The 288,358-nt window shown below is 38.1% G+C and overlaps 19 protein-coding genes and 1 long non-coding RNA gene across 29 annotated transcripts in view; 9 read left to right on the top strand and 11 right to left on the bottom strand.

The window, feature by feature from the left end:
* LOC108596695 overlaps positions 1-20,693 on the top strand; it is a 50,974-nt gene extending 30,281 nt beyond the window's left edge. The window contains 5 exon segments of the mRNA XM_017982717.2: positions 15,553-15,762; positions 15,819-16,048; positions 17,081-17,630; positions 17,633-18,848; positions 19,584-20,693. Of these exon segments, the coding sequence (XP_017838206.2) occupies positions 15,553-15,762; positions 15,819-16,048; positions 17,081-17,630; positions 17,633-18,848; positions 19,584-19,743 (2,366 nt within the window). The 3' untranslated portion in view covers positions 19,744-20,693.
* A 12,338-nt stretch (positions 20,694-33,031) lies between these two features.
* LOC108596737 (insulin-like growth factor-binding protein complex acid labile subunit) lies at positions 33,032-36,781 on the top strand. The gene is made up of 5 exons (XM_017982798.1): positions 33,032-33,288; positions 33,520-34,795; positions 34,859-35,075; positions 35,131-35,390; positions 35,446-36,781. Exons 2-5 carry the CDS (start codon positions 33,522-33,524, stop codon positions 36,440-36,442), a joined length of 2,748 nt encoding a protein of 915 aa, XP_017838287.1. The 5' UTR covers positions 33,032-33,288; positions 33,520-33,521; the 3' UTR covers positions 36,443-36,781.
* Positions 36,782-36,830: 49 nt separating this feature from the next.
* LOC108596738 (protein windpipe) lies at positions 36,831-53,439 on the bottom strand. 2 transcript variants are annotated; one of them, XM_017982799.1, is made up of 2 exons: positions 53,234-53,439; positions 36,831-39,270 (listed from the first exon to the last, which is right to left on the bottom strand). In XM_017982799.1, the coding sequence occupies exon 2, from the start codon at positions 39,234-39,236 to the stop codon at positions 37,272-37,274; it is 1,965 nt and encodes a 654-aa protein (XP_017838288.1). In that variant the 5' UTR covers positions 39,237-39,270; positions 53,234-53,439; the 3' UTR covers positions 36,831-37,271. The 2 variants fall into 2 exon arrangements, with proteins under 2 accessions (XP_017838288.1, XP_017838289.1); XM_017982800.1 differs by lacking the exon at positions 53,234-53,439 and adding an exon at positions 52,431-52,510.
* Positions 53,440-58,808: 5,369 nt separating this feature from the next.
* LOC108596372 (OCIA domain-containing protein 1) lies at positions 58,809-59,788 on the top strand. Its single transcript, XM_017982040.1, has 3 exons — positions 58,809-58,918; positions 58,983-59,475; positions 59,537-59,788. Exons 1-3 carry the CDS (start codon positions 58,874-58,876, stop codon positions 59,767-59,769), a joined length of 771 nt encoding a protein of 256 aa, XP_017837529.1. The 5' UTR covers positions 58,809-58,873; the 3' UTR covers positions 59,770-59,788.
* Positions 59,789-59,836: 48 nt separating this feature from the next.
* Positions 59,837-62,657, bottom strand: LOC108596370 (cytosolic non-specific dipeptidase). The gene is made up of 6 exons (XM_017982037.1): positions 62,499-62,657; positions 62,296-62,431; positions 60,739-61,507; positions 60,616-60,683; positions 60,037-60,553; positions 59,837-59,976 (listed from the first exon to the last, which is right to left on the bottom strand). The coding sequence occupies exons 1-6, from the start codon at positions 62,587-62,589 to the stop codon at positions 59,932-59,934; spliced, it is 1,626 nt and encodes a 541-aa protein (XP_017837526.1). The 5' UTR covers positions 62,590-62,657; the 3' UTR covers positions 59,837-59,931.
* Positions 62,658-64,556: 1,899 nt separating this feature from the next.
* On the top strand, positions 64,557-67,916 carry LOC108596369. The gene is made up of 5 exons (XM_017982036.1): positions 64,557-64,729; positions 64,915-66,227; positions 66,281-66,377; positions 66,436-66,590; positions 66,651-67,916. The coding sequence occupies exons 1-5, from the start codon at positions 64,660-64,662 to the stop codon at positions 67,029-67,031; spliced, it is 2,016 nt and encodes a 671-aa protein (XP_017837525.1). The 5' UTR covers positions 64,557-64,659; the 3' UTR covers positions 67,032-67,916.
* Positions 67,917-68,832: 916 nt separating this feature from the next.
* Positions 68,833-85,603, bottom strand: LOC108596371 (protein apterous). 2 transcript variants are annotated; one of them, XM_017982038.1, is made up of 8 exons: positions 85,374-85,603; positions 82,982-83,196; positions 82,711-82,927; positions 81,401-81,540; positions 70,266-70,439; positions 69,952-70,208; positions 69,469-69,665; positions 68,833-69,405 (listed from the first exon to the last, which is right to left on the bottom strand). In XM_017982038.1, exons 1-8 carry the CDS (start codon positions 85,410-85,412, stop codon positions 69,232-69,234), a joined length of 1,413 nt encoding a protein of 470 aa, XP_017837527.1. In that variant the 5' UTR covers positions 85,413-85,603; the 3' UTR covers positions 68,833-69,231. The 2 variants fall into 2 exon arrangements, with proteins under 2 accessions (XP_017837527.1, XP_017837528.1); XM_017982039.1 differs by having other exon boundaries at positions 82,982-83,193.
* On the top strand, positions 85,463-86,400 carry LOC108596373. Its single transcript, XR_001915046.1, has 2 exons — positions 85,463-85,547; positions 85,601-86,400. It is a non-coding gene; the product is annotated as an uncharacterized LOC108596373 (long non-coding RNA).
* Positions 86,401-115,488: 29,088 nt separating this feature from the next.
* Positions 115,489-128,697, bottom strand: LOC108597086 (netrin receptor unc-5). Of its 3 annotated transcripts, none has more exons than XM_017983439.1 (9): positions 127,849-128,697; positions 126,524-126,811; positions 126,268-126,438; positions 123,718-123,771; positions 121,371-121,685; positions 118,773-118,901; positions 118,431-118,644; positions 117,775-117,848; positions 115,489-117,716 (listed from the first exon to the last, which is right to left on the bottom strand). In XM_017983439.1, exons 1-9 carry the CDS (start codon positions 128,504-128,506, stop codon positions 116,404-116,406), a joined length of 3,216 nt encoding a protein of 1,071 aa, XP_017838928.1. In that variant the 5' UTR covers positions 128,507-128,697; the 3' UTR covers positions 115,489-116,403. The 3 variants fall into 3 exon arrangements, with proteins under 3 accessions (XP_017838928.1, XP_017838930.1, XP_017838929.1); XM_017983441.1 differs by lacking the exon at positions 127,849-128,697 and adding an exon at positions 126,902-126,920; XM_017983440.1 differs by lacking the exon at positions 123,718-123,771.
* An 11,513-nt stretch (positions 128,698-140,210) lies between these two features.
* Positions 140,211-150,525, bottom strand: LOC108594756 (photoreceptor-specific nuclear receptor). Its single transcript, XM_033293192.1, has 9 exons — positions 150,480-150,525; positions 148,545-148,902; positions 144,963-145,066; positions 142,803-142,917; positions 142,688-142,743; positions 142,290-142,619; positions 140,673-141,040; positions 140,448-140,612; positions 140,211-140,393 (listed from the first exon to the last, which is right to left on the bottom strand). Exons 1-9 carry the CDS (start codon positions 150,523-150,525, stop codon positions 140,211-140,213), a joined length of 1,725 nt encoding a protein of 574 aa, XP_033149083.1.
* Positions 150,526-155,391: 4,866 nt separating this feature from the next.
* Positions 155,392-157,661, bottom strand: LOC108594990 (ADP-ribosylation factor 6). The gene is made up of 5 exons (XM_017980123.2): positions 157,536-157,661; positions 156,633-156,746; positions 156,412-156,567; positions 156,201-156,347; positions 155,392-156,131 (listed from the first exon to the last, which is right to left on the bottom strand). Exons 2-5 carry the CDS (start codon positions 156,712-156,714, stop codon positions 155,989-155,991), a joined length of 528 nt encoding a protein of 175 aa, XP_017835612.1. The 5' UTR covers positions 156,715-156,746; positions 157,536-157,661; the 3' UTR covers positions 155,392-155,988.
* A 3,138-nt stretch (positions 157,662-160,799) lies between these two features.
* On the bottom strand, positions 160,800-162,623 carry LOC108594755. The gene has a single exon (XM_017979893.1). It carries the CDS (start codon positions 162,621-162,623, stop codon positions 160,800-160,802), a length of 1,824 nt encoding a protein of 607 aa, XP_017835382.1.
* A 4,206-nt stretch (positions 162,624-166,829) lies between these two features.
* On the top strand, positions 166,830-184,118 carry LOC108594754 (myb-like protein AA). The gene is made up of 4 exons (XM_033295093.1): positions 166,830-167,037; positions 180,605-180,899; positions 180,955-183,607; positions 183,666-184,118. The coding sequence occupies exons 1-4, from the start codon at positions 167,011-167,013 to the stop codon at positions 183,865-183,867; spliced, it is 3,177 nt and encodes a 1,058-aa protein (XP_033150984.1). The 5' UTR covers positions 166,830-167,010; the 3' UTR covers positions 183,868-184,118.
* LOC108596961 (kunitz-type serine protease inhibitor HCRG1-like) lies at positions 175,986-176,437 on the top strand. Its single transcript, XM_017983208.1, has 3 exons — positions 175,986-176,067; positions 176,128-176,166; positions 176,225-176,437. The coding sequence occupies exons 1-3, from the start codon at positions 175,995-175,997 to the stop codon at positions 176,404-176,406; spliced, it is 294 nt and encodes a 97-aa protein (XP_017838697.1). The 5' UTR covers positions 175,986-175,994; the 3' UTR covers positions 176,407-176,437.
* Positions 184,119-186,702: 2,584 nt separating the features above from the next.
* LOC108596960 lies at positions 186,703-198,136 on the top strand. The gene is made up of 5 exons (XM_017983206.1): positions 186,703-187,288; positions 192,872-193,275; positions 196,167-196,387; positions 196,443-197,023; positions 197,339-198,136. Exons 1-5 carry the CDS (start codon positions 187,081-187,083, stop codon positions 197,659-197,661), a joined length of 1,737 nt encoding a protein of 578 aa, XP_017838695.1. The 5' UTR covers positions 186,703-187,080; the 3' UTR covers positions 197,662-198,136.
* A 1,921-nt stretch (positions 198,137-200,057) lies between these two features.
* On the bottom strand, positions 200,058-204,315 carry LOC108596137. The gene has a single exon (XM_033295103.1). The coding sequence runs from the start codon at positions 204,290-204,292 to the stop codon at positions 202,037-202,039; it is 2,256 nt and encodes a 751-aa protein (XP_033150994.1). The 5' UTR covers positions 204,293-204,315; the 3' UTR covers positions 200,058-202,036.
* LOC117134648 (SH3 and cysteine-rich domain-containing protein-like) lies at positions 204,308-253,586 on the bottom strand. 4 transcript variants are annotated; one of them, XM_033295104.1, is made up of 10 exons: positions 253,448-253,586; positions 220,059-220,210; positions 214,519-214,643; positions 214,296-214,451; positions 212,009-212,440; positions 206,819-207,031; positions 206,122-206,270; positions 205,880-205,975; positions 205,038-205,232; positions 204,308-204,421 (listed from the first exon to the last, which is right to left on the bottom strand). In XM_033295104.1, the coding sequence occupies exons 1-10, from the start codon at positions 253,502-253,504 to the stop codon at positions 204,332-204,334; spliced, it is 1,665 nt and encodes a 554-aa protein (XP_033150995.1). In that variant the 5' UTR covers positions 253,505-253,586; the 3' UTR covers positions 204,308-204,331. The 4 variants fall into 4 exon arrangements, with proteins under 4 accessions (XP_033150995.1, XP_033150996.1, XP_033150997.1 ...); XM_033295105.1 differs by having other exon boundaries at positions 206,137-206,270; XM_033295106.1 differs by lacking the exon at positions 206,819-207,031.
* On the top strand, positions 250,763-251,508 carry LOC108596138. 2 transcript variants are annotated; one of them, XR_001915034.1, is made up of 3 exons: positions 250,763-251,109; positions 251,164-251,287; positions 251,344-251,508. XR_001915034.1 is itself a non-coding variant. In XM_017981606.1 (3 exons), exons 1-3 carry the CDS (start codon positions 250,811-250,813, stop codon positions 251,448-251,450), a joined length of 534 nt encoding a protein of 177 aa, XP_017837095.1. In that variant the 5' UTR covers positions 250,764-250,810; the 3' UTR covers positions 251,451-251,503. The 2 variants fall into 2 exon arrangements, 1 of the variants encoding a protein (XP_017837095.1); XM_017981606.1 differs by having other exon boundaries at positions 250,764-251,113; positions 251,344-251,503.
* A 4,565-nt stretch (positions 253,587-258,151) lies between the features above and the next one.
* Positions 258,152-277,936, bottom strand: LOC117135102 (flocculation protein FLO11-like). Of its 2 annotated transcripts, none has more exons than XM_033295109.1 (4): positions 277,713-277,936; positions 263,180-263,252; positions 261,619-263,114; positions 258,152-258,292 (listed from the first exon to the last, which is right to left on the bottom strand). In XM_033295109.1, the coding sequence occupies exons 3-4, from the start codon at positions 262,947-262,949 to the stop codon at positions 258,253-258,255; spliced, it is 1,371 nt and encodes a 456-aa protein (XP_033151000.1). In that variant the 5' UTR covers positions 262,950-263,114; positions 263,180-263,252; positions 277,713-277,936; the 3' UTR covers positions 258,152-258,252. The 2 variants fall into 2 exon arrangements, with proteins under 2 accessions (XP_033151000.1, XP_033150999.1); XM_033295108.1 differs by lacking the exon at positions 277,713-277,936 and adding an exon at positions 268,698-269,001.
* A 4,250-nt stretch (positions 277,937-282,186) lies between these two features.
* On the bottom strand, positions 282,187-283,892 carry LOC108595601 (SRSF protein kinase 1). The gene is made up of 3 exons (XM_017980864.1): positions 283,699-283,892; positions 283,411-283,647; positions 282,187-283,355 (listed from the first exon to the last, which is right to left on the bottom strand). The coding sequence occupies exons 1-3, from the start codon at positions 283,820-283,822 to the stop codon at positions 282,334-282,336; spliced, it is 1,383 nt and encodes a 460-aa protein (XP_017836353.1). The 5' UTR covers positions 283,823-283,892; the 3' UTR covers positions 282,187-282,333.
* Positions 283,893-288,358: the final 4,466 nt, after the last annotated feature.

Below are 288,358 nucleotides of genomic sequence, written 5' to 3'. Positions count from 1 at the left end.
GCTGCGCAGCTGTAGCTGCTGCCGCAGTGGGGAGAGCAACGGAGAGCGCGACAGAGAGTGAGAGCGAGAGCGAGAGCGCGAGGGACTGGGGGCAGAGCATTGGCATTCTCTGCTGTTTTTTCGGCTCTGGGTTTGAGTTTTGCGTGGGCGAGGGATTTAATTTCGTGCGGGATTATTATTTCGGATTTAACTCTTCGTTTTATGGATCGCTTGGTATTATAATGAACAGTGGCGTAGTTTGGCACGCCATTAACCTAACGATGGGGCTGGGACCTTGGGTTGGGGGCTGATTGGGGGCAAAGTGCCTGTTAAATGCTGTATAAAGTTTTAGCTAAATAGAAGCTTAAGCCTCAAAGCGTACAAATGCGGATGATGTCATGCGTTTCGTTTGTTCTGCCAACTAAATTTACAACTAAATTAACTGAAACGTACTGGAAATATTTGAAAATTTTACTACACATTTCTTGTATATATAAAAAAAACAATAATATATATGAATATAAAAAATAAAAACTCAATATATATACAATAAACTTTTTTCTAAATCTATTCTTAGCTATATTTTAATCTTAGTACAGTTTTACATTTAAATATTTTCTAAAAATATGTTGCTGCTCTTCCTAAACTTTTTTCAAATTAAATAAATTAACTAATTATTATTATAAATATATAAATTACATTTTTTAAATCTATGCTGATTTATATGTAAATTTTCTTGCTATATTTCATTCAAATATTTAAAACACTTTAAATGCTTAGAAAAAATTAATTTTTTCATAATGTTTGCTTAAAAATATTTTAATGTTGCTCAGTACTTTTTTCGAATATTTCTTATTGTATTAAAAATAATAATATTTATATTTTTTTAGATAGTAAAATAGCACTAACTATTTCCTAAAATACAATTTTGCAATATAAATTTGCTCATAATTATTTCAACAGCAGCTCAGTATTTCAATTAATTACTTTTTTTTAAATTGGTATTACATTTTTTTAAACTCTTTTCTATAATCCCAATTTCGAGTGCAATTTAATTTAATTAATAACGTAACTGCGCCGCTGTTTGGCATTATAAACTCACGTTTGTATTTTTATAAGCCAAACCCCACGGTATTTGGCTGAAGCTGAAGCTGAAGCTGAGCCGTGGCAGCTATGCGAACCTGAATCCATTATAGCGTAAGCTGTTGGCAATAACAACAACAGCAGCAGCAGCAGCAGCAGCAATACTTATAAACTCACACACACACACTGTGAGTGGAAGGGAGAGAGTGAGAGAGGGAGCATTATCCCAAACGAAATGACATCCCTTGGAAATTAATCCTTAATTCCATTCATTTCGTATAATCCCTGAGATATACTTTGATAAGCGTAATGCGGGCCAGGCTCAACCTCAAACCAAAAACGTGCCAGCAAGCGGGGAGGGGGGCGGGGGCAGCAGAGAGCTAAATATATACAGCTGAGAGAGCGCGCAAAAGAGCGTAAGAGGCGTATGCTTGTGTGTGTGTGTGTGAGAGCGCAACACACGTTCGTACGTTCGTTCAGTCGCTTGAGCCACATGTTGCTATCGGTGAGAGAGTCGCTCTATGTGTGCGTGTGAGTTTTCATTGCATGGGGCGCCAAAACGAAGCGAGCAGCAGAGCGCTCTGCTGCGACGACGCTGACGTTGACGCTGACTGAGTTTCAGTTTCAGTATCGTGCCAAACATGCTGGAAGAAGGTTGGTGTCTGATTTTATTGCTCTCTCTCTGTTCTCTTGTTGTTTATATACAAAATGTGTGTGCGCGCCGGTTAAACGCTTGTTGTTTGTATTGGTGGTGTGCAATTGGATTATTTTAAGCTGCGCAGGGATTAACTAGGCAATGTGCAAATCTTTATGAAAAACAGAGTGTTCAAAGGAATTTCGAAAATAAAAATTGCAATTGTGTTGTCAATAAAAGTGACCTATGCCAAAGTGTCAAAGTGCAAGAGCTAAAGCTTAAGAGCCGGCACACACACACGCACGCATACAGCTAAAGCAAGTGTGTGTGTGCTTGCCAGACAAGATTTGCCACACCACTGTCAAGTCGCATTTGTCAACAAAGGCAACTGACACACACACACACAAGCACACACACAGTTTACGCACACACACTGCTACAAAGGCGCACACAAATGAACTTAAAAAGCAGAGCGAAAGCTTTTAAATCTGTTGCTTTCGTGCAGGCTAATCCCTATGAAGTTCACTAGATTTTGTTATTGTTGTTGCTGCTGTCCCAATGGAGCTGGCAGCGCACACAGACAAGCGCTGGGACTAAAGCTGGCAGACGAGCGCTGCCAACAGCAACAACAACAACAACAGCAACAATAAGTACAACAATGCATGTGGCAAGTACAATAACAATGCCGTCGCGCTTTTGCACTCTAAGCAGTGGCAGTGGCAAGTGCGCTCATCCTTAGGCCACAACCCATACATTCACATTCACAGGCTACATCCTAAGCCGCAACAGCAACAACAACAGCAGCAGCAGCAGCAAGCTCAACAGGAATAAGGCTGTGAAAATAAAATAAAGGCTGAAATGATAAGTGAAAGCAGCTGACAACATAGCAATGGCATTGCTTATATATATAGTGGCTATAGCTAGACTGTTGCTTGGTTGCTGCTGCTGCTGCTGCAACCTGTAACCCTAATAAGTGTCATTCAAGTTGCAACAACTTGAGCATCATAAAAAGCAATTTGCTTATAATTGAGTAGCGCTAACAATTGAAATTATGAGCTAAATTAATGTTAATAGAATTTATGAATGAAGCATAGTTTGATTTAAATTAACATTTTGAACTCCAAGTAAATTAATTAGCAGTTTTTCAAATATTTTAATTTCCACTATAGAAAGTTGTTGTGATGTTTAAAGTTATTATTAGCAAAAAGTGCTTCACATTTATTAAAATAAATATTTATATAATTTGATTTGAATTAATACGCAATTTGTAGCTTTAAAATTATTTAATAGACTAAAGACTGGAAAAGAAATTTATTAAAAATTAATTGAGCTAAATATTTAAAGTACGGTTATAGCAAGTTGATAGTAAAAGAAAATTATAACAAAAAAGTGCTGCACATTAATTAACATAAATATTTATATATGAAAATAGTTTGATTTGAATTAATATTTTAGTTTTAGTACGCAATTTATAGCTGTCAATAAATTTTAGACTAGGTAAAAGAAATGTGCAATTAATTGAGGCTAAATATTTTAAAGCTCAATCTGTTTTTAGTTAAAAATTTCTATAATTGAAGTGTCAATATGTTGGCTAGTAATTCTAAATTAATATTTAGTACTTAATTTGTAGCTTTCAATATATTTATTAGAGTAAAGACTAGAAGTGTGCTAAAGGAAATTTGTTAAAAATTAATTAATATTTAAAGCTCAATCTGCTCAATCAATCAATTCGGTTAGAAATTCTATAAAAATGTATTTAATTTAATGCATTTAGAGCATAATAAGCCGCCGCCAGCAACAACAATTGCTTACTTCAGCAGCAACAACAACTGGCAACTGGCAATTGTTTATTTTTCTCATATCCTTGATGCATTCAATGTCAATTGGTCGCTTAATCCGAGCTCTTGAGTGTGCTCGCTTCGCTTTAGTTGTGCCTGACTGTGTCCATTGTTGACTCCACAGGCGGTTGGCTGTCAGACGAGTTAACTAACACATACACAGTTACGTGTGTGTGTGCGTGTGTGTGTGTGTTGTCATTTTGGCAACAAAAAGCGACAGCAAAGAAATAAAAGTTTGCTGGCATTGAGTGAAATCGCAAAAAATTAGCAGTTAATCCCCTTAAATTGAATACCACAGATGGTGTTGATGTTGCTGCTGGCAGTGGCAACAGCAACAACAGCAACAGCAACTCGACAAGCTGACAACTATTTGCACAAATAATAAAAAAAAAAAAACAAGTGTATGTATTAAAGTTGGGCGCAAGCAACTTTTATATACACTTTGACTAGAGCAAACACATGCACGCACTCACAAATACATACACACAACGCGTCACAGCTCGTTGTCGCTGTAGCGTCAGCAGCGACGCCGACGGCTGCGTTGGCAGCGTTAGCAAAATCGCAACGCGCTTTCGAAATTGAAAAGTAGAATGTGAATAATTCCTAAGTTACTTAGCAGAACATTCTGAAATTTTTGATAGTGGTTAAAAACATGTGCAAGAGTTTTTGTGATTTATTGCAGATTTTTGTATAATTTTTTAACTGTTTTAAATGTGGGTGCAACTCTTTGTTTCTATTTGCGTGAGAGTGTGAAGAAAATAAAACAAAATAAATTAAAAGCGCTCGAGTTTGGGTATAGCAGCAGCTATATACAAAATTTAGTTGCTCTAGACTTAATAGTTGCTGAGAAACAGTCGCTCAAACAGTCAGACAAACAGACCCACTTAGCTATATAGACACAGTTTGTCTTGCTGTTCAAGCATATATATAGTGTGTGGGATTTGCGACGCCTGTTACATGAATATGCACAATTTATTAATACCCTACACCATTTTTTACAAAAATGTCTAAGTGTATAAAGCATAAGCAAATGGCTGTAACTGTTTACATGTGTGCGTGTGTGTGTGTTGTGGCCTGGCAATTAGCCAGAGTTGCCACATAATACGCGCGGATAAATGTGTAAGATTTTAAGTTGCTGCCGCCTTGCTGTGGTTGCCGCCACGCCGTGGCCGTGGCTGTTGCATATCTCTTTAGCAAAGCTTTAGTTTTTGTTGCTGTTTGTACTTAAGCTGTCAGCTGTGTGGTCTGTCTGTCTGTCTGTGTGTCTGTGTGTGTGTGTGTGCGCCTGCGGTTTGGCTTTGCGCTGTGGCGTAACTCGATGCAACTAATCCGCGCTGCCAGGCTAATCGACTACAGAAATTTGCTTAATCTGTATGAAATAAATTCAAGCCAAACAATAAGATGCCAGCACACAAAGTAAAAGAAAAGCAGCAGCAGCAGCAGCAGTATATATAAAGTTTATAAACGAGCAAAGAAAGAAAGAATTATAATGCCACAGCGTAAATCGCAGCTCAAATTAAGCTGCTTGGCTGGGAGTCGCGTATCGGCGGCGACATTGCTGCCAGCCTCACCCTTTACACATTTGTGGTTGCTGCTGCTGCTGCTGCTGCTTCGAGTAAAAGGTTACGCTTAATGCAAATACGCAGCGCAGAGGATCAAATTTCATCCCCAGCAGACAAAGCCCAAATTCCAAAATACCAATGCGAATTGTCGAATGGCAACAGCAGCAGCAACAGCAATGCGCTGGCATCCTTGCTACTGTCAAGGCAGCACTAATAAAGCAACTGACACACACGCATACACTTGTAGCTGCCACGCCCGCGCCGCCCACTGCGTAAATTCAATAGCATACAAAGCCGCTCATCTGGCGACCTCAACAGCAGCAGCAGCAGCAGCAGCAGCAATGCTTGTGGCATCTTAGCTCGCTGCCTCTGTCGCTTGCCCCATCTTCGCAGCATACGCAGTTCGCAGTTCATTGGCAGCGGATTAAGCCGCCGCCGCGCACTCGCGCCGACGCTGCTGCCATTGGATCGATTTAAAATACAGCGAGCTGACAATAAGCAGAACAACAGCAAAAAATTGTATAAAAGAAAAATCAGTTGTGGGTATTAATGGCCTCAATATGGCAGCGACTGCGACTGCGACGCGGGTGTGGGGGCAACGTTTGAGCGTAATATGCATAAGCACCATTAACTTGTGCTTAAAACTGTGGCCAGGTGTAGGCGCAACAGCCAAGGGATTGCCATTGGGTGTGTAACTTGATGCCAGCCCCAAGAGCTTTGTCTGTATGTCTCGCTGCCAGTATTGGAACGTCTTCAAGCGGATTATATTAATCAATGCTGCTGCTGACGTTGCCGCTGCTTTTGTCTTATAGCTAACTAGTCGTATACGTATTTTGCTGTTGCGCTGCCTTATGCAACTGCCATTGTATTTTTTTTGCCACGCTCATTTAATTGTATCAATGCCAGCAGCGATCGGGCTGACTCCTTGCCCCCTCCTCAGTCTTTGTTTGGCTTTAAGCAGGAAGATTTAAATGCATATGTAATGCTAGCAACAGCGCCAGGGCCGCCCAGTCAAGAGTTATATACGTCTGCCTATAATTCACAGTAAGTCGCTCGCTTGTGCGCTCGCTGTGTATAAAAGGCAAAGCGTCTTAAGCGTTAAGTAGCAACAACGTAAATAAGTAATATTGATAACTAAAGTGATTAAGGTTGCCGCCATGTGTGTGGCAGCAGCAGCAGCAGCAGCAACGTTGACGTTCACTTCCAGCTGCAGCAGCAACAACAGTTGGCCAACATTCTTCGCACAGTGTCTTAGCCCATATTTGTTGCAAATTAATTTTATTATATTAAATTTGTAAACCTTTTGCTTCAACTTGCAACAATAGCAAGCAATGAAGCTTTGACATGCAAATTTAAATAAATAAAATTATGTTAAAATAAAAAATACAGCAATCAAATATAAATTCAAACAATTTGACTGTGAGCTGTTAACGTTGAAATGTAAACAACTTGATACGATTTTTAGTTGCAGCTAATCTTAGTTTAATAAATTTGTAAATCTTTGCTTAAGACCTGCTACATAGCAAACAATTTAGCTTTGCTATGCAATAAATAAATTAAAATAAAAAAAATAAATAAAAATAAAAATAAAAATACAGCAATCAAACCTAAATTCAAACAATTGAACTGTGAACTGCTTGTAAGCAGCTGTTGACGTTGAAACGTAACTAACTTGATACGATTGTTACAATTTATAAATATATTGCAGCTAAAAATAAATATAAATAAAGTCTTAAGAAAAGGTACAAATTTAACAAAATAAATTATGAAAGCAAAGTAAACACTAATTAAAATAAAAATACATCAATCAAACATAAATTTCAATATTTTAAGCAACTAGAGTGTGAACTTCTTATAAGAAGCAGCTGATGCTTAATAAGATTGATACATTTATAAATGTATTGCAGCTTAAAATAAATATAAATAATATAGCATAAATATAAATAAAGTCATACAAATTTAATAAAATAAATTAACAAAGTAAAGTAGTTAAATAAATGAAAGCAATTAAAATAAAAATAGATCAATCAAACAAAAAACGATATTTTAAGCAACTAGGAAACTAATTAAACGCAACTAACTTGATAAGATTGATACATTTATAAATACATATTGCAGCTAAAAATAAATATAAATAAAGTCTTAAGAAATTAAAAAAGTAAAGTAAAGACATGAAAACAATTCAAATAAAAATACATCAATCAAAAATAAAACGATATTTGAAGCAACTAGGCTGCAAACTTCTTATAAGCAGCTGTTGACTTTGAAACGTAACTAACTTGATAAGATTGATATATTTATAAATGTATTGCAGCTGAAAATATTGCAGCAGAGAATAAATATAAATAGCGCACTCAATTTTAGTCTCGCCTACGAGATGTGCCGAATTTAAAAAGATTTAATTGTATGCAATAATAATTGCGACCATTCATAAAAAGAGTTTTCAAATTTAACGCTTGCCTTGAAAAGGGGTTGGTTCGAACCAGTTTAAAGCTGCTTCTGGCTTGTTCTGAGATTAATCTGTAACATAGCAAAGCAGCTGCATGGCATTATATTATCAATATTAAAAGCGTGCCCAATGCTTAAATTTAAATTCTTAATTTATATAAATAAATGTAAACAAGGCAGCACTTTATGCAAAGACTAAACTTTGAACCACCACTAGACGCACTTGCTAAGCTGCTGAGTCTGAACTGAACTGAACTGAGTTGAGTTGAATTGGAATTGGAATTGGAATTGAGTTGAGCAGCTGGCAAAGCCGCACTCAGCAGTTTTTAAGTTCTTAAGCGTATGCAACTGTGATAATTGAATTGACATATTTAAAAGTATAGCCAAGAGTCCAGTCAATGGCATTTTGTATTTGCTTGAGCGACGATTTTTGACATTCGTCGAGTGTTTGCCCACATTATCGACATTTGAAATCCGCACTTGGTCGACTGCAGGCACTTGACAAATTGAAAATCCCTTTGTCTGTGTGTGTGTGTGTGTGTGTGTGTGTGTTGCGTTTCTTTTGTGCGGCTTGTGGTTGTGATCACACATGACTGAACTGTGTATGTGTATGTGTGCCTTATCCTGTGTTCATAATTTTAATCCTTTTTCTACATTTCATGACATTTTCATATTGAAACAAACAAGTTTGTTTGGCTTGACTGCATGCAGCTTAGTTAGGATATGTGCTGGATCCTTTGGTACAGAAAAGCGAGTCAAATGTTCAGCAATTAATCAATAGCTTGTGCCACTTGAATTGCGTAACTGATATAAACATTACCATAGTTATTTATGCATGTGTAGAAAAATCTTTGAACAAAGTCATCAGAGCAACGTGCTGCTGACCAAAAATACACATCATAATCCTTTTGTAAGGATTTAGCAAAACTTCCAACCCCAGCACAAGCAATGCACATGGCTTTTTCTAACTGTTATTGTGGGGGTGGCTGGCTGGCTGGGCTTGCATTCAATTATCGTTTGCGCAGTTGTTCATTGTCTCAGGACGAATGTTTGGAGCTTTGGCCCAGCTACGTAACTAATGAAGTGCTGCAGTGCCTTAAGCAGCTGCTAATGCCACTAGAGCGTTCCAGTGGAGACTTCTCCAAGCGCTTGGGCTGAGCTTGCTCTGAGTCTTGCACTCTTGAGTCAGCAGCCACTTGGCCATAAGCATGTTTTCTGGTTTGCTTCACAGACAAAGCTTAGAACCACTTAAGAAAATCCATTCAGAGAGAGCGAGCGAGCAGCTCCTCCTAGTTTTGTTTTTCTGCTCAAGCAGCTCACCTGGCCGCCCCCCAATCGACAGTGGGCGGCTACATGTGTGGCCTGACAACAAAAAGGATTAAATTCAAGACACAGGACACACACACACACACACACACGCATACATGCGTTGCATAGTTTTACATGTCTAAGGACAAAAAATGAATTTATTACGCAACAAAAACAAAAGTTGAGACAATTTAAATGCCTTTGCCTTTGCCTTTGGTTTTGCTTTGGGCTTGGCCAATTTTCTGCTTTGCAGCTGCGCCGCAAAAACTTGGCCCTGAAGCTGTGGGGTTTAAATAAATTACCGCTACGGGCCATGCTTATTTCATTAGGATTATTTCGACTAACGTTGAATGAAAAGCCGAGACAAGTTGCAACTGACTTGACTTGACTCGCTCTCTCTTTGTTGATTTCCGGTTATTTCTTGTTACTGCTGATGACGACACAGAAATGGAGCAAACACCTTTGTGGGTGGGCTCTGTGGGGGGTGCAACACTTACACTAAGCGCGAATGCGTTGCGATACGATACGATACGATAAGAGAAAGAAAATGCCCAGCGGCATTAATTATAAGCCGCTTAAAAGTTTCAACAAGCCCTTTTACGCATATACAAATAACAAATGCAGCAACAACAACAATACATGAAAAAATATAAATAAGCAAACACACACACACACACACACACAAATGTGTGACAGAGATTTGTGCACAAATTAGCACAGCTAATAATCAATAGTTAACTGCAAGACAGATAAGAGTCGAGTCGAGTCGAGTCGAGGCGACTTTGGCTGCCACCAGCATTAGCCAACTCAAGCTGATTGTGAGGCCAACTAAAGTGCGGAAGACACTGACAGCAGGCTATAGATATATATATATATATATATATGAAAATAAGCAGGAAGTTTTAAAATGTGCGCTTTGAGTTTGCTTAAGATTTAAGCTACAAACATTTATTTATTACATTGAAATTTTAGTATGTGCTTTATAAAAATTTAGTTCATGCTAATATAATTATATTAAAAATAATTTCATAATATTATAAAATATTTTTTATGGAGCATGAGTTGATTGCTAAAGAGTTCTGTTGAATTTATATAACGTAAAACTTTAGCAATTTATTTATTTCATTTAAATTTGCTTATGTGCTTAAAGTAACATTTAGTTAATTCTTATATTCTAATTACATTAAATTTATAAAATTAATTTCATAATAATTTAATAATAATTTCAAAACATTTCATCTTCAGCTTGAGTTCATTGCTGAAGACTTCAGTTTTATTTTATACAAACTTGAGTAATTTATTTATTTCATTTCAATTTGATTATTTTGTAGTGACTACAATTTTAGTTTACTAGCTTTAGCGATTTATTTAATTAATTTAAATGGAATTATTTTTTAATAATGCAATAATGTAATGCAAATATAAATTTATTTTGCTATAATTCAATGCATTTAATGCATTTGGAGCTTGCAGTAATGTAAATAAATTTCAAGCCTTAAACTGAATTAATTTTTGACAATGCAATTGAAGCAATTAATGTGCTTATTTCTTATTTAGTTAATTTGTTTTTAAAAAAAATGTAACTTTATTAATTTTGTAAGCTTTAGTTATTATTTTATATTACAACTTCAAGCTTCAACACAACAAATTCTAATTATTTGTTGTTATACAAATATTATTTAATTATCTGCACCAACTTTTTAGACTTGCAGCATGCAAGTTTTTTATTTTATTATCATAAATGTTATTCTATTTAATTCATTAATTCTTAACGCTCTGAAATGTTATACTATTTGATTCTTTAATTCTTAACGCTCTTAAATGTTTAACTATTTAATTTGATTAATATTTGAGGTTCATAATAATTTGAGCTGCTCAACTTGTCGGCAATTGTTTAATGCACCTCTGAGCACTTTCTTAGTTGTTCTTAATTTTTCTTGTAGTGCTCTTTGCCTGGCAGCCACAAACTGCTTGGGGCGGGGGGGGGCGGCAAGTTAAAGTCGATTTTCATTTTATTGTTGCAACTTAATTTGTTTTCTTTCTGTTGCGCTCAACAAGAGGGCAAGGACTTAAGACTAGGATATAAGCAAGGATGCAAGGTGTGAGCGCAAGGCAACGATGCATACAGGCTTGCAACTATGTGTGTGTGTGTGTTGTTGTTGTTGTGTAAAGTTCTTAAGTAGACCCGTTGCTGGCTTCGCATTATAAATTAAAATGCATGCATTAAAAATTCTACAGCAAAGAGTTTGCAATTAAGTAGGACTTAAGTTCAAGTGTAAATAAAAATGCACACACACACACACACAGACACACACACACACACACTTGAGCAGTTTTGCTGTAGGAGTTTGAGCTGCAAGGACATCAAAATTGCCTCCAAAAAACTTGTGGCAATTTCCTTAAGACTATTGCTTAATTTCCGGTCACTCGCACTTTTAAGCAAACAAATAAACAAGCAGACACACACACACACACACACACACACGCATACATGCAAGCAAGCAAAGCCTAAGCATTAAGTCCTTTAAAATCCTTAAGATTTTTATGCGTCTTTTAGCACTGGTCAACCACTGATAAGCAAATTCCCCAACAGTTCACATGGCTTAAGCCCAAACCCTATTGTGCTTCACACACACACAAACACACACACACACACACACGTACGCTTATTAAAACTTTTGGCTGCTTGTAAAATTTTAATTTTGCATACCCAAATCACTCAAAATCATTTTAATAAGTAAATTATGAAGCGTTTTGCTTCATAAATAAGCAAACATAAGAAACTACAGGTCGGTCGGTCGGTCAGTTGGACAGCACAGAAAAAGGCAAAACTTACAAATATTTGTGTGTTGTCAAGTTATTTGCAGAGCACAAACGTAAACTTATATAATCCTGCCAAGGCAACTTCCTTAACTGGGCATGGGGCTGGGGGCATGGGCTGTGTGTCTTAGTTGAGGATTAAGTCGTTTTGATGTTGTGCGTTGTTGTGCGATTCATAATTATTGTTGCTGCTGTTGTGGTCAGCCAATTGGTCAATTTCTTAGCAGACACACACGCACACGCACGCAATAAAATTTCATGCATACTTGCACACACACACACACACACAAGAGCTACGAAGTTTTGCTCAAAAAGATTTAAATCTTGGGGGTTGCTCGCCCTGTTAATTGGCCGCCTTTGGCATTTCGTAATCATTGCATACTCCAAGGAGCTTAGCAGCAGCAACAGCAACAACATAACTTGCATTATATAAAAATCTATATTTATTTGAACTTTCAATTCAAAGCAGCGACTGCTTTTGATCAAGGATTATTAAAGTAACTTGAGCTGTAGCCAAGTTCATTATTATTTTTATGCTACAGTCTCGACATCGATGCAGGTTAATAAATCTTAAGCCGCGACATAGCGCATTAAATGGCAAATGGAAAAGCAGCCAGCCAGCCACACTGAGATGTAGACAGCGATAGCAGCAATGTCTAAGCCTATGCAAGTGAAGCAGAGTTCATTACAAATCGTTTGTCAGCTTAGAGGGCAGTGTGCCCTCAAAGTGGGTGGTGGTGGGTTGGCTGTCTGCGATTTAATGCCTCAAACGCGTTTTAATATAATTTGCTGTGCGCCGTCGCTGTCTTTCGATTATTTTATGCCACTGATAATGCTAATAAGGATAAGCGCCAACTGCCGAGCGAGCGAGCGACTCTGACTGGCTTTATATTCATAGTCAAGCTGCGCGTTTATATTTATTTTTTATTATATACTCAAAATGCTAGCAACAATTAGCGTGCCCGCACACACACACACACAAACGCACACACACACACGCATTGCAAGTAAATCCGCTTTTATGTTAGCCCCAAATTATGGGCGCAGGATAATGGATTTAATGAGTTTATTATTCGGTTGCCGCTATGCATTTTCATTTTCATTTTCAGCAGTGTCCATTGTCTGCTACCTATGCAACCACCAATACCCAACACCACCCAGCCAGTCCCAGTGGCTATACATTTATGATGTGCCGTTTAGTACATGCATACTTAATGCCAAAGCCAACAATGTTGACCATATTGCCACAACTTGTGGAACGGTGCGTGGCACAGCGCAGCGCTGGCTGCAGCTTTTGTAATTGCGTTTATTACATAAAATGTTGACCTGCACTGCTGCTGGCCGCTGGCCTGGCTTTAAATGCAAATCCAGCCAAAAATGCAGGCGAAGTTATATGAGGAGTTAACTTCTTAAATTCCACACAGAGCTGAGTTAACTGCGTTAGTCAATTCTACGTATAAATAGTGCAAACAATAGTTGTTGCTTTTAATTTTGGTTGCTGTTGTTTTCATTTATTCATTTAAACTCAACTATGAGTAGTCGATAGTAAAAGAAAATTATTACAATTAATTAAATTAATATGTGAATTATTTGCTGGCTGCTTTAGGCTTCAACTTTTGTTAAAAATTAGAACAATAATTAACTGATTGTTGCGCTTAACTTTTATTTATTATTATGGCAGCTAATTTTGTGAAACAATTGCAATCAAGACAATCAACTTAGTTAGATTAATTAGATTAATATGTAGCTTGACTCATTTTTCCATCTTGATAGTTAAGTTCGGTGGCTGCTTTAGTCTACTTTAGACTTCAACAAAGCTCAACTTTTGTTAAAAATTGTTATGCTTAATTTTTATTTTTCATTTTATTTTACAACATTAGCAATGGCAGCTAATTTTGTAAAACAATTTGGTCAATCATTCAAGGCAATCAACTTAGATTAATATGTAGCTCGAATTATTTTTTCATCTATTTTTTTTTATAAATGTATAAAAAATTGATTTATTTTAACCAAGTTGCTTTTACGCTGGGGCAACTTAATCTAATTATATATTTCATTTTTATAGATAAATTGGGTGGCTGCTTTAGCCTTCTTTAGACTTAAACAAAGCTCGATTCTTGCTTCGATATTTTGTTAACATATAAAACAATAAATAACTTATTGCTATGCTTAACTTTTATTTCTTATTTTGTTTTACAACTTATGCAATGGCAGCTAATTGAATTTAATATTCAAACGCATTTCGTTTTTTATTGCATTTTAGATTTTGAACTTGTGCTAAAGTCAGTCACTTATTAACTGCATAAATATTAGTATAACATTCGCTATAGTTAAAAAGATATAATGATTTACTTCTTAGAGTTTGTTTAGGGTTAGACTAGCAATAAATCATTAGAAACGCTTTACAGTAAAATTTGCTCCATATATTTATCACCTTAAACAATTTCGTCTTCATGCAAGCCAATCAACTTTTAAGTTTATTATATAAAGTTTTATTTGCTGATTTTCTTTTAAATAAGTTTTAGCTTCTTGCTTTAATATAATTACTTGTTAGCTCAATTGTTTCTATTCTTACAACGCTTTAGACTTAAAACAAATTCACAACTTGCTGCTATTTCGGTGTCTTGTTTTGTTTTATTTATATTTTTTACTAATTACGCACACAAATTTCTTTCAACTTTTTAATGCCATTCAACTTATAAGTTGTTTGTTAATTATTCTTATTACTTAATGCGCCGCTTCAAACATATGCACATGTCTATATAGTTAATTTGCCTGCATTTTATTTGTTCATACTACTTATTTATTTTTGCATGCAATTGATGTATTTATTTTTAATGCTCATTGAGGATTTTATGGCAATTAAAAGATTTACTTGCACACACACACACACACACAAGCACACATATAAAAATCGCTCATAATTGTGTTGAACTTTTGGTCGTTGTCCGTCCGCCCGTCCGTCCGTCTGTTGTGCGTTCTTTTGGCTGTTTTTAAAACGTTGAACGCACACAAATGCCAATCGGCAATCGCCAATCGGCAATCTGCTGCGCTTACAATTTTTATAATTGGAATAATTAATAATACCATTATGGCAAGCAGCGACGCCGGCAGCGGCAGCGGCAGCAGCAGCAGCGGCAAGCGTTAAGCCTATTTGCTGCACTCAGCCAGCGAATGGGTTTGGGTTTGGGTTTTGGTTTGCTATTGGTGAAAACTTTTTGGTAAATTATTTTTAAGCTGTCCATAATTGGTCGTGCAAAATAAAGCAGAGCGAAATGCATTAGATAATTTATTATGCTAACTATAGTCGAAATGTTTGATGAATCAATCGCCAAGTTTAAAGCATTGTTCATTAATAAACATTTAGCATGTTATGCATATTCATAATCTTTTGCAATTGCTGGGCGTGGCCGTGTGTCTGGTTTGCAGTTTAAGCGTAGCTAAAACCATTTTGTGGCTAACCGCTGCATGCAATAATTTATTTAAATACATGCGAGAGGGAGAGAGAGCGAGTGGGCCTAATATAAAATATGTTTTAATTGCTTATTTTAATTTGAAGCATTGCACAAAACTAAACCGATTAGCAGCAATGCTTGATTGCAATTTAGTTGCCAGTCCTAAATGATGAACTAAAGCATATGCTGTAAATAATAAAAATGCAAAGCATTAGGCAGCGCATTAAAGACGCTAATTAATATTACGCATACGCAGCATATGCGCAACAATTAAAGCGCCATAGCCAAGTAATTAATATGAAATTATTAGACATATAATTAACTTTTATCAGCAGTTAGCTGCTGCTCGAGCTGGCAGCCTGTAGCTTAACAAATTGATTAAATATGCTAAACTCACTTTTTTTTTTTTCAATTTTGCATTGCAGCCAAGTCGCTTCCACTGCACTGCGTGGTGGAGTCGGTGCATTCGTTGCATGCCTCGCTCACCATCGACACACGCCAGCAGTGGAAACGTCGGCCCAATATCGAGACAGACAGCTATGTGATCATAGCAGCGGCAACGCCCTGGAGCGAAATAGTGCAGACAGCGCTGCAGCGTCTGGGCTACTCCCAGGAGGTGGCAAACACAGCAAGAGGTAAGTGCAGCAGCAACAACAAACCAAACAACTTGTGCAACTTTTTGTGTTTTTAGGTTCGCTTATAATCAAACACTGGAAGCCCATACCATTGGAGCAGATCTCGGACCATCCCGCAATGCCTGTGAGCGATATTGTGGGTGAACTGACATCGGTTATAACATTGAGAATTGTTATACTGCGACCCAAGGCATCGCCCTATGGCGAGATCAAGGACAAACTGCTCAAGCTGCTGGTGCTGCAGTCGCATGCGCTGCTACGCTCCACCGGCTGCCCGCTGGATGAGGTGAGTGCGCGTTGCCAAGCCAGCCAGCTAATTAGAGATTCACTTTGAACTTTTACTAACATTTTACACACACACACACACACACGCACACTAAGACGACAAAATTCTATAATGATGCATAAGCGGTTTATAGCAAAGTCTTTTATCCCGAGCTGCGCGTCTTGCAAGAGTTTTTGGCCAACCAAAACTCAAACCGCTAATTTGCGTGTATTGAGGCGCACACACACACACACATGTGCATGTGTCTGTCTATTCATAACAAAATGTAGAAATTTTTGCTAAGCCCAAGTTCGAGTTCATTTATTTTGGTTCACTTAACTAATCCTTTGCTGCAATAGTTTTCAATTTTTAATCAGCTTACGCACACCCCGCACATCAAAGTTAAGTCCGCACTACTCTCTATATATATGCCTTAAGCTCTGCACAATTGTTGCAAGTGGAGATCATAGTCTTAACTGTGTGTGTGTGTGGTGTGCAGGCGCTGATATGAGCCCAGCCAGCCACATGACCCAGTTAATGGCCATAAATCAGTCGCGCTCACATTGGAAATCAGAATCGCTGAACTTTTTATTGCCGCTAGATTAATGGCAAACTAAAGTCGCTTTAATCAGCTGATAAGCAATGCCGAGTGCTGTCCCTAGCATAGCTTAAAGGGATTTATCATAGGCGTACAATTATCTAGGCACGTAACGCCCCAGAGCGCAGCGCAGCGCTGTGATTTCTATTTCTGTCTATGTGTTAAATTCAATTTTAATCGCATAAGCGCTGCTTGTCGCAGCCCCAACTATCTGTCTATCTATTTATCGCACTGTACAGTTATCAGTTATATATCGTACGTACGTAATCAGCAATCGGGCGGCGTAGCGCACCACACATTTTATGGCTAAGTAAATCCCAAGCACTTGAGCGTGCCCCAAACTCAGTGCAAGCGACTGTGATTTTTATGACAGCCGCTTACGTAGCTTAGGAGCCACCGCCTGACCACAGCAAGTTCCAAGGTCTTACATGCTAATCCTTCCTACTTTTTTGCAGGTGACGCTATCGCAGATTTGCCGCAGCTCGCACCAAAACACGTACGCGTTGCCAGGTGGTGAAATCAACGATGAGCTGCGTCGCAAGTTCGAGCAGTGGTGGTCGAATCAGCTGTCGCCACAAGCGGCGATGACGCCCAAGCTGCTGCCGTTTATGAATGCACCCAGTGCCATGCCCGCTGTGCCTGGTGACATGGATTTTCCAGTGGGCAGCGCTATGGCGGCGGCTGCAGCTGCAGCGGCACATGCGGCTGCTGCCAATCCGCTGAATGCCATGGGCAGTCGCGAGTCGCTGCTGCTGGCGAATGAGGCAGCGCATCATGCGCCAGTGAATCAAAGCAGCGCTGCGCATCATGCGGCCAATATGCTGGTGCATCCCATGCATGCGGGCATGCATCATCATCATCATGCGAGCGCACATGGCGCGCAGTATCCGAATCAGAAAACGCGCATGCGCACCAGCTTTGATCCCGAGATGGAGCTGCCCAAGCTGCAGAAATGGTTTCAGGAGAATCCGCATCCCAGTCGCCAGCAAATACAAACCTATGTGGTGCGCTAAATGGCTGGACTTCGCGACGCGGCCGCAAGCCGCTGGATGTGAACAACGTTGTCTATTGGTTTAAAAATGCGCGCGCAGCGCAGAAGCGCGCGGAAATGCGCGGCGGCAGCTTGGGCAATGCCATGAGCGCGCTGGGACATGCGGCTATGAATGGCTATCTAAGTCAACATGCGCCGCTGGGGCAGAACTCGAGCAGCAGCGCTGGCAGCCAGCCGCTTAGCATGGGCGCGCTGTCCATGTCGCATGATTATCTCAAGAGTCCCATGAGCTTAAAGTCGGAGGACATTGACACCATGTCGCAGCATTCGGATGAGCTGGAGGAGGAGCACAGTCGCGCTAATACGCCGCAGTTGCCGCTCTCCTTAACCACACACGAGCGTCATCGCAGCTCGCCCATGCTGGAGGAGGAGGAAGACGAGCAGCAGCAGCAGCAGCGCGAGCAGTCTGAGCAGCTGTCGCAGCCGCTGCGCGTCAAAAGCGCTGGCAGCGACATAACCAATGGCGTGGACAACTCCGAGCACGAGCAGAAGCCGCAAATCAACAAATGCAGTCCCGAGCATGACAACTCCAACTCCAATGCGCAGCTTGCTGCTGATGCTGACACTGGCAACGCTTTGGTTGAGCACAACAGCAGCCACAACAACAACAACAGCAGCAGCAGCAACAACAACAACAATGAGCATGAGCATCATGAGCATGAGCGGCACATGCAGCCGCTTGAGACGCCCAAGCGCAGCTCACCCAAAGAGGAGGAAGACGAACTCGATATGGATGAAGACGATGAGGACAATGAAAACGACGTCAGTCATCTGGATGAGTTTCGTTCGCCCTCGCCTGAGCTTGCCGGCAGCGTTGTGCCGCACAAGGAGCAGCTGCCCTTTCCCATGGTGCCCAACTCCATGTTCTCGCAATCCTTCATGTACATGAGTCACTACATACCAGCCTTTGGCCAGGCAGCCGCTGCTCATCCGCATGCTCATCATGCTGCCGCCGCCGCCGCTGCTGCGGGCATGCAGCCAAATGCGCTCATGGCTGGCGCTGGACTCAATCTGTCCAGCATTTCGAATGAGGAGCGTCGCAAGCGCAATCGCACCTTCATTGATCCTGTGACAGAGGTGCCCAAGCTGGAGCAGTGGTTCGCCATGAACACGCATCCCTCGCACAATTTGATACTCAAGTACACAGAGGATCTAAACACGATGCCCTATCGGTGAGTTTTTTAAATAATTAAATAAATATTTTGTTGAAATTCACTAGAGCACTAAAGAATTTAAATTGCTGCAGCTTGGATTCACTTATTATATTGCTTAGCTAAAGATTTTATTTACAAACAATTTATTTTATTATTTCACTTTAATGCTCAAGCGTTTTATACAAAAATCAGAGACAAGTTCATTTGAATTAAATTATATTATAATTGTTACAGCTCAACAATTTATTACAGCTCGTCTCTAAAAATTTAATTTTTGCATTCGAATTAATTAAATCAAATAAATTTGAAAGTATTTCTAAGCATGCTACTAAAAAATAAACAGTTAACGATTTATGCTGCATTCAAATTCTCTTTGATTATCTTCAGTGAAGATTCTTCGATTAATGAATACAAATCTTCACCTAATCCGCTTTAAGAGCAATTTAGTTTGAATAAATTTTCTTATGCTGCTTATGCTTATGCTTATAAAATATTAATTTTAAATTAAATAATATTTATGTTACTACAATTCAAAATTTAAAATATTATCTAGCAAACAAATGAAAGATATTTTTGATGCGCAGCTTCTGCTTTTCACATTTTAACTTAAGCCTCATTCAATAATAAGTTAGCCTTATTATTAGCATTTATTTATTTTACTTCATACATATTTTGGCTTATAATGAGATAATCTCTGGTCGTTAACTTCCCAATATTAACCTAGTCTTAATTTTTCTTTCTCTCTGCTTGCAGGCAAAAGTTTCCGCGCTTGGAGAGCAAAAATGTGCAGTTCTGGTTCAAGAATCGTCGTGCCAAGTGCAAGCGGCTCAAGATGTCCTTGTACGACAACAGCCAATGCGGTCAGCTGGGCGCACTGGGCGGCTTTGTGCCCAAGTACGAGGAGCGCGACTAGATGGGAGCTCATTACCAGCAGCAGTATAAAATCAAAATCATGTCACTTTAGCACTAAGCTTTGTATATATTTAATGCCAGTTCCAAAACTAAACTAAACTAAAAAAACTTCTTTAAAAAGTCGCAAGTCTACAAGTATTATAGACAGTGTTTTGTCCCAGTTAGCAGTACGCCCAGTACCATATCTTTAATAAATTAAAAAGGCAATTGCCTTAAAGTATTTAGCAAAAATTAGCAGCCAACTAAATTTAATAACTACACTACTTTAATTTTATATACTACAATTTATAGCTAGCAGCAGCTTATAATATTTAATATATAGTAGTAGTATTTACGACGAAGATGCTGAGTTGAACTATTTGAGTAACCAAAGAATGCTAATTGGTATATAACTATGTGTAAATATGTATGTTAATCGATAAACTAAAATTAGTAGAGCACTGCAACGACAACTCGTTTTTAATTCTTATTCTTATACTTTTCGCCTTCGTTTCTAGCACGTTTTCCAGCTTAGCACATATCTAAATAACAAAAACAACAAACTAACTAACTTATTGTAGTTCCATTCAATATCTTGGTATTTAATACCAGCCCAGGCGTTTACAATATTTCAACTTTTGACATATATCTATATTTTTATTGTTTTAAGCATACTTAGGTCTTAGTTGCATGCGCGCAGTTGATAAAAGAAACAAACACACACATTTATAACAACAACAACAACTACTCTTAAACAAGTTTAATAAATTGTTCCATTAGTTACATAAGCATCAAAGAAATTGCAGCTAATATTAACTAAATTAATATGTAATTTATTAAAAAACAACAAATACACAAGCATGACAACAACTACAACATAAAAACTCTTTAAAAAAATACAAACGCAGCTAAAACTCACAACACATGCATAACAAAAAGAAATACAAATACTATATTATAATATGTATTCCCAGCAATTATTAAATGATTAAATAAATACAATTTTAAATGTCAAATTTACAAAATAAGTCTTTCTTTTAATGGGTAAGGGCTACACTTTAAAATTTGTATAAAAAGTGAATAAAAAAGTTTACTCTTATACGTTCTTGCTTTAGTCATAACTTGTTCAACAATCAACCGATTTGTACACTGTTTACTGTTTTATGCTTGTATTGCTGCTAAAAACAAAATTACATCATTACATTTTGAAATTTACCACTTTCGATTTTTGGCCATTTTTTACAAAAATCATGAATTTTGTCAAAAAAAACGAATCACTTAGATTTTCCAAATTTGTATGCAGTTTTATTTTCATGCATCTTATGAGTATAATGACGCATAAAACTCTGCAATCGGATGTCATTTCGCTGAATTAGAGCTTATCAAAATTCAATATTTCACAGAAATTTGTCTTGTTTTTTTACTCTTTTGTTCATAACTTTGCCAAATAATTTTTTAAAGCATTAATTTCTACTCATTTGAATTGTGTGTTAAATACCAAGATATTGTGGTATAAAACAGTTCAATCGGATTTTATTTGGCTGAGTTATAGCTTTTCAAAGCTTGAAGTAAAACAAAAAGTAGCACTGCAGCATTTGTTTTATTGCCATAACTTGGTGTAAAGAATTTTTTCATTGTTTAAACACAACAGCATATGTTTATTAACAATGTCATGAGTTACTTAAGCTCAAAATCTCTTCAGTGCGATTTTTTTTGGCTGAGATATAGCTTCTCAAAGTTTGAAAGTGATATGACATGCAGACGGCCTGATTTTAGCAAAAATTCAAAGGGGTTACATCACGTTTTATGAAAAAATATCGAAAATGTTAAAACTTCCTAATTTGAATGCAGTTTTATTTATATGCATCTCACGAGTCTAACAAGCCACGAAATTCTAAAATCGGAGCCCATTTGTCTGAATTACAGCTTATCAATGCTTGATATTTCACAAAAATTTGTCTTGTTTGTTTATTTTTTTGTTCATAACATAGCTAAATAATTTTTTAAAGCACATATGCTTATACTAATTTGAATTATGTTTGCCATGCGCACATAAAATGGTATAAAACAGTTAAATCAGATTTTTTTAGCTGAGCTATAGCCGCTCAAAGTTGTAAATTAAGCAAAACAAAAGATTGCAGAATTGGATTTTTGGCCACAACTTTATCAAATAAAATTTGTTATGCGTCAAATAAAAAATAAGATGTTTATTAAAAGTCTCAAGAGTCTAACTACGTATAAAAATACTTTGTCAAATTTTTATTAGCTGAGTTGCAGCCTTTCAAAGTTAGATGTGTCACAAATTGTGAGTGATTGACTAATATTTTCCGTTTTATTCGAGTTTTGTATGCAATTTCAATAAACGTTTGATTCTGAAGGATGCTTATTTAACCATATTAAATTAATTTTATGTTATAAACAGCACTAAATGAAAGTTAGTTTATTTTCTGAGAATTTATAAAGAAAAATAAGCAGCTGCTTTATTTGTAGTACTCACACTTTTTGCAAATGCAATTGTATCAATCAGATATATAACATTAAATGTATTGCTACAATGCAGCATTTGATTTAAACAGTTGTAATAATGCTTTCATAATGTTATGCAAATTCATACGCGACGCCGTCGGCGGCCATTGTGGGCTAATGTGTGGTAATGTGTATGGCAATTTCTCATGTGTGGCAAGCAGGTTGCTTTGCTTTATTTCATTTTTTTTGGTTAGTCGCTGATAAGCGCAAAAGGGAAATAAAAATGCATATGTAGAAAGAAATTGTCTGTGGGTAGCTGGTAGCTGCTGCTCTATTACTTTGTGGCCACACGGCGTATGAGTTATCTGGCCAGGCGCGAGCATATTAGCGTCGCCTTGCGCTAGATATGAAACAATTTATTAGCGCCAAAGTTTTGCTGCTATTCGTACTTTATTTCTTTATTTCGCAGCGCGTCTTTTGTACATCCCGCACACATATGTGTATGTGTGTGTGTGTGTGTGTGTGTGTAGAGTGTGAGTTGTGGCGCTTACTAAATCAGCAGTCAACATTATTTCTTATTTTAAGTACATATCTCAATGGCTGCGTGTGTAGGGATGTGCATCATTTGTTATCGCAAACTTTTAAATTAAAAACGCAAGCGAGCGAGCATAAAGCAAAATGAAAATGGCAACATACAATTTATGAGCGTATTTTTAGGCTTGCCACACACATATTAACTGCCCCTTTTATTTATGAATTCTTTTGCGGCATAACAAAAGCGCGCAGCAGTTCAACTAAATACGCTGCATACTTTGAGGCGCAATTGGCAACGCGCCTGTTAAAACAAAATGGCTACAGTTATTTTATTAAATATTTAATATAAAGCGCAACAGAATGCGCATAGAATTTGCTTTGAGCTGCAGCAATGGACACAATAAATATTTAAACAAAATATATAATTAGCATAATGTAGTGCGAGTTCGAGTGGGGCATGCCACATAACTTTATCCATTAATTAAAATTGTTAGAGAGCTATGCGCTCGCTGGTTGGCTCACCTTCTAGACGCGCTACCGTTATTTCGAGTGGCATTAAAAGTAAATACATAAACAGCTGCGTAAAAACATTTACATAGCCTAACTACGCCTCACTTGTGGCTGTGGCTGGCGGCTGTGGTTGGCTGCAACTTCCTCCACAAAGTAAATTCTTTATAATTTCTTTTGCGCTCGCGCGCACCCGCGTTTACTTATTTGCAAGTGAGATGCATAAATCGTGCTTTGTACAACTTTTACTTGGCAAATAAATCTGCGTAATGCAATCGTAATTAAGTGCAAAACTGAGTTACAAAAATCTGAGCACTTTACTTGGCTGTTTGCTGCAGCGCTGATTAAGTTTAGACACACACACACACACACACACACACAGAGAAAATTTCTAAGCAGCTTGCTGTTTGCTTTGTGTTTGATTTATTTTGCAGCTTTTGTTGCACTGCAATTGGGCGCAAGTCAAAGGCAGCAGCTCGCTGCCAATTCATTAAAAGGACATTTTCCAAGCATCCATTGCCAAAACGTAGACAAAGTTCGCTCGGCGGCAATTAATGTGCCAACCCTTGGACGTGCCTCTGTGGCTGCCGCTAAATAGTTTCTGCGGCTTTGACTGATATGCGGGGCGCAATAAAACTAATGAGCGTGCGAGCCAAATAGTTGTGCCCGCCCGCCAAGGATGCCGCAGTCATTTGCCAAATTGACTGTGCAAACAAACAAAAGTCCCAATGTACGCAAGTCCAATTAAATGGTCATAAGTAATAATAATTCCGCTTTGATTTGTGACATTCGCTTTGCCCAGCAACAGCGGGGTGAACAGCCCTCGTCCTCGCACAAATTAGTTAATGGCAGGCGGATAGATCAGAGAGGCGAGCGCACTCTTTAAATCAGTTGCAAGTAATTCAACTAAATCGTATTGAATTGCTAGTTCTTTCTTTTTGCTGCGTATCTCGACTGCCCAGTTACGCCCACTGCCCGCGCCCACACTACAAACGGAAAAAGGACAACAGCGCTCAAGCTTATTAAGCCTTTGGGTAGAGAGCCCAGGCAAAGTGTAGCATCAAATGATAATAATTCTTGTTAGCAGGACATCGAGGCAGGCACAGGCCACGTCTTTGCTAAGATTTACGCAAAACAACGTTACGCTGTCCACCCCACCCCACCCCACCCACTACCACTTACGCCCACTCTGAAGCGAGCTACAAAGCCGCTTGCTGTTCTAGTTAAGATATTTTATAAGTATATGACAACGTGGGCTTAAGTTAAAGGCGCCAGCTGACACACAGACAGACGCACACACACACACATGCATACATGCATACATGTGTGTGTCTTACAAGGTAGTAGGGTGCTGCCCAGAACCCATGTCCATGTCCTTTTTGCTGTTGCTCTTGGGCGATTATTATTTATTTTCTTAATTACGTCTTAGCATGCTGCTCAAAGTGCGTCCGCCCCCAACCCTTGAGTGCAAGACTGAGGCAGGATGTGATATACTTGGCACCTGCTTGGTCCTGTTGCTGGTCCTGTTGCTAGACTGGGCTGGGCTGGGCCAATTTTCACAGTTTTCCGCGCTCATGTGCTTGCTATGTGGAAAATTGTGCGTCTTTGCGCTTGAAGCTCGCACATGCTACCCGCTCTCTAAGCCTTGCCCTGCTCTGCTCGACTCTGTGTGCCGCATCTTATCCTTCGCACACACATCCTGCCGCCCTCGTTTGTCTTCCGTTTTTTTTTTTTGGGGGGGCGCGCGTCGTAATAAAAAGACTTAACAACGCGAGTTGTTTAATTATTATTTATGACACTCGGCGCTGCAGATTATTGTGGGCATGGGCGTGGCATGTAGCTTGCTTAGTAGCTGCCGCTTTGATTTACAACTCCTTGCTGAAGTTTTAGCCGGCGTGCGACTATTTAAATCAATTCTAAATGCAGCTCAAGCTCAATTCATTTTCATAAAATGAAAAACTTTCTCTCGCTTCGCATAATTTACGATGATAATTATGCCAACTGCGAATTACCCCCCAGGGAGCTGCCAGCTAAGCTACACCCAGGCCAGCAGCATTACCTGTTGTCCATGTCCCATGTCCTGCAGTGCGGTGAATGTAAAAATGATAATCCCATTGTCAGGCGATAATTCAAAACTTCCATTAAATTGTGCACTGCTCCAAGTCCGAGTGCGAGTGCGAGTCCGAGTTGGAGTCGTGGCGGGTTCACAGCATAAATCTGCGGCCAGTTGTGTGTTAAATGTGGAATACGCGTTTGCCAAAGAAATATTGTAATTCATGCAGCCAAGATTTATGCAAATTTTCAACACCAAAAGCAGCAGCAAAAAAAAAAAAGTATGAGCGCTCTGCTCGAAGTAATGCCAAGAGTCAGCCTTGAGCTATGCTATGAATATGCATGCGATTCTTTCTCTCTACAGCTGTGTGCGTGTGTCTCTGTGTGTGTGTGGGCTAAAAAACTTGAATTATGCCAAGTCCGCTGGCTGACTCTTTTAATTGGCAACGTTTTCTACTTTCTGCTGATGCTGAGCAGGCGCTGCCAAAAAGATTTTCTTATTAAGTCGCCCCAGCTTGGCAACAATTATGTTTACACGAGCACAAATACATGGCTCAGAATATATAGTATTTTATTTAGTTTGTTGTCAAAATAAAGATATAAAAATAATCATCAATACAGCTTACAAGTTTCATATTTGTTCTCTCACATTTTTAGTTTGCTTAATAATTTGTTGTTTGCTTAAACATTCAAACCACAAAGGCAGCTTATAGTAAAATATTTTGTGATAAAGTAATGAGCAAAAAGCCAAACCTAGCTGGCAATTAATATCTTTGATATTACAGCAATAATAATATTAATATAATTTTGATCTCTGCGTATTTTAAGAATTCATCAAAGTCGAGGCAGCGACACTTCTCCCTCTTGCAGTTTGCCAAGGCAGCAAAACTTCTCCAATGAAGGCTGAGACTAAAAAGAGCTATAGGCATCCTCTCCTATACACAAATAAAAGCACTTTTTAATTTAAGTTTCATTCCATTTATTTGACCAAATAATAAAGTTTTCTTATTTTAACATAACAATCAAAACTGATTGCTAATTTAAGTTCGTCTTACAACAGTCTCTGATATGTTGAAGCTAAAGAATTATAAAGTCTTCAGTGTTCAGGTAATGCTCCATGGAAAGCCAACAATGGATAGTAGATTGACAAAGTAACAGACATCAGACATCTACGTATCATTTCATTCATCCATCCAATAAATCCAAGAGATATCAGATCTGCAATGACGCGCTGATCAGCTGCAGACCCTGTGAATAGCATAAAAAGTCTCTGAATTCGATTTCAAGTTTCGAAATCAAAGCTGTGCCTCAGCTGAGTTCTTTGGCTAATCTTAAATAGCGCCACATCAGCTAAAAGTAAAATACTTTTATTTTGTTAAACAAAACTCTTTTTGCAGTCTAATTAACAAATGAATTGTTATCATAAAATCACACGCATAAACGGCGCTCAGCTCACGCCGCAGGTACACACATTTTATAAAACTAATACGAATTGATTTATGATGCTCAGCGTCGCTGCTGAGCCTGGCCTGAAAGGCTTGTGAGCAAGCGGAACGTCTGCAAGGAGTTGGGGGAGCTACCTTAGCTGTGGGGTGAGCCAGAAGGTGTAGGTAGCGCTGGTCGCTCGAATGTCTTAAAAATGTTTAAATGCCAGCAGTTTGGTTAAGACGCTGCCCCCCCAGCCAGTCATTGCCACCCATTGGGCGTGGCGCCCCAAACCCTTGAACTGTCGCTTTGGCTGCGCTATCAGTGCGAGCAACAGTCTTTGTCTAAATCTTTGCCTCTTGCCTGTCATTTACAACTCGGAGTGTGAGTAAACTTTTGCGTGCCTTGGCTACGTTGGAAAATGCATGCCCCCCTTTGATATTGCTCGGGGGTGAGTTGCGCTGCTCATAAGCTTATAATTCATAAAGCATTTAAGCATTTGCACAAAAATCGAAATTTATTGCTATTCAAGATATTTGCTTTAAGCTCACAGCCAAGCAGCCTTTGATGCCACAAAGTATTTCTAATTAAAGTGAATGTTGCTTAAAGCTGCGAATGCAAATTCATAAATGTTATATGTACTTCTGATAAAGCTTTATGTGCTTATGACATATCGTGCTGCAGATAGACGTAAATTGTTTTTCATAAAAAACGAAACTAATTTAGACGCTAAGGCATAAAAATAAGCAAAGTCAAAGTCGTTTGCGGGGGCGACTCGCGCCCACTGCTGATGACAATTGGCATTGGCAGCGATTAGAAGCGCTCATAATGTGGCAGCCACACAATCTTTATGGCATCGGCGTGTGTATGTGTGTGTGTGTGTGTGTGGCAACTGCCGTTGGACAGCGCGTCAGGCCGCTCACCTGGCAGCATCAGCAACTGGACCAAGTTGCGGCTCACAATTTACTTTATCTGCGCGTTCATTGTCACACCCCCCGCCCCCAGGCAGGCAGGCAGGCAGGCAGTGTAGGCGTGGCGCTTATCTCTGGCGACCGCAGCTGTCATTCAAAAAGTTTTGCGCGCGACTTGCGACTTTTGGCTAAGTAAGTGCTGCAATAAAAAAAGAAAAGCGAAAAATAAATAAAAAGCACTTCTTTTCTTATTAAAAAATCAGCTAGAAATTGCCCATAAAAAAGCAAAGCAGCAGCAAAGTCGTTGAAAAAACGAAATCAGCGTCACCCAGATTAGATGAGAGAAAATTCAAAATCAATCCATTAACAAAAGCAGACACAATGGGCGAGCAGGCGAGCGACTTGGGCATTAACTTGTGTTTCCAACTGTGCAAATTCCCAACGTGGCAAGGACTTGACTTTGCATGAAGTGTCGCCGCTCGTCTCGTCTCTGCACCGCTAATTAGCCCTATGGCCCACAAAGCCGTTGCGCTTCATTAAAACGCCAAGGACGCATAACAACCCAACTTAACCCCCCGCACCGCTCCCCCTAACCATAAGCGTTATCTCTGCAGTTATCCGCGAACGTGTCGCTGCCTGGGCAACACACTTTGGGTAGCTTGACAAGCGCTGACAGACAGACAGACAGTCAGACAGTCGATTTCAATAGTTCAAAGTTTGTCAACGCTTTTATTTTTTTTTTTGGTGGTTGAACTGTCTTGACTACATCCTGTCGAGCTTATCAGCAACGCATTATGCTGACTGCTGCTGCATTCGCCGCTCTTCAGTTGATTGCTTTAAAAGCAAAGCGTCAACTTATTTATTATATGTATTCCAAATGAAATTTTAACTTTCAATACACTAACTGAAGCAGAGCATATGCATAAAGGCTTGAGCTATGTAACTTTTATGACAAAAATAAATATTAAATGTTAATATCTCACTCAAACTTTTGTTATAAGTTTCATTATGTTTGTAGTACTTAATACTCGCTTTATATTATTTACACTGCCTCGCTAGTCAAACTGTCAACAAGTCAGTGTTGTTGCTTGCTTATTTTTTTCTTGTTGCAAGCATTTCACACTTGCAACTTTATCGCGCTGTCTGAGTGTAGCCGTCGCTTCAGTTTTGCTCACGCTTCATTACAATAAATCCGTTTAGGTGTCTGCTCTGCTCTGCTCTGCTCTGCTCTGCTCTGCTCGGCTCTGGGTGCAACCATTACCACATCCTGCTGACTCCCAGTTCTGCTCTGCTGGTAAGAGTAATTTTAATGCTCTATCAACTGTTGTGTTTGTTGTTTATTTGCACAAAATACATTGCGTGTAATTTGCAGTGCTTACTGCTGGCTGCAGCTTCGACTACAACTTGCATCATGCCACATGCCACGCGACGTCAACATTAAACGGCGACAGCTTTTCCACGTAACGTCAAATCCGCGCTTTGTTCATTGCACTGATGTTTATATATGTAGCTAGACGAGTTGCTTAACGCTTGCTTAAGTTTGAGTACGAAATTTGTTAAAATACTTCGATTTAAAAGCAAACAAGCTGCAGCAACTTGTGGCTAAAGCTGCGTGTTTTATTGGTTGAATATACGTGCATAGGACTAGGACTAGATGGCCAAGAAGCAACAGCTGAACACACATGGCGGATGGCGCCAATGAATCTTTGCAGATGGAAACAAACGGCCTAAGCTTCAAGTTTGATAGACCGTTTTTAAATTTAAGAACACCAAATAGCTAATTATAAATTATGTTTGTTGTATTAATATATGGCACATATACACATCCATTTTTACTATACATTATTACTGTAAAATTAGCTTACTATTGAATAAAAAGAATGCAACGAAAAATTCAATGTGTTATTATTGCTAGAAAGAGGAGTTTTTATTTCAGCATTGCTTATTTTCTCAATTGCTGAACGCTTGAAATTGAATAATCAGAGGAGAAAGAACAAATAAAGTTACATCAGCAACTAAACGTTGTTACATCAATAACAAAAGGTTGCGTTTTTCAAATATTGAGAAGCTCTAGCTCAGCTTAAAAAAATCTGATTGAACTGTTTTATACAACGTTATGTTGGTATTGAATACACAATTTAAATGAGTACAAACATAAATGCTTTAAATAATTATTTGGCAAAGTTATGAGCAAAATAGTAAACAAACAAGAGAAATTTTGGTGGAATATCAGTCTTTGATGAGCTGTAATTCAGCGAAATGGACTCCGATTTCAGAGTTTCATACCTTGTTAGACTCGTGAGATGCATCTAAACAAAACTGCATTCAAATTAGGAAGTTTTAACATTTTCGATATTTTGGCATAAAACGTGATGTTACCCCTTTGAATTTTTGCAAAAATCAGGCCGTCTTCATTTCATATTAATTTCAAACTTTGAGTAGCTATATCTCAGCCAAAAAAAATCGCACTGAAGGGTTTTTTGGCTTAAATTACTCGTGAGATTGTAAATAAACATATGCTGTTGTGTTTGATCAATGAAAAAATTCTTTACACCAATTTATGGCAAGAAATCCAATTCTGCAGTGCTAATTTTATATTAATTTCAAGTTTTGAAAAGCTATAACTCAGCCAAATAAAATCCGATTGAACTGTTTTATACCACTTTATGTTAGTGTTGAACATACAATTCAAATGAGTAAAAACAGATGCTTTAAAAAATTATTTGGCAAAGTTATGAACAAAAGAGTAAAAAAAACAAGACAAATTTCTGTGAAATATCAAGCTTTGATAAGCTCTAATTCAGCGAAATGGCAACCGATTTCACAGTTTTATACCTTGTTATACTTGTAAGATGCATGAGAATAAAACTGCATTAAAATTTGGAAAATCCAAGATTTTCAATTTTTTGACAAAATTCATGATGGTTACATCACGATTTTTGTTAAAAATGGCCAAAAATCGAAAGTGGTCAATTTCAAAATGTAATGATTCAATTTTGTTTTTGGCATCAATTTAAGAATCCGTTTAAGAATCGGATGATTTTTGACCAAGATGTGGCTAAAAAGAAAAGCTGCAGACTTGTGTTTTGCTCATTTCAAAGCTGTAACTTATGAATGAATGTTTTATTTCAGACTTTGTTGAGCTCTATCTCAACAAGGTATTTATAAAACTGAAAGCAATCACAATTTAAAAAGAACTAAATTCATTTTGAATGTAAACATTCAATTTGAATTGGGTAAAACTTGCGGCTTTAGCAAAGGTAAGTACGGTTGCAACAGGTAAGTAAGGTAAGTAATGCTTGTTATTGTTGTTGTTGTTGTTGTTGTATGTATCCAGACACCTCCTGTCCGTGAAGAGCGTGCTTTCTAAGAAAAGGGGAACAATCGAGCGCATACACAATAAACAAACGCTATTGACAACAAACCTTCCTAAAGAATCCTTTCCTCTCTCTACAAATAAAAACACATATTTGGTTTGTTTTTGTTTAGTATTTTATTAAAATGAATATATATATACAATACAATATATGTACAAGTAATATCAATAGAATAATGTATAATAATAATATGAACTAAAATAATAGTAATTAATTGTATTATGTACAACAATAACGTATTGTAATATTTCGACTGACAAACTAAGAGGGCTTTATATTTTGTCTGTAATCAGAATTATAAAAAAAGATTAAATGGTAATTGAACAATTGTTTGTTGCTTAAAATAATTTGTACAACTTTGATTAGTAATCAATAAATACAGATAACTAAAGTTAAAGTTGCTTCAGAATCCTTACGGGCAGCAATGCTATCATTGTTGTCGACTGAAGCTTTCAAGGATGTGGACTGCAAACTGTTGAATGTGAAGCGGTGACGTCCATTGCATTGTCCATTGTTAGCACTTCCACTACATAGTGAAGAGAAGCTGGAAAGGCGCCAAAGCTATTGGCCATGATGTTGTCCTCGTGCGGCGCAAACAGACGCCTGTAAATAAAATACAACAATTTTAAAATGTTTTTTTAATAAGAATAAAGATGTAGACGTAGATTTATAGTTTGTTTTACTTACTCTCTATCAAAGATAATCCATGGCATGGGTGTCATTTGTTTGACTAGCGCCAGGCCTGCGTATTGTGACTGCCTGTAGCTCATTCCAATAAGTAGCTTTGGTATATATGATATATTCAGCAAACGTTATGCAAACGAATATAATAGACGAACGCCGCTCTCAACTAGAGAAAAAAAATAGAGTTACATCAATAACAAAAGGTTGTTTACATCAATTACAAAAGCTTGCGTTCTTCAAACTTTGACAGGCTCTAACTCAGCGAAAAAAAATCCGATTGAGCTGATTTATACCATTAATTGTAGGCATGGAAAACACAAATGAAATAGGTGTAAAAATGTATGATTATAAATTATTTGACGCAGTTATGAACAAAGTAGTAAGCAAACAAACCAAATTTCTGTGAAATATCAAGTTTTCTGAGGCTCTAATTCAGCGAAATGGCATCCGATTTTAGAGTTTCATGCCTCTTTATACTCGTAAGATGCATGACAATAAAACTGCATTCAAACTTGGAAGGTCTACGATTTTCAAAAATGCGAAATATTTTGAAAGTTGTAATGTAATGTAATGTAATGATGCAACTTTGTTCTTAGCATCAATATGAGCATAAGACTATAAAACATTCAAGATTCAGATGGATATTAAAAAATGTATGGCTAAAAAACCAATGGAACCAACTCAGCAGGAATAACAAATAGAGTTACATCAATAACAAAAGATTGTTAATGAGCAATGATGCAACTTTATTTTAGGTAAGTATGTTGGATAGAGAGGGTAACAAGTATGGTTAAGTATTTTCTCATTAGCAGACAACAGCAAACATAATTCCAACTGCAAGAAAAAGTAGACGTACATCCAGTAACAAAACTTTGTTACATCAACAACAAAAAGTCAAAACATATTTTTGAATTAATCAAATACAAAAGAAATTATTTATCGCAGCTCATTCGCATAACTTAGAGATACATTATCGATTCAGCAAAATATATATATTATAAATTAATTAAAGATCAACCATTTTAATTAACAATAAGCTATTAACAATTGAGTACAATATTATTAGCTGTTTGCCTTGCATATTATAATGAATTATAAATGCATTTGTCAGCTCATCAATCAAACTATATTCAACTTGACCCAATTGCTATAAATAGTGCGTAAGAAAAATACAAAAAAAGACAACACTGCGCGCACAACACTTTAACGTAGTTTACAACACTGTGCTGCTTGTTGACTAGCACTGGCGCATAAGCTTATCAATGCGGCTTATCTTATCAATTTGTAACCGTTTGCCTTAGAGGCAGGTGAGTAATTTTTCTTTCATTCAGTTTAGTATTAACGCGACATTGGAAAGACTTTGCGCCCAAGACGCATAGCTTGGGAATTAAATGAGCTACTTAAGATGCAGAGAGGCGTGGCTGAAAGTGTTTTAATTGCAATTGATTAATGAAAACGCAAAGCCTACTAAGGCAGCTGTGAAAAAAGCAGAAACGTATATTTGTGTGCTAAACGTGTTTGATGCTCTAATTTTGTGACTGACTGCAGTTGCCACAACTCACGTTTGATAAGATAAGCCGCAGTTGCAGTTGTGCGTCCAAACATAAACAGGTGAATACACAAGCAGCGCAACAGTGACGTCATAAACATAGTGTAATACTTAAATATTACAAGTGAAAAAGCCCTCCCGTCAAAGCTGCTACTACTATTAACCCCTTAGCCTTGCTGTGGCCATTTGCTGATAATGATAAGGCCTAAATAAAATGCATGCGCAATAAACAAGACAAAAAGTTACAATTGAGACGCAGTTGCCAAAACAATTAAAACTTTGCTATTTTATAGGCATGGCCAGGCCGCAGCTGCTGCTTGCATTGCTTGCAGCATGGACGCTTTGTGATCTGGGCGCTGCTGTGGACTGCCCAGCGCCCTGCACATGCCACTGGGTGGTGGATAGTCTCTATGCCAATTGCTCGCGGCGTGGTCTAAGCGCATATCCCAGCTTTGGCAACGATCCTGTGGAGCAGCTGGACTTGTCGGGCAATAAGTTTACGCAGTTTCCGCAACAGTATGCAGACATGGACTCGCTGCTGTATTTGGATCTGTCGCATAATCAAATCGACAGCTTGGCTGAGGAGGCGTTGATAGGCTTTAGCTCGCTGCGCACTTTGCTGCTGGAGTACAATAAGTTTGTGAACTGGGCGCAGCTGAATCCCAGACAGGCGTTCAAATATGCCAGCAGCCTGAAGAGCTTGAGTCTGCGTGGCAATCAGCTGAGCAGCTTTGGTGGCGCTGACAGCGAGCAGCAGCTTAGCAGTCAAACGCTTATGGAATTGGATCTAAGCTATGCGCACATAACAACTGTAGGCGGCGATCAGCTGATTAATCAGCTGCCCAATCTGCAGCGGCTCAGCTTAGCGCATAATCAGTTGAGCAAGCTGTCACGTTTGCCCTCGCACAGCATACGCGAGCTGGATTTGAGCAACTGCAGCGTGCAGCGCTTGAGCACGCCCTTTGTGGAAGCTTTGCCGCAGCTGGAGGTGCTAAATTTGTCGCACAATTCGGCGCTGCAGCTGGGCAGCGCTGAGGAGGATCAGTTGGTTGCGTATCAGCTGCGTCGCTTGGATGCCTCATACTGCAATTTGGATGACATTGATCTCAGTCGTTTGCCCGCGCTGGCGGAGCTGCAGCTGCGTCGCAATTTGCTGCGCACTGTCGATGCGCGCACCTTTGCCAACAATACGCTGCTGGAGCTGCTCGATTTGTCCGGCAATGTGCTGCGCAGCATTGGCAATGAAGCTTTTAGTGCGCTCAAGCGTTTGAAGTCCTTGAATCTAGCGCTCAATGAAATTGCCTATTTGGATCGCAATCTAGTGCGTGGCAACGATGTGTTGCAAGAGCTTAACCTGAGTCGTAATATAATACAAAAGCTAACCAAGCTAACGTCCAATTCGCTGCGCAGCATTAATCTAAGCTGGTGTGAAATTGATAGCATTGATGCATTGGCTTTTACAGGCTTGTCGGTTATACAGCGCATGGACTTGTCGCATAATTTGATTAACGATATACCCAATCTAATGCGCTCGGAAACGTTGCAAGTGCTCAATTTAGCAAACTGCAAGTAAGTCATAGCACTGCTTGAACTGCTTATGCATATAATTAACTGCTTAACTTTGCTTCACAGGCTTTCTATTATAAACAACAACAGCTTTGTGGGCTTTCCTGAGCTTGCTGATTTGCATTTGAATGGCAATCGTCTAACCAATCCTATATCACCATTTGCTTTTCGTGGCAACAAGTACTTGGATCAAATCTGGCTGGGCGACAATCCTTGGATTTGCGACTGCCAAAGCGCGCAGTTCATCGAGTTCTTTGACTATCTAACCAGCAAGCCAGCAAAGGTGCGTCGCACGCTTATCACATTTAATTTATTTACTTACCATTTGTTTATTGCAGCTCAAGGATCGGCAGCATGTGCGCTGCGCTGCGCCTGCTCAGCTAAATGGCAAGCCTTGGGATTTAGCCTGCATGCAGCAGTGGACGCTGGCAGCCAAAAGCAACAAGAGCGAAAAGATTTGGTCCGGGATTATGCTTACACTACTAGGCATAGGCATTTTAGCTGTGCTCTACAGTTGTCTGCGGAAAGCTTTGCGCAAACGCAAGCAGCGACATAATCGCCGCGAGCTTGAAGAGAATCATGACGAACTGCAGCGCATGTAAGTTACAATTTGCATAGCAAGCTTATCTTTATTTTATATAATTGATTTTCAGTCGCGTTCTCAATGAGCGCATGCTGCGTGAGGAATCTTCGAGCAACTTGCAGCCAACACAGGACATTAGTCTGCTGCCTTCCTATGAGGATGCTTTGCTTATGCCCAAGCTGGAGCGTCCAGTGAAGTCCATGCTGGACTTGAGCGTTAATGCGCGTGCGCGCAAGCAGCTGCTGCGTCGCTCACAAACACAGCCCGAGGGCGATGAGTCTGCTGGCGAGGAGCTGCAGCTGGATACGCGTCAAAGATTTCGCAGCGTTGAAATGCTGTCCAATCGCGCCAAGGAGCGCACAGCGCATTACAATACGCAACGGCGTACGGGGCGTATTGAGTACAGCACACAGTCGGGCAGTCGTCGCTTTAGCATTGAGGACTCGCGTTTTCCTGCTGCGCATTTGAAAACACAAAACTTGCAAAGCGCCGAGCAGATTGGCAACTTCCAGAGCTATGAGAACAGTCCGTATACCAAGCGCAAGCCCAAGATTGCTGAAATACCGCCCTTCAAGCGTGCCAACTTCATGGCTCAAAGCGTTGAGTTTCTTACCGATCCAGAGTATGAGGATTTGGGCAGCAAGCCCAGCAGTCCGTTTGCCAAGCGCAAGCCCAAGTCGCCAGCGATTATGCGTGTTCAAGCGCAGGTCAATACGCTGCAGCTTATGCCCAATTCGCCGCTTGATCCTGCCATTGAGGATTACTTTAGCAGCGCAGTGCAAAAACCTGTAGCTGCATCCTCCTCCACTATAGCCAGCGACTTTCAAGAGCTAAACGAACCCGATCTACACTCGCTACCTGACGACAATCGATCAAATGCCTCCACTTCCGCTGATGAGCTGGATCTGGACAAGGGCAAGCGTAAGAAGCGCAAAAATTCCACAAGCCGACGCGTTAGTGGCAACTTTAGCGCTGCTGCTGCAGCTGAGCAAAGCTCCAGCAGCGAAGATGAGCGCCACAACAATCAACGACAAGTGCAGCGGCCCATGCGCGAAACTTTATTCTAAGCATCGAAGGACAATATGCATACACACTACTATATTTAAACATTTTCATTTGTTAACTGTTTAAGCTAAGCATATTTAAAATAATTTTTTATTGCGCCACACAAAACTAATAAAAGCAAATACAATAATAACAGCTGTTTGTTAAAGCAGTGCGCTGCACTGCTTGTTTCAACACTGCTCATGTGGTGCATGTCTTTGCTAAACTCGCAAGCAGTACGTTTGGCGCGCTATTCAAAATAAAAAGTCGTTTGCTTACAATTTCATGTTTGAATCCATTTTCACAATTATATTTTCACAAGAGAATGGAGCTTAAGCATAATAATTTATACATAACGCAATTCTATAAAATTACATATACATAAGTAATGGTGTGTGTGTGTTTTTTTTGTATGTATGTATGTGTTTTTATGTGTACATCACATGCTGATGCTGCATGCAGCTTGTCGTTCGTTGAAAAAATTGTTTTCTGTTGTTGTTGTGTAGTTGCAAAGTTTGTTTGTTATCCATATTGTATGTTGGAAATTAACATTTAAGATATTTCATAAACTTTGGTATTAAACTAGACATATGCTTAAGTATAATTAATTTACTTAGTGCTAGACTACAAATGGTTATAGTTAAGAGGGGGGGAGTAGTTGTAGTTGTAGTAGAAGGAGTTGTAGTTGCAAAAGTAGGCGGTCGGTAACTTAAAACAAATAGTTATAGTTCTTCTTCTTGTTCAAAGCACCGTTTTTGTTGCAATCTCGTACATCGATTGTCCTAAGCTCTAGTTGAAACGCCAATTGCAGCTCCAATTGTTGTTTGTTGTTGTTGTTGCTAGCTGGGCCACTTATAATACCAAAGGCGTAAGCTGAATTTCACCAGCATTGGATTTGCTGCGATTAACCAACATGGGCGTCTTGGGCTTGGGCGTCTCCGTTAGCTTAATCTTGACGCGTCCCGTTTCGGGTGAATAGACGGGCGAGTAGCGTCCGGACTTGGGTGACGAAGGCAAATAAGCGCCATCGGGTTCATTGTTATTCTGCTCGGCGTTTTGTGGATGCTGCGCATACTTCGAGGCACGCGGAGATTGTGGCGTTGGATATCTAGGAGTAATGGGATAATATTCATGTGCTGCTGGCTCCGGTTCGTTAACAGTGGGCACATCCTTGGCATCGCCATTGGCAGTACCATTGCCATTGAGCAGCGGCTGTCCGCCAGCATTGTCCTTGTTGTCATAAGGATTCTTGCCATTGACAATCTGCGCATCATCCAGCTTGCTCTTCTCGCCTATCAAAGGTGAATGCTCATGGCCATTGCGTCCATTGCCCAGCGGCTTGCCCAGATTCTTTTTGTCCATGTCCAGCAGCTCAGTTTGACGCGCTGCCTCCGCATCACGCGCTGCTCTGTTGCTGTTGTAGCGGCAGCGCTTGATGGCAACAAAGAGTATCAGTCCCAGCACAATGAGCGCAATGACGCCAAGCAGCAAATAGATGGCATTGCTGTCATCCTGCTTGCCAATCTTGGCGGACAGTATGTCCTCTGAGGCCTTGTCGGAGGCCAAGGGGCCATCGGTTACTACATCGCTGCCTGCGGCTGTGTCCAGCTTGGTCTGCACTATGGGCACAATGGCTTCCTCGCTAACAGGCTCCTCCTTATCGAAGATGCCTTGGGAGTGGAATGTGACCGCTGGCTGCTCCACTGGCTTATTGTCGAATTCGTCGTCGTCGTTCTTCTTGTCGTGCTCCTCAACTGCATCTGGTGGCTCAAAGTCGTCGTGATTGTTATGCTCGGGCAGCAAGGCTGGAATAATCAACATGCCGCCGCCGCTGCCGCTGCCTTCTTCGCTCTCCTCTTCCTGCTCCTGCTGCTCCAGCTTGGCTGCTTGTGGCTCAGCAGCAGGTGGTGCCACAGTCACGGGCGCATTGTTCGTAGCCTGCAGCTGCATGTTCATCTCGGTGAGGTCACCAGAGCCCTCGACATCGCTCAGCGCTGGTGGCGCAGCTGGCTCTGCCGACTTGGCCGCCTTCTTACCATCAATAATCAAATAGTCCTTGCCCAGCTCTTCCTCGTGCTCCTCTGGCTCGTCGCTCATGGGCTGATCGCCCATCATCAGCTCGTTCTCATCGTCATCGTACCAGCCGCGCTGCTCCTTCGCGCAAATCTCGGACTTCTTCAGCTGCAGCCAGGGCTTGCCATGCGCCTCCAGCGGCTGACTGCACACCACAGGCTTCTCCATGTACACATGCTGCTCCTGCAGCCAGTCGCGCACCTCCAGCGTGCCGCAAGAGCAGTTGATCTCGTTGTGTCCAAGCTCCAGCTGCTGCAGCTGCTGCAAATGCGTCAGCTCCATGGGCAGGTAGGTTATGTCATTGTGCTGCAGGTTCAGCACCTGCAGATGCTGCGGCAGCTTCGCCAGCTTAGCCGAGCTAATGCGATTGTGCTTCAGATTGAGTTTCTTCAAACGCTTGCCGAGATGCCCAAAGTCGTGCAGCTCGTTGTGCGACAAATCCAGCGAAGTCACATCGGGCAGCGTGTCCAGCGCATGGCCCAGGCGCGTAAGTCCCACAAATGACAAATCAATGGAATGCAGCGGCAACGCGCCGGGCGTGGCCACATACTGCTCACCCAATCCGGCGGTGCTGTTGCATTTGGCATGCACCAGCGGCTTGTGCGTGTGCGGGGACAGAATGCACTGGCAGTCGGCGGGGCAGTGCTCGCCGGCAGCGGATGTGGGCGTGGGCGTGGCTGCGGCATAGACGCACAGCAGCGCAGCAAGCAGCGCAGCCAGCAGCGCTGTTTTGTATTGTGACATGGCGTTAAGTTTGCTATAAACCAAGCGCGTTTAGCTGCAAATAAAACAAATGAAGCGCCATATTAATAAATTTATATTTTATAAGGAAATTTCATAAAACAGTTTGCATGTTTGCTGTTAAAGTTTGGCAAATACTTAGAAAATTTAATTAACAACATTGCTTGTTATTGTTTGATAAGCGTTTGATTCATTATTTGTCAAAATGAATAACATTGTTTGTTGTTTATAGATGCGCATATTTCACCATATTTTTTTTTAAATTTCTAATATTTATATGTGCTATTTTTATATTAAATATTTGTGGCATCATCGTTTTTTAAATTTTTTATTATTACTTAAAATTTTAGCTTAGTTTTTAAATATTTAAGTGTATAGGGCTGTTTTTTATATTGTCTAATAGTGAACCCTTTGCTATATTATATTTTTTATATATTGTTTATTTATGTTGTTGATCATTTTCATTGTTTGTAATCTTTTTAAATTTCTAATATTTATATGTGCTATTTTTATATTAAATAATTGAGTATTTTTAATTATTTTGATATTTTTTTTTTTATGCTATAAAAGTTGATAAATTCTTGTGAAATTAATACTGTAAATTAATTTTTAATTATTTTGATATTTAATTGTTTTTATACTATAAAAGTTTGATTATTTCTTGTGAATTTGAATTAGTTACATTGCTATAATGTTTTATTATTTAATAACTTGTGTATTTATTATTTATTATTTATATATCTGAATTAATTATTAATAAATGTTGTATATATTGTCTTTAATATTTATAGTTTTTTGATATTTTTTTAGTATTTGTACACACATTTTAATGTTTTCAACTTATTAAGCTTTGATAAGTTCTTGTAAATTTAATTTATTTGCATTGCTTTTATTTTTTTTATTTTATTATTTAATATTTAATAATATTCTTATACTCGTTTGTAATATTTATGCGTATGCATAGTTTTCTTTTTAAATTTGGTATATAATAATAGCAACATAATTAAATTACTTTTGCTGCAACATAGTTGACAATAATTATTTATAAACTTTGCCTGAGTTTTGGTACTGCACGCCTACAGTTAAAATTAGTAACTAACTGTGTGTGTCTAGCTGCTTCCATGAGCTTTGATCGCTGCGCAAGAAATCAAACGTTGCGTCATTTGTTATACACACTATTGCTGTCTCGCTTGCACATTCTGTACGCTATCGAGAATCGCTATCGTGGTTAGATTTGTGTAGTTAAGGCCAACGTTATCATAGCTCATAGGTAATTAATATTTCATTCTGTTTTGCCATTTTTTTCTCTGATAAGTTTTTAAGTGCGACACGACGCCAATACGAAATTTAACTTATGTACATTATATTTTTTGGCATAGTGTGACATCAGCAGCAAGCTGAAGCACCTGACACATCAAAACTGAATCAGCTTTGGCTGCAGCAGCGTGGCCAACGTCATGAAGATTAACTAGGCAGCAGTTTATTAATAAACTATTTGCACTTAGGCGTACATTTATCATATGACTGCCGCTCTAGCCTTTGTTTGTTATTAATTTAATCACCTGTCAGCATTTGTCGCTTAGCTACTGTGAGAGACGAAGAGCGAGAGCGAGCGCGACTGCTACAAATTACAATTACATATGCCTTAGTTATAGTCGAAGCTCGCTGCCTGCTGTGGGGTTAAAGGGGTGGAGGTCGCAGCAGCAGCTGCGCAGCTGCTTTCAAGACTAACAAGCGGCTTGCTTTTAATCTCAATCTGCTATGTGTGCACAGTATGTGTGTGTGTGTATACTTTATTTGTAACTGTAGCTTGATGCTCGCGCATTTATTGCTGGACGCAACGCAAAGTGATTGACGTCTGCCTCGTGGTTGCAATTTAAGTGCAACTCGCCTTGCTCTTTCACTTGCTGATAAGCCCACACAACTCAGACCCCTCCCCCTCCCCCCCTTCCATTAAAGTCTCTCTCTCGCTGCAACCGCAATAAATTATATAGTTGTAAGATATATAAACGTAGATTGCGCACATCTGGCTTATCGGCAAAGACACAAGTGCATATCAAATATTCAAATAGACACAATATATAATTTACAGCCAACTAAAAGTGCAAACTAGAGTTAGCTAGTTGGCCTTAATGCATTTTTAAGTTTATAATTTCGTTAGCTAAGCCTTTAATAATTGATTTCCTTTTTGTTTTTCATTTAATTGCGGTTGGCAATAATGTATAATTGCATAATTAAATGCTTAATACAATTTACTGCTACTAATAGTTCAACGTAGAGTTAGCGGTATGATCTCTAAGACTTTATTATTTTAGATTTATAATTGTCAAAGCTCATCAGTTTGAGTATCTCAATTTTTATAGCTTAAATTTAATATTGTTGCACTAAAACTTTGTAAAAAATGCACTTTATAAACAATAATTGCATAGCTAATAGTGTAAAGCAGAACTAAGCTAAACTATGTTCTATAAGTCTTTTAATTTATTTATTTATATAAGGCATATTTTGAAGTTATTCTTTTTATAGTACACGCATTTCAAAAGATTTATTTTTTGAGCTTAACTTTCGTCTGAATTTAAACTTCAATTTCATTTTTTTATTGCATATTGAAATGCACAATTTAATTTGACACATTTAGTTTTTGCTTAATTTAATTGCTGTTGGCACTTTTATAAATTTTAATGCATAATTGTTATCAAATGCTTAATACAATTTATAGCTACTCATAGTTAAAAGTAGAGCTAGTTAGCTGCTCTTTATAAGCTCTAGAAGACTGTGCATGCTTTTAATATTAATTAATTTTATATTGATAACAAACTCATTTGAAAAGATTTAGTTTTTGAGCTTGATATGAATTTAAACTTTTTTTTATTGCATATTGAAATGCACAATTTAATTTGACACATTTAGTTTTTCTTTTAAATTTACAAGCTGTTGTTTAATTCCTTTGAAAAGATTTGTTTTTTGAGCTTAAACTTTAATTAAATTTTTATTGCATATTGAAATGCACAATTTAATTTACGCTCTTTATTATTTGAGAGCTTTACTTTTTATTTTTAATTTAATGCTGCTGTTGTGAAATGTTTTTTATATGAATTTAAATTAAATTATATAGTGCCAAGCTCTATATTTTTATTAATCTTATAATTTTTACAAGTCTTTTTTAATTTTATTAAAATGTTGCTGTTGTGAAATTATATTAAAATAAACTTAGCAAGACGCTTTTTGTTATTGCAATTATATAATTTTAATAAAAGTCTTTTTGACAAGATTTATTTGCTTGATTTTAATTAAATGTTGAAATTTGTATTACAAAAATTTTATAAGCAACGGCTTTTTATTGCAATTAATGTTTTTTTTATTGCTTAGTTAAATTAAAAGGTTGCTCAAGAGGCATAAAAAACGATTGCAACCACCTTAAGCGGCAGCCGAGCCAAGGACAAAGCATAAATTTGTTGTGTTTTTTTTTTTGGGCAAATGGTCACAGCGTGGCACTAAAAATTTGTATGCTGCGGCATGTGCAGCAGCTGCTGTTGCATAGGGCCGCTAATTGAGGCAGCAACAGCGAACTGAGGACTGATAATGATGCGGGCTTAAGCAAAGCGACGCGTAGCAACAAATGCCAACTGGAAATGAAGCGGCACACACAGACACACACACACACACACGCATGCAAATTGCAAAAAAGTTGCCTGAAGGTCAACAGTTTGGAAGCTGCACAGCCGCACAGATTTGCTGCAGACATGTGAAAAGTGGTTGCAACTTAAGTTGCAACAAATTGTGTCATTGCATTTGGCTAAGCGCAACTCACACAAATGTCTTCTTCCCCCATAAGGGGCTGGCAATTGACAAATTGCTGTTTAGGCGAGTGCGCAAGCGAGAGAAAGACTTTCACTTTCATAAGGCGCCTGCAACTTGCAGCGGCATTTATCAAAATCTGTCAATGTTTTCGCCAATTTTGGCCAGCTGCTCAACCAGTTGAGAGCTTAGAGAGAGAGAGACACATGCGCCAGCTGGCTAATTAAGCCGATTTAATTGCACTTCATATATATTTAAATATACATTTGTTAATCCGAGAGTTTAATGCTTAATTGAAAGCAAGCGGAAGCGACTGAGATTAGCCAGACGCTTCATATTGTGGCAAGTGCAAAACACATGTGCCACTTAATGAGCCAAAAAAAAGCGAAAAAAAACTTAGAGCAACAAAACTGTTTGCAAATTGAAGAAAATCAGCAAAGGCATTCAACTTAAATGATGACAAATGCTCAACAACCTTGACTCAGTCAATCCAAAAAATAAAAAACCACATAATATATTTAAGAAAAATGAAATTGAGTGTTAAAAATAATTAACAAGCAAGTGGCTCAGTTTAGGCAGCACAGCACAGCTACAAAATATTTTAACAAATATATATTAATCAAATCGCAGCAAAGTGTATATAGCAAACAGGCAGGCGCTATTTATAGACAGCGACAGTTTAGTTAATAAAAATATTTGCTAATACATTAAGACACAGCAACAGGTTTGAAGGCAATCAAATATATATTTAATATATATTTTTTTTGAGATAGAACCAGTTGGAAGTGAAAATTGAACTTTAAGTTTAGTCATAATAAATATATTTTGTATAAGCATTGCTACTTGTGGCAGCTTGTTGGCGCCAGGTAACGGAAATAAATTTCATTTGTCATGAAATTAACGCCAATTGACACTAGCGCTACTATTACTTAGCGCAATTTGTACATACACATAAACAATGGCAAAAGTTAACATACTTTTTCACATAACGAAACATGCAAACCGGTTATTGCAACAAAAGCAAACAAAAGTTGTATTTTTTTTAGCTTTAATAGCAGCAGCAGCTGAGATTTTGCAGCTGCCCGTGATTCAAGCAGCAGGTAAATGTTTAATTTTTTATACATTTATTTATATATATTATATTTTCTATATATAATTCAAAGCTATACCTAAACTTAAGAATGTTTCTATTGCATTTGAATCAAATAAAAGTTGAACTTTTTTATATACATTTATTTATAATAATAATATTGCTGCTATACTAAATAAAAAAGAAAAAAAGCTGAACTTGAAAATCTTTTTAATGCATTTTGATCCAATAAAAGTTGAATTTTGTTTACATTTATTTAAAACCAAATAAAATAGAATTCTAAGACAAGAAAGCGCAAACTAAAGCTGAACTTGAAAATCTTTTTATTACATTCAGCAGCTCAAATGGCGCTTGACGCTTCAATCAAATAAAAATAAAAGCAGCGTGGCTTTTATTATAGTCAAACGTTGAATTTATTTATATTTTTAGCGTTGTGCGAGTTGTGCGCAGCTCAATTTGCAAAAAAATAAACAACAATTTAGACAGACAACTAGCTGTATAATATAGCTACTTTATATATATAACTTATAAGTTATGCAAAGTAAGCGCAAAGCTGAGTTGGCTGTATATATCTTTTAGTTTATTGAACTGAAATTCTATGTCTATGGCTTTCATTTTCGTGGATTTTGCTTTTGAGCGCTCTACGCTCTACGCAGCAATTAAAACATCAGGTGATTTCGTTTGTCTTACCTGCATCAGTTAACCCCAACCAATGACTCAGCGCCTCTGGCCTAGCAACCAAAACCGAACCATTCACAAAATGATATTTCAGTTTTGAAGCGTTTGAGCATTATAATGAATGCGAAATACTCTCTAAATTGGCATTGCACTAACGCTATGTAGATTGCATCTGAAGCATGTGCAGTGACAAATTTCAAATACACTATAAAAAACAATTTCAACTGGCGTCAGTTCATTCAAGGCAAACGACGCGAATTTGCACAAACTCATGTCGTCATAAAAAAAACAAAACCAAAGCTAAGATATTGCCATAACTATAGTGGGCAGGTAGACATATATATATATATATATATAGCGGCGAGCTAAAGACAATTAGCATATTCTAATTTTTGAAACGCTGAGCTCATTACGCGCGCGCTGAACTGCGAGCTCAACTCGAGCCGTCACTTAGGCCCCATTGTCTAGTTGTGGGTCTAATGACCCAATTTGGTTTTATAAGTTGTCTGTGTGTGTGTGTGTGTGTGTATCAATAATAAATTCGCACAGTGACTTCAATTTGTCAATTAAGCATTTTGTGCTTGAGTCAGCGAACTCGCCGCCGCTCGCAAAAATATGGCAACGCCAATCAAAAGCAAATGAGCTACATTTAAGTTTTTATTAACTAAAAAAAAAGCAGAAAGCAAACCAACCAGCCGACCAGCCAGCCAAGTGTTTTATTGATTTCCACGAAAACAGCAAGCAAAAGTAAAAACCAATCTTTGAGATACTCGCCATACATAAATGTTGAGTATTGCAATAAGCACACACCATAAAAAAAATGAAAGAAAAAAAAACAAAACGCTCAGCGTAAGCGAAAATTGTGTGCATTATGCAAAACGTGTTGGTTGCCGCCGAAGCAGCAAACGCCCCAAAGGTGAAACCAAAATCAAAACGCAGGCAACGAAATGTACAGAAAAAAAAATAATAAAAAAAAAAAACGTGGGCTCGATCGCCAGCCAAATGCACAAGTCAATGCACCAAAGTGTCATAAAACATATGAGAGAATAAACTTGAGCCCAGAGACTTTAAAATAGCTAAAGATGAAGATAGATAGATGGATAGATAGATAGATAGATAGCCTTTGTTTTAATCTATGGCGCGTAATTCCTCTAAAAAAAATTTTAATTATCAATTTTGCGTATTTTTAGTTATTGCTGAGCTAGAAAAAATATTAAAGTTGAACTCAGCTCTGCGTAATCTTTATAGTCTCTATTATAAATTATGTACAACAATTTTAGTTATTAATTTTAAGTCATTTAATAAGGCTCAGCATCTAATCATTACTCTTGAGCAATAAAAAATATACATTAAATATAATGAGCATTTTTTTTGCTCAGTATAAGATTCAACGTTATGATTTCTCACTTATTTTATTTCATATGCGTATAAATAGTTCAGTAATATACTTTTTTAAGTTTTATAATTTACTTTTAACAATTATTTAATTATATTTGATGTTTTAAATTGAAACATATTAAAATTTAAGCACTTAAGGCGCTACCAAAAAAGTTAAGACTAAAGCACTGCTTGCATTTTTTGCTTTTATGAATTTACATTGAATTTAAAGCAATTTAATTTGGCAAAATATTTTTTGGCATAAAAAAATGCCTAAAAAAGTAAATTTTTGATTGACATTTTAAGCAAACCAAGTGAAAATCGCCTGATTCAATGTACTTAAATCAATCAAAAATCACACATACGCAGCTTGGCCCGCATTAATTTTTGAATTTGCAAAACGCTACGCACAATTTCATTGAACTTGAACTCGGCAGCGCGCGAGCGTTCAGCAAAACAATTTTTGATATTTCTACAGCCTCTCGGCATTGCTTTGGGCTTTGACTTTGGCTTTTTGCCAACGTTTGGCGCTATCAGAAAATGTGTGCAGAGCCAGAAAAGGGTGTTGAGCACTTTTGAATTATGTTGCTAATTTAATTCAAGTTCAAGTTATCAGCAAACATGACATTTATAAATAAATAGGTAGATTAGGCAAAAGCCTTTGTTAAAAAAATATTTAAAAATAACAAACGCAAAATTTATTGTTGGTCTACTAATGAAGCAGCGAGCGAGAGTGGGGCACAACATGTTGCAAGTGCAGCAAAGAGAAAGGCAAACTGGACACTTTGATTATTTCATATTTATACAGTTGGGGCGACTTGAGTTTTGAATGCGCGCCCACGCCAAAAGTTTTGCTCGACACCTCAGCGTTTATCATTGTCATTGATATATACTATATAGTCGATTTAGCATAGAGTTGATCATGATGATGATGATTTAGTACTAAGCGTCTGCGTCTGCACTTGCAATGAAAGCCAATGAAAGGCGCCAGGCGGTCGCTCAAGTCGCCAAGTCGTTTGCACTTTGTTTGGACTTTACGTAAGCGTCGCCACTAACTGTCAGCTTAACTAGCTTTCGAGCTTAGTACGCCTCGACCTTTGTTAGCTAAAGACTAACTTCAATGAGTGTAATTAGCTGCTGCTAGCATTAATTGTCTATATAATTGATATATGCATGCATAACTGCAAACTGCGAGCTAAATTGACATTTCATTGAACTTGGCTGTGTGTGTGTGTTTGACTGGCATTAATCAATGCTTAGTAATTAGTCATAGACTGCCAATGCTAAAAATGCGTAGTTAGTGTTGCTAATGTTTAAACTAAAGCGCAAAGTTGAACACAGCGCATTGCGTGGGTTTCTTTTTTCTTGATCAGCTGCTATTTATAGCTTGGCCTTGTCAACATTTAATTGCATTCATTAACACTTCAACTGCTTCCGACTAACTTGAACTGCAAGTTTGCCCATGAGTCATTCGGATTGCTGCAATAATTTGGCTGCCATCGATTTGGCATTTTTACATTTATCTTTTTGCTTACAGCATCCCATAAATACCAAAGAGTAGAGCGTGAAATTATTTGCCAATTGCACCTGCCAATGCGTAGCACAAGTTCAACTTACAGGCCTTACAGGCCAGTTAGATAAATAGCTAACAAACAACTACACTAAGCTACAAAGTTTGCTTTAAGCTTTGAGCAGCTTTCACCTAAATGTATGAAGCAATTGGTAATATAATTAAAGCATTGTGAATTATATTAAATCAAGTTTAATAACGCAGAATTATGGCGCATGCTAAGCAAATTAATTTATTCAATATTTGTTTAAGCAGCAATACATTTATTTAATAAGCAAAAATAGTAATAAAATTAATTACTTAAATCATTGTTTAAGCTATCAAACTAACTATAAGCTTGTTGCTATTAAATAATGGAGTTGCTGTTAAAAACAATTTCAAACTTTTATTTAGCTATAAGATTTTTTGAAGCAAAAACTAAAAAATTTAAAATAAATAATAAAATTTGTGGAATTTCCGTTTTCTATTGAAAGTGCATTTAAAATAAAATATAACATATTTTTTAACAATTTCCTTATAGAGTCAAATTAAATGTGAACATTTTTGTTAAGCCACGAATAAATATTAATATTTGTATATGTTGTAAAAATATTTTTAGAATCTTATAAATTTGTTTGTATGTATAAAAAAAATTTATTAAGAATTTCAGCATATAGACATTTTTATCTTTCCATATATTAATTCAGTGACCTTAACTTAACTTCAAATTAATAAATATATAAAAATAATATAATGTATATAAATTAACAAATTTTATTGATTAAGCATAGATTACTTAAATTCATTTTTAACTCTCTCTATATTAATTTTTTGCACTTTTTGGCGCTACATTGACTTTAACTAACTTTTGTGCTGAATTTTGTAGCGCAGTGTGGTCCAGCTATTGCATATTGCTATCTCTTTCGCTGCAAGGCCAGCCAGCCAGCCAGCCAGACAGTGAGTTAAGCTTGCCTCACCGAAGGGCAACAACAACAGCAACAAAGGCGAACACACAAGTGTAGACACTCCTTTTGGACAAATTAGCCTGCGGTTGGGTTTTGGTAGCAGCGAAGCTTTAATAAACTGTATATAAGCATCTATATAGACATGCATAAATATCTGAGCAGCAGCGTCTGCGGTGTGCATGGAGCAACAATAGTTAATGCCAAAGAGATCGCATGATCGAGTCGAAGTTGCTGCTGCTGCTGCTACCGACTCGACTCTACTGTGGAGCTTGTGGCTTCAGCACTTGGCAGTTGACACGTTAAGAGCACGCACGATTGTTGACCATTAAAGTGGCTTGCCACTGCCACTTGTTGTTGCCGCGTTGCCGCACGTTGCTAGCGGTAGAGTCTAAGCATTTGACAGTTATGACCACTTGTTGGTTTGGCTTGGCTCGCCGGCCGGCCGGCACCCACCGCTTGTGGCAACAACAACAACAAGTTGGCAAACTGGTTTCGAGTCGGGCCAGGCCAGGCCACTTGGCAAATTTGGGAATGCCAATGTAGCAACAGCTCAATTCCGAAGGTGAAGGAGAGCGCAACGTCGCGCATTTGTTTCTTTCCTTTTGACATTTGGGGCATGCTAATGTGTGAGCTTGATTACCTCTTATAAGACATAAATGGCAAAAACAAAAGCAAAGTCAGCAAATGTGCAATTCGCATGCCCAAAACGAAAGTGCAACAGCCAGACAGACAGTCAGACAGACATAAGAGAGCGGCAAGGCAATTGCATTTGTGCATGTTTGACTGGCAAATAAAAAAAAAATTGTATTTATTTTTAACAATTTATTTGCATATCAGAGACAGGCAGCAACGACTTTGATTTTAATTGCTCATAATTAGCCAAGTTAATTGCAATAGCCTAAGTTAAGCTCAGCGCTTGTTTATATTGCCACATGCGTCAATTGCTTCCCATACAAATCAGCAATTGTTTAAATTTGTTTATCGAACTGCTTAACGTGCTTAGCATATTGTCACGTAGGCTGCAGATTACTCATACGCCGCGCTGACCCAGCAACAGACGCACAGGCAGTTGCAGCCGAGACGAGGTCAACACGCTCTACATTTTGTTGACATTTAACACATAAATATATTTATTTATTTTACGCTCATATGCGCTGTCTGCCTTTGATTTGCCTTTGCCAATTGACCAAATCATTTGGCGTTTGCTATAAATAATTTCACATTGATGAACTAATCAAAGTGTTGCCCACAGCTTCAGCTCAGTTGGGGCCACCTGTTTGGCTATTGTTATTGTTATTATTATTTTTGGACGCACGCTAATAGTTTTTTGTGGAATTTTGTTTATAGTCGCTAGCGGAAACTATTTGCCATGCGCTAAACAATTTTCACATTTTTCTACATTTTTATAGGCAGTCTATGTTTTTTATCTTATCTTATCTACACATTATTCTAATTATAGCCAAGTCATGTGCATACAAAAAAAAATGCACTAAGCTCTGCCAGACAGACTCTTGAGAGCTTTAACAATTTGTTTATGACCAATTTGTTGTTGTTGCTGCTGCCTTTCGATTGTGACAGCGATAAGTGCATGTTGTTCTTTATCAAAGCTCATCCCAACAAGCGCATTTCCTATCTATTGAGCACAAGGTTGTCACCCAAAAAACCAAAAAAATATTGTGCACCCACAACAAATGTTTACACAATTTTTTTTGTCGATTTGTTTTTGTTGCTCTGGGGCGACGACGACGACGCGTTTCCAATTGCTGGAGACGCAACAGAACACCCGCAGTCGTCGGAAAATCGAGACTGCAGCAGACTGGGGACGCCAATGAAAATTTCTTGCTGCTTGAGAGGCATTCAAAAATTTTATTTCAAGCACCGAAAGTTGTAAAATGCATCGTTAAAATTTTCATATGCAGCGAAAAAATTCAATGAGTTGTGCATACTTCACATTTTTTGCATAAAAAGTCAACAGTATAGTTAATTAAAATTGTACAAATTTATTATTATTATTTATATATTATTTAAATATTTGCTTAATAATAAATTTCTAAATATTTAATTAGAAGCAATGCTAATAAAATTAATTGCTTTACTATTTGTTTACGCAGCGCAACTAATTATATATTAAAAAACATGCTAATAAAATAAGTTAACATTAAAGTTTTATTAAGCGCAACATTTGTTATTGACAAATAATATTTTTGATTTTTGTTTACTTTGAATGCATTTGTTAAATAATTGTTTAAGCGGCAAAACTATTCAAAAATTCTTTGCAGCATTTAATTAGTAAAAATTCCAATAGAATTAATTGCTCAAATATTTTGTTAAGCATTAGCTGCAATTAAAAATTTGTTTCTAATGAAAAAATGTTAATGCGTTTGAAAATAACTTTAAGCTATTATTTAGCGCTTGATTAAACAGCAAATATAAAATAATTTAAAAATAATTGCATTCCAAATAAAAGAAAAATTTTAAATATTTTGTTTGCCATTAAAATTAAATTAAAAGAAATTAGCAGCAAAACTTTTTATAAATTTGTTTATATTTTTTTTAATATTCTTAAATTTGTTGCGGCTGCTTTCAGGTGAGCAGCTCATAAATTGGCCACAGTACTTTACACCTTTTGTTATCAACATATTTTTGTTGTTTGCTGTGACGTCAAAGCTGTGACTTGGCAACTAGTAGAATAAGAAAGGCTTTTCCACTCTTCCACGAAGATAATGTGGCAGCAACGGAAGTGAGCAGTTGTTTAAAAAAATAGCAACAATTACAAATTGAGCGATAAGCAGCAGCGCCCAATGACTGTTTGTAGGTGTTATTTTCGTTAGTGCTTAAGAATAAGTTTTTTGTTTTTTCATTCGTTGAGTTATGGGCCATAAAAAGCTTTGCGCTGAAACGTTTGAACGCGCACTCGCACATTTCTGTGAATTATGCGGCTACAAATTAGCACCTGTCTAAAGAGTATCGACAACAGAGTATCGACAACAGAGTTGGAAGCTTCGAGTTCCAGAGAACGACAAATGTTGCGTAATCACGACGCCGCCCACGTTAACAAGAGAGTGTGTGAGTGAGTCGTATACGCAATTTGTTCTGGGCTGCAACAAAATTGTGAAATTTGCAACAAGTTGAAAGCCACAGGTGTAAACAAATCAAATTTGTTATAAGGCACTTACAACGAAATTTGAAATGTTTATGCCTAAAAAGTAGCTGTAAGCTATAACTGTATCTATAACCAATGAGCACCTACAAGTTGTTTGTGGTTTTTGGGCTGCTGTATATTGCGTATACGTCATGGACGCCACTGCTATCTGCTTCAGATTTCGTATGAAGCATTGCAACGTTTTCACAATAATTTTTGAACATTATAATCGCAGGCAGATCGCTTAAGTAACTTTAAGTGCGCGAGACTCTTAACCTGGCCATTAATGCAGCAAGCGCTTTTTATTCATTTTTTTACACATTTCGCTGTCTACCTTTTTGGCAATTATATAACTTGTAGCGGTTGTTTCAAAACAGGGTCAAGTTGGCCCGCAAATAAAATGTTAATGTTTATGAGCCGAGCCAGTTGGTTAAAGCTTAAGAAAATCAGCTGATGCTCACATGTCTGTGATCAATTGATTTATGTTTTGATTAGCGTAGCGCTAAGCTCAAAGCACTCGATTCAGTTCTTATCACGACTCAGCCGCTGCGGCCTTGATCTTAGATAACATGACACTAGGCTGCAAAAGATTACTCACACCACCAACACGTCTCTGTGTATGAAAATGATTGCGAAAATTTATATTTTTGTTTTAGCACTTTTTTTTGGTTTTAAATATTTTCTTGTTTTGCTTGTTTACAGTATTTTATAGCACTGTGTCTGTATATAAAACTTATTTATAAAAACGTATATAAATATATACGACTGCACACGTTATATATATTCAGCTTCAGTTTGATACTTTTTTGCACTTTTGATTTTACTTTGCAGCATCACTGCTGCTGCTGCTGTTGTTGTTGTTGTTTTTGTTTGTTACAGTCGCGAGTCCTTCAACGCGTTTGCTGATCTTTTGCTCAGCAGGCAGGCAGCGAGATCTCTATGGCGAGCTGGCTGCAATGCGACTGCGGCTATCAACTTTGTTTTCGGCGCAAATAAAATCACGAAAAAGCAGATACAACAGGGCAAAAGAATCTTGAAAATGAAACTGAACAGCGTACAAATAAAAAAAAATAAGAAAGAAAGAGGCGCAAACGAGACGCCGACGCCTCGACAGCCGACAAATGTCAACGAAAAAAGCTAAATACAAAAACAAAAGCAGCAGCAACAAACACACACATACAAAATGACAATGAAAGAACAAACAGCAACAACAACAACAACAAGAGCAGCAAAAACCAATTGCAGCAGCAGAGGCTCATAAATTGCTCAATATGCTCTCCCCGCTGCTCTTCGCTCTGCGCAGCGCACAGACTGCGACTGCGACTGCGACTTTGATTTTGTCTGTCTGTATATTTTTGCACGCTTTTTTTTTTAAATTGAATTTTTTGTCATTTTAATTACCTAATGAACACTGAACGGCAGTGCGTTATGTTATATTTTAACTGAGCACACGCACTACACAGTTTGTGAACCACGATCGGCTTTTTTGTTGGTTAGAGAGACACACTTTGGGCCGCGCCGTTACTAACTGGGCTGGGGCCTGAGTTTTCAAGCGAGCAACGCACAGAGACACGACCGTTCGATGAGCAAGCTTAATGCCGAATAAACGCAATGCTAAAAACAGCCTTAGCATAAAGCTAAAACTTCACCACCGGTTCACACACAAACACACAAAAAATATCACGTACGAGCAGAGCGTGAGAGAGAGAGCGAGAGTGCGCACGCAAGTTAGAGAGCGCTGCTGGAGTGAGCTTCGATATGGGCAAAAACTTTGTTGATCGTTGAGCAAAAAAAAAGGTAAAGCACCGCTGCGCTCTCTAACTCGCGCGCTCTCGCACTCTCTCCCCCTTCACCGCTCTGCACAACCTTTGCTTTGCCCACAGACGCTAAATGAAACACGTGGAAATGCAAAGAGCTGATGACACACACGCGCAGCACTGTTATGTCTGTGTTCAGTTAGTTATGAAACATTACATGTGAGCATGTAACTGTTTCAACAAAGAGAGAGCGACTCTCTCTCTCTCTCTCTGTCGAGTTTGTCTTATCATTTTACTCAGTCAATAGGTGAATTTATTAACGATGTTGTCTTTATCAATATTTTGCGGAAAGATTTTTTTGTTGCAGGCAACACCCTTAACAGTTCTCGGCGCTTATCTTATCAATTGCCATAACTGTATTCGCTGATAATGCAATTCAGCATGAGCTGTACTCTTTTAACTTTTTAAGGGCTAATAACAAATTGCGTGTGACTATTGTTTAGCTAATTATAGACAGCGTCAAAGCTTAGCTTACGCTTTTGTTCATAGAACTGTCGAACTAACTGTTGCGTGGGTGGCTTTGTTTACATTTTTTTTAGGTTTGTGGGTCAAAGTTAATGCTGAACTATGAATGGTTACACACGCTGTTTCATTAAGTGGGGTTAAGCTTTAAGCTCAATTGAATTCTCAATTTCCAGCGCTTTGCAGAATCGTTTTTCATTTATTTATTTAATTTTTTGCCTACACGGCAGCTGAGTGGCAAAGCTTGTGTTAATACCAATGTTAAATATTTGAGTTTGAATTTATCTTATCGCCATATCTCGCCAGTCACATACTAGCGTTATTTGTTCAACCATGTATACACACTCATATAAGGTGTATGATATCACCCAACATTCATTTTATATTTTCACGTAATTCGCCCAAACATTCATATTCGCCCAAATATCATTTTAGGGCTCTATAGATAGCCTGGGCACGCGTCACTTAAAAGCTTTTAACGCTTGATTTACACTCAACATTCATTTTTATATTCGTACATAGACTTTAATTAAGCAGATTTTAATTTGAGCTTTTGCATAATTTTTTTTTTCTTTTTTTGTCTGGCAAACAAAAATAATATACAGCTTATCTCATCAACGAACAATTCGTCGCTGTTTTTTAATCAGTTGGAAGAAAAAATACTGAATTGCCAGAAGTCATGGCGTATTCTATTTGCCTTTAACCTTGCCAGTATAGAGAGAAATTCAAGCGTTTGCAAATAAATAAGATGTACCTAAGCAAAGCGTTGAATATATAGACTAGAAAATACTCTAGCAATTAGTTGTGGCATTATTAAAAGTACTTGGCTTGCTTAGCTTATGTGATAATTTCTTATAAATGACTCTGTAAAAATAAGTAAGCGGAATTTATTTATAAAAAAAAACATATAAGAGATTGCTTGAATTTTTATCTTAACATAAAATTCCCATGGCAACTTCGAGCTAAATTAAGTCTCATAGCTGCTATAAATAGAACAGTAGACATATTACTAAAATTTGACGTAGTGTTCTTTAAAAGATTCACTAACTTATATTAAAGATATTCCTTTATTAATTCCAGCTACTTTACTTTACTGAATGCATACCCCTTTATTATAAACTTTTCACTGACCAGCACTTTAAAACATATTCAAAGAATAGGCGTGGGGGCTATATATATTTATATCTCATATGGATATGCTTTGTTTATCTTGCAAAAAGTGAAATCTAACAAAACACACCTCAGCTGTCCCAGCTTTGGGTTTTGTATACGTCAATTGTATCGGAAGTGTCCAATGGGCAGCGCAAAAAATTAAAATAAAACAGAAAACAGGTCTGATAAAAGCAGCAGCTGAGCTGAATGAGCCAAAATTTTAATTGCAAATTGGCTTAACCTTGAATAACTGACGTCAGAACTGAAGATGGAGCGTATTGGAGAAGTTGCAGCATATTGAATGTGTAAAAGTTTCAGGTAGTGCCCCCCCCCTGGGAAATGTAGCGCGCAGCTTTTGATATTTGTTTGTCATTGGCATTAGATCAAATGATTGTTTGCACTAACTATATTTATGTTATATAGTTTGAGTGTCTACTAGTATTTCACACTTGCGTAAGTAATAGGATACAATAAATAAACATACAGCAGCAAACAATTACCATTGAATTTTTATTTACTGTTTGCCATTTGTTATGCTCACGCTCACGCTCTTTGAGCTAATTAAGTAAATAGCTCATTGTTTTATCAAAAAAAAAAAGCATATGAACTTGCGAGCTAATAAATACTAAATATAGAATTTTAGAAGTTTGCTCTGGGCAGATTAGATAATTTATAGCGCATATATTTTAAATTGAAATACAGTTTTTCTTAAGGTCAAAAGCTAAAACATTAGATAGTCATTAACTAAACTGTTATACTAACAGCTGCAGCTTTTGCAATCGATCGCTTAATTTATTTTATTTGTTTAGACAGCATAGCCAATTGAAGTGTGCAAAGTACTTAAGATATATTAATTTACAGTACTATTAAATGTATTGCCAACAAATGTGCACAAGTGCTAACGAGTATCTTATTTTTTAGCACAACAAGCGATTCTATGGAATTCAATTTGTTATAAGGAAAATTACTCAGGCTTATGTCACTTTTTTGCCAAAAATGTCACATGACAAATAATTTCGGCTGCAAACTTGCATATGATACTAGTAGTATTTACTTATTTGACAAGTCTTGACACTGCGATTAAAACTTAATTCCAGACAATATTGATCTAAATTTTCGCCGATATGATAAACACACACACACAGCTGTGTGCATTAACTATATAAAATGTATACTAGGCAATAAAAAAATAAGCGACTGCTCATTTGGCGACGCGGCCTTAGTGCAACATTTTGCATTTAATTAGTTTTTGTGATATTTTCCGCATTTGGCGTTTGTTGTAGTAGTTTGACCTAAATTAAAATTTTATTGACTCATAGGCACGGTTTTCATTTTCATCGTAGAATCAGTGACAGACAGCACTTGGATGCACAATGAAGTTGCAGCGAGTTGGCCGCCACTGAACCGGAAATTTACAATTAAAGTGACGCTCCCCTCCCCTTGAATTTCATAACCAATTGCAGCGAAATCGCAGCGCAGCAGCAGCTGAAGAAACAAACTAAAATATTTGTATATGGCTAGCGCCAAATCGTAGACACATTTGATTGTGAGACGTGCATGTTCCGCCTCATTGAGTGCTGGACATAGGTGTTCCAAGCAATTAAAGCAGCAACATTAATTGTTTTCTTTGCCTACGTGCTAGCAATCAAATTATGATTCTATTCATACATAGAGCGCTGACCCCTTTTTTGGGCTAGGGACTACAGTTACAAACAGTTGACCGGGCTGTCAACTCGTCTTACCATATTGTAATTATGATAGCATGTAAATCAAGCAAGATAACTGTAATTTCACTTTTTTATATACTATACAGCAAGGGATTGTCAACTGCGCCCATTCCTGGTATAGATTTGGGTTTGCGACGTGTGCGCATGAGCTGGCGCCCTAAAATTTATCATTTTATAAATTCTGGAGTAGGTTAGCTAGATTAGAAGTATTCAGTTGCAATTTGTGAATCATGTTTTGATCAAAGCGGCGTTGCTTGTTAAATGTTTTTCAATTGTGCTTTCCATTTTAAGCTCAAACTAACAACCTGGCAATGAAAATTGTACATTTTGGGAATTATTGTTTTTTTGCCGAACATTTCTTTTAGCAAGCATGACTGCAATATTAATAGCATATTACTGCTACACTGTAAACTTAATTCTCTACTTGCTTTGCTTACAGCTTTGGTAATTTATTTAATGAGTTTGGCAGCTGCTTGCTAATCAACGAGCTTTGTACTTGCAACTTGCTGCTCATGCTCATGTTAATCAGGCCAAGAAGCTATTGAGCATCATATGCAGCTGGGAGGTCCTCTACCGCAACGCATAGCTTTGATTGCTTGGGAGTTGTCCGGTTTGACTACTAGTAGCTGCTGCTGCTGGGAGTAATGAACCTGATTGTACCGTTTGGCTGGCTGCGCATCGTTTAGCTGGGTCAAGGTCAAACTGTTTGTTTTAAGCCAGGTGATGAGTGGACCTCGCAACTCGCTTTCGTCTACGGCTAGAGGAGCTCATGATTTATGGCCGCACTTGACATGCGTGGCACGCAATGCAGTTTTAGCCACCAAGCGAGCGGGAGCAGAGTGAGAGATGCTGCCTCACCCAAGTCGGGCTGCATTTGGCGCTGGCATTGTAAGCTGCGTTCCTTTGTTTTGTGTTTTGATTGCTATTCATGCGTCAGACGGCAAAAACGTAAACACATAGAGACACGCTGCCAACAACATAAAGCCGAGATTTTTCACAAGAAACTGGCCAAAACGTTGCAACAAAAAAGGCAACCAAACGGCGCAGGTGGAGGCGACAGGCGGGTGCTGCTTCATGTTTTGTCAATTGGGACTGGCGTACTGACGTTTGCGTGACAGCCGCAGACGTTGCTGCAACAACATCTAGACATTGACTTTGACCACTTACCAATTTTGGCAACAAGACTTTCATTTATTGTTTTGCTGTACCGTTGTTCGAGCTTTGTTCGCAAAAAGGGTATCCCAATGAAATCCTCGGTTGTATTGTTTCACAAATGTAATGCAGTTCAAGTTGTATCACTCACTATGCAATTGCTGCAACTTTCATAAATATGAATATATCAAAAACCAACGCCAATTCGAAGCAGTATGTATTTCTTAGCATACAGCTAAAACATGCAGTTAACAGTCTTACCTGTATAATATGATGCTTTTGACCAAATTGAAACTGTTTACTTACGGTTAAATCTTAATTTTACGCACTTTTACTTCAACAATTGTATAGAAAAGCGCGCCACAAGAGTAAACAACGCACGATAACTTTAAACTTATGTTATCGATCGGTCGATATTTGAATGCAAAATATTATTTGTATGGTCACACTTCAGCAGTGGTGCCAATGGTGTTGCTGCCAAGTCAATAACATATGATTTTCTATTAAAGCAAAAATGCTGCTAAGCAGACATGTGTTTGCGTAAAATAAAATTCAATTTTAAATATTTGTGAGCGCCAAACTCTCACGAATTAAAAGCACGCGCTCATCGCTAGAGTGGCTATGGCAATAATATAGCTAAATTTCTAGCTAAATCTATGCAGCAGCACTGGCCGGGCATCTGTTTCGGCAACTCTACACCTCTGTAGTAAAGAAATAATAATAAATTTACCATGGATAATTTACATGATGGAAATAGAAATAGCCAGCATCCACTGGTAAGTTGCTGCTGCTACGAACTATACAAAATAAACCAAACCGGCTTCATTTTAATTATTCTAGACAGATTATCAATTCAGTTCTGACGAGTTGAAGGCGTTACGTGAATGCAACTCCGAGTCGTTTTTCCAGCGTTCATTGCCCTTTGGCACAGGATTGGGCCTGTTGGCCTACTTTGGCGTAAAGAACAATTACTTGCAGGGCAATGGCAAATACGGAGCAGTGCCTAAAGTTGTGATGGGCGTCATTTTGGGTTATTTTGTAGGCAAGTTCAGCTACCAGCAAAAGTGTGCAGAGAAAATCATGCGATTGCCAAATTCAAGACTGGGTGAGATACTGCGACAGCGTCGACAGGGCGGCGGTGTGTTAAACTCTATTACACCAGATGAAAATCTGGGCAGAGCATTCACGCTGTCGCCCTTTACGCCCAGCTCGGCGGATGTGTATTCGGATGAGAGCATGAAGCCTTTGAAGCGAAATACATCGCTTAATCTGGACACAGACTCGCGTCCACAGCTTTCTGGACTTGATGACATATACAGGCCTAATTTAGATAGTGAGTACTTAAAGTAATATAACACGATAAATATAATAAACTTGATTATTCTGTTCTACAGCCAGCAGCACAATGGTAGACCCAGAGCTGCCGCTAGAGCCCGCAAAACCGGGTGAATCCTATGAGGATTTGCGCAAAAAGAACCGCGAGGAGTACAATAAGCGACAACAGTCTCCCTACTCACGTCCATATGATGCACCAGTGCCACAACGTGCTGCGGATCCGCTGCATGAACAAAATGTGGGCATGCCCGCAGGCAGGAAAAACAAATATGGTGATGCCTGGACAGATTAGAAGACTGTCTTGTTCGTTTTTCTATTGAAACATGTTTTATTATTTGTTGAATATACTATATAAAACGCATATAAAATGTGATTAAAAAAATAATTCTGTAATATTCGTTTAAGGCGCATAGATTGTGATGTTGCACGTGATGTTGTATGCCACTGGAATCACTTAAAGCTTGCCAACCTCATGCAAGTAAGCGCCCAACAATTTGGTCTGCAAAAAGACAAACAATTTATATATTGGATAATGAATATGGAAGCCAACTGAACTTACGCCTTCTACATAGTTGTAAATATCAATCTTCTCGTTCTGGGAATGAGCACCATCATCGCAAGCGCCAACGGGCACGAGTATGACATTCTTGCCTGTGGCTTCCTGTAGAGTCAATGTCACTGGTATGGAGCCGCCCTCGCGTGTCATATCGGGATCAACATTGAAGACGTGCTTAATGGCGCGCTTGGCGGCTTCGTAGTGGGGATGATTGGGATCCTCAGTCCAGGGCTTGCCAGCTGAGAGCATGACAACCTTCATTTTGTTGGGTGAGCCACGCTCAGCCCACTTCTCATTGACGTACTTCTCCACGCACTCCTTGATGTGATCGGGATCTTGATGTGGCACCAGGCGAATGGAGAACTTGCCAATGACCTTCTTGGGAATGACAGTCTTGGCGCCAGGCTCATAGAAAGCGCCCTCAATGCCGTGAATGGAAAGGCTGGGATAACGCCATCTGGCTTGGAGCAGGCGCGTCTTGTCGCTCTTGTGCGGCAAGTGCTCGGTGCCAATGTCTTTTCTAAGATTAAGATTGGTAGCAGTTAGTGATTTATGTTAGAGCGATTAGATTAGCAAACTAACTTGTATTCATTCACTTCAAAGTCTATGTTCTTGTAGATTTCAAGCTCATTGGGCAATTGGGGCGCCACCTGTGGAATAACGATTAGCGACTTGGCAACAATTGTGGCTGCACAAGCTACTCACATCACGATTAACGCCTGGAATCAGAATGTTGGTGTCCTTATCCACCAGCGTGCTGAGCAGATAGCAGAGATCAGGCATAGCTTCATGCACAGTGCCGCCAAAGACGCCGCTATGCAAATCTTTGCTAGCGCACTCGATCTCCACTTGGAAATAGGCCAGACCACGCAGGCCATAGGTCAAGCATGGACGCTTCTTGCCCAGCCAGTAGTTGTCGGAAATGCAGACATAGTCTACATCAGCCAAGAAGTCTCCCTTGCGCGACATCAACAGATCATCCAGACCCTCGCTGCCGCTTTCCTCCATGCCCTCAAACACAAACTTGACATTCACAGGCAGCTCCATGTTCAACTTCTGATAAGCTTCAATGGCATGAATCCAGCAGAGCACAGGTCCCTTATCGTCGGAGGCACCGCGTCCAAACAGCTTGCCATCCTTTTCAGTCAGCACAAAAGGTTCAGTGTCCCAGCCATCGTCCTTCAGCGCAGGCTGCACATCCAAGTGTCCATAGACCAGCACAGTCTTCTTGGCCTTATCATTGCCCAGTTTGCCCAGCAATGCCTTTGGCAGTGGAATCTCCTGTCCTGTGGGCAGCTTTTGTTTGCCCAAGTCCACCAGCTCGATTTCGGTGCCAAGCGCCTTTAGCTTATCAGCTGTCCAGTTGACCATGCGGTCAATCTCACCGCGCTTCTCGGGCCATGCCGAGACGGATTGAATGGCCACAGCGGTGCGCAGGGTCTCGATGTAATCAGCTTGCTTGCTATTGACAAACCTGAAAAACCACACGAATTAGATTAGGCGTTGATATATACATATAGATATGGCCAGTGGTTTTATTATAAATCGTGCTGATATGGAGCTTAAGCCTAAGGCGCAAGCACTGCTGATAATAACGGTTCATTATACTCTTCAAATTGAGGTGCTAACTTCACTTAACACCAATTAATACATAATAGAGGCAAAGCAATTCTAATGCATGCAATGCATATAAATTAAGTCACTAATGTTTGAACTAACGAAGCTTAGATACTCTTTCTATTTATTGTTTAACTAGCGAGTGTGATTACTTGCATTAATTTAATGCATTACAAACCGTCTTAAAAAATCATCATACCCTCGCAGCATTTGCATTGAAATTCTTTCATGTTTATCTTATGCTTTGCCATTTGCGATTGCACGCACGTCAAGCGGCCAGGCAATGAACGAACAACGGTTCTTTCTTCTACTTTAATTTATATTTTTTGCAATGTTCTAGCTTATTTTCGTTGAGTGTAGAAATGCAAATCATCTGGAACTGATGTGCACCTCGTTAATTGCCACTCAATTGTTATTGTGTCGCAGGCGTTTGTGCATTTTTATGATTAATAAATCTTTTTTGCAAAATTGAAATTGAGAGTTGTATGGGGCGTTAGTTAACGCACTCGTTATCAACAGCAGCTGTTGCTGCGGCCCTTATTATCAATAACAAGTACAATAACCATAAACAACTACCAGATAAGCAGGATACCAATATGCAGTAAAAAACATCTCATTTGAGTCACTTGTTATCGCTATACTTACTGAAACAATTGCTTCATCTCACAGGGAAGTTCTGCCATTTTAATAACTTTCTTCTCTTTTCTATACACACCAAATGAACGCTGAGAGAAACTCTTGCTAAGTTTATTAAATGCACAAGAACGACTTGCCGGTGCGGCTTTTAAAACAGGAATGAGAAAAAATGTTAAGCAAGAGCAAATGAAAACAATTAATACAGTGCCTACTTGATAAAGTGCACAAACAATTCTGGTAGCTTTTGCATAGGGATAGCAACAGTTTGTGCTCGTGCTGCGCTCTTCGCACCACAGTTAACATGATTTAAACTCACACAACTTTTGATTTTAATGTATATGATTTTTACGCAGCAGTATTAAGCTTGGAATTTGTATATATACTTACTAAATTTAATAACAATCTTATTGAAATCTTATTGTACTTTGTTTGACAACAATGGCGCGCGATACTGTGTTCGATACCTTTCACTTTGAAAACAATCAGCCGTCATCCAGTATAATATTACAATAGAGATGAATAAAATTGTGCAGCGTAAAACTTTAAATTAACTTTTCACGAATGATTGCAATGCAATAATTAGACATATAATTTTAGTTAGCAATCAATCATTACCGGCAGCTATGCTCAATTGAGAACACTGTGTGTGCCGATACTTTTATACGATAGTGTCACGCGACTTTAAGATACTTGTGCTGACTGCCGTCGCTAGATTAAAGTACAAGAAAAACAAAAACGCGAACGCAGCAGAAGTAAACCAATACGCAAGTTTATTATAAATTGTAACAGGAATTATGTCACAAAGCTGATATACCGCATCAGCAAACATATAACGACGTCAATTGGTCGACGCAGGAGCGCTAGAGGTGTGTTGCAAGTTGCTTGTTTATTAATTAACATGTACTTTGATTGTACATCTGGGTGTGTTGGTGTGTGTGTGTTTGTGTGGAATGCAGTGCTGTCAAATCTGTGTATATGTGTGTCTATGACTAAAATATTTGTTATAAATTTGCATATCCGTATCCTGTAAACTAGAATCTCGGCCAACGCTTTGAATATGGAATTTTTGTGCCTGTCGCTTGAACGGCCAAGGTGTATACATTTTGTAAAGTCATTATAATAAATTTCAGCGACTAAAATAGAACATATTGCGTGCCGCTGTAGCTGTTGTTGCTGCCACTGCTGCTGCTGTGTGGCTGTTGACTCCAAATAGCAGCGCCGCCGACCGAGCGACATAGTCATGTTTTTTTCTGTGACTGTGACTGAGACTTTGACTGCGTGCGCTTTGCGCCGCTGTTTTCTCCCCTTTTTGGTATTTCCATCTCTCTCTCTGCGCTCGGATTATAAATAGTTGGCGTTTAGTTGTTGTTGTTGTTGTTGCCGGAGTTGCTGCTGCTGCCGCTGCCTTGGGGCTACTGCTGGTGCTGCCAATTATTTGTTTGTGTAATTAGCTTCAAGTTGTGTCATGTTATGGGAATTAGATGTGGAACAGAACAAACTACGTTTAAGACGAGCAGCAGCAGCAACAACAACAACTGCGTTAATACGTTAAACAACGGCGAAAAGTTAGCAAAGCGGAACTGGAAATGTAGACGTCAAACGGTGCCGTTAGAGCTGCTCCCAGCTTTTAAGCTGCCGACTTAAGCACCCAACAACAATAATAATAGCAAATATGGCGCAGACAAGACCAAAGCAGAGCAACATTAAGAAAACAACACTAACAAAAAAAAAAATAAACGATCTTAAAGCTTTTTCTGCTGCGTTTGCTGCTGTTCTTTCGCTTGCGAGTTGTCTCTGCTGTTGTTGTTGTTGTTTATCTTGTGTGCTAGACACACACACAGACATACTCCCACTCTAACACGCCGACAGTTATTCATTTGTCGCCTTGGCGCTGTCCAAAAACCGATCTTGCAGTCGCTGCGCTGCTCACGCCCTTCGCCCCGCTGCTCCCAGCGTTTCCGCTTTGCATAAATGGTAAAAATTTATATTTATATAAAAAAAGATCGTTCGCTTTATACGGAGACGGCATTTGCACAGTTGTTTTTATTTTTCTTTTGCACGCTGTGCGTGTGTGTTAATTTTTTTTATACCACGATTACAAATTATTGCAATTTCTCTTGTGCACGCTGCTTCTGCCAAGTGCACAATATACAATCAGCAGTGGGCGTTAATTTGTGGCGATCGCAGTAAACTTTGTTTTTCAGCAGCTTGCAAAGCTTTCTCAGCTAAGCTTAAACAAATCAAATAACAAATACAGAAACCAACCAGTTTACTTTTTATACATAAACACCATAAATGCTTTCACTAGAGAGCATTAGTTATAAAATTATTAAGTAATATTAGCAACGTCTTTAGCAGCCGAAAGTACTTCCCATGGATCGCAGCTTGGATTCAATTGGCAGCTGTTCACTTGATGTTGATGCCGATTCATCCGATATATCAGGTATTATGTATACCTAACCTCAATGTATTTGCAAGCCTTTTACTTTTCGTTTTTGATTTTATTTATGTTTTGTTTTGTTTTATGTTATGTTGCGATTTCTCTTGATTTTTTATTGTTGCACATTTGCATTTGTGAAGACACCGAATGAAGACGCTAACACATTTTGCTTTCTCAATTGTTTGCAGACACCAGCGGCAGCTTGAACTTTCCCACGCCGCTCTCAGTGAAGGACATAACGCGTGAGTTTACAACGAACATCAAGGAGCGTTGCATACTGCGCTCGCCGCTGCAGCCGCAGAGTCCCAGAGTGACCAACCACAGCGCGGCCTACATCAATCTGGAGTCAGCTGGCGGCGTAGTGCGCATGGTGCTGTCACCGCCAACGCCATCCAACGCTGCTGCGGCTGCAAATACAACAACAGTCGATCTCATCGTCGATGCTGTGGAGAAGAAGCCAAGCTATCTAAATTTGGCTTGTTGTGTCAACGGCTATAGCAATCTTACGACCTACGATTCCAAGATACGCCAGGACATCAACAAGTCGCGTGAAGTGTCACCCATACGCCCATCGACGAGTAGTCTGCAGTATTGCAAGCGCAACAATTCGCTGGCGGCGCCACAGCTGCACAGCATGCCGCTGACCAAGCAGCCTGCCACAACGCTGGCCAACAAATACAACGAGACTAACAACAACAACAACAACAACCACGAGCACAGCAATGGCAATGGCAAGCTGCAGAATGGTGATGACTACTACAATGGCAGCCACAAATCCACCAGCAGCTTTATTCAGCAGCGCGTAGAGCGTCTCTATGGACCCGGTGCATTGGCGCAAGGCTTCTATAGTCCCAAAAAGCACAGCTCCGGGCAATCGCCGCGTCAGTCCAATGCACAGCAGCCGCAACTGGAGCGTGAGCTGTCGCCGCAGCGCAGCGAGCTGGCGCGCAAGTTTAAGCAGCTGTCACCCAGCAAGGACTACGGCGAGTTTCGCAAGAAGCTGCATAGCAATTGCACGCGCGCGCAAGTGGAGCAACTGACGACGCTGACAACAACGACAACAATACATGTGCCCAATGGTGAAACGGATTTGCCCGTATTTCGTCATCTGAGTCACGAGTTTCGCGCTCAGCTGCCCACAGTGTCGCCCAAGCGCTGCATACCGCGTGTTTCGCCAGCGCCCGAGGTGCTGCTGCCGCTGCAGTCAAATGGTGTGCCCTTGGATGTGGTGGATCATGAGCCGCTAAAGCCAGCGCAGCTACGCAGTGAGGAGTATATAAGCACTACCAAGATTTTGGCAGCTGCAGAGCCGTCGCCGCCGCCGCCACCAGCCACTGTTAGCCCACCCGCTGTGCTGGATAACGCATCAACAACAACATTAGTGCCAGCGCCTGTGGCTGAAGTGCGCGATGGCACTTACTTTTTGAAAATACTCAAAGCGGAGCAAGTGCGTCTGCTAGCGCTGGCGGCAACAGGTGAAAAGTATTTGGATGCATTAACAGTAAGTAGCTGCAGCTCTTGAGTTAAGCTTGTTATTAAAATTTGCAATTGCAGGACAATCCCAAAGTCACTGAGGATACGCTGGGACTGCTGCGCTCAGCTGCTGGCAAAGCGCGTCTGCTGGTAGCGCAGAAAATGAAGCAATTTGAGGGTTAGCTCTAAGCTTTAACTAACGCTTTAAGTTATTAATTTATTTAAATTGCTTGCAGGTCTTTGTCACAACAATTTGAATCGCTCACCGGAGGATGCATTTCCCACTACGCTGGACGATCTGCAGGGCTTTTGGGATATGGTTTATTTGCAGGTGGAGCATATAGATTCCATATTTGCTGACATTGAGCAGCTGAAGGCCAACGATTGGAAGGTGCGTCAGCAGTATAAACATTTATTTTCATTTGTGTTTAATTCACTTTTATTATTGCAGCGCATTAGCGAGCCCGCGCCGGCCAGCACAGCGATTAGCAAATCAACCAGAACTGCAAAAACAACAACAACAACCAAGTCTGCTGGCAATCAAAAAGCAAAAACAGCAAGTGTAAATACCTCAAAGGTGGCCGCTTCGAATTCAGTGGCTGCCATGAAACGTGAGGCGCAACGTAAACAATTGTTGGAGATGAAGCGTCAGCGACGCGAAGCTTTGGCAGCTGCCGCTGGCGGCGGCGATGTTGGTGCTGTCGCTGTCGCTGAGGATGTTGCTGCTGCTGCTACTGCCGTTGTGCTGGACACTGTTGCTGTGGCCGTTGAGCTGCCCAGCCAGATTGGTGATACTACAACTTGCAACGTTGGCGTTCAGAACAGCAGCTGAATTTTGGTCAAGCAATACGCAACTCAACATGCTCTCTAGTTAATAGATTTATATTATTACAACTAACTCACTCACTCACTCACACACACACACACTCACTCACATACATTATACACTCATTTACAACTCAACATAGAAAGCAAAGTTTAACGAATTGAATGAAGAAGAAAAGAAGTAACGTATGCTTAGAAATTCCTAGTTGAATTAATCCTTAACTAGTCCCAACTAAAACAAACAATTATTATTATATTTATATGCACACGGTGTGAGCTTTTAAAAAATATACAAATTATATAATTATTAGTGTCACAAGCCCATTAATTTGTCACAATTGAGAAGAGAAAAGTGTTAAAGAAAAAATATTTTTGTGACCGCATGCAATTTATTTGGTCTTTATCGTTATCAATGTTAACGGCTCATCGAAAATTGTTTATAAATTTTGCCTTATCTACGTGTGTTTTTGCTCGTTAAATCATTTTTGCTGTGCACTTTGTAGAACTTAACAAATTAAAATTTGTACATGTTTTTTATATAAACAAGATCGCCTACAGACATACATACATATAATTTATAAAAGACATTTATTTTTGTGTAATTGTAGTAGCTATTTAAGTAAAACAAACATAAGAAAACGAAGCAACACCAATAACAACTTTAAACTTCAAGCTGAAACTTTTGTATTACATTTAAAATTTTGTGAACGCAACATAACTGAGAATCTTAATTGTAAAAAAAAAAACAAATCAAAACAAAAACAAAATATATATATTTTTCGGCAAGTTAGCTGCAAGTATTGAGATTTATTAATTTGTAAGTTAAAACTATTGCAAGTAAGCATGGCAACAAAAAAAATGCAAACAAATCTCACTCTTGATTAATTTATAATGTTTTGTAATAAATTATTTTTCACCTAATGCAAATTGTGTGTACATTTATTTATTGAAAGTGAAAATGGAATCGGTCAGATATTGGCATTGAGAGTTAATTTAGGTTGGATTATCAAAACTTTATATTGTTTTAAACGCATAAAAGTTTAATTTTATTATATTTATTTAAAAGGAAAAGATTTAAATGAATAGAACACTTAGCTCAGCTCAAAATGCTAAACTAAAATATAATTTTTTTATCAGATATATTTGTTTTTTAAGAAAAGATTTGAATGAGTAGAATACTTAGCTAAGCTAAAATATACTATGAATTGTCTAGAGATAAAGAATACAAAGTTTTTAAATACTTATTGAGCTTGTATATATTTTTTATAAAGATAATATTAAAATAAAAATAGCAATACTTACCCTTGAGCTCAAATCTAAATTTGAATAAGCTTTCAAGCAAGATAGTTGCTCATAATTTTTAGAAATCATTCTTATTAAGTTGCTGTTGTCTTTTTTAGTGTTTTTGTATTTTTTTAATAATTTTTATTTGGCTTCTATTGGTACGACTTATGGTTAAACTATTTGTAAGTACAAATTTCTGTTATTCACTTTGCTTCAATTGCTCATCAAAAACTGATAAATTTGTTAGCGTTTTTTTTTTTTTTGTTCATATGCGAAGCAAGTAAATTACCGTAATACTACGACAGATGATATATATATGTATATATATAATTATATAGAGCGCTTTTTGTTAAACTAAATTCATCTCTAACTATGTAATGTCGGTTGCAATAAATATTAAATTTATATATTTAGATTTGTTTATTAAATTGCGTATGCTACACATATATACATATGTAAGCATGTATATATCTTTTTCATATATATATAATATAATAATAATAATTATTAACAATATACTGCTAATACATATTTACAAATGAACGATAGTTTTATATATAGAAACAACATGCTTAGAGAGTCGTTGCAACTACTGAGCCATGAACCGATAATTGGGCCTAAGAGAGTGCTAAAAGCTGTTTGAACTAAACTAAGCCTTGGTAGTGTGTGTGCGTGTGTGGACCCGCTGAAACGCAGTGTGAAAAGACTTTGTAATAGTCTCAAGTGTGTGTGTCCTGGCAAGGAGTTGCTGTTCGAGTATTTGCAATTGAATTCTTAAGCTAAACGTCACTGCCATGCAACAGGTCGGCCAACGCCAGCAGCGTGGCATTGCCATGTGACTGCAACTGCAATTGCAACTCAATGGCATAGGCGGTGGCTGCTGCTGCTGCTGCTGCGTTGCGCTCTGAGCTGCGCTCCAGCTGTTAGTCCATGTTATGCGGCGGCGTGCTATTGGAGCCGCCCATCATAAACGAGCTGGGACTATGCACCGAAATGCTGTCCAGATCCAGCGTGCCATCGCCTTTCTCCAGCATGCCGCTGCCATCCTGCTTCATCATCATGCGACGCCACTTGGCGCGTGCATTTTGAAACCAAACCTGCAACAACAGACACAAAAATTAAAGACATGTTGCATGTTGTGCTGGAAATGGGGCACGCACCTGCAGCACTCTCTTTGGTAAACCCGTTTTCTGTGACAATTGCTTTAGATCCTTTGCATCGGGATTGTGATTGATTGCAAAATAGGATTTCATGGTGCGCAGCTGGTGATGCTTGAACGAGGTACGCATGCGTTTGGTGCGCGACGAGGCGCTCATATGCGAGCCACGCCCAAAGTCCACATATTCCGTGTTGAGATCTGCGAAACGGAGTTGCAAGCAAAAAGCAATTTTAGTAGACAAACTTTTACAGCCCAAGCCCAAGAAGTTTTATGACGACGCCTGCATGCGGTTTTAATGCTCCGCGTACCCAGCCCATAAAAACAAGCGGCCTCTCCAAGCTGGCGCCAATATGCTTTGGAGCTGGTTTTTTCGCTCATAAAGACGCCAGCGCAACATGCTGCTGCTGCTGCTGCTGCTGGCTTTTATAGCCAATATCGAGTTTTATAACCAACCACAACAACCACAACCAACAACTATACCTACCTATATTCGCTGTGAACGCCTCAATATCCTTGGGTTTGCGCTTGCGCGGTCTGCCCTTTTGACGCGCCGGCTGCGGCAGTCCGGTGATGACATGTGTGGTGGGCACATAGATGCCCGTAGGAACAATACTACGACTGGGGTCCGAGTGCGGGCTCGACGAGTCATTGTGCGGTGAACCAAACTGCGTGCTGTACGGATATGTGGCACTCATGCTCGATGTGGCAGCATCTCCCTCTCGCGCTATGCTATAGTGAGTTCTGCAGAAGATTCAAGTTTAACTCAAGTCAAAGTCTTTATTATTTAGTTTCGCTTACCTGCAGTAGATGTGCGCATCCAGTATGCCATACTGATCTCCCTTGGTGAGCGGCGTGTGGCAGACCGTGCAACAAAAGCAGTTGACATGAAAGACCAGGTTGCGGGCGCGCATGACCAGCTCGTTGGAGCTTATGGAGGCCAGGCAGCGGGAACAGCGTCGAGTACCAAAAAAACTGCAAGCAAATAAGTTGCAAATTAATGAGTAATGTAATTAAATGCAAATCAGTTGAAAATAAATTTTGTAAGTTATAAAAAAGTATGTAAAAATTAAAATACTTAGAAGAAAATTTAAAAATGTTTAATCTTTTTATTTTTAGCATAAATTGTATTGTACATTTTCTTTTATTTATAAGATTTTAAATAAAAGTTGCTACTAAAAATTGCAAGTAACAGTCTTTTGATTTTCTGGGAAGTTTTGCCAAGAATTGTTAAAAGCAAAGTTATAGTCTATGCCTTAACTAATTGCTTACAACTTAATAAATGCTAACTAAAAATTAACTAGCATATCTTAGGTGCTTTCTTAGTTAAGAAACAAACAACTTTATTTAAAAAGTTTATATGCCTAGCTAAGCTTCAGTAAATGTTGAGTGTGTACTTAAAGTTCGATATATAAATAAATCTTATATATTTGCTGAATAAATGTTAACTAAATAATAACAAGCACGCCTAGTTTGCTTAAGTTTTATTTTATTTAAATTATTTACAAGTTAATTAGTATAGAAAATATAATATGGTATAATAACTAAAGGTGGTGAGTGCTTAAGTTTTAAAATTCTAAAATGAATAACAAAACTTTGTATGTGTAGTCAATATATAAATAAATCTAAACGTAACTTTATAAATTTAAATTAAAGCTTATATTCTTGCCTTGTTTGTTTCGTATAATTTTAAAATAATATATCAAACTAATTCTAAAGGAATAGCAAAATGTTTAGTGTGTAAATCGTTTGTTAAAGCTTAAAAAAATTGCTATAAACAGTTAATTAATATGCTTTATTGAATGTTAAGTATGGATTTAAGTTTGCACACATAAATAAATCTAATCTAGTTGCATAATAAATGCTAACGCTAAGTTGCATGAGGAGTCAATATATAAATAAACCCTAACTTAACTTTATAAATAGAAATCCTTGCCTTGTTTGTTTTGCAAATAATAAAAAACTTTACTAGCCAATTCTAAATGCATATCAAAATGTTTAGCGTGTAAATCGTAACTATTGTTTATATATTTGTTTAAGCTTTATTAAATTGCTATGAAAAGTTAATTAATATGCCTCGCTAGCTTTATTGATTGTCTAAAATTGTAATTATGCAGTTAAAGTTAACTTTATTTAATAAACTCATTGTTTGTTTTAGCTGAATTTAAATTGTAATAAAAAATTAATATTTCAACAAATTCATATGCTTAGTTATAGCTGCAGCTTTGCTGTTGTGGCTGCTTTAATAATAAATTATTTATATGCAGCAGACAAATTTATGCCAAAGGCAAAGCCACGAATTGAATTTAATGCATTCTAAGCAAATGTTGGCGGCTCTGACGCTGCTTGCAAGTCTTTTTATACAATTATATGGCATGATAGTAATAAAAGATCGAACAATATTTTTATAGCCTTCGCTGCCTACACACACACACAGCACACAACGTAATCTTGTCAGGCCTAAGCGCAGACTCCAAATTATGGTCTCTGCGTCTCTCTCGCTCGGCGGTTCGCTGAGCGTTAATAACATGTTTGTGGTGGCAGGAAGCTGTTGCTACTGTCTGGAGCGTCTAGAGCGCATAACAATGCGGCGTAGCCGGTTAACAAAACGCCTACTCATCGTCAGCGTCTGAGCGTCAGAGCGACAGAGCGTTATCGTCAATCGTCGGGCTACTGTTTTCACTTTTGCAAAATGACAGATCAAAGATTGCCTATGCAGTCGAACCAAAGTCATAATCATTGAGGAGTTTTTTATATTTTAAAGTTGTTTCGTGCTGACCCTAAAGCAGGGGTGTGCTAGTTGCAACGTGGTGAGGGGTGGGGTGTTGACTGTTGCAACATCAAATGCGCAAGACACGCGATTTCTTTGACATTAATCAAAATAATTGGCGCATTTCACTTCAACTTCGCTCAACAGACTCATTCGCACATTTTGTTGCGCACACACACAAAAATAAAAACGGCGCAACTTGTGGCACAGCCAAACAGACTCAAACAATTCCATATAAATTTATCATATTTATATAGCGCAGTTTCCAAGGCGCGCGAGAGTTCTCATGCGTCTCCAGCTTCATTTTCATTTCCACTTTTGCATTTCGTTGAAAATTATTTGGGATGTGACGCCGAGATTTTTGTCACAAACGCTTGTCGCACAGACAAATCTCATGCCACAGACGCGACGCGGAGACGTGGAGACGCGGAGTTTGCTGGAGTAGCTGATACCTTGTGGCTGCTGCTGCTGCGGCAAGAGCTGTAAGCCCCATAAATAATATTAAACATGTATATGCATGCAACAGCGACGGCGACGGCGGCGGCTACCAGCTCATAAAACTGTGGCAGACTACAAGCAAAGGCATCACTCTCTGCCACGCCTACGAAACGCTTTGCCGCCCCACAACAGTAACAGCAGCAGCAGCAACCAAGAGTCGAGAGCCGAGAGAGAAAAATGAATTATGATTATTGCCATGTAAAAGAGCAGGCGAAATGTCAAAGTGACAACGCCTAATATATGATTATGTTTTCGAGCGCTCGAAATCTGATACTCTCACACATATAGAGAGGGACAGATGCTTGGACAGCAGCGACGCGCAAGCAACAAGCGACGTATCCGTTGTCGCTCTGGCAACTTTTTGCTCGTGCACAACAATTTCCCAGCACATCAATTGCCAGCCAGCGCATGGGCCTGAGCTAGGGTTAACCGCATCAACGCTTAGATTCGTTACTTTGCACTTGTTTCGAAGGCGTTGCCCACTTGGTGGCGACACAGTGGCAGCTGTAGATGCAGCTCGAGCGATAGCTAAAGCAAGTCAAGCAGTTTTCTATTTTGTTTTCGCAGCCTCTGATTACGCAAAGTGATAATAGCCAAGAGTGGGCTGCTGCTGCTGCTGCTGCTGCTGATAACAGACAACGAAATCGTGGCCAAGTGCTGCACGGCGTCGTCCACTTCATGCTGCAACTGCAACAGCAACACACAGCGCTGAGTGCGGCGGCAGCCACAAAACCTGAATAGGAAGCGTTGTTTGGCAGGCGGAAACGCATACGGCGAGACGCTGCTGCTGAAGTGTAAACCGACGTGTGGCGCAACTCGTAGCCCAGCTAAGGGTATGGCCACGTTTTTGTAACGTGAGAGCATTTGAGGGTTTTACAGCTTGCCTATTGGCTTCACTGTACGGGCTTGGCTTTGGTTTATATTGCCCAAGTTGTATATTTTCGTTGCCGCCCGCTGTGTGGCTGCCTCTTCCGATTACATGCAACATACATTTCCCAGACGCCACCCCGTTCGCCAAACAAAAAATACAGCAGCGTAAACAAAAACAAACGCGTGAGAGCCGAAGCAGGCACAAGGACATCCCATGGCGATAATACGTAGCCTGGGCTACAAAACTTATACAATAATTATTTGCATTTACTAAACTAATGTTTTGTTTTGCTGACTGCCCCTAAAAAAAACGTTAACAAGTTTAGCTGCAGATTTTGTTTTGCTGCGTGTTAAATGCGCTGGAAAATTAGTGCGTATTGCACATAGATACAATTCCATGTGTCTGTGTGTTTGTGTGTGTTAAGCTGCCACAAAACCACAAACACTTGAGCAGCTTAGCGCTGCGTCTTTTGTTAACAAAACATCTTCAACATAATTTTAATAGTTGCATATTTACATATTTAAATGCTCATAGGCTTAAACGTTCTTTAATAGAGCGCTTCCGGTTCCACTGTGCGCGCGCACACTGAAAATTGCATGTATTATAATTTTATAGTCCAACTGATTAGATTATAGCCAGACGCTATTGTCTACGCAGCTGCATTTGTGCCCTTTTTTTTACTTGAGGCTCTCACATAAATTCGGTGTAAAATGATTTTTTAAGCTGCCCATTAAACATTTTAATTATCGCCACATAGTGCTGCTTCTTCTTATATATATAAATTTTATGTAGTACATGGCTGGTCAAGTGGCCAGAGAGCGCCTTGGGCAGCGAAGCGCAGTGTGCACAGTGGTACTAAACTGTTTATAGCGCTTATCAGCGCATCGTTTGCATAAATTTTTTTATAATTTTTGTTTTCATTTTATAGGCACGCGAGTTTGGTTTAGCTTATGCATAAAATAACGGTTTTTAGTTTAGTGCATATTATGCGCACTATATATTTTCATTTTCTTTGATTTTATGACAGTTTTTCCCACTGCATTGCAAACTTTCTAGCGCAAAATTTTACATTCTCAGCCCATTGTCAGTTTTGCTGGCGCTACATGAGATCGCTGACAAGTGCTCATAAAAAATAAATACTGCGCCTTTTTTTGTTCTCAGCCCTATTTGAACAGATATATAAGCAGGCGACTCGTGGTTTTGATGACGCCGTAGTCTGCTCTGTTTAGGCTCAGTCGGGACCACGCCCCCCCTAGCGCTTGCCACATAAAACAAAAAAAAACTCAAGATTGAATCGTTAAACTGCTTGACTGTTTAACTCAGCTAAGTTCTTCTTTTTTAATGTAGTTTTAAAATTTCACTTGCGTTGCGCTTTTTTTTATAATAAATTCTGTAGTTCTTTTTTTTTTTACTATGATAGTTTTTTGTTGTTCGGTTGGGGTGCGCGCATGTGGGCAACTAGAAATTATTTTATTGCATAACGCGCGATTTCAGCTTGGCCATAAATTTGGTGCCTGAGTATCTTTGCCACTCGCTGGCCACAATTAAATGGTTGCGCTTCGCTGACTTTCAAAACTGTAAACATTTAATGCCGAAAACTTTTTTTTTTTCATTTTTTTGCCTGCGACTTTGCCACTTGCTTGCCCCCGAGTAGCGGCAGCAGCGGCAGCTTCTCTGCTCTCACCCCTTGAGTTTTATTTTTTTATATTTTTTTTGCTGCCGCTTTCCTGCGCTCTTTTATTTTCTCTAGTCGCTGATTAAGACATTTCGTATTTTATTTTATTACGCGTATTATTATTTTTTTTTCTCTCTTTTTTACTTTTTTTTTTAACTTGCATTGCGCTCTGATAACGAAGCCAATCAGCAATGTTGCTTTAGCTTCAAATACAAGCTGGAGTCAGAGTCAGAGACGGAGTCGGAGTTTGGGGCTTAGACTCTGGTCTGGGAGGCACATAAAAATTATGACACTCTGGCGCACAAGAAGCTTACAGCTTGGTACACACGTAAGCAAGTGCACAACTACACTTGGCAAAATTTTAAGATAAGAAGCGAAATTTTGAAAAATTTACAGCATTTAATTTTATATAAATCTCAAATCTGTATATAAAATAATATAATACAAATTGATTAAAGTGCTGCCTCTCAAAAGAATATTTTTTCCTTTATCTAGTGGCATTGTAATGTTTGAAATTTTATATTAATTTTACAATTAATAATCCAGCGTAAGAAGTAAAGTAGTAGTTACATTTTTAGAAATCGCTGCCTTTTTGCTTAAGAAAATATTTAATTAGATTTTAGAAATGAACATCCAAAATTTCAATTCATTAAATTTCTAATTTAGCGAAAAAATAAAGTTAAATGTTCAGAAATCGCTGCGTTTTTGTTTAAAAAATATTTCATGGGATTTTAAAAATTCAATTTATAATTTAGCAAAAAAATAAAGTAGAAGTTAAGTTTTCAGAAATCGCTGCGTTTTTGTTTAAAAAATATTTCATGGGATTTAAGAAATGAACATCCAATATAAATATTATGCATATAAATATTTTTTCTCTCCCATAATTTTCTCAATTGAATTTTGCTATTTATGGAAATTTCTTTTCAAGCCAGAATTTTATTGATATGTAGGCAACAGATTGTTAAACATTAATATAATCAATATAAATATTTTTTCTCATTCATAATTTTCTCAATTGAATTTTGAAGTTGGAAATTGATATTTATGGAAATTTCTATTCAAATATGTAAGCAACAAACTGTTAAACATTAACATTAAATTGTAGATATAAGATATTTGTCTAAAATATAACAGAATTCAAAATTCTAACTCTCATAATTTTATCTGCTGAATTTTAATCTTTATTGAGTATTCTTAGCAATTATGTTTGCTTTCTATGCTTTTCGCTGCGTGTATTTTTGTATGAAGATGCTATAGCGATAAAGCTGCAGTCGCAGCAGCATCAGCAGCAGCAGCCAAGTTACCCCTTTGGCCCCCCCACTGGGCTTATCGGCTGTGCCATCAGCACAACATCATCATGATAGATAAGAGTCTGAACTGAACTGAGCCAAGCTACGAGCTGCGGACCAAGTTGACTTGTGTTGAGTTGTGCCAAGCCGAGAGCTGAGAGCTGGGGGGCTTGGACTTTTATGACGTTGTTGGCTGCCAGGAAGGCCACGAAATATGCAGAAACGAGGTGACAGCATACAATTTTTATTTCAACTGCTTTTTTTTTGCAGCTTTAGATTTTTTTTGCTGGTATAAACAAGAATTTTTTTTGTATGCTGAGCGAAACAGGTACATTGGCTGATTGTAAAATGTCAACGAGTGTTGCCAACAGCAGCAGCAGCAACAACATGGCCTGAGTCTGTGTCTGTGTCTGGTCTGCCGCTGGTCTTGGCTCTCACATGTAATGCACACAACAAACCAATTATTTACTTTGCAAGAGCTTAAAACCCATACAACAAAATTATGACCAGGCCAGAGTCAGAGCCCCAGAGCTCAGAGCCCAAGTGCGACGGCGGTGGCGAACATATGTTTTGATGGCCAGATTAGCGCAACAACAAAAAATATAAAAAAGTTTTAGCAACAAACATACACACACATACTGTATGTTAACATTATGCATATAAAGTTGTATAGATCTAAGCTGGCAGCTGCTGCTGGCCAGTAGCCTAAACTGACATGTGTTTTGGCCTGCTTATCAATTGTGGCTTATTGTCATCGACAATTCGTTTGCGGTGTCAGGCTTAGCAGCTCTAACTAAACTAAATGCGAGCAAAGTTTTCATACCATTGCAACAATGAAATTTAAGTTAAGTTTGTAGCAACCATAAATTAAATGTAATTTATGTCGCGACAATTTATTGCTGCATTTATATTTCTGATTTTACAGTTTTAGTTGCAGCCCAGGTATTATCTATCAGTAGCAGCAACAAATTGTCATGCAACAATTAAAAAGCGCAGCCAGGCTCAAGTCAAATGCAACCAACTGCGAAATACACTTTCATTAAAAAAAGATTTATATTTATAGTAATATTTAAAGTATAGAATCGAGTCTATGGCTTTAGCAGATAACACTCAACCACCCTTAGTTAATATCAGTAGCCTTGGTCAGAGATCTGATCTAATAATAATATAGAAATAACTTACAAATAAAGAAAAATCCAAAATAGAATTTTCTAATGCTGCAAGTCAAAAGAAATTCAATTAAAATATGAATGGCTTTTAAATTCGTAGAATAATAATGAAGTTGCTTGTATATTTTACAAAGTTTAAATAAAAAAATCTATAAAAAAAATGTATATATGGTATACGAACGTATTTTCGAGAAATTTACATATGTGAAAAAATCTAAAGTTACATTTTCAGCTGAACAAACTCAAATATCTAAATCGTTATACATAAATTTATAGCTATAGGAAATATCATAGAATTCTCAAATAGGACTTCATTATGTGCAAATTTATAAAAAAAATATAAAATATTTTTAGCCATATGAGCGACTGTCTAACTTAATAACAAGTTCGCTTAAAAAGCTAAATTTCAATTAAAAGTGTCATTTGATACGCAGCGAAATATTTAAAAAAAAAATGCCAAATATTGCTGTAAGTTGAGCACACCTTTGCTGTTTGCTACTAATTTGTCAAGTGTATAGCGCTGGTCAAAATCGAGTCACTTAATTTGCATATAGTTTCGGCTACATGTGTAAATGACACTAACTTATAATTACAGTTCACACACACGCACGCACACACACACACAATTCAAGTGAAATAAAATGCTGCAAAACAAATAAACAAATTGTCTGTGTAATTAAGTAGTTACAGTTAGGAATTGTACTTCAATTAAAAGCGCTTTAAGTTTGGCAATCAATGCAATTTATATTATTATTATTATTATTTTTGTTTTGTAGTCTAATTTAAGCCGAATATTTACGTGTGTTGTCCATAAATAAGTCGCTGAAGTGTATCTACAGTTAGTTACTTGGCAATGAATGTGGCACTTGAGACATATTTATGGCATATTTATGAAACATATGTTAGCTTTTGTATAGGCATTTATTTAAATGAAAAATGTCTTTGGTTTTCAATTAAACAAAACATGAATTTATTACAATCGCTGCCTGCCTGGCTGGACGGAATTGAACTGAACTAACACCCCCACATACGAATAGAGTGCACACAAACATAATTTTCATAGAGTTAACGGTGCATAGGGCATAAATTTTCGTACTTGGCCCCAGAGCGATGCCTCGACGGGATCGCTCGCTCGGCGTTGTCATATTCGACATGAGCGATATAAATCAACGGCGAATGTGTTGTTGTCGTTGCATGCAACATGGCGGGGGGACACATTGATTGATAATGCCTAGCAGCCCCAAAAAAAAAACTGAGACGACTGGAATGAAACATTACGGCGGAATGGATTGTGGATTGAACTGGCGTATGACATGACATGGCGGCCGCCAAGCGCATCCCCCATGCCCCCGACAACAAACAACGAACGAAAATCTGACAGATCGACCCGAGACTTCGCTCTCATGTGTGTGTGTGAGTGTGTGAGTGCAAGCAGAGCGAAGCGGTTGCGCTGCCTGCCACTGAGGGGATCAGACTGCCGCATGCCGCATGCTACATGCTACATGCAACATCAGCAGCAGCAACCACAACCATGATGCTGATCTCAGCAACTGTTGCTGTTGCTGCCGCTGCTGTGACGACGGCATATTTTGAAATATGGAGCGGTAATAAATGTCACAAGAATCATTTGAGAGGAAATACGAGTGACGAGCGTGACTTGCATTGGATTTATGGTGCGCCGGGGCCAGCAGCAGCAAGTTGAAGATTCATGTTTGCCCCCAAAAATGCACGCGAAGAAATATTTAGACAAGTCACAGATTAAGCTACAAAGCTAAAAATATTAAATATGCTTATTTATTTTCAATGCTCCGCCTTACTTTTGTGTCAAATTTAATCGTATTTAATCGAATTTGAGCTGCTTTCTTTGCTTTTGAATTTTTAAAAATATTAGAAAATATTTATGGCTTACTCTCTTCCTTACTCCTTTAAATAAATTCTAATTCTAATATAATCGAATTTTAACTCCTTTCTTTGCTTTGGTATTTGTATTTGTATTTTGGTATTAATGCCTTTTTTGTATGCCTTACTCTCTTGTTTCTAATTCTAGTATAATCGAATTTTAAATTCTTTCTCTGCTTGCTTTTGAATTCTCTTTAAAATATTAGCTATGACTTACTCTCATTTCATTCTTTATTCTAAAGTCATTTTCAATTCTTTCTTTTCTTTCTTTTAATATAAGAATTCTTTTCATTAAATATTATAATATAAACGTATTTTAAATTCTTTAATTTTTTCTTTATTTTCTTCAAATCTATCAATTCATAACTAAAAGATAAAAAATTATAATTTACTTCTTACTCTCTCCCTTACTTATAATATAATTGAATTTTAAATTTCTGCTATTCCTTCTATTAAATTGTCTCTAAAATATGAGAAATTGTAATTTAGTCTTACAAAATTTATATAAATTATAAAAAGGCCAATAAAACCAGCAAACTTGCATTTTATAGTTAGACGTCTTCAAATCTATCAATTCAATTCTTAAATATAACAAATTATAATTTATTTCTTTCTCTCTCTTTTAAGCTCTTTTCAAACTTCAATTTAATATAATTAAGTTTTAAATCCTTGCTCTGGTTTCTTTTGAATTCAGCCTTAATTCTAATTTAGTTGTCGCACTTAAATTTCAATTTCTGCCTGTATAAATGCAGCAAATTTCTCTCAGTGTATTGCACTGTGTGTATTTATCTGCTTTATGAATTTTTGGGGCCAACTGAATGATAAACTTTTTGATTTACGCAGTGGCTGGGCAGGTGTTGTGTGTTGCTCTTGTTGCTGCTGCTGCTGCTGCTGGTGCTGTTGATGTTAGAAAAGTTTAGCGTCAGCAACTGGCATTCAAACTGGCAGTTGAGACGCCTTAATTGACGCTCGAACAGTTTCCTAACAAATTTGTAGGCGTAACCTGCACAATTGTATGAAATGTGCTTTTGTGTACATGTCTGTGCACGTCTGAAATTTGGCATAATTATAACCTGTTTTCATTTTGTTATTGCTGCCGCTGCTGCTGTTGCTGCTGCTGCACGCTAATCTCGCGTGTTTGTTGCATGTTGGCGCGGCGCGTGAAATCGCATTGCTGCTGCTGTTGCAGCTTCCTACCTCCTCCAACCCAAGCCACCCAAGCGCAGAGTGTCAACCTCAAAGCGACTGCTGCAAAGTCTGCGGCTCAGCTTTGGGTTAGCGTGTGGCGAGGTGAGCGTCGAAGTTGCGTTCTTGAGAAACACCGCGAACCGAGAATGCAAGCAGCAGAACCACACGCAGACCCATGCAGCCAGGCGCAGCTCCGGCGGAGTAAACTGCAGCACAGACTTGAAGCTAGAGCAAGTGTTTGCGGGTGGGGGGGCAGGGCGGCGGCTTGGCTTGGCTTTGGCACTGTGGTGTCTTCGCTTTGCGGTCTCGGTCTGCTTCTTGCCGTCACCAAAACAGCCAAACAGCCTTCGCACAGTGGTTTTAAAACAATGGCATGCATAAATATATTTTTCCATTTGCGTGTTTGGCAATCATTTTCTAGTCAATGTCTTAGCATGCAGTTCGAGGCTTTATCTGATTCATTCATAGAGCGAGAGCGATCGCTGACTACTTCCCAGAACGTAATACGCGCATAAAAATCATTGGAATTGGCACTCTGGCCTACACCTCAGCTCAGCTATAAGACTTTAAGACTTACCTATAATAATCGTTTTTGCAATAAATGTTGCCATCACGTGAGTAACATGAGGATTCCCGTTCCAGCGGCTGACGACATGCATAGCACTGCAAGCAGCTGGCATGCCAGCGTTTTTCCACTGCGGAGAGGTAGAAGCGATCCTGAAATCGAACACCACATACATTAAAATATATAAGACAGCTGTATTCGATCTTTTCTTTTTCATATTGAATATACAAGTGCAACAAATTCCTTAAAATTGCATTTAATTTTAAGCATCGTGTAGCTTAAAATTTAATAGTTTATATAAACTACCCGAACAAATTCAAATTCCTTAATATTATTTCATTTTTCATATTTATGCTGCAGCAGTTGCATTTAATTTTTGAACTTGTAGCTTTTAAATTTAATTTCTTACGCTCAATTGACTGCGCTATGCGTTTTTTATTTATAAAGTCGCGCACTCTATAAACTTTTGAAGGGTGGAAATTCTTTTCAAAACGCGCACAATGCTCAATTAAATTAAATGCTGATATTGATAGAGTTAGTTGAATAATTGTTGTTCATCGCTTAATCTTTTTATGAATAATATATGCAAAATTAAATTTTAATTGAATCAGTCAGCTACTAAACATTTTTATAATTCTGCGAAATATTTTTATTTGACACATGTACTAAAAACTTTTATGTCTTTATGAAAACAATCAATAAAAAATTTAAAATGCAAATAAATCATAATTTTGACAAAGTCAAATAAGTCGGCAGCTAAGCATTTTTTATTTTTATGCTGCTGCAAATAAAAACAAAAAACACAACATTTCAACATTTTGCAGACAATCAATAAAAAAATTATTCATATCAGTCAAAAGCAACAAATTTTTTAATTCTAGTAAATGTTGAAACTATTTTTATGATACAAACTAACACAGACATTTTAACATTTTGAAAACAATCAATAAAAAGCTTAAAATATTAATTAATCATCATTTTTGAAATGAAAAGTGAACGAGAAATAAAAGTTTAAGCATTTTGTGCTAACAGAAAATTTGCCTTGATGCTCAAATTTATAATTTAAATTAATTAAATGCAATTTTAAGCTATAAACAATTGTTGTTCTTGATGCACAAAATTTATCATTTAAATTAGTTGTTCATTAAAATTTATAATTTAAATTAATTAAATGCAGTTTTAAGCCTTAAACAATTGTTCTTCATGATAACTAACATTTTAAAATGTGTGTAAATTATTAATAATTACAGCGACTATAACTAACACTAACTTGGCTTAAATGCCAAAGCCGTCGGCAACTTCTTTTTGTCATTTGGACTCACCTGTATTTGTCGGCCACAGCCAGCGCAATCGTCTGGATTGCGATTTAGTTTGCTATCGTTAGTGGACTCGGGGCTGCTGGGCGGTCCGAAGGGTTCCGTTTTGAATGATATGCCCGATGTGGTCTCATCGCTGACCTCCGTGCAATCCGTGCGACTGCGGCTAATCGAGAACTTGGCCGTGGAGTCCTCGAAGGTAGCGCGATCGGCGGTCTCATAGCTGAGCCAAATATAATTAATTAGTTGCAGTTTAGTTATAGTTAGTTAGACTTACCTTCTAAATGACTCGCTGGCGTATGCATTGCCAAATGGCTTTGTACTGTGATCACAAATATCTGGACACGAGGTTGTGGAGCAAGTGGAGCGAAACAATGGATGATTGTTATTTGCACCTGCAGCACTGCCGCATTGATTGCTCCCTTGATGTGCTACAGGTGGTGTTGGACTTTTCTCCCTTGCGCCGGGCCCAAGAAATCTTGCGCTCTGCTGCTGCAAAAATTAAAGAGAGACAAAAAGCAAATGAGTTGAGAATTTGACAGTTTTGCCAGTTTGAAGTGCGGCTCATTGGCACTGAGCAGTGAGCTTTGAAATCTTCAAGGATCACAAATGATGCATCAAATTTTCAATGGCGGCGGCAACTAAAGTTAATTTCAATTAAGCAACTTGCGCGCTTCGTTTTCCACGAACTGACGAATGTGACGCGACATTTGAGTAGGGAGCCCAGCTGAGCTACAAGAACAGACATTCATTCAGCCCAGACCAGACCAGAACACAGACCATATAATAATGTCGAGTACAGACAACATGTCGCAGTCGCCGTCGCAGTCTCAGTTGGAGCAGATTTCTTTGGCAATTTAATGTGTGTGCACATATCATCGATGCTCCAGTTTACTTATTTTTGATTAATTAGTTGAAAAATAGATTCGCACAACACACACAGCAGAGTGTGTGTGTGTGTGTTTGAGTTGGGAAGGATGACAGGTTTTCATTTGTAAATGAAACTCGAAAATAAATTTGTACAAAAATAAAATGAAATGAAGTTTCGCCATTGCGTTATATATTTTATTTCGACAGCAGCAAATCTAACATAAGTACAAACATTTGTCTTGTCTTGTGCCTTGTTTTGCTTTTGTTGTTACCTTAAGGGGGGCCAAAGGCCCAAAAAAGAACAAGCAGCAGCAACTTGAATGCTGCCATTTTGGCAAAAATATTTCAACTAAACATGGCATAGCAACATTTTTATGGCAATTGTTGTTTTTTCTTCATTTCAATCTGTTAATATTTGTGCAACATGATGGCTTTATACGTAATAGTAAAAAATTTAGTTTATGGCATAGTGACTAAGACAAGTGCTAAAAGGATTTCTGTGTTCAATTTGTTTTTATTGCAATTGGAAACATGAGAAAATGTAACTTTATATTGCAGCTATGTTGAAATTATTTGTTGGCAACATGTTGTAGCTAAATTAAATAGAGCTATTGGCTTGAATTGTAAAACAAATAAATTAGAGCAAGCATTTAATTGTTTTAAATTTGCTCACATAAAGTTTTGCTGCAAATAATTTAGAGCAAGAATTTAGTAAATAATTCATTATTATTGTCAAGCTGCTGCTTAATATTTTTTAAGCAGTAAGCAAAAATGTTAGTAAATAATTAGTGAATTTTCTGCTTAAAGTTTTTCTAGCAATAATTTGAATAAAGCAGTAAAGCAATCATTTTAGTATTAAATAATTTTAATGGCGAATTTGCTGGAGTTGCAGCACAGCAAAAATATTAGTAAATAATTTAACTTCATAGTTAACTTGCTGCAGTTGCTCCTCAAAGTATTTCTAGCAATAATATTAGTAAATAATTTATGCTCATATACAACTTGCTGCACTTGCTGTGTAAACTTTTTCAAACAATAATTAAGCATATTATGTTCATAGCATAAGGTTAATAAAGCATTAAAGTTGTAGCTTGAACTGCTCAATTTAAATAAATTCAATATCTATCTATCAATTAAATGCTGTCAATCGATTTGCATGCCCACAGACCAAATTACATGCAATCATTTGTCATAACAATTACTGGCTGGGCAATGCAATGCAATACATACAATTATTATGCTCGCTGTTAAACAAGGCGTATACTTAATATGCATTAAATTGCTGCGCTGACAGATATATATTCATATAAATCAATTATGCAGCATACGTAGGCAATTTTATAAAAAGTGTTTACCGCTTGTTTTTTTTATGTAAAAATAGCTAAAGTTAATTTTAATCAGAATGTCACATAATTTGAGCATTGATAAGCGCCGACAACAAAGTCAATGGCTAAGCTGTTTGTGTGTGTGTGTGTGTAATCACATTCCGGGAAACATTAAAAAATGAAACTAATAAACTGCACAAGGGGTTCGCAGCTTATCGCCGCTGGTGCTGGGGCTTGGGATTGGAATTGGTAGTCGATTTGGACTTGGCGCTATCGCTATCGCTGTTGTCTGTGCTGTGTCTGTCTTGATGCTATAGCTTTTGGTCTGCTCTTGGCTGTTGATAACATTTGTAACCCGAGCTGCGAGATAAATCACAAATTAATCAGCGGCTCATTCACAATCAGTTGGCGCTGACTCAAAAAAAAATACAAAATTGTAAAGAAAATTTGAAAATTTGTCCATTTGTGGCTTACCCAATGCATCACAGGGCGCTCCTCGGTGCAGACGCCCATGTGCGTCTTTTGGAATGACACGAGGTCTATTTCCAACGATGATGATGTCTGTCTGGTGTATGTTTGTTGTTATGATTATTGTTGTTGCTGTTGCTGTCGCTGCTTTGCTGTTAACTGGGCTGCAGTTAAGAATTTGTAAGTCTTGAGCTGCAGGTTAAGCTTGTGAGTTGAAAACTTTTGTATTGCAGACAATTTGCTTATCACTTGGCTATAACAAATGGCGGCTGCTGCTTTTTGTTTGAAACAACTCAATTTATGCGCGAGTAAAAAACACTTTGAACAGCCGATTTATGTGTTGAACTTTATTTTTATAACGTTGTTCACTAATTTAAATATATGTATATTTATTTTTTTTATATAGCAGCTTCAAGGTAATTTAAGGAACATTTGGGTTTTAGGTGACACATACACTGATACACACACACACATAAACACTTGACTTGTTAGCGCAGGCGGCAGGTAGAGTTGACTTTTTGGGTTTTAGTAGCGCGTTTGGCGAACCGACGCGACACCCGGTTGGTTGCAATGTCAAAGGTACCCGTAAATTAATTTATGACATTAATTTACGAGACAGCGCGAGAATGGCACTACGACAATTGAGTGGTAGTAGTAGTAGTAGGGTCTGGTCTCTGTTCAGTCTCTGTGTGTTCCACATAAAATAAAACACAGCGCGGCAGCCCCAGATGCGTGCGGCTGATAAGACATTAGAAGCAGCAGCAGCAGCATCGGAGTAGACAATCTTTATATATTCGGGACTCTGCACTAAATAAGACTTTCGACTTTTGTACAGGCGGCAGCAGCAGCAGCAGCTGTGTGCCTTGACGTGTTGTTGTTAACCGACGGCGGCTGCGTAATCAGCGTGAGGTTAGAGGTTAAGCGCGACAGATTTTTTTTTTTGCATACAAAAGTTTTTCTGAGGCGTGCGACGCGTTCTGTTGTTGTTGCCACGCGTTTACAAACTAACACGACTACTCGCAACACACACACACAAAAAACAACGCGCAACAAACTTTTTCAATGCGTAGCCGCAGCAAAATACAGAGACAACCAGTCAGCGTAGCGGTTTATTACTGTGTGTTTGTGCCTCGAACTGCGACGAGGCTCAGAAGCTTCAAAATCGCTGCTCTGCTGCTGCTGCTGCTGCCGACGACGACGACGACGCGACGTCGCTTGCTCTCAGGCAAATAGCAAGCAACCCACCACCACAACAAAAATGCTAGCGCGCTCTCGCTCGCACGCAAGCAGCGCACACTGGCGCTCTCTGAGCAGCAAATGGCGGCGCTCTCAGCTGATTTGTGTTTGTATAGCGCGCTCGCTCTAACGCATGGCGCGTGTTACATTTGAGGGCGTGGTATACAGTTTTGGCTGCTGTTTGTTGTGGCCCCCGCTACGCGCGCTGCTCCCCCCCCCCAGCGAGTTAAAGCAGTGGCGGCTGTACTGCTGGCTGGGGCGGGGGGGTGAGCACGCTGGCTGGCTGCCAAACATGAATAATGCAACAGCAGCAGCAGCAACAGCAGGCGGCGGCAGCAGCAGCAATGTTGCCACCGCCGCCGTTGCCGCTGCCGCTGCCACCGATTGTGGCATCACTTGGAGCCCATGACAGGAATTTTGCGCTCGCTTTGCACAAGATGTTGCTGGCTGGCTGCTGCTGCTGCTGGCAAGGCTTGCTACACAAGTAAGAAGACGTTGCTTGTCGTTGTTGGAGTTGCTGTTGCTGTTGTTGTTGTCCCCATGTGTGTGTGTGCGTTTGGCTTGGCGTCCATGGCTGCTTTTGCTGTAAAAGGCAACAAGAAAAACAAATACAAACAGAACAAGGCAGCAGCACATAAAAAATATAAAAAAAAAAAAGTTTGAAGAAAATCGAGCAGGTCTTATTTATTTAGATTTTTTCTTTAGGCATTTTATGATATACACACACACACACACACACATATTTTTTATTTATTTTATTAAACTTACTGCTGCTGCTGCTGCTTACACAAAAAAAAAAGAGAAAAAGTTCAAGCCACACGCAGCAGTCAAAGCATTTGGCAGGGGTTGCAGCTTTTTGGCCATAAGTATCGGATTCGCATTGTCAGCTTTGCTTATGCCGTTTCTAAAGAATTAATACATACATACAATACATATAAATGTATATATGTATGTGTGTGTATATACAAGTATTGTTGGCTGGCTGGCTTCGTTTATTTATTTAGCTTGAGGTGAAATGTTTTTAGCATTTAGCCAAGTATACACTTGAATGTTGTATTTCTTTTTTATATATATACTATAAGCTGAAGCATGCTTGGCAAACTAGCAAAGCAGTTAAAGCATTTAAAAAGTTTATTTAACTTTCTTAGGCTGCCAACTGTTATTAATTGATAACATGCATGTGAAAACTGCAAGTTATGGAAATGTAAAACTTTTGTAAATTATTCAAAGCGCTTCATATTTCCGCCAGCAACATTTTTTTTTTTTGTTTGCAACGCTTGGCGAAGGATCAATTAAAAGAATTGATAGATGTCCTCAAGTTGACAATGTGTTTTTTATGCCACAATGGCTGCATGTTGCTGACGTTGCTGCTGCCTCCGCCGCCGCCGCCGCTTGTTGTTGTTATTGTCGTCGTTGTCGATGGCTGTCATTGAGTTTCGCATTTCAGAATAAAAATTCAAAAGTGCTGGGCACCCATTTTATGCAAAAAGGGGAGAAACTAACACACACACACACACCTGTATGTGTGTCTGTATGTGTGTGTGGCATGTTTGTACATCAACGCGCATATAACAAATAAACAAACAAACAAGCAAACATATGAGTGCCACAACGAGTGCAGACTTTTCAGCTTGTTGTATGCGCTTGCAATTGTGAATAACAACAACAACAACAACAACTTGGCATAAAACAACAATGTGCTGAAATCTTTTTGCCTTTCTTTCATTTTAGCCAACGCAGTTTGCCTTGTACTCGCACTCGTATTTACTTTTTTTTTCTCTTTTACATTTTTCTTGTATTGCTGCTGCTGCTGCTGCTGCTCTTGTTGCTCGAAAGTGTTGAATGTCTGCGGAAAGTTACAAAGGTGGTGTCGTCGTCGTCGTCGTCGGCGGCGGCAACGTCATCGCTATATTGTGTCCCACTGACTCCCCCAGACTCCCCCCAAACAGCAGCTACAGCATACTCCAACCATTGGCATACCCATCAACATGGCCAGAGCCATTCAGAGACTCAGAATCAGATTCAGCCATTGCTGCTGCTGCTGTTGCTGTTGCTGTTGCTGCTGCGCTATGTGCTTTGGCCCAAGCCCCGAGGGCGCGCTCTTCAACATTTTCTGTGCCGTTTTGCAGTACATGAAGTTTCCATTTTTGTTATACCCTTGACAGTTAATTCTAAGCAGAGTTTAATGTGCTGCGCAAAATGTTGGCTAAACTAGAATATTTTGTTTGAATTTCAAAGCAAACTCAAAGCAAAGCAAATTTAGCTTTAAGCTGTTCTTAGCTGCTACAGAATTCACTTAGGAAATTTTGTTATGTATTTTAGCAAAATATTTAAATCAATAATATTAATTTAAGCGCTGCGCCTCAGACTAAAATGCTTAAGGACTTCGCTGGCAGTCAGCAAACGAATTTATCAAAAGCAACTTTTGAATTTTGTGGCTTATTAAATCGCAACAACAAATGATAGCTGTAAATAATTGTTTTAATTTTTGCGCATATTAACAAACTATATAGTGCTTTTATTTTATTTATAATAAATTGCTTAACAGCATTAATTCTAATGTAAAATGATGTAGAGCCAAAGCAAAGGAAATCTTTAGACTGTGTAGAGTGTTAGGGGCTTAAATTTAAGTCTTTTATAACTTTAATACATTATTGCTATGGCTTCCAGCATGATAGTGTGCTTTATTCTTAATTTAAATTAATGCTTAAATTAAATTAAATTATTTTCAGTTCATATGCAATAAATTATTAAAGCTTTAAAACGAAATTTGTCATGGCGGCAGCTGCTGGGCTTTGTGGCATTTAAAAAATAACGATGTAAGTCATTTATAAATTTATAAATTTTGCTGACTTTAATACTTAAAAAAGAGTTGCTTGTGATATAAAATGGGTAACTGTTAATCGAGCTACTCTAAGTCGACACCATTATTTATTTGTTGTTGCTGCTGTTGGCTGCTGCTGGCTTCTTGTATTCATAGGCAGCTTCCTGGCACGTTTTGTATTGGGTGTGGCAGGCGTAGCATACACCTACACACACACACACAGATACAGACACAAACACACATACGTCATATTTAAGTGTGTGCGTCGCCGAAATAAAAAAAAAAGCTGTGGAGACTTGAGTTTTACTTGTCTTTTGCCGTTGAATTTGCCATTTCAACTTTTTGTGTGTGGCAAAGGGAAAAAGAGCAGAAAGCTTTTTGGTTTGTTGTACATAATATTTTCTAAAAGGATTCGAAACGAGGGCTTTGGTTTTGCGTGCAAAAGTTTTTGTTGCTGTTTGCTGCTGTAGTGTGTAAAATTTTTTTTCTCGCTTTTTTGAGTGCAACGTTAAAGCGCAGCACTTGTGTAACAAGCGCACACAGACACAAAACACACACACACACAGACACAGACAGAGACATAGTGGAAACGTAATATCGGATTTTCGTATTTACGTAACTGCGGTTCTGACACACACACACACAGACAAACACACGTATGTGAAAGCTAAAGCGTCGCCATTGCCAGCGCAGTAGTTTTTGTTGGCCATTGCTGTAGCTGAAGCTGCCAGAGCACTGTGTGTACTTTTGAAACACCAAAAGGTTGCCTTTATAGGGCAGGCACACACACACACATGATCCTGACACACACACAGACACACAACAAAGCAAACATCAGCAGCAGCAGCAGCATACCGCACTCGAAGTGAAACGTAAACTTTGACATCAACCATGCCCCGGATGCCAGGTCTACTTACCCCCCCCCCCCCTGCCTACGCCTGCCAGCTACTCCCCACCACCTAACCCTAGCTTACGCAATTCATCTGCAATTTCTACATCAGCAGCAGCAGCAGCTTCCAGTCTGTGTGTCTGCTTCTCTGTTTGGTTTTTGCCCAAGTTTTCAAAGAGCGAAATGGTTTTTATGTTGCTTTATGTGGGCGCTGGGCAAAAAGGATTTTTGCATGGAGCAGCAGCCATCGTTGACTCTCTCTCTCGCTCTCTGTGTTACCTCCGTTACCATCAAAGTTAAATAGACAGAAAATTGTGTACAATTTTGTGAGCTTGGATTTTTCAATTCGTTGCCTAGCATCATTGACTGCTGAAAGCCTCAAAGCAAAGAGTGAGCCGCATGCTTTTTATTTTATTTTCTGCGCTTCTTTATTTTTGCCCCCTCCACCCCTCCAACGCTTGTTTTATTTCAATTTTGGTTTCTTTACAACGTTTGTGTGTGAGCCTTGAAAGCAACGCGCACCACAAGCAGCCACCGGACCAGCCACAAAGGGCGGCAGCCCTTATATGGAGCCCTGTGGGGTTGGCAAAACGCATCATAGCAAGATGGTGGATTGTGTTTGAAATTCGAGTTTTAGCTGGGGTTGCTTTTCTTTCTTTATTTGCAACTTGGCGTTTGGGGCGTGCCACAAGTTAGTTTTGTTATTGTTTTCTAGCCGAAAGTAAACTTTTGTTGCAAACTTTTTTTAACTAACAACATTTATTGATGGATTGCAAATTGAAGCGGCGAGTTTTAGTCTCAACTTAAAATCAAAATATGCATATGAAAATTATTGCCATATATATAAAGTCTATAAAAATGCTTTAGCTAACTTTAAAATAGTTTGTTTATTAAAATAATTTTGCTTGTCTAAAAGCAAGTGCCTTGCTTCGCTTAATTTGAGCTCTTATTATTTTACTTACTGCAGCATTTTTAGTAGGAATCGCTATTAATATTAATTTGTAGTCTGCTGTGCTTTTGCCAGCTCGATAGACAAGCATTTTAACAGATTTTATGCTTTTTAATTACAGCAAAGTTTATTTAATACATCTCTTTTTTAAACTTAATATTTTTTAAAATTTCTGTATTTAAAAAATTTAAAAATCTCAATATTTTGATATAAAAAAGCTAAAAATGTTAAGGTATACGCAACTGAGTAAGCAATAAATTAAATATATTTATTGATGTTGAAATTATGTAGATTTAGATAATAAACGATTACGTAGACAAGCTCTAAATATGTAAAATGCGATAAATATTTAACTTGAAATTTTAAAAATATTTGCTGCCAGAATTAATTATAATTTTAACAATTTATTTATTTAATATCAATTTTCTACAGTGGACGGTAAAAGTAAAAATGATTACAAAAATTATTTTTTATTTATTTAATTACTTAATTATTTAATTATAAGTTGACATTAACTTTCAACAGTCGACGTTAAAAGCAAATGATTACAAAAATTATTTAAGCACAGAGGTCTCTGTTTTTATTACTAAGCGATTTATTTTAACTACCTTAACTATTAATAATTAACCTAACCCAGAGCTGCTTGAATTTTTTGGTTTTCCCCAATGCTTACAACAAATGTTTGGGCTGTTTAACACTCCCAATCTATAAGCTTAACAAATTTAAAGTGAAATAAGAACTGTATTTTTAAATATTTTTAAGTTTAATTTCAAATATATTTTGTAATCATTTTCCTTTGCCGCCGACTGTTCATAGTTGACATAAAATAAATAAATAAAAAAAGAGTTAATTTTAATTTTTTTTTATTTTATGTCTTAAGTCTTAAGTATGCAATTTCATTTTTAGAAATGTTGCTTAGACTTAAGCTTAACTTTTAATTTAATATTAAGATTATTTTAGATAAACTACAAAGCTTTGGCATTACAATTTAAATAATTAATAATACTGACATCTATATTAAATTGTTAACAAGTCTATTTTTGCATTAATGAGCTCATTAAAAATGTGGCCTATAAGCTCTGCAAGTTACGCCTTAGATCAGTCATATCGATGTCACAACAGCTTATTGTGCAAGGATAAAGCGCAGGCCAATCGCCCAATCGTCCAGGCAACGAACGTGCAACGGCAACTACATGTGTGTATGTGTGTGTGTGTTGTTGTCTGTGTGTTGTTTTTTTAAGCCCGCCGTAAGCAGCTCATTGATCAACAATGAGGCACTCGTGCCGGTTACAGAGTTACGGCCACAGTTCCGCACTAAAGTCGCACTCATTAATGCAGTGTCAATGCCAAATGGATGGGCGAGAGAACTATAGAGCAACGATAGGCAGTGGGTGGAGTGGAGTGGGGGTAGGTGGGAGGTGTGTCGCTCGTTTTTATGCGAACGTGTGCCGGTCATTTTGGTTTGCTGCTTCTTTAATAGACAATGCAAATGCGGGCGCAGTGGGCGTGGCATGCGTGCGAAACGAGCCAAATGAGTTGCTACTACCTTTGCAAACTGCAACTGGAGCGACCTGCCAACCCGCCCGCCAACCCGCGCCGCCCGCTGTGTGCGCGTGTACTCGTGCGTGTAACGCATCTGAAGTGATTTGTAAACAAATTAAAGGCGTGCACGTGTCAGCCTCGTTAAACTTCCACTCCGTTGGCTGTTGGGCATCGAGTCTTGGTCTGGGCCCTGGGAGCGGGTTTACTGTGCGTATGCGTGCCATCATCATAATCAACTTCATCATCGTTGTCGCCGACGACGACGACGTCTGATAGCAACTACTACAATGGTGCAATGAGCTCGCTTTTGCGGTGGGTTGCTGGCTTGGGTGGGTTGGCTTGGCTCTTGGCTTTTGGCTCTTGGCTTGTTTGTTCGGCAGCAGCAGGCGGCGTGTGTGTTGCATTTGCATTTAACGCTCATAAGCGCATTGTAATTATCAGTCGTTGTAATCAGTGGAGTCGTCGACGGCATACAAAGATTCTCTTGTGCCTTTGTGGTTTTAACTTTTGCTCTGGCCACAAGCCAATCTCTTTGATGATCTCAATTAGAGAGCGCACAGGCGGCGGCGGCGTCGACGGCGCTAAACAAAGTCGAGTGGCTAGACCAATGGGTGTGAACTGAACGACTTATTGACATATGACAAGCTGCTTTAATTTATTAATTATATTTAACAATTTAAGCAGCAGCGCTAGTTATTTGAGCTCGCGGTCGATATGGCAAACTCCAATTAAATTTGCTAACATTGCATTTCATCAGCTTGAATATCAAATAATTAAAATAATGTGCACAAACAAACAAAAGATAAACTAACATTTTTTTGCGCTAAAAAAATCAATATAAAAATAGTTTGTATTATGTAAACAAATATCATTTATATTAAATTTTAACGCATGCTCATAATTGTATTAAAATAGAACAAAACTAAATAAATATTAATTTCAATCGTGTCAAAGTTTCGTGTTAAAATATATATATTAAATGCATACAATTTTTTGGCCTGCCTTTTTTTACTATTTATTGTATAGACTTTGTCAGTATGAAATATATTGTTTGAGCATATAAAATTTAAATTAATTTTACTTAAGTGCATAAGTTACATTAACAAATGTTTAACAGTAAGATTTTATGCAAACTGAGCTAATCATTTAATATTAAGTTTAAGTGCTTGTTTAATTTGTTGTTTTAATTATTTTTATTTAATAGCCTCATTCTGTTTTTTTTTTCGAACCATATAGCATTGAAATAAGTCTTAAAACCTTTCAATTATTTTCTCAGCTATTTCATATTTTTCAACTTAAATTTGTTGTAGCGACTGTTGCTTTTAAAACTAATTTTAAGCTTTATGCATTAAAATAGCACAAAACAAAACAAGCAAAGTTCAGCTTAATATGTATTTTAATTGTTGCTATTTTTGTTTTCTTGTCTATTTTTTTCTTTTCATTTCATTTAAATTAATTTTAAATAAACACTTAAGTTACATAAGTTTCTGCTTAGACAATTTGTTGTTTTTTATGGTCAGAAAGAAATTTTCAACTTAATAATTCTCAGAATATAGCATTGAAATAAATTTTAAATAATCTTGCTGAAAGCTTTTCATTTATTTTCGCTGCGTTTTTATATTTTTCGCCTTAAATCGACTTGAGAGCCACAACTGTTGCTGCTTTTGCTAAAAGTTTCATAGAATTTATGCATACTACAACTAAAATTTAAGCTTCCAAGCGCTTCCAAATGCATCAAATTTCTTACTCCTGCCGCATAAAGAGATGAAGTTAGCAGCTTCGTGGCATTCGTGTCATTGACATGAGTTATGCGTGGCTGTCAGTATGCCAAATTAGAATCAAACATTTGTCAGGCACTCGGGGATGGCCAATTGCAAGCGCATAGTTGGAAAGTCGGCATGGCATGGCTCTAAGCGTTCCGTTATGTGTTATGGCCAAATAAGGTTGCCAATTTTTCTTGGCGGCCAAAGGCAGCCATTTCAATAATGTCACCAGCTAGCTATGGTCTATGGCTCTATGGCTGCTACTACTGCGAAGGCTTTTTAAATAATTTGATCCCCTGGGTCCTAATTTGTGACTTGTGCACTGTGTGGCGAAACATGATGTTCCAATGCAGTCAGCAGCCAGCAGCCAGCAGCCAGCCAGCGATTGACTCTTTGTCCTTATGGCACGAGATACGTGTGCACAGCAAGCAAAAAACAGCAGCAACAACAACAACAAGAGTAGTAACAACTTTTATGTGTCCCAAAAGGCAACTAGCGAGTGCTGGGCTGCCATAACTTTTGCGGCGTTGTCATAAAAAATGATTACACGTTGACCCCGCAGCTCTCCAAGCTGCATTTACACTGATTATATGGCACGACATATGTTTGAGCATTTGATTTGCTTAGGCAACGGGTTGAGCATTTTTCGATGTTGACAATCTTAATGAAGTGGTCGGTCGGTCACTTGGCCCACACCAGTGTCAAATTGAGTTATGACTGTGCGATAATGTGCTCTAAAGCGTGCCGACAACGCCCCAGTGTGAGGGGTGGGGTTGGGGGTGGGCAGCAAACTACCCTAATTGAAATTATGCGGCCATGTCATTGGCATTGCAGCGATTGCTCGTTTAGGCATTGCCAAGGGAGCGCTAAAGGATTTTCGTGAACCTTTTGCGGCGGAACTGATTAGCAGACAATATGTCCAAAAAAGCTTGCAGGTCCTGCGGGACCTGTGAGCGCGCACACACACACACACACACTACCCAGTGCAAGCAAAAAGGGAATAAAGTCATGACAAATAAACGGATACATGTGTCGGCAATAGTTTTGCTCATTGCCGCGATAATAATCGACATGCAACAACAATGGGCCTTTTGTCCTTTTGTTCAGCCTAGCCCTCACCCTGCGCTCAACTGAAATTACAGGATCGTTTATAGTACGTGGCAACCAAAACGGGTGCTCGACCAGCTCGAGCCCGAGTCGACCTAAAAAACAACCCTAAGGCGATTATCTCAAGTGCTGTGTGCCCTGCGCCCGTTAAAGTATGCAATGAGGACACTGTTTGTCTGTATTTGTGCATGTGTATGTGTGTGTGTTTGTGTTTGTGCTTGTTGATGCTTATCGATTACACGGCGGCGCGATGAAATCATTACTTCGAATTAAATAAACGTCATACACGCTTTTCGTCAATTTTTGATGTCTCAATGGGCCCAAAGGGGTGGCTGCGCTGCGAGGGTTGGGGGGGTGTGCTTGGCAGTTTGCTTAGCAAATTTTTTGAAAACATGCACTTGAATTATGTTTACCGTAAACAAGCTGTAATAGTAATTAGTTGAGCTTACCGACTTGCCGCTGACTTTTCAACTGCGCCTGGGAGCTTAGCAGCTGCTACAGCACTCTCTCGCTAGTAGTAGAAGCAAACACAAAATAATAATAAAAACAAGCTTTTTTTCTACTACTATTTGTACTTTGTTGTGATTACGGGCGATAAAGCAGCCAAAGAAAAGTAAATCACAATAAACAGTAACAACAGCGAACGAGGAACAAGGCAAAAGAAAGTGTGAATAAAGTCGCGCACAATGATTAACAACAATGGAGCACTAACAACAATGATATATCGTACTATATAGTGTACGCACTGCAACAATATTTGTTAGAAATGAAGAAATCGTAATAATAATTGTGACAACGTCATGAGCACGTCAGACCAGCGACAATATGACAAAAGCAGCAACAACAAAAACAGATAAACAAAATATAAAACTAAAATAAAAATAATAAAATAATGCCTAGCGCTGTTGCTGACCCAACTCTATTGCTGACAGTTACCCTTTAATTAAATCATAAAAAATGAGAAATAAAATGTGAGTGATTTTTACTTACAATGTACACATAATAATATTAAGTGTAGTAAGATTTATTTTATAAATAAAATACTACTATTATGACTATTTTTATAAATAAAATTAATATTAAAAATAACATTTTATTGCTGATAATTTATATATCAAATATTTGCTTTGAAACTAGAGTGTTTTAGATAGTCTTTAATGTTTTAAATAAATACATAAATTCAAAAAAATATATTTAAAGTTTTATATTCATAATGTTACCTATCAATCAAAGCTTCTAGCTTAGCTTAAATTATTTTTAGAAACGACCATTTTAACTAATTCGCAAAAACATGTTAAGGAATATATAAGAATTATTAACAAATTATTGCCAATATTGTTTTAAAATTTGTAGAGAATTTAAAATTTATTTTATTAATATTTTTATGAATTTTTATGAATTTTAAATTTGTATTTGGCGTTTTGGGGGAAATGTTATGAAAATTATAGAATTTCTTTGAACTATTGATAAGTTTTAGCTTTATATTTCTCCCTCTCACTGTCTATATACCCTTTGATAGCAGCAATACAGCGTTACAGGGTATGTCAGCTGTTGCACACTTTCTGAGGGCGACATAAGTGTAAATTAAGTTACTTTGTGGCCAACTGACAGGCCTTCTTCCGTTTGGGCTACTGGTGTTGTTTTTTCTTTGGAGCGGGCTTGGAGCACGTAAATGAAAAGACCAAAGACCGACAATTGTTTTTTTTTTTCACTGCGGGCTGCGACTTTAGCCCTGGAAACCTGTTCATCAATGCTCAGTGCGCTCAGAATGCGTCAGCGTAAAAATTAAATCGTCAACATTTTATTGATTGTTTGGTAGCAAACAACAATTTTTGCATGATCATTGCCGGCTTTTGATTTCATGGGCATTTCCTATTCCAAAAAAAGACTTGTCGTGGGATTTGACGCAGACACCAGCAGCTTTGGAACCAAATGCCGGCACGTACAACTAAAATTATAAGCAGATCTCATAGGGGTAAGACTACTCTATATAGAGAGACCAATTCTCTGGCGGCTCTGAGGGCGTAATGACACAATGCGTTAACCAAATTGCTGGTCAAATTATAGCAATGTGGCAGACAAATCGCAGGGGCACAGGAAATGCGAAATTCGGTAGCCGTTTATTAAAAATATATAGCAAATACTTCAATTCCAAGCTTGGCTACCTGCGTGCCAAAGGATCATCATCAGGCAGAGCCAAGACAGTCGAGCCAAGATGCTGGATGCTGGATCACACGGGCATAGGCGCTGCCATAAATTAGATGCTTATCTTGTTTGCTGCCTGGAGTGGAATTGGAATTGTGAATTGGGAATGAGAACGACACGTTAGTGCTTGTTCTCTGGGTGGTGGTGGCTGGGGACTGTTTTTGACTGTCCCCAATTAAGTGGTAATTTTTATCATTTTGGCGTCGCTTGGCCCAAATATCGCACAGTCAGAGTCCTCTTTGGCATATTTCTGTGCTGACAAACGGAAGCGATACGTTCACATAGTTCTGCTTAAAAAATACCACAGCCTCGCTGAGAGACTGAGAACACAAACTTGCCACTTCAAAGGAAACAAAAACAAACTCAGCATAGGCAAGTTGACTATTTTGCTTTTTTTGTTTTTTCTTGCTGCTTGATAGACTTTTATTTAACTGTGTGAGTTCATAAAATGTATTTAGCATATTGCGGCTAAACAATTGCGCACACTTTGCTTTGTTTATATTGATTATAAGCCTCAAGGCGTAGGTGCGACTTTTGGTCAATGCAACTGACCGTTGTTTGCCAATGGCGTCGCTGCCATCATCATCTTGACTGCAACGCCAACGCCAACGTCAGCGCCAACGCAGCGTGTAGTACGGTAGTCTCTCTTTATTTTGTTTATTGATTGTAGGCGTAGTTGCGTACAAAAACTATTGATTTATTTAGTTAATTAGCAGCTAGCTGCGGTATCAGTTGTGAAACACTTTGATCCTAAACTAGTGTTAAATGATTGGTCTTTAATTTTCGTTTTCTACTGCTAAGCATTTTTATGAGCCGCCTAGGTTTGGAAAGCAGCAAGCTATAGTTAGGTTATACCATAATAATTATGGCAATAGCATTGATTATGGAAGTGTAAATCAAATTTGTTCTTTGGTAATTTGTTAGCTGGATTAAACTTTAGTGTATGGCAACAAAATTGACAGTCAGTTGTTGACTTACGATCTAATGAGAGATAGAGTGCAAAACACAAAATAAAAAGCAAACGGGCAAACATTTAGCAACTGGAGCTAAATTTTAAGCAATTCAGATTTATTTATATGAATTACATTAAATATTATTATATTTTCAATTGCAATAATTATATTAACACTTAAACAGTTTGCTTTAAAATATTTAAAGTAGCGCATATCAGGCGCAGCTTGCGAACGCTAAAAGGATTAACGCTATCGATATCAATTTAGCTATAATTAGCTATAATTTGATGGAGCGTCATCCAGCTTAATAATCGGCTGCGCTTTGATCTTTGCGATAGTCGTGCGTGTTTTCTTTACCGCGTATAATGTCGCAAGTCGCAGTTTTTTATTGCAAATGTAATTTGTTTTGTTATGTTTGTTGTGTTTTATGAGCATTGAATTGTGCAAGTGCTGGTGTTTATGGAAAAAAAGATGCACACAAGTGTTTTATGTTTAATTATGCATAAATTTAGTGCAAATGTCCGTTGGAGCCCTAGCTCATGTGCGTGTGTGTGTAGGTGTAAATGCAAATGGCGCCAAATTACAATTGCGCAAGTGCGTTTTGTTTTGATTTTTTGCTTATTGTTATTATTCACACAAGTGTTTTATTATTAATTTGCATAAATATAAAGTTAATGTGCGTCGTTGCAGTCAAATTCACCTTTAGCTGCTGCGCTAGCTTATGTGCGTGCGCGTGTATGTGTAAATGCAAATGCCGCCCGCTAAATTGCAGTTGTGTGTGTGTGTGTGCGCGCGCTGATCTTTCATTTGCTTCTTTTGCTTTGTTTTTTTTTTTTGTGTGTGTGCATTGTGCTAATTATTTAGCTAATAGTGTATCATCTACTTCATTCGCTTCATCGCTCTCGCTCTCGGTAAGTCACATTTATATTCATATGCGTTTAGTTTATTCCTTGCGCACTTGTTGCAGGCCATGGGGTGTGCTAGCAATCAGCATTTTGTCACGCTTAAGCGCAGTATGTTCTCAGCTTTTGTCTGTGAAGCTTTAGCAGTAAGTTCATTTCTCACACTTTGTGCGCATTTAAATATTTATATTAGCTATTTTCTATATACACATAACATATAGCAAAGTGTATAGGTGTTTATAGTATATTTAAAGTTTTTTCTCTTGCATTAATTTAATATTAACTTATTGCTTTCGCTAAAAGATTCCATGCTCATATTAAAGTTAATAGTATCATAGATTGCTGATAATTTAAAAATCAACATGATTTTATTATAAATTGTTATAAATATTTATAGATATGCTTAATTTATTATTTAATATTTTAGAATTTGTAATATAAAAATGCTTTTGTATTATCTTCCTCTATCTGTCAGCTTTAATTAACGCTGTTCAGATAGCGAGAATCGCACAATTTTACTTTCAATGTGGCTCAGCTTACGTTATTTAATTGATTATGCACAAATTTGATAGCATGTTACGTATCGCACACACACAGCCAAACGCCCACTGACTGGGACACGCCCAGCTCTTAAGTCGAAACGCCTTGCTGGCTGCATTAGGTGTAAGCGTATTGTGTTTAAACAAAATTCTGTAACTTATTGCTACTGAGAATTTGCGTCATTAAAAATAAATATGCTTGCAATTTGCTTGGGCTTTTGGGCATATGGAAGTGAAGCGAAATTTTTAGCTGTGGGTGGGTGTAAGCCATTGACGTTGTTGCTGCGGCATTTCAGATTACCCAAGTGGTGTCAAATGACACGGTTTGCGTGCTTTAATCCATCGAAATACCTGCGGCGGTGCTGCTGCTGCTGCTGCTGCTGCTCTTGATGATGTTGCCACAGAGCAAGCCACCCCGCCAAGCCAAGGCTATTATGTTGGTCACATGCTGTGTGTGCGGCATTGGGTGGGTATGAGTTCTTTTGGGTGGTGGTTGCTGCTGCTGCTGCCACTGGCAACTTGTGCGAAAATTTGTAAAAGTCAAAATCTATCTTTTGAGCAAACAGCAGTCGGAGCAGCAGCAGTGGCAGCTACTTGGGTTCAGGTGGTCGGCGCAGCGGGTTGCCCAAAAAGTGTGCGCAATACAAAAAGCTTGATATTTTATACTAGGCTGACTGACGTGACTGACATGACTGACTGCATTACGTATAAGTACGCATGTGTGTGTGTGTGTGTGTCCGTGTGCATTTGTCGCTTGGCTTGATTATGTAAAATCCCGTGCACGTGCTCAAAGCAAAGATTTTTCCAATGCCCGTGCACGTGCAGCAAGCAAAACCAAAAAACACAACCCACACCCAGCCACCCACCCACCCACTACCCACTCAGGCAAACGGCAAAGCACTCAAAGAGGGGGAAGTTTTGTTTGTGTGCCTGCGCCGTGTGGCGTTTATTCTATTACACAAGTCTATTACGGATAATTCCAGCGTAAGAAGCGTGCACGCCTCAAACTCAGCCTCAGCCTCAGTCTCAGCCTCAAAGGCGCAGGCAAAAACTTGGCAAGCAAATTTTGCTATTAGGCAGTCATTAGAGCAGAAGAGGCAGGCAGTAGTACATAAGTTCTCAGTTCTTGCCCCAAACACAACTCTCTCTCTCTCTCTCTGTCTCTTTCTTTCTCTTGAGGTGGCAAACTATTTTTCACACAATAATAGTTAATAATTATCAATAGAATGCCTTTTTTAACATAAAGCTAAATGTAATGTAATAAAACCGTCGATAATTATCGATAATATATCGATTATTTTTCACAAATCATCGATAATTATCCATAATATGCCTATTTTTAACATATAGCTAAATGTAATGTAATAAGAGTTATTTAAACAATAATATTGTTATACATTTTCATTGTTTAAATTTGCTTTTAAAACAATCGATAGTCAAAAGCTTCTATCAATGGCAGTATAAAGCTATCGATAGTATCGATAGTGCCAACGATGGTTCTACACCTCTTATATCTCTCTCTCTCTCTCTGTCGTTTGGGTTAACATGTTAGCTTTACCTACTAACGTCAACGTATCCGTGTCGTCATCGCCATCGTCATCGTCGCCGTGTCGTCAAGTGTGTAATAAAGCGAAACGCTCCCACAAATTGAGCCACGCTACTTGAACCCTCAATTATGTGGCCATAGGCAGAGCGGCTCATGCCACATGCCACACGCTGGCTGCTTTGTGCTAAAAATGAGTGCAACATATGTCTGTGTTTGCTTCATGGCATTTTGCAGCCCGATTTGCACGGCTATAATTGCTGCTTTGCCTTTGACTTCCACAACTTGTCGTAGTCCTCGTCGTACTCGCCTTGGTGCTTATCATTGCTCTGTTTGGCAGCTGATTAAATTAAAATAAATCATTTAAATAAAAAGAGGCGTTGGCTGTCGAATGGGGTCAGCACTTAAGCAGGCAGCAGCAGCAGCTGTAGCTGGGGGGCAGGTGCAGCCTGCAACAAGATAACTCTTCAAAAGACCAAACTTGCCGCAGTTACATTTTTCCCTTTACTGAGCTCAGCTGACAGCAAAGGGATAATCCGCTGATCAAACAATTCACGTGCTGACTGCCGACAACAACAACAACAAAAAAATAATATAATATGTAAAATGGCTGGCTGACCAACAAAAGCTCAAAAGTTAATACAGCATAACTTGTCGCTTGAACCTTTGTTGCACCCTCTCAATTGGTCTGCTCTGCTCTCTGTTTGTTTGTGCGTATGATTTGCTGGATTTTGTTGCAATATTGTCAACCAATTGTTCAGTCTCTATGGCAAATAATGCGCATTGGCCAAAAACCAACTCTTAGCCTCAACCTCAAAAGTTGTCAACGTACATTTTGCCATTAAAGCGAGCGCTACGTACTGCAAGCAATAATTGTATGGAGAAGCGACTCTGTCTGGACTTCACGGCGTGCAAAGTGCCGCAGCCAAGTGGCGTGAAATCACTTGAAAAATCAGTTTGTAACCCAGGCTGACAAACAAAGGATGCCATTTTACACTAGCCAGACAGACAGACAGACAGCCAGCCAGCCAAACAGTCGACGCAACGCGATGTAGTGACACACGAAGCGAACAACCCACGCACAACGAACAGCGAACAACAATATGGACATGGACACGCAACTCGCTGTAGTCACAATTCGAAGGATTGTTGCCTGTTGCCATTGTGCAACAGCAAAGAGTTTCGATAAGTACAATGGGTTGCTGCTAGACGTTTTAAGCAGCAAAAATCCAATTGAAAATCAGTTGAAATTGAAGTTAGGCTCTTCATTTTCTATCAAGAAATTTTAAATAAAATGTTAAATAAATAAAAATAGAAGATAGAAAAAAGCTCAACTATAAAATATAACAAAAATATTTATTTTAAAACAATTTATAGACAATAGACAGTATAAAATAATATTTTTTCTATTTATTTATCGACTATGGATAGTAATTATGATTTTATTTTGAATGATAATAAATTGGTAAATTTCTCAAAGATTAGATTCAAATCTAGTCAAACTTCTATAACATAATTCTAATCAGATTATATTAGTATACAAAATTAAAAGTGAAATATTTTTGATATTAATTGGAGCAAATTTTGAATTTCTAAATTTCATTTTAAAATATAACTAAAATATTTATTTAAAAAAAATTGATGGACAATAGACGGGATCAAATTTTTTTTCTATAAGTATTGAAGTATATAATAATTGAAGCAAATTTTAAAAAGCGATAAAATATTTTTTTTTATATATATTTTTTTATTTAAGTTCTACTATGGACACTTGATTGTAAAGGAAAATTAAGATTCTATTTACAATGCTAATAAATTGGGAAATAATTCTAATCAGAATATATTAGTATAAAAAATTAAAAACAAAATATATTTAATAATAATTGAAGCAAATTTTGAATTTCCAAATTTCAAAAATTATGCGAACTGTTTAAATTTATGTTTAATAAACAATTGTTGATAGTCCATGGTTGCACTTTGTTCCAAAATTCGATGTTAGTTAAATTTTGAATAAAAATTTCTAAATTCTTGCAACATATTTTTGGCTTTTTGTGCCCACTGTGCGTCTGACAAAGAAGACATCACGGATTATCCCAATTATCGCTTGGATTCAAGTACAATTTTGTGTTCTCCCTCACTTTGTTGCTGCTGCTGCTGGTTTTAGCTTGTTTAACGCTGCTTTGTACTTATTTTATTTCGATTTTATTCTTATTGTGAATTGTGTGTAAAAGTTTTGTGTGCGTTTTAAATTTCGCTTTTGTTTGTCGTGTCATGTGAACTTTGCAGACCCAAACATGGGGCATTTGTTTTAAAGTGTGTGGCACGACGATATGTGTGTGTGTGTGTGTGCGTTTATGTAAATGTATTTATGAGTTTTTTGTTTGTAGTTGAATTGTTGCCATTGGTTTCACTTTGAGCACATTTACAGTTTCGAGATTTCGAAGCGGGGCGGACAGCTTAACCAAATGCTAAGCTCATTGTGCCGTTAGAGCTGCGATGCCAAGGCGTTGCCGTTAGCTGCTGCTGTCGCTGCGTCCCACGTGGCGTATGCGCAACGCATTGATTTTCGCACGCGGGCTACGCTTCAGTTGCAGCATTTGCTGCTGTATTGAGGTAGCGCGCTAACCAGTGAAGTGGATGATGTTGCTGATAGGCAGCAGCACCAACAGCAACCAGCAGCAACCAGCAGCAGCAGCAATAGCAAAGCTAAAGCCATGCAAACGGAAAATGGCTGCCAAAAAAGAAGACAAAAACGACAGACGAAGATGCCAAGAACAAAATGCCTTGGGGGGCGGTGGTATTGGCAGCGCAAAGGGGGGGGCGGGTGGCTGCAGAGAGGGAGGGAAAAACTATGTTGGCTGCTTGATAAAAAGCTGCTGCTGGTTGCTGGTTGCTGCTGCTGCTACTGTTGCAAAAACGAAACATAAACAGCAACATCAAGTGGAGAGACAACAACAACAAGTTAGTCAGGCAGTCAGCTCAGCAGCTGGCGCTGGGTTCACTTCTCGGTCGTCGTCGGTTTTTTGTTGTGTTGTCGTCGTCGTCGCCGTCGTCACCACGCCCCATTATTGCGATTGGTCCTTGCGGCGCGTGTAGAAAAGAATAAGCATAAGAATATTTGCGTGTGAAAAAATGATCGGGGAATATGAGAGCGACGACGAGCATGCGACACCGACAACATTTGATGTGGCAGCGACTGCTGTGGAGCGACCGATGTGTGAAGTACGCGTGCGAATGGCAGTCCGTGGGGCAAGGAAGTAGCAACAACAACAGAAAAAAAGCAACAACATGTGGGGAGTGCTGGGGACTGGGGGCAGCTCGTCGTACAGGGTGTCAATGTGCTTGCGCCCGTGTGCGCAGTGACAGCTGAAACCAAAAAGCGCTGCCGGCGCTTCGGCTACAACAACAACAACAACAACAAAAATGTAACTAATAGCAAAGCGAGTGAAGGTGGCAAACGTTGCTGGCATCGATTAAAATGCTTTGGCAAGGACCTTACATTTTGACAGCGCTGCCCTCTCCCTTTCACTCGCTTGCTTGCTCTCTCTCTCTTTGCTTTTCTTTTTTTTTTGTAGTGGTCGCCCAGCGAACTTAGCGCACTCTTGTTGTTTATATATGCGCCCATTGTTCTTCTGCTTCTTCTTCTTCTGTCCGTTGTCCGCTGTCCATGTCCGTGTGCGCCTTACCGGGAATTTTTTTGTTTATTGTTGGCTGCGCTACACTTCAATTCCATGAAATCTCAAGTATTTACATTTATTTGAGAGCCTCGCTGCAAAACTTGCTGTAAGCCTGGCTTGCTCTCAAGCATTTCGCTGATTCAAGTGCATTGATTGTGGAAATGAATTATGGCTGCTGCCCCGAAGTTTGCCAGTTAAATAATCACCAAACTGAAATGTACATTTGCTATTATTTAGTTATTGCCACAAAGCGTAGACTGAAGCACAAACAGCAGTTCAAATTTGTAGCCAAAGCAAGAGCCAGCAGCTTAAGCTTTAAATAATAATGAAATAATAATGACATGGGCGTAGTTAGCAACTGCTTAATATTTAAATTAAAGCTTAAATAGCTCAAAAAAATTTATATATAAAGGCTTTAAATACATGTGCGTAGTCGGAATGTAAATTAAGGGCTCATATTTAATTCAAAAATTATTTTTATTAATTTTAAAATTGCAAAAAAACAAAACAAAAGTAACTAAAATATGTTTTTACAAACTTTTGATTTATTTATTATATACAATAATATATTCAGGCATTTAAGTACATGAGCGTAGTCGGAATGTAAATTAGGGGCTCATATTGAATTCTAAAATTATTTTTATAAAACTTTTAAATCTCAAAAAAATAAAACATGTCCCTAAAATTTGTTTTTACAAACTTTTGATTTATTTGTTATTTAAAACATTCAAAAAAGAATTTAAATATACGGGTATGTAATGTAAATTAGGGGTTCATAATTCCTTCTAAAATTATTTTTATTAAATTTTTAAGTTGGAAAAGACACAAAACAAATGTCCCTAAATTTTTTTTTTATTATAATTTTTTATTTATTATAATAATATATTCAAAAAGCAGTAAAATAGATGGGCGTAGTCGGAATGTAAATGAGGAATTTATAATTACTTCTAAATTTATTTTTATTAAATGTTTAAATCGCAAAAAAACAAAACAAATGTTGTTAAAATTTTTGTGCAAGCTTTAGATGCATTTTTTATTATATTTTTAAAATACTTATCATCAAGTTAGAGTTGGTGTGTCTACGCTAAAAATAATATTAAAATTATAATTCAATTTTAAAGATAAAAATCGACTTTTTTAAAACTGTGAATCAGAGCGTAAAATTTGTATTAAAAAAACGCAACTTAATAATAAATACAAAACTTTATTACAGCTGTGGCATTGAATGTACAAACTCGAATAATGTTAAGATGGAATTATAAATGCAAAGGTGCAAAACTGTTAAAATATGCACAAGTGTATTTAAAACAAGGAACTAAACAAAAAGTTGCGTTAGTACTACAAGAACAACTAGCACGCGATTAAAAAAAAACCCAAGCGCATGGGCAAAATGAAAAGCAATTTGCAATGTAAATGAAAATGAATAAACATTTGCGGCGCATGAGCTGGGGGAGGGGGGGGAGTGGGGCTGAAGAGCAGCGCGGTCATATGAATGAACATTGAGATTTTGGCGGCGGCAACACGCTAACCCAACAAGCAGGCAAAGGGGGTGGGGTGTGGGGGGCTTGGGCGAAAGGTAAAGCCTGAAAGCTAAAAGGCGAACAAATTCATTGCGTTTTACAAGTGTCAAGCGATAACTAAACGAAACGAAAAATTCCGACTAATTGCATTAATCCGGGAATGTCCACACACACACACACACACACTCACACATACGCAGCTGCTTTTTTTAGTATGTGCAGCAGGTGCGAATGTAATTACATACACATGTTGTTGTTGTTGTTGTTGTTCCAAGCAATTGAAATATTTGCCACTGTTTCAGTTTCAGTTTCAGTTACAGCAGCCAGGCAATGGTCAATTGCTATGCAAACACACACACACACAGACACACACATACACAGACACTTACTTATATAGAAAGCTCAATCAAGTTGCAATGCCAAAGCTTTGGCAGTTTAATTACTAACACATGTTTAGCTAAACGCTGGCACTATGGGTAAGATGAGCACAATTTGTAGTCAAAATTAATAACACAAAAAGGTAACTAAATATTTCTGTACGGTAAGCTATTAGTTTAAATTTTTTATTTACAATTTTAGTAAAAATATTTGTACATAATATAAATTGAAAATTAGTCTTAATGCTATTTATTTGACAAGAGTGAGCGTGTCACGACTTTAATATAGAAAACAAAAAAAAGCAAATACGTTTTAATAAAAATAAACTAAATAAGGTAAAAAATAAATTAAACAAAACAGAAACGTTGTAGTAAAAATAACTAAATAAATAACATAATAATTAAAAAACATTAAAAGTGATGTTATTAAAATTCATACACTACATTTTGAAGTTCTCAATAGCTCATAAAAATGTTAGGATAATTTAGCAATTATCCAAACATTAACAATTAATATTTTGTTAAAAAGAATAAGCTTAATTTTTATATTAATATATTTTAAATATTTGATATTATTTTTATACCTTAAATATTTATTTTTCTTAAGCTTAAATAATTTTTGTCTTTTGCCGTCGGCTGTTGCTAGTTGACAAAAAGTAAAAGTTATGCAGTTGCAAGTAGCAAAAATGTGTTAAAATTTTCCATAGTGCGCCGCTTGACCAAAACCAAAGCGTTTTGCACACATGCGAAGCAAAAAAGTGAGAGAGAGAGAGAGCGAACTTGCCGCGCAATTAAGTTTTAGTTTTGGGGGCAGTGGCTGCAACTGTTGCTGTCTCTCTCTCTCACACTCAGACACTTGCAGTGAACTGTGGGGTCTTCCTTAAAGGCTGTGGCTGCAATTACATCAACCTGACACTTGCGAGCCAAGCCGTTGCTTAAATGGCAGGCAGCGCTGACGGCGGCGGCAGCGGCAACGGCGGCGGCGTCGCGCAATTATGTTAAAAGTGAAATCTGCAGAGCAGCTGCAGCAACAGCAACAACAGCAGCAACAACAACTGATTCTGAGGCAGCAATTGCAACGACCATTGAGCTAATTTGCACGTTGCCTGCAAGTTTAGTAACTGAGTGTGCCTCGTTGTTGTTGTTGATGCTGCTGTTGTTGTTGTTGTTGTTGTTGCTCTCGTTGCCGCCTGTAGTTGTTTTTAATTAATTTTGAATACATTGGGCGAAGAAATGCGCATGTCTGTGACCTTGAACAATTAGGCTCGGGGTCGGTTCAGTTGTCGGTCTCGTCTGGGTCCAGGTCTGGCTGCATATCCATGAATGTTCCATATACCCATATAGTATATTATATATGTATGTGTGTGTGTGTGTGTGTGTGTGGGTGCGTGTGTTTGCGAGTAATTAACACTTGAAAATTTCAAGAGCATTAGACGCTCTCGCTCTTGCTCTCACATTTAGTTGCAGCTCGCTCGTTCGCTCTCTCACTCCCACGCACGCTCTATGCTGCGTCTGAGTGCTGCACTTGAAATGCAAAAGAGTCAATTGAAAAAAAAAAGGCCAGACCCCCAGTCCCACCCCCAAACGCATTTTTTTTTCTACTTTCAGTTCAACGAACTTTTGGCGCTCTGGGATTTTATCGATTCCGTTAAAATGGCAATTGCATTTGCGTTGACAGCGTTTTAAAATGGCCGCCATAATATTTATATCAAATTGAAAATTCGCATAAAAAATGTAAAATATAAAGGCAAAAAATTGAAGTTGCTGACGTTCAGTGTTTTATGTTGCTGATTGGATTGCTATTGTTGTTGCTGTTGTAGGCAGTTTGTTCAGTCAGTTATTTACATAAACTTAACTTGCTACGAATTCATTGTATGCCAAATATTGCAAAGTTATGAATAAAACATGCGCAAAATGGCAAAATAAATTCCAGCAAACAAACGAGACATAAACGAGACTCTCAAACCCAAAAGGAATTGCAAATGGAAATGGAAATCACAACAACAACAACAACAACAACACAATATACGAGTATATCAACGCAATCTGCAATTGCATATCGCATATGGGGCTACGTACTGCAAATATGCGAATGCCAATGGCCAATGGCCACCATCCCAGCTAAAACTAAAAGCAGGCCTAAACTGGAATTGGCGTTTGTTGAGTCAATGGAGAGCAGCTTTTATATTATAAAAGTAACTGAATGTTAATAAGATTAATATGCTGAGAATTGTAGCTTGACTAATTTAAAATTTAGAATTTAATGCAATCTAAAATGCAACTATTTAATGACTGTAGGAGCTATTAAACAACTTCTCAGTTCATTATATGCGTTAGACTATTTAAATTTAATTTATTTTTTAAATTGTTGCATAAAGTTGCACAATTTGTTGCAATGTTTAGTTGCATATTGCACTTAAAATTATGTACAAATAACTTTTTATAAGCAAAGCTACGCAAAATCGAGCGTAGCTATGTATATAGGCCAAATATTTATTATGAAATGTTTTAGTGAAACACTTTTGAGTAAAAATCTGTACACATAAATTCCTTTAAAGCAATCTAAGCTGCTATAACAGACTTACTTTTATATATATTTCTTTGCTGTATTTACTTTTTGCTTGTTTTACACTTTGAAGTTATTAAAAATCATCAGTGTTGCATTTTGTTGCTTACTCTTTCAGCTTAAATGCAGCAAGTATTGCATGCAGCAAAGCAATTTAATTTAATGCACTTTAAAATCTGCTACTAACTACTTCAGGACTACTATCAAAATTAGGACTTTTAGCTAATGTATTCAACCAAACTAAGATCTGTCTCAAACTCTAGACTTAACTTGCAACTGAAATTTAATTTAATGCACTTTAAAATGTGCTTCTAACTACCTTACTTTAGCATTACTAACAAAGTAATGAGTTTCAGCTAATGTATTAAGATCTGTCTCAAACTCTAGATTTAAATTGCAACTAAAATTTAAAATAATGCTGCTACTAACTGCCTGGTAACTACTTACTGCAGCAGTTGCCAAACTAAAATCTGTTTAAATTGCAACTAAAATTTAATTTAATGCACTTTAAAATCTTTTACTTACTTCAGCATTAGTATCAAAGTAAAGAATTTCAGCTAATGTAACAAACAAACTAAAATCGTTCTAACTTGCAACTGAAATAATTTCTACGCTCTTATACCTTAGCAATCTGAATTTGTAACCCTTAGATAAACTGTTTGGCTTACTACTGGGTGCGTGTTCAGCTGCTGCTGCTGCTTTGTGGGGGGGTGCGTGTGGTGGGGGCACACAATGGCTGACTGATGCTGACAGTGGTAGCAACAACAACAACAACAACAATAACAATAGCAATGTGCTCTCATGGCGACACACACACACACACGCACACAGAGACGTGTGTACGCGCTCTGAAAACATTTTGTGCGCACAGGCGCAGTACAGAAGAAATGGCCGCCAAACGGCAAATAAAAGACATCAACAGAGTCAGCACGTCAGAGGCTCGAGATTCGCTGGTTGTTGGACAGTCAAAGCGTGCGCGGGCATTAAAAGTTTTTCCTGCCTTGCAACTGCCGCTAATGCGGCAAACATAACTCATGACATTTGGCAGACGAGGCGAACGCAGCTGCCAAACGCAGCGCCAACTAAAATGAGAGAAGCGAGAGCAAACTAAAGCGGCTGCCAACAAACTAGAAATAAATACATAAATAAATAAATAGCATACGCAGCATGACAGCGACAACAGCAGCAGCAGCAAATATGAAAAAACTAAGCTGCAACATTGTGGCAAGTTGAAAGTTAAGCTCAAAGTAATGCAAAATATTTCTAGACTGGCTACTTGAGCATTGATTTTTGCACAGGAATTATGCAAATGCCAAAAAGGCAAAGCAAAGAAGCTAAAGAAATTGAAAATTTGATTATGGTCGCAATGCTAATGCAACAATAGGCAGCCAGCCATGTTGCAACGTGACTTGCAGCAGCAGCAGCAACAGCAACAAAAGCGCATTGTTGCATGCACTGCAAGAAATGCAAGCAGCAGTTTGTGTTAAGCTGCTTAGCAGATTACGCATACGCCAAGTGTAGCAACAACAATTGTTTTTTGCCAACTGTAGCTTATTGCTGAATTTCACAGGAATTGAAATTGAAACATTGAACAGAACACAGCAGCAGCAGCAACAGCAGCAGCAACAGCAGCAGCAGCAACAACAAGATAGAAGCAACATTCAATGACAGGCGACAGGCATTGCCATTTCCCAATGTCCGCTAGCTCGATTTGTATGGCATTCGAAATGTTAACTGCCAGCCAAGGCAGCAACAGCAACAACAACAACAACAACAACAACAACAATAGCAATGGCCAGTCCAATCCACATCAAAGTACATACGTGAGTCCTACGCAAACGCAGCCAATCTTTAAAGGCAGGCCAGCAATACCAACAAATGGCCAACAAGGGGCCCCTGCCGCCCCCAACCCCTACCTGCAATTGTATGCCTCGTACGTCGTCGTCCAGGGCGCAGATATCAAATGTATTGATAAGCAGCAGCAGAAACCTTGGGACTCCAACCAACGTTTCCACTGAAAAACCGCAAAACATTGTTGCCCGTTTTGCCACTGGCTACACTCACAGAAAAAAACAGTTGAACTTCAGTTAGCACAATGTGCATTTAAACTCATCTAAGGGCATATAAATTAAATTTTTGCACTAAGCTGCAAAGTTAGAAACTCAAATGCGCTTTCAAAAAAATTCTAGTAAGACTATTCGAACATCGACTTTCGAACTTTATGCAACATTTTAAATTTATTTATTTAATTATATGAAATATTAAAATTCAAATTCAATTAAATAGGAAATTCAAGCTTAATTCGAGCTCTTAGTTCATATTAAACTATTTTCCAACAGCTCTTATATTTTATTATATATTTAAAAACTATTTTCAAGCATTACTAATAGTTCTTATTCGAATGCGAATTATTTTTTTATATTATGAAATATCTATGCGAATTATTCTTTTATATTATGAAATATCTAAAAGCTATTTTCGAACATTACCCACAGTTTGTATTCTAATGTTATTTATTCTAATATTTTATAAAATATATCAAAGCTATTTTGAAGCATTACCAACAGTTCTTATTCGTATTAGAATTATTCTTATATTTAATTTATATTTATTTATTTATATCAAGCATTTCCTGTTCGTCTTCGAATTCTAATTTCTTTAAATATTTAAATATATAAGAATATATTCAAGCAGCACTTGGAACAAAAATTAAGCAAGAAGAGCATAAACTATAATTTTATGCTAAAAGTCTACAATACAAATAAAATTATCAAGTGCTTATTTTTAGCATAAATTAAATCAGTAATTTTTTTTAACTTCGATTAGTGCGAAAAGTCATTTGCTTAAATGCATTTATTGAATATTTTTGTTTATAGACTTGCCTGCATTTTCGCTCAGTGTAGCTGCTGTTGCAGTGTAGGTCGCTGGAGCACAGTGGCAGTGGCAACAGCAGCATTTGACGTGCGGTGGCCATTATGTAGCTGCTGCTGCTGCTGCTGCTCCTTTGGGACCACAACAACAACAACAACAACAGCAGCAGCAGCAGCAACATCTTTCGGTTGGACGTTGTGGACGATTGACGATGGTTGCTGCTCAGGTAGATAAATTCGTAATACAACTGCGCGTCGGCTCCAAAGTCTGAAAACCTGCAACATGCTGCACTGCCGCATTATCATTTCCACTTTTTTTTTTGCTGCTGCTGCTGCTGCTGCTGCTGTTGTTGTTATTGCTGTCTCTTTCATGCGCATTGTTGTTGTTGTTGTTGTTGCTGTTTTGTTTGCTTTGCAGCATTTTGTATTGTTTTGTGTTCTGCGGCTTATCCAGCGCTTTCAACGCCTCGCGATCAACGCTGTACGTACGTCCGTCTGTCTGTCTGTCTGTGCGGCCGCAGCTTCTTTCTCGGTCAGCATAATTCATGTTTCACGCCGCCGCCTGTTGCAGACAAATTCAAAATGGCAGCAGCAGCAGCAGCAGCTGCAACTGTTGTTAATCAAAAGGTTCGATTTACGTTTCCATTTTTTTTTTGTATGAAGTTTGCGAAAATTACATGGGGCATGTTGCAGGCAGCAGCATGCGATTTGTGGCATGCAAAATCTGTGCAACGCTGTGGCCAATGCCGCACATCTGACATCAATAGTTCATTGGCATTATGCCCAGAGATTGATAGTTGGCTAATCGATAGAACACGAAACTCAGTGCATGACTGTATATGTGTGTGTGTGTGTGTGTGTGTGAGTGTTGATTGTTATTGCCTGTGTGGCATGCCGCCCGCCTCTGTGTGGCAACTGTATTTACTCATTACTTCAAGTGCTGCTCTGAAGCAGACACTTCCGCTCAAAGCTTAAGCGCAATGCAAATAACACAAGCTGCTACTGCTGCTTGCCACAAAAGCTTGCACCTTGCAACATTGAGTGGCAATTTTTATTGCCTGTCAAGATATAAAATAAAATTCTGTTGCTGTTCCTGTTTGGCTAAAAACAGCAGCAGAAATTGTCAAGCGATTTCAAATCGTTGTTAGATTGGAATTTCAACCCAATTAGGAAATTTTTGAAAACATTGAAACGGCTGCTGCCCTTTCTGCGGAAAAATGCAAAAACCTTTGGCTGCGAGAATACGCCAAATCCAATCACACACACATACAAACGATACATAAAATATATTGTTATGTCTGCGGTGAGAAAACTAATTGACGATGACAGCAGCAGTCGCAGTCGCCATCGTTGGCCCAATAATCGACCAACTTAACAGTCACACATATATATATATACTTATATATATATGTAGCTATATTTTTTGCACAACTTGTGTGGACAGGCATCGATTCGTTGCACGCTCTTTTTATTGCAACGTTTTGTAGATTTCTATTTGCCACAGCGTTGCAGGCTGCAACAAAAAAAAAAAAAGCCAAAGAAATCGTTTAAATTTATTTATACGTTCGTTGGCTGTCGAATATAAAAGGCGCCGCCAATAGCTTCAACAGCAACTTCGACAACAGCAGCAGCAGCAACCAGCAACAGCAGCAATCATTTTGTATTGCATGAAATTATTGATTTGTTATTTGTTGTGGATTGTTTGCCGCGCAGCTTGTTAAAATGTTTAAGTGTGCATGAGACGCGCTACTTGTTATTATTGTTGTTGTTGTTGTTATTATTATAACAGCTGATTGCTTAAACTAATAATTGTATCTTAATTTTGTTTTATTAATGACAATTGGCTGTGGCAACAGGCAATTCGATGTGTGGCATTGCAATTGAATAGCGCACAAATTGTTGCTAATAATAACACACAAGCTAATCAAATAATTAAGTTACTTAGCGGCAAGGAAAATAATCAATATAAGTTTTGTTGCTTATATCTATATTTGGCATAATTATGACGAGTATAGTAGCTTTTTCTATATGACACAACAATTTATAAGCAAATGTCATTATTAATTATTTCAATATTTGTTGTTTTGTTAGTTTAAACCAAATTTCAATTCAAAAAGTCGTTTCATTTATTTGTGCACTGTGAACTAAAGCAGTAAACACTAAAGCAGTGCTGTTGCGGAACCAGTGCAGTCAAGCAGTTAAGCGAGCAGTGCAACACAGAAACCAAAGCAGTCAACACGCAAGCTGTTCACTAAAGCAGTTCAGTGGTGAAAAAAAACTATTAGTCTGGCAACTCTTAGTGGCAGCATTGTTCGCTTAAGCAGTTTAACGCAAATTTAAAGCAGTAGAAAATGACTAAGACTTAAAACTTTTAAGGCATTCGCATCATTAAACAATTAAATTTAATTAACATAAAGCCTTAGTGTGACATAGAATACGAAATGCAGTTAATTTAATTAAAAAAAACTGTTAAGACTGTAAAAATGTAAGTATCAAATAGTTGATTAAAAAGATTTTCATTGTTTATTTTTGTTTTACAGTAAGTAACGTCTTTATTCAATTACATGTTTGTTTTGTCATTTATACCAAATCATATATAAAAACTACAGTATTTCAAAAAATTCATTCATTTGCTTTGTTGTTTTTTTTTTTGCTTTTGTCACAATAAAATAGTAACGGGAACTGCTTACAAAAAATCAGTTAAACTCCAACTACAGTTAATTATTGTTTGCATTTATGACTAAATTGAATGCATTTTCACTACAAAAGTTTGTATGGTAGTTGTTGTATTTTGTTCTTTTAGTGTTCGTTGGCCTTTAAATATTTAAATTTTAGATTTGTATGCTATTGAGCTATGTTTGTTTGATTAACGATTTAAACGACAGTTGCTGTTGTTACTTAAATGCTAAAGACAAATACAAAGGTTATCACTTGAGTATGTCTAACAAGCTACTCGGATCTGACTACCAACTAAGTTCATAGACTATATGCGTCGTATATATATATATATCAATATATAAGTGTGTGTATATATGGTAAATTAGTTGTTATAACTAGAGTCAGTTGAAAGAGCTCAACGATTTGGCAAACAGTTTGCAAAACTGATCGAAGACATATATATATAGAGATATATGTATTGCAGTTCGCTTTAGTTGTGGGGAGGGGAGGGGAGTGGTGTAAACACTTTGCCTAGAAACTTTCTGACCAACGGCTTAGTGATAATTAAACTTAGTTGTAATTAAATAGTGTTTAGTGTTTAATACTACAGTCAAATAAGTTTGCTAAGCCACAATAAACTAACGTTATATCGCCTATCGCTAATCGTTATCGTTATCGTACTTATATCGATAGTATCAAAAAATGCATGGCACCCAGTTCGTTGAGTTGAGCAAATTCTTTCGTTGAACACAACTAATTAGTTTACAAGCTAATATCATGACTATGACTAAACTAGAACTAAACTTTGATTTTCATATTTTAATTACTCGTTTCGTTTTTCCGATGCGCAGCTTAAACATTTTTCAAATAAAAGGCAACTCATGAGTTTTATGTTTATGTTTACAACAAGTTTTGCTTAGATCCAAAGCGGTCCAATCGTCTCGACTATAATGTCGAGCACATCTTGTCTGCCCATTTCTTTCAGTGTAAGCAGCAGCGCCATAATGCTGTTGGCATGCGAAATGGAACTATTACCGTTAGCATGATTATTGGCGCGACATTCCCAAAGATTTAGTATCTGCTCGGTGGGCGAGGGTTTGGTGGCAAAGTAAGCAATGTAGCGATCTTCGTTTAGTTTTTTAGCGAGTAGACGCCAATCGCGTTCGTCGGCACGTGGCGGATCGAGTGCAGCACAAATCATGCGCTTGGTGGCATGTGGCAGTTGCACAAAGTCGAGTACACAGCTTTCGTTAACATAGTTGCCCTGGCGATCGATGCTAATGGTTGTATTGGTGGTGGAGGCAAGTTCCTCTGCTGAGCCGCCAAGCGGCTGCGCTGGTATGCTGAATGTATAGAAATCCAGCTCTGGGCCCTGACCAAAGTCCACACATAGCGTGTGCTGCTCATGCCGCCGCACTGAGAACTCGCAGTGCAGAATGGAATTGTTGCTCAATATATGTTGATAGGGTATGGCATGTTCATAGGGCGCAGCATCCGCATCTGTGCATCTTACTCTTATGTTCAGATTGCGTTGATTTAACACAAAAGCAAAGACTTGACTTTCACCCAAATAACTGCCGCCCAATTTGCATTCGACATTAGCGCAAATATCGCGACTGTTGGGAAAATCTTTCACCACATAAATGCGTAAACTGCAGTGTGCACTGCTTGGGCTGCTTTGCTGACTGAACGCAAGCAGTTTCATTTTAATGGCAGGCTGCTGTATGCGCGGCTCGGCAACAACAGCAAAATGTCCCAGCTGCTCCGTCATGACATAAACATGCGTCGCCTCCAGCTGCACAAACATGGGCGTGTTAATGGTCTCCTCGCCCACGGAGACAGCGCGACGCCAGCTCACATTCAAATCATCGTGCTCGCTATCCGCATGATAAATATGCACATGCCACTGCTCCGGCGCAAGCAAGCAGTGTGGTATTTTCAATATCACGGGCTTCACAAATCCGTAATTGCGTGGCGCGCAGTGCACAACACTGCTGCACAGAATGGAGCTATCGGTGGCGCAGGCAATGCGACTGCACTCGTCGCTCAGCAGCATCAGTGAAACGTGCTTCTTCAGATGCTTGCCTATGGCCATTTCGGGCACTAGCAGCAGCAGCTCGCCGCCATAAAGACGCAGCTGACCGCCAGTGCTGCTGAGCAGTTCATAGCTGGTGCTTTTTGAGGCGTTTAGTAACGAAAGCTTGCCATTCATATCAAATGTGGAGTTGGCTATAAAGCAATATTAAATTAGTAAAATGAGCGTAAGAATTTTAACGAAGTTGCTTACATGTATCCGCTGTGGAGGAGCCGCCAGTCTCAGACAGATAATCAGCGCTTAGATCGTCTATGGGATTGGTGTAGCTAAAAATGAATTGTAAACTTGTATTAGTTAAATGTGAAAATGGCGACAAAAAAAATATAAAAAGTGAAATAGTGAAGCAATAAATAAATTTCCTTAAGATTAAAGGAATGCGAACTTTATTAAGTTGTTTTTGTTGTAGTTGATAATAGACGAAGCTTAGAACATAATTTGACTCAAATTAAATTACCTAAGCTTTCAAACTCCCTCTACGCTTTAATTTAAAACGTGATAGATTCAAGCAATAAATAAATTTCCTTAAGATTTAGGGAATGCGAATTTTATTTATTGCTCTAAATATTTGTTAAAAAACACTGATGTCAAGTTTTTTTTGACTCAAATTAAATTAGCTAAGCTTTGAAATTCGCTCTAGATTTGAGTTTTGAATTAGAATTTCTTTAATTTTGTACTGAGCAAACAAACTTTGCAATTGATTTTAGTCAAAATCTTGCTATTGAACAAAATCTTTGCCATTAAATTCAATTGGCATCTAACTAACACTTTCTCCAAGTGTAATGCACTGCTGTAAAGCTTCAATTGATTGCTGGCGCTTGCTGCAGCTGTAATCTGTAATCTCTACTTACTTGGCCGCCAGATTAGGTACATCATAGTGATGTTCAGTGACGCCGACGCCGACGCCGCCACAGCCGGCGCCCATGCTGGCGAGGCTAACGAGATGGTCGCCGGGCAAATAGCGATGTCCGGGATTGACATAATCGTAGCCCAAATTGGCCGCCTCGATGTGCATGCGCATCTCCTTCTTATCGACAACGCCGGGCATATAATCCGCATCCATAACTGTAAAAAGCGGAAGCATAAGCACAAATTCAATTGCCCCAAAGCCGCAGACCGAACACCGAACACCGAACGCCAAACGCAGCAGAATCAATAGCAAGTTGAGTGGGTGGTGCTGGGTGGCAACTTACCTGAACGAGCCATGTTGTAATGCGGATTGGCGCGTATGCCGCGGCGGGCGCAGCAGATGAGCGCGGCGCCAAAAGCAAAGCAGACGGCTGTGATAAAGGCCAGGCCCAAGTACAACGTCCAATCGAAGTCTGTGTGTGTGTGTAAACGAAAGAAGAAAGAAGCAGATATTAAGTAAAAGTGCTGATTTTGGTTTTTAATACACGGACGGACAAGAGATTTTCACCCCCCAACCTACGCCCCCACATGGCATGCCTGCCAATCTTAATCTTTGTCTTTTGTATTAAAAATAAAGACAGACCAAATAAAGAAAAGTTGCTGCGTAAATCCGCAGCAACCCCGAAAAAAAATGCCATGCAAAAATTTCACACACAGCCCACACATTGGAGATTGGCATACACTAAAGTTGAGTCAACCAGGAACGGGACACACAGCGAGCGACCAGCAAAACCAAAAACCAAACTCAGTTCGCTGCTGCAATCCGCAAAAAGTTGCCATCAATCCAAAGCAGCCATGCGTATCCGTATCTGCGCTGCTCTCACTCTCTGTCTGTCTCTTGGCTCTGGCTCTATATGTCTGTATTTAATGTTTTATGTTTGTATGCTCATCCTACGCTCAGCACTCCCCCCGCTGTCTATTTCGCATTATTGTGCGCCTTTTGGAGTCGCCCCCCGCTGTCCGTTGTGTGTACGGCACGGTCCACCCTTGCCACTGGGTCCGCTTAAGCAGCGCCATTGTTGCTGCTGCTTGTTTCCGTTGCTGTGATTGTTGTCGTCATTGTTGCTGGCGCAACTGGCGGTGACTGGTTGCCGCAGAAAAGGAATCGCAAGGAATTGCTCTTCATATATATTATGATTATACACATACAGTCAACGCATTATACAATGTATGAAATGAGCAATTATATTCGCTGTAAATCAGCTACAGTCGTCGTCGTCGTCGTCGTTGCAGCGCCATCGGAAACAGAGAGTCCCCCAACCGCAGAACTAAAAGTTAGCTAGACTGCTCCCCTGTAGAATTTTTTTGTATTCTTTTGCATTTTGCATGCTGATTTTTTAAGACTTTGGAGACATCAAAAGCGTATTTGTCATGCTAAGAGATTAGAGCGCTTGGGTTGAGGCATAAAGAACTTTTACAGTGGCTACATAATAAGTCCAAGGCACAAGTACACGGACAAAAACAAAAGTACGAATAATCAAGCATTTCAAGCGTGGCACCTGTTTCAGTATTAAAATGAGTTGCTTGTAAATAATTCGTTAGGTGGGCTGTCTTACTTAATAAGCAGTAGACTAGTGGATAAGACGATAATGAATAAGCTTGAGTAGTATTCTAATTACGTTAAAATATTCCAAACTGCTAAATTTACTCAGCCCAAAGTGCGCCTATTCCAAATGGAATGGAATTGAATAATAGTCGAAATTGAAAAGCTCAAGTATTTTATACTTAGAATAAGAAAATCCGAGACTAACCATCGAGATTCTGAATTCGTTACGGATTGAACTCAGATTGTTAAGATTTATTCCATTTTCTGCTAAACTGAAAAATTTCACCTATACAACAAATTTTAAGTCCAATTGGGATTCAAGCATTTCATACTTAGATTAAGAAAAATCGAGAGATTCTGAGATCGTTTTGGATTATTCCATTTTCTTACAAACTGCAAACAATTCGCCTATACAACTTTTTTTTCAAACGGAATAGAAAAATTAGCCAATCAGAATCTGACGTCGTTTCTTTTCAGACTTCGTGCTATTTATGCCAAATTTTGTTCAGTGTAGCTGCCAGGCAATGTAATAAAAAGCGAAGCAATAAGCTTGCGGCTCAACTCTAAAACCAACAAAGTGTCACTCTTCATTCGCAGCAGCAGCAGCAGCGGCGACAAAAGTTTTCAACAGCCTTCTGAGCCAAAATGATGTACAAATTGTCCTCACGATTGGCACTTGTGTCCTGATCCTTTCAATTACACACTGTGACAGTCGCATAATTGATCCCAAAGGACACACAGCTAGAAAAAAGGAGAGAACTACGCTTGATTTGGGTCCAAAAGCAGACACCCCAATCTATATCGAAACGAAATCAAAAGTCCAAACGGCAACAATGATACGTGCAAAGCCCACTAACAACTGCTGCTGCCACATGCCTAATTATGTGGCAACAGCCAGCAGCAGCAGCAGCACACAGAGGCAACAGCAAAGCTAAAGCTGAGGCTATTCGAATTGGGATTGATTTGCGACCCTTTCTTGTCGCTTGCAAGGTGGTTGCAAACAGCCGATGGGCTGCCCCCTGATTTATTTTAGTATTTTTTGCTGCTGCTACTTTGCGTGGGTGTCTGTTGGGTTTTTGTTATATTGGGGGGGGAGTTTTGGGGTCTCGGATATGCACAAACAAAATGCACTTGGTTAATTTCCCATTGTGACAATCAGTGCTGAGTGCTTGTGTCCTTTGTGTATGTGTGTGTGTGTGTGTATGTGTGTGTGGTTCTGGTTGTGTGCATTGTTATTGTTGTCTAACTGTCTACTTTGTTGCTGTTGTTTGGCTGCCAGCCAGTCAGTCCGTCTGTCCGTCCGTCTGTCTGTTGTTGTCATAAACACACAACTTACCATCCTTGCCAATCTGACACTGCTCTCCACGGCATTCAGCCGTTTGTATATCCTTGCCAGCGCACAATGATTTGCCATCAGCATCGCTGCCGCTGCTGCCACTGCCACTGCCGCCGCTAGCTCCAACATCGCTGCTGCTTAATGCTGCGGCGCCACCCACAGCAAGCAGCTCGCTGGCTTCATCGCTGTCGCCGCCGCCGCCATCAGCATTGGCCGTGTTTAAGTTTTGAGCGTGCGTCAGGCATTTTCGCCGACGCACTTGTATGCAATCCGCCGAGCAGCTGCTCCACTCGCTCCATGCCGACCAACGTGCAACTGCAAAAAAGTCAAAGCGAAATCAGTTTTAGAAATCAAAAGTCATATTAACATGATTTAGCACACATTCCCGACAGCAACATGCCCAAGTGCCATTTATCATAGCAGCAGCAGCAGCCCCGCAGTTACGCGCGTGTGTGCGTGTGTCGCTGTTGGTAATAACGGATATGTGCGTACATGGCGTATACGCGTTATTGGATAGAGTTGTGTACGAAAATGAATGTATGGGGAATGAGGAGTGTCTCTGCTATAGCTTGACTCTGATGCGAGAACAGATTAAATTCAATTAGAGCACTTAAATCAAAAGCATTTAATTTTAATTTCATTAAATTTATAAGACTGCAAGTAAAGTAGCTTCAAATATTAAATGTTCTAACTTATTTTTGATTCAAACAGTTGCAATATTAATAATATTTTAAGCTTTCATTTTAATTGATTTTAATTTAATTACATTTTTTATATTTAGAACGCTGACGAAATGGGCTTGGAATTTCAAATTGCCTAATTGCTTAAATTGGTGAGTAGCAAATATTTTTAGGAAAGCAAATCGAAGGCAATTTTATATGAATAAGGTATGAAAGTCCTTGGGACTTTAGCTCTATTGCAGATTCAATTGATATGAAGTTATACTAGAATATTTAACATTTAAATCAAAAGGATATTAGCTTCAATTGAATATTTTTATTTATTAATTAGATAGAGTTGTTTATAGTGAATGAAAATTGTAGCTAAGACTTCCTAGACTGTAGTTTCTATTTTAGGCAATTGAAATTGATTTAAAGCAAATATTTCAAAGCAAACCAATCAGCGGCAATTTAATGTCTTTAATACTAATTTAAATTTCCATATAAAAATGCTTTTAATTTAATTAAAAAACATTTGATATTTTGAGTGCACATAAATTAAGTTGAAATATTACATTTTTTAAGTTAAGCCAAATATTTTCTTTGTTTTTTTTTCCCACAACTTTTCTTGCTGTGCAACATTTTTGGTTTTGGGGAACATTTATGAGTGTTCACATTACGCTTTATAGCAACTGCTTTAGCTAATAGATGCGTCGCAATTATGGCACCTTTTGAACTAAATGCAATGCTGAGTGAATTTATGAGTCTCTAGTTCAACAACGCCCCACACTGCGACCCCGACGTTGCCTCTGGGGGCGGCAGTCACACTAAATTGTTTGTTCCCAGCATAATGTGCGCCCCTGCGCTGTCTGCAACTTGAAATTTTCTGGTTGTGTGTGAGTGAGTAAAAGTGATTGTCATTTTAATGCTTTTCTATTTTCGCATTCAATTTTTTGTTTTTCTTCACTCTCAGCGCGCTGGGCTATTGTTTTGCAGGCGGGGGAGACAAGTCCGAAAACTAAACACAACAAAAAGCGCAAGTCGTGCATGTTGTTGTTGTTGTTGTTGTTGTTGTTGTTAAGATGTATGCCTATGCCAAACTCATATATCGGCATTTGCCACTTCCTGTGCCCAAAAACCAACCCCTGTCAACAACTTAGACGACAGCGCCCCCAACTCACATTTGGCTAAGTGTGTGTGTGTGTGTGTGTGTGTTGCAAAGGGTCGCACGCCAGACTGTTGCATGAATCAGAGACAGCGTAAATCGTGGTAAGTGATTTTTAAGTTCAACAATGACGTCACTCGATATCTCCCAAAAACTCAACTAAAGACCCAAACTAAGTCAGTTACAGCCTCACAGCAGCTTTATGGCCAACAATGAATAACTCTGCGCTTGGGCTGGCAACAGAATTGTTAATCGTGTAGCAGTTGGAGCTGTAGCTGCAGCGGATGCTGCTGTTATGGCCTTCGGCTCAGTTTAACACAATTGTTTATTGAATTGTAAAGCGCAACCCCCAGCCACAGTCCCCCCAGTGCAAAAACTGACGTCCCTTAACTAACAATTAAGGCAACGGCTCGTTAAACATTCAACTTTAACAGCAATGTCATATTGAACTCCAGCTGCCCCTTGCTCTAGAGGATTGGGTTGAAAGAGATGCATATTGTGAGGGCTTTCAATGGAAACTTACTGCGCTTACTCGACGAAATGTCAAATCCATCAACGCTCACAATTTGAGTGTCCTCTGTTGTAGGGCGCGTCGTTGTCAACGGTTAGCACGGCCAGTAGGCGTGGCAGTTAGGCCATAGGGATGAAAAGTCATAAGATGTAGATTGCCAAGGCAGAAGGCAGAAAGCGAGAAGAGAAAGAGAAGAATGTTAAGAAAAAAAAGCGAAACCGAAGCGAAATTTAAAATTAATTTTAGGACACACTTTTCATAGAAGAAAAAAACCCACCACCCCCACCCCACCCAAGCACTTGAAGTGTATCCCCAGCTCACAACTCAATATATTCCTATGCCGCCGCTCCATTTGCCGCGCTTGTCTGTCAACAATTGCTCATTGCTATAGCACGCTGTGAGTTGCTCTCCAGCTATATATATATATATATATATCTCTATGTGTGTGCAGTACAATACAATGTGCAATACAATAAATTTACATGAATATAAGTGAAGAGTCTCAAACACATGCCGCCGCCCGTGCGTCTGTCAAAAAGAGCGCTGCGCTCCCCTCTCGACTCAAAACCAAATCCATAAGCACTCCCCAAACATCATCTCTGCGCGCCCTTCCAATGCCTTTGTCACCATTTAGTCAACGACTGCGCCTGGTATGCCGCCAGCAGACGCCCCCAGGCTCATCCATAGCCTATGCTATCCCGTCCAAGCTTCCTACATGTGGAGATATCTGTCGTCGTCGTTTCAAAAGGCAGCAGTTGAATGCGTGTTTAAAATGAAATACTCAGCGTTCACTCAAAAATTTATATGTTATATACCGCAAGCTATCAAGCTCTAAATAAGGTATACACTAACACCCAACCAAAGTTGCTCAACTTGAGCTAAATACAAGTCCAAAAGCAATATATCAATGCAGCAATATTTTCAAATAAAGCGCCAAGCTGTGGCATAAATCAAAATCAAATTGAAAATCCACAAACAATCATTTGTCATACGAAATTAAATAAAAATTTAAAAATAGCTGCACTCTACAAGCTTAACAACTTAAGACTTTGAATATTCTTAAGCCCCGCTAATATTTTTGTAAGTTTATTAATTCAGTAAAGCTATAGCTATAGCTATATCTCATAACTAAATATAAATCTAAGCGTTAAGCTGAATTTAAATGGAATTAGTATTGAGAATTAGATTGAGTACACAAACAAATCATTTGACATATTAAATTATATATAAATTTAAAAATAGCCTCAAGGCACAATAAACAAAACTTTGTCACTTTACAAGCTTTAGAGTTTGAATATCCTTAAGTGGGCTTAAGCTAATTTTTTTGCTAGTTTATTAATCTAGTACAGAATCTAGCGCTTTACCTAGTTCTATATTTCTATAACTAAATATAAATCTAATCATCTGAATTTAAATGGATTTAGTAAACATGAGAATGCGATAAAATTATATATAAATTTGAAAATAGCTCAAGCCAAAAATATACAAAAATTCTAGAAAAACTTCTACACTTTACAAGCTTCAAAACAACTTTAGACTTTGCTTAAGTCTCGCTAATATTTTCATTTATTTATTGATTCAGTAAAGAATCTAGCCTATTGCTATATTTTCAGAGCTATATATAATTCTAAAACAATATATTAAAGTAACTACAAGCGCATTAAACAGAATTTAAATGGAATTAGTTAACATGAGATTGGTAGACAGCAAACAAATCATTTGTCATATGAAATTATGCCAGAAATTTAAAATAAGATCTAGTTGAAAAAACTTTCACACTTTAGACTGTAGACAAGCTTAAGCCCCCAAGAGAACTCTAGTTTATGTATTGAGCAACTAAATATATTCATATCAAGAAGAATATTTTTAAATTAAGCTTAAGCGCTGCATTAATCAAAATTTAAATGCGCTTAAGCAAACAAATTGAAAGCTACAGCAAACACATCATTTGTCATTTTAATTTTCGTACAGCGACATGTAAATATAACTAGGGGAACTAATTTTGCTTCCTCATTTTAAACGCCTAGACAAGCTTAAGCCGCATCAATATTTTGTTTAGTTTATTAACTCAGTAGTGTATTTAGCTATGCGCTCTATATTTTCAAAAACTAACGTTACTTTGTGCTTGTTTCTTTTTTTGGAACGCCCCTTGAACTTTTGCGTTGCTGTCGCTCATGTTGCTGTTGCTGTTGTTGTTGGTTGGGCTTTGTGTTGTGGACGCTGTGAAATCTGTTTGCTGTTATAGAGAGAGAGAGGAGAGCGAGAGCTCCTGTGGCTCGTTTGCCTGGTGTGAAAAATGTGCGTCGTTGGCAAATGTGGGTGTGGTGTGGGGCTGGGGCAAGGGCAAGGGCATGTGGCAAATGGTTGGTGGTGGGTGCTGGGCGCAGGTGGCACTGCAGGGGCTGCTGCTGCTGCTGCTGCCATTTAAATTGACAATTTTGTTGTTGCTGGAGCACTTCAATTACGGTTACATTTTAAAGTTGCCTCTAACCGAGCAGCCGAAATTGTGGGCGGCGGCAACGCCCACAAATTTGCGGTTAACCAAAGGAATCGCACACATACCTGGACAAGCGGCGCAATCGGCAGACTTTTGTATTTGTGGGCCAGCGCATTGGGCGCCACCATTCAACGGCATCGGATTGTTGCAGATGCGCGTACGTTTGCGGCCCTGACTCGGTTTCCCACTGCATTTGCACTCACGCCACGGACTCCAAGCGCTCCAGCCGCCATTTACTGTGTGGTCGAAACGAAAGAGAGAGATAGAGAGATAGAGCGGGTTAGCATTTGAGTTGGGAGTGAGTAAATTCGTTGGACTGACCATAGACAATGAGCACTGCAGAGTCGGAGATGCGCTTGCCTGCGATATTCTCAGCACTGCAGCTGTAGTTGGCCATATGCTGCAGCGCCACCTGGCGAAAGGTTAAACTGCTGCCGGCCACCATGATGCCCGGTTCGCTGTTCGGCTCGGGCGTTATGACCGCGTTGTTTTTATGCCAGCTGAGCTTGGGCTCCGGAAAGCCGCCGGGCGGTTCGCAGTGCAGTTCCGCACGGCTGCCCAGCTCGAGGCGCAGCGATGTCGGCGACTGTCCAAACGACTTGCGAATGTCTACGCGGAGGGGGTGAGCAAAGGGAGCAGTAAAACGCGTTAGTGCATGTCAAAAACAAGTACAGTGAAAATAAATGCACATCAACTTACAAATTCATAACAAAAAACAAAAGTAAATACAAATAAATTTAATACAAAATATAATAATGAATTTAAAAAAGTGAAAAATATTCAAAAGCTAACTTAAACTCAGCATATGAAAATAAATTAAATAAAAAAATACTTGTGAATTAAATAAATAATAAATAAATGTTTAAAGTGCAAAATTTGTAAATTGTAAATTCATAACATAAAACAAAAGTAAATAATCAAAATAAATTTGTTAAAAATATAATAATGAGTTTATATATATATAAATATTTTTATAATGAAAATATGCAAGCTCCTGAGCTTTCAAGTCTATAGATCGATTCCCGAAACGGTGATGAATAAATATAATAAAATAATAAATTAAATGATTTATTTAAATATTTTGTTAAGAGATGAAATACAGAATTTAAAACGAATAAAATCAATTTAATAAAAAAAATTTTAAACCTGACAAATAAAATGGAAATAACTAACGAAGCTAATAAATTTATAAAGCAATGACTTGAACTAATAAATAAATAATAATATAATTTGTTTGAACATTGTTATTGTTATGTAAAAGATTCAAATCATTTTTGAATTTAATACTTGAATAAATAATAATAAATAAATCCTAAAAATTTAAATTAATTATAATAGAAAAAATCATTTATAAAAAATAATATTGAATCTATAATTAATATGCAATGATATTCAACAAAATAAATTATAATAATAAAATCAAATAAATAATATAAATATATTATTTAGAATGAAAATGCTCAACAGCTGACATAGGCATATGCATAAAATAATAAATCAATAAATAATAATAAAAAAATATTAATCAATTTATACAATTTAAAATAAATTCAAAATAATTGCAGCAAATTTGTAAGCTATCTTTGCATTCGTAATTTGTATGTGTATTTTCTCTCAGTGTAACAACCACCACTTTAAATACTTACATGCAATGTGCACTGTGGCCGCTTGACTCTTGACCACGCCGCGCGAGGACCACGCCTGGCATTCGCACTTGAAGGGTCCTTTGCCGAAATACTCATCGACCAGATCGCGATGAATGGTGGCAGTGACCTCCTCCATATGGACGCCCGTGTGCGGATCCACGTGCTTGTCATGCGTCGATGGCGGCGGTTGCGAACTGCCCGAGCACTTAAAGTGCAGCTGCAGGGCATGCGAAGCTTTGCACTTGAGCACAGCCGGGCGATTCTTGACGACAAAGACGCTCTCGGGCTCGCTGAGGAAAATGGGCAGCATGTTGCTGGTCTCAGCTGGCGTTAGCTTGCCGCCATTGAATTCCTCGAGCAGCGAGCTGCCAGCAGCGCCACTTGAGACAATCACTGATTGAGATTGTGCCGAATTTTTGGCATCTTCGCTGCTGTTGCTCAGCGTGGAGCGTTCGGTCAGCTGTGGCTCCAGCAGATCCAAATCCTCCGCTGAGGCGCTTAAGCTGGCGCCATAGTCGCTGCTGCTCATCATCAGCTGCGGCAGCTTGCGACTGCTGCTGGCCACGCAGATAAGCTGCAGACTAACTAAAACTAAAATCACATTTCCGGCTACGACTGCGTTAAATGCCAATGATAATGACAATGATGACGACGACATGCTGCGTTGTTCTTTTTGTTCGTCGTTAATAATTCTGTTGTCAGTCAGTGTGTTTGGGCTTATCAGTTGAGTTGCACGTCTTGGGCTGTCAGTCCTGCGTTTCCTGTGCACCTGCTGCCGCTCTTGAGGTTGTGGTTGGCATTAGCTGCTTATATGAGCTGGCTGGCCATTGATGTTGCTGCAACGTCGATCTAAAATTACAGATAAGCAGTTGCATACATTTAAATAGCTTTTACTACACACACACACACACACACATGTGCACTTATGTTTATGCCTTTTGACTATTGTTCTATTCACTATTTTGCTTGTGCAAAGCGCCGCAGCGCAGTTTGTCAACTCCATGAATTGACTTAAGTGTTCATATCTTTAATGCAGCACACTTTACTACACACACACACATAAAACATTTATACCCATAGTCTCAAGCGCATTTATAATCATCACGGCGCTTACTTTGGTCTTAGGCGACTTGCAAATTATCTACAAATTCTTTAAGTGCAATTTTGTTGGCTGCACTAGAATTTGTTTAAACGCTGCCATAATCATCATTTTTTTATGTTTACTGCAGCACATAAACTTTATAAATAAGTTCAAAGTGCTGTAGGAACTATTAAAAAAAATACATCGAGTCAGCGCAAATCAATTTGAATAAAAAATAATTTATGCTGCTTTTAATGTTTCTAAAAATAAAAAGTTATTAAATGCAACGCACACATTTTTGTGTTAATTTTATATATAGCTATATTTTTGAGATTTTTTGAATATTTTTACTATTTCTATTTATGCTGCTAAAATTAAAAATAATATTTAGCTTCAACTTTTAGCTTAGAAATTGAAACTTGCTGCTTATTTAATAATTTTTCTAAGCTTAAAATATGCTTAAAATAAAAGTTGATTAAAAATTACTTTTTAATTTGTAATTTTTTTTAATTATTATTTAATTTTTTAGCCTTCTATTATTTGTATGTGCTTAATATTTATTGCAAATATATTTTAAATGACTTTTGATGCAAAAAAAATATATATATAAATATTACTTTTAATTTTTATATTAAAAATATAAATACAATTTTTATTTATTTTAAAATTATTATTAAAAATATATTTCATATGAATTCGCAATGCAAAAAATAAAATAAAATTATTGCTTGCAATTTTTGTATAACAAATTTTAACTACAATTTTATTTATTAATTTGTTTAAATTATTTTTACAAATATATTAAATATTTTAAAGTTATACTCTTACAAATTTTAATTAATTTATATTTATTAAATTCTTTTAATTCATTTAATTTCTTAGTTTAAGTGTTTATGAAAATATTTTAAATAATTAAAACTTATTTTCTTGCAGGCAACCAAATTCTGATATCTGGTAAGTCACAAATTCTAGCAATTAACATTTTTGTGTCTTCATATTGTTGAACTCATTAATTTTCTCTGCCATATTAAAATACCTTAGCTTGCTCTAAATAAAAGCAAATATTATGCTTAGAGTATCAACTTACTAGTTCCAGGAAGCGCAAGGCGCTGCAATAAAATTAATTAAGTTTTATTATACAAGAGAAGACAAAAGACTTTTCGTCTCTTTTTATGTTTGACTAACGTTACACATTAGCAACATTATCTGACGCCTTGTGACACTTTTGTTTACATCAATGAACTTTATTGATCAGCAGCAAACAAAATGGCAAAGAATCTCAATGTGGCTTGTCTCTAGCTTGATTTGCTTTTGATGAAGTCAAGTTTGTCATCATCAATCAGCCCAAAGACTCAACGAGGTGTAGAGTGTGTATAAGTTACAAAATATATATGTATCTGATTAGTTATGCGAGTCAGGCAACGACTTCTACGAATCGCTGGTACCTAATCGAAATATTAATAACAGTATAGATGTGTGTGCGTGTGTGTGTCAGGACGTGCTGTGTGTGGGAAAGCTGACTGTTGGTCTAAACGTTATGGCCAAGAGAGCGCGCATTAAAATGCCCAACACTGCAGTCTAGCTGTCTATGAGCCACTTGAGGTTTATGTGTTTACCTTTGTAATTATGTATTAATCATGCATAAGCTTAAGCACATGCCCCAACTCCCAGTCAACTTGCTTCGCTTGCATTGTTTCTGCTTTTTTTTTTTGAAAATGCGCCGCCGTCATCGTTGACAAACATTTGATGTTGTGAGCCCCGAAGCAATAAAAACGGCAAAAGTCGTTATGTAAATTTTGCGGAAACGCCGCAACGCTAGTTAACGTTGTATATACTTTTTTATAATATAATGCTACAGCCTTTGGACTCAGCTCGGCTCGTCGGCAACAGTAGCGCGCTGGCTCAATAATATATCGAGTAATCAGAAATTAAAAGGAAATAATAGCCCCATGTCTACATTTGATAGTGGGCGTCTTTTAACTGCATAATGAGCAAGCTCATCATCAACATCGTCATGTCATCGTCGTCGTCGTCGTCGTCGTCATCACGAGTTCGTCATTTCTTTTGGTTTAAGCGCCTTTTATGCGTAATTCAATTGGATTTACAGGGTGCTTGTGGACACTTGAGTGTCTGTCAATATATGCCCTATAACTAGTTATGTGTTTATGTGTGCGTGCGTGTGTGTGCTGACCAGATTATAATAGTATTCCCTCTGGTAAAACACACACACACACACGCAACTCAACATTTTGTTTGTGTGCATTCAATTATAGCTGCTATATTGAAGTTGGTTTTGTTTTCGATTTGTCTAGACTCTCTCGTGTGTTTGATGAGAATCAAAGCTTCACACACATACACATATGTATGTGTATAGGCTGCTTAACGAAATTACATTTTTGCCTTGTGGCAAATCGTTATACAAACTGCTTAAATCTGCAAAGCGCTACACAGAAAAAAAAATGTATAAATAAATCAATTATAAAATAGTAGTAAATACATAAACATAATTAACTTGTGCTGTTAATGGATTAAAAGGCTTCGGTAATGAAGAATTACTCTAATATAATAATATGAAATATGTATCAAAAGTAAAAAAAATGTTCTAATTAAGATTAAAATATCAGATTTACTTTGAAACTGCCAAATTCACTCAATCCGAACATTGATAAGTAAATAAATATTGCATAAATGATTCTGATTCTGATTCAAATATATTTAGCTTTACATTGAAACTGCAAAATTTACTCAATCAGAGTAGTCGTCTATATATATAATTTTTTTAATGCGTATTAAGGTATTTTAAGGGTATTTTTAAAGAGTGCAGGGTAAGGTATTTTTAAAGAAGAGAGAAGAATCAGCAAGACAAACTGAGTCACTATAGCCATTTTTCTCAGTTTGTACGTCTGTATGAGCAACAAGAACTCAGAGACTATAAGAGCTACAGCATCCAAATTTTCTATGTAAGTTCTTCTATTTCCGTAGCGATTTTAAGTATTTAATTTGAAAAAATTCGAGATTAATTATCGATTAGTTATAGATTTTATTTCCTGTGTATCAACACTTCCTTCTCTCGCTCTCATTCACTCTCTTTTATGTCAATTGCAATTCAATTAAAACTGCATGTAAATTACGCTTCGATCGTCTGTATGAGCAACAAAAACTCAGAGACTATAAAAGCTGCAGCAACCAAATTTGGCATCTAAGCTCGTCTATATACGTAGCAATACCAAAAGTACAAATTGGTTTAAATGCATTACAAAATGCAAGTATTTAGTTTGAGTATATTCGAGTTTAAGCAACTGCATACAATACGCGCTATTTAATGCTAGATTTTTTCACTGTGTATGCTCTCTCTCACTCACTCGCTTGTATGCCACATGCATTTCAATTAAAACTGCATGTAAATTACGCTTCGATTGGCCAAATTATTATTATTTCAACCGCAATGCGCGCAAACACGACGTTTGCCAATTTAATGCCGAAAATTTATGACAATAATTAACGTTTAACATAAAAACTGCCACGGCGCATAAAGATTCATCATGGAAAATGTGTCAGCATTTAAAATAAAAGCCAGACAGCCGCCTTATCTTTAGCTACAGATTTGTGTGCATGCACTCGATGAGTTTTTATTATTTTTTATAGATTTTTAATGAAGTAAAGTAGGTTGTGTCTTATCAGGCAATGTAAGTAACATTGTTTATAAGCCGAATGGGTTTTATTTATTGAAAAGCAGCACAAGAGTTTGCATTGATTTTGATTTTATTTTTGGCGCACACATGAGGGTAGCAAGCGCTTTAGATTTATGGCCAGATATGCGTGTGCATAAAATCAGTTTATTGTCATAGAACTTGGGAAGAGACTGGGGGGGAGTTGCTAAGCAGATTTCACAACTTTGAGTGGAGGAGTTCGCGAGTCTTGTGCTGCGGCATGAATGAATGAAAGATTGCGTGGGATAATCGGCGTCGCATTCAATTTAATTTCACAACTATTGCGGCAGCTCTTCCTGTCAAGCAGCAGCAGCGCGGGAGTAGCCAAGAAGACAATCCAGACAATGTCAGCGCTTCTCTCTTACGCTTACTACAAGCAGCAAAACAAGTGAGCAAGCATTCTATAAAATAATTGATGACTGACTGACTGAAGAGCCGAGCAAGGCAGCAATAATTTTTATGCCTCACACACACACACACGAGCGCACACACACGCACTTGGCGCGTAGCAGCACTAAAATCAAATGCCACTCGAAATTCAGCGACTTGCCTGAAGTTGAAGCATTGAATTTGCTGCTGCTGCTGCCTTGAAGTGTGTGCATGTGGCAGCTGGCGCAGCAGCAGCGTTGCCTTCAATTGCGTGTGACTTTTGTGTGTATTAGTGTGCATGTGTGTGTGTGCACATCTGTAGCACAAATGAAATCTTCAGCGCTCAAGGGACCGTGCTACTGACTGTTCTGTTCTGTTCTGTTCTTTGTGCTGCTTGCCCCCTCATGTTGCAGCATCTCGCAATGTGTAATTCACATGTTGCGCATTTTGCCCACACACAAGCCAGCGACTATATGTTGTACCGATGTCTATATAGCATAAAGCGCTGCTTTGTAAGCTTGAGTTTGCTTTTAATTTATATAGCGCTGCTCGTTTATTTTTTTCGGGCTGCCTTGTCTTGTAATCAAACAATTAAAGATGATTTTAATTAATCTATTTATAAGCGTAGCAACAACAACAGCGACGCCTTCATAACTGCTCAAAATATTTGTCAGGCGCAAAGGGGAGGATGTCTGTCCATGTGTGTGTGTGTGTATGAGAGATAGAGGCATTAGACATGACGACAAACATCTTTAAATTAATTAAGCGTAATTGTTGTTGAATTAGAAACAAAAGTTGCAGGCCCATGAATTATGTTTTGTCTGTACGTCCGTCCATTCGTCCCGTATCTAAGTTCAGTTTGTGGAACACATGTAGTTACATCTATACATACATATGTTTGTCTCTATAGCTTAAATGTGGGCTGTGCCCAAAGCCATGTGCATGCAATAAGCAAATTATTTATTATGCCATCAGTTAAATAAAGTGGCACACACACACACACACACAGTCGTAGCTCAGTTGAACAACTGATGACTCTTATCATTTGTATCTCATTAGCAAAGTTTCAATCTTAGCTACAAAGTTAAGAGCAGCAGCAGCAGCAGCAGCAGCAGCTGACCAGCAAAAGTGAGAGTGAGTGGAGTTTGGGATTTGGAGCTGGGGGCGTTGATAGGTAGCCGAAACTTATTTGTTGCTAATTTATGATGCTTCAAGCTGACTGTGGCAACAAATCAATAACACGCAGCTGATGCTGCGTTCACCCATTAACTACGCACTACACTAGACAACAAAGTTGCGCTGAGTTGCGCAGCACAAATTTATACTAAGCTAAGGCCCTAGACAACAAGTTTGAGGCAAGCTATGCGCATTAGTTTTTAATACACTATACAAAATACACTATAAAACAAGTTTACAGTTATATGTACGCTTTAGCTTTAACTACACTAGTCAACAAGCTTAAGGCTATGTATGCATTACTTTTAGGACATAAGTGCAAACAATTTGCTCAACTTTGCACAAAAGTTTTCGCTTTACTACACTAGCTAACATGTTTAAAGTTTAAGAGCTAGCATAGTTTTAACTTGAAAAGCAGTAAATGCACTAGTAAGCAAGTTTGATGTCTTAGGCATGCTTTACTTAAATAGTTTTAACTACACTAGACTACAAGTTTGAGGCTTAAGTTATTTATAACATGCCTATACTTTAAAGCAAGTTGAGTGCAAACTATTTGCTCAACTTTTTAAGCATTTACTACACTAGACAACAAACTTTGGGCTCTCATTAGCAAAGCTTTAAATATAAAAGCAAAGAATACACTCTAGAGAACAAGTTTAATGTCAAATGTATGCTTTATTTAACTACACTAGACAACAAGTTTGAGATTTAATGCATTTATTAAATGCAGAGCATTATAAAGCAAGTTAAAGGACGAACTATTTGCTTAACTTTCTGCTATAGTTTTTACTTAAAGCACTAGAGTGGCACTAGACAACAGAATCTTTAAGTTTAAAGGCGTACAATAGGCTTAACTTTATAGGCAAAAAATACAGCATACAACAATTATATATATAATATAATATATATGCTCTATTGAAATAACTTGCAATACACTAGTCAACACATTTCAAGTTAAGAGTAGTCAATTCTGTCTGTCAATTTAAAAGTTGAATTGATTTTCTACAATAGTTTTTACTTTCTTAAGCATTAGATACACTAAACAACAAGATTAAGCTTAAAGTTGCAGTATAGTTTTTACTTTATAAGCAATGAACACTCTAGAGAACAAGTTTAATGTCAAATGTATGCAATGCTTTGAGTACACTACTCAACAAAGTTAAAGTTAAACTTTAAAGTTAAAGCTGTTGCTTATACTCAAAGCAATAGATTTTACTTTCTAAGCTGTAAATGCAGTAGACAACAAGATTAAGCTTAACGTTGCACAATAGCTTTTACTTTTACACTAGACTACAAGCTTAGTAACATATAGCTGCAATTCCTAAGTTAACAAACTGCTTTCTCAACTACAATAGTTTTTACTTTCTAAGACATTTGCTTGCTTACTATACAAGATTAAATTTGAAGAAGATGCAGCATAAATTTGAACTCACCTCTTGCCCTTTGCTTGAGTTGAAAGATATTCTAATCGCTATACAATAGTTGCTTAGCATGAAAAATTATGCTGTACGCACTTTAAACCGCTTAGTCAATATGCAATGAACGCGCTTTGTTCTTTACACTGGACTACACAGTTAAAGGTAAATTTATGCTGCTGACTACCTGAGCTAGAGCCAGCTATATATATATATAGATATTGCTCGCTTGTGAATTTGTTGTGCGTATCGATGATCGACATCTAATCCAATGTTAAGCCGCTGCGCATTGAACCGCCTGGCAATGTCTTCTAGGTAGAGCCCCGATGGGCTCAGGCTTAGAATTTTCTTTTACTATAAGAGGGGAGCTCGCATGACAATTAATCACCGCAGGAGTCAAAGATGTTCGATGGTTCATGTTTCGCTGCTGCTGCTGCTGCTGTCTGTGTTAGTTCCCATGCTTAGCCTGGGTCTGGCTCTGGCTTTGGGCCTGGGCCTGGGTCTGTCCTTTCTATGCAAACCCTTGTTTGCTTCCAACAACAGCTGTAAGTTGTAGGTTGCCTTAAAAGCAATACAACCCCTAAAATTATGACTAGTCGCCGCCTGTTTTTGCTCGCGTATGTTACGTATATATATCTATGAGTATGTGTGTGTGAGCGTGTGACGAGAATTTCGGGAAAGGGTAACAGCGCGCGTAAATTGTTAAAAAACAAGAGCCAAATAACAAATAACCAAAAGTGTGAGAGTCGCAATCATTTCCAATGCATTTTGTCAAGGCCTGAGAATTGTTTTATATGTCGCTGCTGGTTCTGTCAGTCCATCAGTCAGTGCGGCAGTCAGTTCGTCAGTCAGTCCTTTAACTGTCGCAAAGGGGATCATTATATGCCAATTGGCAATTGTTTGCAGCCCACTCAGCAGTTACATAACGAGGGTCGCGCCAGCAGTACCCGCTTATTCATCACAAGAATATAATATTACAATTACTTAAAAATTATAATCAATTTGGCTGCCATCATTAAGTTATTAAAATAAAAGCGCAGCTACAAAATTTTCACATGCCTTAATATTTTTCTATATTTATCTATGACTGCTCAGAAATTTTTAATGCTGCCATTTAATTTTATGCTGCTCAAACTTTATGGCTGCCATATATGGCCGATCTCAAGGTGCTGCATAAATAACAAACAGCAAATATGTCTAAACATTAAACTTTAGCCTTATTTGTAATTGGATAGCTGTGAAGTTTGGGAAACGTTCAACTGATTAGACAGCCCTCGATTGTTTGATTTGGGGGTTGCTTGTTAATTGCAACAACACGCATTTGAATTTGAATAACGGTTATATGCGCTCCGCTATATATGCCTAAAAATTATAACTGTAATTGCGCGAACGACGCCTCACAGTGTGTATGCGGCATGTTGAACATGCAGCTTTTATCAAATGCATTAAGTGCTCATTATGAGGGCTGCTCTGCGCCCTCGAAAAACAAAATGCACATGCTCTACAAATAAAAAGTTCATAAAATATAAAAACAAAAATATATATATAAAAAATATGCGCTGCTGTACAAAAGGGCATGCATTTCATAATAAACATTAGCGGCAAGTCTGACTGACTTGACAGAGGTCTTTGCTTATGCTTCGCTGAATGTCTCTCTGTTTGTTTGTTTGTAAATTGGTCGTCTTTAGTTACACTTGAATACGCTTGGCTGTTTTATATATGTGCAACTTGCTTGCGTGTGTGTGGGTTACGCTAGTTGCTGCTGCTGCCCCTGCGGCCACTTCAATGCACTTCACCTACTTTGTTGACTGCACTTTGCTAGGCTAAAAATAGCCATTGCATACTTAGCGGCGCAGGAAGCAGACCACTGTCAACATAGGCCCAAGCGCCTTTGTCTTCGACCCATGTCCAAACGCCTGTCTTATTATAGCCTAAGCCTTAGCTGCAGCTACTTACGTTTTGTTGTTGTTGTTGTTGTTGTTGTTGTTGTTGTTATTTGTTGTCTGCTGCAGTGCGTCGACGTCAGTTGCAACGCAAGGCGTAGACAGCAACGCCGCTCGCTGCTGCTGCTGCTGCTGCTGCTCGCTGCTGAGTAAACATGTATCCAGTTACAGGCCCTTTGTATCCTTTTTGAGCCTCTATGCTTGCGTTGTATGCTTAGGACATCTGTAACCTTATCGCTAGACACTGCGTTTATTTTATTTTTTGTTTGCTGCTTTCAATATTTCATAGTGCCCATAGCACTAGCACAACACTTTTATTAAATTGAACACTTCACATAATGTATCGACGCTCTCTCTATACACACAAAAACGTTTCAAATATCCTGCTGGTTTACAATAAGCATATATCAAACATCACAACAACAACATGAACAACATCATCATCATCATTTCGGCATTTCAGCACTGCGGCATTGTTATTGTTATTGTTATTGTTATTATTGCCTGTCGGCATTTGAGAACAACACAGCACACACACTCACTCGCTTTAGTTATCTCTCACGTAGTCAGCGCGCACTTATAGTTTCAGTTTTTATGCGGGAAAAACTTTGATCTTGATCTACGTTTAATTTTTGGCTTTGGCGCGTATCGGCATTAAAATCGCTTTTTATATGTGCAAACTTAGCGCGAGCGACGACACGTCCGCGCGTCTCAACGTTTCGTTTCGAAATGTGACTGCGAGACTCTCGCAACTCGCTTGGACTCAACTTGTAGCATGTGGCACTCCACCGCATTTACTCTCCCGCTCTTTCCCGCTCTCTAGCTTAGCGGGCGCGCTCTCTCTCTCTTTCTCGTCCGCTGGCAACAGGAACAGCAGCAGCATCCCTAGCAGCAGGTTTTTATTATTATTGTTGTTGGAGCAGCTCCCATCTGTGTGCTGCAAGTGAGGAGCAGAGAGCTGCTGGCATTGCTCTTGCTCTTGCTCTCTGCAGCGGACACAGCAGCAGTTTACGATGTATCTTTGGCTATTTTGTTGCTTTTTCCTGTGATTCTAATTTTACATTCGAAATTCCAGAGATGCTTTCATATTTTCGTTTGATGATTTATTGACTGCAGCGGCAATTAAATTGCCTTTTATTTCACTTTTTATCAACTTCATTCATTGACATTGACGATGAAATTTTTTTCTTTGAGCGCAGCACACTTTGCTGTTTTATTTATATTTTTGTTCTCTGTGTGTGTGTGTGTGTGTGTGTAGGTGTGTGTTTGTGTGCATGTCACTCCCGTTTTGTTGTATCTCTTAATTCCTTTGCTTACACGCTTATTGCCACTAATCTTACACTTTGCTTTAAGTTTTACTAGCGTTTCCGGTTTTGTTCACAAACTGTTAATTGCATTGCCACTGATACACACTTTACATTGTTTTAAATTATTTAAACTGGCATTTGTTAGTTAGCCGTAGTTTCTAAGCCTGGATGCTGGCTGCTGCTGCTCACAAAGTTGTCCTGCGCAGTGCTGACAGTTTAGCCCATGTGTGAGTAGATCTGGTAATGTTCAAGCCAAAATATAGCAGATTTTTAATTGCAGGCTAAACTAGCTATAAATTAAAATTAAACTTTTGTATTATTAAAAAAATAGCGTTATGGAAAAAAAGTATTAAACTAATTATTATTAGTTTTTCGGTATCCGGTAAATTAAATGCCTGTCCATCAGCTGCTAGCTATGTAGTTTATTTTAAATAGAAAATTCCGCCAGCACTGCTGCTGTTAAACAACTGTCATGCTAAAAATTGTGAACTGTTAAAATAAAATTCTTGGTAGCGCCATCTTGTGGGTTTGCCGCGAGATGGGCAAGTGTATTAATAGTAACAGCTATTCTGTAAATTAAATGTCTGTCCATTTAGCTGCTTGTTAGCATATTTTCATTAAAATTACCCCCCAGCACAGCTTTTGTCAATTCGAGTTGCTGTTAAGCAGCCGTAATGTTAAAAATTTAGCACTGTTAGAAAATCTTTACTAGCGCTATCTACTTAACTGAAGCGCTAACTGGTGGCCTTGCTGCGAACCGGTCATGTGTAGATGGCGCCACCAAACGGAGTACTCGATAGTTCAGCATAGATTGTAATAGCCGTTTTTTAAACCAACTAAACATTTAGACAACAACCACTTACGAAGTTCTCACAGATTTCACATTTGTAGACATTTCTATGAATGATAGTCCAAACTTAATATCAAACAGTAAATTAGATGCTGTGCTTTATACGATTTCGATTGAGAGAATTAACTGCTGAAGGTGATCCAGTAATTTGATTAACAGGCATTGATCAAAAAGAAAAATATGTAGAGGCCTCTAATTTCTAAAGCAATATGGCAAGTTCTCTAAGACGCGAAGTTTAGCTTGCGTAGCTTTTATTCGAATAACTAAGAGTTAGCTTCAATTGAAAAACGATATACAAAGAAATAATTAGACAGCTGCGGCTTCTTAATCAATGCCCCGCTTAAAATACGCACCAGACTTTATCTGAGGATTGTCAGTTCGCAGCACTGGCAAAGCTTAAATACATTTCTTACCGAACAGTAAAAATTGCCACAAATTTAACATTCAAGGACACAAAACGTATATTATATATATTCATTTAAATTACATAAAAACTTAAGACACAAATTAACTAATTCTTATACATGTCGCAAAGCACCTTCTCCATGGGCGTATTGCCAATGGTGCGCTGAAAGAAGATCGATTCAATCTTATGGGAGTTTATCATGCGCAGCAGCGGCAACATCAACAGCAATCGCCCAAATCTGGCAATTTGTGCGGTGAATTGTGTTTTTGTATGTTGGGATAGCATTACCTGCAAATGATGAGAAAAGTTAATAAAGTAAAGAGTTAAATTGTTGTCACTTACATGAGCCTGATCCTGCAGATTCTCGATTTGCGCTGGATCCTTAAGCCCGCGCGTTTCGGGTCGAAAGAGCACAATGGCCTTGAGGCAAGCAAACTCGGCGGGATCCACCAGCACCGCTTTGTACTTGCAAAAGATTTCGTGGAGTGTGCGCACATCCGTCGCCAGCTGTGGAAGCAACTTTAGTTGATTATAGAGTGGGAACAATTGCAGCACTCAGAGACTTACCTCCTCTTTGGTAACACAATTATCGCCATTGGCATTATTCTCCAAGTTGTTGCAGTGCTCAGCAACAGAGAACAGAGCACAGCCCGTAGGATCCAGTGGTATGCACCATTGTATGGCATTGAGTAGAAATAATTCCGACCAGGACTCCTCCAGCAGTATGACCTGATCACGAAACGAAAGACGCGCAAAGCTGGGCAAGTTCTTAGCCCATTTGACAGCCATGAAGAGCAGACGTGCGCTTGTCTCATAGACAGTTTCGTGTTGATGCGCATAGAGATTGGGCGACATGAACTGCGGCATAATGAAGCTGGAATCGGATCTGCTGCCAGTATGTGGCTCCTCATCGTTGGTCACATCAATGGAGTCGTCTGGAAGAAAGGCAGAATAAACAATTATAAATATATGACATAAGTAAAAATAAAAATGTAAATTTAAATACAAATACAAATAAAAATATTTCTTTTGGGCAACTAAAAATGTAAATTTAAATTTATTAGCTTACAAATATTTATTTTTTCTTGCTCATAGCTGCTTAAATATTTGGAGCATAAATTTAAAGAAAAAGTAAAGCCTAGAAATTTTTTATATTTTATAGAATTGCTGCAGCTTTTTCAAACTAAATTAGGTTAAAAATCAAGTAAAAACATTTTGTTAAAGAATTCAAATACAATAGTCAATGAAAGAGTTGTGAAAAGTTTGGCACATAGCTTCAATGCTATGACCAACAATTGTGCACAAATCGGGTTATTTTTATCCTGAAACCAGTCTACCTTCCACACTGAGTTTCTACCCGCAGTCATATAAGAAAACCCACCCACAAGTTCCTCCTTCAGCTAGGCCGTGACGCTCTCGCTTAGTCGCAGCGATCAAGCGAATACCAGCGCTGCTCTCCCTATAAATAGAACCTTAGATTTGTGTGTGGGAGACAAGCGATTCCATCTCATGCTGTGAGGACTGTTGCCTATTAAAAGAGCATTGAACGTTGACAAGGACAATAGCAGTAAGAAATTCCTATATATAAAGTTACAATCAATATATTTTTAGCCATAAATAGCAATTGTCTTAGATTTGCTTCAAGTGCTCCAAATGTGTACAATACAAATCGTTTGCAGATGAAATCAATAAAATTAGCTTTGTGTATCGCTGATAAAAAGGATATATGCATAACTTGGGTATTTGTCTGCCGATTTGTATAAACGTTTTATTATATTGCTGTTGAAAAGCAAAGCTTATGTTTATTATATAAAACTAATTTTAGTTTTATATGATTTTTTTTTAATTTTTTAAATCTGCTATTTTGATAAATAATTTATGGAATTTTTCAAATAAAACAAATTTGAGAACGTAGTGAAAAGAAATTAGTAGAGCTTAATATATTGGGATATAGTTTGTCTCAAAGCGATAACGAAATTTTCAATTAATGTTAAAGCATTTTATAAAAAAAATTCTAACTAATGAGAAAAAATATTTTGAATTTTATTTTCGTGTTTGGTAGAACAAAATCACTAGGAATAAAAATAAATAAAGCGCAGAGGCAGAAAAAATGAAATATTTGTCAGCTAATGTATTAAAATAAAATTTGTTTTATTATTTGGGTTAAAATTAAATTAAAATTACCATCATTGTCATTCTCTGGCGTGGGACTGGAAGAGCTAATGGAAGAAACGCTGCCGCCGGCATTATTTTTGTCATTGGCAGCATCTGGCGCTGGCGAACTAGGATCTATGGAGTGATTGCTGCTCGAGTTGGTGGAGTGCGAGATGTTGCCGCTGCTGGAAAGCTCCATGGCCACACCATAGCCGGACTTATCCTTGGGCGAGTGATGCAAACCCGCGGCACTGAACATGGGAAAGCTGCTGGCGTGGTTCATGTGATTCTGAGCGAGCTGCATGGATGAGCTGAGATGATTGTGATGCAGCAGACGTCCCGTTGGCAGACTGCCCAGCGCTGCAAAGAGAAACAAGCAATGAGTGTTGACTTGCAACTAATAAGGAAGAAGTGCGTGTGGTACTTACAGGGCGGTGGCAACAGTCCGGAGCCGTAGCAGGGCGGTGAGAGTAGCACGGGCGGTCTGCAAAAATTTGAAGTTAGTGTGTGCTTCGAGTCTATGCAAATGACAGTTGGACTTACCCAAAAACACCAACGGCTACGGCCGCTTCGCGCAACGCTCGACCGTGTTCCATCTCCCGCAGCGTCTCCGGCCGTATAGTGGCCGTGTTGCGTGGTTGTCGCTCATTTTGCACCGCTGTAATTGGAAAACAAATGCAACAGCGACATAAGTAAATCGGCAAACTCAACCACACACCGCTCAAAAAATCAAAGCAACGCCTCGCCCCGCATCTCCCACGCCCCACTCAGTTCGTTGCTGCATAATGAGGAAATGTCAGTGTGACAAAATTTTCAGCAGGTAACGCGTGCTTTTCTCTACGATTCCCAACACTCTCATCATGCTAAATTGGTTTTGTGGTCACGTGCCATGCTCACGCCTACAAATTGTTTTCCCATTTGTTTATGCAACTTTACCACACACACACAATGATGCGGCCTGCCTGCTCTCAATGGCATTAAGAGCGGTTCACCCCACCACCACCCAACGCTAACTGTTGCCATTTTGCATTCTGCGTGGCATAATTTATAGTTAAATTCGAGTCTACATAAAGCCCAGAGGCATGTCGAGCGCTATTGATGCAAAACTTGTTAATAAAGCCGTGCAGATTATAAATACGTGACGCTAGCAATTTATATAGTGAAAGGCTGAGCGACGCAGATTGAATACAGTCTATAGCATATAAAAGATAAATCGTTGATTTAGATAAGAATTGTTTACATAAGTTGTTAAAAGGTCAGATAAATTTATAAGCAGCGATTATATAGATTTAAGCGTTTTTCTGTTTGATTGCAGTTCAATTAATATAGATGAATATATAAAAATTATAAAGACAATTTAAGGGGTTCTAATATTTCAATGGTTTAGTTTCAATAAAAATAAATAAACATTCGAAATTGACTTGATTTTTGTTTTATTGCTCACAATTAATGCGCAGAGCTTGAGTTTTATTAAATTAAATTAATTATCAATGCAGCAAAATGTAAAAATTAAAAATATGCTCATTACTGTGCAATTTTAATAACAAAATAGGCTAAAATCACTTGCAATGTGCTCAGCTTAATTAATTTAATAATTGGTATTCCCATAGCACTTTGAGTTATGTTGGTATCTTCATATTTTTAATCACTATTTTATAGCTTAGAAACTTTGGAAATCATTGCTCTGTTTTATGTGCTTAATTAATTATAGAAATTGTTTATTTAATTTTTATAAACAGCAAACAGAGCAGCTGAACTAGATGAGCACAATCAGAGATATTTTTTTTATATATTTACAAAATATAATATAATAGCTTAGCTAGCTGCTAAGGCCATCGACTCAATCAGAGATATAGTTAGTTCGTTAGTTCAGCTGTGAAAATAAATAATAATAAGAAAAAAATTTATTTATTTATTTTAATTGTAGCCTAGAATTAAATTCTATGGTACAAGAGCAACATAGGCCTTCAGGCTGAATAAGAAAGATATAAAAAATAATAATAATAAGAATAAAACAGTATTTTTACTCAACTTTCATTGCAACTAAAATGTTTCATAATTTTGTTTCAGTCTAAGCAGCTGACTTAATCAAATTGTGATTTTATTTCGACTTATGGCTCAAACCACAAACTTAATGAAATCAAATCAGCCCAAAGCTCATGCCAAATATCGCTCAGACAAGCAACACGCCTGTCTAAGTTGTTTATCGTTTGTAATACATTTAAGTAAATAATCAAACAATGTAGACGAAGCTCCAGCTGTTCATTCAACTGCAGTTGGAGCTGCTTAACAAACTGTCAAAGGCAAGGACCAAGGGCAAGCAGCAGCAGCAACAGCAGCAGGTAACGAATCAATTGAGTGAACAATATGTAAATAAAGTGCAGCACAGCTAAGCAATGAAAGCAGCGCAAAGGGTGTGGTGGGGTGGGGGGGTTGAAGCACCCTTGAAAGCTTTTTCAAACAAATATTGTAGCTGTCGCTGCTCATTCGTTGCGCTAGCGTGAGAAAGGGGTTAGCAGGGGGTAATGACTGGAACTGGAGACTGAGGCTAGAGATATTTACATTAGACGGCGCGACACGTGTCCCCAGAATTTTGAGGTATATGTTAAAGACCAATTAAACGCACTTCACTTCATTAGAGCGAGTGCTGGGCTGGGATTATAATAAATAAATAATTATGTTGTGTGAGCGGGAATCACCTACCATCTTTATTCATACCCATTTGAAGGCACTTCTTGAGCCTGCAGGCCTGGCATTGATTCCGATGCGCTTTGTCCACCACGCAGCGTCCAGTGCCCGCTTGACAGCTGCAATGAAAAGAAGCGAAACGATTAATTCAAGTTGCTAGATAATTAAGTTAGAAGCGCCCTAACAAGATTTGCTCTGTCAAAAATTGCAACATTTGTCAAATTTCCAAGCGTCAGGCACTTCAGAGTTCATCAACAGCAAAAAGTATCTCAGCTAAGTCGTCCTTTGTTCTCTCTCTCGAGTCTCTCAACTCTGCATTTGTGGCATTTTAATCAAATCACGCAGTGTGTCTGTTTGAGTGCCCACACACAACCCTCCGACCATTTGTCAGTGCGAACTAAATCACTCGCCACTTTAGTCCTAATGCCTAGTCATCGTCCTTGCCATCTCTTTCGCTCGCCGGCTCTAAGCCTGCGCCAAAATTCAAAGCACAAAATGGCAAAGGTTCGCCTTGGGGCGTCGCCGCCTTGCCACATATATGAGCCGAGGCTGCGCCATTTTTATTTTGTGTGTGGCGCCACTGCTGAAGTTTGACTAACTAACAAAGCACTTAGCTAAATGTATCTACAGTCTCGCTCTCCTTATGCGAAAGGATATGCAAATTTTTGTGTATTTTCAAAAACAAATCACGTAGCTGTGCATGCCTCGACTTTTGGGTCTGGTGCCGTTGCTTTGAATATTATAAACATTTCCTTTTTTTATGCGCAGCAATAACATAAAAATAATTTGATTATCAATTTCACACTTTGCTTTGCATCAATGGAATATTGAAATCGAATTGCTGAGCTGCCAGTAAATTCAGTTAAAGCACATTATGGTATATAAAATATTTAATGCAATTATTAATAATAAATATAGCACACATGTATTATGAACTTAATTAATTTCATTGTTATACTGCGTGTGTTTTCAATTAAAATATTTATAAATAATATTAGTGCAAATAACGTATTAATATTTAATCTTTGAAAATCATTTTTTCTGATTACGGCAAAAAATGTAAAATATTTAATGCAATTATTAAAAATAATTATTAAATAGAGCACATATGTATTTATAAATGAAATTCATTAATTTTATCGTTAATATATTAAAAAATAATATTAATGAAAATATCGTATTAATAATTAATCTTTGATAATCATTCTGATTTAAATTAAAATAATAAAAAATAATATTAGTGAAACTATCGTATTAATATTTAATCTTTCATAATAATTTTTTTGATTTTTTCGGTCAGTAAATTTTGTTAAAGAATATTATGAAACACAAAATATAAAATATTTAATGCAATTATTAAAAATATATACTAAATATATTAAATTCAAATTAAAATAATAAAGAATAAATTAGTGCAAATATCGTATTAATGATTTATCTTTGATGAACATTCTGTCTTATTTCTATTTCGTATAGCTCACAACTAATGATTAAACTTATAAATTTACACAAAATTAATAATTAAAGAAATATATAGAAATTTAGATCTTAAGCATTGCTTTGTTCTTATAATTGATTATGCTATTAGCACTATTTATTTATTGAAGTTTAATAAATATTAAACTGTTGCCTACTAAATTCCAAGAATTTCGTCGCTGCCATTTGCCCAAAAAGTTCTGATTGCAAGCAATTGATTATAATTGAAATCGTCTTAATGCTGTTATCAGAATACAAACTATATATACTATATATATAAAGCCTGGCATTGACTTCAACAAGCGCTGACAATCGAAAAACACGTCACGTAGCAAAGCAACAAAATAAACTTATACACTAGCTGCTGATGCTGCTGCCATTTTGTTGTTGTTGTTGTTGTCAAACCCTCGTCCTCAAGGACTCGCTGACTCTCTGCCGCTGACTCAAACTTTTGCTCTATTTGTGCCCCGCACTTTTATATATAGTATAAGTATTTTTTTTTCTGCTGCTTTTATTTAGACAGCATTTTGGCTTAGCCTTGTGTCTGTTTTGGCTGCGCGTGGGCAGCGGGTTGAGGGGTGAGAGGAGGGTGCGCTGCGGTCACATTTGGCCAAGTGTTTTGCGCTTAAGCCCTCCATATCAATCTCATGGGACTGCAAAGGATATAGAGATTTCGACATTTGTGATTTACCGTGCAAAGTTGAGCCAAAGGCACAAAGCCAAATATATATACAGCATGCACACATATACAATTACCAAAACATAATTTTATGAAATGATATTTTGTCGCCGCAGTTATATTTTGGGATAGACGGGCATTGATTTAATGATAATTGAAATACCAAATGAAATTAGTCTCATAAAATAAACGACTATGGGGCCAAGATAATAAAATTAGGCTAAAGTAATAGTGTTCATAAATAACACTGTTTACTATAAACACTGTAGAGTGTGGAGAGTTTCATATAAAGTTTGAATACACTGGGCAAAAATGTTTCAGTTTCAATCCAATTATCCAGTTTTAATTTATGCTAAATAACTATGAAATGCAATAAATTATAAATTATAAAATATTAAAATATTTTTTTATTATTTTAAAATCCAAAAGCTACAATAGTGTTAATATTTTTGATTTTTTAATTGAATTCAACATATTTTTATTGAAATGCAATATACTTTGTATTCAAAAAATATCAAAATAGAATTTTGTAAATTATTTTAAAATGCAAAAGCTTGAATAATATTAATATTTTTAATTTTTTTACAGCTTGACTTCAGAAAAAAAACTAAAACAGCTCTAAAATTGGTAAGTCGGAAAAAATTACATTCAAAAATTATTTTTTATTACAGTCAGTATTATTTTTTATAAATTATAATTAAAATATTTTATTACACTCAGATTATTTTATGATTTTAACATATTCAGTCAGATTACTTTATAAAAAATATATCTGACATAATATAGACTGTATCTGACTAAAATGTCTAATATATTTTTTATCTCACTGTAATTCGGTTCAACATTTTAACTCTCATTAGAGAAAAAATGCCATAACTTATATAAAATAATTTGAATTAAACTTTAAAGCTTTTTGTGATTTTGTGTTATGCTGAAGTGTGTAATATTTGGTCTCAGTGTGGTGACTGCATATAAATATGAAGCAATCTACGGACTACGAAATTTGTATTTCGTTCTTATTTTGCTGCCAATTTCAAAAAGTAAAAAACAAACATAAAATAAAATACGCACTTTAAATTCAATTACATTTGCTGCTGCTGCTGCTGCTGGCGCTGCTGCTAGATTGATATGTAAGGAGCAGGAGCAGGAGCGAAAGGCAGCAAATTGAGGCTGCAGCTGATGCTGCTGCTCGTGGCTGCTTGACGGGGATTTTGGGTTTAGAGCGGAAAGCCCGGCGAGGCTCGCTGAAGTCAACGATGGCAAATGTGCGCATTCAAAAGTTGACGCTCCAAATCCCAACGATTTGAATAATTGTAATAAATTTTGGAAACATTACGTAAGCCGCCAGACAGCGAGCAAGGCACAGCCCAAGCCCAGACCACCCCCAGTAAATGCCAAAAGGGGCGGACTCAAAGCTGTTGCAATTTGTTTGGGCAACTTACCGATAGATGAGCTTGCGCCGCACGCTGCGCTTGAAGAAACCGGAGCAGCCGTTGCAGGCGAGGATGCCGTAGTGCTTGCCGGAGCTGGTGTCGCCACAGACGACACAGATGAGTCCCAGATTCTGATTCTTCAGGCGCGGCAAGTTGGACTGATCGCCAGGCTGATGATTGTGATTGGAGTTGGCAACAGCTGCCGCAGCGGCGGCGGCAGCAGCAGCAGCTGCGCTATGATTCCAGCTGAGCAGGCGACTTGGTGTGGTCAGCGTGACTGCAGCGGATGCTGGCGGCAGCGACGACGGCGGCGCTGCACTCGCTGGCGGCGGCGGCGTGTAGCAATGACGCGCCGGACTGTGCAACTCTGCGTATGAAAAAAAGGAAAGAACAGTTGCAATAAAAAATCACTTAAGTAGTTCATTTAAATTAAATTGCAATTTGTCAGCCAAGTGGGTGGACGCGCCTGTAATCCGCAAATATATTTACACATACAATTAGGGTGCCCATTAAGCCGCAAGGATACGCATCGAGTCAGTCGTGCTCTGAGCAACACTCGGGGGAACAATTGTTTAGCCATCACACCCTAATTTGATTGTAGTTTCGTCTGCACTTAACCCTCAGCTCAGCAGCAGCAGCAACATTTGGCTACACACTTGCCACTTGGCCGTGCGCTCAACCCAACAGCTATTCATGCAGTCTGGCCTCAAGATCTGACTTTCAGCTGGTGCTGGCGCTGGCTGCTGTGGTCTAATGCCAAACGGATTAGCGTCATATGCTTGCATTTTATACGTTGTTAATTTTATGAGCTCGTTGAAATTCACTTTGCCAACAACAAAAAGTGTTGAAGGATTTGCTCCAGTCCAGCTCCTGTTTGTGCTTGACGCGTGTTTTAATTCAATTTAGTGCTTATCATAAATTGAATTTGCAAACTCTCTCGTGCATTGCTAACAATTGACTTTCTTTGAACTTTGTGCCTTGCATATTTCTTTAATATAAAATTATGTAAATATATTTAATTGAATTAGTAAAGGGACAGCTCCTTCAAAAAATGTTCATTAGAGCAAACATTTTTTGAATGCGTTCATATATATTTAATTAAATTAATTAATGTGTGTTTACACAAGCGATTTCTTGGCATTTTAATACATTTTTTTTAGCTAGCTTTTAATACATTTTTTTAAATATATAATGTGATTTAATTCAGCATTAAAATATAATAAATATTGAGGGTTAGCTGCTTGAAAAAAAGTTCTCATTAGACTGCGCAGGCTACAAAACTTTTTTTTAATGCGCTCATATATATTTAATTAAATTAATTAATGTGAGTTTACACATACATTTTAATTAAATAATTCAGCTAGCTTTTAGCACATTTTTTATTATATATAATGTAATTTAATTTAAACTTTTTTGGGCTTAGTTGCTTGACAAAAAAGACAACAACATATTTTAAATGCAAGCATAAATATTTTTAATTAAAATTTAATGTGTGTTTACACAAGCGGTTGCTTGGTATTTTAATTAATTTTTTTAGCTAGCTCTTAGCACATTTTTTTTATTTAATGTGATTTAATTGAGCATTCAAATATAATAAACATGTTGGGCAGGCAACAAAACTTTTTTTAATGTAAGCATAAATGTTTTTAATTCATTTAATTAATGCGTGTCTACACACAATTTCTTAGTCTTTCAATACATTTTCTTAAACATTTTTAAATAGTAGTAGACTGCTGTTTAATTTAGCATTAAAATATAATAAACATTTGTGGGCTTAGTTGCTTGAAAGAAAAGGCAAGCATTATTATGCTAAATTCTATTAATTAATGCATATTGACACTGACAATTTTTTAAATTTTTTTATACTATTAGGCATTAAAATTTAATAATTACTTAAGCGCTTTCTTGCGCATTTTTATGGCTTTTGCTCACTTTTTATTTTACCTTGTGATGCTGGACGATTGTCCGTTATGCTTTCATCCTTATTCATATTTTGCACTTTTTATTTTTTCAACAATTTATAGCTAATTGTTTGCATATAATTTCACTTTAAGCACTAGAACTTGCAACTTTGTTTGTTTTTTTTTTGCTAATTTTTTAGCTGCAACATATTTGTTTAACAATTAAAACACAGCACCAAATGATTGCTTAAGCGACGGCAGCAGGACACAAGCCTGACTTGAACTGAGAACGGACGTAAATGTAGCGACGGGCAGCGACAATTTTGCTGTAGTGCCGTTGATGATGTTAACGTCTCGATGTACGATTTCAGATTTATCATAAAACCATGACACACAGGCTAAACAACACGGATGAGGATGTGTGCGTGTGTCCAGTGCACGACTGTGTGTGGCAACTGGCAGCCAACCAGGCCAGTCAGCCAACCCCGAAATAGGAATAAAAAATATATATAACTGCAGAATATAATCCGCGCTCGGTGAGTGGGCAGAGCGCGGGCTCGAGGTCGCTCAGTCGGTCGGTCGGTCGGTCCATATGGCAGCAGAACAAAAAGCACACAGCAAGCCAAGGGCAAGCGGGGAGGGGGGAGAGTGCCACCCACTAAGAGCAGCAAGAGCAGAGAGCAACGAGCGCAGCAGCAACAACAACAACAGCGCAGGATAACCGCACCCGCAAACACATCCACAAAATGTTAGAGTAACAGAGCAATACACCCACCCAGCTACACATATATACGACTGTGTATGTGTGTGTGTGTGAGACTTTTAGTGGCAAACTCTGGTGGCGCATTTGCTTGTTGGCTTGCTTTGATTCGTTCCTTCTTGATGCTGCGGCAGCACGACAGAAAGTACTGCTGCTCCGACTGCTGCCGCTGCCGCTGCTGCTGTTTGAGTGTAACGGTAAGCCCAAGCCGCAATCTCAATCTCCCAATAAACACCCAACCAGCCAGACCAGCCAGACCTGAGCAGTACGCAATGCTTTGCTCGCTCTCGCTCTTGCGCTCACACACAGACAGCGGCCGCCATCATGACTGTGTAGCAGCGCCATGAATATTGGCGCTCTCTCCCCTACCCTCTCCTCTCTTCTCTTCTCTTTGCTCATCTGTGATTGTGACGCAGCTGCGCGCGGGGCGCCTCTCGCTCACATAATCGTCTTGGGTTTTGACATTTTGTTTTTGTTTTGTAATACCTTTCGTGATGTTAGTGCTTTTGAATTTGCTGCTCCTTCTTCTGCTGCTGCTGCTTCTTCTTCTCTGTCTGTTTGTTTTTTGTCGACGACGACGTCATTCTTCAGCCTCAGTCCTCCACGCTGCCTTCTCAGTTAACTGTAATTGAATTGCACGCAAGTTTGTTGCTGCGGCTTGTAGCCCAAGAAGACGTATTCGGTGGCATTGGTGGATTTGGGTGGAGTACGACTATTATGTAGTACACCCCTTGACCTTAAGTATTACAGATTTATGGGCGTAATGCTAATGCGCTTGCACAACTTTGAGACAATGATGTCAGATTTTCGCAGATGATGCAATTTATGGAATTCCATTTTGTATAGGAGCAACATTTAGTCGAATGAACTAGAGCTAAAAGTTGTAGTTTGCTTCTAAAAATTGATTTGAAGTACATGGAATAGTTATGAGTAGGGTTTGGAATTAATTGATAGTAATTTATTTAAGAGTATAGCAATGAATTTAGTCGATTGAACTAGGATCTTCCTTAACCGCAAGAAAGTTGTAATATTTTTAAACGATTTATTTTGGAGTATATGTAATAGTTATGAGTTGAGCTTGAGTTTTGCTTAGATTGAATTTAAAGTAATTAATTTCAGTGTACAGCAATTAATTTTAGTATGAGCTGAGTTTGAGTTCATAGCACAAATCTGTAGAAACTAAATACATATGAATAATAGAAAATAAATACATAAAATAATTGCAAAGGCTTGATTAAGATGTCTATATAGTAGATTTGTTTTCTGCTGAATAAGTTCAATTAATCAAAATGATTGAATTATCAAATATTAATGATTACAAAACTGAACTTGATATAAATCAGTTGTTTAGTGGATGAAACAAAAATGAACAACTGAACTTATGCATTAAAACGAAAGAGGACCTTAACTTAGATATAGCCTATATACAATAAAGTGATATTATCTATTCAACTCATGCATTAAATCGAAAGAGGGTCTAACTTACAATTAGATATACCCTATATACAATAAAGTGATGATATTATTATATTTATTATTAAAAAAAAAACTTTATATAAATATAAACAAGTGCTTAAAGTTCACTTTAATATATACATATATATTTTATTGTATTTTCATACGATACTTAGAGATTATTAAATGATATCCGAAATTTAAACTTAGCTTGTGCTATACCATTAAAATATATTATAATTGGTTGGTTGATCTAAAATGGTCAACATAAGTTTTGGAAGCTTTGAAAACATAAAATAAGGAACACTGTAATGTATATATGTATAAAGTACATACACAATTCGAAAAATATTTGCATATTCAATATGAAATAATCAATAGTTAGCCTGGCTAAGACTTTAAAGCCCTGACTACTTTACTACAATCTATGCTGAGTCTATTAAATTGCCTTATGTTAATTAAATGTGGTATACAAAGCAACTTTTTCTATGTAAGTTAATTCTATTTAAAGTTGCTTTCAAAATTGTTAATAGAGTCAAAGGCGTGGGGGGACTGGCATACAATGTTTAAATGCTGCTCCAAATATTCAAATGCAGAGACCAAATCCAATAATCGATAAAAGTTCATGCTGCCTGCCGTGCCTGGCTCCATGCTCTGCTCCCATGGTCCTTGTGTATCCTTTTTGCTTTTTTGCAGTGGCGCTTTTGTTGTTGAGGCTTTTGCTGCGCTTAATACGCCAACATTAACTTTGTAACAAATGAGATGTCGGAGCACAACAATCACCTACCAGCTCCTACTCACTCTCTCACTCTCACGCTCTAGCTCTATCTCTCTCTGCTGCTGCTGCTGCTGCTGGAGTCTGGGATGGGATGGGAGGCTGCTCTGACGCCGGCAGAAGTTTATGCCCAGGACAAAAGTGAAACAAACGCAAAAGTCAAAGCGCTTTGCAGGCCACGCCTCTCTGCTGTGGGAGGAGCAAACGCGCATTATCCTGCGCTATCCTTGCGCAAGCGAGACAGCTGCCAAGCGCTCAGTGTGCGAGCGAGACAAACATAGTCGAGAGGGTTGGTTCTTGACATTTGAACGGGCGACATCTCTTCTCTGCCAGCAGCTCACACACACACACATAAACATTCTCTCTGCGTGTGTGTGTGAATAAGTGCTGATTTTATTTTCATTTTCAGTTTTTTGTTGCTGTTTTATCAAGTGCAGTGCACTTTATTTAATCAATCAAAATTCGTCGGCTCTGCTTCCATTTGCGACAGTTCGAGCTTCCAATTTTCATTTTTACATCTCTAATGGGTGTAAAGTGTAAATTCCACAAAAAGAAAATAATTGAACTGTTACTATCTAATTGCTGTTTAAATAAAACAAATTGGGAATGCAGTTGAAAGTTTTTGAATTAAAAGCAGTGCAATTTCAACAATTGGGACAGTAAGCAAACTACTATAAATAAAATAGTTTGCTAAATAATTTATAAAACAACCTGCTACATGTTTAAATTTAAAATATTAAAGTAACTTTTTTAAATATTTACAGAGTTGTAATAATTTAAGAAGTGACTTGACCGTTAATTTTCAAACAGAACTTGAAGACTAAGAAAAATATTTAAAGTACAAACAGTCTTAGAAATTTAAATATTTTTCTGCAAATTTATATTAAATTTTAAATACTAATAATTCATTAATATTGTCTTTAGTTAAATCAATCAAATTTCTGCATTAACATTTTCAAAATTAAAGAGTTTTTAAGTTACAAATATTTGAAATAAAAGTTCCAATACTTAGCCACAGCATTAATACTTAGCCTTAGCTGAAAACATATTTAAGATATAGTAGAATACTCAGCAATAGTGCAATGACCTAAATAGGAAGAAAGAGCGCGAAATAAAAATATGTACAAAGCTCGTTGAAGAAAAAAAATCTAGAAAATTTAAAATTATATGGCGCACATCGGTTATAACTAATAGACCTGCTGCATTAAGGCTCGATTTATATTGCTGCATTTTATAAATAAAAATTTTCCAAAAAATTTATTAGATTAGGAATTCAAATATGTTTCTCATTGAACTAATAATTTTTCTTGCTTGCTTAGTACAATTTTGAATATTGTTTACCTTTCGAGATGATGAGCAAACAAAAGCGCTATGTAGTATAATTTGAATCAATAAAGCGTATCATGCCCAAAACAGAATTTTTACACAAATATGCACAAGTCAATGACACGTGTCGGTTTCCAGGTAAAATGCTTGTGTATCTGTTCAAATGCTGAGAACGAGTTTACGAAACCGAAAACAATTTTAAATGCATCGTTTAGCAATTAATAATCACATTGTTAAGTTTGCCAGGCACAGCGAGCGATTTGTGTTTGCATTAAATTGTGGGCATGGAATTGGCATATTTACATTTCCAGCATTCATAAACAATAGCCAAAGATGTTTAGGAATCAGTATCAGAGAAATTGCAACGAGGGTTGCAAATCGGCAGCAGCTTGACCTGAAAGAGAATTAAGTTGCTGGGATCTCTACCCCAGCACCGCTGCAAATTAAAGAGTCTTGGTCCTGTTGGACACGCACAATTGAGGAAGGCACAATTACTATTTGTTATATTTTGTTTGTTGTTGTTGTTTCATGTTTTTTTGGAGACTAATCTATAGTTTTTAGTTTTTCATTGTTTTGTATTTTCGTTTCTAGTTTTTTGTTTTTTTCAATTCATCGGAGTGTATTTTGTTGCTGTTGAATATTTATTTACAATTGATTTATTTTTTATTTTATTTACGACTCTCTCTCTCTCTTTCTGTTTTCAAGTCAAATAACAGTTGCAATAAACAAGCATTCAACTTAATTGCTTACGTGGCTCATTATCATAATTTACAAGAAGAACTTACTTAACAACTAATTTTGCTCTTGTTATACTGATTTTTCTTTTTTATTTTATGTATTTTCTCTGTTTTGTTTTGTTTTGTTGTTGTTGTTAATGTTTCGTGACTGTGCTTTTATCATTACGTTGAGTTTTGAATCATTTATTATGTGTACATTCACTAGTGAGAATATTAAATGATTATTTATGCGTTTTAGATACAATATGTATATCAATTCGCATTCGTATATACGTATATATCGCCTTTCTATATATTTTCTATATAATATATGCTTTTCAACTCTGTTAATTTCTGTTCTGTGTGTTTGTTTTGTTTTTGTTGTTTTGGGATTTTCTTCACAATGCGTCTGGCGTTTTCTTGTGTTTGTGTGTTTTAAATAAAAAATATAATAATTTTGTTTCGCTGCGAATAATAATACATGCCATACATATATAGAAATTACGTTGAATTATGATTCTCATAATTTATGGTTCGACGTTAGCCACGTTAGGCCTTCGTACAGGCCGTCGCCGCTTGTGGCACATGATGGTTGGACATACCAATTGCGATCTCTTATTCTAGTTAAGCCTAGTTTTTCCTGGATTTCATGGGGTTTCATTGCTGCAAGCAAACAAACAAACAATCAGTTAATACAGCTTAAGTGTGAACTTATGTTATAGGCGGCCATACCATCAGCTAAATCTTGCTTATTAGCAAATATCAGTATAATGGCGTCACGCATCTCTCTATCATTAATTATCCTATGCAGTTCAGTGCGCGCCTCATCTATTCTATCTCGATCCGCACAATCAACAACGAATATGAGTCCTTGTGTACCTGCAAAACGACGTCAGTAATTGTTTAGCTTAGTTTGTTTATAATTAAATTAACGCCTTCTTACCTGTGTAGTAGTGCCGCCAAAGCGGTCGAATTTTGTCCTGTCCACCGACATCCCAGACATTGAACTTTACATTCTTATAGGTGACTGTTTCCACATTAAAGCCAACCGTTGGTATCGTTGTCACTGATTGCCCCAGTTTCAGTTTATAGAGAATCGCTGTAAGCGCAACAATTGTTAACAGTTAAGCAGTGGCCTATCGCATTAAGTGTACTCCAACTTACTTGTTTTGCCAGCAGCGTCCAAGCCGAGCATAAGAATTCGCATCTCTTTGTTGCCAAAAATTTTTGATAATAGCTTGCCCATGATGATGTGTCATCCATGAAACGCTGGCCAAACTGTAAATAAAAATCAGCGCGCATTTAAGTAAATGAACTTGCAACCACAGAGTTTTCGGCGGCTCGCTTCACACAAGTGGCTAAGTGGCAAATTCAATGATAATAATGTCATTGTAATAAAACTGCCTCGTCGTCGGGAGTTATCATATCAATTATGTGATATAAGCACGCCGCAGCCGCTGCCGCTACAAGGCGCGCTCACACACACACACACACATGCACACGCATGTGTATCAAAATTTACACACATATAGATTGAAAGCATTATGCGTCAACGGAAGTGAAAAGCATTATTTTGCATAATAATTCAACTTACATTGTTGTATGTGAGCACAACTACAAGTGAGACTACAAAAGTTAACTTCTGAGAGAATTTATCGCTTTCCCACATATACACAAACAAATTCTACTCTCGAGCGCACACACACACACACGCACGCATACAGTGACACAAGTACAATTGGGCACGCATACAGCACATAAACAGCAGCACATAAGCCAGCGATCATAAATTAAACAAAAGTTATCTCGACGTCTCCCCAATTGTATAATCTTTGCGCAGCTCGTTGCTGGCGTTTAAGAGCCGGCGCTAGCGCCCAGTTATCCAATCTACAGATCCTTGAAGCCGTCCTTTTTGTATTGCCAGCAGCATTTATTTGCTCACCGAACACGTCACATACACGCCCGTGTCATACACATATACACGCACACAAACTCACACACCCAAAAATTCTAGACAAACGTCGACGATTTGATTATTCAAGCACACACTAAGTGAATTTTGTTTACCATTAAGCGCTGCTAACACGACGTCGCGTTGATTATGTGCATATAATGCATTTGCGATATCAAAAACTATTAAAAAATAAACTATAACAACAACAAATTTTGCACTAATATTCTCATATTTTGTGTTGGGATTAGTGATGTGTTAAAAACCCATCGATACATCGGTATTTGCATGCGCAAGCTGCTCGATAACTGTGTTGTTGGCGATGTATAGCTCACGCGTGTATCGTTTGCTCTTATTGTGTTACAATTGGAAAGCGTTGCGAATGCAAATGGAAAAGCTATCGAGCAGTCGCTAGAATAGTTGCGTGCGATAGTAAGCAGAATTATGCTGGATGACACTCGTGCGTTCGTGCTAAGCTATTTGTCATTTGTGATGACGTTATCAACACTAAGCGGTGAAACAGCTTAGCCGTGTTGGAAAAGCAGCCGTTAAATTTGAAATATTAACTAGTGCATTTGTAGCGTCAACTTAAAAAGTAAAATGTGCAGCTTGCCAAAAAAGATTGTAAATGCAATTGAACTTTGTTTAAGTTGAGGATATGAAAATTGACTTACTTGACACCTTTGTTAACGCTTTGATTGATATATCGCATGTTTATTTGTTGTTAAAACGCAAACCACTTTGGTTTCCTATACAAAAAAAATTGCCTTTCTTTCAACAATTACATTTTTATACAAAAGTATATAAAAGCTTGACACGCGACGACACTTTTGCTCCATTGTTGCAAATTGAAAATTTATTTTAATAAACAGACTTTCATTTGTTAATAATAAAAAAAAACCACAGAGAGCAGGCACAGGCCAGAAGATTTATTAAATGTTTGAACCCTTTTTGCTTTTGTGATTAATTTCGCTAATTAAGTGCGGTATTTTGGTTGCGAATTGTTGGCGCTTTTGCTTTTGTTATTTAGCCTATGGTAGTTTGTTGGTATGTGTGCCATAATTAATACGTTACGTATACGCAAGCGTGTCGCTGCGGGAGATGCCGCTGGTGCGCAGCGAAGAAAAATAAGCGAGCTCAAAAGTGATACTCAACGCGAGTAATTGGAATTTTGGGGTGCCAGCGTCGTTGTGGGAATGGGAAGCGTTGACGTTAGTTGGCTTATTTTTGCTGATCTGCGTTAACGCGCTTTAATGGCTTACAGCGACAAAAACTAGGAAGGAAATAAATTGCTGTGTTAGTTACACGCGGCTTGCTGCCAAATTGTTGTTGTTGTTGTTGTTATTGTATTGCAATTTTGGGTAACAACAAAAAGTAGCAGATGCGACCTTAAAAAATAAAAGCGGCTTATAAAAAATGTAATAGCGCCGACATTGGCAGCAAATTATGGCAAAAGCCAAAAATTAACACCTTCAAATTTTCGAAAATATATGCGCACGCAGCAAATAAATAAAAATATGCAGCTAAAAAAGTTATGCATTTACTTATATTGGAATTTGTTTAGAGTGCCGCGAGCTAAGGTCGCATTAGTGGGGTTTTTATGAGGCGTAACATAACACAAAATTCAATCTTTAATTACAACATAAAACCTGCCTAAACGATGCACAAATGTATCTTGTCTGATTGGTAATTAAAATGTGCCAGCCGCTGTCTCTGTATGTGTGTGTGTATGTGTGTATCTATTGACTTATAGAGCGAGGTCTCATCACAAACAGAAAACAGAAAACGTAAAACCAAACCAAACAGTTTATGCATTGTTCAAGAGCTGACCATAATGACATAAGCCGCAAAACCTATTTAATCCACAATGACCCTGAGTGGTCTACTTCGGTTTGCTAAGCTCACAGAGCTTAGGGAAGATGAGCTCGCTTTGTTGTTATTGCAAAGTGTTACAAATGAGTCTAAAGCCAAACTTCATCATCATCTCAAGTCTGAGCTTTGGCAGCATCCATCAAATCCATAATAATAGAATAACGTACAGCGATTACAATTGAATAATTGCTGCTGCTATAGAAAGATTTCGTTACGGCTTTCATAGCTGTTGTGCAATTTACGCTGCAATTCCCATAACCAATTTCTAGCATTAAAACTGTTGCTTAAGCTTTTAATTTAATAAAAAAGAGACAACAAAACTATGACTATGACCCATACGTCACCATAATAAAGATAACAAAGCGTTGGCACTGTAGACTCATCCAACACCCACTGAACAATAAGCTGCACTGATTTGCAGCTCATTATAAAACTGAGGAAAAAAGGTTATTCAATCAACAAAAGCCAAAGCTGATAACATACGGCGCCAAAAATGCCGCTGCTGCCAAATTATGCTTTAAATAAATTATGACTATTTTTGGTTTTTAACTGTTTGCATAATCAATTATACGCAGAGAGACACCCGCATTGTGTTTTTTGTATTTTGTATTGTGGCATGCAATGTTGGTAGCCAAGCTGCTTCAAGCATTGGAATGTCAAGATAGACACGCAGATAAGGCAACTCTTGAGTGTCGTTTAAGATCCCAACGGCATCGTTTTAAATAAAAATCAATAACTTGGCTACATATATAGAGATATAGCCCTGTGCGGATGTTGGCAATATTTGTCGTTTATAAACTGATTTGCATGAAAATAGCAAAATACACAGCAAGAAATCGAGTAATATGAACGATGGGTTCAGTTTTCAATGCAAATGCACAATTCGTATGCAACTTTGAACAAAACTGTTGTATTTTATATAAAAAACAACATTTTTAACCTAAATTTAATAAGCTTTTAATGAAAATAGATGCAACATTTTGTGTTTAGACGGCGTCTAACTTTTTGATTATTTTTGAATTCAAAGTAAGCAAACTTATAAATATTTAATAAATCAAATTTTAACATGAATAAAATGCGCTGCCTATACAAATAAATTTAAAATGTAATAAGTTTTGTTTTGTTAATAATACCCAAAATTAATTAAATTAAATTAGGTCAATAATGAACTACATAATTTTTAATTAATTTTGGTTATAGCTAAGCTAAATAACATGAATTAAATTAGTTGCTTATAAAAATAAGCTAAGCAATTAATTGAATTTAAATTTTGACACTCTTGTGCGGCAAATTCTAAATATTTGTTAACTTTCAAACTAAGAGAAATAGAGGCTCTTTACAGTTTATTAATTATTTGAAATTAAAAGTAAGCCAAATTATGCATATTTTATATTTTTTATATTGATTATTCAATTTTTGTTTGACTTTTCGCCTTTTGCTTTTTAATTGAATTATTATTTCTGTACTTTGTAGTTCAGTTTTCAAAATTTAAAATAAGTTATTGATAATCACTGCATATTTCGCTCAGTGTAGCTACTCAGCGCTAATATCCGCCAGCATTTAACACTGCGTAGGCGTCTCTTGCGCAATCTGGCCCAGCAGCATTCAAGGCCAAAGCAAAAGCAGGCCAGCAAATTGGCAGCTACATAAAAGTTAAAAATGGTGGTTAGATCACGCAAGTAAACCGAATCCTCATGCTCAGGCGCAGTGCTAAAGTCCTCGAGCGGCGTTAGCCCAAGTCTAACCATATCGAAGAAGTTTCTGTCCAGCCAATGCTCGAGCAAGCCAAACTGCTGAATGCGCAGGATGTGCTCATCGAAGAGCTGCCGATAGGGCAGATGACGACGCAGTGGAACGCTGAGGAGCACAAAGCTGTTCAGGCAAATGTCGCTGTAGTAGAAAATGGGCTGCGTGAAGAGCTTCTGCTGCTCCTCGTAGGTGTCCCAGCGCACCTCGGCAACAAGATATGAATACGTTTTGTCGAAAGTGTCGCGCTTGTGCACAAACTCATCCCAATCGTACATGACGCGCACATGGGATTGAGCATCAGTGATATGCAGATTGTAGCTGCGCAGCAAATTGTTGGCTTCCTTATGATAAACAGCGACTTGCTGCTGCGCAATGCGTATGTCGGAAAAGTTGCGCAGCTTGGGCTCGAGTGGCGGTTCAGTAAAGTAGGACTGCAAATATGCGGAGTACATGGTGGTGGTCATTAGACCAGCAAAGCAAAGCAGCAGACAAACTGCTTTAAGCTCTTTGCTGCTGTTAGCAGGCAACGGAAATCCTTGAGCCAGCAGTCCACGCAGGCAGCGATCATTGAGCAGCACATTGCAGCAGCTAAGCTGACGCCAGCTCAGCTGCTGCGCATAGACAAGCAGCAGCGACAGCAAACACATCAACAGCAGCAATATGCACAACACTAGCGGTTCGACTATAAGCGCGAAAATTTCTTTATAAGGCAGCGCAGCAGGCAGCGGCATCATTAAGCAGTAAGATGTGGATATATAAGGATAACTTAGATAATCAAAGTTGGTTTTGGCTAGCGAAGAGCCCAGCGTAGTGCCCACATCAATGCGATTCAGCTGCGCCAGCGTTTCTATATCACCATAATATATAATCTTGCCTATGTCGTAGCGCTCGCTTAGCTTTAGTGTTGCATTATAACGTTGCACGAATGTGTTGATCAAGTCTGCAACATAGCCAATCATTTTATATGCGCCATGCTCTATATAAAGCATGGAGCGTGGCGCCAGCTGATCAGGCTCGCTTATTATAGCCAAGCCCTGCATATTTGCAAACTGCTGCACATAGCTTGGGTCAGCTGCTGCTACATTAAGTTGCACATGCCGCTGCTGCTCAAATCTGCGACAACCAAAGTAATTTCCTGTTGTTGCAAAGTCTGCGCCCAACAACGCTGCATTATGCTGTTCACGCTTAAAGTAGCTGCCACACACTTGATCCGCTGTTTGTTGCGCGCCCATGTAAACCAAACGTCGCGCTGTTTGCAGCTTTAGCGCTGTATGTGCATTCAGTTCTTGCTCCTGGCCCAGCTCACAGCTTAGCAGCAGCGCATTGCTGTTGAAATTCCAATCCTTGCTGCTGCTGCCATTGCTCAGCAGCACTGTTGGCGCTTGCAGCTGCTGCAGCAGCGCATCAAACTCACAGCTCAAATCGCCATAGACCACAATTGTTTCGAAGTGCTGCTCCAGCTTTATCTTTGCTGCTAGCTGCAGCAGCTTTGCGTTATACACTGACTGCGGCAATTGTATGCAGCGCACTTGCAACAACTGCAGGCAGCTTAGAATTATGCACAAGTGGCGCCCCGTAGACATCACGCAACTCTAATGGCTGCATGGCTGTTTAGCCTGCTGCTTTTATTAGTAATGGGGCATGCACTTTGCATGTCTCGCATTTTGTTAGCCATGTTAACAAGCGCACAATTACGCATGTTTGCCGCTGCTTGTTGCATGCCACACAATGCTTTGAGCCAATTAAGCTGCAATTATGACGCACTGCGCGAAAGTCCAACTTTATATTAAAGTTGTTCATATTGTTTAATCAACATAAATTAATCAAATTCCGCTTTTTGTGCATAAAGTTATAAAAATTATAAAAATATAATTTTTAATAAATATAACGCATTTTTTAAGCAACAATTTTAGCTTTGAATTCAAATATTTTATGAAATTATTCAAATGTAAGCAAAGCTGCGCTTTTGTATTAGAAATTAAATATTTAAAAAAAAGTATGCACATAAAAATAATTATGTACATATTAATATATATTTATTTATACAAAAAAATATGAACATACAAATTTATATTTTTTTGTTATTTTGTTATTTCATTTACAAACTAACTATAAAAAGCAATAAGGAAATGATTTGGAATTAACTAGAAATTAACATTGGCAATATTGAAGGGATCAGCACTCGCTGTTGCGGCCTAAAGTTCAATTCAACATTATGAATATATAAGATAATACAAATTGTGATAGTTTAGTATGGAAAATTTATTATTTATGCAAAACAACTATAAAAATATTATAAAAAAAAACTACAAGAAAAACCATTGTAGTATTAGATTTAAAAACGTATTTAAAAAAAATATAAAATATATAAAATATTTTAAAGAATTATAAATTTAATGTATTATACATTGGCTTAGACTAAAATGCGTAATACATTAATTTTTAAAAATTATTTTTGACAGTGTATAGCACGTACTTTTTTTTAAATATATTTTTATAAAAGCTGTTATACATTCTACGGTCAACAACTAAGCTAAGCATTAATATAGTCAATGAAAATCAGAGTTGTAGGCAGACAATTTATAATATTAATATTTTAGCTGAGCAACTAAAATAACAACAAATGAGAGCACTGGCCTGCAGCTATAAGTTTTCTATATTATATAGAAATCAATTAACTCAAAATCTGTTGTGTCTTTCTCTGAAGTGCGTGCCAATTGAATTTTTGTTTATTTTCTGTGCTTTGTTGATTGTGTTATTTGTATTTGTTGCTTACCAAGTGCGACTCTCACATTGGCATGTTTTATATTTAACAACTTCCGGTGTAGGAATGTGTAGCGTGTCGCTTGGCAAAAGTCATTTGGAGCAGCGACAGGCAACAACAACAACAGAAACAACAACAATACTGTATTCAAAGATGAAACTTTTGGTCGAGAGCGAGAAATTTTCCGGCAATTTAAGCTAGTGCATTCGATTGAAATGGCTTGGCTTGGCTTTGGTGAAGCGTGTAGAAATCAAACATTTCATTTTGTTGCTCTTAATTGCAGTGCAAGTGGTTTTCAATTATTCAAATGAGTCTCTTCCAGTTTGCCAGAGAGACACACACACACACTCGAAAGTTAAACAAAAAATTGTTTCGCCTACAAGCGGCTGCGGTTCGGCTATGGCTATGGCTATGTCTAGTTGATTATTGCTTTGGCTCCTGCTCCGGTTGCTGACAAAACTGGTCTAGACTTGCGTTAATAGCAAAACGAGGTAACAGCAGCAGCAACAATAAACAACAACAACAACAATAAACAACTGCTGGCGACACTGAAACTGAAAATTTCTTCTGCTTCATCATTGACTCGAGTTTGGCTTTGGCTTTGGCCTGACTTGGCTCTAGCTTGGGTGATGCTATCGTTTTAGCTTTATCTGCTTGCTGGCTTTTGCCATTTCTTTGCTGTTGTTGTTGCCATTGTTGTGAATGACGTTTCAGCGAAAGTTGTTACGTTACATCGACATCACCAAAGACGACCACGACGTCGGCCTATGCAAAACCGGTCGGTCATTGATTTTTGGTGGCTGCAAATTGTCGCTGCCCATGGTCACTCCGCAGCTCAGTCAGTCAGTCACCCAGACAGTCAGACAATTAGCCAGACGGCGGGCTCATCTGCCTGAGCTCAGCCATGCAATGCTAATTTTGTATCCATTGTCACACGCTGCGTATGCTTGATAAATAGACTGACTCGCATATGTAAGCAACGAGCTACAATTGTTCGGCACTTGCAGACAGTTAATTGAGCTTAATTATGTGCTTTGCTTAAAGATGCCACACACACACACATGAGTTAAGTTCATTAGGCTAAGACACTTTCAAAAGCAAAAGCAACAGCAAATGCGAAATGTAGGCGAGTCAGTCTTAGCTTGATTGGCTTGCAAATTAAATTCAAAAGGTCAACTGGGTGTTTGTTTTAAAATAAATAAAAAATACGCACACAAATTAAAACGTGTGTTTATGATTTATAAAAGCACAAGCAATATAAAAGTTTTAATTAGCAATGCAACTATAATTAAAAATTAAATAAATTCAAGGCTTTTCAAAATATTTTTAGCATGCATTTATTTTAAAATATTTTAATAGCTCAGTAACTTGCAATTAATACCAAGCTGCTATAAAAGTTGCTAATTAAAATGCTTCTAAAAATTTTTTAGTACAAACATATTGTAAATTTCATTACTAAAAATTATTATTAATTTAATTAATTTGTTAGAAACAGTTTATAAGTTTTAGAATACAATATAGCTCACACTAAATAAATTAATAAAATAACTTGCTATTTATATTTATTTGTTTATTATATCTGTAAAATTAATATTTCGTTAAAGTTAGTAAAAAAAATGTCTTTTTCATTTTATAAACAAAAATTTCTTTATGTTCATTATTAAAAATTATTATTACTTGAATTAATTTATTAGAGACTGTTTATAAGTCTAAAAAATATAATAAATAAATAAAAGTCTTTTTAATAAATTGTAATTTATATTTATTTAAATCAAATTGTTTTATATGTCAAATAAATACAAAATATACATTTTTTTTTTAAATTTTATTCATTTGCTAGTCTGTTTATAATTTTTAATTGCCAATGCACTAACCTATAATTAAAGAATATAAATAAAATTGAGGTTGCTAATATATTATTAGCATGCAAATTATTTTTGCATATTTTAAAAATTATGTAGCTCTAATATTTATATATTCGGTCTGTAGCATAAAAATTTCTTTAAAGTCATTACTAAATAATAACTAACATTAACTAAATCTATTTGGCAACTTAGCTGCACATAAATCATTTTTTTTTGCAGCAGCAGCAGCCGCAGCAGCAGCAGTTGTGGCATTACTATTTGGCTTAATTAAGGTCGACTCCGACTCTTACACATGCTACAAATAATGCGTTAAAATCAATCATTCATCAATATATAATTACTAATTTGTTTGCCCGCACTGCTTGCTGCTGCTTATTTTTAGCAATTTTCTATTAACTCACAGTTGTTGTTGTTTTTGTTCCCTGGGGTTTTGCCGCTCATTTGGCGAACTGAAAAAAAAAGAAATAAATGTTTATGCTCCACAATGTTACAAATCAGCTTTCGATTAATGCTCATTATATGTAATATCGAGTGTTATTATTATATTTTGGCCAGACTGAACATTGTTTGTTACTTATTTCTTTTTGTGCATTGATTTGATCAAGTTTTGCCGGCATTTAGACCTACTGAGCCATTCAAACTACGAGCCGCAGGCTACTCTCTAAACAGTTTGCCCTCTGGTTAACGAATCTATAATAATAGAGTAAGTAGTTTTTTTTTTTTGTATATGTGGGGAACAGTTGAAAGCCAAATGAGCTTTAATGTGTTGCTATTTTCACAAAAATACAGAAACAGATTCACTTTCAGCGACTGTTCGTTTGATTGAGAATGCTTGAGAGCCAAACTGAAGTTGAAAACGAAAATACACCACGAGTTGAAATTAGAGCGCGCGAGCTCGAACTCTCGCGCACTCTCGCTCTGGCACTGAAGTCAACTGAAGTTGAAGCCGTAAACTTACCACGAATCGTCTTCACTTGAACTCTCCCGCCAGAGCGCGCTGAAGTCAACTGCAGTTGAAGCTCAAAACTTACCACGAGTTGAAATTGTAACGTGCGCGCTCTCTCTCTGACGCTGACTGCGCAACTGCGTCGGCGCACAAGCTGCTGCGCTTCAGCTCAACTTTTAGTTACTAAACGAGCGCGTTGCGGGTTGGACGCGTTTTTGTCTCTAAGCAAACTTGTCGTCGTTTGCGCATTTTTTGCCAGGATTAAGTCAAAGTCAAGTGCTCGTCTATAATAAAAAAAGCTGTGCTGTGTAGTGTTTGTGCTAAATAAATAATAAACAAATTTAGGCTAGCAGCTGACTTGTTAATAAAGAGGATTAACTTTAAAGAGCTGCAAGATGCGCTTGCAACATTTTATTTGGCTGGTAAGTAAACAAAGCGTCGCTTGCTTATATAACAAACTGACCGTAGCTTGACCCCTTTCAACATTGGTTTGTATTCTTGCATTGTTGACATTGATAAATTATGTCACTAATGCGCTGACAACAAAAACAAAAGCGCTGAAGAGTCTTCCGCTTGTCGCTGGTTTGTTTATTTATTTGCCTCAGTCTGAAGTGCAAGTGTATCCGCAGTCTTCAACTTGGCACTTGTTACGCCTGCGACTTTTAATTGTTTTGGGTTGCTCATTGGGTTGCCGTTGTCGCGCCGTTGCATGCAACTTGTTAGTGCTGCCTGCTTAGCAAACAGAAAAACTTGTGTAATCTCGAGCAGCGTCAGCCTCAGCCTCAGGCCAGCGGCGCATGCGCAACAGTTAATTCAGTCTATAGAACTAGTGTGCCCTCCTTTCGCTTCGCTGTGAATCGCTTTTGTGGCAGCCACAAAACCAAAATTGATGCGCCATTGACTAAGCATTAAAATCAATAGATCAGCATCTGGTTCATGGCAGTCCACACTGCGATTTGTAACCTTTACAAAAGATTTTTTGCAACTGTTTTGTTTGTTGCAGACATGTGGCCCAAATGCGTTTCATGGCTAATTGTGAGTTACACAAACAACAATTAAATTGAATTGTCATTGTCATTTGTTTGCTCGAAACTTTTATTTGGCCAGCAATTGGTCAAATCAACAATTGAGGCGCACAACTGTCGCTGCGTAAACAACCGAGTGTATAGTCGCGTATGTAGGCCGAGTTATTTTTTAATATGCTGCACGCATGCAAACCAAACATTTGTGTGTGAATTTTTGGCTTTGTAGAAAGTTGATTGGTTTTTGGCTCGTCGCACTACAAATTTCCTCAGTCTCAGTCGCAGTCTCAGTTGCTTTATTAAGTTACAATTGTGACAAGTGGCTTAGCAGCTGCAACATCTTTGGCTGCCTTTCACTTTGCTTGCAATTATTTTTCGGCACCAGCAGCAGCCAAAAGATGCGCTTGCCACGTTTTGTGTCCACTTGCGCATCTGGACCTGCCACCAAAGCGCATCGAAAGGAAAAGGAAACTTTGGCAGACGAGTCTCTGTCTCTGCCTCTGGTTGTGGCTTTTTGGCCATACAGGTTTTGCCTTCATTATTTAGTTGCTGTGTCTAGCAAATTTTGCGTGGCGACACACGCTGATGCATCTTTATTTTTTTTCGAGTTGCAGCCGATGTTACAACAAATTGGAATGTGGTTGTTGACCACAGCAGCAGCAGCAACTTTTATGACTGCAATTACAACCGCAACTGAGTCTTTTAAAATTCTCTAATATTAACAACAATAGGCTGCTTAGTTATGTCTTCAATGGCATTTCATTTAGTCAGCAGCAAAGCTGTTTAGACAAAGAATGAGTAGCTTATTAATATTTGTTTAATGGGATTTTTGAAGATTATGAAATTTTACGAGGATGCGAAGAAATGTTTAGCTTAGCCAAATAAAATTTGTACTGAAGTTTATAACTTTATAAGGAATATTTTGAATTAATCGTTATTGAAAGTAAATTTTTATTCTTGGCACACACAAAACTTAAAAATGTTTCGCAAGTTTCCTATGCTAATTTTTACTTATTGTAGAAAATTAAAAAAGGAAATCCAAAAAGACGAAAGTACTGTATTTATTTTAAAAAATGTTTAATTTCATTGTAGTAAATTTAAATAAATTCAGGAACTTTTGCAGCTTTTAAAGCGTATTTGTTGATTACTATTTTAAATTCAAAGTGCATACAAAGAAGAACAGCTAAATTTTAAATTTAATAATTGAATTGAATTGAATACATTTTTCTGAAAAAATATTGCAAATTATTCATTATAATTTTTATTGACAAAAGTTAAATTGCTTGATTTTTTGCATAGCATTAAAAATTGTTTTTCGAAATTCCACAATCGTGTAAGTTTTAACTGTCGCATCTTTAACTAAGTCTAACCTTATTTGAGTGTTAAGTGCAGTAAAAACAAAACATAAAAGCGACGCTGTCATAAAATCTATGGTAATTAATTAAATTTATGTGTTTAAGCCGAGCTTAGGTTCGTTTAACCATTTGGCAAGAGTATAGGCAATTTGTCGATTTTTGTGAGGTTTTAATTTTAATTAAATGTTGCTCAAGTAGTGTGCGGGTTGCTTCTGCTTGTCTGCCTGAATATTAATGGCCCAAATGCGCTGATTAACTCAACTGTAATTTTCTGTGGTTGGCACTTGCTGCTGCTCACGTTGTTGTTGTTGTTTTTGTTGTAGCTTGGCCGACTCTTTAGCATATGTATTAATTTAGTGTGAGCAACAAATGCACAACTTACATAATGCACACATGTATGTGTGCGTGTGTGTGTGTGTGAGACGGTGCGTCAGGTCAGGTTCCGGCTAACAGCAACTGAAGCGCTTGCTCTCACTTTTAAGTTTGTTTTAATTTATGCGTATTTACATTTTGTTGTTGCCTTTTATTTATTTGATTTTTATGCAACGACCTTGCGCATCGTTTAGCTCGTCAGCAGCGGCGGCTTCGACAATATGCTGGCCATATCGTAAACTAATTAAAGAAAAATATTAATTTACTGCTAAGCGTGCTGCCGCCGCCGCCACTCAACGCCCTCAAATGGCGGCAGTTAATAGGCGCATGTTAATGGGCGAGTTTGTTGCCCAAGTCTTTTGTATTGCCACATGCAAATAATCCTCCCGCTCACCTGTTGCGCTGCATATTTACATATGCAACTGTTTGTCTGTCTGCAATTGTCATCAGCTATGCAATGTTGGTAACTCTTCGCTCGGTCGGTCAGTTAATTTGTCGCGGCTTTTGCCTCATTGGCGTTTTGCATATTGTTTTTATGTTTGTTTACTGCATAACCAGTTGCCAGTTGCCAGTTGCCACTTGTCGCAATATTTCGTTCAATTGCAATTCCATTTACTTAGATAATTTGCCTCAGCGACAAACAAACAGCAATGCGAAGCTTGCTCAATGCACAGACAGAGAGAGTGCGAAAGAAAGAGAGAGCGAGTGCACTCAAAAGGTGTAAATTACATTAAGGCGTTGATATTAAATGACAGAAACAATATATGGGGTAGAAAATTAATATTGCTGGAAATTGTGGGGCTTAGAAAATTAAATTCCTTAGTTTGCTAAAGTCAATAAAATCAATGCCTGACATTTTACATAGCTTTGTATATTTGCTCATTTATTTTAAGTAAATAAAAATATTTTTAAAATAAAAAACACTTATTGTTAATCAGCAATTTTGTTTAAGTTGCTCACAAGCAACTTTTTATCGAAAGAGTTTATAAAATAAATAAAATTTATTTAAATTTTGTAATAGCAATAAAAAGTTTAATAAAACTATTTTAAATAATTTTTAATTGTCTCTAAAGAGACAAAACTTATGCCTATAACATTAAATCATACATTTAAAAATTTATGCTATCAAATTTGCATATATAAAATTTTATTAAACAATTATAAAGAGAAAAGAAATTAAAACATTGGCACTAATTTTGCTTATATGAAATCTAATTTTATTAACACAAGTGTAAATTTTATTTACAAATCTGATGAGATTACTTCTGCTCATATGAAATTATATTTTATATAAATAGAAGAGAAATTATGACTAAAATAAATAAAATTGCTGTCAAAATGTTTTATTAGTATTTGTTATTATTTTACACATATTATTATAAAGAGTAAAAAAAATTAAGACTAAAATAAATTTATTTTAAAATATTAAAGCATTTTGCTTAATATAAAATTGAATTTTATATGAAATGAACATAAATTTTAAAGAAAGAAATTAATAAGTATACAATTCATTTAAAAATCTGAAGAAAGAGAAATTAACTAGCATACATTTTTATTAAAATAACTGTTAGGATTAGTGCTGCTAATATGAAACTTAAATTATGATTTTAATAACTTTGTCATATAATAATCTTTATATGAAAATTAATCTTACTCCAAGCTCCACGCTATATTTATTAAAGCCGTCAGTGAAATTGCTATATCAACAAAGAATAACAAGTTAACAACAGCCAAACAACCAAACAGCTGTTAATTATTCAAAGCTCTATTGTTAAATGGGCTTTAAAGAGATTTCTACCAGGCAAATCGTGAGAGAATTGTGAGGCCTTTTGTTAGCGCTATCAGCTAGATATGCAGCAAGTGTGGCATAGAGACATTAAAGCTGTCCAAACTTTGCTGCCCCAGCTCATTTGCATGATAGTTAAAAGAAAATATTTACAACAAATTTTCATTGACATTCTTGCAGTGGTTGAACAACTTTTACAGCAGCTGCAGCTTCTGCTGCTGCCCACACCCAACGCAATGACCAACGCCAAAGCGCGCTTCGCTGAATCAAAATATATATATATATATATATATATCTGGCAACAACTGTTGCTACTTGTTGGCACGTTGCCGCTTTGGCTTTCTCGTTGCTGCTGCTGCAGCTCGGAAATGTAAATGTGGCCGCTGTTGGTTTTGTGCCCAATTCAAGTCACGTTGAGGTAGATTCAACTTCAGCTCAGCTCAGCAGCATCTTACGTTTTTTTTTGACTGACAGTAAAAACAAAAACACTTTCATTTTTCATTTCATTTAATAATTCATTTTTTTTGTGCTGTTGTTGTTATTGCTGCTTCAGTTGTTTCTCATGGTGAACAATTGTTGTTGTATCTCAAGTGTTTAGAGTGCTCTAAATTGTTAGCGCGTCGCGTTTACTTCCGTTTTTGTCTTAGAAGCAAACACTCCCACTTTTTTTCGCAATGTTTGTCGCTTAAGTCATTCGTTTTGTTGGCACAACTCTCATATAAATAATAAAAACGGCCATGCATGTGTAATTTGCACGCCTCAGTTTAACACTTATTCATTTCCTTTCATTCCTGTTCAGCACCACATTTTTACTCTCGCTCGTTATGTAAGCGCCGCTTTAGCTTTTTTCGCTTTGCTTTCTGCTCTTTAATTATAAGGATTATACGGCAATTTCGCTGATGCTGCGCTGCTGCTGCTGATGCTGACGCATTATTCACATCCGCTACGCTTTTATTTTATGGCACAGATCTTAACGCTGTATAATCGTAAGCCTTGGATTTTTTCTTTGCCATTATCTTCATGACATTGTTAGCATACTATATATCAGCGGCTTATCAGGGCCAAGCTATAGTACGAGCTGTCATGTGTCATATGCATATCAAATAAGCTTTTATTTATAAGCCATGTTATGAGCTTATCTTTTGGCCATTCCTACAAGCGTTAACGCTTCATTAGGCTGTGCACATTTACTTTTGTTTAAACAAGGCTGCGAATTTGCATAAACAAAACTAAAAAGACAAATGTCTAATAAAGCTTTTTTTAATTATCAAATTATTTAAATTTATTTAGTGTCAACTTCTAAAAAAGACATTAAGAGACTTAAAAATAAATAGTTTGTATAAACAAAAATTTTACAAATGCTACAAATTAAATGCAGCTTTAAATATTTTAAAACAATAGAAATTAATTCAATGCAATGCTTAGATTTTTTTCAATTTTAATTTTATGCATTTTTAAAATTAAAAATACTAAAAAAAATAAATAGCGAATTTCCATAATTTTTCTAAAATTGTGTTCTCCATTATTTTATGCAACTTATTAAATATTAACGGAGCAGTGTAGAGTTGACATTTATTAATTCATTGTGCAGCTCTAAAAATCTTTTATAATAAATTAAATTAATTTATTAAAAAATGCAATAAAATATAGGAAATATTTCAATAATTGAGAGTTCATTTAAATAGTAAATAGTAAGTAGTAAATAGTAAATATAATTTCATACAAATTATTAAATAATAAAATAAATAAATATTAGATTGTACAGCTCTGAAAATGTCTTAAAATAAATTAAATTAATATATCTAAGTATACAATAAAAATATAGAGCAAGTATTACAATAATTGAAAAATATTTTAAATAGTCTGTTGCCTAATATAACCTAATACAAATTATTAAATAATAAAATATAAAAAAAAAAATGCATTGTACAGCTTTGAAAATGTCTTATAATAAATTAAATTAATTTATTTAAGTATGCAATAAATATATAGAGCAAATATTTCAATAATTGAGAGTTATTTTACATAATCTATTGCCTAAGATAATTTAATAAAACAGTTATTTATGCATTTTACAGACGTTTAAATATGTTTTCCGCTAAATATATAGTAAATATTTGATATAATTTATAATAATAATTCCCAAACGCTGTTCTCAGCAATTCACTGGCCCAAAGCTTGGGGCATTCTCTTTTAAGCTGCTGCAGTTGATTATTAAGTCAGTTCTTTGTTGTATCAACAGTTAAAGTGATTGCTACAGTCATATTTACATCATAAGAGCCACAGCATAAATTTATTTCTATTTTTATTTTAGCCAGGCTAGGCACTTGCCATTCACTCTGCTAATTGGCTGTGACTCATCTGTGTGTGTTTTTTTTTTATGGACACTCTGCGCTATTTGCATGAAGATGACTTTTAGATTGTTGACAGAATAATTTTGCCATGTCAGACAGACAGACAGACACTCGGTTAGTTGGCAATCTTTTCACATGGAGCAACAATGGTGGTGGCAGATCAACTAACTGGCACACACATATCATAACTGCTCATCAGCAAGTGCATGACTGTGATTGTCTTTTGACCGAAATTGCATGCGCAGTAGTTTGCTTAAGCCAAGGCTGAAAGGCTTATGACAACATGAGAACGAACAACTCATTTGTCAGCCGTTAACAGCTCTGAGCTGTGACTCTGACTCTGACTCTTTGGCTTGTAGTTGGCGCTTCGATTTCTCTAAGCAAAGCTGGCAGCTATAAACAGCAGGCCAGCTAACAATTTGCTGCTGTTGCTGCTGCCAGCTGCCACATGCCACACTAAAGCTGTTGAGCTGCCGCGTCCTGTGCGCCACTAACTAAAACTAAAACTTGTTAGCCCCGGCTAACTGTATAGCAGTGTAATTTGCTAGCCATTTAACTGTTGCCCATAATTTAACATTACACAATCGTTAGCGTTAGCGTTAGCTCTGTAAGCTAAAAAGATGCGCCGACACTTTGGGGGCTGCTACTACACACAAAAGCAAAATATACAATAAATATATACAAAAAGTTATTGCATAATATGCAAGCCCATAAAACAAAACAAATGCTTAGATTGATATTTAGATTATAGATTGCGAGCTTTATAACAAATTTATTAGCTCGTAAACACATGCGTATGCATATGTGTTTATATATCTATGTGTGTGTGTGTGTGTTTGTGTGTGTTAACTTTCACCCATTGTTAGCATCTTTCTTTTTGGTTATGCGCCAGTTTCTTTTGCCACCAATGAGCTTTGAATTTTGAGTTGTTGCTTTTTATTTTTATTACTATTTTTTTGCAAACAAACTTGGTTTATATTTTTGTTTGTATGTCTTGACATTTGGCCCATTGTCTTTGACCGCACTCTCTGCTGCTTTCATTGTGCGCCTGTCACTTAAATTCATTGATGTGTTAATAGCAGCTACTGAGCACACACACAGTCAAAAAAAATGGCAACAGTTGTGTATCAATAGGTTAAATAATCATTCATGATTTACATTTATGCTGCTCTCGGATCTCGGATCTATTTCATAATCGGCTACATCAGTTTCTGCAGCGAGTGTAAACGCCGGCGCATTGTTTGCGCTCGCAGACTTAATTATTGTTATTAAAAGATGCCATTAAGCCATCAACAGCAAAATGTATGTCAAACCGACGACGACGACGATGAGGGGCAAGTGCTACAGCTAGACAAACTCTGGAGCAAAGACAATAGTTACAGCTTGAGTGGCGTCAAAATGAGAAAAAAGGCACTTGGCACGGCTTCCGTTTGTCTTTTGACATGTTGTTGACGAACAAGCGCTTTTGACAGCTTCCAAATGATGTGACAATGCTGCTGCTGCCATAATCGCAATCAAAATATAGCGTTGATCTTTGTCTGCAAGCATATTGCGCATACGCCAGGCGTTCACATGTACTCGCTACGTCCATGTCGCTTTTATTTTTATTTTATTTGTGTTTGAGTTTCTCCGCTGTCCGTCTATTATACACTTATGCTCGTAAATCAAATGTCAGCGCCCACATTGCTGACATTTGCAGTCAATAAAGTTGATAAAAATGTTTTTTTTTATTGCTTCTCTTCATAAGACTGCGGAGGGGACTTCAGGCGAGTTCAGTTGAGAAAGTATAGCAAAATTTAATTTTATGACAGGCGTTGGCAGTGCCAAATGTCAAATGTTAGACATACAGTCTACCAAATAAATAATTTCACTTCCAAGTACAGCTGGGAAATTTCCCTTTTTGCTGTAAAGCTTTGCGCTTTGGCTTAGGCCCAAAAATATTTGCGTGGGCGTTGCTGCAGCTGATTTTGTGTTTAGGGCTGGCAATGCATGAACAATTGCTATAATTAAGCAAACAAAACACATAATAATGATAAATTTACTTTTGTTGTATTTCAATTTTGTAAGTGATGAGAGTACATGTATCGATACTATCGATAGATAAGCCATCAAAGCAAGCTAAGAGGATGAAGCAAGCATTTAATACAAAAAGAAATGATGCATAACTAATTTTTACTATAACATATCGATAACTATTACTTAAAGCAACTCTAAGCAGAATTTAAGCACAGCTCTCTTTAAGTAAAAAGCTCATGTAGACTAAACGTCGAAATTCCGATGAAAATAAATTACTTCAACTAAAATTAAATAGTTGAGTTGTTGGGCACAAGCTAAAGCGTAACTATAACTAATAAATTAATTTGCTGTTAGTACTAGTAGCTAATTCAATACTGTTTAATAAGCATGTCAATGCGAATTGCTTTACAGCTTTTGACTTCAATGCTTCATGCTTGACTTGTTTCAACTCAGTCTAATAAGAATCGAAGAGCCATGCAGCTTATTATAATAATTTCCATGTTGCTTGTTGCCCAAGCTGTCCCATACAAAGTAGTGACGCGCCAACGTAAGTGCTATATATCTATATTAAGAACAATGTCTTAACTGAACCAATGTCTTCGCATAGCCCGAGGGTTTCCAGTGAGCCCCAGACGCTTAAAGAATTGTAAGTGCGCTATATCATTAGTAAGAATGTCTCAACTGAATTATTTAAATGCTTATAGCTGTTTGTGGCGAAACTCCTGAGGAGCCAGTTTCGGGTACCAAGTGCAATGGTGGCCTAAAGAGATATACTTATTATGTAGCAACGAATGAATGCAAGTCGTTCATCTATGGTGGTTGCCTAGGCAATAAAAACAATTTTCATACTATGCAAGATTGTGTAGAAATATGCAGATTTAACTAATTTTAAAAGAAAATGTTGCTAAAATTAATAAACACGCAAAATGTGTGAATAATTTAATGCATAAACTAGTTTGTGTAGTAACTTTTGATAAAAGAGTAAGACGTTTACTTTAAGTAAACTATTTTGGCTTTCGTTCGAATCATAGAGCAGAGAATTAACTAATAAGAAAAATGCGTAGCTATAACAAATTCATTTGTTGCCAGTACTGTAGCTAATCTAATACTAAATAATACTTGAAGCTTCTACTAGGCAGTCACTTTATCAAAAGTAAGTGAGTGACTAAGAACGCCATGCAGCTTATCATAATAATTTCCATCTTGGGTATGGTAGCTAGCAACATCATCGAAAACGATATACTTTGGCCTAAAAGTGCAATCAAGGATTGTAAGTGTGATTAAGTCTATATCACGAATAATGGCTTAACTGAATTTCAATTCTTATAGTTGCTTGTATACATGAGCCTGGGGCGCCAAGGAAGGGACTCATGTGCAAGGCTTCCTTTATACGATATAGTTATCATTTGTATGAAAATGAATGCAGAGCGTTCAGATATGGCGGTTGCAATGGCAATGATAACAATTTTAATTCTCTGGACGAATGTAGAGAGATATGCGTAATTCCAAAAAATAGTTGATTAATTGAATTTTTCAATTGAAAGCAATTTCTCAAATGAGAAGCAAAAAATAATTCAATGCATTAATTAATTTGGAGGATCGTCAGCTGAGAGAGAGAGAGAGTGAACAAGAACACCAAGCAGCTTATCTTAATGATTTCCATTTTGTGTATAGTCTGTGGTCTTAGACTTTTATTCAAGGATCGTTAGTCCTTATATCTATATCAAGAGCAATGTCTTGACTGAATTATTTAAATGCTCATAGTGAATACTTTAAGGCATCAACTAGTTTTAGTAGTAAAGCGGTCCACACCAGGACTTCTGTCGCAGCTGCAGGAACATTGAAGACGAAGAAACTCTTCAACATTTCCTCTGCGAATGCCCAGCACTTCACAGCAGGGATCTCCGATTCCTCTGAGAAACTTGCTGAGCAACCTTACCTTACCTCTGGGTAAGATTGGAAAATCTGGCAAAGTTTCTGAACCCCACCGGATTGTTTCAAGGGAACAACCACATGACCCGAAGACCTAACATAGGCAGCTCCCCTCACCTCCATACATCCCATTAACTACCACATACCCCATCTATTCCTACAGATAACAGGCAGGGTGTACCCTTTAGGAAAACCTCTGTAACCTAACCTAACCTAAGGCGGCTTTAAATTAAAAGAGACAGACGCTTAATATAAAAAATATAATAAACTATTTTGGCTTCCGTTCTAATCAAAGCATTATCCAATGTTACATTTGACAAAAGCGTAGCTATGACTAATAAATCAATTTGTTGGCAGTACTGTAGCTAATCTAATACTTAACTGTATAATATTTGAAGCGTGTACCAGGCAGTCATTTTATCAAAAGTAAGAGAGTGACTAAGAACGCCATGTAGCTTATCATAATAATTTCCATCTTGGGTATGGGTATGGCCATCCCACCTTGGCCTGTATTAAACCCAGAAGATATACTTTATCCTAAAAGTACACTCAAGAATTGTAAGTGCGATTAAATCTATATCACGAATAATGGCTTAACTGAAGTTCAATTCCTATAGTTGTTTGTATTCAGCTTCCTGAGATGCCAAAAGGACTCTGGTGCAACGATTCTTTGATACGATATAGTTATCATCAACCACGAAATGAATGCAAAGCGTTCACTTATGGCGGTTGCAATGGCAATGAGAATAATTTTAATTCTCTGGAAGAATGTACAGAGAAATGCGTAATTCCAAAAGATAGTAAATTAATTAAATATTTCAATTGAAAGCAATTTGAGAAGCAAACAATAATTCAATGCATTAATTAATTTGGAGAACGTTTTATATAACCAAACAATTGATATAGAAAGAGAGGGGTTATACCGAGGAGAATTATGTTATACTACTTAACTATATAATAAGCGTGTCAAGGCAATTGTTTCACTTCAAATGTGTACTAGGCAGTCACTTTATCAAAAGTAAGCGAATGAATAGGAACGCCATGCAGCTTATCATAATTAATTTCATCTTGTTTATGGTCGCCAGACTTCACGAAAAAATATTAATTTGCCTCAAGTTCCAGCCAAGGCTCGTAAGTTGCATTAAATCTAATATCACGATAATGTATTAACTAACTGAATTCAATCTTATTTTGTTATATATGAAGCCTGAGGCCCAACCCGGAGCAAGGCAAGGCTTCTTACTACATTACTTATCATCTACTAGAAAATGATGCAGAGATTTCGCTAGGCGTCTGCATGGAATGAGAACAACTTTTAATTCTGTCTGAAGAAGTACAGAGAAATGGTTGATAATTCATAAGGAGGAATATAAAATTAATTAATTGCATTTTTCAGTACAGCAACTCAAGCATTGAGAAGCAATAATTTCGTATCTAATCAATTGCGTTCGTCAGCTGCTTTAAGCCAGAAACGTTAATAACTAACATTTGAATATAGAAGCGAGGCGTCTATACAATGAATATAATAAATTAACTTACTTAATATAGATGTCAATGCAATGTTTCAATATGCAGTCACTTATCAAATATGCACAGAATAGGACTGCCATGCACTTACTAATATTGCTCTTTTCTATGGCGCTAGCATTAACTTATGCAATATACTGTTGCCTGAACCCAGCAAGAACTCGTAAGTGCATTTATATATACGAATTTAAATTAACTGATTTCTTCTTTATATTATTGATGCTTGTGGCTAAAGCCAAATTACGCTCAATTGCCTCTTCTTTATACATACTATATAAGTATTTAAAATGGCGCGATTGCAATGCAATTGGAACATTTAAATCTGCCGAAGTAAGAGAATGCGAAGTTCCATTAAATAATTCCCCAATTCAATGGAAAGCGATTCGATAACATAAAAACAAGCTAATCATTAACGTGTCTTAAATCAACAATAAGAAGTGTTTTTGATAGAAAAGAAGGATATGATAATTTTATATCTGTACTAATTTAATGTCAAGTCAAAGGTACCAGTTATAAAATCTTAAAGTAAATCAGTGTAACATAACTAAATTACACTTCATGGCATTATATATAAATGATTAAAACTCATAGCTAATTGAAACGTTTTTGTTTAATTTTTAAAGTTAATTAAGAAATTTAATATTATATACCAATTAAATTTTTATTTAACTTGAGAGTTACTTTACTAGCTTATTATATTAATATAATATTTTTAAGCTAACACTATATGCTGCAAACAATATAAATTGTAATCGGAGCATATTTCAGTATAGCTAAGGGCCTTAAGCAACATTTTCTATTAATGTTACAATAATTTTTAACATGTTTTAATATTAAATTAGTACTTGTACGGATAATTTGTTTATATTACAGGTGTGTTTATTTTAATTATAGTTTGTTGATCAGATTCTTATCATGACGAAATTGAGCTATGAAATTTATGTTTAGCGAGTTGGGGTTGAATATATAATTAAGAGGGTAGGGGGAATATAATATATATTTGATAGTTTGATGAGTTGGCAACGAATTCATTTATCAATTATTTTTTATTTTGAGCAAGAAAGTGCAGCTTACAATTTAAAATGCCACTAACCTATAAAAAAGGTTTGTAAAGAATTTTAAAAACACTCGAGCAAGTGTTGAAAAGTGAAAAGCGTTGTGCTGCGCATTGCTGGCAATTGAGTCAGCAACATGTTGCACGTTTATTTGTTGTAATGCAAATGGCGTTTGCGATGTGCTGAAATTGAAATTCATGAGCCGAGCGCAACTTTCACAGTCGCCGGCCGCATTGATGACGCGCTGACATAGTTAAGTAGCTATGCCCATCGATTTGGATAACGTTGAGCTTGAAGATTGATGAGCTTTCGGATTTGCTGCTTTGCTGTATCATTTTGTGGTCGCCAACTCAACTTGACATTGACCCAATGCAAAAGGCAAAGCAACACTTTTTTATTTTATTTTGTATTTTATTTATTTGTAAGCTAATTTGCTTTTGGGGCATTTAGCTATTTACTTTGCGCTTCTTTTGTGTGTGTTGGTAAAAGTGTTTATAATGCTGTTGACCTTGTCTCAGTAAATTAAAAAAAAGCTAAGCAAACAAATTAAAAAATGTTTCAAATTTGCAGTTGGCACTTTTGGCCATTGCCGCAGCAGCAGCAACAACAACAAGCAGCAAGCCCAAGACTGAAGCGAGTAAGCAGACCACGCCTACAACAGTTGCCGCCAGCAGCACAACGAGCACCAAGAGCAGTCGCCAGTCGAAGCAGCTGAAGCCTGTGCCTGGCGAGAATCGCGACAAGCGCACGCTCTACGACTTTGGCAATGCCGCTTATTTGTATCCACAAGTGGCCAGCAGACGCGCTGGCTATGTGGACAACTATTATCCAAACACGGGCTACTACAATGGACAGCAGGCAATTGGTAAGTTAACTTAACTGCTCAAGCTACACTTAACTTATCTAAGCTACAATTGCAGCTCAATATCCAGGCAGCTACGCTGGCAATGCCTACAGCAGCTATCCGCAATATTTGGAAGCGCCAGAGCCCATTATCGAAATTATTATAAAGGATGCAAATGAAACGCTGGCCGAGCAGCCTGCAGCGCCAATTGTGACCAAGAAAAAGAAGAAGAAGGAGAAGGTGCATGTGTTCTATGTCAACTATAAAAAGGATCAGAACAACAAGCTGCATTTGGAGTCGCCCATCGCTTCGCTGAACAACGACGACAACAACGATGAGGAGGAGGAGGAAGAAGAGGAAATTGTGCAGTATCCGGTTACGCCGCTGCCGCCATTGAAGTCCACAACGCTGCGCACTATTATACACCCCGACTCGGAAAAGTTTCACAGCAACAGCGGCATTCATGTGTCCTTTGGCGCCGAGAGCAAGCAGCAGAGCGGACACATTCTGGAGGAGCACGATGCGGAGTCGGTGCAGCGTCAGGTGCTGGCGCTGCCGCCACCCACACGCGCTGATTATGCACGCGAGAACAATTATGCGCGTGCCAGCAGCAATCTGCTGTACAACAGCAACAGCTATCAGCAGCAGCAGCAGCAGCAACATGCGTTTGCAGCACAGCAGCAACAGCTGCCTCAACAACACAGCAGCAACTACTTTAGACCGCCAGTTGTTAAGCCACAGCAGCAGCAGCCACAGCAGCAATACTATCAAAAGCCAGCACAGCAGCAGCAGCAACAGTTGCAGCGTCAGGCCATTACACAGCAGCAACTGCCTTCAACTTCATCGCAAAGCATTTTCAACAAACTAGTGCAGCAATCGCAGTTTTATATTAATCACAATCAGCAATATCAGCCACAGCAACAACAACACCAACAGCAGCAGTACCAACCACAGCAGCAGCAGCAGTATCAGCCACAGCAGCAGCAGCAGCAGCAATATCAAAAGCCACCACACAAGCAAGTGCAGGTGCCATTTTTCCCTACTATACCACCCAAAACTCAAGTAACGCCCTCAAGCTATCAGCCTATTAAATTTCGCCCTACACACGCGCCCGCAGCAGCAGCCAAGCCGCTGCAGCTGCCGCTGAAACTGGAGAATGTTAACTATCAACAGCAGCAATATCAGCAGCAGCAGCAGCAGCCAAAGCAGCAGCCGCTTAAACTGGACGCTGTTAACTATCAGCAGCAGCAGCAGCAATATCAAGTACAAAAGCCACAGCCATATCAATTTGTACGTCAGCCGCAGTTTGTGCAGCAGCCGCAGTTTGTTGTGCGCTCGCCTACGCCAGCAACCGATTACTATGCACAGCAGCAACACAAACAAAGCGCAGCAGCTGCACTTAACTACTTTGACATACAGCCATCGAAGGAGACAGAGCTGCTCAAGTCCATACCCAAGTTTGAGCAGCACATAACCGAAACTGTGCATCACTCAGCACCGCAGCAACAGCAGCAGCAGCAGCAATACGCCTACAGCAGCACACGCAATGAAGTTATACATGACATACCAGCGCCCAATTTGGCGCCCAGTCAAGCGCCAATTACAGGCCACTACATAACCGCCAGCAGCACACAACAGCAGCAGCAGCAACATGCCCAACAGCAGCCACCAGTTTATGCCGAGTCAACACATGGACAAAAGGTTATGGTGGTCACACCTGTGCCGCCCAGCGCTGCGTATGCGCAATATCAACAGCAGCAACATGAAACTGTGTTGCAGGTGCATCCATCCAGCGGTTTGCAGGCGCAGGCCAGCAACAATTTCGCGCAGCAGCCCAGACAAAACGCTGCTGTTGATAATTCGCCCTTTAGTGTATCCACTTATCACTCGGATGTGTTCAAAGAGCTGCAGCAGCGACAGCAGCAAGAGCGTCAGCAGTCGAACTTTGTTACACCCACAGCAGCCAGCACCACGCCCAGCACAGCTGCGCCTACGCCCACAGCAGCAGCTGCTGTCAATGGCAAAGCCAGCCAAACGCTGCTGCAGCTGCCCGACGAAGTGCCCGAGGATTTGCGCCAGCAGCTGTTCAGCTCTGGCATTTTGAACAACGCTGACATTTCAGTGCTCGACTATGACAAACAGGGCGACATTGCGCTGGAGAATCTGCCCGCTGAGCATTTGCAGCATTTCTATGGCGCTGGTGGTGGCGCACAAATTGCTGAGACCAACAAAGTGTTGACTGTAGTCAAGCCCAATGGCGATAAAGTGGCGCTAAGTGAAAAACAAATTGAGCGCGTTAAGCAGAGCAACTCGTTGCCACAAAAGCAGCAGCTGGATGTCAAAGTAGTGCGTTATGATGAAACCCAACAGCAAAGCATAAGCGATAAATATGTGCGCAGCGATGCGACTGTGGTGACGCCCGTGGAGCTGGCAGAGCGTCAGCAATACAATCGCTACTTGCCGCTGAAGATTAATGGTGCGCAATTCCCAATACCCGACAGCGAAGAGCTGCTGGGCAAGAAGATCGTAAGCGTTGTAGTGCTGGCGCCAGTTGAAGCGCAGCCCAATGAAGCGCGCAGCAGCGTGGACAGCAAGGAGGTTAAATTTTTGGGTGGTGAGCTGGTCAAAACGCTGCTCAAAAAGCCCACCAAGGACAACTTTAGACGCTGGCTGGAAAAGGAAGCGCGCACAGACATTGAACAGCAGTCGGTTGTGCTGCTGGTAGCCAAGTAAGTTAACCATTTAACCCTTAACCACTTTTAGTCTTCATTGCTTATCTCATTGCAGCTCCAGCGCTTCGCCAGCTGAGCAGGAAATCTTCATGTACGACATTGCCACGCGCAATGTTAGCAAACTGAACGGTGAGCTCTCCAGCACCTTTGTCAATGTCGCCGAGGAGAATGCCAGCAGCGAGGATTTGGAGCATGCCGCCACTGTGGATCCCAGCTCCTTGGGCTCCATGATGCACCAGCAGCAGCATCGACGCTAGCATTTTGTCGGTGCCTGCTTGTCACACAACATGCCATTTAGCTACTCGACCTAGAGCCAACGTCTACCCGTATTCCTTGCATTAGCTCCTAGAAAATTTCTGTTTCATTCATTTTGGCGCACATTTCAAAAATGTTATCAAACTCGCACCCAGAGCAAAAGTTTCGCATTAATCGTTGGGGGGCAACATATATATATATATCATATATCCTTTTCGTAGTATTTCCATGTTGTAAATATTCTGATGATTATTCTAATTTAAGTTAATTTACGCGAATAAATAAAAAATAATTGAAAAATATTTTTAAATATGTTTTAATGACAAGTAAAAGTTTTTAAACTATTCAGAAAATGTTTTAATGACAATAAACAATAAAGAAGAAGTAAAACAATACAAACAAACTCTAACATTTGAGAATAAAATATAAAAACAAAATAATTAATAAATGTTTTAAAATATAATACTAGGAAGTTGCTGAATATGCAAAAGATAGCTAGAAAAAAGCCACCAAAATAATTTATTGTGGATTGGATGGCAAATCGAAAAAACGAAATTCGGATTCTCGAATTTCAAGTCGCAGTCCATGGCTATAATTACTCTAAAATTTAGAGTATGCTGAAAAATTTTAAAATTCATAACAAATCCATAATATATAAATACTCAGTTAATGCTAAATTTAAAATTATAAATATACAATTCATTTATCTTATACAAATGTTAATGTTAAAGCAGCGGGGAAAGTGAGCGCTCCTAACGTTAAAGCAGTTAACAGACTGTTAGCATTTGGTTGCTGTCTTCGCTAAGCAAAGCTTAAAGTTTGCTACAGCAGCCGCTGCCGCTGCTTGGCGAGCTTTAATCTAGAGTAATCTTTGCTGTTGTAAACAAGTGTAATGTTGACTAAAGACCCAACGTATTGGCCAGACCGCAATTAGGCCAAGGTTAACAGCATAAGCAAGAAGATTAACACAAGCGCGTGCTTGTATATGTGCGTATGTGTGTGGGTGTGCGTGTGTTTGTGTGTGGTTTGGTTAACTTGACAGCAGGACAAGATTTTGAAGCTGAAGTAAACAATAGTATTCATAATTCATCTGCGCATACGTACGTGACCTATCAGAGCTGCTGCTGGACGACGTGACCAAAGTCGAGCTAAGAGCAACACGCATTTGAAAGTTAAGCTTAAGCCGCTCTTAAGCTTACGCTCTTTGAAGACGCGTAGCTGGCGCTCTTACTTTGTTGCTAGGCGGGTTTTATTTTGGCCATGTGTAAGTGCAACAAGTCGCAGTCCATGGCTATAATTACATGCCGTTTATTTTTAGCACACAAGCTGCACGCCAGCAACAACAATAATAAAAGCAACAACAGCAGCAGCAGCAGCAGCAGCAGCAGCAGCTGCGGCACATTGGCCAGACATCAAAACAACGCAACCACAAGCAGTCGTTATAGCCAAAAACGTCAACAACGACAACCACAACGACAACAACAACAAAAACAACAACAACGACTGTTAAAAGTGCAGCGCACATAATAAGTGAAGCCTGTTTTTATTTTTTTCTTTATTGCACTAAGCAAAAACCAAACATACCGGCTATAAGTTGCTCGTTGCTGTTGCTGTTGTTGTTGTTTTCTTTATGTTTGTTTTTAACTTTAGCGTAAACAACAGCATAAAAATACAAGCTTACGCATATGTATTAACTATGTATAAGCTACAAGTAAAAAGGTGCTGAGACCTTCTAGCTTATGATGCAATTGAAACTTGGCTTAAATTTTAACTAAAATTTAAACTAATTGATTTACAAGCTTACGCATATTATTAACTATGTATGCAAGTAAGGCAATGAGACCTGTAATTGTCTCGCTTTAAGTTTTAACTAAATTTTAAAGTGATTCATTTACAGTATTTAGCGCTAATTAAGTTAGACGTCACATTCAAAGGCGCGACTAAATAAAGTTCATGCTTTAGTATAAAAATAGCGTTATTAACACTTTTTGAAGCGTCTGTACTGTTTGTATATTTAATTAATTTGGCATTTAATCAATTAGTTTAAATTAAAATGTTCGTCTGCCAAATACAACTTAAAGCTTTCAAGCAAAGAAAAAAAAGCAGCAACTCCTCGGGCATGTAAATTGCTCTTTTCATTTATTGTATGCATTGCTGCTGCTGCTGCTTCTTCTTGCGTTTGTATGTGTCTGTGTGTGTTTGTAAGTTTGTATGTAGTACATATGCTGTTTGAACTGTTTTCGATTTCTTACAACGCCTTTTGCTGTAATTTTCGCATTCTGCTTCCCATGCATGCGCTTTTTTTTCTTTGCGCTGAGCTTTTTTTTTTAGCTGTAGCCTTCTGTGACTCGTTTTGAAATTGGGTTACAGCAGCGCTGAGCAGCGCCCAAGACCAAAGCCCCAAAAACCAACAAGCGCTAAAAAACAACAACAACAACAGCAGCAGCAAAAAGCAACGTATAAGGCAAAAGAAATAAATAAAATGCAAAAAACACAAAAATCCATTTGACGCCGTAAGCTTCATGAGTCAGAACCGTTGCACTGATTGCGACAATAGCAGGAGCATGTGGGCTAGGCGCCAAGCAGAGCGAGAGAGAGAGCGCGCGCGCGCTGCTTTGGGACTTTATTTGTGTGCATAAGATTTCGATTTCTCCTCTTTGATGTTTTACTTCTTTGAGCGTCTGGTGCTTTGTTAGTCGATTTGTAACGTTACAATTCGAAGAGAGCGCGAGAGCGCGCGCTGCGACTACAAAGAGAGCGCCTAAAGTTTTGTAGCTGAGCGCGCGTTCGCTGCTTCACTTCGCAACGTGCAAAGCTGCGCTCAGTTCGTTTCGATCAGTCGTCGCAGCAAGTAACGATCGGAAAGTTTGTCAGCGGGCTCCCTCGCAGCCGAAGCCAAAGGGAGCGCGAGTGCATTAACACTAATAATCAATATAAAAGAGTAAAAATTTCAAGTGCGCTAATTGAATATTGAAACGCGTTTAACATTTGTGTGTGTGTGCCGTGCGTGCGCGCGCTTACATGTGTTTTGCTGTAACGGTTAATTATGCAATTGGTCTGCGGCAAGTGAAAAGCCAAAAGCGCGGGGGCAACGCCGCAATAAGTGAGAAAACTTAAAGCAACGGCAACGAAAAGTCAAAGCTAAAATTCAAAAGCAACTGAAATTTAAGACAGTTGCCAGCCAACAACAACAAACCCAACAACAACAACAAAAAATGGCGGCTGCTGCGTCTACTACGATGACTGCAGCGAACATTTGCGTCAACTGCGCACGCCAGCGTCTCAGTCGACGCGGCGTCGGCGTTGGCGCAACCGCAGCCACTACTGGCAGCAAAGCCATATTGCAAATTTACAGCGCCTGGGCGCTGCTCACTCTGCTGGCAGCGAGTGCCGCCATTGTTCAAAGTGCAACGGTTTCTTTTGGTTAGTAGCAGCGCATAAAAGCACATAAAAGTTTATAAATTATACTAATTGCATGTAGTTCCCCCAAACAATTTTTGGGCACTCAGTAAGCTAAGCTTAGTCTTTTAATAATTATAATGCCTTTTCAATATGCTATGTACCACTGTTGTTTGTTTTTCTGCTGTGTGGTGACAATATGAACATGAAAACGTAAACCGGTTGGACTAAGCCCAACGACAACGAGAGACGCTCTCGATATGCACATGGTCTTAACACCTATAAACAACAAGCTACAATCGTAGTTGACAGTCTAAAAAAAGACTTTATTGTAATTTTATAGTCTCTTATCTGAGTGGAGCTGCGTGAATCAGAGCCCATGCGGAAATAAAATAGACAGCCCTAGCTCTAAAAGATATGTAAACGTAAACAAACAAAATTATATACATTTATTTAAAATACGATATAAAGAAAATACAAGCAGCGCGGCTGAGCGCTGAGCTGCTTCGCGTTCGCTCGACCTCATTGTCATTGAATTACAGTTACGAGCAAATGGCTCCGCGCGCGCTTTTGGAACAAAGACGCGCTGGAGTTCAACGGTTAGGTGCGCACCCCCGCAGTCGACGCCGCCGCCACTGGGTTGGGCTTTAGCTTTTATGGCCGCAGTGCATCTCTTTTGTCTCTGCCAGAGCGCTTAACCCTGTTCCGTTGAACTTTAAACATTAATTTGGCGCCCCATTTCGGAAATATGTATGCCAATTGCATTTCGTTGAGAAAGCGACGCCCGCGAGCGACATTATTTTTTATTTTTACTTCACTGTTGCTGTAGCAAAGGTGAAATTTCAGTTTGCAAATTTGCGCAAGATTAATCACCTTTAATCTATTGTTTCAGCAAGCACATTATTTTTCAGCTCAAAGCTCTACAGCAAGCAAGAAGCTCCATCCAACTCACCTACAAGCCAGACAGACAAACTTTTTTTTTCACTGTGCGTATGTAAATGCGCCAGCAAACCGGTTACTATATCAATTTGTGTGAAATAATAAACAAAACGAACAAAAAAGAACAAAACAACAACGCATATGATATCGTATTTATTCATACATGTGTGCACATCCATATGTTACCAACTCACCCAGCCAACTCAGCCAGCCAGCCAGCTAGGAATTCCATACCCTGCAAATAGCAATGACAAACGAGCTGAGCCCCCACAGCTAGTCAATTAATATTGTTTATTTTACATATAAATTTACGTTCTAAAGCAAAGCTTATAATGCAAGCAAATAATATAAAAATCATAAATAAGTCTGCAGAATTTAATTTCTTAAAGTAAAGAGTAAAAATTATTATTTGTGCACTAGAAATTTATGCTTAGCAATTGGTGAAATATTGTTGAGCTTAGCTTGTTGATTTAAAAAATAAATAGCTAATGCAAGCTTATAATAAAAAATATAACTATAAAATTCAATTTCTTAATGAATTGTTTAGTTTTGTGAACTTATAAATTTATACAAAAGTATTGGTGTATTATGGTTGAACTTAGTGAGGCAGTCAATTAATAATGTTGATTAAAAAAATAAATATTTAGGAAAAATGCAAGCTTACTTTCTTAAAGAATTTTTACTGATTTCTTAGCTTTGTGAGCTTTAATAAATGTATACAATAGTATTGGTGAAATATTGTTGAACTTGGATAACAGCTGGTCAATAAATAATGTTTATATTAAATAAAATAAATAACGATATTTCCAACCTAAGGCAAGCTTATAATAAAAAAAATATCTATAGAATTTAATTTTTTAAACTATTGTTTAGCTTAGCGTATTGAACTTATAAATTTATACAATAGTATTGGTGAAATATTGTAGAAATAGGTTGAACTGTATCTAAATAATGGAATTTTTTAAAGTTTTTTTTAGAAAATAAAATAAGTGACTGCATTGGTGAACTGTTCTTGAGTTTTATATTGACTGCAGTAGTATTGGTGAACTATTGTTGAGTTTTATATTGATTGAAAGCAAAACAATTAATTGACAATATATTTAGGCTTGAGTGAAGAACAAAATTTGCATATAAACATTATAAAGTAATTTGTATAATAAAACTTAGGTGATTACATTGACTGGTTTTAAGCTTTGAATTAAATATTTATCAAATTGTTTTGAATGCAACAATAACAACAAGCTAAGCTTACAAAACATTTTATATATTATCTGTAGTATATTTGTAGCACATAATGTTTTTACTACAACGACAAACACTTGCTTTATTTTTAGTGACTCTTCGGTTGTTGTTGCTGCTGCTGCTGCTGCTGCTGAAGTGGAAATCGACTGAAAGTCGTCAGTCTTTAGGGCACGTGTAGCACATATTGCCAGCCCTGCTGTTTTTTTTGCTTACAATTGTTGTTGTTGTTGTTCGCTTATGGTTAACCCCATGGCCGTAAGCTTTTGATCTCTGAATGTCATAAGAGTTCAATTAGGTGCAACACACACGCCCACCGGTTTGGTTTGAGCCGTTCTCACACACACACACACACAGCAGCAGCAGCAGCAAAGTTGTTTCAACTTTTTGCGCACAATATGCAAATAAAAAAGTTGAACAACAACAACAACAACGAGTGCCAAGAGTAAGAATGATAAAGTTGCTGCTTGTGGGCAGAGCGAAAGAAAAATAAGCAAAAAAGCTGTCGCCAATAGCTGTAAGTGTGCGTGTGTGTAAGTGTGTGTGTAAGTGTGAGAGCTGCGTTCGTCAATTAAAATGCAAATTGACCGTTAGCTGAGTGAGTCTAAGGCCTGAGCCTGCCGCCCACCAAAAACACACACAGAGCAACTGAAATTGCCGCAAACTATTTTTGGCCAACACACAGACACACACACACACACACACACAGACATAAATAGATATGTTAGTAGCAGTAGCTGGGGCAGTTACTATGTTTGTAATTTTTTGCTAATTGCTAAAATGGCCGCCTTGATTTATGTATGCGACCGTTAGAAGGCAGCAGCAGCAGCAGCAGCAGCAGCCTGGCGTGCCGCTGTCTCTATGTATGTGTGTGTGTGTCTGTGTGCGTGTGTGTGTAAAGTCATGTGCAAGCAGCTCTTGCCACGCTCGACTCTTGTTGGCAAACCAAGTCTTGGCAGCCAGCAACAGTTGCCGTTAGAGCTTTGCGTGCAACTGCAGCAGCAACAGCAGCAACATTAATAGCAGCAACAACAATCAGTTAAAGCTGCAGCTGAATGCATGACAAGTTCTTAGCCCGTTAGTTGTTGCAATTGCTCAAGTCTTGTTGTCTTGTTTATAGTACAATTTATTTTATTTAGTTTGCTTTGCTGCCGTGTATAAAAGACAAACAGACAGACGTACGTACGCTTGACCTATTAGCCAAATTGGCCAACGGGAATTGTAATGTTGTGTGTGTGTGTGTGAGGATAAAGGTGGAGCTGTCACTTAACCCTTGGCTCTCTCTCTTGGCTGCTGCTGCTGCCTCTGACTTTGATAGTTGACCCAATTTTGCAGTTGTGCAAATAAAAACAAAAAAACTGCACTCATCGTTTCTATTTTTTTTTAGCTTCAAGTGTTGCTGCCGCTGCTGCTGCCGCTGCTTCTTCTACAACTCATGCTCTATGCATGTTGTGTAATTTTTTAACAACAACTTTGTTATGTTTGCTTTTTGTTTTTTTTTTTTGTTGCATTCAAGTGGCAACGACTCTCCATGTGCTGTGGTCTGTGCGTTGATTTGTTGCCACTGCTGCAAGCGTGCGTAATTATGATGAGTGAGTTGCACGTAGCACGTTGCAGGTTGCCACACGCATGTTGGCTTAGGCCTGGGCTAACAGCCACTCGAAAGCCAAAACGCTTGACAAGCCGAAACGCTCTTCATGAAAAGCCAAAGGCCAGGCCAGGCCAGGCCGGGCCAACAAACAACAAAAGCCAAACAATTGCTGCCAACGAGGCCAGAACCACTCACCAACCTGCAGCAGCGCTCAACTTGATCACAGCCTTATATAGCGCAGCTATAGCTTTAGCTAGTGTTGATTATAATAAACCAATGCCGCAGCCCTTTATAAATCTTTGGCGCTTGACCTTCTTCAAATAAACAAAAATTTCACTGCAAATGCACGAAAATTTATAAAAATTTATCATGTTATGCTCTAGAAATTAAGACAAATTATTAACGGCACATTTGATAGCGCAAAAAAAAGCATCAACATGAAGTGAAATTATAGCCCTTTCGACTTTGCTTGCTTCGTTGAACTTCACAGCAGCAGCAGCAATCAGTCCAAGCAGCAGCAACATTAAGCTTAATGCGTCTTCCGTCTGTTGCACACACACACACACACTTGCTACACATGCGTGTGTATGTGTGTGTGCGTGTGCTTTTAACCCAATTAGCTAAAAAAACTGTAGTTGAAGTTCAGTGGCATAAGCCGAGACTTTTATTGCTGCCAGTGCACTCAGTCAAGCTAATACTTAATAAAAACTAAATATATAACTTCAAATTGTAGAGCTCATTGTTTTTCACAAAAGGCGTTAATGAGCTCTAAATCTTGCGCTATATAGCTAAGCGAAATATGTATAAACAAATTAGCAGCATTTGGTGCCAGGGGCAAATCTAAATTGGCTAAAATTCCTAAAGCAAAAACTGCATATGCTAAAAATAAATTAAAATATATAAATGCTAAGCTTAAAATAAAAAAACTATTTTGGTTGCAAGTTTAAAAATATTGTAAACTATTAAAGATAATTGTGAGTTGTTTATTTTAAAGTTAAATGTTATATTTGTTTTATAGGAATCAATTCAATTAAATTGGTAAAAATGAATGCATTTAAAAATATTTGAAGTAAATTCAAAAATTATTTGAATATTTAGCAACTCTGCTGTCAAGCTCAACTTGTAGTTTAAATTATGAGTTGCTTGCATTTTGGTCTGACATGCGTAGAATGAAATAATTGAATGCTATTATTATTATTATTATTGTTATTAAAGTGCAGCACGTGTGCCAGTCACTTGGCTATTAATGTCAAGTTCGCTATGAGAATAAGCTGACAAACACACACACACACACACACACAAGCATGCATGTTGCATGTGTGTGTGCAGCCAAAAGTCAAATGCAAATTTATTTTTGCATTGCGGCGTTGCGAAGGCGAATAAAATTTTAATAGCCCAAATGTGCGCGCTGGCAATTGCATAAAAACAACAACAAAAGTGTTAAGCGAGGGAGTTGTGCATATGTATGTGTATGTGTGTGTGTGTCGCAAATAATGCAAAAGTAGTTTGTAGCGCATCGACAACATATTTCATATTTTAAATGCAAGCAAACAGCAGCAGCAGCAGCAGCAGCAGCCAAGTGAGAGCTACAGTGCTACTATTAAGTCTGCTCTCATGTGTGCTTTATTAATTTAACTAGTGTGTGTGCAGCTCACACACATACTGTGTGTGTGCGTGTGAATTTAACCTTTAAGTTCGAAATAATTGAGGCAAAGCCACTTGCAACTTATTCAATTACACAAGCTATCAAATTGCTCAAACCCAAATATTAGTTTATAGTTTATTTTTAGCTGTCAACAAATTAGTAATAACTTTGCTCTACTTTTGCACTTTTGCAGGTGATTTGCTGTCGCTGCCCACGCTGAAGCCGCTCTGCAGCGCTCAGCACGAGCATTTCATTGAAAGCGATGGCAAGGAATCTAGTCTCATCATTGAACTCAAGCCGGGCAGCTATGGCGCCCAGCATGGCTCATGCTCACGCATCCTAAGCGCTCCAGCCGGCTACGGCTTCATTGTGCGCCTCATACTGCCCAAGCTGCGGCATAGTCCACCCCCAACAGACAATGACAGCAGATATGCCAGCTCCAGCTCCAGCTCGATTATGCACGCCGCTGCAGTCAAGTTGGAGCCAACTGCAGCTGAAGCCGCACTCACCGGCATGTTGGAGCGCTCCAATGCAACAGCAACAGCAACAGTCGGCGCCGCCGCTGCGTTGCTGCCACGCAGCTGCCCGCTAAATATTGTAAGTAAATTTGCTTAGTTTGGCATTTAAATTTATTTATTGTTGCCTTTTGTTTTAAGCTTAAAGTTCGTTGACTTTAGTTCCTTGAATCTGGTAGCTATTATACTTTATAATAAAATGAATGCATTGTTTGTGTTATATACTAAAGATATAAAATAAACAAGCTGAACTCAGTCGCAGACTTAAGTATAACAAACTTTAATTGAGTATCAAACACACGCTGCATAAATTTGATTGATTTTTGATTGCAATTAATTTAGACTGCAGGGCGCTAAATTTAAATTATGTATATGTGATTATTATTATTATTATTATTAGCTTAATTTTAGCTTAAAGCAATTTGTGCGTTCCAAACAAAAATGTCAAAGTTAAGCTGAACTCATTCTAAGCCTAGGTTTGAAATTTGAAAGCTTTGTAAGCCAGTTTGTTGCCCATGGTCAGACACACACACACACACACATACACACACACAGCTAATTGTGCTTAGTTATTTGTATAATTGTGCGACATTGTTTTCGATATTGCTATATGAAAATATAACTGCATATAAATAGATTTTGCGGCTTTGGAAATTGCTGCCAATTAATGCAGTCAATTGAGCCCAGAGCTCGCCCAGCCACCTACAAAATGTAACTACCATAGCTAACTATAACTACAGATGCGTACACAACCAATTTGCATAAGCGCGACTATTTTTTGGTTGGTATTTGAAACACGTTTGTCTCATTTGGCCAGGAAAACGCAATGAATTGAAACGAAACGAAACGTAGACAACACTTTCGGTTCCAATGCCGCCGCCATAAATAGCAACGAACTGACCAACTGACTGACGCTTCAACGCATTGACAGTCAGTCAACGTGCCATATAATTCTAGCTGTCAACACAGCCACACAACTATCTGTATCTATCAGATACATGCAGCTAGCTATGAGTTCTTTGTCCGTCTGTCTGTCTGTCTGCTGCATATGTTAATAAGCTCAATGTGTGGCTGTCACAATTCGTAATTCGCATTCGCATTCGGCACAAATGCGCATCGCATATCTCACATAATTACCAGACGGACGCGCGTTGCATTTGCTAAACCGTAAACAGTAAACAGCCAACTGGTTTAATTGTTGCTAACACACCTTAATTAACCAACCAACCAACCAACCAATCGATTGCTTCTTGTTGTTGTTGCTGCTGCTGCACTTGACCCTTTGGCAACTGCATAAGACACGTGCCCTGCTCTTCTAACTTATTGTTGTTAATCAATTGATTAATTAAATACGCGCGCTCTCGCTCTCAAACGAGGGCAGGCAGCTAAGTTAATTGCTTTTTATTGACAATTTCCAGCGAATAAATAATACAAAAAATGTGTTTGCAATTGAATGTTATGCCACTTGATTAAATGATGTATGACATGCTCTCTCCCTCTCTCTCTCTTTCTAACTACTAATTCAATTAGTTCTAATAGCCAAGTTATGCCAGTGAGAGAAATTTTTAACTAGCAGTGAATTGACAGAAATTAAAGAACATCAAATTATAGCTTTAAAATATTGGGGCAAAGTTCAACAAATTATTGATTTGTGCTTGTGACTTTGTGATTAATAAATTTGTAAAATAAAAATACTTATTAGTTATTTAACTCATTAAAACTAACACTTAATTTAATAACTATATTATAGTGCTTCATTTTAAATAAAAATCATTTTTACGTATACGCAATGTGCATAACTTTAAATTTTAAAGGCTAAAACTTTTTATTAAAATTTTTTTAATAATGCATCAAAGTTTAATTCAATACATAAATAAATAAATAACAATTTCTTAGTAATTATTTAACTTATTAAATATAAACCTTAATTTAAGAACTTAAATATACAAGTATTTTTAAATGTGCGTAATGCGAATAACCTCAAAATTATAAAGGCTAAAACTTTTTAATGACATTTTTTTAATACTAACATTTTTAGCAATTAGAATGACTTTCCAATTTCAATTAAATAGCAGCTTTCAATTCATAAATAAAATAAACCAATTCCTTATTAATTATTAAAATCATTAAATCTAACACGTAATTTAAGATCTTAAATATAAAATGTGAATAAGTTCAAAATTATAAAGGCTAAAACATTTTATTGACATTTTATCAATTAAAGTATATTTTTGTAATAGGCAGCAAAATGACTTTTCAAATTGAATTAAAGACAAATTAGCTATGAAAGTTTCATTTTGTAAACTTGAGACTGCATATGACGTATTTAAATTATTATTAATTTCATATTTATTATTAAATTATACTACACTCAATATCAATTGTAGGCTCTTAACTGGAAACGCTTCGGCTTAAGCTGAAAATTTGAAAGCACTTTGAGCGTAATTTCCACAAATCTATCAACAGCGTTCTTTATCTTTCCACATAAGTTTATTTTTATATATCTATACATTATAGCAAAGTGGTTTCGTATTAAAATCAGCTTAGCTTAGAATTTCAGCACATTTCTGTTTGAGTTGATTTTTGATTTGAGTTTATTATTTATCTATTGCAACATATCAGCAGCCATACTCTATATAAACATATGTTTACTTTAATAGCAGTTATCATTGAATCAAGTTTACTCTTTGGCTACTTACACATCCAATTATAAGTCTCAATCGTTGGATAAAACGTGTTTGTTCTCGCATGCGCTATCTAAAAGCTTCGCTTATTATTATGCGTCGTATTTTTCCGGCGTAAATATTTAAATTCGTTATTATGTTTGTTTCTCATGCCAAAAAATTATACAAAATGTATGCGCAGGCCCCAAGCGCACGTTTTGGATCTGTTTGTTTAAATAATTTATGGCACGTCGGCGTTTTTTATTGTTGCTACGGATTAATTAAACAACACTCAAATGTCTGTTTGCAGTTCAGCTCATTGGATCCGCATACGGCGCAGTGGCGCTTGGATCCCTGCCAGCTGGAGGACACTGCGTCTGAAATGGAGGATCCGGTGCGGCTGTTTCATGGACGCGTGCGCATTATCTGGGAGCATAAGCAACATGCGCTGAAGTCCAAGCTGATGGTCACAGTGCTGGGCAAGGGCGAGCAGTGCAAGGACGAGAGCAAGCATCAGTGCTTGAGAATTGGGTAAGTCCACAGTCCGCTATAACTATTGAATTAATTAATTCCTTGTCTTTGACAGCGATGAGCCCATACTCTGCATATCCAAGGAGCTCGTCTGCGATCGCATACGCCATTGTCCTTATAGCAATGAGTACGACAGCGATGAGGACTACGAGCTCTGCCGCAAACAGCGACGCACTGGGCTTGGCGCGCTGCCTGCGCCACTCGACTCGGACATCTTGGAGCAGTGGGCACTCGAAGTGTTTCGCAATTTATTTGCCAACGATGCGCCCACAGCGCCGCCAAGCAACAGCAACAGCAGCGGCGACTCTGTGGGCAATAACTCAACCACGCAGCTGCGCAAAGTGCACACCAAAGACATGAAGAAGCCAAGCGGCGAGGCGGGCAGCGGCTCACCCAATGCCATTGGACCGCAGCAGCAGCAGCCAACAGCAGCAGCAGCTGATATGGATGGCAAGTCGCAGGATAATGTCACCGCTGCCATTGAGGCCGGCAGCAGCAGCACTGGCAGCGGCTTCACGCGTCGCAACTCCACGCGCCACGGTCTGCACTCGGATCTGTCCAAATATGGGCCATGGGGCTATCTTATGCTCGGCATGCTGCTCTGCGGCGGTGCGCTGCTCATCTGCGGCCTCTGGGGTACGTTCAATTGCACATGCTCTTCGTTTTTTTTTTTGTTTAAGCTCAAGCAAGACATAGACACTTGTATTTATGTGAGTTGTTCTTGTTTGTGTTTTGTTGCTTGTTTCGTTTTTTGTTTATATGTGTTTTGTTCTCGCGCATGTTCCTCTCATCTACACCCCAAAAACTTTTCGCTGTCTATGTCTGCGCTTTGCTACTTCGACTAACTTTCGGCACTTTCGCTTCACATAACTTTAAACCTTCGATTCTCAATCTCAACAGTTCTCTGTTGCCGCTTAAGCTCTCACATTCAAACCATACGTTCCATTGCAGCCTCCGCATCGCAGCACGCCGTCAACAATGAGCGCGAGGCAGCGCTGGCCGCCGCCAACGGAGCTGGCCTGGATGCCGCCAATGCCGCCTCACCGCCCAACTACGAGGAACTCGATCCGCCGCCAGCCTACTCGGTGCTCTTTCCCAATCAGAAAGCTGCCAGCAGCAACACGCTCAGCGCCCTGGAAGCGCCCAGCACCACAGCAGCAGCAGCAGCAGCTGCCGCCGCGGCCATTGCAGCTGCAACAGCAACAGCCACAGAGGCAGCAACTGCTACTGTTGCTGCAACTCTAACAACAGCTGCTGATCCAGCAACGAATTAGCTCTTAGCCTGACAAGCAGGTCGCCACACATCCTGGCGCATCCTGGCAACGTAGTTTAGGTTTAGGTTCCAACTTCTTTGACTGACTCTGATGCAATTAGTTTTAGCAAAATTCAAGCAATTAACAAACAACAGCTTAGTGTTAGCTCTTAAGTATAATTTAGTCTGTATGTTAAATGCGTAACTATGTTAACTGATCCTCCCCCCCCAGAAATATCCCAATTGTCTGACTCATGCCAAGCATGCCGGCGGGACAAAACCCTAATATGTTTTAAATCCAAAACGATTCCATCCTATATATGATCAAGTGCTTGCAAATAGCCTTTTTATACTTACTTACTGCTTACTCTTCGATCGATTGATTGTAAAAATGACAAAATTTCAATTAATGTATTTCTCTCAATAACAAACGACAAGTCGCATCACTTTTTGTATCTTTGTTAATGTAAAATTTAATGTGATATATATTTAAAACATAATAAACAAAACCTGTACAAGTGTAGCAAGTCGAATTTTTATTTCAACTACACCAAAAAGCAATAATTGAAAAAAGCGCTGCATACTTTTAAGACGGAGCATTAGCGGAGACAACAACCAGGCCTTGTACAAATTCATTGCAGCCAAGCAAATACACGTTGCATACTTTAAAGTGCCGCCCAAGCACAAGCGATCTTCGAGAGAAAAGTGACCATATATACGCCGGATCAGGTCGCATTTCCAAAATTTAAGTACGCTGGCACTCACAGGATGTGACTCTATGTATGAGCATAAAATTGTACGACATAAAAATGATTTGGTGAAGTTATAAACAAAACAAGACAAATTTCTGTGAAATATCAATTTTTAATAAGCTCTAATTCAGCGAAATTACATCCGATTTCACAGTTTTATGCGTTGCTATACTCGTAAGATGCATGAGAATAAAACTGCATTTAAATTTAGATTTTCGATTTTTTGACAAAATTCATGATGGTCATTTTGTCAAAAATGGCCAAAAATCGAAAGTTGCAGAATTCAAAATATAATGATGCAACTTTGTTTCTAGGATCAATACGAGCATGCAACATTAATCAGTTGCACAACTGCTGATTATTAGCCAAGTTATAGCTAAAAACTAAAGCGCAGGCTTGTGATTTGTTCAATTTTTAACTTTGAGAAGCTTTAATTCAGCGTGAAGATGTGCGATTGTTATGTTTTATGCAATTTTATGTTGGCGTTGAAAACACAATTGAAATAAGTATAAAAATGTATGATTTGAAATTGTTTTAGCGAAGCTATGAACAGAAGAGTAAAGAATCCCATGCAATTTCTAATTGCATTCAAATTTGGAAAATCCACAAGATTCGATTTTTTGACAAAATTCAGGATGGTTACATCACGATTTGTGGTTAAAAATCGAAAGTTTTACATTTCAAAATTTAATGATGTAACTTTGTTTTTAGCAACAATAAGTGCACACAATTGTAAAACATAGATAAATAGGTTAATTTTTGAGCAAGTTTTGACAAAAAAAAAACGTTAAATAAATGCGCTGTAAAATTAAAGTTAATACTATACAGTTAACGCTTAACTGACATCTTTGGCAACGCCCATTTCCATTTAATTTACCTTTGAACTGTAACGTGCGCAAGTGTTTAATTGGCAGTAACAATAAAAAATGCAATTATTTCACACATCGAATTTTAACATCATTTCTTTATTATATCAGTTAAATCAAAAGGGACTTGCGTGGTAGGAGTTTTGCTTTAACAACAGCTAAAAGTGGCGCAGGGGATGGGGGATATAAATTCAGGGGCATTCAGGGGAAAGTTTTCACATTTAAATTGCAAGTGCTGCTAAATAAATTTTTATTTTATTTTATTTTGCTTGCGCATTTCATTTACAATTTTATTTTGTAGTTTACTTTAGGTTTTGTTTTTGGTTTTTCAAGTTTCATGAATACGCACTAGGTGTATGTTTGATATATGTAAGTTGCACTGATATCTTTGCCGGTTTTTGTCGCTTAACTACATCGCATTTAGATGCCGATGCTGACTATATGTTAATCCATCTATGTTTGCCTATGCTGTGTGTGTAGCGCTTTACACAATTCTATTTATTCTGGGATTAGTTTGAGTTTAAAAGTACACAATGCATTTGTCAAGCAATAACATTCATTAAGTGTTGTTCTAACTTTCGCTCTCAAACCTAAACCGTAACCTTTAACAATATTTCTACGAACGACAAACAAAATGAAGCGTTAACGTTAAGAGCGCAGCGCGCTTTCGATTGAAAGCTGCACATAGCTTTAACGTATACGCAACGTTTACGTTTGCAGTTTTACTTACTACTTTACTTAATTGCCAAATTTCAGCATTTCACGTTCTATATACGCGCATCTCTGTTTTTTTTTTTTAATTTTTTTACATACTCATAAGATTTGGGGCGTTTCATGCTCTGCGACTTGAATGCATTTTACACTTTTTTCTTCAGCACACTTAACAACTAACAGTAGTAGTTATATTTTGTTATGTTTCAAATATTTGCTAGTTTCATAATATTATAAATGGGGTGCGCTCGATGTGACTCATTGGGTTTGAGGGGGGGGGGGTGCAACTGTATTCGGTTCTGTTCTGTTCTGTTCGTTTTTAGAAAAACTTTCGTTACGCTTAATTGCTAATAGGCCATAGGGGTACACTTAGAGTATACATATATATATATATTTGTATATGTAGGTGTAAGTAGTTCAACAACAATGTGAATAGAAAACGATGTCTAATAAAATGTATCTAGATTTATCATTTAGCTGTCGTTTTATTCAAAAGTTATTAAAAATAAATTCAAATTCAAAATGTTTGTTATTTTTATTGCTGTTTTGTTAGCAGCTACACTTACGAACTACAAAATACGTTACTCTCGTTACTGTTACTCGTTACGCAGCTACTCGCTAGCATTTAATACTTCTTATGTACTCATGTAAAATTGGACGTCAAAGAAAACGTTAAAACCGAATCGAATTAAACAAATTAAAGCCTTACAGTTGCTATATATATTTGAATAAATTGTAATTAATGCATCTCATCAAGTGCGCTTAAAAGTAATACGCAAATCAATTTATACACTTAGTGCACAAGTGTGTGTGTGTGTGTGTTCGATAACTGTGTGTGTGTGTGAGTTCAGCACATTTAATTTAATGTTTGGTTAGCTTGTTCCGTTGCATTTGTCAATAAATAAGGCCAGTGGATACGCATACATCATCAAAAGTACAATCATAATATATATGCCCATCATATATGGTTAGCTTATATACAAATCTAGTAATCTTTGCTGTCTGCTGTAAAAAGCGACACCACATACAGTTGCAGTTACAGTTACAGTTACAGTTATATATATAATAAGCCTAAGTCTAGTAGCTGCAAATAAATGAATTCAAAAGCCTTCAAAATGTTACTTTAGCTGTTAACAGCTGCGCACGCTTTAATCTCAGCTAGCGCTATATATGTGTGTGTGTGTGTGTCTGTGTGTGTGTGTTGGGTACAGTTAAAGTTGGTATTGGTATAAAAAATAGTAGCAATAAAAACATGTTCGTCTCAAATTGTGGGCAGCGTTAAACGTTGCGTTTAACGTTTTAACAGTTAGTTAGTCGTCATAAAATCTTTAGGCTTAGCTGCTAGAGTTTCTTGTTGTTTTTTAAAGGGTATACAATGCGTTGAAACACGGATATGAATTTGCCTAACACTAAATTTAACAGTTTCTGCTGCTGCTTGTAACATTTTCTAAACTAAAAGCTTTAGTTTGTTCTGAAAATGAAACGCAGCAACTGTTTAGTATACATATATAAATATTTCATTTGTTGTATATCTGCATACGCTGCTGATTGCTTAAAAGTTGCTCGAAAATTTAGTATTACATTGATTTTTGTTAGCATATTTAATTACTAAGTAAGCGGCGATTTCTCAAAAGCGAACGCAGTTGCTTTAATTGCAACAATTAATGTTTGTTTGTTTGCTTGTATGTGTGTGCAAATTCCAATTCGAGACTAAACTAATGCTTAGCTAACAATTTGCTAATAAGTATGAACAACTTGCTGTTGTTGTTGTTGTTGTCGTTTCCAATGGTATGGCGCAGTTGTTGTTGTTGCTGTTGTTGGTGTTCATGTTGCTGTTGCTGTTGTTGGCTATGAATGAAATGAGGCTCAAACCTTAAACGTTGTTGTAGCTTTGTGTAGAGTTGAGTTGCTTGGAGAGTTGGAGAGTTTGGCCCAGTTGTGCGTTTTGGGTAGTTGTTTGCCTTTTTTATAAAGCGAAGTCTTTTGTTTTTGGTTTCACTTGCTCTCACTGCCGCTTCATTCTTTAACAATAATTACCATTACCATACCACGGAAATGTCCAGCACCATCAGTGCGGAAGCATCAGCGGTCGAGCGGTGCTGCTCAGTCTGTGCTGCGACTTATCGCCGCCGTATTCATCGTAAGCCAGCAGCGGCGATATCTTCAGTCCCGTCTTCTCGGGTATAATCTTGAAATGCGGCTGCTCTGTGCTCACCAGCAGTGGACGCTTCATCGACGAGTGCAAATACTCGGGGCCATGGCAGCTGCTGGCGCCACCTAGCGGCCGTCGCGTGCTTGGCATATTCATTTTCTTGCACGGCTCCGGTTTGCTCTCATAGTTCAGCTGGCAATTCTCGGGCGAATACTTGTTGGGCTTGTAGATGGAGAAAATGTTGTTGATCAAACTCAGCGCCGAGTGTCCGCCCGCCGAGGCGTGATGTATGCCCGCCGTAGGCTGCTGGGTGAGCACATTGCCGCCCAGCTGATGCTCCGGATAGAAATTGTTGTACTGATAAGTGGGCAGCGTGTCCACAGTGGGATAAATCTTATGCCCATAGCCATAGCTGGGCGGCAGGCGCTCCTGTTGCTGCAGTGCAGCCGCCGCATTGTGCTCAAAAAAAGCGCCACTAGCATCTAATTGCGGTGGCGAGGGCATGCCCTCCAGCAGCGACTTTTTAATCATAAGCCGCTCATGCTCGCGATCCACCATATCGATGGGCTGGCCATTGTTATAGCAACGCACATTGACGTTTTTCACTTTCAAATTGCTGTGCATGTTGCGTCGCATGTCCATGTCAATGGGACTGGGCGGCTTGTCCAGCTGCTCCCAGTACTTTTCCAAATCAATGTTGAAATCCTCTAGATCGATCTCTGTAGTATCCGAGCAGCTGTCCTCGTCGAATAAGCTGGGCGGCTGCATCTCCAGCAGCGACTTGCTGCGCACTGGACGCGCATAGGGCGGCGCATAGTGGCGCCGACTTGGACTGTGCGCCAAATAGCGCTCATCATCGTCCAAGAACTTGTCCTGCAGCAGCAGCCGATCACGCTCGGCGCGTATAAGCTGCTCCAGCTCGGTGTCGTAGCGGCAATGCATGTGCTCCTCCTCCTCTGCAGCTGGATGATGACCTGGGCAGTGTGGCGGCGGCGGCGCACGTCGCGCTAAACGCTGCGGCGCTGGCGGCTGGCGATGGCAGCAATAGTCATCGGACGCACAGCAGCAAACCACCTGCTGCTGCTGCTGCTGCTGACGCTGACTGCGGCGCAGCTGCTGCTGCTCCTCTTCGAACAGCCAATCCGCAGGCGAGCGCAGCTGGCGACTGAGCTGCCTGTTGCTGCCACGCCCAGCAGCAGCACCACGCGCTCCAGCATAAATATCGTCCAGCAGGCACTTGGCGCTGGTGCACTGCTCACGCGCACAGCAGCTGTGCCCATGCCCATGGCTATCCAAGCTATTGCTATAAAGCAGCTGCATGCTTCGTCTGTAGGCTTCACGCTTATCCCGCCGCGTATTCGATGCTGGCGGCAGCTCATAGTCGATTATGTCAAATGGCATTGTTTTGGTCGAAGCGCTAAATGAATAAGACTTGGGCACACCTGAGCGATTCTTCAATATGGAAGTTGTGCCTGTTGTGGCGGCAGCGCCTTGACCCACTTCATAGACATTGCCCTCGAAGCAGCAGCTTTGCGATTTGGGATACTGAAACTCCTTGCAGCTCTTGGAGCGCTGCAGTCCATAGCCAGGCGAGCCTTCGCCCTCGCCACGTCGCTCACGCATGGGCTGCCCATCCTCAGCGTATTTCTCGTCCTGCTCGCGTATGTCGCGCAATATGCGATTGCTATAGCTGCCATACTTCAGACAGTCCGGCACATAATCCTCATCGTAGTCATCCGAGCGATTGGAGTAAATATTATCCGTATACCATGTGGAGTCCAGCTGCTTGGGCTTTGGCTTCACCAGCGACTTGTCGCGCTTCGACTGTCTGTAGCTTTCGAAGCAAATGTTCTTCATCTTCTCCAGCTTCTGCTCGCGTATGCGCTCCCAGTTCTCCCAGTTCTTGTCATTCTTATTGCGTCCCGACAATATCAATATATCCTTATCCGTATCCCAAATCAGCCCGCTGTCATTATCGCTGTACTCAATGTTCAAGCGCTTCGTCTCATGGCTGGGCGAGTGCGATTGTGTGTGTGTGCTTGTGTGTAGTGGTGGTGCACTGGGTGCACTGGGTGGTGGTGGTGCGCTGGCTAAATTGTTGTTGTCGGTTACTACGATTCTAATTCTACGCTTGGTCTTGTCGCCTGCGCCGGCCGCACGCGACGTTTGCATTGAGGATTTTGCAGGCGGCTCTTCTTCTTGTTCTGGCTGTCACACCTCCTGCAGATACTTGATGGGGCAATAGCCCTGACGGTTGTCCGCCGAGCGCACCATCACCATGCCGTTCACCTCGTCGCCAGTCTGTGACAAGCAAATGAAATAAAAGCAGCAATAAAAGTTAGAAATAAACACAACAATAATTTATAATTTCTATAAAATAATTTAACATTATAATTTAATAGATTATTTAATTAACGTATGCGCATATATTTATGTTGAAAGTAGTATACGCTGCTGTATTTATAATCGAAATTTAACAATTAATTAAGAGCAAAATTCAAACATAATATAAATATATTTGCTTTGTTTTTTATGCCGCTCAATTTATAATAAAAGTAAAAAATGTATACCAGCTTAGTTATTCCTTTTATAGAACTTTTCATTAGTATAAAGTCTATCAGCGTAATTTATTGTTGATTATATTTAGAGCGCAATTAATAATAATTAATATATAAACATTATTGTTGAGCTTAACTTTTAGCTTTACTTACAAATAATCGTTAAGCTCTAAAGCTTTACACAATTTTGCTAATTAAATAGTAAATAAAATGATTTAAGTGCAGCTCATTTGTTGCTATGTACATGATAAATAAATTCTTTTTTATGCTGTTGAAATAATCAACACAAGCATTAACTGCTGCCAGCTTAACTGCTATCAATTACTGCGCTAACTTGCACTAATTTATGTGCTAATTACCTGTATGACAATCTGATCTCGCAGTAGCGTCATATTCTCGCCACGCTCACCATCGGACACCTGCAGATTGTGGGTGACTTGCAGCGGCTTCTCGTTGGCATTGAGACGCACACAATACTTGGAGGGGAAGAAGCCAACTCGTCCCAGCACCTTGCCCTTCCACCAGTCCGGATCTGAGGTATCGATGACTGTTACCTGCGGGGTATGGTTACGTCCATTAAGCAAATGTGTGTGCATGTGTGTGTGTGTGTCCTTCGTACAGGACAATGACAAAACAAAAGCTTGCCAACATGGCTAATGCATATGTAAATATCGCACAATTTGCTAGCGGCGTGGCCTGTGCCAAGGCTAACGGAGCGTATGCGCAATCAGCATGTGTACACACAATAAAACCCCCGAACGCTCGACTTCACTACACTAATACATATCTATGTATACGATTTTTGTTTTTCTATATTTTTTCAGCTTTGCTCTGATTTCTCATTTGCTGCTGCGCCACGTGTGTGTGTGCGTGTGTGTGTGTGAATAATAAAAATGTTGTGTGTACATTATAAATGAAACACAGTTGTGGCTGTTGTGTAACTGTTATTGATATTATGCTACTATTGTTATGCACTATGTTTTTTTTAGCTAGCTAGCAATATTGAAATATTGTTATATTTACATATATTTGCATTTGCTTTTGCCTTTCGCCTTTTGTTTTGCTTTGTCTGTATTTGCATTTTGATTTCCGCGCTACGCTTTTGTGTGATAAACACACAATTTAGCGGATTAAATAAAGCGTTTTATTCGAGCGACTGTGCAAATATGTGTCTTAATTCGGAGTAGCCTGCTCCACTTACCTTGTAGCCCGCTTTCAGATCCAATTCATCGGCATGGCGCGCCTTGAAGTTGTAGAGTATGACGTACAAATTGGTGGGCAGCAGTCGATGCGATTTCTTGAAATTGCAAGCAAGATTAGAGTAGCAAATGGAGAAATTTCTACAACTTAAACTTAAACTGAATGTGTGTGAGTGAGCCGAGAGACAATAAGCGAACGCATAAAACGAAATGTGTGGGAGGCGTGTGTGAGTGGGGGGAATACCTGAGGATGTCTTACTGGAGATAGACACGGCGATGTGCTGGCCGATGACTGCGACTTCTCCATGTCGTCGGGCAAATCGACGCTGCCGCCACGCATGCCACGTGTGGCATAAAGCAGCTTACGGCCCGGATGCGAGGGGCTCGAGGGTGCTGTAATTCATATGAAGATGCGTAGTAGAAAAAGCGTTAATAGCAACACACACACACACATAGACATAGACACACTCTCTCTTTTAATGTGATTGTCAGTTAATTGAATGCAAGAATGATAAGTAAAGATAGCAGTAAAAGTAAAAGATTTATAGTAGTAGCTTTGGTATCGTTTACGCAGCTGAAATTCAAATGAAGCACAGCCTTGAGTTGAAAAGTTCTTGATACTGATAATGAGCTGTGACTGTTATGATGATTAGCAACTGTTAAACTGTAACTTGAACGCTTTAACTACTTTAGCAAGTGCTACTAAATTAAATGAAATTCAAACTACATATGTTTAAATGAAATAAGCTAACAGCTACTTGTTAAGCGACCTAAAGCATAAAATTTAAGAGTTTAGAGCATTAGTTAGCCAGCTGTGTTCTTTCTTTTTGTATAGTTAGTTAGTTAGTTAGTTGTGTGCAACTCCTTTTCGTTTTGTAGAGACGTTTGTTTGGTGAGACGGTGGGAGGCGGGAAACTGGAACTGGTACTTATGCTACTTACAGTGCAGCCTGCTGTTGTTCGACGGCGGAGTACTGTGCTCCAGATGCCCACCGGAGCCGCCATGATAGTACCCGGCCGTGGATGTTGAGGCGGCATTGGCGGGCAGATGCTGCCGCCGCCTGAACTGACCGTGCAGCTCCGACGATTCCGGCGAGTCCAAGCTCAACGATTTCATGCGTAAATTCAACTTTTGGCGGCGCGGCGAGTGCGGTGCTGCATTTGTTGTTACCATTGTTTAAGTGTTGTTGTTGTTGTTGTTTTTATATTTTTGGGGTTTTTTTTTCAAGTGTTGTTGTTGTTGTTGTTATTGTGTGCGTACAATTGGACAACAAGGCACAAGTTGATTTTGGTTTTGGTTTCAAAAAAATTGGCAATAAAATGTAAAAAATATGTGGAATTTAATTTCATTTGTTCAACAATTTGTTTATATTAATTTTTTGCTATGCAGCTACAGCGTCTAGAAAAAAACAACTCAAAAAATAGTTTTGTTTCATAAAAAAAACCAAAAAAATAGCTAAACATTGACAGTCCACAGAGCGGAGCTTAGATAGTTTATAAAAAAATTTGCAACAGAGCAACATACAACACGTGTTTATATAGAGACAGCAATAAATTGTGTATGTGTGTGTGTGTGTGTATGTTGTTTATATAATTTTTACTGCTAGGCGCCCCGTGCCAGCTGCCACAACAAAAAGAAAAACTTTTGTAGTGCGCGGTGTTGAGTTGAGTGTTGATTATCAATAACAATATAAACGACTTGTTTACTTATTTATTTATTTACAACAATCAGAGACAAACATACAGTGAAGTGTGCCGTAATTAAACTAAAATACTTTAAACATAGCACACAGCTCACACATTCAAACAAAAGATATAGCGCATAATTTAATAAATTAATTAATAGTTTAACTTAGTGTTCATTTCGCGATATTTTATAATTACTGTGCTGCAATAAATATTAAGGCTTAACTTAAGGCTTTCTCTAAAACAAAACATTCATTGTGTGTATGCGTGTGTGTGTTTAGGACTTAAAAACATTGAAATTAAATAAATTATAAAAAAAATCCTTGTTGCTGTTGTGTTTGCTTTGGGGCTTAATTCAAACGCACGCGTCGCTTGTTTTTCAACTCATCGCCGCTGCTGCTGCTGCTCGGTTCGCTGCTCTTCAAAATTGTTCTAGTCAACATCAGCGGCTCGCCAAAGGGACGCGACATATCGGACTTGGCAGCAGCCACAGCTGTAGGCACAATATATATTGTAATCAATTTATATGCAAGTTGTGTGTTAAGCTGTCAGCTGACTTAAGCAATTAAATCCATGAGTTTGGTTGCGTTATTCGTTTGTTAGTATGTAGTATTAAAACCAAGTAATTAACTTAAATGCACAAAAGTATTAAACATTAAGACGAGCAGCGTTCATGCATAAAACAAACAGCTGGACTGCCCGGCCAGCTAAAAATGTAATAGAGCAGAAGTAGAGAGCGAAACAAAAGTCATAATAATCCAAAAGCAAAAAAAATGCCAAGCTTTGCTGCTGCTGTCTTGACAGCGCCCCAAGGAACTTTCTTGCAAAAGAAAAACATGCAAAGCGAGAGAGAGAGAAAAAACGAGCAGGACTTTTTCTGCAATTTGCCAAAAGACTTAATACCCTTGCAGACGGGCGAGCTAATTAACTTGATAGGTTTTAAATTTGCATGTTTTATTTATGAGCAAAAAATGTAGCATACAACTGAGCGCACACACATTTATATCGTAAACTTTGGTTTAAACTATTTAAATCAAAGCTAAGATAGCAGCAAAAAATTAAAATAATATAACGCAAATCCCAGTCGCAGTTTTTGGTTGAACAACAACGCACAGAATTTCAGCATAATTATGTTGCTCAGGCTCAGCAACTGCTGCTGCTGCTGCTGTTGCTTTGGGGCTGTGCGCTGGTCGCTGCTCGCTGTTTTTGTAAGCCAAAAGACAAACAAAGTTTGTTAGGACATGAAGTGCGCCGAAGATTGTGAATGCCATTAAAAAATGCTGCAAGCATTAAGCAGCGCATGAACTCAGCGGCAGCGCTGCCTGCTGCTTGCAACTGCAACATAGACAACAGAAAAAGCAAAAAAAGGGTAACTGACAATTTACACAGCTGCAAGTTTTCTTTTGGTAGCAGTTATTATGTTCGCGTTGGCTTTTTCTTGCGCTTTTCCTTTGTCAAGCTGCTGCTGCTGCTGGGCAAAATGAAGAAGTTTGTCGCAATGGCCATGTATACAAATTATGCCAATGTGGCCAGGACGAGCAACAGAGCGACAGAGCGAGCGACGAGCGCTTAGACTATTGTTGTTGTTGTAACGGAAATGAGCTGTTTGCCTCAAGTGTTAACTGGGTTAAAACTAATTGACGTACAACAAAAGCTAGCAGCCAAATTAAAGTAAAGTGCACACACACACACACACACAAACACACACAAACATAGGTAGACACAACACTTAGCATACATAGTTAGTAATAAAAATGCGTTTTTGGGCTAGAACATTAATGAAAACATTGAAATTGAATAAAAATGCAGTACAATTCCAAAAAGAACGGTTGCTTGTTCGAATTGATGTTGTTGGAGTTATTGTTGATGTTGTAGTTGTAGTTAGAGCAGTTGTTGTTGTTGTTGCAGCGTTGTCAAACGAATTGCAGCCGCATAAATCGGTTATAGAAGTGAACGTTCTTTTCGAGCTCGTAGCTGTTGTTGATGTTGTTGTTGTACTGGTTGTTGTAGTTGTTGGTGTTGCAATGTAATCGTGTGAATGATGTTGTTGGTGATAAAGAGAATGCTGGTGTTTGGTTTGATAGTGGTAATTGTTATCGTGCTGGTTGTAAGTCACGTAATTACTTTCTGGCAAGGATATGGAGCGATGTTGCTGCTGCGACGAGCGCTGCTGACGCAGCCGTCCAAAGCCCGACAGCGGACGAAAGCCGGCAAACAGTCTACGTCGGAGTCCTGGATCATTTATAGCATGACTGCCAGGCAATTGTTGTTGTTGTTGTTGATGTGCTGGCGATGTTTGATAAGTTGTTGCTGCTGCTAATTGTTGTTGCTGCTGCTGCTGCTGCTGCTGCAAAGCACTCACTGTATAGTAGTTAATGCCAAAGCCGCTGCTTATGTACGCCGAGCTGGACATGTTGGAAACGGGCGCATAATTAAAGCCATAGCGTTGATCTTCGTCGTCGTTTGTTGTGTTTTTGTTTTTATTTTTTTTTTATTGAGTATTTTGATTTTTTTTTTTGGGTAAGCGCAACAAAAGTGACAAAAAGATGACACGAGAGAATATTTATATATTGTTGGTTGTGTGTTAATTTCGCATAATTACACAAATCGTTTAATTAATGTTGTATACGTGTATGTGTGTGTATCAATGTGTGTGTGTGTGTGTAAATTACAAAACTAAGCGCAGGCAAATTGTTTCGCCAATTGCTGCGCATAAAGCATAAAATATTATCCCAAATCAGTTAGAGCCAAAGGGCCAAAGCTTAAAACAACTAATTGCACACATACACACGCAGTCACACACACACACAGGCAAACATAACTGCACTTAGTTTTTGTGCAATTGATGTTAGCTTGGGCAGCTGTTGACAGTTGCTGGGCAAAGTGTTGCAGCTAATTATAATGCCACAAGATGTGCACTCTGTGGCAACTGCAATGCACTTGAATGCAATCAAAGAGAGCTCAGCGAGCGTAAGAGTGAGAGAGAGAAGCAGAGTGAGCGAGACAGCGACAGTGTAAAAAGAATGTTATGTTGCCAGCTGGCTGCATCGCTTTTCAATTGAAAATCATTCTTGCATGATTGCCCTTGATAATGTGTTCACACATGCACACACACACACACACACACACACACATACAGAGGCACACATACATACACAGCGAGAAAGTGTGAGCAGCAATTCGTGCTTTGCCTGGCTTGGCACTACTTAAATTTCAATTGTTATTTGGGTCATGATGTCGGCTAAAATAATAGATACAATGACAGCAATTGCCTCGAACATGGCACACACACACACGCACACACATAGAGAAGAAGAGCACACACACACACGCTGACAAGCTAGAAGTCAAATATATAAAGTTATTTAATAAATGACCTACTTTTTATTATATAATATTAAAAATAAGCATTTCATTTTTTTCTGTGTGCATGTCGCTGTGTTTGTATGTGTATCTGTGTGTGTGTGTGTGTTATAAATGAAAATGAATTGAATGCATGATTAGCACATACAAAATTACATGAAACTAAATACTAGTTAATTACGTTATTAATTAGCTAATGTTGTTGTTAAGAAATTCGACTAAGCTAAATGCTACAGTTTTGCTATAGAGTTAAAAAAAATTATTAAACTTATGCATATTTTATTATAATATTTTGAGTTTAAAAGCTTTGTTGCTGCCAAGCTGCCAAATAAAATGCGCTTATATGTGTTTGTGTGTAGCGTAGGAGCAGAAGCAACGGGGCGTATGAGCAATATATATTTGTAACTTATTATTTGAATAAAGCGTATGAATTTCGTATATCGTATATAAAATGCAATTAAATACTATATAGTATATATGCTAGTATATATGTTTTATATATAGTTTACAGATTTTACAAATTGAGTTCCAAGGATGCGCTACAAGTGCAGAAATTATGCCTTAAACTTAAACTAGTTAGCGCAACTAAGCAATGTGTAGAGCAATGAATACATGTGTGTGTGTGTTCGTTTGTGTGTGTGTGTGTGTGTACAATACTTTCAACTTTGCTTTGTTTGTAGTTTACTTGAACTTGAATTTGAGTTCAACGCAACGATTGGATACAAAGAAATAAATGAGTTATGTGTAGAACTTGATTGATGTACTGATTGATTGATTGATTGACTTTGGCTTGCTGTGTTGTTGGTGGGGGGGCACATTTGAGTGGAATTTTTATTTGTTAGACAGAGCGCAAAAGGGTAACCAAATACTTGAACTACAAAGTAACAAAAAATAAATGTACAGAGCTTAAAAAATGTCAAAGTAAATTCTTGCCAAGTATTAAGACAGTAGAGAGAGAGAGAGAAAGAGCAAGTTATGCAAAAAATTAAATATTATGAAATTATGAGCAGAGAGAGAGAGAGAGAAAAGTAACAACAAGCTACTTGGTGAATTTCTTTGTATTTTTTTTTTTTTTTTGCGGACCTGAACTACTAGAGATATCTTGTTGGGGCACGGGCAGACCGCCACGTTGCTGCTGCAGCTCCTGTTGTTGCAACTGCACGCCCAGTATGGGCATGGCCACTGGCGGTGGTCGCACGCCGCGGCCAGCACGCACCGCTGCCGCCTGCGCCACAGATGCCAAACTGCGTTGATGCTGCTCCCGCTGATGTTGTGTCAATTGTTGATGTAGCTGCTGCTGTTGCTGTAGTTGCTGCTGTTGCTGCTGCTGCTCCTGCAATGCCAAGTCAGGCATATTGACGACAATGGGTATATCAGCGACGGGCTGGCGCTCGATTGGCTGCAGTGGCAGCGTCGTTAGATTAGCGCTGCTTGCTGCTCCGATGCCCACTGAGCTGCCATCCAACTTTGAACCAGCTACGTGGACGGACTTGTCGGCGGCGGCTGCGACGGCGGCTGGAAGATGCGCGGATTTAAGTTCGCCGGCTTGTTTCAGCACGCGATAAATTTGATCGATTTCGGTAATTTCTTGAATTTTGCGTATTTGATATTTGAATTCATTTTTGAGTGCCATGTTCAGTTGCCGTTGAGTGTTTTTTTTTTTGAGATATTTTTGTACACATTTTGTTACGTTTCGTACGTTTCGATTGATGATGTGCATTGAAGTGCATTAGTTTCAATTTAGCAAGTGTTTGATCAATAATTGTTTATGGGGCGTATGGGTAACATGAGCAGTACTTTCAAATGTGAATTTGTATGTGTTTTGTTGGTTGTTGTGTGAATTTCAAATTTATTACCTCTACTGTACTTGATTACGCGGCCTGCTCAAGCGCTCGTGATGTCAACAAATGTTTATATATAGCATATACTATATACTATTTGTACGTGATAACAACTAAAGAGAGAGAGCTTAACGCTAGAGAAGAAAGTACTAAGTTGCTAGACGTCTTACTTTAGTAGCCACAACGATTTAATATTTGTGTACAATGTGTGTCGATCGATTAACTAAATGAAATTTATATTTGCGCTTTGTTTGAGTTGTTGTTGTTATTGTTATTGTTGTTGTTGTGGATGCTTGATATGCCAGCTCTATTGAACATGCTCCACTACTCAATTCTGTTGCTTATAACGCATTTGAGCTTTTGTTGAAATAATAAACTAAACATTGATATGAATGTCGCTGCCAAATTCGAATTTGTTGCCCTGCTTTTGTGTATTTTGTGTTTGCTGTGTGTTTTTTAAACTTGACTCTAGCATTTTGTGTTGTTGGTTTTTGATAAGCGCAACAATCAATCATTGCATTAATCGCTTAAACTAGAAAAACTCAAAATGTAACATAAACAAATATTCAAGCGCATGGCAATTTGAGTATCTTGAGCGCAATACAATATATTATCGTTATATATAGCATATATATATAGTTGGGTAATACATAACACACGGGCGGTACCTAGCTGCGCAATGCGATTGATGAGTGGCGTCTTTTGACGAAATTTCGTATTGGGCACATTCAACAGATTTGCGCTTTGATTTTGTTCATCGGCTGCGGTTTGCAATGTTTGCATTGCCTGCGAACTAATCGACTCCTGTGGCGATGCTTTGATTGTGGTTTATAGTTATAGGGAGAGGATTGTCATATTTTAAATTTGAAATACAAATGTTTATTAAAGAGCGCGCCTGAGTAGGCAATTCCAAGCTACAGCTGACTGCGCTACTCAAGCGTTTAAGACTTAGAAAATATGAAAACAAAAAGCACAGCACAATTTTTATTGCTGCGCTATGGCAAAAAAACACAAAAACGTAAAGAAATCAAAAATCAGTTGCAATCTATTTGTCCCACGAGTGTCATAAATCCATTGCGAATTCGAAGCTGCTGCTGCTGCTGCTCCAATCAAATCAATAGCGACAGCAGCATTTTGTGCTGCCGCAGTCTTAAACAATAAATTGTTAGCAATTTTTTGTGGGAACCAGAGAGCATGCAAATTACACAGCATGTGTTAAAAAATAAACATAAAATGCATTTAGCATATAAAACACTCAAGTTTTGTTGGCTGCGCGTTAGGCATACTAAAGTCCTATGGGCGCCAACGGGAGAATTCTTTAGTTTTAGTTAATGTACAGTACAGGTAAAAAGGCAGCGCACACTGCACTCGAGCTCAAGCTCGTTTGTTAGCCAGGCGTGTGTTTTGTTATTGTTATTGTTGTTTTGTTGAGTTTTTTTTTTGGGTAGGGATATTCAGGCGATGAGCATTTTTTGCTTTGGGGGGGGGGGCTTTGTGTACAAGTGCGAATATTTGTCTTGTGTACTTACTTTCTTCCTCGATGTCAACGCGATTCTCCAGCTCGGAGGTGCTCTTCTGGCGGCGCAGCAACTTCTGCTTGGGCTGGCAGCGTGGCAAGTTCGGTGCACAGTCGCCATGGGCATTCAGCTTGCAGATGCGACAACGCAGGCCCTGACGTGTATGGCCTGTCCGCATAAGTTAGCAAACTATTATTGAGCACACAGAGAGTGAGAGAGTTGCTTGGTTACTTGCCTCTTAAGATTTGCGAGCAGACATCACAAGCTGTTATCTTCTTGTATGTGTATTCCTGCAGATGATGGCTGCCATCGAGATTGGGACGCAGCGTCTCCGAGGGCGCATTCGAGGCACCATTACGCCTGTGAAAAGTGCAATAACAAAAGCTTAGAACTGCAGCTCGAACAAAAGTTAGCACTGTCTAAATAAATCAAAAAAGTTACAACAAAAAAAGTGACTACAAATGTTGCGCTGCTCACTTTCATTTAAAATGTTTAACACATTGTTTTAACACTATTTGCATTTTATCTTTTGTTATAAACAGCAAACAATGCACATGGTAACGAACAATGCAAACAATAAACATGTACAAATTCACATTAATCACAGCTGATTGTGATTCTGATTGGGAGGCCACACACACAAGTGCTTCAATTTTTATACAATTAAATACTTTACATGTTTATTATTTATACAAGTGAGTGCTGTAGTCCCATTCATCAGTGTCTCACGCACAGACAATAAAGAGCGCAATTAATTTATGATAAACAATCAAATTATGCGCATTGTTGGCCGCAGGGCAAATTTACTTTTGGCATTTATTTGGGAACAGGATTAGAGAAATATCTCTCCTAATAAGGAGAATATCTAAACAGTTGCTAGAGAGTCGCTCAGTAATTGCAAAGAGAACAGAGCGGAGTCGACAACTGAGCTGCAGTTGTAGCAAATGAAAATGAGACTAACAGAGAGAGTCACTCAACAGTCGTGAGAAGAGTATCAAGAGTCGTAGAACATTATGAAGAATATCGTCTTCTGTATCTTTTTAGAACTGAACGTATAGTTGGTGAATAAAAAGAGAGTCTATCAAGAGACGAGAATAGAGTCGTTCAACTTTAGCTGAAATATTTGATACATCGACAACTGAACTGCATAGTTTAGAGCTAAGCTATTTTATATTATACAGATTATATTATTAATTTAATATTATTAGAAAATCGCCCAACAGTCATGGAAGAGTCTTGAAACATTCGTTAGAGAGCTGCATTTACTTTACATTTAATTTCATAGCGTATACTTAATATAAGCATTGTCTGCTAACAATTCTAAGCCACAATTGCCTAATCAATTTGTACTAATAACAAAACACACATAATAAACTTGCTAAGCACTTGCAAATTAAGCCTAAATCTCTGTAAATTAAAATCTTATACACATTTGCAAGCAAAACATAATTAACAAAGTAAATGAAAGCTGCTTAATCAGCTTCATATTTGACTCACTTAACTCTTTTAATGTTGTCATATTTATATGCCTGCAATTTACACTCAAGTATAAGCAATTTGTAATATTTTTAACGCTACTAGGCGTATGCTGCTCTCTTTACCTTTTGCTTTATTTACCAGAACAAAAAGCAAACAAACGAAAATTATCCAAGCGCAGGGAACGCAAAGACAAAACGTGGTGGGGAGCTGGTGGGGCAGACAATACGCCAGACAACATTGCAATTGTGCACAGTAGGTGGTGCTAGTACTCGTAAAGGATGCGAATTGGTTGGTTGGGTGTGGTGGGTGGGGGGTAGCGGAATGTGAGCCTGACAAGTGGCAATGGAATATGGAAGTGGGCCAACTCTCGACGCTGATTGTTTGTAAGTGGCTTATGTATTGTGCACAGCGAATAAAACAAAAAACATAAACAAACAAACGATTCAGTTCACCACGTTGGCTTATAAAGTTGTTAAAAACATTTGCTTGTCATATCATATTTACAAATTATGTCTTTGAGACGCAAGAGCGAGCGCAACATTTGCTCATTAGCTTTGACTACAAAATAATATTTTTAATATATAAGTTAAACTAGTCTATAGACTAGCTATAAATGGAAATTATAATCATTAGCCTAACAGTCCACTGAATAAATACTTTCAAATCATTTGTCATATACATATAAAATATATATTTATACACTAGTGTAGTTTGGCTTTGCCAAGTTAACTTATGCAGCTATTTATAGGTAGTACACGAGTATATTTTATACAGTTACGGGTACACTAGATTCTAAGCGTGTTTTATATGGAAGTATGTGTAGTTTATAGGGGGAGATTTAATTGTTAAGGTAAATGCATAATAAAAAATAAAATATAGCAATGTGTTATGGCTTGCAGCTAATACAAATGGCTTTTATAATATTTTTAAAGAAGGCATTTTTAATTATTGAACACTCAGTGCTGCCAGAATATCCTAAGCAAAAATTGCTAGATTTTTATCAAAAAGTTTTATATAAAAATTGCCAAATAAAAATGCTAAATCAATAAATATGGTTTAACTACTCTGTGACCTATCTTTTGCTTTGGCTAATCAAATGAGTTAATATGCTTAGCTGGCAGCATTCATTTGGTGCGTATATTTCAATATCAATAGCAAAGCAAGCAAGAAAAAGATAGCAAGAGCTATGTGTGCTCAGTTGCTTATCTGCTTTTACATAGCGCGATGTGCAAAAGTCAAAGAGTCGCCATGGCAATTCATGCCAGCGCCGTCCTATATTGTGTTTTACCACTCTCAGCAAGACAGGCCTGAGCGAATTAAAATATGCATGAAACAGCGCAAGTCGACTTTGGCTAAGCATAAACAAAGATACGGCAAAGCTCAATGAGCTCAACTGCGTTATCTCTTTTACCATGTGCATGCAAAAGTCAAAGAGGGCGCCAATGTCTTTTAGACAGTGTCGCCATCTAGGTTTTGCGATCTCAAATGTCAAAGCGCTCTGAGTGGAGAAACGAATGGAAGCAGCGCAGCCGACTTTGGCAAGCAAGCAAGATAGAGACATAAATAGCTGAGTAGGTTCAGCTGCTTATCTCCTTTTACACAAGCTCACATACAAATTCAAATAGGGCGCCAATGTAAGGCAGCGCCGCCATCTTGGTTTTAACGCTCTCAGAAGTCAAAGCGCTCTGAGCGAATTAAAATATGCATGGCAGCAGCGCAGCCGACTTTGGCAAGCAGGGAAGACAGAGATAGCTGTGTATGCTCAGCTGCTTATCTGCTTTTACACATGCGCACAAAAAAATTTCTATGAGGCCGCCAATCAGTGCTGCCAGAATCTTTTAAGCAAATAAATTATGTAAAAAATGGCAGAAAAATTATAAAAAAATTCAAACACAACTTAAAAATATCTTCTTTTTTAAAAAGTTGCTAAATTTGATAAAGGAAAATTAAAGATTGCTAGATTTGTAGCTAACAGCATTGAATGTTGCCAGAAATAGCAACTCAATTGTTAAAGTAGCAGCACTATTAATTTCAAATAATATTTGCTTTTACTTAGACAAACTTTTGTCAGCATTTAATTAAAATTCATTATATTTTCAAGTCATGCCCACAGTTTGATTATTAACGAGAATGAAAACAAACTGAAGCTAGCTAAACTTTTATTATTGAAGTACACACAGCGATTGAATTCTTGGCATATTACACTACACTACTAATTTAAATGCACGAAACGAAAAGTTTTCATAAATATATAAAGTGCTGGCCCCAAAGAGCGAGCGAGCGACTCGAGTGGCGTATACAATGATTCAACAAAAGTTGTTTGTGCCACGCCTCTCGTGCTCTCGTGTTGTTGGGCGTGTGGGGCATTAGTAAATTTGGAGCGCATTGCGCAAACTTTTTCAATATAAGCGAAAACTTTAACTGCGATTATCTTGTCAGGTTTTTTTTTGTATATATTTATATTAAATTTAGTTGCAGCCACACTCGAACATGCAGCCCGCCTGGTGATGAATGCAACACAGTCGAAGCCGTAGCCACAGTCGAAGCCGTAGCCTTTGGCCAAAGCTGCATATAATGCCATTGAAGCTGACCATAGCTTTACCTCAGTTGCAGTTGCAGTGGCAGTTGCTGGTTGCTGGTTGTTCGCTCTTTAAGCCGTGAAGATTTTCGATTTATCATCGTTTGCAGCGCAAGCTGTCGGCATGGTATTAAGTATTGTAGCCCTGCAACTAACAAAACGAAAGAATCGAATCGTTCACAGGCCAGGCCAATGGGACTGCCATAAACGGCAGCCAATTCGGCATGCGGATGCGGATGCGTTGCCATTGCAATCCTCCATGCAATTTATCTTTAAGTGTGTCTGTGCGTCTCTCTGTGTGTGTGTATATATCTATCGAGCTGTGTGTGTGTGCGGGTGTCTATGGCTCTCTAAATTTATTGCTTGCAATTTTTCGCATATTTTTCAATGCTTTTCAATGGAAGCCAAAGCTGAATTTACTGCCCACGAGCTCAAGTTCGAATTGTTCACATATGTGTAGGAGTTAACCAACATATATGGCAAACAGTGCCAAAATTTTATTTGTATTTTTATTGAATTCTCTGTGCTTTTATTGTTTTACGGTTCGCACTGTTGCTATATCAAATGTTTTAATTGATAAAAGAGTGTTCATGATTGATGCACAAGTGTGGCAGCTGCAATTTATGTCAGCGTATATTTAATTTAAAATAAATATTTAAATAATAAATTGGCACACACCTTGCAGCCATTTGTATTGCTTGCCAAGCATTAAAAATCAATTTCAAATGTTATAAAACAAATAAAAATAATTGTAACTGCTTGTGTGCAGCTTTGCTTTAGAATTTCAATATACAAACGAATTGTTATTGTTTTTTTGGGTTTTTTTTTGCTAATAACTACATGAGCGTGCAACATATACAGCAAAGTTTTGTTTAAAAATATTTAGTTTTGGTATTAGATTTTGACTGTATTTTATAACAAGGCGGCTAAGCATAAGCAAAGTAAGTTTTGTTTTTGTAGCTTTTAGCTTGGGAGGGGGCGAGGGCGATTATATGCTTAAATTTAAATAGTTTGAATTGAAATTGTTTAATTGCTTGATTTAATTTTGGTTACCTCAAAGTTAAAACGGTTGATACAGCGTGATACATTTGATTTTGTCGGGGTTGTTGGCTGATTATATATCACACATTGTAATATAACAAATTTGTTACGATAGTAATAAACGTTACGGTAATGATAGTAAATAATAAACGCATAAAGTTTTGTTATAGAAGAAAGTGTAGAGAACATTAGTATAACTCACTTAAAGTAAAGCACATAACTTAAAGCTAACTTAGTCGTGTGTGTATGTGTGTGTGAAATTTAATTGAAGTGCAGTCATTGCACAATTGAAATATTTGAAAAGTTTAGCGCATATGTCAGTCAGTCAGAGATTGCATAAATAAATATGATTATGCGATTTTATTTTATATCTGTTTGGCCATAATGACTTGCGCCAATGCTGATGCTCGCTGATGCTTTTAGTTGTATTAAAAAGGGGCGTGTGCCGCTTATTTGGGGGCAGACGTGTGCGCGCTTCATTTGTGGCTCAATGTTGTTGCTGCTGTGTGTGGGAGCAGCAGCTGCAAATATTTTGCGGGCATATTTCCGCCGTGGTTGCGGCTCTGACTGACTATGCGAGAAGTTTGTGTGCTGACTTAATGTTTATATACACATACAAACATAGTTATAGTATACGTAGCATAGAGATAGTTGTATAGTTGTTCTTGTTTACTCACCTATCTGCTTGTGTTGCTGAACCAGAACCCGCCGGCTTAAGGCTCTTAAATGCTTTCAGCCACTTTGTTTTCATCGATGGCGCAGTTGCGGCCGAGAATTTGCGTTCGTTGCGCGGCGAGGTGGGCTCAACTTTGCTAACGAATAACTCCTTCTGCAATTAGAAAGAGATAGAGCAAATGTGTGTGTGTAAGTTTTGGTAGTAGCTAAAAATTAAAGTCACACACAGACGGCAACAATTTGCATTTAAGCCGCCGCCGCCGCCGCCGCTGCACGTTGCAGGTTAATTACAGCCATTAAATGTGCAAGTGAGACAGCTAGACAGACAGATAGTTAGCTCGTTATGGCCAAATTGCATGTTAAACGTTAAATATTTAACTGTAATTTCTGATCTAGACTAGCCCATGTTAAAATAAAGCCATTTTAATTAATAATCAACATTTTGTACACTTGCCACAAAATGTAATTATGCCACAGACACGCACACACAGACAATGACACACACACACTCACAGCTCAGGCTATTGTCTGTGTATAATTAAAACCACGTGTGACATTCGGTTATAGTTTAGCCCTTTTGTTGTTGTTCTTGTTTCTAATCATTCGCGCACTATCATATCGCTATCTCTTTCCCACAGCGCTTGCACTAAATCGCATTACTTTAACCACTGTCCGGCCTACAATATTCAGTTCAGTTTAGTGCCATGCTGTGGTCGTTGCAATTTTGATTTATTTTGTGCATTTGTCATGCACTTATGCCACATACTGTGACAAAATAAATTATAAACAGCTGCATTATAGATCAATTGAATTGTCAAATAAATGTTGTAATTATTATTTTATTATAGCACACAGTTGCTGCTCGTTAAATTTCATTTGAATTGCCTATAAATTAGTACAAGCAGCTTAATTCGTATATAATTCGCTTTAAAAAGTTTAGTTTAGACAATGTGGCACACAAAGTAAAGTGCATATGAAATTTGTGCGAACTGAAACTTAAGCTGGCAAATTGAAGTAAGAGTTTCTTTTATGCTTAGCTATAAAGCGTAATTGTAGTAAAATATAAAAGCAAGCTTAGGCTGTAGCTAGTTAAAGGCACCTTACTTAAATCAATGCCAATAAAAGTTACAACGCATAGCACAAAAGCATGGGCGTAGCCAAGTAGGGGTAGTAGGCTGCGGTTAAACACTTTACCCTTTAGCTTGCTTTGAGTTATACAATTAAATTATTAAAAATGTGTTTGCTTTTGCTACAAAGCCAAGTTATGAAGCAAATATTAAGTAATCAATACCATTTCTTGCAAATTTCAAACTTCAAAGGCTGTAATTTATTTATTTAACAATTTTGTGCAGCAATAACTTGGCTAAAAAAAATCAGACTGTTGAGTTTTTTGGCTTAATTAGGTTATGAAAGTCTAAATAAGCATTTGCTGTTGTATTTGATTTATAAAAAAATTATTTTGACAAAGTTATGGCATTGAAATCAATGAAGCAGAGCTGCATTTGCTTTAATTTTGAACTTTGTTAAGCTCTAACTCAGTTTAAAAAAATCTCACCTAACTGTGTCATACCATTTTATGTTGGCGTTGAAAATACAATTTAAATGAGTACAAACATAGCAGCTTTAAAAAATTATTTCGCTAAGTTATGAACAAAAGCGTAAACAAGAAAAATTTTTTGAAAAATATCAATTTTTGATAAGCTCTAACTCAGCAAAATGGGCTCCAATTTCAAAGTTGTTTGTGTCTTTATAGTCGTAAGATGCATGAGAATAAAACTGCATTTAAATGTGGAGGTCCTAAAATTTTCGATATTTTGGCAAAAATCGTGTGTAACCCCTGAAATTTTTGCCATAAAATTATGCCGTCTTCATTTCTTATCATTTTTTAACTTTGAGAGGCTATTATCTCAGCTAAAAAAAATCGCCAGAAGTGTTTTCAGGCTTAATTTACCTCATGGAATACTAAATAACATATGATTTCGTGTTCGAGCATAAAAAATAGTTTATGTCAATAATACGTTTGATGCGGCAAGAAAACCATGCTGAAGAGTAACTTTTTGTTTAATTTCAAGCTTTGCATAGCTATAACTCAGCTAAAAAAAATCCGATCCAAAAGCTTTGTACGTCAATATGTGGCGTGATTAAGCACAATTAAAATGAGTATAAGGTTGTATGACATGAAAAATTATTTGGCGAAGTTATGAACAAAAAGTAAATAAACAAGACAAATTTCTGTGAAATATCGAACTTTGATAAGCCGTAAATCAGCGAAATGGCGTCCAATTTCACAGTTTCATGGCTTGTTAGATTCGTGAGATGCATCTCAATTAAACTGCATTTAAATTTGAAAAAACTAAGATTTTCGATTATTTGGCGTCAGTTTTGTCAAAAATGGGAAAAATTTTGAAAGTTGTAAATTTCAAAATGTTATGATGCAATTTTGTTTTTAGCATCAATACGAGTATAAAACAGCAGCAGATTTAAAAATCTCATGAAATTTTGAGCAAGTATTGACTGAAAAGCTTGCGCTGCTTACTGAATTTTCTTTGTACTTCAAACTTAATTCAAACTAAGCAACGTTTGATGAAAGTAAAGTAAAACTGCATTAAAGCACCCTCTTATGCGTAGCATATAGCTAGCTACGCCCATGGCTATCACTGGCAAAGCTTCAACGCACTGATTCACAGCTCGACTATAAAGTTTTTATGAGCAGCGAGCATCGATTGAGGCTGCTGCTGCTGCTGTTGCTATTGCCGAATATGTCATTGTCGCTGTACATCAGCAGATCAGCAGTTATGTCATATGGCTGTGGCATCATTTTTGGCTTGACTTTTGGCAAACGCGTGGGGCAATTGGAAATGCAGCACTTATGCCAATTGCAGTTGAATTTATAATGCAAAGAGGCGCGCGTATGTTCGCCCAGTTGTTGTTGTTGATTGTTGTTGCTGTTGTGATTTGAGCTGCGACATGTTTTTCGGTTTTTTTTATTTTTTGGCAATTGACAGGCAGACAGGCTTTGGGGCGTTGGGGCGTGTCCTTGTGCCTGACAGCAGGATATTAAGCTTGTCAATGTGTGCGCCATACGCTCAACAAAGGACTTTTATCTGTCGATTTCACACAGCAGTGCGCTATATATAGCAACTATATATGTATGAAAGACTTGCCGCAATTAAAAATTAATTGTTTAACGTTTAGTCAGACTTGCATTAGTTTTGTTTAAAACTAAAGCTGCATTTAACTTAAAGCACCAAGACATGAAGAGCAACAAGATAAGAAGCTGTGTGTGTCCTGAGACTGACATGGAGCACCAGCAGGACATTCAAGCACGTGGGTGTGTGTGTGTGTGTGTCTGCGGGTACGTAATGGACATGTGACTGTCATGTTGCCTTTGTCATTGTCGTGGAAGGCGTGTCCTGTGCCATAAATTTATGCATGCAGTGCATAAAATTCAAATTAAAGGAGCCGCCGCGCATCCTGCCAGCGACAAGTACACGTTTTGACACTTTACAACAGTGGCGAGCTGACCTCCCACCACCCACCACACAGCACCCACTCGCTCTCAGGGCACACTCTGTCACCCACTATCACTGGCTTTGGCCTAGCTCTGGGAGCTGCTGCTGCCAGGCAACAAACACATCCTGGCCTGCCCTGGCCTGGCCTGGCAACTGTTACCCGCAGCTCCATTGGGCCACGTTTGCTGCTTTATCGTTGCGTTCGCTGTCAGAGCCAACTAGCTGCAAATGTAGTTCGTGGCTGTGGCGGGGGCGGAAGGAAGCGGATGTGGGCGTTGTCAACTCTCTGCAATCAGTAGCCATGTGTCTGAGTCTAAGTCGGAGCGTCGTTGATTTTAAGCAGCAGCCACACAATGCTCGCCATCAAATGTTGCCTTGGACTCTTTTGTCAGGCTTTGAGCTCAACTTCAAACTGCATATAATGCGCACTAATTGATTGCATTGTAACTTGGCCAAAAGTGGCTGCTGTCTTTTCTATTTTGACCAGCTGACCAGCAGCAGCAGCCCAACTTTAAGTTTCGCTCAGGGGAATTGCCCAAGCTAAATTTATGCGCTGTCACAATTTTTAATTATGTTCTACTCTTTAACATTGCGATATTCAAACCACAAAGGTATCATAAATTGCCAGCTAAAGCACACAGAAAATAAAAAAAGGGCAACAAAGGCTGACCAAGAAACAAGCCAAGTTAGCGCAACAATCCCAAATACAAAACAAAGCAGCGCAAAAAAAAAAAGTATCTCGCTCATTAAAAGCGCAACAAAAGCTGCCAGAGCTGGCCAAACTCGTTGAACCAAACAAAAGGCCAAACAGATCTACTATTTTTTTATTTCTACGCTTCATCTGCTGATAACGCCGCCGATGCCGCCCGCAGTTGCCATTCGACAGGCAACTCAGTTAATGAGGCAAACTACTCGACAGCGCTGTACTTAGTTTTGATGTCGCGACTGCGGTTCGCTTTTATGTGCATTTAATTGTAACCAAAGTAATTTAAAACTAACGCTGATTAACTGGCAGGCATTGAGCAGAAATTTAAAGCTTCAAGTGTAGAGTGACAGTGGAAAACTGAAAGCGAACTCACATTAAATTCAATTCCAGGAATGCAATCGATTTCATTTATATGTAACGCTTACTGCTGCTGCATTCTACGAATACATTTATGAGTTTATAGTTAAAGCAAGCTGAACACTTTTAGCTGGAATAAGCGCAAGTGCTGCCAAAGCTTTTTAGCTGAGCTGCATACGCAGGCTGCTTATTAAAATATAAAAATTTTTAGAAAAGATTTGTGCTGAGTAAAAGAGAGAATTAAAGAATTCCTTCTAATGCTTCTAATTAAAATTTCAATATTTAATAACGTTAGCTATTAAATAGAGAAATTTATATATGTTAAATGTACAACTCCTTCACAAATACTGATACATAATAAACTTTATAAAACAAGACAAGTTTGTTGTTGAACGCAATGTTCAATATTAATTCGTATAAACTTTCTAATACAACCAAAAAACAAACTATGAGTAAACATAAACAAAAATTTTTTCAGTACATTTAGTTAACTGAAATAATGTTCTAAAACTTAATTTGTATGTATGTAAACTGTTGAATTCTCTTAACTGAGCAACATTTGTATTAAATAAAAAAAAAGTTAGAGCATTTCTCTCGTGTATAAATATTAATACATAATAAACTTTATAAAACAACAAAGCTGCCAACGAATATTAACGAACGAATGAGAAACTCGAATTTAGAATATTAATTCCAAATAGTTAAATGAAAAAATGATTTAAAACTTCTTTTAGATGTATGCTAATATAAAAAATTTTTTAGATATCTTAACTGAGCAACATTTTTATTAAATAAAAATAAAATCAAACTGCATTTGAAGCTATAACAAGGTTGAGTTAAGTTCAGTTGAGTTTTTAAAGCAACAAAGCTGCCAATGAATATTAAGGAATTAGAATATTAATTCAAAATAAAAGTATATAAACTAAAGTAGACTTAGTTTATGGAAAAAATGATTAAAAACTTCATTTAGATGTATGCTTATATGAAAATTGATTAAGTTTCTTAACTGAGCCACATTTTTATTAAATAAAAATAAAATCAAACTGCATTTGAAGCTAAAGCTAGAGCATTTGCCTCATGAGTTTATCATAGGTTTCGCTCTAACTAGTATTTTTTTCATTTAATTTGCAAGCGCTTATTAGAAGGCAGGCCCAGCTACAATTCTCTATCTATAGCTGGCGCTATAGCTTGACTACTGGGCAGTTGTTATTAAGCTATTCAAGCGCGTGATTGTGCGCATATTTTATTGCCACTTTGATGAGCAGCTGGCACACATAGAAACGCAGCTATGTATTTTTTTATATTTGCTGCGCTTTGTAATTTGCTTGCAGCTCCTTTGGGTGCAGTCATTAGTGTGTGCAGCTGCAGCTGCAGCAAACTGTGGCACGATATGTGTGGCATGCAGTGCTTACTTCATGGCTTTTAGAGCAGCAACTAATTGCTGAATGGAGCGCCAGGCAGGCAACGCCTAGACGAGTGCACTGTAAACACACGCTTAAGACAATTTAGCAAACATGAAAATAAGATGCCCAAGTGAGGAGTGGGTGGGTGGGTGGTTGTGGGTTGAGTTGCCCAAACAAACATTTCCTTAAATTACACGCATTTGTCAAAACGAAACAATGCGCAAAGTGTTTATTTGTTTTAGTGAGTGCGCTTGAGCGCTAAAATGACGACAACAACAAACAGTGGCAGCAACAAAAAGTGGGCGTAGAGTAGACTAAAAAATGTTGCAACTTCTAATGGGTTTGCTTGTTGCTGAGATCATTGTTGTTGTTGTTTTTGTTGCTGCTGCAGCGAAGCGCAAAATGTAGAGCAGCGATTATGCAACCAACACACACACACACTTATACACACACACACACACACTGTGGGTACAATGACAATGCAGCATCGATCCAGATACTAAAACCATAAAACAAGGCAAACGTACAAAGCGCATACCATGCGGCGTATGCGCAATTTGTAATTTTCATTAACGCCTAAAAGCTGCAATTAGATTCTCGCTCGTTGCCTTCGTTTTATTTTTCGCTCTTTAGTGCGCTTGGCGCTTTGGGTTTTTGCTTAAAGCAATTGAAGAGCAAAAAGTTTATTGAAGCTGCTACGAAATTTAATAAGTTTAAACACAAGTTTTTCTGCAAGCAATAAACAACAAATAAATGTACAAGTTGCAAAGAATCTGTAAGCCAAACTAAAAAATAAAATAAAATAAAATTTATGTGCGGCAATTAAAGCTGCAACAGCAACAGCAATTGCTGCTCACTCGCCTCACCCCTGGGGCAGGCCGATAATCGGCTCACGTTTAACGCCTTAGCAGCGCCAAACGAGCGCGAGGCAAGCAAAGGTGGAAGTTGTAGCAGTGCCAATGCCAAAGGCGGATGCGGCGGCGGATACGGATACGGATGCGTAGCAGCGCCATTTGCATGGCTTGTTGCGGCTTTTATTTATTGTATTAAGCTTATGTATGTATGTGTGTGTGTGTGTGTGTATTTTATGTGTGCGTGCCAACGAATTTTCGCATGATATGCGCAGCAGCTCGACTTTTTATTGTGATGAAACTAAGCTGACGCTAATGCACAGTTATGACATTCATCAACATGCCACACACACACACACACACACACATACACAACTTGTATAAAAAAAGTCTGTAAATGCGTCTTTAACCTGCTGCTTGGCTCACATTGCAATTTTGCTTGCTTGTCCAGCAGCTGCCAGCGCTGCGTGCTTAGAAACTTTTGTTGCCCTTGCGTTGCTTTTTTGCAATTTGCATTTGCTTTTTATCGCACACACACACACACACACAGACACAAAAATGTAACTCATATGCCACAGTTTTGTATCTGTTTTTTTTTGTTGCTTCTTTTGCTGTTTTGGCTTTCGCTTGACATTCTACGTGACTGCCATCAATTTCTCAGTGGCATTGCCGCTTCATTTTGCATACAGGTGGCATGTCCTTGTGCCCTCTAACTCGTTGCAATGCAGAGAAAAAAATATTCTACTTGTATATTTTATTATTATTATTATGGCACAAGTGTAAATGTGGAAAATTGTGCGCACGTCTGTGTGTATCTGTGTGTGCGTGTGTCCTAGTCCAGTTTTGTTACCTGCAGCTCTGCAAATTGATTTTCAATAGCTGAGTGGTTTTTGATTCAATAAACTGCCATACTCAGCTCGACTACAAGCTTGCGCATTATATAAGTGTGTGTAGCTCTATATGTGTGTGTATGTGTGCGTGTGTGGCAAGTTGTAATTAAGCGTCGCCTTGTGCGCTATTTTTATACAATTTGCTAAATTGATGAGCCTATAAATATACACAAACTTGATGAATTGATCAATGCTGCTGACAGCAATTTATCAAAAGGAGATTTTGCTTAGATATCAATCAAAGCCGCAGCATTGGACACTAGCGCGTTGACCTGCTAAGCTGCAATTGCTAATTAAGCGCGCCAGCTAGTTAGTTAATTAGTGTAGCCAGCTGAGTGCAACACACACACACACGCATATTCCCAGCTGATTAAGCCGACAACAGGCTCAACTTCAACTCTGCTGTTGCAGTTGCACCTTCAACTCATTCGCACGCAAACTTTTGCTGCACTGACAAAATGCTGGGCTGCGGTTTTTCTGCTTTACGCAAATAAAATATTGCATGTGGCCAGGCCAACACCCGCTCAGGGACGTCGACGCAGCGCACAGTGGGAAATGGAGCGGAAAATATGTCTGTATGCCGCATGTGGCAGCAACGACGACGACGACGGCTTGAGGCAGCAACAATGCCACAAATGGCATAAAAAAAGGAAATCAAAATATTTCCGCAACTTAAATTGAAAAACTGTCAATTGCTTTTTCGTATGCTATACATGTGTATGTGTGTATGCATTATGTATGTGTGTGTGTGTGTGTTACCACATGAAAAATACATTTAGCGGCTTTGGCAACTCCATTTAAGCCTTGTCGCTCGGTTAGCTGCAGCTAATAAAAAATCAATTAACTTGGCTGTGTTCAGCTCGTGCGCTCGCATAACTTTAGGCCACAAAAATCGATAGAAAAAAAAAAACCAAATTGACAAGCCACGTGGCAAGGTGGGTACAACAAGCGGGCGGGCTGTCTGGTTGGGTGGCTGGTTGGCTTGGGTGGTTAATCAAGCCGCGGCGCTTAACCAAGGTGCGATAATTGATGTCAAACGTGTATTGCGCGCCGCCATCGTTAATCATATGTGTAGGCTCTAGCTATGAGCACGCAGCAGTGCTTAATAAACAAACGCACACACACAAAAGCACACGCACACATATGCGCATATACCCTAGTAGCTAAATATAGGGAGCATGCTGTTGCTAGCTCTAGATTTTGTTCATACGCATAAAAGTAAACAAAAGATTATATCAGAGCTATAAGCATTATTAGTTCTATTATACAAATTACACTCTAAAGATTATGCTGTAATTTCAATTTGAATTATTGATGTATACATGTTTTGTAAGCAATAAAAAATACTAATAAAAGTTAATCACTAGCAGTGACTTTTATTTGTTTTGCTCATTAAGAACAACTAAACAAAATCAATGGCAATTTGTTGTAACTCATAATTGTATTTCAACAATTCTAAGAACAAACTAAATGCTGTATATAATTTATACAGCTTTCAATTGAAAAAAGGCTTAAATGCCAGCACTGCTTGCTAGCAGTCATTTGGCTTAGGTCTGGCCTCTCTTCTTAACACAGCTTCCCACAATAATGTAAAGCTACTAATCAAATTCTTAAGATTGTTGTATATACATATTAAGTAGCATATATGTTAACTATCGAGTCGATGGATAAAATTATAAAATTCCAATTTATTCAGATGTTGCTGTTTTTTTTTTGCTGTTAAATTAGGTAATAGCAAACTAATTGCTATTGGAATAAATAAATAATAAATTGGAATTTTATATAAAAAAAGCAGCTGACACTCACTTCCCTTTAGTTATTATATTATATTTTTTATAATAATTAAGCATGTAAGCTAATAATCATGACAGTCATTTGGCATAGATATGCAAGTTTTGTCAAAGAAAATCGTAAGGACATTTAGATAAAGAAATAAATTCAGTTGAAACTAAAGTCTATTTAGTTCACCAAATCGGCTAAACAGCTAACTGAAAGACGCTTAATAACACGAGTAAGTAGGAAAAGCATTCAGCAGCACAGCAGCAATCCACCAATCACTTTGATTTCGTTAAGCTAATGAAAAATCTCTGGCATTATTTGTGTTCATAGCTGCTGGCAATCATGAAGAAAAAGGAATTTGAGTACTTTTTGTTATATTATAATATAACAAATGTTACAATAATTATTTCTTTTTCTCTATATATAATTTCTAAGTAAAAATATCATTTCATGTTTTACAATCTGAAGTTGAAAACTGAACAATAGCATCACGCTGCTGTTTTAAAAATTCAAGAGAAAAAACTGCTAACTGAGATATGCTACAGTATGTGCCAAAATTCATTGGAAACAGCTACGCTACTTAAACAAATTTTAGTGCTACGCTTGCTATAAAACCAAAACTCTCTCTCGCGCTCACTTTGCTTGCTTGGAACATAAAGCGTAGCTGTGAAACTGTAGAACGTGCATAATTAGTGGGCAAGAGTGGAAAAGAAATCAGTTGCTGTCATGGCAGGAGCGAGAGCGAGCGCGAGCGAACGCCATGCCACGTTGCTGATTGAGTGGAGCAGATTAACAAATTTCGCCTAGAGCCAATAACAATAACAACAGCAACAATAACAAATAGCAATGTTTGTGCGTCAAAGCGCAGAATACACTTGAGGCGAACAATTTAATTCGTTTGGTAAACAGCGCACGGCGCAGAGACGTGCAGACGTACAGCGTCTAAATAAATAAAACAGACAGAGACAGTAAAAGTGTGAAAAGGAGAGAGAGAGAGACATAGAGTGAGCTAGCAGCTGTTTAGTTAGAGCTGCAGGCACAGCACAGGACGAAAGTCAGACCACTTCCTGACAAGCGCCTAAGCCACACACACACAACACACACACACAGTTATAGTTACAGCTTACAGCACTTGCAGTTGCCGTTAGTCAAGTGAGTGGGGCTACAGTTAACGTTGACACCTACAGCGGCCCCGGCGCGCTTTTGAGGTGTCACTTTGGGCTGCGAGTCGCGACCATAAAAGTATTCATTTGTCATTGTCAGCGGCGTTGTGTCTACGCTGCACGTTTATTTTTATTTTCTGGCTGCCAAAAAATAACACGAAAAACGCTTAAGGCCAACAAAAAATACAGAGAGACGGCGTCAGCGACTGCGACTGAGCTTGAGCCGCAGTGGCAGGCAAAGGCTCTTAGGCTCATTAATATGCAATATAGTAGTTGCTCGTAGTATCAGCGAGGGACAACTTGCCAGCTGGCAGCAATTTTTAGCTCAAGCAAAAACTGCACATTCAATTATTTAAATTTTCATTAAGCTGCTAGCAATAAAAGTAAGTAAAACACACACACAGCCATTTAAAGTGTTAAAGCAAAATATTTTACAGCAAAAAAATGTTCGCGGTCTTCGCTCAAAATGCAAAGCTATGCGAAATTTATTAAAACGGCCGAACGCGTTCGAGGTCGTGGGCTAAGAAATTGCTGCTGACAGTAAAGCAAAAGCAAAAAAAAAGGTGCGCCTTGCATACTTATGCATAAAAAGCGAGTCAGCCAGCTGCTAAATGTTGCTGTGGTCAGTTTTCCAATATAACGAAATTTGCTTAAATGCAACTTTGCCACTTTTTGTGGCACACAGTCATTTGAATATAGCACTTAAGGCATAAAACGCTGCGAGCAACAAAAAAAAAAACGCTGGCTCAACAAGCCCAAACAAACGTTGCGTTATTACGTATACGCAACGTTGTAAAGTCTAAGCTGAGTGACTGCTGCCTGGCAGGCGTAATCTTGGCTGCCAAGTGCCAATAAGTCAGTTATAAATTTTGATATAAAATTAAGCAACTTTTGCGTGCACAAGCTGCAAAGACTACAAATTGCTACAGCCCCAGCATGGGCTGCCTTAGCTATGAGCCACTGCACTCGCTGCTTGTTAGCAAGCCACACCCAGCTCCTGCCACATGCAACGTTGCCACACATGTGTGTGTGTGTGCAAAGTCCTTGTCAAAATTTGTGCGCTTCGCGCCACGTTATGAAATCAGACACACTGCAACTTTGCCACTAGTTTTAATAATAGTAATATTTTATCGATTGAACTTTAAGTTGGCGGCCAAGCTGCTGTTTGTCCAGCTCTCTCTCTCTCTACTTAGTTTACCTACGGCCTACAGCCAAAAGTTGACAAATGGGGCTCGTCTGACATATTTATGATGTGTGCAAAAGTTTGTCTGATAAAAAGAAAGTTGCCCCGAAAAAAGTTGCACATTTGCATTGCCCTCAAAACTTTGCTTGGCTTAAGCGTTTAAGCCCATTTATGCATTTGCTTTAATTGTTTGCCATAATTATAATTGCCAGCTGCATGTTGCAACTAATTATGGCACACAATTTCAATTTATTTAACTGTAAATTAGAGCGCCCGCCACAAAATCAATTAACTTTATGATTATTGCCAGCTTTGATTCAAATGATTGAGCGACAATTTAAATATTCTCATTAATCGAGCATTGCCTTAGGCTTAATAATTAAGCAAGGCAATGAGCTTGAAAATGAGAAATAACTTGTTTAATAACTGACAGTATTATCTTTAGTTTAAATAGTTGCTGTTGCAACTTTTGAGCATTTTGCAATTTATTTGCAGTTTTTCGTCTATTGTTGCAATTTTTGTTTAGCTATTTGTCTTTAATATATGCACAATAATAAAACAAACAACGCTTTGAACATAGCACAAAGGAATGAATGAATGAATGGATTGGAACGCTTAAAAATGTTGAGCAGTTCTCAAAAAATAAAGCCCTGGCACTAAAAAGATATTAGAATATCCATTTGATAATTCAGAGTGACTTAATTTATTTGAAAATATATCCTTAATTATTGTTTACTATCTATTGTCATTAAATGTTGACAAAGTGATGACTTGGGCTTAAATATAAAATATATAAGTGTTGGAAAATAGATTATATGGGACGCTTAAAAATGTTAAGCAATTCTAAAAAAATGTTGCTAAATCTGTTTGCTAATTCAGAGCGACTAAATTTATTTGCAACAATTTGAAAATATCTCAGTTATTATTATTAAATGCATTCAAAGGTATGATAAGGGCTTAAATATAAAAAAATAAATGTAGTAATAGATTATATGGATCGGCTGAAATTCTTAAACCATTCTTGCCTGCCTTGAATAAATATTCGAAAATCTATTTGCTAATTCAAAGCGCCTAAGTCTATCAGAAAATATGTGCTAAATTATTATTTACTTTCAATTGTCATTAAATGCATTCAAAGGCATATAAAATAAATAAATGTAGGCTTTGACAATAGAACAAGAAGAAAAATGGATGGATGGAATGCTTAGATAGATCGGCTAAAAATGTTAAACAGAGCTCTGAAAAAAATATTGGAAAATATTCTTGTTAATTCAGAGTGACTAAATCTATTTGCAAAAAGTAAATAAATATAGGAATGGATAAAACGCTTAAAAATGTTAAAGAATTCTAAAAAATAAAGGCAAAATCTATTTGCTAATTCTGAGTGCCTAAATTTATTTGAAAAGTTATTGTTTGCTTTCTATTGTTATTAGATCAGTCATGAGTTGGGCTTAAATATAAAATACATAAATGTAAGCTGTGAACATAGAACAAAAATATAAATGAATGGATGAAGGCTTAGGCAGATCGCTTAAAAAGGTTAACAAATTGTCAAAAAATAAAAATCTGAGATCTGAAAAATGTTGGAAAATCTATTTGCTCATTAGAAGGGCTTAAATTTATTTGAAATGTTATTCTTTGCTTTCTATTGTCAAGGCATAAGTTGGAGCTTAAATAATAAATAAATAAATGCAGATACAATTGAACTCTAATTAAATTGTAGCTAACTTTTATTTTATCGACAATTAATTGCTGACATTATTTTTTGTAGCAGCAACAAATGTTAATCAGATAACTTTTTGTGGGATCAATTAGCAAGCAATATTAATATTAATTAATGTCAACACAGTGGCTGTTGCTGTTGCTGTTAATGAGCAACTGCTTAAGTGCGACACTAGCACAACACATTGTTTGTTATGGCCAGCAGCAGTAGCAGCAGCAATTGGCAATCAAATAGTGTGGCCATGAGGCTGCGAGGCTGCTGCCGCTTTAATTGCATATTAGAGCAGCGCAAGGACTGGCCCAACTAATTGCCATTAAAATGTAAGCTGATCTAAAGCGCTGGGACACACTCAGACTCCGAGTCAGAGTCAAGTCACTTGGCTGCCACGCAGTAGCGCCACTTTAAGTGGCAGGCAACAAAGCAGAGCAGCGCAGCGCAGCTGCTGAGTGAGATGAAAGTGAAACTGAGAAGTGCGAGTGTCAAATTTCCGCTGCCAAGTCTCTGAGGCAGAGCGTGGCAAACACTCTCAACTAAGCAAACAGTTGTCAATTTCTGCTAGAGCAAATATTTTTTCGCATGCGCCTGACTACAGCTAATGTGTGTGTGTGTGTGTGTGTGTGTGTGTGATATTTGCAGTTGCTACAGTTATTAGAATTGAAATTGAAAGACGCGCTGCATTCAACTGTGGCAAATGCAACTGAACGAAGCTAGAAATGTGCGGCAAGAATTTCCAAGCAAATTACATTTTGGGCTGCGCAAGCAAATTTCGTGCATTTTGCATATTTTTGCAGTGAGTTGGTATTGGCATTCAAAGGACTAACTGCTGTTTACTGGCGCTGGCGCATATGCTACAGAAATTTTTTAAGCAACAATGACACTTGGTCGCCCACTCAACTGCATGTTTGTAAACGTTGTGCCAGGCACAAGGACCTCTTAGCCAAGCAGGCCAACAAAAAAGACAGTTATGCCAGCCAGGGCTGTGTGTGTGTGTGTGCTTGTGTGTGTGTGTGTGGCAAGAGATAAGCGCATATAAAACAAGCCGAGTGGCTTGAGTCGCACACAAAAACAAAAGCTGCTGCAAAATTCAGTGCAACGCACTCGACACGCCACATGTGCCGCATGCCACATGCCGCACGGCTTGTTGCGGTGCACATCTATGTGAGTCATTTAGCATAGAGCGCCACAGACGGAAGCAACACACACACACACATAGATACAGAGAGGTGCAGCCTGAGGTCGAGTCGAGCTACAGTTACTGACAGCAGCACAACTTGCCACACGTTGCTGCTCGCCCGCCCCGCACAGTTTTTGTTTTTTTGCGATATCCGGCGTAGGATGTTTGCACTGATGCTTCGGCAGCTGCCACACACACACACACACACACACACACACAGAGCTGCAAGCATGTTAAGTTGCGATTATAAGCTGTTAGTGCTGGCAACTGCCGATGACGAGCTGCTGACTGAGCGAGCGAAAGATTTGCATTCTCAATTGGCCAGTTGACGTGACATGCAGACTTTGAGCCACGTTAATCAACTCACAGCCTGCCTAATTGCTGCCCATCAAATCGTTGCAATTCATTATGAGCAGCGCACAATGCAAACTAATTAGCGGCTTAAAAATTCACTATACCAAATGCCAAAGCCGCTTATAAGACCAGCCTATATATACAGTTAATCTCAAAGAGAGACAGACAGACAGCGCCACTCATTAGCCATGCATCATTTATTGCCTGCCAGGCGATTTGAGTTGTCGATTACATTTTCAATTTATACGCGAGTCGAGCCGAGCCGAGCCCAGCACACGCCCCAGTTTATTGCTGAATTTAATTTCTGGCTTAGCAGCCGTTGCAGTTGCCAACATAATCGCATTGAGCTGTCATTAGTGTGACATTAATTAAGTTAATCGCCCAGGCAACTGTTGTTGTTGTTGTTGCTGTTGCTGTTGCTGTTGCTGCTGCCCTTGTCCACTTGTCTCCACTGACTGTAACTATTTGTATGTCTGTTTGTTTTAATGCGTGTCAGAAGTAGAAAATCGAAATCCAATTAACTGGCAACCCCCACCCACTGTACACTGCACAGTGTGGCGCAGCGTATGCATAATTTAGTACAAGCAACTACGCCACACTGTACAAACAAATTAGAGTCGCGCTTTTTTGGGCGTCGTCGCTGGCTCAAGCTTCAAGCTCATTATTAATGCAAATGCTGGTTAAGCAAACGTCAGTGACTAACTTAATGATGACTTAAGCACAGTTTATGACATAGTTTGAGCTAACTAAACATGTGTCAAACAAGCTGTGCGGCTTACTTAAAGCGCCAACTCACACACACACACACACACATTTTAGTTGCGCGAAGGTCAACGCTGTGGGCCTCAAGCTAATGCGCCCAATTACAGCTTCGTGGGAAAATTGTTTGCTTACACAAATGTAGAGCTCGGAGCTTTTCAAGCAATTTTAAATCATAAGCCAAGAGCTACAGTAGACACACACTATAATAAGCAATTAAGCTAAGGCAGAGCACGTTTTTTTATATAGAAAAGAACACACTATATTTTAAATTAGATGTTGCTGATTTCTGATTTAAATATAAATATTTAATTGTCTTCAGCTGAGTTACTTATAATAAATTAAATCACTTCAAAATTTAGGCTTTTTTAATCTTTGTTTAAGCAACTTTGTTTAACAACAACAAAGAGAGTTTACATATTAACAAAGTAGCTACAATATAAAAGTGCAGACTACAGTTTAAATTAGTTAAATCAGCTGATGATTTAAATATAAATATTTAACTGCTTGCAGCTGAGTTACTTATAATTAATTAAATCAATACAAAATGTAGGGTTTTTTTTATGTTTGCTTAAGCAACTAAGCTGCGGCAAAGAAAGAGATTCATATAGAAAAAGTAGTTTTAATTAAAGAAGAGCATATATTTTTAAATTGTTCATCAGTGATGATTTAATGTAATTATTTATTAATGATTAATTGTGTTAATTAAATTAAATTAATTCATTTGAAATTAGGTTTTTTTATCTTTGTTAAGCAGCGTTGTTTCAACACAAAGAAGGTTTCATATGAAAGGCTCAATATAAAAGTGCAGGATAGTTTTTGAATTAGTTTAAATGAACTTATGATTTAATATAAACTTTATGCTTGCAGCTGAGTTAATTTTATTAATTATTCATTGCAGATTTATTTTTTTTATTGTTTATAGTCATGAGGTAATTGTATTAAATTTAGTTGGGGAAAATAACCAAGCGGCACTCTATTTAAAATTAATAAATTCAGCTGTATGTCAGCTTTCAGCGGAGGTTTTTAATTTAATTAAATTGCAAAATTTATGTTTTGTCTGGCCACCAAATTCTTGATTAAAATTAGCAAATTGTGGCTGTTGATTATATATAATAGACAAAAATTTTTATTAAATTAATTAATTGCTGCTGTGGTTTGTATATAATATGACTATATAGCAAATTCGTATTAAAAATAACGAATAAATTTTGTTGATTTCGTTATGTTAATAAATTATAGAGCAAAGAAAGCTGCTCAAATTAATTATTTATTAGAAAACAAATCGTAATGATTTTCTAATGCGCAAATAAATTATTTGTAATACTTCAATGCGCCATTAAATCAATGAAAATAATTTGTAGCAATTTGAAAATTAATGCAATGCGTGTTTTAGTTTGTTTACTGTTGAAATAAAAACAGCAAAAAGCATTTGCTTGGATTTATGCATTTGTTGTTGCCTACTTTTTGGAGCAGTCACTTAATGCACGCACTTAAGCTTATTTTCATAAATTTTTTCAAGCATAATTTAAGCCATTTAGTGCTTAATACTCATAGCCAGTAGTTTGTTTAAATATTTGCCATTTTTTTGCTGCCTGCCTGCCTGCTGCATCAATCAGAGGCATGCGATGTGTTGCATTTTTGAAATATTTATGCGTGTACATATTTCATATATAATTGCCATATAAATTGCATTGAGCGCGCAGTTTAAGGTGATAAGCATAAATATTTTAATTAAATGTGTGCGCTCAAACGCTTTTAATAATAAAATAAATATAACAAATATAAAGCAGCCAAGGCTTTGATTAACTATGCAGGCTGCAATGATTTTACGCCCAATTTGCGCTAGAAAATCAATTGAGCGCACTGTTGGACTCGACTGGCCGCAAAAGTAATAAAGTTACACTTGGCAGCACCGTAGCTGCATTACGTATACGCAATGTGCGTAACTGCTCAGTGGTTGCATTCAATTATGCCTGGCATATGCTTTAATTATGAATTCCATGTCGAGAGCGGCAGTTGCAGTTGCAAAAGGCATGTTGCCACATTTTGTGGCAAGTCAGCAAGACAACAGCAGCAGCTACAGTAGGTGCAAGTCATGTCAGGGCACACATAATGAATTATTTAGTTAGCTGAGCATAAATAAAACCAATTTTGACAGCAATGCGTATAAGACACACACATACAGACTGTGTGTGCGTATGTGTGTGTGTGTGGGTGTAAGTTAAAAATGTTATTTATTATGCAGGCACGTAGCATGAGCAAAAGTTTCAACTAAGACAGCGCCACGTTTACTTAAAGCCAAGCCCAAGACACAATGTTATGAATATTTCAATCACACATACATACATTAGCATAACACACATGTGTGCGTGTGTGTGTGTGTGTGTGAGAGAAAATGTTAAGCTGTCGTTGTGCTGTTTTTGCTGTCGCCAGCGCTTAAATGCAAACAAATCATATGCCAAACAATTGAAACTGAGAGTGTGTCGCTCTCGCTCGCACTGACTCACGCTCTCTCGCTCTCTCTCTCTCTGTGTGTAATCAGTGTTGGCTAGCGCGTCGCCAAAGTGCACTCAAGCGTTAACGAAATGAAAATACTATTTAAGCCATTTTATCAACATAATCGTAAATCATTTTGCACTTTTGCAAGTCGAGACGCGCATATAAAAGTCGTGCGAGGCAATAAAAGGGCGAGCAATTGTCTTGCATATAATTTGTTATTGGATTGCTTGCAGCTACAGCTACAGCTGCTGGTGTTGATTCCTTTTTGCTTTGCTACGCCTTGTCTCATGTATTTTTAGCACACACACACACACACGCTTCGCTCTTTTTGTCATACATTTCACGCTTGAGAGCGCACAATGTGCCCAAGCCAAGCCAACTGTAGACCACATCATTATATACACACATATGGGCAGCAGCAGCAGCAGCAGCAGCAACACACGTAGCAGCAACATTGGGGGATTGCCACACGCGTGGGCAGCAGCAGCAGCAAGCTCAAGCTGTAGCTCTGTAGCTTTTAGTTGCCATAATGGTTGTCAATGTGCCTCTAGTTGTTGCTTTTATAGTTGTTGCCTGTCTTGTATATAAAGCACTTGGCGCCCACACACTTACACTTACACACTTAGTAGCTTATCTATGACTGCACAGACTCGACTCGACTCGACTAGTCTCGAATATTTGTCTATGGCTCAGCAAATTGCACAAAGCCTCACAAATATGTGAGCTGAGCTTTGGCTTGGGCACGTGACCTCAGCAGCAAAAAATTGCTTCGAATTTTGTGCAATTAAAATTCCATGTCAATGCATTTTCGTGTTGCGTGTTGCTTTTGTTTGCTTTGAAAATATTTGCGTTAACACCAAAACTCGCACGCCAATGCCCCAAAGCAGCTCAAAACTCTGCGGTCCATGCAGCGTTGTGCAATTCCATTAACACGCCAAAATAATCGACTTCGATTTATGGCAGCAGATTGCGCCAACATTTCTTTATAGCAGCTGCTGCTGCAATTGCCAGTCTCTAAGCTAAGCTGCTGCTGCTGCTGCTGCTGCTGAAGGCAAAAGAGCTCGCAAAAGCGCCAAAAGGACTGAGGCTTAAGGCCAGACTAAAGTCATGACAAGCAAATTAATGCAGCTGTCGACAGCAGAAAATAAAAGACTAAGCGAAAGCGAAACATTAATGAAAACTAAGCGTTGAACGACTAAAGCATGAGCTGTGAAATAAAACTAGCGTGCAATTGAAGTTAGCAAAGTTAATTGCAGTTATGACTAAAATTTATTAAGACTTTGATGTGTAAGCCTTGCAGCTTAAATAAGTAAATCATAACGATATATTCAGTTACATTTTAGCTGCCAATGTCTGCTATGTCTGCTATATACAACATAAACAACTAACAACTGCTAAGCAGCGACAGCTAAAAAAAAGAAGCAAGCCCAGGCAGCTGTAAATAATGAAATACTTAAATAATATTCAGCTCATGCCCGACAGTTAGCCAGGCTCTTGCTCTTTATAAATATCTTATCACAATTATTTTAAGCAATCAACTGCCAAAAATAAAACGCGCTATTTGATAGCTTTAATAAGATTTTAAATTTAGCTTCGTTGCTTCATAAGCTGATTTTTATTTTTATGTGCGATCAGTTCCTTGCTGTTTTATATATTTAGCAAGCATTGAAATTTATCATTGCGATTGCAAGCTACAAATATAATTGGCAAGTCGTGTTGAAAAGCAATTTATGCTCAAGAGGCAAACCGAAGCTACATTCACATTCATTTTTAGTATAATAAATTAATGTATTAAAGACTTTTGCAAGTCGTTGAAATGACTAAACAGATGCAGTCGAATAAGTTTGCAAAATAAACTTTAAATGACTCATATATTTTTTCACAAAATATGCTAAAGTTCGATGGTAATATCAAATTTAATATTAGCTCAAATGTAATTATTGATTATTTAATTTTTGTTTAAATGAAAGTAAGCCTGTAAAACATTAAATCAGTCGTTGTTTTACTAATAAGGCTGATTAAGGCTGAATGAACTGAAACAAAGGCCACAAAGTGCAATGCCCGTATGCCTTATAAATAAATTAATTAACAAAAAAACTAATAAATACATATAAAAATATTGACAAGTCGTGGTGGCAAACGATTTTTGCTCTCCTAAGCAACTTTAAGCTACACGCAGTTGAGTTGCAAGTTCATTTTTACTATAATAAACTTATGTATGAAACAATTCAATAAATATTCACTGTAATAAGATTGGAAAATTAATTAAATAGAATGTCATTTTTACAATAATAAATTGAAGCATTGAAGAATCTATCGAGTTGTTGAAATGATTCAAAATAGATACAGTCGCATAAGTTTGGAAAATAAATTTTAAAAATCTCATAATTTGCTCAAAATGAAAATATCAACTGTAACTATTGAACATTTAATTTTTATTTAAATGAGTATTAAGTCAAGTAAAACACTTAATCAGTCGATGTTTTACTAATAAGGCTGATTAATGCTGAAGAACTGAAACAAGGGTCACAAAGTGCAATATTGTTTATAAATAAATTGATTTAAAAAAAACTAATAAATACATACATACATACATTTCATAAGCAACTTTAAGCTACACGCAGTTGAGTTGTAAGTTAAATTTTACAATAATCAATTGATGTATGGAAGACTCTTTTGAGTTGTTGAATTGGAATTGGATTGGAATTTAATGCAAGTTCATTTTTACAATAATAAATTGAAGCATTGCAGATTGTGTCGAGTTGTTGAAATGATTAAAAATATATTCAAGAAAATAGCAAATTTAAACATTAGCTCAACTGTATTATTTGATAATTTAATTGCACATATAGCATTGCATTAAACGTTGTTTAACTAATAAATATTTTAATGACAAGCGCTGCTGATAAACGATTTTAGCTTATGTTGAATTAGCTTACGCTCGCTTTAAATTTAACATTTTGAAACTCAAGTGCATTATTGTGAAATGAAATTGATTTTTGTTTAGCATAGCTGCAGTTAAACACGCTTAAAGCATTATAAGCTTGACTTGCTGTGTGGCTGGGCGTGTGGCGTAGTCTGCATTATGCCCGTTTGCATTTTTCAAATTTATAAAGCAACGGCAACGAGAATAAGCTGATCAGCCTTTGCTATTGAACACACTACGCTGCTGCTGCCTCTGTCGTTCGATATGTAGCCAAACTGCTTGAAGCGTATGCACAAGGCTTAGAGAATAGCACGAACGTTGGGGAAAAGTAATGCATATACATATATTTTGGGTTTTGGCATAATAAGCGATTTTCCGCTCGTTTTCCATTAAAGCGAGCGAGCTACGTTTTCACTGCATAGAGAGCGTTGTTGCCCCAAAGGCGTATTTGTGGCTTAAATGTGACACGCCCACACACATACGAAAACACACACAGGCGCTTACACATGCACAACACTTAGTTGTAAGCGCGTAAAACCTGCAAATATATGAAAGAAAGAAGCCACGTGCTGCGCGTTTTATGCCAAATGCTGCAAAACTTTTGGCCTTGTAACACTTGCAGTTGAGCACACACCCACACGAACGCACACACGCACACACACTAATGCAAGCTTGTGTATATATAGTTGCATTTATTGTATTTTCAACATGTGCTTAAGTGCAACTCGAAGTGCGCTAAGCTTAAGGCTTGCCAACTTTTTGCTGCCGAATTTGCGGGCTGGTTAACGTTTAATTGAAACCAAAACGTGTCGTTCGAGGCGAAACTTGCTACGTGCGCACGCTAAGGGAGCAGCAGCTATTTTGCAAATATAAGTGCAACTGCCAACTGCTGCTGGCAGCTGTAAACTGGATTTGCAATCAAGTTGTCACAACAACAGCAGCTTGTCAGCCTGACAGGCAGTCAGGCAGTCAGCCAGCTGCAAGGATTAAATGACACACACACAATCAATTCGATGTATGGCAAATTGATGGTGTTGCACCCGAAATTGTCAATGCAAAATTGCACATCAGGTGGGCAGCGTTTAGCACTTTAGCCCCCACGCGCAATCAGCGCAACAAAATACGCCGCACCTGCCCACAAAAGCCAAAGTAATTTCTTCATTGATTCCAGTGGACATGACACGCTACTGTATGCAGAAAAAACTTTTGCAAGTTGTTGTTGCACTTTTTGTTTTGATTTCAGTGCCAGGCTCGTGCCAGCTGCAACACACACACACACACATGTGTGTGTGCAAACGATAATGTATGCAAAGCAGCCAGCGACAGCAGCAATAAAAATTCATGAGCCCAGCCCAGCAGCAATTTTAGAAGCTGCATATGTGTGTGTGTGTGTGTGCGATGAATATGCAAATGTTGCTACAGTTTTGAAGTTTTCGGTACGTTTCAAGTGGTTTGTACGTTAATTGCACACGCCGCGTATGTGTAATTTCTTTTAATACAAAGCCGCGGCTCATGCCCATTGCCCATAAAAGCGCGCTACAGTTATTGACCACAGCCATGTGGTGGCAATAGCGCGGCTACTGTGGCGTATGCGTGATTTACACAGCGCGCCCCCAGCAGCAAAAATATAAAAATACCATGCAGCACTCACTCTAAAGTGCAAATATGGGCAAAAGTTCAAAGTTCGAACCACAATGAAAACACATCACAGCGCAAAAAAAAAAAACAACCACAATGTAAAATATGCAGACTAAAAACTTTTTTGTTTTTGTTGTAGCAATGCAAAGCGAATGTTTGCTGGCGAGTTTTTGGCACTCAGCTGCGGCCAAGTGTCTATGTGTGTGTACACACACATATACTAATGCATACAAACATGCACTCTGTGTTGGCAAACAGTGTGATAATTAAAGCCTCGGACACAAGCAACTCAACAAAAGTCACTTGAGCTTTATTACTTTGTATTGCCGTCTCGCTCGCACACTGTCTGCTTGCTTTGGGTTTTGGCCTTTTTTACAACTTATTTTAACAATGTTGCTGAGCAACACTTCAGCAACCAGACAGCCACATGCAGCAGATTCACACAGCGAGCGAGCGAGCGTGAGTGGGAAAACTAAAGTTGCAACAACATCCTTATGCGATAACAAGGCGCAGGCAGTGCAAAACTTATTTGCATAAATAAAAATTGCAGCCAAGCTACAAAAGCAAACAGCCAGCCATGTAGTTAAGTGTAAGGCAAGTGAAAATAAAATCAAACAACAACAAGAACAAAAATAAAATACAGCGCCAGGCAAAAGCAGCAGCAGCAGCAGAAAAAAGACAAGTGCCAAGGCAAATAGTAAAAACTTTTGCCTTTGTATGCAACACACACACACACACAGCTGCAGCAATGAAAGCGAATGAGAAACTAAAGTGTATTGCACAAATACAGCGAGCGAGAGAGACAAAGTGCTGCCCATAGATTATGCGAGCGAGTAAATGTTATTGCTATAAAAAAAAAGTTACAAGTGGGTATAGCAACTTTAATTGGGGTATATCAGACGCAAATTGTGTTATTAACATAAATTGCATTAAGAAGTTGAGCGCATAACAAAATTTAAGCTTGTTATAGATATTTAGCTTAGCTATGCAAATATAAACTTAGACTTGATTGTTTCTTCAATACAGCGAGCTTGACTTTGAGCATTACAAACTTACTTTTATGCTTTTTAATTATTTATAACTAGCAGCTGACCTAATTGCGGTTTTTCCAATGCTTGCAGTCTAAGCTACAACTGCTTAAATAAAATATTGCCTAATCAATTGGCTTTCATTTGCTTGCTTAAAAAAATATAATTAAATATACACGCAGACTTAATTTGAAATATTTGTAACAATGTTCTTTATCACGTCAACATTTATTAAGCAAATAAATGTAATACATACGTATACTTAATTTTAATTTAAAAGATTTTATTTCAAATATATACAGACTTCATTTAAAATATTTGTTATAATTTTCTTGCTTTTCTTACTTATTAAATAAATAAATGTAATACATATGTATACTTAATTTTTAAATGTTTGCTGTCTGCTGACATGAAATAAATACGCACACTTGATTTTAAATATTTGTGAATTGTTTTTTTGCCCAACGCCTGACCCGAGTCAACAGCGCATAAATAAATATATTTATTTATTTAATCAATTTGTAAAATAAATAAATTGCAGTGCCTTGAAGCAGCAGCTGCTTGCCTTGCATAGCTTTGACTTGTTTAACTTGCAGTCAGTTTACATATTTTAAAATGTAAATTCGCTCTTTGTAAAAAATTGAAAGGTTCGCTGCTTGCTGCGCTGTCATTCAAAATTGCGTGCGTGCAATTTAATAGAATTATAAATGAATTAAAGGCAATTATAGCTGCAGGTTAAAGCATAATACGCATTAAAAAAAGAACACTGAGCATAGCTGCAGTGCTCATTATATGACATAACAAAAGTATTTACAATTCAAATTTGAATGCTTTTATTTTGTTGTTGCTGCTTTGTTCCACGTTGGGCCATAAGTTTTGTGTTCTGTGTGTGTGTCAAGCAACGCCCTGGCGCTTGGCTTATTGGATATGCAATGGCATAAATGAAATTATATGCAATTTTTTGTTGCCTCGACTGCTGCGGCGGCTGCGGCTGTTGCTGTTGCTTGTGCCACAACTTTTGCCATAATATTTTTTGCAGCAGCAAAGTGAAAAAGTAAAGTCAGCAACAAAAGTCAACAGCAAGTCAAGCCATAAATAAGTGTGTATATGTGTGTGTGGGTGTGAAATATATGTGTATGTGTATTTGTTTGGAAATTGGCAAAAAAAACGAACGCAGCGCTGGTAAACGACACCCGCTCATTAAATATACAGCAAATGAAATGTCAACGTGAAAATTAATTAACTCGATTGTGCCGCTTTGACTTGGCCTAGGGGGCGTGGCGCGCGCTCAGCAATTTCTGACTCATATTTCAATCAAAAACAGCGACAGCTGCGAGCCAGCCAACATAAGCTGCAACATAATTTTGGCAACAGTCCATCAACGCTTCGCTTCGGCTGCGGCTGTGGCACAGACCACGACGACGACGCTGCTGCTGCTCCTCATCAATATTTACAAGCGGCATGCCGCAAATTTGGCGCAGACCATCATGGTGTGTTTATGGCTTGAGTTGAGTGGCATAAAGTTAATTGCTAAATGACAAAATCTGTAAGCGACTGCAAATAAAAAAACACATACAGAGCGAGCGAGAGAGACAGCAATATGTAGGCAGCGCGCGCTTAGGCCAAGATTAATGTAGGGCAATTAAACGTTTAAGTGTTGATTAATGTGACTTGCGCTCTCTGTGGTTGAACTCACTACACTAAAAGTTGCGCTTGTGTGTGTGTGTGTGTGTGTGTGTGGCGTGGGCGTTGCCCAGCTAAATGTCAATCAGTAAGCGGCCCCAAAGGCAGCAGCGACCGCAACAAAAAAAAAAGCAAAGCAAAGCAAGCAGCGTCTTTATAGTATATGCAAAGTGTTTCGGTCCTAATTCGGGTCAGCAGTAGCACCATAAATTCTCAGCACTTTTCAGAAACAAGGCAACTCAAATTGAAAGGCATTTCGCATTTATCATCTTTACGGTTTAACTGCCAAAGTGCTTTGAAGGGATAACCAGCAAAGCATGAAACAGAACAGAACAGAACCAAACCAAACGCAAACAAACACGTTGCTTGGCCAAAAAGAAATAGCGAGCGTATAAAAATTGCTGCTGCTTCACAGCATCCACAGCAAGTCAAACAATGTTGTATGGCTGCGTACGTTTGTTAGCTGTTTATCTTGACAAGAGCCAAGAGCCAAGGTGGCCCGGCCACAAGCATAAACTATGAAACGTCAAATAAAACGCACTTTAGATAAACCGAGAGCAGCAGCAGCAGCGCAATTAAATAAACGAAAGCTATGGACATGGCCGCGTTGTAAGCTTCAAGGTAAACCAACAATAACCAACAATAAACTTTATAGTTGTTTGCACAGCAGCAGCAGGCAAAACAAATGACTTGGCAAGACAAGAATTTTCACTCATTTTTCCAATGAAATTTTAATGACTCAAACTGCAAGCTAGTTTGGCTTCTTGAATTGCATTGCTGCTGTTGTTGTTGTTGTTGTTGTTGTTCTTATGCTTGTAATCTTCTAGTAGTAGCTGCCAAAAATGCTGTCATAAAAGCAGCTTCAGCTCAGTTCAGTGCGCAGATTTTACGCTCAAATATTTATCAGTTGCAAGCAGCAGCAGCAGCAGCAACATCACAACCTGACACAAAATTTATACACAATATTGCCATTGCCTTGTAGTTTATGCTTCATAAAATGCAATGCTCTTGTTATTGTTGTGGCATTGTGTGAAAAAGAGATAAACTACGAGTTGGCTAAGAGCGAAGCAGTTAAAGTCACTGAAATTAGCTAAAACTAAGAGCAGTGCAGCTTAGTGCCTTTGGCTTTGCTTAGTTAGCAATACGCTTTAAACAAAACAAAGCGTATAATACAGTTGAGCACAAAGTTGAGCTCAAATTAAATTAATTACATTTACACCTTTGATTAAAGTCTCTGAAATTAGCTTAAACTAAGAGCAGTGTTTGATTAAAACAAAGCGTATAAAAAAGTTGAGCATGTCTGCATTTAAGTCTAAGCTGCCAAAGCGTGCAATGCTCAAATTAAATTAAATAAATTTACATTAAATAAATTTTCATTAAAACAAAGCGTATAAAAAAATTGAGCACAAAGTTGAGCTCAAATTAAATACATTTACACCTTTTTTGATTAAACTCTGAAATTGGCTAAAACTAAGAGTAGTGTTTGATTTAAACAAAGCGTATAAAAAAGTTGAGCATTTCTGCATTTAAGTCTAAGCTGCCAAAGCGTGCAATGCTCAAATTAAGTTAAATAAATTTCAAGCTCTTAATAAATTCATTGCCCGCTTTTGAACAAGCGTATCTAACAGTTGGCTATGCCTGCTTTCAAATCGCTGTCAAACTATATTGAATTCATTTATTTATTGCTAAATAAAAGCAAGAAAATTTTATTTGCAGCTGCAAATCTCAGTGCGTAATTGTCTAACAGAAGGAAATGCAGATTTATTTGCTATGTGTGTGTGTGTGTATTTATTTATTTACAGACGCCACAAATTGTGGCAAATTATTTGAAGCGCACATCCGCCAGATAAAATTGTAGCTAAAGTGCACCAAAAGCTGATTAATTGACAGCGCACAAGGGAAACACATAAACGAGATAGAGAGAGAGAGAGAGAGAGAGAGAGAAAGAGAGAGAGAAAACGCGCGCACGCCATTTCTGATGACTTTAATTAAATTGCCTTAGATGCCAAATCCTTTTATGTGCGCCATGCGCTAACTACAAGACACAGTTCGTATGTATCTGTGTGTGTGTGTGTGTGTGTGTGGCTGTGTCTGTGTGTTGGGTTGCTGCTAATGAAAATCAAATGTTGCTGGCACGTTGTCCCACTGGCTACATAACATAAAATGAATGGCGACGCCAAGGCGACCTTCAAAGCGGAAGCAGCAGCAGCAGCAGCAACGAGCTGGGGCAACATCTTGTGATTTATTATATAACACGAATATGAATTTCTTCAGCACGGCCGCCTGCTAGGCAACCAGCAATAACAATAACAATAGCAATATGAAAGAGAGAAACCTGTTGGCATGCACATTTTTATGATTAATTAAAATTTATGCGCGCAAAGAAAAACCGCAAAGCGAACACAACGCATCGAACGCCAATTAAGTTGTAAGCAACAGTAGCTGCTATTTGTTGGCCCCCACCACAGCATTTCATATTTATTAAAGCAATAAAAATAAAGCACAATCTGCGCAAAAAGAGGCGCAGATAACGTGTTGCAAGTCGGCCTGACAAATATATTGTCATGTCATAGTTGGTCCTGCTGCTGCTGTCCAGCGCGATTGCTGAGCTACCGCCCACATTAATTCACTCCCCAGTTATTGTGCGTGCGTGCGTGAGTATCGCTGCGTGTGCGTGTAAATTGTCGAGCGCTGCCTACGCATTGCTGCTGCTACTGTAAGTATCCGGGGACTCAGGACCCAGCCAGGCCTGGGCAACCATCAGCATGCATAGATATATGAGCGCGTGTGTGTAACAAGGACTTTGCAATAAATTTAAAATTAACCCTTTTTAGGTAGCACACAGCGCAGAGCTCTCTTCGTTGCCCTTAGTGTCAACACACACATACAAGTGTGTATATGTGTGTGTATTGAAAAAAGCGTTCATCAATCTATACAAGGGTGTAGAAGTTAACAAACAATGCTTGCAGCTTGAAATAGTTGTCAACTATGTGCTTGACCATTTTATTTGCAACAGATTGACGCAGTTTTTGTTGCCAAAATAAAAGTGAGCATTTTAAATGAATTGCAGTCAAATCCACAGCCAAGCAATAGCAACCTTCAGCTAGCAATTGTTGAGTTTATTGTTGAAAAGCGTGCATAGAATAAAACAAAGTTTGATATTGTAGCATTAAAGTTTTTGCCATTTTGTTTAAGCATTCAAAGTTTAGTATGTGAGCTTAGCATATGAAGCCTGCTAGCAATTGTTGATATTGTTGTTGATTTTATTGTTGATATTGTAGAATTATGGCTAAAGTAATGAAATTGCAATTTTACTGCCAGCTGAATTCCTGCTTATTGTTTTATAATAAAAGCCTGACAGCAATTGATTTATTTGTTGGTGAATTTCATTGTAGAATTATAGCTTAAGTAATGCAAATGCAAATTTCGAGGATATACTATTGGAACTTAAGTCCTTTAATACGGCTGGCAGCAATTAGTATCTTTGTTGTTGATTTTATTGTTGATATTTTAGCATTATTTATTAAATAATGAAATGCCATTTTTACTTGCTATTCTATTGGAATAAGAGCCTGGTAGCAATTGATTAACTTGTTGGTGAATTTCATTGTTGATTGTTCATTGTAAATTTATAACTTAAGTAATGCATTGCTATTGCGTTTAAGCTTATTATAGTATTGGAACTTTGATATTATAGAATTATGGCTTAAGTCATGAATTTATATATTAAATGCCATTCGTAGTACTACATCTTATGGTTTTAGACTAAGAGACTAGCAAAACTTGCTGATATTGTTGTTGAATTTCATTGGTGATATTGTATAATTATAGCTTAAGTAATGCAATGCTATTTTGTTTAAGCTTATAGTATTTGAATTTAAATCCTTTGATTTTATAGAAATATAGCTTAAGTCATGAATTTATATTAACAATGCCAGTCCGAATTAGAGGTTATAGTTTTAGAATAGCAGCCTAGCAGCAATTGTTGATATTGTTGTTGAATTTCATTGGTGATATTGTATACTTGTAGCTTAAGTTATGCAAGCATTCCAGAGCGTGTTAAATGTTGTTAAATTGACTATTGAATGGCATAGAATGCGAAGAGTTAATTTCAGCTATGTTTTAACTGAAGTTCGTAGCTGTGCCACACCGAAGGGCATTGCAAACTTTCTAAGATTTATGACTGGCAGGCAACATTGTGCGATAAACAGTTTAGTGGCTGCGGTGTTGACCAGTCTAAGACTTTGCTTGGGGTTTAAATTTGATTTCAAATTTATTACCAAGCATTTTTGGTATTTGATTTATTTATTTATGTATAAAATGTATTTTTAGCCACACGCTCTAACAAATCATATGCCTCTTATTGTATTAAGATGACGTGGCCGAAATAAATGCCATGTAAACACATGAGGGCTGTGTGTGCGGTGAGGTTCGCAACCGCAACTACACAAGTAACTTGTCATTGCAGCCGTGTGGCAACATCAAGAGCAACGACAATGGGCACCACAGCAATTTAAGCGAAAACGAAAATAAATATAAAATAAAATGAAATGTTAAATGCACACTTGGACTTGGCTGCTGAGCAATGTCAAACGGATGAGAGCGAAGCGTAGAGTGGCCAAACGGAAACTGCAAATGGTCAATGGACGGGCAAAGTTCAAGTGGCCAAGTCAAGACAATTCGAGAAATGCTTTTAAAAGAAAATCAGTAAAGGAATTTCGCTTATGGGCAACTGATTGTGCCAATGCCAGTCAAGCCAAGTCGCTTCAGACAGCCATAGACTTGAGTGAGAGAGAGAGAGAGAGCGAGAGCGACTGGTGCGGGGCGTGGCCGATGCTTGGCACTAAGGTCGCACTTGGAAAATTGAATTGTTTTAGATTTTTGTGCTCATTTTCCAGCGCGTTTTTCGCTTACGCTGCGCCAAACAAATAAATCAAATTGGATTTTGCTTGTGCACTTAATTTCGGCATTTCGGAAATTGCACAATGCAAACAATAAAAAAACAAATAGAAGTAGAAGTGAAAGCGAAATCTAATCAAGGCACAGGCGCTTAGTAGGCGTTTAATTTAGCTTAAAAAACAGCTGAGTTGAAATAATTTCAACAACATTTAGACACACACACAATGAATTTTCCAAATTCGAACTGCAAAGCGTGCAGGTGGCAACAGCAGCTGCCAGTGCTGCGCAGCTGTTGCCGCATTTTTGATCTGCAGCAAGGCTGCACGCTAATTGCTGTGCTGCAATTTGTTTGGGGCTTGTGGCAATTGTATGCCACATACTTTGGCACTAATCAGCTGGAGCAGCCACTGTTGGCTGCGGAGTGGCAATTAAAGTCAAATATAATGCTGGGCGCAGCGCAGTTTTATGCTTTGCTAGCAATCATATCGATCTTCAGTTCGCAGCTGCTTTATCTGGGCGTTAAGTTGGTAAGTTGCACAAACTTTATGCATAAATTATTATTATTATTGCTCAATAGCAACGCAAATTCTGTTTATTGCTTTGGCTCTATGTATCAATTGTGTTTGCTTTGGCGTTTTGCTTTTATACGCTGTTCATTGCGTATGCGCCCCGTATGCTGATCTTACATTGCATTGCCATACGTAAGTTGTTGACACAGCTGCATGAATGCGCTTAACTAATTCAATTTAATTTATAGTGCTGCTAGCCTATTTTATGCTAATTGTCTTATCATATTATTTGCAACTGGAGCGCGCTGAGGACTCGCCAGACATGGAAGTGCTTTTCAGCGCTACGGCAGTTTAATTATCAAGCATACTATAGAAAATATACAGCTATATATAAATATATATGTTTTATTTGAACATGCCAAAAATTAATTTGCAACCACTACAACCAATTTTTGAGCTAGTTACTAGTTAAACATGCTATGTGTAGCTATTATTATTAATTATTTGCAATCAAGAGCAATCAAAAAATTACGCGTGTAAAATTCAGTTGGTACTCAAAAATTGATTGCATTGGCAATTTATATTATATTTATATTATTATGAAAAATGTTTGTTAACCAATTTGCAATATTGAATATATGACGAATATTCTTACTTTTGTGTACGATTTTTTTGGCGGCTCTCGCGAAGTTGCCGTTGCCGTGGGCGTGCCGCGTTTGTTGGTGCGATTCTTTTTTAATACGATAACGCGCATGGTGCACAATTATATATTAGAATGTTTCTTTTTTTATATATATAGTTGGTATAAATTCGTTGAAATTTGTAGCGCGACTTTTGTTTTGTATGCTGTCCGTTTATAAACGGTGTTTACACATTTGGCAATGCGTTGCCTCTAGCGTTTATATTATAACGAGATTAAATAAGTTCAACTACAGTTCTAGAGATTAGCAAAGTGTGTGTGTGTGTGTTGTCTATGTGTGTGTGTGTGTTGTTTGGGTATATACAGTTTTGCATTACAAGTGTTATAAAGTGATATTTGCTATAACTATTTTGAGGCTGTTTAGAAATTTAGTTACAAGCGTGTTGTTGGCCAAGTTGTGAGCGATCGTTTTGTATCGTTAAATGCACTAATTACTTAAAGCAAGCAAATTTGTTGTTTTGGAATTAAACTGACAGTGCTACAAGAGTAAATTATAATTATGAGCATTAGCGTATTTTATTAGTTTGGACTAAAGACGCACGGTGCGTATGCGTGTTGTTGTTAAGTAGCTTATAAAGAAGTTTGCTGCATAGACTACACAGTTGGCTTGTTGATCAACGTTCTTTACTTACGGTCAAGTGTTTAAATAAAATTAGTTTTATAGTTTGCCTGGCCCTGTTCTCTGTGCTCTCAAAACTGCTTAACTGACAAATACTGAGACAACGCTAATATTTTTAATTAAAAATAATAATTCGTTATGCTTCGACGCACGACACTGATCACGAGCGTGCACACAGTTTTCAGTTGCTGTGTCCTGCTGCTTGGCGTGTCCCTGCTGCTGCTGCTTGTTGACGAAACTTTGAGCGATATCGCGTCGCGCGTTATGAGCTACTACCTCGAAATGCAGGCACGTGACTGAGTCTATGCGCTGCTTGCACGTTGCTTTTATAAACAGACTGAGTGCATTCGTATTTCACACCCACCACACAGCCACACGAAGAGACAAAGAGTCTCGCGCGCGCTCTCTCGCTCGCTCACGAATACGAAGTGTTAACAGCTGTTTATCAAACAGAGCGCCGAGCTGCTTGTGTGCTGCTTGCTTTAGATAAATTTAAAGCAGTGCTAACAGTTAAGCAGCAAATTTAGAGTCTAAGCGCTGGCACTTCAAAAAAATATGCACATATGCAGTTAATTCAATGCTTTAGCCGCTGCCTTTGCCACTACAGTTTGCCACACTCAGCCGCACGTACCAAACGCTAGCTCATCTACCGCAGAACTAAACGAAGGACGCGCACACTTCAGGAGTTTTGTGTTTAGTGCGTGGCCGTCGTTGACTTACTCGTTTTCAGTTTGGTCACATGCGCATAGCTGTCTAACTGAACTCACAGCTGTTTGACCTACATATACATAGAAAACTACGAGTATGTAGCATCAAGTGCAGCTGTACTTAAAACTTAGGAGCAGCGCCTAGCTTAGAGTTCAATAAAAGCTGCGTGCTCAATTGTAAATCATAACAGAGAGTGTAAGAGAGCGCGAGCTTTCTAGCAACAGGTGGCGTCTGACAAATGCTTTGGCAGCTGACAAAAGCTGTGCGCTGTGCGCTGGTTTGTGTCTTTACTGCAGTCAAGCTTTACACCATTTTGCAAACTCACCTGTGCTCGGATAGCAGCCAAATGTATTTGCTTGGCGCGCAAATCAAATTTCTTCATGGACAAATCCTCCTGCAGCTCGTTAACCTTGTTATACAGCTGGCCCTCGATGCCGCGCGTCTGTGTGCGATTCAGCGCATCTATGGAGTCCTGTGCACAAGTACAAGTTAGTTATACACGCTTGAGACTCGGAATTGTCTGTTAGTTACCTGCAGCTGACGTATTTGCAATTCCAATTCGATTGCCTCACGCTTAAGCGACTCCAGTGCCGAGCGCTGCGACAGCGTTGAGTGTCGGTCAAAGACGAGCTCGTTGCGCAAACTGGGCGTCATCTCCTGCCAAAAACGAATTATTGCACTTGACAAATTGTCATACTAATTGGCTCTATAAACGTATGATCCGGTCTGCGAGTGAGAGTGTAAATTTACATGTGGGTAACTCGCGCGTCATTTCTGCTCTCTCGGCTGTGCTCGCCTCGCCGTGCGCGTGAGCATGTGAGGCCTGGTGGTGGTGCAAAGACAGGCGCTGTGCGTTGAATTTGAACAACGCCTGCGAAGCTTGCCCAGCAAAACGCCACCAACAACAGAGTTTTCTAGCAAGTAGTCCTGCTGCTGGCCCATCGAACTATAGCCTCGATTGGATTAATAAGATGCGACATTATGCGATTAGGGTCAAGCTGCATGCTAAGCATCGTGTATCTACGTGTAGAAATAAAGATCAAACTCTGTCAATAATTCTTATGTAATATTATGTTTATAATCTGGCCTGACGTTTAATGAGTTCTAAGTATACTTCAAAAAATTAGCGCGACGTCACCTAATTGTTAATGTGCCCGTGGTAGACAGTCCCTTCTCATAATAAATTCATCAGTGACTTGAAAAATGGCTGTAACAAAATATCCCACTGTTCCGAATACAAATATTATCAATAGTGGTACGTAAGGAGTAGAGCGTTTTAGTTAGTTATAGTTTGAATTTGTCCTATATATTAATATATATAATAAAAAAAAATTAGAAGAATTATAGACAGAGTATCTAATTTTTTCTACAAAATAACAAAATACAACACTGTGAGACGAACTCAAACCATAGGTTTAAGAGTTTACAATCTATTATTTTAACACTGGATATATTAAAATTCATCAATCAGTAAATATTGCTCACAAAATGAGAAGCAAACAAGTCGGTGTGTTGGGTGATATCTCATTCCACGGGCTCCTGCATCAAAGCTTGTTGGCAAACTATCGATAATTATCTTCTCGTTTAGGAGAGTAGGTATCACTTATCCGATCATCCTCTCTCAATACGAATCTAGCAGCGCTTAAACTGGACATATTTCAGTCGCTATTCATAATCAATATGTAATATTCGTGGCTAAAGACCAGCGAAATCTGTTGAGTCTTCCGCTGGTCTCTCTTATCTCTCGCATATCATCTGTATTCTGAAAGGCAGAACACGTGACACATCGAACACAGAATGTAGTTAATAAACAATAATAAAAGAAATTAAATATGATCATCGACGCCAACGCATTTGACGTATGGCAAGCATCGAACTCATCACATATTGACAGTCTCACATTACAGTAAATTGGCAATTATGGTACAGGCGTCAAACAGAACTCCCATGAGATGTAGAGAGAGTGTGCGGAGACTCGTTGACACTCCAATGAAAACGATTGTACCGGCATGAAAGTACGCGATAAACTTAAAAGGGCAAAACCAAAACAAATATAGCATTGATATATATATAAATATATAAAAATGGCAGCAGCCATACTAAAGCCGAGTTTAGCTCAAAATAGCGCATCGATTACAATTATTGATTGAATTCAATTTAAATGCAATTAAATTACTACGAGCGAACTATTTCAAATTTCAAACTAGAGTTTCGATTACATAAATAAATTGTAATTGCAATTAAAATATTAAAAGCGAACTTTTTTTATATCTAATTTATTCCAAGCTGTAACTTAATTAAATTTTATATTACAGCATCAATTACAATTATGTGTAAAAATATAATTTGAATGTAATAAAAGCGCAAAGAGCGAACAATTTTATTTCGGCTGTAAATATATTCCCGATGAAATTTAAATGCATTAAACTACTAAATGCAAACTTATATCAAATTGACTGCAGCGTTTACATATATCGATTGAATTTATTATACAAATGTTGAATTTGAAAATACAGCATTGATTACAATTTATTTTAAATGTAAATAAAATATCAAGAGGGAAATTTTTTAATTTGATAATAGAGCATTCATTACTTGAATCTAAAAATTTTAAATGCAATTAAAATACTAAAAGTGAAGTAATAAAAATAGAATTTAATTAAAATATTAATAATAAGTATCGAACCAAGATTAAATTTAAAAATACAGCAACAATTTCAATTAGCTGTCAAAATATAATTTAAATGTAATAAAAGCACAAAGAGCGCACATTTCTGAAATGAAAAATTAATGCTTCAAAATTTTAACTCGATCAATTTTAAATGCATTTAAGTACTAAAAGCAAAAACTGACAGCATTGATTATAATTATTATTAAAATTTAAATGCAATTAAGCAACTTAGTGTGCATTTTTTATGCATTAACGCTAGCACTATTTTCAAGCTTAATGCAATTAAAATTGCAAACTAATCAACATTATAAATTTCATTATAGCCGCACTATATCACGCATTAAGCTTAATTGGCCAGTGCGTGTGGGTGCGAGAGTTAACCGCATGTTTATTTAAGTATCGCGCATTATTCAATTAAGACTTATGACAGCTACTATCTATTTTCAGCTCGTAACGAGCTTTATACACTTATTATAAATGTCGAGGCCAAACACGACTTATCCATTTAACTGTCAACTAACACACACACACACACACACACACAGCTATAGACATAAGTGCAATTTAAAATTGTAAATTTGTATTCGGCTTACCTGACGTGAGAGCACGCTGGCCACATCGTTGCAGGCCTGTGAATCGGTTTCCGTTTCCTGCAGGAATGTTTCCCATGCCTGAAAGATGGCCAAATGGCAGGCAGGCCTGTGTGTACAAACCGGCGTATACGTATTATATACAGCGTATATATAAATAACAATTGATTTGATTTGTCTGTGTGCTGCTCTTACCGTTCCTTGCGCAGCTCCGCATTCTTTTTGCGATAATTGGACACTAAAGTTTGAAGGGCAGTTGCATGTTCCTCATACAATTGGGAAAGTGATTCGTTGAAATCGGATACTGCAACAACAAAAAATAGGCAAAATAAATAATGAACACACAGCGTTGTCTATAAATATTTACTATATTGAATTGCTGCAATTTATAACTGCGTATTAATGGCAAGTATTTTGTAAAATTCAATTTGATTTATGTGCAGCTCAGTGCAAAAGGCTAAACACATTAGCAAAAGTGCTGCTGCTACAGCTAGAATAGCAAAATGTTTTGATTGTTTCAAAGCGCAAAGTGCATTAGAGTCGACACACACACACACACATACGTGCACTCGAGCTGGTGCTAAACAGCTGCAAAGTGTTTGAGCAGCAAGCTCTTAAGTTTTTAGCTCAGTGCTGAAAGCAACTTAAAGGCTTTAAAAAAAGGAAAAGCTTGCTTGACTGCCACACAATGTTGCAGTGGCAGCTACTGCGTCATTTAAATAAAAGGCAAGCAAAGAGATTACGCAGCCGAGCCGTGCGCCATATATGCGAAACTGTCAGTCATTGTCGTAATCCATCACATTTACGACTATTTTAAATATAAATAACGCGTTGGCTTTTAACTTGGCTGCCAGTTTATGCGGCCAACGTGCGCATAAACAATTTTATTGACTGTATGCAAGCTTAAGCTGAAGGCGAAGGTGTTGCCAGCAACAGGTTAACGCATACATCAAATATTATTAAAGTGCTTGCGACGTATGCGTTATAAAAGCAAAAAACCTACAGCGTTTAAGTAATTAACAACTTTAGTTTTGCCAGCTCTAGCTCAACCACATTTGGCACTTGTGCTGCTAACTCTATAACCTACTGTGGTTGCTGTCAGCACAACTGACTATTTGATCAGAAATGCGCAAGCACAGAAACTTTTGCCAAGTCATCAGCATAAGCAATAGCAATAGCAATAGCAGCAAGGACGTGTGTAGAGCTAAAGCCAGCGCCCATAGTTATGGTTACTTGGGCAAATTGTTGAGCTTGTGTGTGTTGATTTCAAAGCGCTGCGCACTTTTGAGCAAGTTGAGCTCGAGCTACATACAAAAATGTTATTAAAAAGTTTGTTTTGACTGAGAAAAAAACTCATACGCAGAGTTTGAAATTACTCACGTTGTGTTAGCAAATGCAGTTTGCGCTGCTGGCAAGACTTTTGGCAGGCAGTGTAACTTTCAGTGACAAGTCGAAAGTTATGCCAAAGGCTGCTGCCAGCAAGCAACTGACAACAAGTTTGTTGGGGCCAAACAAATCTTGAAGCAGCCAACGAATGTTTAAAGCTGCAAAGTGCTAAGCAGCGCTATCAATATGCGTTATTTATAGCCAAACGTGTGCGCATCAATTGCATAGATTTATAGCTCAATCAGCAGCCAGGCACACAATAGATGCAAAGCCATAAAACCAACAATAGACTTACATTTGTTTTATTTGCACTGCTCGCACTCACCTGTTTTAATTAACTTAAAGTTGACATTGTTTTGGGATTTGAAAGCCTCATTCAAACTGCTGTGACTGTAATCCTTTAATACACCATTGTAGGACGCCATGCTGCTGCCCTGTGGGCTAAGGGAACCACCGCGTGGTCGTCCCCTCCACCCAAAGTAACTACGATTTTTTCGACCACTTGAAGATTTTGCCAAAGAATCTGCCGCAGTAATAAAACATTAATTATTAAAAGTTCATTTCAAAATTGAGCGGCAACAAAAACGCAACGCAAACGCAAAATGTAAATAACGCAAACTCAATTTGAAATTCAATAATAATGCATATGTTACAATTTTGATTTGTTTAAAGCGCTAACTAAGTAAACAAAGTAACTCAAAATTCAATAAGGCCGCGCGTCGTCTTTCGTTAGCAGTTACAGTCAGTTGTGTGTGCCACTCGTTGTGATAAATACTGCAATTGTATTGGGGCTGACATGGCAGACACGCAATCAAACAAATCGCTGCTGCTGCTGCTGCTCATATTTATGCATAAATAATGAATTGGTGCTGGCATTTCTCTTTGCGCTTTGTGTGTAATTTCCAGCGCCCATTACAAAAGTCAACAGCAGCGGCGGCGGCGGCGTCTAGTGGAATCGGCTTACAAGACGTTTTGGTCCAATTGTGTGGCTCATTTGGAATTCAATCGATAAGCAGCGTGTGCGCTTTTTGGAGCATCAAAAAAGAGACTCGCGGGAGTTGCAATGCTGTTTGCTGGCCACACGCGGCGTATGAGTGTCGATTGCCCACAAAAGTATGCTATAGAAATTATTTAGCGACACTAAATGACGTCGCTCGCGTAAACAAAGCGTGACTGAGATTGTTGCCGCTGCTCTCCCACGACGATCACGTAGCGTAGCGCTGTTGATTTAGTTTCAATTTTAGTTGCACTTGGTCATCAAATTTGCAGCGAACTTTTAAATGAATTCCAAGCGAGGGCGACTAACAAGGCGTGCCCAAGCAATGGCAGCTTGACTTGGCGTTGTTGATTACACTTCACGCGCTGCTAAGCTGCGCATTCACAGGATGCGCGTCACATTGCCAAGGAATTAGGTGCGTGCGCCCAGCTTGACGCCAGCGGCATGCAATGCTAGCTTAGCCCTGGCGCAGGCATGCACATAATCCACTTTTGCATGCAAGCGCAGCTCGGCCAACAACAAGCAACAACAACATCATTGCATGTGTGATAAGAATTAGGATAAGACACGCCACGACGACGACGACGACGTCAACCCGCTTAGAGTCAAGCAGCTTATGCACTCGACTTATTCTCTATGCCAGCAGCTCTCAGACTTGTTTTTTAGCAATATGTAATTCGCGTTGAAAAGAAACGCAACGCAACGCAACGCAACACATAACAAGAAACTAACATGCAAATGCATTTTTTTTCAAAGCAGAGACTATTCAGCTTTTAGTTTGCTTTTCACATTTAAATACATTAATGCAGCTAGCATAAACTTTAAGCAATCTCGTTACTTGCGTTAAGCTGCGCTCTTGTGCGCTTTATAATTTATTGTTCTAAAGTTCTACGCTTTTAATTATGCTGCCTTTGTAGTTGTATTAATTATAGATTGCCTGCAATTTCTATGCAAAAATAGCACACACGGATTATCAGTTTAACATACTATAATTAGCGCTTTGCATTGCACAATGCTTACTAACAATGAAGCTTTTCATTTAAATGCAGCCGCTTTAGTCGTAGTAATTAATGTAAACAATATACTAATTGCAAACTGCCAAATATAATTTTAGCAATTTTGTGTGTTCCACGAATTAAAACAAAACATTAGTATTAGTTGCAAATTAAAACATGTAATTAAGTTAGTAACTGCAGCATGGAGCAGCAAGTAGAAGGGAACGAGACTTGAATGTATTTTACTTTTACTTAAATGGCTTTAATTAATGTGCTTAATTCCAAGTTCTAAAATTTCATCAGACTCTGTAATTTTTTAGAATTTTTAATTAACAATTAGTTTTAAAGCAAAAATTTGGTTGGAAACGCTTTCTTTGCAGCCTTTGCTCTAAACTAATCAAGAGTTGTTGAAGATCTTAACTTAGAAGTTATCTATACAGTCATCTCTATAGTCTCTCTCAACTCATTTTATATCTCGTTTCGTAGCAAATTAAAATATGTCATTAAGTTAATTTTTTTTTTTTTTTTTTTAATAAATGCAGCATTGAAGTAGAAGTGAAAATAAAACTGGTATACAATTTTAGACTTGAATATATTCAATTTTCTTAAATAGTTCTAATTTCATCAAAATAAACTCCGCAATTATTCAGAACTAAAGCCGAAGGGCTTGTTGCCAGCGCTTTACCAACTAAGTTAGTCTAGTTTTGTAATCTTCTCTATCTTTAATAATAAATTATTCAGAATTCTTGATTATCAATGAGTTTGAATAGAAATGAAAGGACCTCTTTGTCTTAAAACCTTTACGCTAATCTAATCAAGAGTTGTTGGAGATCTTAACTCATTAGTTATCTATATAAGCATTTCTCTTCAATCTCATTTCATCTCTCGTTTCGTAGCAAATTAAAATACTTCATTTAGTTAATAAATGCTGATAGTAAATAGAAGGGAATTAAAACTGGAAAGAAATTGTTGACTAAAATGTATTTTAAATTTTATTAAAGAGCTTTAATTAAATAAACATTAAATCATATAAGAGCAGTGATTAATTCCTTTCTTAAAGGCTTCCAACCTATATCACAAAGTATAAAAATACCCAAAATGTAGACAAAATACTATGTAAAAAATGTAATTAAACTAATATCATTAATATTAAAATCCGAAGGCCTTGTTGCCAGCGCTTTACTAACTAAGTTAGTCTAGTTTTGTAAACTTCTCTATGTTTAATAATAAATAAATAAATTCCAAGTTCTTAATTTTCATCAATTCAATTCCTAATTAACAATTAGTTAAGCATTTACTCTAAGCTAATCAAGAGCTGTTGCAAATCTTAACTCATTAGTTATCTATATATATCTATCTTCATGCTGTCTCTCATCTCATTTCATCTCATCTCATTTCATTTTATTATTTTAGTTCCACTTCAATTTTGTTTTCCACTTCAATTTGCAGTGAGTTTAAACTAATTTTCCAAAGCGCTACTGCAAATAAACTTAATTTCGCACTAGAATTAATTTCATGCCATGACAAATTTGCAAGCATAACTTTTATGCTGTAAGCATTAAAAATAAAACTTTTGTCGTAAACTTGGCGAACTTTTCTGTTCTGTTTTGTTTTGCTTTGTTGCTGTGCGCGCACAAGCAAAAACTATTAAAATGCAAGGCAGACTATTAAAATAACAATTAAACGTGGCAATGTTGCAAGCAAACTTGGCCAAATAGTCTCAGCACAAAAAGGCAACCAAACGCGCGTTCAATCAATCAATCAATCAAAATCAAACGTTCAACTCGACGTTTGCAGCAGCAAATGAACTGTAAACAATTTGATTAGCGTTGTGAGAAAAGAAATTTTTGGAGGCACCTGTCACCTTTGGAGGGCGCACCGCCACCAGCTGCACCAGCAGCCCCCCCAGCGCCACTGCCAGTCGCTCCCGCCTCATCCCAATGATCAGCGCTGCGTGAACGCGCATTGAGCGCATGTTCGCGCTCCTCGCGTGGCGAACGCGCAAACAAACCGCCAGCGGAGCTGCTCGCCGCACTGCGCGTTCGTGGTGAATCATAGACGCCGGCATAGCGCTCCAGGGGCACATCGACGCCGGCGGGCGCAGTGTGGGGCGTGCGCGGCTTGAGCTTGATGACGGGTTCGCGTGCCTCAAAGAATGCATCAAAGTTGTTTTGTCGCAAGTTCTCGCTGCTGAACACCGGATTCTCGACATGCACATGCACATCCTCGCGCAGGCGGCTGCTCTCGCGCTCGCGCGTATCCGAGCTCGTGCTGCGTCCCAGTCGACCCAGCGGTATGTGCAGCTTGGGGCGCAACCTAGACTTGCTGCCGCTGGGAGATTTGCTGCTGTTGCTCGTGTGCTCCGGTGGCAAGTCCATGGGCGACATGGGCCGCCCCCAGCCGGGACCAAAGTGTGCATGTGTAGGATCTGGCGTGGGTGGCTCGAGAAATATGCTCGGACTGCGTGAGCGCGTGTCGCTTAGCAGCTGCTGCTGCTGCTCCTGTTGTGGTAGCTGCTGCTCCTCGTCGTAGGCGCTGCTGCGCTGGAATGGTGCGCGTGCAGTGCTAGAGCTGGAGCCAGTGCCTTGCTGCATGCTGGTGTCATTATACATGGGCGCGCTCAGTGGACGCTGTGCTGTGAGCAGCGGAGTCAGCGGCGGCGCTCTGCTGCTGCTGCGCACGCTGCTGCGCTTGCTGCCGGCGGAGTTTTGATTGGAGTGTGTCAAGGAGGCGCGTGAGGTGCGCGAGATGCGACGTGTGTGGTGCGATGTGGCGCTCTCAGGCGCTGACTGCTCGAAGCTAAAGAAGTTGGGCGTGGGGGGCGCGGCAAGTGGCGCGAGCGTTTGCTGTGTGGGTGAATTAGCGGGCGTGGGCGCTGCTAAGACGCAAGGAATGCGTGGCGGTATGGACTGAGCGGCAGTGGATACACCAGTCCACTGTAGAGCAAAGGAGTCGTCGTTCTGATTGCTGCTGCTGCTGGTGGCGGCGGCGGCGTCAACTGTATCAACTGTGTTGCTGTTGCTTTGAGGATTGTTGGAATTGCTGTTACTGCTGCTGCTGCGATTTGGAAACTCAATGGGCACGAGCGGTTCGCGCAGACAGTCGAGCGTGGGGCGCGGACTTACACGTGGCGCGAAGTAACCATAGGTCATCAAGATGAGCTCATCGGCGGGATATATTACGTACATTCCTCACGGTCCCCATGTGACATGGTGACGGTTTGGTCTTTAAATATTTTGTTGGCTTTGTTGGCTAAGACTAAGTTGCTAATTTATAATTTGTCTTTTCTGTGTTGGGGGCGTTCAGTTAAGTCAAGTTGTGTGTCTTTTTTTTCAGAGTCTCTGTGTCTCAAACTAAAGAGTAATTAAATTATTAAGTATTAAGTATATGGTAAATTATTTGTTACTGTTGCGCGTACTTGCTTCAACTTGGGTTTATCACAAAGCGAGTTCGTACTTGTGTCATTTAGTTTGCTGCATGGCTGTCAATAACTGCAAAAAAAGAAAAGAAATAAATAATGCATTAGTCTTGGCATTCACTTTAATTACTTATTTATTTTTAGGCTTAATTACAGCTTTAATGGCGTGCACACCACAAAAGCCACAGCAGCTCACGCTCAGTGATGTCATTTTTTGTTGAGGAAAAAAAGCGGTTTTTAGCTGGAAGCAATACAAAAAAAAGCTAAATCCGTGAGAGAGTGAATAAGTTGAAAAATTGGAGAGAAAGTGAAGTCAGCGACGCAAATTTCACAAAAAACACACAAAAAAAAGGCCGCAACCTTTTTTTTAGTCAATTAAGGGCAGATTGAAAAAGCTAGATTGTGGAGAAAAAGTAGCTAGAATAAGCTAGATTCAAAATTTAAAAAAAAGGGCACACGGTTGAGATTTGAAGTCTAAATTCATGAAATTACAAAATGACGAATAGTAAAAGTAACAAAAAAAAAAAATAGGTCAGCGCCTTAAAATTTCATTCAATTATGAGGCAATTGACCATTGGGCATAGTAAACCATGAAGCTTTTAAAAAGGCTATATTTTCCGCTAGCCGCTAGTTTACAATTTGTCCCCCCAGATATTGCGGGCAAAAGGCTAAAATGGCAATGCTGCTTCTTACTTTCAAAAAAAACCACATCTGACGGGAAAAAAGCGTAAATGACACCGCTGCTCACGCGCTGCATTAAATTAAATACACACACACACACAACAAATTTGCTGCTCATTAAATTGTGTGCCCTTTGACCCTGAAGTAAAACTTGCTGCTGCGCTCAACTTTTGGGGCTACAGTGTCCAGTGTTACTAACATGCTTAGTCGCTTGCATAATTAAGCATTTAATGGGTGTGAACTTCACACAAATTAGCACACAAATAAGCTTTGACATGCTCTAGCTCCAGCTCTTGCTCTCGCTCTCGCTCTCGCTCTATGTGCAAGGATTATAATCATGCTGTCATTTAATTAGGAAATTGATGAGGCATATTAATTAAAATGATTGCCACACAGTCCACAGCAAGCACACAATATGAATACAAATTGTTTATTAACTAGACAAATGGCAATAGAAGCAGCAGCAGCACAAACTGTAGCGCACTTGTTATTTTTCTAAAGGAAATGAAGCGCGTCCTGTCGTACGCTTGAGCATGTCCTTCGAAAGTATACGCAATTTAAAAACAAACCCTCATTAATCTAAGTAATTTATCAAAATGCAATCAACACATTATAAAAAACAATGGGCAGCAATTATTACAAAATAAAAAAGTAAATAAGCCACATACTTTTAATGTGTGTGTGTGTTTTTATTTTAAGCATACAAAATATCCCGCAGCGCCTATTTATAAATAGTTTTATGCTTATTTCTTTTTATGTGCAGCTCAGACTCCCGCAGTTTCATAAATATTTATTTCAAGCATGTCGGATTTTTAAATTTCAATAGTGAACTAAAAATAATAATCATAAAAAGCATAGCCGACTGCTACATACACTTGGGCAAGATAATAAATTCTTAGCTCAAACGAGAGTTTTATTTGTTTTTAGCTTAAATAAAATACAAACATTTTTGCACTTTTTAAACTAAAAATAAAATACTAAATATTAAAATACTCAAATTAGACAAGCTTAAAAAAATATTGTATATAATTAGCTGAATTTTTAACAATTTATTATATATAATTTATGTATTTCAATAGCAAAGTGAACAATTTAGAACAAAATTGAGCAGTTCAAATTTATTTTGATCGAAACGTTTGCAGTAGTCAAGCATACCATGACCTGAATAGCAAAGTGTATGTACTGGTAGTAAAAATAAACATAAATCTGTTGAAAATAATAATAATACTTTGCAATTGATTGTTATAGCAAATTGTATTTGCAATTTGCTTTAGTATGCGCCACACTTTGTGGCATTGATTTGTGCGTGGGGCGGGGGGCGCGGGCGTGGCAAAAGAACTTAAAGCCAAATGAAAAATTGTTCTATGCAGACACCGTGGTGTGGAATAAACATAAAAACTTAAGTAATATTGGCATACCTTGGCCAACGGCCAGCTGAAATCGACACGGCATTGAAATCGCATTACGCAGACAGCGGGCAGCCAAGAATTTCAGAGAGGGTGGGGGGTGGGGTACGATTAAAATCTGTATTGTCATAAGCTGGCAGACCTTGTTGCCAATGCATGAAACGGCTCAAAATGCACTCAATAAAATAAATAAATTTCGCTATAAATCAGACAAGCAATGCGAGAATTATTTATAAGCTGCAGCTGGGCTCAGGGGCAGCAACAAAAATAAGAAAATAATAAATAGTGCGAGTGTGTGTGTGTGTGTGTAGCAGACAGATAAATAATTTAAGCGTGGCAAATGATTAGTGGCAACTTCAGCAGCCGCTTGATGCATTGCAGCTGCCAAACGTTGTTTGTGTTAAATGCAAATATTTTTCTTCCTTTCACACACACACACACACACGCACACAGCGACATATAATTGAATTGTTTTGCAGCACTTTAGCAGCTCGTTAAATCTGTCAACATTGATCAATCAACGGGCGAGTGCATTAGTTCGAACTTTGGAGTGGGGCACAAGTTTTTCCAACTTGCTGCAAAATTTGTCAATTCACCAGCAGCACTTTGCGTTTGCCATAAAGCAAACACACACACAAGTGTAAACACACACACAGCGCTATAAACATAATATAAACAAAAGACAGGCAACAAGCTGCAAAGCCAACGGCTACTTGGCTGCCATTTGTTGTGCCATAAAAGTGCAACCGGTAACTATATAAAATTAATTAACTACAGCAACAGCAGCAACGAAGAGCGAGCACAACAACAACAAAATAAAATAAAATGAAAACAATGAAGCAATCTGACGCAGCCTCACAATGACAGTGTCAGCCAAATGTGTGCGCCAGCCCAGCCAGTCAGCCAGCCAGAAAAGCAGCAAGTTGAGTTGGCAGCCAGACTGTGCAGTCAGCCAGGCGCTACTTTGAGGTACTTGTGTGCTTATCATTCATGGCAAACCCCTCAGGGCATGAAAGCTGAATACACAATAAGCCAAGAAGTGTATCTACTTATGGCTTGATAAAGCGACAGCTGTATACACTTGCAACAGTTGCAGATACAACGGGATTAAGCTGGCAAACAGCTTTAAATCGAAACTAAATAAATTGTAAAATAACGCAAATAAATAATAAACTCAAATATTGCTTTATAGCATTACTAAAAAATTTAAATAGATTTGAATAGTTTGTATTGGAGCTACACAAAGTATTAAAACTGATATAAACTTTAAATAAATCGAAACAAAATTGCATTAAAATTGAAAATAAATAACATACTCAAATTTATGAGTAGAGCAATGCAAAAATATTAATTAGATTGGAATAGTTTGTATTGAAGCTACACAAAGTATTAAAGCTGATATAAACCTTAAATAAAACTAAATAAATTGCATAAATATTGGAAATAAATAAAAAACTCAAATATATGAGCAAAGCAAGACAAATAATGTAAATTGATTGGAATAATTTGTATTGGAGCTACACAAAGTATTTAAACTGATATAAAAATCTAAATAAATTGTATTAAAAGCAATCAAAATAGTTTAGTGCATAATGCTGCAAAATTTTATAAATAAATCAAGTCTTATATTTTGTTATAATCAAATTTTTGAATGCAATGCAATAAATTGTGTTGCAAGCACTAAAGGCAAATAAATAAACATAAATATCAAAAGGCAACAGCAGATAAAACCAAATTCACAGCAATGAAATGAAATCAAATGAACCTTTTACCACAATGAATTTATATAAATATAAATAAATTTTATTAGAAGCAGAATTGCATGTAAAACAAAATACAGCACAAAATAAATAGTAGTAATTTTTAAAAAATTATTGCAGCAAACTTAATGCATTTTTTTAAATTTATAAAAATTAAATTTCTTTAATTCGTTTTGTATGCATAAGAATTTTTAAAAAATTAAGTTACTGCTGTATTTTTATAAGTTATAAAAATTAAATTTCTTTAATTCGTTTGAATTTTTAAAAAATTAAGTTACTGCTGCTACTTTATGCATTTTTATAATTTATAAAAATTAAATTTCGTTATTTTTTGAACTGCTTGAGCGACTTAACGCTCAAACTTCAATAACAACAACCAGCAGCTGAGTATAATAATATTCAAAATGACAAGCGTGCTGACTAGACAACAAATAATAAAATAATATTGCTTGGCTCAGTGCGCAGTGCGTGGCACATGCAACAACTTTGCGCCCCCTTGCTGTGTTTTTTTTTTCATTCTGTGTGTGTGTGTGTCTCATAAGCAGGAAGCACGACAGCTAACGGCAAACAGCAGCAGGCGCGACACAAGCAGCAAACAAAAAGCAAAAAAAAAAATTGTTATAAATAAACAAGCAGCGAGAATGCGACAACTGCGAGCGTGTTGGTGCTTGTTGCACCCGCGCGCCCTAAGCGACGCGTTCGCTTATGCCACCTTGCAACTTGTTTTTTTGGCAAACAGCCGCTGCATTGGGCGAACGAACGAGCGAGCGAGCAGAGAGGAAGCAAACTTGACTCAAGTGCATTGTCAAGGCATATAGAGTAAAACATATATACATAATTATATGGCAAGGCGCCCAGCAGAAGCACAAGCTGAGGGCGCTGGCAATGGGGCAATGCCAATGCTATATATAACATATATAACAACGAATTGAAAATTGAAATTCTGTTGCATTAACTGTTTTGCACTTGTTTTCCAATTTCTCTTTGCTTGCGCGCCACAAATTCTTGCGAACAAAATACCAAATAACATGCATAAGCAAAGTTATACTATAGCCAAAGCTATATATATATATATATAAAGCTAATCAATTTCATAAGCTAGCAGCACAAATGTTTGTTGTGCGCATAACAATGAGCTGAACTCTTAATTCTACATAATTCCCTCAACAACAACAACAACAAGCAATGAAATATGACAGGTAGACGCACCACCCACCACCCACTAAGCTGTCGAAAAAGCAAACTCAATTTATGAAAACATTCATGCAGCAAAAGCTGCTACGCTTACTTGTAACAAAAAAAAATTGCGTATGCGCAGCGTAGGCAAGACACTGATATCTACGACGACGCTCAATTACAGTCTGACATTTGGAGAGCGCTCTGTGCCTCTGTCTCTGTCTCTATCTCTACATAAATAATTGAGTAATTGTGTAGGCTCAACATTTTTGACGTGTAGCTAAACGCATTTAGCTAATTAGACAAACACACGCGTCGCTTTCGAGTGGCTTGAGGCCTAGGCTTGCATTTTGCATAGAGTTGAGTGTTTGATAGACTTGCTGCTTAGTTAAAGAAGAGCTAATGCTCAACTATTTGCTCCGAACTTGCTTTGGCGTTTGGTTTGAGGCCTCGGCTTGCATTTTGCATAGAGTTGAGAATTTTTGTTTAACTTACTTTTTAGCTAAAGCAACAGCTGCAATAATCTGTGGCTGGCAACGTTGCGAATGCTCAACTATTTGCTGTTATTTTTAATGACGCGTTGCGCTATTTTGTATATTAATTTATGTCTGTTAGTTTGTACTTAAGTTTGTGTTCGCTTAAATCGTTTTCACTTAACAGGCAAGCAAATTGCCAAAAAAATATCTTTTTGTTTGTATATAGCGCCAGTTAATGCGTGAAATTCATCACCCACTCATACACACACACACACACACACACACACAGTTAGAGAGCCGCGCGGTCATTTAACGACGCCCGATCGACGCTGAATTTAGACTGAGGCTCAGCAGCTGTAAAGCATTTCAAATGCTATTTTGACAATATTTTTGTTTTCGTTCCGCGTTTTCTTTGCTTTTGCTCTTGGCGTTTCTCATGGCTCTTCTCATGTGTGTGTGTGTGTGTGTGTGTGTTTACTCTTGGCATTCGACAATAAACAAGAAAAGCAGCAGCGCTAGCAATAACGATCTTATCACTTGTATATATATTACTTAGATAATTGGTTAGATGCGGCGTATGCGCAATGACGTTGTCAGCGTCAGCGTCAATGGCTGGCTGACTGGCTGGTCCAGCTGTAGTGACGTCACGCTTTGTCACAGCTGTCACGCGCACACACAACTGTGTTCGCAACTATTTTTAGAAGCGGGCGGGCTAGAGCTAAGGCAAGCGCGCTGCTAATTTTCGCAAGTGTTTCGCTTTTGCTTCCAATCTCTGAAAATAGACATAAAGCAAAGGCGAAAGCAACAAAATTGTGTGTGAAACTCATTGAAATGTTTGCGCGTACTCAATTCAACCAACAACAACAACGCATAGCATAGACGCAAATAAAACTGACAGCAATTGCAAGCGCAGCAGCAGCAGCGTTGCCAGCTGATTACTCATACGCCCCGTTAAATTAAAAATCGCAAAAATAAGCAAATAAATTGCATACAAAATGCCAAACAGCGCACATTTTGTCAACAGCTCAGGTGAGTTTAGCAGCACAATTTCTAATTATTATTTATGAGCTCTGGGAAACTGGAGAAAATTTTTATAGCCTACGCACGTTCAAAAGTTCAGCAGCCTTTTCCACAGCACTACGCATATTTTTCACAACTTTACGAGCCTTAGATAGCCCGCCAATAGCAATTTAAACAGTTGTTTTTATTTGAAAACAATAAAAACAACACACAATTGCCAAATATTTTGAACTTCATAGACAGCTCAGCGCCCTTTGTGTTTGAGTTGAAATTTATGTTGCAACCCTTAAGCATAAATTATGCCGCTCATGTAAACAAACAAAAGCTTTAAATATTTTTACACTTAAATTAAGCAAAGCGAAAACACAAAACATGATTTATCAGGCAATTAATTGACATTCGCGCTGCTGAGCAGACGCTGATGAGTAACACTTGGTAGCTTAATAAATCTCAATAGAGCAGAGGAGAAACATAATAATTCAGTTCAAGGGCGTGGCAAATAATAATAAACAATTTATATGTTAATTGCAGCTTAATTTGCATTTTTAATGCAGCAAAATTAAAACATTGAGTAGTAAAAATGTAATGCAATAAATAAAAACGCTCATTAAAGTTTAAATTAAATGTTATGCTGAAATATTTAATAAAGAATAATGCTACGAACTTAAATAATTTTTAAATTTAATTTTAAATATTTTTGTAGTCCATTTTATCGTCGACTGTACATAGTTGGCATTAAATAAATAAAAAAAATAATAAATTAATTTAAATAAAAACAATAACAAGCAATTGCAATGTTGCATTTAATAAAAGATTAATTGGCATTGCATTACGATTGCGCCTAAAATAAAAAGCAAATGAGCGACTCGTTTGTAATTTGATAAGCAACTGCAATTTTAATTGATTTAAACGCTGACTATGCTAATAACTCAGTTGTAATTTAAGTAATTTAAAATTGTAAATAGTTAAGGCTCCTTGTGCCATATCTCACTTTCCAATTGTTAAACGTCCGATTCTGTTCAGAAGACCCTGAACGTTTCCAGCAAAAATTAAAATTAAAAAAAGTAATTTGAAACTTTAAACAAATGTGCAACTTTAATTTATAAATTTTGTGCTTTGAGCTAAATATTTTGTAGCTTAGTTTTATGTACTGCACAGCCGCATTGATTTATGTTAAACTAATTAACACACTCACAACTTTTGTTAATAACAAAAACGCAGGTAAATGCTTTTGATAGCTGATTGAAACTTCAATATCAATAATTTAATTACTTTAGTGCCTTTGATGTAGCAGCAAATTAGACTAATGTGTTAACGACATCAGCGACGGCAGCAGCAGCGACGGCAGCAGCAAATTAAAAGTGCGGCACTGGCGGATTTGGATTGTAGGGCGATGGACGCGTGTCGAACATTTTGTTGGGACGATGAATTGCCTCAGACGTGCCCAGCAGCGCCAGAGCGAGCAGCGTAAACAGCTTGAGCTTCAGTTGCATCTTCTTGTTTGATTGATGCTTAAGCTTAAGCAAAGCGAGGCTTTTATAGCGGCAGTCGGCGCTGCTTTTGCTTTCGTTGTTGATAAGCCAGAGCGAGTGAGCGAGAGCGACTCAAATGTCAGACTTAAGGTCGACGGGCGTAATATTTGTTGATAACTGGGGGGCTTTACAGCCAGCGGGGCTGCCCCGTACCCAAAGCGTAGCCGCAAGCAGCACACAGCTGCTGTTGAATATTTAAGTTTGGCTCGAAGGTCACCCCCCACCCACTCTCGACTGCCTAGTCAGCCACTTTATGTTATTTTTGCATTGCAAATTACCAACAACAAGATGAACGACGCCATTGAAATTGCAACATCAACATGCGTCAACACAATGACACGCCCACAGCCCACAGCCCACACTCTGTTACTGCAGCAGCCTGCGCGTTGCAAGTCTTTGGCTTTTGCCACTGACAGCTTTTCACTTTTCACTGGCGAGCGGCGCGGGCGCCACTTAAAAAGCCAACTGACAATTTTCTCGCCCCTTCACTTTATACAATTTGTGTGTGTGTGTTTACATTTCGCTCTCTATGCTGGCAGCTATTTATTTTTTATGCTGCTCATTAGCCGGTCAATGCGTAATGCTTGAGGTGAATCAAATAGCAGCCACAAAACTAAATTGAAAATCGACAAATGGCATGAAAATTAAACAAAAAACGTTTTATGCGCCTAAGCAAACGCCCAAGTAATGTTTACTTCAAAATCAATGTATGTGTGTTGGCCATAAATCAAAATAAATGTGTTTTTGGCCAAATCGATTTTCACGGCAAACGCATAAAAAAGCACATTGAGCTATTGTTTAAACAAAAATGTTCTTAAAAGATAAACAAAGCGCTGTGCTGTAAACAAGTTGGAGTCTATATATCCATATATATGTCGGACTGCTGGCCATTCGTCAATATCGTGTGCGTCATCAGTGGCAATTACATAACTGCAGCAACTGGGCAGTGGGTAGTGGGCGTGGTAAGCTTAAAAATTGCGCTGCAGCAAACTTTGTGCGAACTTTTCTTGACATTTTTGCTCGTTGCCGCGCTGTGGCTGACATTTTGAATTATTTGCTGCAAATTGCCGAAGTAGCCCTGGGCCTGAGTCCTTAGGGGCTAACGACCCATGACAAACAAAAAGCAAAGTCAAGCAAACAACAAAGCTGAAGACAGTTAAATGTGCTACTAAAAATAAACTGAATTGAATATGGAATAGACAAATATTGCGCATACGCAACTTAATGCAGTCAAACTAAGAAGATTGAACAGCAAGTATAGCTAACAATTTGAATAATGACTAACTGTCTTTGCTTAAGCATATCACATTTCATAAGCTGCTTAGTCTTGAACTAGTTTAGTTTCGACAAGTATTAGATGTCAGCCGCTTATGCTAATGAATGCACAAATTAAAACTTAATGCATTAGAACTTTGCAAACTTTTGACTGATACTCAACTAAAAATCAAATTATGACTGCTGCACACACACACACACACACATGTGAAGCATGCCACAAGCTGCTGCAAACTCTCAGGTGGCATAAAACTAATTTACAAGTTTTTAACTTGGGCGTGCAATGTGTTTGAAGTTTTTGCCTAAAGTACAGTGGGAGTGACTCAATAAAAACGCCAAGCAAGAGCTGAATAAATACAAAAGAGCTAAAATAGCATAAATATGCATTTCGAGCAACATGCGCACATAAATAAGCGGCGGGCTTGGGCCGCTCGAAAGGCAACACCAAGTTCATTAGGTATGTATGTCGTTAGTCTAGCTTGGGTTCAGTTGAGTGGTTGGGTGGGGGGGGGCTGCTCCAGCTAAAATGGCTGCCATAAATGTGCGCGCTCATTTTGCTTGTTAGGGGAGTTGCTGTAGCGGGGGGATGGGCCACATTTGTGTTTGGCCTCTAATGTTATTCAGACAAGATGAAGCACTTAAGAATGCGTTGTGCGTTGTCGAGCTTGGCTGGGGCTGTGGGCGTGGCATAATGCTGATAACTGTCTGGCAACGGACACGGACCTCGCACAGGTGATAATGAACATACTTAGCTATGTCTGTGTGTGTGTGTGTGTTACACACATGCTGCCATTTAAGCAGTTAATGGCGTGTTTAAAGCTAATTGGCGTTGCCAAATGTTTTAGCGTTATAGCCCACAAAACCGCCGTTGGGCAAAGTCACAGCCACAAAAGCAGCCTCGGCTACTTGTTTATTAACTTTGCAATTTATTTTATGAAGTATATTTTCGCTCTCGCTTTGTCTGCGTGTGTGTGTGTGTGGTGTGTGTGTTGTTCGTTTGTTTGTTTGTTTGTTGTGCGGTCGTTTTTGTCGCCTCTGGTAACCGCAGTGCAAAGACAAAAGCTTAATAATGCACCACACTCGCTGTTGTTATTATTATTGTTTTTGTTGTTGTTGTTGTTGTTGTCATTTATACAAGAGCGCCGCACACCCTGTATGTGGCTGACATTGCCGACAGTCTGCTGTCATTTTATTAAATTTTTAATAAACTTTTTGACAGCTTTTTTTTTATTTATTTAAATGTAGCTTTAGCTTTAAAAATTTTAGTTTAAGTTTGTTTGCTCTAATTAACTTTCTTTTTATGTCTTTATATGCTAAGTTTTTTAATTTAGCGAAATTTTTATATTTTTTAAGCGCTGCTCACTTTACTTTCATTTCTTTCATAGGCGCTCACAGCTTTTCTTTTAAAAGCAGCAAATGTTAAAACTGCTTGAAAGATTTCAAATATTTTTGAAGCACTTTTTACTTCACTTTAAATAACTTTCTTTTTAGAAGCTGCCAGTTTTATTATTTATTTAAATTTAGCAACATCAGTTGTAGCTTTATGTATAAAATATATATTTTGTAATTATTTAGTTATACAGCAAACATTTTAGTCGAACGACTAAGCTGAACTTACATTTATCTTTTACAAATAAAATTGCTTGAGATTTAAATATAAATAGCCTGTTTTATTACTTATAATTTAAAAATTAAATTGCTAAAAAATTTTTTCTTTTGTAATTTGTGTTGTTAGACAATTTACTGCTTTCTAAACGTTTTTCTATATAAAAAATAAAAGAATAATTTTATTTTCATGTATTTCTAAAATATTTCATAGCTGTAACATATTTGAATTTTTCTAAAATATTACTTCAATACAACGTGTGCGTATACGCAATATTTTCAAGCATATTTGACACAACTCGCAAACATTTCTTTGCGCTCTCACTTGCTTTGCATTATTATATTTTGCTGCTTGAATTAAGCTTTAACTATTTACAGGACATGCAAATGGCGCATAACCCAATTACGCTTGGGAATATCTCATTTTATTTTCGGGCCTCGTTGTCACAGCAACTGTGAGAATTGTTATTGTTTGTGGTCCAAATGAGAAACAGCAACAAAAACGAAACTGACAGCGGCAACAACAAGAGTAAACGCTTTGGCGCCGCCCACCAACGCAGCTGGGAGGGAGTCTGGGGGCGGCTGCTGCTCACCTGACAGCTAATCAAGGCACACAAATAACAAAGGTGCCCCCAACGGCGCAGCATATGAGGCAGGTGCTGAGGCTGCTCATTGTGCGCTCGAAGCGTTTGGCACTAAAAAATTAGTTTTGCCTTTATTGAGCAGCCTGCAAGTTGACTTTACTAGGCGTATACGCAACATAAGAGACAATTAGTTGGAGGCAGCAGCAACAGTTGCTTTTGGTATTAAGCGACTAAGCGGGCGATTGATGAGCGAATGTGAGAAATGGCAGCTGTGGGTGCTTAAATGCTTAACAAGGCGGTACTTGGCGGCCATTGTGTTACGCCTGGACACACACACAGACGCAGCAGCAGCAGCAGCAGCAGCAGCAGCTTGGGCGTTGCTGTCATTATTAGCATTGCCATCAACGCTGGCCCCACAGCAATTTATGCAATAAGAAGAAGAAAAAACAAGTGGACAGGTTAAAGTTGGGCGCCACCAACATTTAAATACACTTTGACTAGTGTATCGCAGCAAACACATGCATATGATATGAAGGTAGCTTTAAAAGCGAGTGCGCCAAAATAAATGTTAAGGTCAACATGACAACCCCAAACAAGTCTCAAATATTCACTTTTTGTAATTGGATGATGCTGTGTACTCGACGTCCTTTTGTGCCTGTTACCTGAGCTAGCGCCCAGACTCAGTTACCTGCAGTGCCTTTTAGTAGCGCATATAAAAATTCACACACACACACACCACAGCGAGCAGCGCACGCATACATACTCAATGGCTAAAGCCAGCGGCGCTCATAAACAAAAAAAAAAAACACACAGCGCAAAGTTCGTAAAAAGCAAACTCAAATCATATGCGTGTGTGTTTTTTGTTGCCACACCCCCCCGCTGTGTGTTGTGTCTGCCCGCCACGTGCCACAGCGCATATGTCACTGTATGTTTGTGTGTGTGTGCGTTCCTTCACTTACAATTCAAGCGCATTGTATTCTGTTTGTTTTATAGTTATTGCTTTTGTTTCGCCTTCACCGAGTCGCTCGCTCCGCTCCCCGCACATTTTATGCACATTTAATCTTATGACAGGCAAAATGTTGTAAAATTGTTTATGGCACTTTGTGACATGGTCAGTGTGCCATGTGCTTCGTTCCTTCTACGGCATTCATTCATTTTTCAGCACACTAGTCGTAAAAACAAAAAACGGACGCTGTAAGATAAACATTCAACTGTCAGGTGATCTGCTGAGTGCCTCGCCCGGATTAGTCCAACATAACTCAACTCGCAAATCAGCGAGCTGGCTTGATAATGCATAGTTGGCTACGACCGCAGCTTGAACTAACTTGAAAGGCGAAAATATGTGAGAGCTTGAATATTTATGCTAATTAACTGCATAATTCACACTCATAGCTAAAATAGATGCATAACTGGATTAATGTTTGCACAGACTTACATTAAATTTAAGCCTTGAGTGTTTGTTATGCTCAAAATGAAATCGAAAACTATCTTCAACTTGTGTCTGCCAACTTTTCCAACTCTCTACATTTTCAATGTTAAGCTGCTACTTCTTTTGTTACCCCAACAGTTTAAACAGTAAACTCATTTCAGTCTCAAACTACACAGTTAATATTTAAAAATAAATATAAAATTTAAAATAATTAAATTTATTATTTGTTACTTTGTTTTTTAGCAAACTCATTTAATGCTCAATCTACACAGAAAATATTTAAAAGCAATAAAAGTTCCAGTCAGACTCTTATTTTCAATTGCTTTGAATAATCTCAACTAATTCTGCAAATTATGTTTAACAATTATATGAAATCGTTATGATAAGTAATTATTTTAAACTGCTCTTTATTCTATGTTAAGCTGCTATCCTTTTTTTGTTTACCCAGCAGTTTAAACAGTAAACACATTTAATTCGCAAACTACACAGTTAATATTTAAAAATAAATTTAAATTCAAAATATTTAAAAATTAGTATTTGTTAAGCTGCTACTTCTTTTGTTAACCCAACTGGATATACCGCAAACTCATTAAATTCTCAACCTAGACAGAAAATATTTAAAAGAAATAAAAGTCCCAGTCAGCTGACCTTAAACTCTTATTTTCAATTTCAACTAATTCTGCAAATTATGTTTAACAATTATATGAAATCGTAATGGATGATTAGTAATTATTTTAAATTGATCTTTATTTATTATTCTTTGTTAAGCTGCTACTAATTTTGCTAACCCAATAGGTTAAACTCATTTAATCCTCAATCTACACAGAAAATATTTAAAAATAAATGTAGAAATAAAAAGTCTCAGTCGCTTGAGCTCAAATTCTTACTTTCAATTAATTCGCATAATCTCAAATAAGCTTGCAAATATATTTTTAACTTTATATGAAATTGTTATTGCTAGTAAATGAAACTAAATCACAAGCGCATAGACGTTATGTATATTAAATTTTGCTAAAATAATTTAATAGATTTTATGCAAATTTAAATTAAACTCAAACTAAAATTAAACCATAAGCATAGTCTTACATTAATTCTAGCATTAGTTGTTAAAGAATTAAAGCCATAAAAAATGCACAGCTGTGCTTTAAATTTCAACACATAAATTTACTTAACATGGCCCAAATCATGTTCTTTATCAAATATGTGAGCAAGTAAAGTAAACAAAATAAAATATTTTCTTCAGCACTTTTTTTTTTGATAAACTTCGGCTACAGGCTTAGCCCCAAAAAATGAATAATAAACAATTGAAGCTATATTAAAAATTAATTTCTATTGATTTTTTTTCCACTCAAAAAGAATATGCAAAAACATCAAAGCAGCAGAACTAGTTGGCTGTTGTTGCTTGCCGTTTGCTTCAATGCTTTTGAATTATTTAAGGCAAAAGGCGAAATGGTGTGAGTTGTTTTTCTTTTTCGATTTTTGCTTTTTGTTTATATAAAAACAAGTGAATGTTAAATCAAGCATAAATTATCTATGCATACTTTGGGCGCATGCATTGTTGCAATTACACAAATGTCTGCAGCACTCACCTTTGGCTAGTAGAAGAAGAAGAAGAAGCTGCTGCTGCCGCCTGTGGCAAAAGCAACCTGTTGGCTGTTGGCCCGTTGTCATAGGCCTTTGCTCCTTTTGCTTTGAGTACGCGTGTGTGTTGGTTAAGGAAGACAATACACAAGTATCGCTAGTCGAGCACTTGGCATGAGCTATGCGCCATGTCCAGTTCAATTATATTTAAAATTTAATCGAAATATATTGTATTTTTTTTTTTTTGTGCCGTCGTCTGCTCAGTTAGCGCATATATAGCGTATATAGATATGTATATATGCGCGTATTTTCTTGCGTATAAATTTAAGAATTATTATTAGTTATTTGTTGCTGTGCTTTGCTTTTGTGCTTTTTGGTCTGCAGACAACATTTCATATACTAGACTGCTGCTCATGGGGTCGTGAAAATTGAAAATTGTTCGCCGCTGTTGCTTTCTTTCTTTTTATTATGTTAATTTATGATTGGAATTTGTTGACAGTAAGCGCGAAAATTTCTTCAACACTTTGATGTTTCTTTGTGCTAAGGTGTGTAGAATTGTTCTTTTCTTTTTTTTTGTTATAAGGGGTAAGCTTGTTCGAAAAATAGTAGAGTTTGACTCAATTGGTTCTGTTTCCTGTTTTCAAATTGGTCTATCGTTGAGTTAAGGTTTAAGTTACAGTTATAGTTATAGTTTATAGTGTCTACATATGTTGCTATTATATGTTGTAGTTATTAATGTTTAGTTCAGTTTTGCAAACGTTAAGTCATTATTGCTAGTTTGAAACCGAACGCGGCGCGCACACTCGCATACACGACACTAAAACGGACTCCAAAATAGCTTGATTGCATTAATTATTCAGCTAAAAACCTTGTATGTGTATATATAGGGTGGGCTCTCTCACGGAAGAAGGCGTGTGTGTGTCAAACTTTACTTCACTGTGTGTGAAGTTCGAAATCGAGTTGAGAAACGTAACGTAAACACAAAATTTCTAAAGCATACTTTTCAGCAATTTCAACTGCAGCTGCACTTTTGATTTCCACGCACACACACACACACGCACGCACGCACACACACACACACACAAACACACACTTGCTGTTGCGCACAGTTAGTTTAGTTAGGTACTTGTTGTTTCGGCGGCACCAAAAAATTTCTTGTGTGCGCTTGGCCTACGTTGGGCTAGACTTGTCTCTACTCAGCGCTGTGATAATGCCGTAACGCCCTTGCGGCCAACATCACGTCCAGCTAGCGACTGACAGCACACAGCGTATACGCAACGCTGTTCACTTGTCGCACGCTATTTTCGGAGTGCGCACAAAGCGCACGCGCCAAACAACAAACGAGAGAGCGAGCGCCTCAATTCGAATTCAAACTAATGCCAAAAGCAAACAGAATCAAGCAAGTGGTTTGGCTGGCCAGCAAGGACGACGTGTATGCTTAAGCACATATGAGGTAAAAATATTATTATGAGCTCGACAAATTAATTGCTACACACAATCGATAATCGCTCCCATTTGCTCAGCAGCTACTAGTTAATAAGCTAATTTGCGTCTGCTCGGCTCGCTCAGCTGTGCTGCGGGTCATAAGTCAATGTGTGAAGCGTTTAATTGCCCAGCAAGCTGTAGCAAAAGAAACTGTGCAACAATTGGCTGCCTGTGGCGCTATTCGCTGCTTGCAGTTACACATAATTAAATTGCAAATTGGCAGCCAACTTTGATATACAGTTCAATACAAATTGTAGTAGCAAAGCTTTCAGTTTAATACAAGCAACGTCAAAGTTTTGAGTTAAAACCCATTCAAGCTTATGCATGCCGAATTTTAAACAGACAATCAGACCCAGAACAGAAACAACTTTAAGCTGCCCCCCTTTGGTATTTGCTTAAAGTGTATTAGGTAAGAAAATCGATGCAATCGAACTAAAGGCACAGAGCGTAGACTGGGGCGACATCCGTTTTATCTTGGGCAGCGATTATCTTGGCAAGAACTTTTTAATTAAAATTTACACGCAATATGTTGCGCATACGCAGCGTTGACAGCCCTCTCTGCTCATTAGCGTTCAAATTGTGCGCGTATCATGTAATTTAGATTAGATGGAAATTGAAAATATAAAGCGTTTGCTGCGGTTCGTACTTTCACCTTCATGTGGCTGTGTCTAGCCCTAGCGCCGAGCTTGTCACCTGGCCAAACAATTTGCCAACTTTCAGTCAAGCGTTAAAGTTGCGCTCAAGTTGAAAGTGCCTTGGCAACAGTAGCAGGCATTAGCCACTAAGTTCATATTAAGCAAGTTTCTTAAATATCCAACGATTAAATTATTACAACAAAAAGTTAAGACGCAAACGCATAAGACTGCGACGGCGACTGCGACTGCGACTGCGAGTTTGAAATGGCCCCGAGAACAAGCGTCGAGCTTGTTAACTTGTTACAGACTGTCCCCAGCCAGCAGCCCGAGCTGGCATAAATATTAATGAAGCCAAAGCGTCCGACCCAATGAATTCACTTGACACAACTCGAGTCGCCTTTGCATTTATCAACTAAATGAAGTTCGTGCGCTTCGCTGGCGACACAACACAACAAGCGCTCAAATAATAACTACGAAAATGAATTTATATTTAGTAGATGAAAGGTGCGACAAGACAAGTTATGCGCTATAATGAAAAACTTTAGCTGCACATATATTTATGCTAATCTCATACTTTGGGCGCTAAGGTGTGACAAAAGGGATTTTAAGTATGTTTGCCAGCTCACAAACTCAAATCCCAAAAAGGCCTAAAATTTAACAAAGTTCTGCCAGGCCACAAGAGCTTTTATTTAAATTGCACACAGGCAGGCGCTTGCTATGGCCATAAAACAAGCAAACCATTAGCCAAGGCTAAGGCTATTGATAAAGTCCGAGTGCAGCTTTCAATATGATTACGCATTGCGTACTTGTTGCATACGAAAGCAAAAAGAATTCAATTCAAAGCTCATTGGCAATTCAGTTCACATAGCTTGGACTGCTGATTGACCTACGAGCCTGTGCCTCGTCCTAGGCCTCAGTGCTCAATAATTGAAGAGTTGTGATTTCCGAAGCTAAAAAAAAGTTGCAATTGCTGCAGAGGATTACAGTTTCAAAAGGCGTGCAACTAACTTTTGCCTCAACATTAACATGACTCGTTGAGGTTGCAAGACTTTGTCGCTGCGTAAAGTTTTTTAGCCACATAATTGCCTTTTAATTGCTCGCATGTAAGTCAAAGTAATAAGTGCCCAACACACACACACACACACACAGGATGTGTCTGCGTGTGTGTGTGTGTGGCACGTATTGGCACTTGCAACGCATTGTTGCTGGCAGCCCATTAAGGCGTAAGTGCTGAAGTCGAAGTGCGCTTGAATAAAAAGCTAACTAAACGAATTGCAACGGCGATAATTGGCCCAAACTGCACTGTTGGCCACTTTAAGTTGCTTTCCCCGAGACCAAACTCTAGCTTTGAACCGCATGCAATTTGGCGCTTTGCCGCAACGTCAATGTTTAATTAAGGCTACCCAATTAGCGTTGCCAACGAGCCCGAAAACCAGCGCTTCAGAGAGAAATATGCTTGGATGCGATATTAAAATGATTCGGAGCGAAGCGGAGCGGCGCGGAGCCAGGTTTGTCGTTCAATTAAGACGCCATTAGGCATAGCTTATTAGCGTGCCAGGCAGGCAGAGAGCAGTAGCCATCAATCAATTTGTCTAACTGCCACACTGGCGGCGACACGTGCATATCTGTGGCATTAACTCTAAATGGTAATGTGGTATTTATTTTTAGCAATTTATTGATTTGTTAAGCAAACAAGCCTAATTAGCCGCATTTATGATGGCCACACACACACACACACACACACGCCCACACAACAAACGTTCAACGGCAATCAACGCGCCTGACACAGGTAAATCCTACATCAAACAATCAAAAAAAGCAACAACAACAACAACACAACATAACATAACAAGTGACGTGTAAGCTTTATAAAATCTATTGATTTTATTTAGCTTCAGTCAAAAGCAAGTGGCAACGAAATGCGAATGACAATTTCAATTTAACAATTTGCCAGCTTATAGCAAACGTTGCCTTCAGTAAACTGTCAACACACAAAGCACAAACAATTGCCAAAACACACACACACGCGCACGCACGCATAGACATAACTCACATGTTTGTGTGCGTATTTGTGGCTGGTTGGGTTAGACACTTGATCGACAGTTTGCTTTTAGCATATATAAATATATTAAACACTTTAAGCACAACAAAACAATTTAATTGCACACCGAACACGACTTTGTTAAGTTGGCTGCGAGTTCGATAACAAAGCCAGCTAATCGATCAATCAGCTTAATTATGCTGGGTTGACAGTGTGTTGCGCTATTTGCAGTTAAAAATTCAAATTAGCCATTCAACAAATTTGATTTTGTTGCAGCAGCAAAAGCTAATTTAATTGAAATTGTAAATACATGTGTGCTTGTTAAATATTTATTGTTTTATTGTTTACAATGTCAGTGAACATGCTAATGCAGAAGTGATTGTTTGATTATTCATAAACATAAATTGCATTTACAATTACATGAGAGCCGCCATTAGCAAAACTTCCTGTTGTTTTTTTTTTCTGTAACTACTTCTCTTCCTGCAGCCATTCATGTTGCAAGCACTGTGCGGCAGTTGCACGCTTCCTTATATCATAGTCCATCATAGGCGTGAGAAAGGCTACAAAAGCATCCGCAGATCTTTCTGACCAGCAATATGTATCGCACAAAGTTTGCTTAATGGTGCAGTATGGTTGGAATACATTTTTTAGATCACCTGCTGCATCGAACAGAGCATCTACATAAACACCGCGGCGCAGTTCATCAGGCATAGGGCCCAGTCGACCGAACATTTGTGCCAAGAGGTCTTGATCCGTCAGAAAGGTTTGATCGAACTTCGGGCAAATAAGATATCCGCCTGCGGCCAGCTCAAAGATCAGGCAGGCCATGCTCCAAATGTCCGCCGAGGTATCGTAGTATCCGCCCATAACAGCCTCAGGCGCACGATATGGCGGCGTTTGTATGCGATGAAAATACGACTCAGGCTCTCTATGCATGCTAAGAGAATTGCCAAAGTCCGCCAGCTTTACATCATAGTCGTATTCCAAAGCAAACAGCTGCTGCAAACTGCAATTTTGCTTCAAGCCCTTGCGCACCTGCTTGGGCCACTTACTTTTTGAATTATGCCTGACCAAAATATTTTCTGGCTTAATATCCGTGTGGATATAATGGCAGCGCGTATGCAGAAAGTCCAGCGCCGTCAATAGCTGTCGCACTATATGCTTCACCTCACGCAGCTGCAGTCCGGTGCCAAGATCTTGCAATGTAGCCAACAGATCGCAGTCCATGGGCTCGAGCACCATGCAAACATGACCATTGTCGCACCTAAATGTACTGTACAGCTTTACGAAACGCTCCTGTATTGGACTGCTCGGATCTGTGATTTGTATGGTGCGAAATACGTCAATCTCTCTAATGGCATTCATTTTGAAGGGCACCGAGTCTCTGTTTATTTTAATTGCCACATTGCATTGTTTTTTGCTGTCCCAGGCAAGAAATACAGATGAGCTGTGTTCGTTGCCAATCTTTTGCAGCACCTTGAAACGATGCGCTAAGCAATAAACAATTAATAAGCATCAAATATATTTAATTGCTATTGCACTTACCATTGAGCCAATCACCGGGCTGTACAGGATCTGGATATATTCTGACCAGCTCATTTAGATCTTTTATAAGTGGCTTAGTATCTAGTTGCTGCGGCGGCTGCTGCTCAATGCTGTTGATTCTCATTGAGTTCAATTCCTGCTCAAGCATTGGCTCCATATTTATAATAACTTCAGAAAGAGTTTGTAAATCCCAGCAGAGCCAGCCATGAGGCACAGTCTTAAGCACATGATAGCGACCTATACACAGCATTGTTCATATGCATTTATTTTAAAGCTACACCAACTTACCCTTAATTACAGTTCCAACAACGAATGTTGGCGCCGCTGCTGGCAGCCAAACTAAATTACCTGTGTTATCGGATTCATAGTAAAACGAATTAAAAGGATTTGATGCTTCAGTACAGAAATCCATGTTTGTTTAAATAATAAAACTTAAACTCAAATTGAAATTGAAATTATTTTTTTTAGCTGTTTTCGCTGCAAACTCTTGACGCCGAATGATTGAAAATTTGGCTACTCATTTATTTGTCGCATTTTTTGTTGACATTGACAATCAAACATTGAACTGCTGGCGCTGCTGCTGTCAATTTGCTTTAACTGTCAATAATTAACCGTTGAGATTTAAAGCTTTGTTGGCAACACATGACACACAGCAAGGATGCGAATGCGTTGTTACTGCAGCTGTCTTGCCACTCAAACGTGTGGCACGTGTCAGCGCTTTCAAATTATATACACAACTTGCTCGCTGTTAAGAAATGAGTTGGCGCGAACAAAATAAATCCTTGCAACTACGCAGCAGCAGCAGCAGTTGGCAGCAGCCAGCAGCTTAAATAATAATGTGCTGCAAATCTCAGCTTAATGAACTGAAAATAGAAATACTTCGCATTTAAGTGTACTCACACTCACACTTACCTTTGCACTTGTACTCGTGCCATGTGCGCTGAGATTCAAGGCTAAAACTTTGGCTCGAATCGTCTTAAGCACACAAATTGTGTGTGGTATGCAGCTTTCGGTATGCGTAGTAGTCGTCCACCTTGTTGCCTTGTTTAAAGCTGCCCCGGCAACAGCAACAGCAACAGCAACAAAAGCGAAAGGCAAACATAAAGCACGCGAATGCGTGTGGCAAGCACAATGAAAATTGTACTCAAAACTTGGTCAGCGCACGCGAGCGCGCCCCAACATAAAATGGCGCTTTAAGTGAAATTTGTTAGTTGCGGTATGGTGGGTTGGATTGTGTGTGTTGGTGTGTGTGTGGGTAAACAAAAACAATAGCCATAAGCCTGCAGTAATGCTGCCAAAAATTGTGTGCTTCAAAATTCGTTAAACTTTCTGAAGCATCCTTAAGTTTATGCGTATAATGAATTTTATTTGCGTGTTATAAATGTTTTTAGTTAGCACTTACTTTTGGCCTAAATTGCATGCCAGAAATTTTAAAATTATGCTAGGCAGTAAGTTGCTTAAAATTATGCAAAGTGAGCAATAAGCTTAACATTTAAAGTAAGCCATCAAAATATTGATTGATAATTAAATTGCATAACCGAAAGGAAGATTTCAAATAGCGTATGCAATATTAAAGCTAAAAGCAGCACAAACAAAAACTTTAGTTACACATATATTTTAAATAAATGTAAAATATTAACTTTTGAGCTTATTTGTAAACACAAACTTTGCGCATAATCAAGTTTTTATAGCAAATGTTGTTGGTTAGTTCTTGTAAATTCGCTCATCTAGTATGCATATCCAATTTAATTAAAAACTATCCTCAGGGCTCTTGCAACTGGTTTGCGCAATGAAAATGAAAATTAAATTTAAGGCTACTTGCTTTGTTTGACACTCATTAAATGACTTATTGAATGGGTTATACAATGGTTTATTCATGTGTGGCCAATTTGCATGCTGATGTAGCTCACAGCTCTCACGCTATAAATGTAATTATGTTTGGCCGACCAGGACGATCAATTCATGGTTGCAATATTATTATATTGGCCAATCAGCAAGTATGCAGTGCTGCTGTTGCTGTATATGAATTTATGGGAATTGCAAAATTATTCAATGTGCGCTGCGCTGACGTTAACAACTGTATATACGATATGTAGCTATATACACTACGGTCAAGCCATTGAAATGTTAGTTTCTGATTCAAGCAGTCTATTGTGGTTTTGACAGTTAACTTGCACATTCTGCTGTTGCTGCTGCTGCTGCTGCTGCTGCAACAATGACATTTGATATTTGTTTACTGGCTGCGCTGTGGGGCACAATTAACTAAATTATTCAAAGAGCAACTGGCATATCCATAACATAATGGTTCATGCTGTGTTCATTGACTTGTCTAAGCTGCAATGCAGCTTAGCAGCAAAAAGTTTACCACTTGCAAAACAAGCCAAACACTTGGACTGCCAAATGCCAAATGCTGTGGTTTGCTTAAGCCAAGTTAGGCCAGCAAGCCAGCCGCATGCGCTGCACATAAAAAGTCATAAAAACACAAACTACTGCATTGAGTTTTATGAGTTAATCAGAAGAGCAACACATATGCTATTTTATAACTATGCTGTTAAGTTTATGCTACCCTTTAGCTGAAAATTCGTATATGCCAGCAAGGTCACGTTTTGCGTTTTGTTAAACATTTCAAAACCATACACGTTTCATCAAAATTGAATATGCTTATTTATTTATGCGGCTGTTTTAATATGCAGCACAGCCAATGCAATGGAATTGAATATCAGGCAGTCTAGCTAGACAGTCGGTTAGCTCTATGGAGAGGAGCTGTGAAGCAGAAGACTTTACAAACATGCCGCAGCATATGGTAATAATGTCAAAGCATGTGCGCTGCCGTTTGTGGGCTCAATTAACAAATAAACAGGCTGTCAAAGTGAACCCGATATGAGCATGTTGCTTGTCATTAGCAGCTAAATGTAGCATTAGCAGCAGCAGCAGCAACAACAACAACACTGGGCGGTTACTTAATGTTGATGAATGTAGGCATAAATAATATTGATGAGGCTGACATAAGAAAAGCAATTTAAGCCTATTACAAGCAACAAAAGCCAACCAACAAGCTATTAAAATATATTATGCAAATAAAAAAAACTGTAGCATACAACTGGGCTGGAAAAAGAAATTGCTGTAGCCAAAATTACTTTTTCGTTATTGTCAGCAATGAAATATGTATATTAAATCAATTCAATTGCAGTATTATGTTATGACAGTTATGCTCTTTGTTTAGCACACAATAGTATTGTTTCAATCGCAATTAAGCGCTAAAGTTAAAAATAAACGCAAATGGCAAACTCTTTTAGAGTTGTGCATGTGTTATTAAATGATTCCGGGAATACAGTTGAATGGCACTTTAGATTGCCGACACACCCACATGACATAGCCATAAAGGTATACGTATCTCTCTATATAGCCTGGCTGGCGCTAACTCTTATCTATGTCGCAACGCTTGCGTCACACAGCAGGCAACGCTTGCCGGTGCCAGTGCCTTGCAACTGAAATGTAAATCGAACTTCAGTCGGCAAGGACAAACGCTAGACGAGCACGACGAGCGCGCTGGGCTGCTAGCAATCAAGCGAAAAGCTCATAGCGTATACATTTTAGAATGAGTTTAGGCAAGGCTAACGTATTGGTAGGGCTTGCCGACTTGCCTGAGAGTAGGGGGGTTATATTTAATTCATTGACGCTCCACTTCAACGTCAGTGCCCCCAGCCTGGCTGCCTAACCTAAACCAACGACAACGTTGTGCTGTCTGCCAAGTTAACTTGGAGCACGGCACTTGCTTTGGCGTGAGGCTTGGAGTTTCTCTGGTATATTACATATTTACATTTTTGATGGCTTCCTTGCTGTGTGTGTCTGTGACTGAAATGTTGCTTTATTTTTTGCAAAGTCTTGGCTGCTTTTTCGGGTTTCGGTTTTTATTTCTTTTTGTTCAAGTGTCTTGGCGGCGGCGTCGAGCTGGTCGCTGGCATTTCCGCCTAGCACTTTGCCATCTCAATTAGTACGCTGACAGTACAGCGAACGGAAATTGTTGGCTATTTACATGATAAATAAAGAAATGCTGGCAGACAAAACTTTTGCCAACGCTTAATTGCAGCTTAAAGTTGCAACAAGTGTGGCATGCAAGTTAACGGCCACGCCCAATTGGCGCAAAGGCATTTGAGAAAATTTTCCATAAATTCACTTGGCTGCAATGCAATGAAAATATATGTAAATCATAAAATAACAGGAACACGCGACACACACAAAGTACACAAAGCAGCGACCCCACCCCCTGCCAACAGCCCACTTTATGGCCATACCTTGCGCTTAGCCTTTGGCGGCAGTTAAACTCGCACAATGGAAATCGATGGTAGCCGCGTTCGCTGCCAAGGCACAAGGAATTTGTAATGGTGCAATGACTTATGGGCGCAATTGCTGCAGCACAAATAAAAACCAATAAAAGATTTACACACACACACACAGTCGCACGCAAGCAAGCAGTCAACAATGGGCGCAGGCATATTTGTCAAATATTCGACATATACTTATACTTTTATAAGGCAGTATAATAAAAAAAAGAAAGCGCGCAACTGCCTGCAGCGATTTTAGCAAACTGCCAAAAGGATTGTCGTCGTCAATATAAAGCATATGCTAGGTAATTCAATCAAGCATAAATCACTTGATGTCGGCGCACATAAAACGATATACATATATATGTTATATGTCTGTATGTTTGCAGCTGAAGTTGCGTGTTTGCTGCTTAGCAACAGGTGAACAAAAGCTGTAAGTAGCACAATAAGGCTAACCATGACTACCATAAAGCAGACTCTGCTGGCAGCCTAAGAGTCTTCACTTAAAAGTTAAAGCTTAAAGTACGGCTTAAGTAACAAGCAGCTCAAGCAGCTTGGAATTACTTGGAAACAGCAGGCAAAGCTTCAATGCATTTTCAGTTTCAGGAAACAGAAGACAAAGC

The sequence above is a fragment of the Drosophila busckii genome, chromosome 2R, assembly GCF_011750605.1.
Source record: "Drosophila busckii strain San Diego stock center, stock number 13000-0081.31 chromosome 2R, ASM1175060v1, whole genome shotgun sequence".
NCBI classification, from domain to species: Eukaryota; Metazoa; Arthropoda; class Insecta; order Diptera; family Drosophilidae; genus Drosophila; species Drosophila busckii.
This window is presented reverse-complemented; position numbering and strand designations above follow the sequence as displayed.

Coding starts and splice junctions, on each gene's coding strand:
- LOC108596737 (XM_017982798.1), top strand. CDS start 33,522: ATGGCCAGGCCGCAGCTGCTGCTTGCATTGCTTGCAGCATGGACGCTT. Junction 35,076..35,130: donor TAACCAGCAAGCCAGCAAAG/GTGCGTCGCACG, acceptor TGTTTATTGCAG/CTCAAGGATCGGCAGCATGT. Junction 35,391..35,445: donor CATGACGAACTGCAGCGCAT/GTAAGTTACAAT, acceptor ATTGATTTTCAG/TCGCGTTCTCAATGAGCGCA.
- LOC108596738 (XM_017982799.1), bottom strand. CDS start 39,236: ATGTCACAATACAAAACAGCGCTGCTGGCTGCGCTGCTTGCTGCGCTG.
- LOC108596372 (XM_017982040.1), top strand. CDS start 58,874: ATGGATAATTTACATGATGGAAATAGAAATAGCCAGCATCCACTG. Junction 58,919..58,982: donor GAAATAGCCAGCATCCACTG/GTAAGTTGCTGC, acceptor TAATTATTCTAG/ACAGATTATCAATTCAGTTC. Junction 59,476..59,536: donor ATACAGGCCTAATTTAGATA/GTGAGTACTTAA, acceptor TCTGTTCTACAG/CCAGCAGCACAATGGTAGAC.
- LOC108596370 (XM_017982037.1), bottom strand. CDS start 62,589: ATGTTAACTGTGGTGCGAAGAGCGCAGCACGAGCACAAACTGTTGCTA. Junction 60,554..60,615: donor TTTGAAGTGAATGAATACAA/GTTAGTTTGCTA, acceptor TCTTAATCTTAG/AAAAGACATTGGCACCGAGC. Junction 59,977..60,036: donor TTTACAACTATGTAGAAGGC/GTAAGTTCAGTT, acceptor GTCTTTTTGCAG/ACCAAATTGTTGGGCGCTTA.
- LOC108596369 (XM_017982036.1), top strand. CDS start 64,660: ATGGATCGCAGCTTGGATTCAATTGGCAGCTGTTCACTTGATGTTGAT. Junction 66,228..66,280: donor AGTATTTGGATGCATTAACA/GTAAGTAGCTGC, acceptor TTGCAATTGCAG/GACAATCCCAAAGTCACTGA. Junction 66,591..66,650: donor TGAAGGCCAACGATTGGAAG/GTGCGTCAGCAG, acceptor TTATTATTGCAG/CGCATTAGCGAGCCCGCGCC.
- LOC108596371 (XM_017982038.1), bottom strand. CDS start 85,412: ATGGGCGTCTGCACCGAGGAGCGCCCTGTGATGCATTGG. Junction 81,541..82,710: donor GCTGTGGCCGACAAATACAG/GTGAGTCCAAAT, acceptor GTTCGATTTCAG/GATCGCTTCTACCTCTCCGC. Junction 69,666..69,951: donor GGCGTTCACAGCGAATATAG/GTAGGTATAGTT, acceptor TCCGTTTCGCAG/ATCTCAACACGGAATATGTG.
- LOC108597086 (XM_017983439.1), bottom strand. CDS start 128,506: ATGTCGTCGTCATCATTGTCATTATCATTGGCATTTAACGCAGTCGTA. Junction 118,902..121,370: donor GTGTCAGATTGGCAAGGATG/GTAAGTTGTGTG, acceptor ACACACACACAG/ACTTCGATTGGACGTTGTAC. Junction 117,717..117,774: donor CTCCTCCACAGCGGATACAT/GTAAGCAACTTC, acceptor ATTGCTTTATAG/CCAACTCCACATTTGATATG.
- LOC108594756 (XM_033293192.1), bottom strand. CDS start 150,525: ATGAATAAGGATGAAAGCATAACGGACAATCGTCCAGCATCACAAG. Junction 142,918..144,962: donor AATGGGTATGAATAAAGATG/GTAGGTGATTCC, acceptor TTCCAATTACAG/CGGTGCAAAATGAGCGACAA. Junction 140,613..140,672: donor ATTGTGTTACCAAAGAGGAG/GTAAGTCTCTGA, acceptor TTGCTTCCACAG/CTGGCGACGGATGTGCGCAC.
- LOC108594990 (XM_017980123.2), bottom strand. CDS start 156,714: ATGGGCAAGCTATTATCAAAAATTTTTGGCAACAAAGAGATGCGAATT. Junction 156,568..156,632: donor GGACGCTGCTGGCAAAACAA/GTAAGTTGGAGT, acceptor TTGCGCTTACAG/CGATTCTCTATAAACTGAAA. Junction 156,132..156,200: donor TAAGCAAGATTTAGCTGATG/GTATGGCCGCCT, acceptor GTTTGCTTGCAG/CAATGAAACCCCATGAAATC.
- LOC108594755 (XM_017979893.1), bottom strand. CDS start 162,623: ATGTCTACGGGGCGCCACTTGTGCATAATTCTAAGCTGCCTGCAGTTG.
- LOC108594754 (XM_033295093.1), top strand. CDS start 167,011: ATGCGCTTGCAACATTTTATTTGGCTG. Junction 167,038..180,604: donor TGCAACATTTTATTTGGCTG/GTAAGTAAACAA, acceptor TCAAATTTGCAG/TTGGCACTTTTGGCCATTGC. Junction 183,608..183,665: donor GTTGTGCTGCTGGTAGCCAA/GTAAGTTAACCA, acceptor ATCTCATTGCAG/CTCCAGCGCTTCGCCAGCTG.
- LOC108596961 (XM_017983208.1), top strand. CDS start 175,995: ATGCAGCTTATTATAATAATTTCCATGTTGCTTGTTGCCCAAGCTGTC. Junction 176,068..176,127: donor CAAAGTAGTGACGCGCCAAC/GTAAGTGCTATA, acceptor GTCTTCGCATAG/CCCGAGGGTTTCCAGTGAGC. Junction 176,167..176,224: donor CCCCAGACGCTTAAAGAATT/GTAAGTGCGCTA, acceptor AAATGCTTATAG/CTGTTTGTGGCGAAACTCCT.
- LOC108596960 (XM_017983206.1), top strand. CDS start 187,081: ATGGCGGCTGCTGCGTCTACTACGATGACTGCAGCGAACATTTGCGTC. Junction 187,289..192,871: donor AAGTGCAACGGTTTCTTTTG/GTTAGTAGCAGC, acceptor GCACTTTTGCAG/GTGATTTGCTGTCGCTGCCC. Junction 196,388..196,442: donor CATCAGTGCTTGAGAATTGG/GTAAGTCCACAG, acceptor TGTCTTTGACAG/CGATGAGCCCATACTCTGCA.
- LOC108596137 (XM_033295103.1), bottom strand. CDS start 204,292: ATGCAAACGTCGCGTGCGGCCGGCGCAGGCGACAAGACCAAGCGTAGA.
- LOC108596138 (XM_017981606.1), top strand. CDS start 250,811: ATGAATTTTCCAAATTCGAACTGCAAAGCGTGCAGGTGGCAACAGCAG. Junction 251,114..251,163: donor TTTATCTGGGCGTTAAGTTG/GTAAGTTGCACA, acceptor ATTGCTCAATAG/CAACGCAAATTCTGTTTATT. Junction 251,288..251,343: donor CTTACATTGCATTGCCATAC/GTAAGTTGTTGA, acceptor TTTAATTTATAG/TGCTGCTAGCCTATTTTATG.
- LOC117134648 (XM_033295104.1), bottom strand. CDS start 253,504: ATGAAGAAATTTGATTTGCGCGCCAAGCAAATACATTTGGCTGCTATC. Junction 212,441..214,295: donor CGTTGACATCGAGGAAGAAA/GTAAGTACACAA, acceptor CGCATCTTCCAG/CCGCCGTCGCAGCCGCCGCC. Junction 205,233..205,879: donor ATCTGAAAGCGGGCTACAAG/GTAAGTGGAGCA, acceptor CATACCCCGCAG/GTAACAGTCATCGATACCTC.
- LOC117135102 (XM_033295109.1), bottom strand. CDS start 262,949: ATGTACGTAATATATCCCGCCGATGAGCTCATCTTGATGACCTATGGT. Junction 258,293..261,618: donor GCGCCCTCCAAAGGTGACAG/GTGCCTCCAAAA, acceptor TTACTGCGGCAG/ATTCTTTGGCAAAATCTTCA.
- LOC108595601 (XM_017980864.1), bottom strand. CDS start 283,822: ATGGATTTCTGTACTGAAGCATCAAATCCTTTTAATTCGTTTTACTAT. Junction 283,648..283,698: donor TGTTGGAACTGTAATTAAGG/GTAAGTTGGTGT, acceptor TGCTGTGTATAG/GTCGCTATCATGTGCTTAAG. Junction 283,356..283,410: donor GCCCGGTGATTGGCTCAATG/GTAAGTGCAATA, acceptor TTTATTGCTTAG/CGCATCGTTTCAAGGTGCTG.